Source organism: Echiichthys vipera (assembly GCF_963691815.1).
Source record: "Echiichthys vipera genome assembly, chromosome: 12".
Lineage (NCBI taxonomy): Eukaryota > Metazoa > Chordata > Actinopteri > Perciformes > Trachinidae > Echiichthys > Echiichthys vipera.
Window position 1 is genome coordinate 21967435 of NC_139837.1, and position 288358 is coordinate 22255792.

Below are 288358 nucleotides of genomic sequence, written 5' to 3' on the forward strand. Positions count from 1 at the left end.
CAGGAATTTCATTTTAAGAAAGAATCACAATTAATAAATAGCGGGTGCAACCCAATCCTGTTGAGCACCTTGTTTTTCCAGACCCTAGGTGTTTGGAACAGCAATTGTAAAAGGTTTAATAACGTGTATGTAAGATGATGAGTTGGGGAAATATAGTAATGAAAGTGATGCTCTTACACCATGGCTTTGCTGCATCCAATTTCAGTTGAATAGAAACTGGCTGAATTGGATTCTTGGTAGTACTGGTGCCCGTGATCGATGGTGGGCTACACTGCTGCTGTAGCTTCTTCTCTTGCTGATCTGATCTTAGCGGACCCATGGGGAGGGGGGTAATGGCCGTGCTGTGGAAGCAGTCTTGTAGCGACTCCAGCTCCCGAGGTGTTCAGTCTTGAAGGTCATTACTGTAATGGAAAAGGTTTGTTAAGCCCCACTTGCCTGTGTGCACTACATGACTGGTGGGTAGCCCTGGACACGACAGGGGAGGGGCTGGGCCAGGACAGATGGGAGCAGGAAGCCGGTTGAACTTTGAGACTCTAACTGCCTGAGGACAACATGTTCAATGTTCAATGTCCTCCCTGTCCCTCTAACTTTATCCCCTAACTTTTCCCTATTTCTCTGTCTTTTGTTTTTTTTATTTCTTTATGTATCTTTGATTTCTCTCCAGCTGATTAGCTGTGTTGCCTGCTTGCAGTTTACTCCACTGTAAAACACATTGGACTTTTAGTACAATGTGTGTGTGCTTTAGTGTGTTTCTGTAGGACAAATGCCGTAATCATTTCCTGAAATACCTTTTGAGGCACCAAATTTATTGGCGAAAAAGCACAGTAGCATAAAATGAGTCCCAGTGTGCTTTGCTAAGAGCTAAAATCATTCTGCCTCCTTAGCATGTATCTAATGGAAGAGCTACAGTAATGCATGACTATTTAGAAATACTTGTACGCCCGCAAAGCAATAACCCAAACAGTGTTTTGCAGGACTTAATTTGACAGTCAGGAGTCTTCAATCTTCACACAGTGTGCTCAGGCATCTGTACTCTGCAGCTCGCTGAATCCTAATGAGTACATTTCTACCAGTAACAGCAGAAACAATGCCTGTCTCTCGCTATTCATTTGTACCTATAACAGCAACTCTGCTTCACTCCTCCGATCGCTTACACAGAAGCATGAATATTTCTTATTGCAGATTAGTGTTTCTAATCAGTATTCCATCTGAGACATGTGCTGCCACTGTGATTCATCCACACACCCACCTTCAGGGAGGAAAAGAGGATTCAAATTTCTGAAATTGAAGGGAAAATACTTGAGGGTGTAAAGAAATCAGCTCCCTCAATAATGAGGGCATATTCACAGAAGCAACAAGAGTCACAATAGTTCCGTGTATGTTGCATGGGAGTTGGTGGTTTTGTGATGGTTGGGGGGGGGTTATCCTCATGAATATTGCTGAAAAGGAATCTATAGCACAGTGGTAAATATATAATTAATAAACACTCCAAAATTTGCATACACTGTTGTGAGCCTTAACATTATGAAAACGATGAAAGTGGAGCAGCAACACATCACATAGTTTCAAGAATGCCATCGTTAGTGTTGGATGAAAACAAACAAGCTTTTCACAAAAGGCAAAACTTGTTTATTCACTCATTAGGGTCAGTCACCCGACTTCAATTCGAGTGAAACTAATGAAACTCAGTGCAGGCCTTACTAAGTATCGCCAGGGAAGGCTTCATTTGTTTATCAACATGTCCAATATCTTTTTGTCCCCTAAAATGTACTGGATGCCATAGACACTGGGGTGAGGCTGGATGGATGGGGCTGTATTCCCACTAAGAGAGTAACCAGAAACTAGAGAAAATAAGAAAGTGGAGGCAGGCATCAGCAGAGAGTTAGAACAGCCGGGGGAGACCACTGTGACCTGCATCAGAGCTTCCTTTGGTTCTACTCACTCCTGGCAGTGTTGTTAGTGATGTTAGCTGGCTGGCAGCTACAGGAACAACCTGATGCCAAAAATACCCCCCCCCCTCCCCCCCCCAAAAAAAATATTCAACTACCAGCAAAAGGAGCTTCACTCAGAGCTGGTACGATCAGGATTGTCACTAAAGATGCACCATTCAGTACGCATTTCCTACGGTCCCTGTCCGTCTTACTTGTTGGTCGTGATGTTAGCTGTGTAGTTTCTAGAAACTAGGAAAAGCTGTAGGATTTAAGGCTGAATAACAACGTTAACTGTTATCTATTTATGCCTGCCTTTCCCTTTCTGCTCCTGTCTAAGTGCTGATTTTTATTATACATTTTTTAAGTTAAATAACTGTTACTGTTGGTGTGTAGTTCTTTTTAAAGCATCACAAGTGTTTGTAGTAGGTGTATTATTCTTGAAATTGACCAATGCCACACATCTGTGCCTCTTCTTGTTTGTTTATTTATTTATTTATTTACTACAATTTCCATAGCCCAACAATAAATAATTTACCTACCCCCAAACAGCTCCAGCAAGAAAAAAAAAAACTCTGGCGCCTCCTGTGAATGTAAACAGACTCAAATGAAACTTAAAAGTCAGCTCTTGAATCTCATAGTTACTGTGCCATTTCAAATCTGATGTGCTTGAACCAAACTAAAAAGTAAAAATGTAATATATCTGTCTCCACTAACGTTTGATGATGAGAGAGCGGTTTGGTTCTTAACCAAAGAGACAGCTCCGTTCAGCCTCTCAAATAAAACAACATCAAGGGATTTTCTCTAGATTGGGGAACTAAAATTGTTATTGGAGCGTTATGTATGTTTGTCTCTGTAGTCAGCACGCGTGAGTGGCCTTCGCTGGTGAGTGGCCTTCGCTGGTTCAACAGACAACAGACAGACGCACAGGCGAGAAAAGAAGACATGAGGACACACTGTATTGTGGATGTGCCGGTCTCTCACACATTCACGCAGACATGCACATGAAACCAGACCAACATAAAAACGTGCATCATACCAGCATGCACACGCACACACACACACACACACAAACACACACACACACACAAAGAGACAGACGGATACAAAAACACACACACATATCGACCCTCACACAGCAAGCACTTTACACACAGTGAAGCACAGCAGTAGGGGGAAAAAAAGCTGATATTACATTTAATAAATTATATTAAAAACACTCAGGATATTAGACTGAAATCAAAAAGTTAACTAGGTTCTAATTTTTCAAAATGATGCAGCAGATGAGAGCTCTGAAATGCCACATGTCATCTCCTCTTATTTTGGTAATATGTTAACACCGGTTCTTAATATTGACTCATATTGTTTCTGCGTCTCAATACATTTGCCAAACTGCAAAACACAGGTCTTAATAGGATGTTTTTAGCATTCACTACAAGGCTAAATGCCATGTTAAAAACAGTTTTTTGCAAAGTAGGGTGTTCTGCAAAACTAATGCATGAATATATGAAGAACTAATTCCAAAAATGAGATACTCTGAATTCATTAGCTAAATACAACTCTTGCTTCCCAAAGAAGCCACACAAAACCTCTGTTACATAGAAAACCAATTAAGATTCAGGTTGCTATTTTATGCTATTTAAAATTCAAAGATGTGTTTCAAATAGATTTTTCACATCTTCATGCTCCTTGTTTAAAATTCATCAACCCATAAGACCATAATATATTGCTGCCCTCACAAATGTCATCATTTGTGGAAGAAAAGTCTTGAAATACATTGGAACCTGCAATAATTCTCCCGGTGAGTTTCCTTTACACATAAGCAATCACTGTAGACGTGTCATTATTTCCAAACACTGCATTATCTAATTCTCAAGTTTTTTTTAACTGCAGCCAGACAATAATAATTAAACCGTCATAAAGTGCCCTGCAGAAAATTACCTATTAAAAAAATGAAAACACATATAATACATATATTAAAAAAACAAGCAAACACAGGACGCCTGAAAGGCAAAAATCTAAAAATATCTGTGTGGCAGTGGTAATTGCTAAAGAACTAAAATGTCACCAAAAAAAAACAAAGGTGGTGAAATATGCACTGCTGTGTGTACATTTCATTGACTAAACGCGTTAGAAAGCTTCATCTTTTGTTCAGAATCAGCTCCTTATCACAGGTAACCGGAGCAACTTCCTTCTCATTCATTTCCACAGCCCCACAGCGCTTTACACAGTCGGACGCTCAGCTTCTACTGTCTTCAATGGGGAAGCGTAGAGCGGGTTGTTCCACTGTAGAGAAACTAGACGGTCATTGGATAAATGCTGGGCTTTGTCCTGCCCATATGGGACAGTGGGCTGGCCCAGACGCTCTTTTTTTGATTGACAGCTAAATAAGAGAAATAGCGATCTTGAAGAATAAACATCCACCGGAGCATTTTCCAAGTTTTTCATTCTGTTGTTCTGAACTGATCCGGAGACTTTGTCTTTGTTAAAAACGACTAGCGTTGTGTTTGGTGACTCTGTTCTGTCACTCTGCGGTTTCTTTCCCCAACGAGCAGCGGCAGCTTCACAATAGCCTGGCGCAGCAGCTCCAGCTGGGCCAAGGCCGTTTAAATGGACTTGGTAAATGGACTTGTACTTATATAGCGCCTTTCTAGTCATCTGACTACTCAAGGCGCTTCACAGTGTCTGTCACATTCACCCGTTCACACAGACATTCACACAGATGGCAGTGGACATCTACATACCATCTAATCTGATCTAACCATTCACACCACATTTACACACCCATGCGCAGCACGGGGAGCAATTCGGGGTTCAGTGTCTTGCCCAAGGACACTTCGAATTGTGGACCGGGGGGAGATGGGGATCGAACCACCAATCTCTCAAACAGAGGACGACCCACTCTGTCACCAAGCCACAGCCGCCCACTGGCCCACAGTTTAAGCAGCGTAGCTCTGCTGACATTGAGAGGACACTGGTAAAGTGCCTGGAAGAGACGCCTAGTTGGTACGACAAGGTCACAGATCATTTTCTTAAAAAGGAACAAAGGGTAGAATTTACATATAAATAAACAAACACATTTATGATGTAGGGCGGGAAAATGAGCATCCCATCCTTGAAAGACCACTGCTGTGTGGAAAAATATGCTGTAGGAGCTGATTTCCAGACTCTGAATAACATCCCCCATGCATTTAGAAGATGGTTTGATTGATAAATTGTATGTAAATCTATGCAGTGTACATCATTCACGGGGTTAACGATGAAACAAAACAAACAATTAGAGCATCAAGATTATTTAAAAAGCCTGTCTCGAATAATAGCTCGGAAGAGGTGAATTCCAGAGTCAGCAAACAGCTCCACTTTCCAGTTACAACACGCTGTGATGGATATCACATGCAAATATATGCAAAGTAAAAGAGGTACTGCACGCTTAAACATTTTTTCTGTTTAAGTAAATGATATGACTGTACTGTGATGAAATGCCAAGTTAATATTGACATTTATCACCAAATTTCTCACTCAACATGCCATCTACTGTTTTAAATCAGCCCTCGGCTGGCCAGTCCAAGGCTGAGGTGGAGTCGATCAGTTGTGACTTATGTCATAAAATAAAAGTAAAATAAAAACAAAAGTTTTAATGCAGTATTCCTGTGTTAATTGTTCATTTAAAAAAAACATCAGATTAGTTTAACATTAGAATCCCAGCCTCTTCTCTTCTTGTAAAACTGTTTCAATCAAATGAGACTTTATGCGATAAAACTGGCCACAGCGGTCATATAACAGACCGTTAGTGGGTCGACTAGTGGTCATATAGCTAACAGTAATATGGAGAGAGATGAAGAGGTGGATACGATTGGGTTAAAACACTAAATGTTTCATTCATAGAATCTTGGGTTACAATACGTAACCAACATTTTCATTTCCAAAACAACGTGGCTGAGGTGTTTTTCAGATGCTGATTGCTCCGACACGGAGACAGTTAAAAGTCCCTGTAATGTGTGTGTGTGTGGGGAGCCAATAGTCCTCTACCCCGTTGCTCCATAATGTGTTAAACTGTAAGCCTGACCACATTTTAGCGGGCCAATCAAATGCGAAGGCTTTGATTTCAATCCCTCTTGTAACTGTGCACCGCTGAAATATACTGTTGTAGATGCTCCAACTTCCCTTTCACGGGGGCTTTAACATACTCTAATCAGAGGTAGGCAGCCCCCCTCACCAAGCTGCCTCCCTGCCCCCCTCTGAGCCTCTTTCCCACTTTGTTGCATGTTTCAAAATATGAAGTTGGGGGACGTAAGGCTCAGACCTGGGGGTGAAATTCCACTTTAATGACGACCAGCGATTGTTAAGGTTTCACTTCGCCGTCGAGGTAATGTCGAAGGTGAAAGGTAACGTCTCTGTGGGGACGAAGGTTATTAGATTAGTGTGAGAGAAGTGTTTCACCAATGGTCCCTGCAGGGCAAAGTGATTGAGCTCTGAAGACAGATTGTGTGCAATTACAGTCCATTTGTTCCAGGCTGGTCTCCCCTCCCGTTAGAGAGGACCAGGTAATAGAACTGGCTGGCTGGCTTTCGCCTGGCGCCTATTGTCTTTAACTCGCCTCTTTTCTTACCTCTCTCTGTCTTCTCTTTCCATCTGTATCTCTATGTCCTCTCTCGTCTCTCTTTTCTCCCACAATCAGAATCACTTTAAGATTAATAAATGCACTGAATCTCTTCTTCTTTAATTTCTTCTTCTTTATCTCTTTATCTCCCCTCCTCTGGTCCTCCCACCATTACCTCTCCCTCCTGTCTTTTTTCTGTCTCTTTCTCTTTCTTTCTGTCTGGCTGAGGCAATTACATGCTTCCCAGCCTCTAACTAGAGGCCTTTCCGTTTCGGAAGCAAGAACCCCCTTCCTGCTGTTATCCCACTTGGCCTCCTCCAAAGGACCCAGTGGAGTCCGTCACTTGCAGGATATATCGAGTGGAACTTAATTAGATGAAGCTTGTGACACCGACAAATGCAGCGGGGCTTCGATTGCAGTGCAAAGGAACACAGAAAAACATATCAATTACATATCTACAGATGCAAATTCAGCCGACAGTTTAATGTGCCAAATGACCACCTGACCTGTCTTTTCTCCACTTTCTCACATCCTTTCCTTTTCATCTTTCTATCTGGCCCAGGCAATTATATGCTTTGCAGCTCTTTGCTGAAGCTCTTTCCCTCCAGCAGTAACCCTCCTCTCCCTCCTTGTCTTTCTTTGCTCCCTCTGAAGCAGTGCCACTTTCTGCCTCACTCAGAACCTCCTGGTTCTCCCTGAAGGACCTTGAGGAGTCGGCCTCCTGTGTGCACCTTCACAAACAGTCGAGCACAATTAGATGGCAGTAGGATTGTAAACAAATGCTGTGTGAACTCACATGCGGAGCAAAGGAGAATGCAAGACCAGCGTTCAATATGACAGCAAGATGTCACTGTTCAGTTTTTGCTCATTTGCAGCATGATATTTATGTGAACAGGCAGTCTTGAGTATTTTCTGATTTCTCTTTATTTCTTCCAGTAATTAAACAGACTTTATTTTTCAATTTTATTCACTACTGTGCTTAACACCTCAGCTTTCATCTTCACATCTGTTGGTCCCCTCAAAAGGACCTGATCATCTTCTTGTTTTGAGGTCACACTTGCAGTATATCGAGTGGAACCTAACTAGATGATCCTGGTAGAAAAACAAGTGCAGTTTGATCTCATGAAATAAAACGGGAATGTGCTTTTGATATATATGTTACTGAAGAAGAAATGTCTCTAACATCCTACATTCATAGGCTGGCAAGCAAAATAGCCTAGTGTTTCTCAGTCTTTACAGGTCATTGTGGGTTTGGACTCGTTCTGAGGTGCAACACAGTCTGGGTGTGAGACTGTGTTGTGAGGTGTGTTCTGTGCTGCTGGGTTAGCTCTCTGAAAGAGTCTGTCACTGAGCTGTGGCGAGAGGATGTGTGCTAATGACTGACTTTCCACGGCTGAACGAGAGTATAAATTAGAGTGTGAAGCAGCGGCTCTCGGATGTTTACCTGGCTCTTATGCACAAATGAGCATGCGCTGTACACAAGCAGGATTTTGGATCCAATTTTAAATTGAGTTAACTCCTTCTTCTTTAATACTTGTTTTAAAAAGAATAATTCAATAAACATCATTACTCTGCTGCTCTTGTGGCTCTGGGTTGCAGTTTTAGCAGGCCAGGCAAGTTAGCCCACATGCACTCCGCCCCAGCCTCCTCCCTCAGTTCTTCCTGGGGGATCCTGAGACTTTTCCAGGCCAGATGGAATATGTTATCCCTTTCGTAGTGTTCCAGGTTTGCCCTCGGGTCTCCTCCCAATTGGACACGCCCTGATTTCCTTCAGGAAGCATCCTGATCGGAGACCAGACCCCCTCCAAAAGCTCCTTTCTGTGTGAAAGAGCGGCTGTTCTTCTCTGAGCTTTTTCTGGATTTTGAAGCTCCTTATGGCCAGCCATCCTGCAGAGGAAACTCATTCCATTATCTCACTGGTCGTTCCCCAGTCTATTTTTCCATCACTTTTTTTGGTCTTTTATTTTGTTGGCTTACACATAAGTGATGTTGAGTTTACTAAATTAGGATAATTAGATCCAAGTGGTGGATGGAAGTCAAATCAGAAGAGGAGCTCAGTATAGTTTGTGTGCTTTTCGCTCTGTTCATTTCATGTTACATCAGTCTGCCCCACTAATCTTGATTGGCCTTCCTGCTGTGCACCTCCACTTTGCTCTCCATACCTCTTGGCCCACTCCGAAGGACCTTACAGAGTCCATGTCAACGGTTCATGTTCACAAGATATCAAGAGGAACATAATAAGGTGAACTGAGTGACATAAACAAATGCAATGGACGTCCACATACGGAGCTGAGGGCAAGGGCAAGACTATACCCCTGAAAATGTCAAGTTCGATTAAGTCAATGTGTTTATGAAGTTTCTCATCTTTTTTTCTCGCTTTTTCTTCCATTACCTCCTATTCTAGCTCTTAGCTAAATCCCTTTTTCAGTGATACCACAATTCCCGATTTCCATCTTCTTTGGCACCTCCAAAGCAGCCCTATACTTCTCTCTTCATCCAGTACCTCTTGGCCCCCTCTGAAGGACCCGATGGAGTGCTTCCCTTGGGTGTACTACTCAGTGTGAGCACAATTACATGAACTTTCCACAGATTTAGCGGATGTCACAGATCACACTGCTTCTTCATGTTGTAGGAGGACAGGCACTGTCAGAGTGGTTCCATCAGAGGTAATTAGCTTCAGATTTCATGTTGTTCCTTTGACGGTGTGTTGGAACAGAAGCACAGGGATCATTCCATTGTCTGAACATGGTGATGAAACAGAGGACTGAGGGGAAAAATGTAACCTGTCAGAGATGAACCGTTCTGGATAAACAGCCACTCCTACACCACACACACACACTTCCCAAGCCATAAATTTTAGTTTTGGCAACCTCATCCATCACATCAGATGCAATTCTGAGAGCAGCCTGGTAGTTTTGGTATTAACCTTTCACTGTCCTATGTATAAGTCTCACACACACAACTATCCTTTCATTTTTATTAGTTTTATTGTATGATATTTGTGCAAGCTAGAGGGCGTCTCTGCTGTCTGCCTTCTGATTTAGTCCTACATCTCATGAGTAGGATAATCTTTCAATATATTATAGATTATTTAAAACATTTAGTTTAAAAAGCCAGAATATGGTAAAAAAAAATGTCACTGCAGACATCACTGACAACTGAAGTGTGTTTAGCTTAATGCCAACATTAGCATGCTAACATGCTCACAACGATGATACTAGCTTGCTGATGTTTACTTGCAGGTATAATGTCTTACATGTTAACAATCTTAGTTTAGTGTATATGTATATGGAGGTGTAACCCTAGTTAGTTTTATTGTACTGTAATTTAAGGTGCCCTTTGAATGCATCGTGGTTGTTTGTTGTCCGGTAGTGGAATTTCTGAGCTTACTTGAATGCATCACCTGCAGCTTGCGGTGTGTAAGAAGTTGAAGGACAGAGAGAAGGAAAGAAGGGAAAAAGCAGAAACCTTATGCAGCTGCGGAGCAAAGTGTCCTTTTTCAGTGCCCAAATGTGGTGATTATATTTTTTGAAGTTGTGATTGAACTGTCGTTAGAAAGTGAGTGTAAAGAGATACTTACCTTTGCAATGTTATATACGATATGTAGTTATTGTGTGTAACCGTGAAGAACTGTTAGCAGTTTTCTGAGCCGTTAGCACAACTGCGGCCTGGTAATGAGACCGAGCATTGCGCCATAGCTGTCGCTGTAGCTCAGGGTACTAAAATGACGTAGTATTTCATATGTGTTCCATAGTGTCTGTATGTGAGTTGTTTATCTCATCTCATCTCATCTTCATCCGCTTATCCGGGGTCGGGTCGCGGGGGCAGCAGCTTTAGCAGAGGACCCCAAACTTCCCTTTCCCGGGCCACATTAACCAGCTCTAACTGGGGGATCCAGAGGCGTTCCCAGGCCAGTGTGGAGATATAATCTCTCCACCTGGTCCTGGGTCTTCCCCGAGGCCTCCTCCCAGCTGGACGTGCCTGGAACACCTCCCTAGGGAGGCACCCAGGGGGCATCCTTACTAGATGCCCGAACCACCTCAACTGGCTCCTTTCAACGCTAAGGAGCAGCGGCTCTACTCCGAGTTCTTCAAGGATGGCTGAACTTATCACCCTTTCTCTAAGGGAGACTCCAGCCACCCTCCTGAGAAAACTCATTTCGCTTGTACCAGCAACCTCGTTCTTTCTGTCATGACCCAGCTTTCATGACCATAGGTGAGGGTGGGAACGAAGATTGACCGGTAGATTGAGAGCTTTGCCTTCCGGCTCAGCTCTCTTTTCGTCACAACGGTGCGGTAGAGCGACTGCAACTGAGTTGTTTATATCCATGTAATGAAGCTGCATTGTTTAATGTGCACCGGAAAAGTAGACACACAGTCATTTAAGCTGATAAATAAATACGCTGCTTATTAAGCAGGCTGTTTTTTTGAGGGATGAGTTCCTCAGTTCAACTGTGATCCATATCGGCTGCCATTGCCACGTGGAGGCTCTTGGTTCAACTGCAACCTTATCACCCGCCCTGCTGCATGGAGGCTCTGTTCATCTGGGACCAGTGTGGACACCAATCTGGACATCGGTGTCAGGACAAGGCTCAGTCCCGAGGAGTGACACATTTTAGTTGCACTTTTTTTCAGAATCTCAGCATAGCCTATATATATTTTTTTATCAAAAAAAAAAACTGATAAAGGAACTGAAAGAACTATTTTCTCCTTGGAGGACCCTGAGAGAATAAATTTACCCATTAAAGGAGCATTTTATTTCTATACCAGTACTTATTTGGTCAGTTTACTTTATTTTATACTGTAAATTCAATTTGTGGGAAAATAACTGAATTTCGTTTAATGAGTGTAAGGCTGAACATTTTTATGTTGAGAGGAAATTCGACCTTTAAATGAACATATATATATATATATATGTATATATATATATATATATATATATATATATATATATATATATATATATATATATGTATATATATATTTATACCACATACTGTGTTTGTGTGTTATGTGGGCTGGAGTTCAATTGCTCTCATGCCTCAGTGCTACCGCCAATCTCCTTACCCGAACCAAGTTGATTAGACAGAACCCGCGAAGACAGAGGAAAAGGTTACACAGGCATTGCTAATTAGGGTTAAATACAAAGTGCCAGTCTATCAGTTAGATGTTAAAGATGACCTATTTTGCTCATCAGATATGCCACATGCCAGGCAGGTCTTCATATTGATGTTGCCAAAGCTTTATATAATGATTCAAACACAAAAACTTCAGACTTCTGAACAAATCTATTTAAAACATTTTTAAGTTCCATCTATCAAAGAGTGAGTTGGTCTGCTGGCCCAGAAAGTCACTGACAGTTATGCTGCGTTCACTTGTAATTCAAAATCGGGAACCTCAACTTCTAAATCAGGCTTGTAGTAAGAGCAGAAATGTAAGAGGAACGCGTGTAGTGTGTGTGCATGGATTTAAGAGGGTAACATATAGAGGACAGGCTGCAAGTAGAGAGCTAAATATGTTTCAATAAAGTTTACAAAAGAGCAAAAAACTAAAAATAAAAAATAGTCAACACATGAATGTGCCAACATGGAGGGCTCCAAAAGAACAGGCTCTTTTATTTATTTATTTATTTTTTTTTTTTTAACATTAAAGCATGTACACATGTTCTAGTAGAAATCCAAAATACAAGTCCGGACCTGAAAAATTTGCATTATAGGTCCCCTTGAAGATATTTCTGTGGGTTAGTGAAACTTGGACCTGCAGGTGCTACAGGAAAGAGTCAGGGGCTGTCCAAAGCCATTCATATATATTATCTGGTGGACCATGAATGTCTGCACTGAATTTCACAGCAATCCATTCAATAATTCAAAAGAATTTCATTGTGAAACATAGTGGTGGACCAGCCGACCTACCAACACACCATTTCAATAGCTAGAGCCATGCTAGCCTGCTAGCATGGCAAAAAAAATCTAGTCCAAAATCCAATGTTGTGATTACTGTTTCATAAACCCGAGTTCATGCAGTGCAGAGCAAAGCTCATCTGAAGTTTGCCTAACTCACTTACAGTTCACTACTGTCCTTGTATTGTCTCCATCCAGCATTTCACCCAAAAAAGGACGTAATGCCCTGTGAAAACACAGCATCCACCTGTAGTTTAGTGTGTTGTTAGATTCTGAGTATTAGACAAAACAAATGTATGTTAATTTGTGGAAACACGTTGCTACATGTGTTAAGTCTCTGTAATCATTATTGTACTGTAATAACTGTATCAGTTATTTTCACAGCTTCATTTTTTGCTGGACTTCTCTATATTCTCCATATTCCTCCTCTTTGTTTCTTGTCTTGTCACTTGTCTTTCTATACTGTAGTGTATTCTCACTGCCCATCTCTTCCACCACACTTAACTCTAATACCTGTACTCTCTATTTGTTTTTCTACTTCTCTGTCCTCCATTTTTAGCCACGCAGGAGATGTGGCTCCTGTTTTTCTATATAGGTTGATTGGTTAGTTGGTCTACATGCACCACTTTAGTTCAGACTGAAGGATCTCAACATCTATCAAATGAATTAAGATGAAATCTTGTACTGACAATAATGGTGCCCTGATGATATGTCCTGGCCAGTCCTTTGGTACCATCATCAGCCCAAAACTTCAATTTGTCTAATGCTTTAGTTTATTACATCCCAGCCATCCTGGGCTGTACTGTAGAATGATAATGTGATAAACTCTGACGTGTCACAGAGCTGCTAGCATGGCTGCAATTAATTAGAAACAGATAACAGTCTTATAAGACATAACAGCATTATTCAATATTCAAAACATCTACAGCCAGGTGTAATTACTTTAAGCTCATCAAATGAGACCAGCTCCCAAAGATTCAGATGATTTTCATAACTGATTTCAGTTGTTAGTTCTGTAACTGACAAATGTTCCGATTCCTTGTAGCTCCAGAGCAGTTTATTAAAACAATTTCAGCATAAAATTGGAAATTTGCTTAGTAAACATTTCGATCCAGACTGTTATATTATAATGAAGAATAGAGGAACGCTCCCTGGGGCACACCCTTTGATACACTAAGGGAGCTACAAGTGAAACCTTCTTCCCGCATGGACAGATATCTGCCTGGTAGTTTCACACCAACAGACAGTCTTTTATGAATACATCTTTGTTTCAATAAGGTATGATCCACAGTGCCAAAAATTTATGAGTATCATAAATGTCACCATTTCATAGCAATACATCCAATAATTCTTGAGATATTGATATTGACTCAACCAACCAACATTGCTATCCCTAAAGTCATGCCGCAAACAAGTTAAAAATGGCAAAGACATTAACTTTTCAATACCTTTTATTCCTTCTTCCTAGTATGACATGGACTAAACACTAAATCATTATTATTATTTTTTTAAATACAGCCTAGCAAAGGGGTTTTTCCAACTTGAAACAATTTAACTCCAAACATGTAACGTACCTGGGCTCCAATGTCACAAATTCAGAAAATTCTCTTTCAAGAAAGCAGTTGATTTGCATTCTGGCTTTATTCTGGCTGAGAAGAAATATTTAGATCAAAAGGGAGAAACTGTGAACGGCACCCTCCTACTATTTATTTGCTGTGAGATACTCCCTCACATTTGTTGTTGAACTTAACCCTGCTGCATACGAGGTAAAGCTGAGGCTGTTATAGGCTGCTAATTCTCCTCATGATGGACCTATTTGTTTACTGTAATTATACTCACACCTCAAATTATTCTTGTAATGAATTATTGATGTTAAATTGCGACATGTATCCCCCCTCCAATTAAGCTCTAATTGTGTTCTTTCTCTACTTGGTTTCTCACACATACATACAACACATTCATACCTTTTTCTTTCATTAAAGTATGCTCATTGTTTTCTTTCATTGTTAACTCTCAAAAACACATACTCCATGCATGTTTGCTGTCAATATGCTCTGTGAATATTAACAATGAATTTATAAGCTTCTCAAAGAACATTTTTTTGATCTTATTCACTGAAGCCAACACAATGCTCTAATAGAACAACATAAATCATCCGGTTTGTTTTGCAAAAATCAGCAGCGCCCGTGTCATCCTGTCCAATCAGAGCAGTTTCCAGTTCATGTACTGCACAGACCCCCCCCCCCCCCCCCCCCCTTCGCACTCGCGCATGTTACAATATCACAGGCACAAAGCCTCAAGGTAGGCATACGCTAAATGACGTTAGCAGTTGCTATCTATGAGTGAGTTAGCCAGCCTACCTCCATGTAACGTGTACCCCATGCTGTTTATCGATGAGAGAAGAGACAGGCGCGTTCACAGGAATCTGGTGCATGTGCACTGACGAGTACATGATTGGAGAGCGCGGAGCGGCGTGGAGGAGCTCTGTGATAGAGGGGGAGGGGCATGAGAGTTGTAAACATTCAAAATTTGACTGAGTCAACTTAATCTTCCAGACTTGCCAACTGCAGCCTTAAACCTCTGTTGCTGTCCTCTTTCCTCCTCGGTTGTTCTGGTGTGTATTGGTCAGACTTTATTCGGGACGGGAATCTCCTCCACCACCGGTATAATCGGTCCGGAACAGCGTCCAGGTGCAACTCGGCGGGAGAGATCTCTCCTTCCCCCGAAAAGCCAGTGATTACAGGACAATTGAAGTAAACATTAACAGCCGACCTTCATCCGAAATACAGCCTTTATCAGGCAGCAGCCCACCTCTCTCTGGGCAACACTGGGCATTTATCTCCATCAAGACAGACAGACGACCCCTCCAGGCAGCATCCTGCATGGAAATGGCTTCACTGTAAACACATTCATCTTAAAAAGCTGTTTAATCTGGTATTAAGTAGTAGGCCTATTGTGTCATTTTGTTTAAATGTTTGGGAAATTGTAAACCCCGCTAATTGAGGAAAGAGCATTTCACTTGTTTCGATGAGTATTTTACAGGAATGCCCTCAGAATAATCACTTCATTGTAAAAGTGATATACCCCAAAATATCTGCTGTAGCTGATTTGCCCTCGTGAGCTACAGTATACAATACTATGCTACAATACCAAGTGATACAAAATATGATATTATACATAACTAATGTATTGTGGTGTTGGCCTCCTGTTTTGTTGCTAATGCCACTGAATCATAATGTGAATCATAATGCTGGAACCAAGGCTACACAAGCAATACTTAAATAGTATAAACAGTATATATATATATATATATATATATATATATATATATATTTTTATAAGCATTGTGCTTTGCGCTTTTTTTCAACACTTCTCAAACATGGAGCAAGGCACCTTTTAAGTGACAGCTCATGTGAACACATGTTTAGAATTAGTGTTACATTGAGATTCTCAGCGGGTTATTCTGATGTTGAGCAGCCGTCCCGCTGCTGGCCAATCACAAGCATCAATTTAGGTTAATGATGCCCATTCATTCATATACAGAGGCTAAAAGTCCTCGATGCAGCAGCCCGGGGTTCGACCTATTGCCCTCTGCTGCATGTTGCCCCCTACTGTATCACGCTCTCCTGTTTCTTGTCCCTCTTCAAGCTGTCCTATCAAATAAGGACAGGAAAAGGCCAAAAATAATCTTTAATGATGCCCATTCATGCTCTAAGGTAGTGTGTGTGTTTGTATGCATACTGTATGCCTGAATATATTGCATAGCCATGAGGAAAGACAAGTTAAAACACAATGGCACATCCATCTATTCTCTTTCTCTTCCTCTGTCGTCTGTCATGTCTGTCCCCTCTGCGCCGCATGCTGCCTTGAACTCTGGGAAACAAGTGTCCTGCAGCTGTGTATATACTGGTGATCCTGTGGCAGTGTCGCCTGCACACTGCTCAGTGATTGTCACACTGCTGCTTTCTGACAATATGCGATGTTGCACACTGTGTGGCCCGTGGGCTATTTTCATTGCAGAAAAATCAGAGCATGAAAGTATGTGATTTACTTCCATTTTCTTTGTACAAGAATAGATCCAGTGTCAACTTGTGCTGTGGTGCACCTTGTTATGTCAGTCTGTTTATAAAATGATTTTTTTTTTTTTTTTTTTAGCTTTTCTACACTTTGTCATTGAAATTAAGATACAGTGTGTAGCTGTATTGTATGAGTCTAAGAGCACATTCAGACCAACAGTAGCCCTGTGTTAAGAAATATGCGTACATTGCAGCTCTACAGCTTTCCAGCCCATGGACACCTTTATACACCATTATAGTTTTTGGATTAATCTGTCACCAACTTAAATTAAACTGAAGTAACCAGATGGAGCTCTACACTCATGACAGCCCAAACTAGTACTGGCAGGGCCTTGTTAGAGCGGCACGCTAGCTACTAATCCCTGAACAGTAACTGGCCTGCTACCTAACCTAATCCAGTTTCTCTCTGGAATGTCCTCTTCAGTTCCCTCCTGGTTAGGATTAAAGCCTTAAGACATTAAAATGTTAAAATGCCTGATTGCTACAAAGTCATACGGTTTTATATCAGAAGTCATTATGCAAACATGTATCTCATTTTGTCGCAATTAAAAACCAATCTGGATCTAATATCCAGACAGGGCTGTTTCCAGAAGAGGCTGTGAGCCCTGATATCAGCAGGGCATCAACCTGCTGGTATCAGGGTGGCAAGAAAACTCCTCATGTGCAGTGTGAAACCCATCTGGACCCACGCCCACCTGTTAGTGTGTGCTGTGCTCACCCCAAATTAGATCTACAGTTTAATATGCATGGATGCAACTTGGAGTCATCTTTTGAGCCTCAGTTTCTCCACTTAATTGCTTTACTGTATAAGTGGCACATGGGGCTGCAAGCTAAATCAAAAATGCTTCTGAATGCACTGCAGCACTGTGGCTGAGCAGATTGTGGAGGACTGACATGCTGTTGTTTACACTACAAGCCTGGTCTAGACAAGGAATAAGGATACATGGCAGAGGACAGAATCCTTAAGTGATACAAACCCCAGGACTGCTGGTGTCAGGATTCACAGTATAAAGAAAATAACAAGCATGAGTGTCGTGACACTTGTCATACGGCTGCAGCACATTGTGCACTTTTGTCCCCCCTTCCCTATGGCTTTATGCTCATTACTCCACCATGCCTTGGCCTCTTACCCTCTTGACCCTCCTTCCGCTCCAGTGTAAGAATGACCTCTGACCTCAGTGTGCTCTCTGGGTCTTACTCCCTGTGCGTCCTGTCCTCCTTACTTTCACTGGACATCCCTGCTTTACCTGCTCCTGATCTTGCTGCTGTCTTGCATAAAATCACTCTGGAGACCGGAGCACTGTATGTAGACCTCTGCATTCTCACCGTAAAGTCATTTTCTTCACTGCTTGTTTGCAATGATTTTACAACTGAATCTTGTTTTATCGTTAAGAGCCTCTGGACAACAGCATCCGTTAAATGCTCGGCATGTAAATTTAAAATGTACCAAAGCCCTCACTCTTCCCTTTGAATACCTCATTTTCTTTTGGGAAGCCACTCAGTCCATCACATTTGCATTTGGATTGCTATTTCCTTTTTATCACAGTCAACTGGCCCGGCAGGAAAACAAATAGGGTGTTTTGAAATTGACACAAACGTTACAGCGCAATCAAAGCCATGATCTAAAGCGTTGTATTTAATGTCAGCCATTCATGGGCTGATTTTAAATTGCTAACAGCACCACACTGTGCCAAGTGTCTATAATCACAGTGACAATATACAATATTCTGGCCCGTAGGCGACAGCTCCCTCTCCAATTATGTTTCTCTTGGACTGAGATTGAATCTATTACTGTGTAATTGCCTCTATATCTCCAACTATCACCCGGAGCTGTTGCACAGATTATTCACACATATGGTGTGTAAATGTTTGGGGGGGAAATCAATGCTATTTTTAGGATGTTGTTGATGTTGAAGGAGCTGTGTCCTTATGAAGGACTATCTTATCACAAGTTTAAGCGATGGTGACCCAGCAGTTTCTCCGTCTGAGAGTTTATTGGAGTGGATTAAAAAAACAATCTAGAAAAGTAAAGCTACGAGTTTGTAGCTAGGTTCACAATTATTTTGAACATTTACTGCAGTGTTTTGGTCTATGGTGGGTGCAGTTTGATGGATCATCAGATCGTCGTCAGTCAAGCTGTCTTACTTCTACTTAACTTTCTTGTCATAGTCCAGCAGGGTGAAGCCTCCAGCCTCCAGATCTCAGACTCTCAGCACACAGAAATAGATAGTCACAATAAAATATTCATAGTTCACCTTAATGCTCTCGGCTTCCTGGTCTGTTGGGTAGAGTCAGGTATATCACCATTAGGGTTGAATCAGTTTACCTTTGTTTTTGGCTGATCACTTTATTAATTAATGCTGCTGGTTGGCCCTGAAGATGGCGAGGTTGTCTGTCTGTCTTATCCAAAGCAAAATATCTTGAACTACACGCTAAATTAACAAGAAATGTGTCACTAATACTCTAGAGGATGATTCCTAATGAACAGTTGCTGCTTTCTCTTTCTATGTTTTTTAAAAATATATATTTAAAAAATGTTTTTATAACCTTGCTCGTCTAACCTTTTTATCCATAGCAGGTACCAGCATTGTTGTGGATTGACCACAGGGTTGATTTTGAGGGTTAAAGTCAAAAGTCTGAATAATATAACACATTTGACCTTTTCCCATTAACTTGCGATGTCTCTGTTTTTGTTTTTTACTGATGTTAATTAGCTATTTGGAACAGTAAATGAACATAACCCCGCACACAGTGTAGCTCAAAGCGTGCAACCCCAGCCTCCTATAAATTAAAGTTATGTACTACTCATTTGAAACAGCAAATATGTTTTCAGAGACCCACTTGAATTACATTGTTAATATAATCAAGAAGCATTTTTAACGTATCTTCCAAGTCACAAAATAACATGTGTCATTATTTTATACTTACAATATCAATTCTCATCTAAACTGTGTTTACAATGTTTTATAGTTATGTTTAGGTACTAAAAGCAGTTTGTTAAGTTTGTGGGAAAAAAGACTACGTCAACACTGTCCGGGACGGGACTTCAGTAACATTTACCAGAAAGGTTTGATTTAGTGATGACTGACTGATTACACTACCTGCTGATAACGTACTTTACATGACTGCACTTGCACCTAAAAACACCTATTATAGCTACTTACATTACATGATTATCATTCAGATTTTTGTTTTTGCTGAATCACATCGTTTCTCCTGACCTGGTGGCATAGTTCCTGTGGCCAAGTTCTGGTCCACTGGCCTAGATTTGGGAACCACTGATATATAACACCACTGTCAGCTCAAAAATTTCTTCTCAACACTTTTAAAGGTCAAATCCAAATTGGATTTTTATTGTAGCGGTCCCCAGAGGACGAACCATCATCTTTTTGGCCGACTCTTGCCCTTCCCGCTGTATGACTATGATAATGCCAAAATTCCCACTGCTACACTACAAATTCTTATCAAAATGACATCAACCTTTTGCACTCTAAAAAATAACCCCACTGTCTGATGATCTTTGATTCTAATTTAAAGATGTCACAGCTGTGATCATACACCCCCATCACATTTGGGAGCATCCTGAGTTTCAACACCTCATTTTTAGATTTGATCACACTGCAGTCGCTGTCTGAAACAGTGTTCACTCTATAGCTCATGTTTATAGATTGTTGCAAAGTAGCTGCTGAATGCAGTAGTGCTGTTGTGAGATCTTTTTTCTGTTGCAGGAGAGAGGAAATGTGCCATTTAGGACAGTGAAGTTATTACTTCAGAGTACTCTGAAACTCTGCATTCACACATTTACCATTTCACCTGTTCACTGAAAATACCGTGGGGTCCATTTTCGCTGGAGTTACACTTTAATGGCATATTATGCTAAATGCACTTTTTCATTGCTTAACATACATGTGTCCCCAATGTGTCTAGAGAACGCCAATGTGAGAAAGGACCATCCTCTCTTTTTCTGTTCCCTCTGTTTAAAAACATGTCTAGAGCAGCATTCATATACTCTCATCATCTGAGGATGTGAAAACCCAGTGGATTAACTTGTTTTTTTAGAGAAAATTACAAGTGTGAACCTGAAAATGAGCATAATATGTTCCTTTAAAGATGCATGATGTGTGCTATTCAAACAGAGCAGCTCTTTGTGAGGAGGAGAAAACATCATTATGTGGATTTAGAGCTTGAAAATAACCCAAATCAGCCAGCTACTCCAGGTCACAACAGTGCTACTAAATGATGTCTCTCTTCAAGAGTCTTGAGCAAAGCCAGATCAGAGTCTTCTCTTGCGATTACAATGCTGTAGGTGATCATCATCAGAGGAAGTAGAACAAGCACTAACATATGTGGCATCTGGTAATGATGGTGCAGTGTTTTCCTGCTAACAACTACACAGAGACAGACCAAATCTTATGAATACAGGGCATGGGCACAAATCCTAAAAAGTGCTTTCATGTTGTTTTCTCAACAAAATGTGTCAAAAACAAAATCCATGAAGATGCTGCATCTAAAACCACAACTCATGCCACTTACAGCAGAGAGGACGTGTCTCAAAGGGACAGTAAACAACATCAGTTAACTGAAGGTTTTGTAAGGACACCAGCTGCTGCTAAATATGAAGTAACAACAACATGGAAGACCAGATAAACAAAAACTGTTTGTGCTTTTACAGCCAGAATTACAAATAATTAAATCTGAAGTGTTTCCTTTTAACATTACATTCAGGACTGACGCTGTCAGCTGTCATCACGCTGTCAGATGCGCTCATGCTTTGAAATGTTTGCGCTGCATGAAGGATTACCAAAACGCTACGTTTCTTTTATGCTGTAACCTTTATGATGAACAAAATACCACCGAAGAAAAATACAAGCCAGCCGGACGGGGTGGAGGAGAAAAAAAGATCTCTTGACTTCTTGTCAGCTGACATGACGAAGTTCTCAGCACAACAGAAGAAAATCATGGATCTGATGGGGGAAATCCACACACTAAAGAACCAAAACATGGAAAAGGACAAAAAAAATCACATTACTGGAAAACCGAGTGGATGGGAATACTTCCGCATGAATGATCTCATCATCAGCGGACTGAGGACTAAACATCAGAGCTACGCCAGGGCTGCTGCGGCCCCCGAAGACACCGTCACCGGGAGGCAAGGGGCCTGCGCTTCCGAGGTTGCTGAAGCAACAGGTGCTTTGCTTTTTGGAAATTAAGAACATTTCAAGGAGAGCATGCATACTACATTGAAAATGACATCGACCCCCAAAAAAACTTCTATAAAAACACACACAGCAAAAAACAATTCAAAAGAAGTGTAATAATGGACGGGTTAATATCCAACCTACACTTCAATAGCAGGAGTCTTTATTCAAACTTGTCAAAAATCAAACACTGTTTAAGGCGACTGGACCAAAAATGCACTGTAATTGCAACAAATGAAACCTGGCTTAGTGAGGAGTAAAGTGACATGGTTGAAACTGAGAGATACGAAATGTTTGTCATGAATAGAACTCAATCGAAAGGTGGTGGTGTTGTTTTATGTATTGATACCAGCTACAAAAGTAAAGCTGCCAGTAAAATGACATTTGCATTGGATAACACCATGGAATGGATTTAAGTGAAAATTGAGATAAAGGAATCCAAAAATGTTCTGATAAGCTGTGTGTATAGAAAACCTGATTCTCGTGTTGACACATTCAAGGAAAAATTAGCTGAACTATATAACAACATAAATAACAAGAAAATGGAGTTTGTCTGTGGAAACTTCAATATTGATTTACTAAACCCGCAAGAACACAATTCAACAGCAGAATTCATGGATTCAATATAAAGCAACAGCCTATATCCTACAATGATACGTTCCACCAGAATAACACACAGTGCTACACTAATTGAAAAAACATATTCGCAAATCGCTGGTATAGGAAAAAAATTCACCGTGGTTTAGTATTAAATGACAAAAGCGATCACCTGCCAGTCTTTGCATCCATACAGAGTTGCACAAGGATATATAAAAAGCCACAACAACATTAGAAATAACCAGACACAAAACACACAATTCTATTAATTCCCTCAAAGAAGGCCTGAGACTGGAGCAAGGTATACTTTAAAGGTGCAAAAGAAGCCTATGGAATATTTATGGAAATCGTAGCTGAATTGTATGAAAAAAATTGTCCTCTAGTAATGAATATAGTGAAACCAAAATATGCTGAGAAACCAAGAATAACGAAAGGAATATTTAAGCATGTAAGAAGAAAAATTAATTATATAGGGAATTGATAAGAACAATGAAAGCTGAACAAAAATAAACAAACGTTATGAGATACAGCAAAATGTATCACTGTAGGAAACGTGGATATGTTAATAGAGGCATCACACTGGCATGGCTATCCAGCCACCTACTGAACAGGAAACAATATGTCAAAATTCAAAATCATAAATAACAATTGCTACAAGTTACATGTGGGGTGCCCCAGGGCTCAGTGTTGGGGCCATTATTATTCATACTGTACATCAATAATATATGTGAAGTCTCGAAATTTACAATACAATAAACAAATTTACTGTCTTGTGGAGACAACTTGAAACGGCTTCTTAATGCTATGGAAAAGGAACTAAACAGGATGAAGATCTGGTTTGAAGACAATAAGCTCACATTGAATTTAAGTCAAACAAAACTTATCATTTTTGGGAATAGACCATCCAACTCAGCAAAGAAACTCACGATAAAAGGCATAGAAATAGAAAGTTTCTGGGAGTATTAATAGACAATAAACTAAGTTGGAAACCTCACATAAACTATATCAAATCCAAATTTATCTAAATCAATAGCAATATTGAATAAAAACCAAAGGCCTACTGAATAAAACCTCCCTTTATACATTGTACTGCTCCTTCATACTTCCTTACATGACCTACTGTGTGGCGATATGGGGAACACATACAGTACCGTAATACCTGTATATTCAAAAAAACAACAATGAGAACCAATGCAAAACTACAATGTGTTACGACAAAGGCTGTTAGTCTGTGGAACAACTGTGATGATGACAGAATGTACCAATATATCAAAACTAAAACGATTCTTTAAAGACAAAACAGTCAATTCTTATGAGCTGGAGCACAAAATTTCCGTTTTGTTTTTTTGTTTGTTTATTGTTATTCTTGTTGTTGAGTTTCTTCTCTATCTCTTGTTCTTCTCTTTGTTATTAACAATTAATAATTATAACATTTTTTTTCAAAAAAGGGAGTACGAGGGGGGTAGGACCAGAAAAATGATTAACTATATCCTATCAATTTTGAAGATGAACTATATTATTTGAGTTATGGAGCACAAGTTGCTTGTTTTATTCTTTCCTTTTTACGGCTCATTCGCTTAATTTAGTTTGTATTATTATTATTATACATTGTTTTAATATGTTTAATAACAATTAAAACACATATATCCAAAAAGACTTACAATAACATGACGTACTGCCTCTCAAAATATCAGTCCCACCACTAAGACCAATGTTAAAAAACAGCAGCATAGGCCGACACTTTTCAGCTATGGACAGGAAAGCGTATTCTTAATCAGAAGATTATTTACTGTTGACTGTCTTTAGCCGCAGCCACACTGTAGGAAAGGGTATCATCAGAACTATAGCTCGTAACTCATGAACGTGACTACGTAGCAGGCTGATATTGAAACCAAAATATGACAGGAAATGCTAAACTTATTCTAAAATGTCTTAAAAGTCGAAGTAGCTGTGTAGGGACTATTATCATGCTACTGTAGAGGTTTGGTGTTATCAGGAGCAGCATTATTGATTAAAACAGCCCTTGTAATGCCTTCACGGTACTGCCCCGAGCTAATCAGTGCTAGCCACATTCGGCTGTTAGCGACTGTCCGGGATATCTCTGTTAATAGTTGTTACACACAAAAAAAAACGGTCTTGTTGGCTTATTTGATGAGTGTATTTGCCGAAAAAGACCCTGGGATGATTTCATGCTGGAATTACACTTTAAGTCTTTATGTGCTATTGAAGTAAATAACTTGTTTTCTGTCTTCCGTGTTGATTATATCTCATGGCCATAAGTTCTTTAAAAACTGCCTCTGCTCTGAACAAATCTCAGAAGCTCTGTGTGGAAATGGAGCTGACAGCGGCTGGACGCATACGTGGGCGTTACACTGATGTGTGTGTGACATCGGATTGATTTATTCATCTTCATAGGCTTTGCCTTGCCCAGCAACTACTAACACTGCTGTCTTGATGTGGCACCCTAACAGAGGTTTGGGCCCCAAAAAAGAGAACAGTGCTGCTGTTGAAAGGAAAAACCTCAGAACTTTCATGTTTACATAGAAAGTAAAGCTTTATTTACTGTAGCAGTTATTTTCTAAGATAAGAAAGTGTCATAGAATGTTTTATAATTGTATAAAAAGTTCTATCTATGAGACTCCTAATTCCTAAAAAGTAAACTTAAAGGAATAACAGAGCAGTGCACAGCTTGAAGGAGTGTCGCTGCTGTCAGGTTCCTTGACAAGCTGTCACACCACAACACAGGAAACCACAGAAACCTCACCTTTGTCAACACACAACAAAGAAGAAAGATTCAAAGCAGGCAGCATGGGTTACATTTTTCTACAGACCTGGGTAAAGGCAGGTTTCAATCCATTTCAGACCTTTTGGAGAGGCAAGGTGGGGGATTTGATAACATCAGGACCAGGTGCAGATTATACCTCTTACTCATCATGCTTTACCAGAAAAAAAATAATGTAGTGCAATGCTTGTGTGCAACATAACATGACCCGAACTCACTGTCATACACACACATTGTGACAACCTTCACTAAAAACAACAATGCTATAGAAAAAGGCATTCACAGTGCATCTGCACACTGGTAACAAACCAACAGCTACAACATCCGCAACTGTTTTATTGGCATTTTAGAGATTTGCTTTAGCAGATCTATTGATGTTTTTTCAGCCGTTACACCTTTCAATTTTGAGCTCCACTATCATATTTTCCGATTTCATTTTCCTGCTGTTATGCTGCCCAGTAGCAATGACGTATTGTTGAGACATTTTCTGTATGTTCACGGACCGTCACATTGGTTGTCTTTTATATATGAATAAATTCTTGGTTGACCAGTGGTCATTATATAGAGCCCCCCCCCCCCCCCCCCCCCAAGTACAGCCTCAGCAACTGAATAAAAGTAATTCAACATAATTAATAAGCATTATTTTACAAGTGCGCACAGCCGCACACTATATGTCTGCCGCCTGTTAATGACATTGGCAAATTATTTCAATTTTAAAATGTATTTATGCCGCCATGGGAAGGCAGCTAGGCTAACATGTTTAAGGTGGTAGGTCATTTTCATCCTGGACGAGTGATAGGCAAAGTTTTTCTTGCAAAGTTTGCATGTGACCTTCTTGGGGGTCGTCATTGTTCTTTTCAAAGTGATCCCATATTTCCTAAGTCTTTCCTGACATGATTGGCTATTAATAGTTAACTGTCTAACTGTGACGTTGAAGGGACCTGCCGTGCAAAACACAACCACTGACAGTGAATGAGTGTCACGACTTCCTGTATCTGGCGCTTCAAATTAAAAGCCCTCGAATTTTTTAGGCCAGCCGCCAGTCACATAGATTTTAATTTTGACAAGGCTAATGTTTTTTTTTTTCCCTGCGAGCAATAGACTTATGAAATTTTGGTCGGCTAATGATTTATTGGTCAATCCAGTACTTGGTCGACTATTTGGGGGAAGCCCTATAAATCTCTCATTACACTGATTCCTTCTTATCTGTGTACATACATGCCTGCACTATCAGCCATGCCTTATCAGGATAATTAAGACACTGAAGTAACTAGGAGGGTCAGAATAGACACACTTGCACAAAAAAAGTATGGGACGTGTTTTGTCAAAGCAACGTAATAATGAGGGTACAGTCCGAGCCACAGAAGTGGTACCCTTCATGCCTTTAAAAAACTGATCTGATCAAATTCAGTGGAATACCCCTTTAATCTCTTTCACAAGTCTGTTTTTACATTAGAAATATTAACATCATATATGTGAAGCTCCTCTCCACCAGACGTTTTGAACCTGTTAATGGAGCCGAGTAGTGCCCTGGTTTCCCCTGTGATGAAGAAGCAACACGTCTGATTTAATAACAGTATTTTTCTAGAACAATCGCTTTACTGAAAGGTCCTTGTTTACTGTTATAAATGTATGAATTTGCAATGGCAGCACTGGGAAGCTGAAGCGACCCACAGCTGTTTGTGCCTAATGAGGTATCTAATGTATCTGAGAACAGTCAGGCTTTAGTGTTTGCCAGAACAACGTTTTCATGAATCTTCGTCTCCGACGCACAGCAAGTACTGGAAGATGTTACAAGTAACCAGGTTGATCTTCTAAAGGTGTTGGATTACATGTACGCTCATTGTTAATTAAAATGGTCAGAAACTGAGCTCAAGACTTTTTCTGATACAAACACATGGTGATAACGGCTACCAGATAAGTCACAGTAAATGATGTATGTCTTTTGTGTGTTTAGTCTTATTGGGAATCAAACCCTGTCCTGTACTCTCTATAAAACCAGAAAGACATCCATTGGCTATATACTGTATATTGATATGTCAAAAAGTGAGAGAAAAGTGTTAAATGTGGACTTCCTGTTGTATAATATATGACCGTTTTCTTTTATTCTCTAAATAATACCCCCAAGAGTATATTTTCAAAGAAGCCAGCTATCACTTTTCTTTACAATTTATACAAGGAAGAACAAAGGAAGGAAATATATGGATGAACACTGTCTCAGCTCCAGTAAAAGCTCTTATTTCATTACAGGGCCTTGGCTGCACTCGGATGTGTTGCACTGCAGGAATCTGCAGGGCTGGTCACTTGTTATCTGCAATACAGCACAGCTTTACTGTCTGCCTTTATGAACATTTGTATTTCAAATTCAACCACACACCTGACATACAATACATCAATCTGTCAGACTACAGTAGGGCTATATGGTGACTCTGTATACCATTAAATGCATTTAGCAATAGAATAGAATAGGTTAGAACAGACAACAGTAGTAGTACTGGTATTATAAGAGAAAATGGTGAATGTTGTTAGTTGTAAACCCCCGGAACACACTTCCCTTTTATAAGAAAGACAGATGAAAAAGAAAATTGAATTGAGTTACAGAAGTTAGGGGAGGGGCTATCCCGGACATGACATCATAAGTTTGGCTCTCTATACCTCACTCTCTGACTACAGTGTAGCTGCTAAACATCAGCACATTAGCATCATCATTGTGATTATTAGACTATTAGTTTTGTTCTGTAAAGTTTATGCCAAGGCCGCTCAGGCTTTTGAAGGGAAACTTTTTGTCTTCTTCATGGTGGCTTTTTTCTCCAATCTTTGATTTCTGTCTGCACTCCACCTCTCTGGGTGTGTTTTCTTTTAGTTCTTCATTGTGACCTGTTTGAACCGAGCAGTAGTAGTAATCTTGATGGGTTATTGATTCACGTTTCCTGTCCTGTAACCATAAAATTCTTTATTATAAAGCTCACTTTCTGGTCAGAGGTTTCTGTTTTAACAAAATCTCCTTCCGGTCCTCTTTTAAACATTTAGCCGCAAAGTCTGCTACAAGAAAAGCACACAAACCCTGCCCCTCTCCTAAAATTCAGTTTCAGTTTCTGTGCAACACTACGTCTATGCAGCTGCCAACTGTGTGTGGGAGTGTGTCTTTCTCCACCAGGCCATAATGCAGTAAATTAGACTGTGTTCTTGGTCAACTTGCCGTGCTTAATAACAGTTAAATGTATTGTAAGTCAGCATTTTTCAGACTCTGCAGCAGGGATTTTTGCTGAGTGGTCGCTGCTCTGGTTAGCTGTTAGAGACGGGCTGTATTTTAGCTTAGCTTTGATGTAAACCACCATTAGGCTGACTGCAAATGGGGCCCTGAAGGTAGACATGCCTTTTTCCCTGGGCACTGAAATGCTGCTTTTTTAAATTTGTCTATAACTCTCAATAAATAAACAACTGATTATTTCTTGTGACTGAAATGGGGGTCTGTGCAGCTGAAAGTCTTAATGGAATCAGTGGTGCTTGTTGTGAAATTCTTGGTGAGTAACTAATTCACTGCTCAACAAGGTGTCATATTATACAACAATATATTGTCCTGAGAACCGTCAGTATTAATTTACACGGGCCTGGGACAGATATTATGCTTCTGTTGTCAATTTTCGCAGTAAAATTGGGCTCATTACAGTGTAACAGCCATCGAATCCACTGAATAGTTAATTTCCTTTTCATTGTGAAGTTGTACAAATCCCTTTCTGTTCCACAGGCATGTCGAATGTGGCTTTAACAGGAGTAATGGAGTAAAGCCCGCCTGGAAAATGCAATTATAGTGTGTGAATTATGAAAAGTTAAAACCCTGTAATGATTCTCAAGCCAGTGGGACAATTATTGCATTTAATGTGTAGATACCATCATTGCAGATATGTCTTGGTTTGACATTTCCAAAGGTTCATCAGGAGTTTTTTTTTTTTGTAGAAATAAGGATTCATGTAAACCAGGTGTCTCAAAGTGATCCAGTAAAGGGCTGCTGTGGCTGCACGTTTTCATTCCAACCAAGCAAGAACACACCTGACTCGACTTATTCAACCAAGTGAATCGCCTTCACACAGTTGATTTGTTGGATCAGGCGAGGTTTGTGCTTGGTTGGAATGAAAACCAGCAGCCACAGCGGCCCTATACAGGATCACTTTGAGACACCTAAAACAGTGTCAGCAAATCTGCTTTTAAAGATTATATCTGATATTCTTTATTGTTTTATCATCAACAAATGCCATAAAAAGATTAAATCCAACAATGAGTATTAAGTATATGTATCCAAATTACAATATAGATCATAGCTAAAATACTCTCTCACTTATTAAATGTGTGTTAATCTCCACCTGAAAATAGTCCCCAACAACTGCACTATTAAATCCTGCCTGGGTCTCTACAGTGCCCACATGTTTCATAGCAGCCAGCCTTATCTTCCATTCTTTTTATTTTTCAGGTTGACTAAGACCATTTCTGAAGCTTTTTATTTTGTGGCTTGGATGACTGTTTATCTGCAACCTCCGTTTTTTGGGGTTTGGCATTGGTTTAGCTTTTCATTGCAAAATAAAAAATCACACAGTATCGGAATTTATTTAATAGTCTATTTTCTTTGGGGAATTTACATACGGGAATTGCTACCTACCAAATACTGAGGCTACAATGTTCTTCCCCTCTATCGATGATTTAGGAAACCAGTTAACTACTTTGATCTGAACCCAATCAGAGACAGACCCTCTGAAAACCTACCTAAATCTAATTGGAGTATACATATTTTTTGAAAAAAGAATCTGTTAGGTTAGGGACTCCAGTGCAGTCACACACAACCCCAATAAAACAGGCGCCATCACCTCGTCTATACCACACAGAGTTTTTCTAGTAAGTGAGAACACATCTGACACGGACACTCTCTCTTGTTTTACAGTATGTGTGAAAGGACAGCTCCGAGTGAAAATGGCTACACTGACAAAGACCTTCAGCAATATAATGTGACCCTACCACACCCAATTCAGAGTATCTGGGTCCTTAAAAACTCGTATACAGCCTTACATTAGATCTGAAAAGTTTGAGGCTGTCAAATGTCCTTAAAGTCTAAATTTTGAATATGATGGGTCTTTAATTTTAAGATGCAGACCACTGAGAAATCATATGAATCACATTTATACTCACAGGGTTTGTGGGTATAAAATCTGATGTTTTTGGCCTTATTTTATTGTAGCCTCCTGTAAGTTTGGCCCAGTTCTCATCAGACAGCCAGCTGCTCCTGTGTTTTTCCCTGAAGGTAACACGATTCAGAAAGTAAACAAATAACTGACTGATCATGGTAAACTAACAAACACACCCAGAGGTCTTTTGGGAAGAAGCTGAATCTTTTGTCTTTGTTTGGCATTAGACATTAATGTCTATGCCAGTTTTGAATGGTTCTACAGTTACTCAAATGTTTTATTTTGATAGAAAGATAAATGTGAAGCGCTTAAAGCCTTTATACTCTGGTGCCTCAGTCTTGGCACGCTGATATAAAGTCCAGCCAATTAGACAAAATTAAATAAATGCTGTATGTTTAGGAGTTGTCGTAACGTCCAGTTGTATTATCACTTGATAGCAACATACAGCATAGCCACCTATATTAGAATGCAGAGCTACAGCATGTGAAGGAAATGGATCTCAATATTAGAAGAATATCCATGTTTCTTTTCGTGATTGATTTGAATCATATCGCCTGTATGCGTTCATGCTGTGGAAACATTTGTTGAGGTTCAAAGCGTGTGCAGATCCCCTGCGATTAGACTGAGTATGAATTGGACCAACCTTTGGTCCTGGGTCTGGTCTCAGATCCAGGGAAGTCTAAGGGCGCTTTTACACCAGCCTTATTTAGTTTGGTTGAATCGAAGTGAGTATGTTCCCTCATTTGCCATGGTTCATTTGTGCAGGTGGGAATGCAGTCATCATACACGGGTGCGCACCAGAAGTGGACCAAATAAGTCGAAATAAAATAAACCCCCACATTGTGACATCACTTGTGGTGGGTGCGTTGTCACTGTTTACATCAGCATAGCAATTCTGGTCAATCAGAGAGCAGTTCAGGATCTACGTTATTACACCAGCCCCAGACACATCTGACCAGTGAATGAAGTGCTTTTTGTTCCCCTTTTTGTCCCAAACCTTTATTGAGCAGCTACATTTTGGTTCACTTCAGCGCGTCATCAACTGATTCAGACCAGATCAAATGAATATGCAGATGTGAAAGCGAACCTAACTACGAACTCTCTAGCACACTAATATACCCTCAGGTTTTAATGTTTCTCTTAACATTTTGAATTACATAATTGCTCTTGCGATAAGGATTTAACTCTAGTCTAAGTTCCTTAAAGCCATTTTGTTGTATAAAGTGTAGGGATCTTTAAACGGTAGCTTGCATTTGTAAGGCAAGCTTAAGTGCTCATTGACTCTGTTTGGCTCTCAGAGCCCCCGATGAATGAATGCTGAGATTTAGAAGTGTACAATTGCAATCTGAAAATCCCCTACAGGCACTGCAAAGCTGATTGACCTTGTAGAGCAGAAAAGTCAGGCAGAGGCCTTGTGTTTGTTACTTTGCTCGGAGCACTTGGTCCAGCCTGGCACCCAGAGATTTATTTGACTCACCTCAGCATGTGCCATCAGCTTTCTTTGTACATTTTTTGACTTGTTGACCAAACTTCTTACCAAAAATAAACACGTACAACGGTCAAAGGCAAATACATGAAAATAATCATGAGAGTTCAAGTTTAGCTCTGGTCTCTTTCCTTCTTCTTTCATGATTCGCTTTAGAGACGCGTGAAGAAACTTCACTGTGGTATCTGGGGGATGAAAGCGGAAAGGAGGCCACAATGTTCCTTGGTCCCTCTTGACCTCGCACTATCTCAATTAAGCTTGGGCACTTTATTCGTCTGCAGATTTGCATAATTTATGAAGTGCCCTCAGGAAGTGCCGCCTCATTACAAGGCGTGTTATTATACTTTATTAGGTTCAGATTTGAGGCCTTTGTGTTTGCTGCCTGATAACATAGCATAACAGTGATGGGACACATGACTGCACTTTAATGTCTTCCGCTGAGTTTGAGCAGCTGTGACTCCTACAGGTCCTTGAAACTTTGATTGCCATGAAAACTCAGTCACCTCTGCTAAGGACAGAGGAGATCCTGTAAAGTCTTCAAAAAGTACAGTTTGAAAGAATTCAGAATTCGTTTTTTGGAAGAATCATTGCCTGCTCCAATTTGAATATTATTTGTATTTTCACAATATTACTGTTATATCACCATTTTGCTGTTAACTGCTCTGGCGAGAGGAGCCAGTGGTGCTTTTATTATTAGTATTTTCTGGCTGATTTTCGTGCAAACAAATACACCCTCCCTGTTGTGTTTGGACTGATTGTCCTATGTTTAAATGCCAAAACACATCTTCATTTGGCTCCTTGTGTCGAGGGGCACAGTGTTGCGGTTCCCCCACATCGTTGTTATTTACGCAAGCTAACAAGGTTAGGATAGGATTTATACTCCTGAATGTCACGGTGGTTTTAAAGAACCAGAATTTAATAAGCTCCCCTGTCAGGTTGGGTTGCAGCAGTGCATTAATATGTATGAATATGTATTAGCATCTCACATCTCACATTTAAAGGATTAACAGCTGAGTCTGTTACCTGTTTTAGAATTGCCGGAGGAGGAGTATTTTCAGCTCTACCAGGGGGAGAATTATTTATCATCATTATTATTATGTGCTGGGGGCACACCGTACTGAGCTAATGTCGATACTTAAAGCAAAACTGGCCTAAAATGCTGTACCTCTATGGCCTACTATAATTACTTGATTTAAATTTCGATATTATGATAATTTGCACGTGGCGCCTTGCTCATTTACGGCTTTGAATTAATGGGCTCTGACTGTCTGCATGGCTGAAGATGGAGGTGTGTGCTTTTGACCAACTTCCAGTAATCTGTGTCACTGACGGCCCATTCAGCTGAGTCAGGTTCCCCCCTCCGACACCCTGTCTCTCTCCTCACTATCCCCTTTATATGCCCTCATCATCCCCAGGCCAATATATTCCCATTTACAGTGGCTGACAATGGGAATGAACAGGGCTACAAATAGGACTGGGTCATTTAAAGAGGGCAGAAGTAATGTGAAGGTGAGAACAGTGGGTGTTTTGCTAGCTGCTGGTTCCATTCCCAGAGAAGGTGAAGTTGAAAGACTACACTTCCACATCTCTCAGCAACTTCTTAATATTTTTTTTTCTCCAGACCCAATTTCATTTTTAACATTAAAACATGACAACAAAAAAAGCAAATTATAAGTTATCAGTGCCCAAGGTGACATCTTCGAATAGCTTGTTTTTCTCGCAACAAAACCCCAAAACCTAAATATATTAGATTTTAAATTATATAAAGTTGTGAGTATCAGCAGATCCACACATTTCAGATGCTGAAATCAAAGATGTCAACCGCTATTCAAAAAGATGTGTGGATCACTATCCTGTCTCAACTTGTCTTATAGTTTCAGCACTTTATTCCACATGCACACCTTTGCATTTTCTATGACCTTAAAGACATTTTTTTAAATGGAGCTGTAGGAGGAACTTGTCCATCCATCGTCACTAGATGACTATCGGCACGCCCCAGTTTAGGGGACACTAGGACAGGCACGACATACAGAAGCTGCTGGACAACCACTGCCTCCATCGGTTAGTTTGTTTCTTTCCAGCTGTGACAGCCACTCGTGATGGCGTCCATAACTGTGCAAAACTACAGTCAGGAAACTTTATGGATTTGTAGTGTAGATCAAAATAAAGGTTGAGTTCGAAAATGGGTGTGATCTGAGCAAGAGGCTTTAAAAAGTTTTTAAGATCTTTGTTTTTGTCTTGCATATTGCATATTCTTGCTTGTGGTAGCATCCACATAATCCTCATCATCCGGGTAGCTTTCCCGCCGTGTTGTCTCACAAGGGGAGAAAGAGTTGCCGTGCTGCAACTGGACTTTATAGCTGTTCCACAGACCTTACAAATGTTTTCTTTCCTTCTTATAGAATCAACATGTCGTGTCAGCCATGTTGTCCTTCTCACAAGTAACCATAGCAACGATCAATGCTACTCTAACGTTATCCTCTCATGCAGCATTGACCTTTTACTGTAGTTGCATCTTCAACATTGAATTAAACATTACATTTTTCTTCTTTTTTAGATTTCTATATGGGTTCTTTTACGGTCCAAAATGGATTATGTTTGTATGTGTCAAGCTCCAAGTTTCTCTCCTTGTTTCTAATGATGTCACTGACTCTGACAACCACACACACCTTTTTAAAGGGAAGTCACACAACACAAGTAAAACACTGGGTCCTGATGAAGGTCAATAGACCGAAACGTTGACCAAAGACTAAATAAAAGAGCTTCAAGTGAGTGCAAGTGTTGATTTTTTTTATATGTTGAACTTGACTGGGGATCTTTTCCCAGCACCACCCCAAAGGAGAATGTGAATGCTGATTAAGCCTCGATAGGACATTTGGATTCAGCCTGATTTTGCACACAATTCCAAATACACTCTAAGTAAACCTGCTTTGAAACTGTAAACAAGCACAGAAACAACTGACTTCTTCTTGATAACCTTTTAATTTCCCATCATGTTCAACATAAATATGTGAATGCTCATATTTTTAAGAAACTGCAGTCTGCATTGCCTGAGTCGGTTGTTTGCGTCTTTATTGTGCTTTAAATTCCTTGAATTACAGCTTAAATAATGCACCACTCCTGCCCAACTGCTCCACCTGGTAAAAGCTGTATGTGTTCATTCATTTTATATCTCTAGGTGTGGAAAACAAAGAAATTCACTGAACTACACTGTTGAAATGCCCTTGAGCATGCAGGGTAGAAACCTTTAGCTCTCCCAGCCAATCTGCGGTTATAGTTACAGCATCTGATCTTGAAATAAGTGTTCATCTTGAAGGTTATTTGCAAACCTATTTCTATAAAACTTACCAAATGTCACCATGGACTGTTTTAGCATCTCAGGCATCAGTTATGTTTCAGGCTTTGGGTTAATATCACATTATAATAAAGTGGCGAGGGGTTAATGTCACATGGCACGCCTCGAGAGCAAGAACCGGCTGTCAGACTCTTATAGGGATGTTTAGAATTTTTTATGTTGATGGCTGTACCTGTTGAGCAAGCAGATTTTATTTCACTCTGGAGAATTCACATCAGACTCGAGTTGAAATTTGACTTAAACTGTCGTGTAGTATTAAAACTAAAGTTAATTAAGAGAACAAACTGCATGCAAAGCAAAAACCTCAGAGAGCCAGGGCTGTGACAGAGAGATATGACATATACGGGGGAAATAAAAGCCTTGTCTGACATCAAATGAGCAAGTCAGATTTTATGCCTACAGCTCACCTGCCGTATCCTCGCTCACAGAAACGTCAGTACCAGTTTGCACAGATCTTGCCACCTTGTGTCAGCCTGCAGAAGTTGGCCAAAGTTGCTGTTTTGCTGACGGTCAAGCCCCTTTGATCATGCATGAGACATGGTGCGAGGTCCTGCAGCTCTCTAGTGACTCAGCAGATATGACTCAATGAGGCAGAGAGTAACCCAAGTCAGCTAAAAACAAAAACAAAAAAACACTGTCATAACAATAAGAGCAGGATGGAAAAAGAAGCATTTCAGCTGACAAAACCAGAGGAGAGAGAGAGGGAGTGATGACAGCAGTGATCACGCATCCTGGATGAAACGCTCAGTGCTCTTCGGAGATTGAGTTTATTTCCCCCTGTGGCCTTATATTGTTACATTATCGGTTGTGTCAGATGTTAGCAAAATACATCAAACCTAGCAAGCTAATATGTGCAGCCTGAAAACACATCTACGTGGTTCATGCAGATACTGGATCCACACTCATCATTACCGAATAAGGATATAGCTTCAAACGTTCATTGTGCAGTGCCATAAACAGGCCTTTATGGAGGATACAAAAAGATCCACTGTCAGCCCAGAGGTGATTGAAGGGAATGGAGGGATGAACAGAGTGTGTGAGACGGAGAGCAGGAATGAGAAGAGAGTAAAATGAGAGGGGTGGCTAAAGCACCCGGAGGTCAACAACAAAAGCTTCACAAGCAAAAATAGAGACAGCTGTGCCTCAGGATAGCGGCTAATGAGCAGGGAATGTCTTTCTTTTCAAGAAACCGAGAGCACATGGTATGACGACCAGGCAGTCGGAGCGCACGCTTGATGGTCTGTGGCAAATGATCATTATCAGAAAAGAAAAAAAACAACATAAAAGGAAATCAAATAATTCTGTAAATGAGGGGTTTCATGCCGAAAGGCTGGAATGTATTTTGGGAATGTTTAGTTACCTAAAATTCATTAATCATCAGCCCAAATGGCTAATGAGAAGCAATTTCTAAAGTTTGAGTAATGCCTCGTGCTTCACTGCCATGCCAGTAATTATTTTTGTGACAGCACACTGCAAGTGACAGGTGGTTATCTCCGCACTTTTCTTTCAATGCATTGACATCAGCAAAAGTAACAAGCATTTAAGTTTGGGGTCCCTTGCTAGAGCTGCTGATAAGCGGTTGAAGATGAGATGTGATGAGATGAGATTCTTGGGGTCACAAATCAGCTGCGATTACATTAGCTCTTTTGACTGAAATTGCTTTGGGGATAATGATGACCTGGACAAAGGAGAATATTCACAGGATTATTAGCTCACAGGTATTCCATATGTTTAATTTTGCCAGCAAATCTCATGAAAAGACCGAAAACGAGAATGTGTCAATGCTAACATCTGAATACTGTCTAACTTCCGACACTGTCTTAGACTCAGCCCCGAGCCCATTTGCTCCTACTTGGTACAGAAAATCTTTAAAAACTGCTAACAGATAATATAGTTATAGTTTTTAGAAAATAATACTAAATTAGGAGTGAAGAGTGCTTTTGTTGGGGATTATTTTCAGTTGCGGATTAATCCACATTTGGTGCCTTGGAGTAATGTTTCAGAAGGACTGTGTGTGTGTGGGATGGACTGACAATTTGAACAAAATAAATGACAGTAATGACGGAAAATGTCACGCAGTTGGTGTGTTGTAATAGTTGCTGGATAACAATGGAGCTCTACGGCACAGAGGAAAAAGATATTAAGGCTTTGATAACTTGAAACTTGAAATGTTTCTTTTGGCCTGCTTTTCCCGAGGTCATTTAAAGTTATTACATTTATTTGTTCGGTATGCCTTTCTGTCTGAAATGTGCCATAAAAATAAACTGGCCTTGTCTTTGATACACAGACAATGCTTGTTTGTAGGATCAATTCAGTGGTGTCTTTTAATGGGATCAGAAGAATAAAGCATGTTCTAGAATCAATGAATAAAACTTTAGCAAGAGCAGTTACTTTACCAGTTATGTATGTTTTCTGTATTTGTGTGTCATAAACTGCAGTAAGGATCTAATTAATGTGCATCTAAAGTTGCATAATGCTACACTAGCTCTACCCCCCCCCCCCCCCCTTTATGAATTCAGAATAAGAATCTTACAGGCCCACAACAATGGAAAGTCTTTGTTTCTTTATAAATTTGACTGAGTCTTGGCATCTTTCAAAATGGACTTCACTCTTTATGCATTGGGCTGTGTGCTCTTATAGCATTAGCTAACAGCTGCAATCAGATGACATATGTTTATACTGCAAATAAAGTGAGATGAAGCTTGAATAAAGCTTGAAATTGTACAATGATTGAAATGTTTACTTGCGTTATAGATGTGTGGATGTGAAACACTTAAAGTTATATTGATAAGTTTGAATAGTGGTTATGCCCGCGTGATATGACTTGAGCTTCTGTTTGCTCCCAGTTAGGGATGTTAATGATTGACCATTTAACATTTAAGCTACCATGATGTAGCAGAAGAGGCGGGACTTAATTCAAACTGGAAAATGGTGGAACAACAGTGCAATGAAGTGGCAACAACTACATTCACTCTATAAATGTAGGGGATTACAAGGATGTTTTAATCCAGAAGAGTTGTTGGAAGAGCTTTTGGAAAAATAAACAGAAGAAGAAATACGAAATGCGATCATAAATGCGGGGCGACAGTGTGTGATTTGAGACAGCACTTACTGAGGGAATTGAGTGGACTGATCCTGCGCACGAATATCAGTACACTCACTGCAGTGCGCAATTTGGGACACAGTAAATGACACACCTTTAATCGGAGTAGCTTAATGGACCAGCTACTCCAATTTAAAAAAACGCAAAACTAGCTAATTGGGTTTTAGTGTCAGCTGTGTGTCTGCATGGCCTGCCCTGTCTTTCTCCGTAGCTCTCGGCAGGGAACGCCCTCCTGCAGTTGGTCCTACACACTGGCTGGAGGGCCAGGCAGATGCGTGGACGTGGGTGCAGTAGCGTTCCAAGGACGTCTGCGGACTTGTACCGAACATTCAGTTGTCCAAATTAGTATGCAGTTATTAAATAAGGCTTTAGATATACAGTGGGAACATTTCTCCCACAGAGTGTTCTTTGTAAATTGAAGAAGACTCTGCTGCTCCTTGAAAGATGTAAACTTTATGAATGACACTGTGGAGAAACTGAGAAAACTTCTGTGTACCACGGGGACACAGGTTGTCCCTTTGTTTTACACTTTTACACAAATGACTGTGCACCCCAACATTTGTTTTGTGTCTGAACGTGTCTGGGTAGAAATTAATAGCGTGAGCACAATGGATTGTCTTGTTGTGCAGCCCTTTGCACTCTGTTGTGTAACTAGGTAGGCTGCACACACAATGCCACCAGTTCTCATAAATTTTCCAGCCGAGGGTGAAAGTGAACGTTGACGAGGACCGAGCCTTTATCTGAGAATGATAAATCCCCCTCCACTGCCACACAGAGGATCACTGAGGAACCTTGAGCTGATTTATTGAGCTCAGAAAAACAGGGAGAGTGAGGAAGCTGTCCTCTGGCTGGATATCGCTGCCATTCTTCATTTGGGTGACGTTTCACTCAACCCTTGACGAGAGTCCCAGGGAATACTGCTCTTTCTTTTTTTAAGACAATTTTTATGGCATTTCTGCTTTATAAGATGGTGTTTATGTACATATCAGGAAAAGGATGAGACATTACGAATACATTGTATTGTATTTTTATTGCACTCTTGTGGCCGGCATTGATAACAGCGTGTCATGCCAAAATATTTCGGGCCAGCTCTTCAATTAATCTATATTAAATGTCAGAATTTGGTGTAAGTGCACTGCTCACTGCTCCACCAACTCAAAATGCCATGGCCCCTCAGCAACTGTGGGGCCATGGATATCCCATCGATATAGCACCCCAGACAAAAGGTGGTTATATATATCAATATCTTTCTCTAAATTTGCAGAATCTACTTTAAAATCGGCAAAATTCCCTGGGATGTTAGTGTTAGTTGTTAGCTCACCACCTGCAGCAGTTTACCAGCAAGCCCTGCAAGTAGTCATACTTATTTACTTACATTATTTATTTACAATATTTCATGAAAATGCATGGATGAATTTTGACCAGGCCTTACCAATTAAACATCAAGGGCTTCTTTCGAGAGCTGCCATTTTGATATTAAGCAATTATGCAAGAAGAAATCCACTTTTGAAGCAAGAGAGAGTGAGCAATCTTATTTCCCACTGTTGCTCCCGTAAACCATGATGAAATGCAACCACAATAAATGTGAGAATAGTTCTCACTTTAAAATTTTCCCTTCTTGCTATCGCTTTTTCCGCCTCCGCTTCCCAACCCACAGCAAAGCAGAACAAGTTCACACTCGCTCTCTGGAGGCTGTCGAACTAAAGCAAGAGAGGCAGGTTGAAGGACGCTGGGTACACCACAAGACTCGACTACATCACAAAATCAGTGCCTCCCAGAAGGGTCTGAACATCACAGATCCAACAATGTGAGAGAACTTGAGGTCAGATTTTCTTTTAAAGGCAGTGAAGTTTTGCAAAATCCTGCTCTGCACTTATTGAAACCTGGCAGTTCTCCAGCACAGCTGGTCTACTACCAACCCCGACTCTTGACTAAATAATTAATTTTCTGTTGTATCAGCCTCTGGGTTAATCCTTTTTGTTGGTGGCTGTAAGATGTCCATTACATTTTACCATGGCCATGGAAAATACTTTAAATTTAACATTTAAAATAACAGTTATATAACAGATAATCCACGCCAAATTTGTTGTGGATTATTCTTGAATCACTGTTCTAAATTGATATGCTTGCCTCAAAGCTGCTAAGCAACCTGTGTATCCTTAGCAACAACAGTAGTTGACTCAATAATTATGCAATGATGGCGGGTGTTATTGACCTGGGTCTGCTGTGATGAAACTACAATGTTTAGAAGCTTACTAAAAGCACATCATTCTTCACCCTGTGCGTTCTTACCACAGACTGTAAAAAATAATGGATGTAGCCACTGTGATGCTACTCATTGGTTTGTAGACTATCATTATGAAGCAAGTAGGTTGTCATTTTGGCTGTTGCCATCTTGGTTTTGCTGAGCCAGAAGTGACCTTATCTGGCCACGCCCTAAAGCACACCCTGCATTATCATCTATTTTACTCTAAATGGGACCACAAATTACAGAATTCAGTATTGAATAAGACTCGAAACTAGAGACTGAGTCTATAAAGTCATCTGAAGTAGGCTCATTTTCTCATTGACTTCTATACAATCGTCTGCTTTTTTGGGCCAGTGGAGTTGCCCCCTGCTGGACATTAGAGAATAAAGGGTTAAAAACACTTCTGCACTGGCTTCACCTGTCAGACCCAGAATCTGTGTACATTATTCTATTCTAGTTTATGCTTTCTTGAAGTGTTGTTCCATGCAGGCTCTATAAGCGTGGACAACCCAGTGGAAAATGTGACTTCATTACCAAGGTTGGAATTTAAATTAAAAAGCAATACAGGCTACCAGTCACAAAAGTTAAACGAAATGGTTGTCACATTGAGAATGATTGCTCACCCTCCTGTCCACTTATATTTATCCACATTAATCCCAATTAGTATGATTGAAGTCATTTTTTAAATTACTAAAGATGTATTTTCTACAGATCTACTTTTGTGCATATCGTCATTCTTAAGTTTCAAACATCCATCATACTAAAAAAATCTCATATCTGTTCTTCTTCAGAGACAGACTTCTGTGTTATGGTTAATATTCTGATTATGAACTGCCGAACGGTGCATCGCTTTAAATGTTGCTGCCTAAAGGAATTGTCAGACATCATTGTCTCCTTTCGCCAAGGATGGTCCATTGTATCCAATGTTAAAGGAGATAAGAAAGGAAGCAGTGAAGCACCTTTCCTTATCATTTAAAGAATTCGAACCAGCTCTTATCATGGCTGCCACTTGGATACTTCCGGGTCATTTCATTCAGTTAGGAACCTTCTTGAGCAAAAAAGACTGTTCGACTGCAACCAGACTATGAACCTGACAGCTCACCCGATTGGCCTCACCTGAGGAGGGGTTGACTTTATCTTTCTGGAATATTTTTCTTTCTTCTGTTCAAGGTTTAAAGATTGAAATGTTGTATTTCTCAGTAAAAATGTATTGCAAGTAAGAGGACAGGAGGGATTTTCTCTCCTCCTTCCTCCTCCTGTCTACAGGGAATTTAAAGGCATGAGCATGAGCCTTCACAGTGAAAATACATAGATCACCCATCGGCACTCAGCTACATTAGCCGCCAGTCATGTAGCAGTGTCGCTGGGTGTCCCGCCAATCACTATTGAACCTAGCAATCATCTGTCTATGAGTGGCCTTTGGACAGTAGCAGAGTTGTGTGGGTACAAGCAGCTTGAAGGCAGTGAACTGGTTGAATGGACAGATAGATGGATTTGGTGCCATGTCATCATCCAAACCTCAGCTAATGTATTCCACTTATCCTTGTAGTAAGCACACCTTTATCGATCATTCCATTCATGTATTCATGGAGACGAAGAACAAGTCTGCTATGTGGAATGCTCAGCCACTGGTATGTGTGAATTCCCCTTTCACTTGCGTCCCTGAAACATCTAGGTTATACCCCTGGGTAATTTGCACTCAGCCAAGGTAGCTCTGAAGTTAGGGAATGATATGTTGATTTGTTTGGCCTTGCATTGTTTTCACTGCTTTGTACACTGTCACCCTGTTTTATTTCTTCAGAACAAGGTGTTTGTGTGAGATGGTGAGCTTTTTTTGAGCCACATACAATTTCTTGACGTCATAATAGCAACCATGTAGCAGCCGTTTTCTACGCTGTAAATTTAGTATTGTGTGAGGTTTTTTTTGGCTCAGGGACCTTTTGTAAACTCTATTGGGTATTCTAAAATATAGCTCATACACCAGGTGCCAATAGAAAAATGAGCATCTCTTTGAAAAGCATTATTTTTGAAGTTGTGTGGTTTTTCCCCGACATCACAGATTTGGCCACAAATATTTCTGATGCAGTCAGTGGGCGGCTGAGCAAGACGAGGAATGGGAAGAGACAGGCAACACGAGGCAGCTCATGAACAGTTTAATTTTGTGGCATTTCAATCGAATCTACCTGCATCATTGGGTCAAGAAGGCGCGTCCAGGGATGCCCTTCAACGCTAAACATATCTGACACCTCAATGGTTGAGGCAGACAGGGATGTTTATTTAGTCTCTATAAGGAAGAGAATTGTTTTCAAATCATGCGTGCACCAGCCTGCTGCATGGTTTCAGTCATCTAATCGTTCTATCTGCCGTCCTCAAAGACACCTGCAGGTGTGACTGCTCTTCCCCAGCTGAGATATGATTGGCCTAATGCAGCATCATTAAGCCCCCTGTAATTAATGCTACATGTCAAGCTTTCCATTATTGCATGGCACATACTGTATGCAGTGGCAGATTTAACACACTCTTGCATGTCAGTAAAGCCAGGGATGACACGATGTAAGATTTTGATATCACAATTATCGTCAGAGGACATATCACTGTTACACGGTGACACGAGTTTGATGAGTTTTGACGATTATTAATGAGGGGATTAATTATTCAACTTGAGGATGAAAGGACAAGACACAAGCCTACTCTCAGTCCTTCACATAAAACGTGTCAGCCTACTTTATATTAAAAATAGAAGGTTCTGCACATACTCATAGAACTGGAGTTACATCCAGGTAACTTCTACATATCCCTGCAAGATTCAGAAAATAAACAATAAAACGTTAACTCTTTGACCAGTTTTAGTCCAATTTAGCAAAGACCGGGTCCATATTAACAAATTGTCTACTTGCTATACAGGTTAAATTTGTCCCATGCAGAAAAATCAGCATCCTGACCAGTTCACATAGAAGAGTTAGAATTAAGCATTGTACCTGTGTTGCTGATCATATTTTCAAACTCTCTCTCTCTCTCTCTCTCTCTCTCTCTCTCTCTCTCTCTCTCTCTCTCTCTCTCTCTCTCTCTCTCTCTCTCTCTCTCTGTACATTAATCAGTATGAGTGACCCCTTTTACATTACAACATAGTTTTCACATTGTAATGGGATACAGTTTGTCATAACTTAAAATGCTAACTTGGGTAAAAAGTTAAGCTCAAGTTGATATAGTGTCAATATGTCGCTAATGTTACTCTAAACTCTAATATAGTAGTAGTATAGTAGCATGCCGTGCCTATTTACGGTTGCTATTAAGCTAAGTTATCATTGTATAAGACAGTGCATTAGCATTAGCTGCAGGCTGTGACTTTGGTCTCCAATGCTGTATTGTAGTTACCTTCTGTTGTTGCCATGCAGGATCCCTCCTACACTGCTGCTCCTCACAATGAACTTATATAAAGATCAATATTTTCTGGAGACCTTTTCAGTCCCACTTTTTTTCTAACATTAGATAGACATCAGAGAAGTCCATTGTTTTTCTCATGGTCAGAATTCAACAAAGGTGATCCTTGACCTGCCAGTCCGCTCTATGTAGCTCTTACGTAAAGTGGAAAACATTCTGTTGCATAGGTGAATGGAAGGGATTCGAGGTGCAGTGAATATGTGGCAGTGTCACAGTGCTGGTCAGGATTTGACTCCATCTCTTCGATTACTGTTAAAGAATCCCATAAAACTGAAGGATACTGTACATGTTAAGAGCCTGAGCTTTTTTCACAACCTCATTGCTTGCTGAATCCACTTTTATTGAGTGATTTATTTGATCAGCTTTTATCTTTTATTTATTCTTTTCACTTTCAGTTGCTGCCTGTAGCACAATTTCTCATAGTGGGGGTTTGATACGGTTATTCATCAATACCATTTACTCAGTCAGGACGCCTTACCCCATCAGGGGCCAGATGTATAAATTGCACAAATTAGTGACTATAAAAACACAACTTTCCATGGCAGTGAATATTTATTTCATTTCACATTAGCTGCATGTTTAGTTCTACAAGATTATTATATTTTAATTCTAACATATTGGTTTAGATATTACTACTGTACCAAGTGCATTATGACATGATGATTCTGTTCATGTTCTGTATCAGTCCAAAAAACAGACATAATGAAGTGCAAAATGATATTTTGATTCACATCAGTAAGACATGTAATAGCTTTGTGTAAAAATACAGTGGCTGCTTCGGCACTGTTGATCTGTGTCCGAACAGAAAGTGTAATGGGCAATCCACATTATATGCAGTACTATATCTTGATCCTTCATTGGAGAATGATGTTGAAGAACATCATTAATGGAAAACTATTGCTAGTCAATGGCAAGGGCACTATTGTGCAAAGCTTTGTTCATTGTTCCTGAATACATCGTATGCAGCTGGTCCACAGCGTAACATGATGGAAGGATGTTGGAAATACGTTTGTCTCCTATTTTCATTGTGTTGCTATGGCGATATGACTAACCAGTCACATTCCACTCAGAATGCTGTTGTCTGAAAACAATTCAGCTTTTCATTAGCTTTTTGTTATTTATCTGCATTGATATGCAGATATCCTGTCATAGAGACACTGTCTCTCAAACCCATAAACCTTCTCACGTCTCAAGCTGTTCTCTTCTGAGTGATCACCACTCTTGGCCGCTGGCTACACCGAGAAAACCCGAAATATTAGCCGTTGTCCCCAAGAGGATAAATTGTTGTCACATATTCTGAGATTGGTGGTGATAAAATAGTCTTGCCTCACAGTCCATATGGTATGATCTTCAGGCATCTATACCACTACTGGTTTTCTCAATGATGAAGTGTGTGTGTGTGTGTGTGTGTGTGTGTGTGTGTGTGTGTGTGTGTGTGTGTGTGTGTGTGTGTGTGTGTGTGTGTGTGTGTGTGTGTGTGTGTGTGTGTGTGTGTGTGTGTGTGTGTGTGTGTGTGTGCGCGTGTGCATATTTTGTAGTTTCTTTAATTTGTTGACTTCTTTTTTTAACGGTGCTCATCATCGTCATACCCCAATATTCAGCTTTTATTTTTTATTTTTAAATCAATATCACTTAGATGTCCTTCTATGTCTCACTGTTATTAACTCTAATCTCTCTCTCTCTTTATCTCATAGTTGCAGTTTGTAAACAGCCCCATCTGGCAAGGAGCTGAGGAGTGTCCCTTAGTGAGCAGACGTCAAGTCGCAGTGAGTATACAGATATTTGCTCGCAGCACTGTGTTTAAAACCAGTTCAACAGCAGTTTAATTTTGTGCAGGCTCGATTTAATTTCCAGTAAATTGCTGCCTTTGGGAGGGAGCGGTGCTGTTGACTGGCTGTTATTGGATGTCCAATCCAGGTTGACCAGGAGTGGAAACAAACATTTGATGCTAATTGTGTGATTGGTTTATAATAAAAGCCTATGACAATATCAAATCTCCCAGTTTTACCATCTAATAATGGCCTCTGGGACGAGTCAGTAACCAGCAGCTGAAAGCGTTTCACGTACAATGAAAAAATCTAAACTTTTTAGTACAAAAATGAAGTAATAGTTTCTCAGTATTTCATCTCCTTAACGTCTTCACGACACATTATGGATCACATTCAATCTCGAGACGTGAACTCATAAGCCTGTTATGCACCGCTGCCCGCTGAGCTCTTCAATTCATTCTGGCATCTTTCGCAAAATCACATCACTTAAATTAAATGAGTGAACAGATATGCAGTTAAAGTAGTGCACACAGTGTTGAGCCGGACTCCATTTCCTTCATGTTAGCACCACGGTCCCCCCTTCTGAAATGAATCCAGCACAGGGAATTACCTACAGTGTCATTTTCTCTGCATGATCACATAGAATTTCCTATCTCAGGTTTCTGCAGAAAATGTATCGGTTTATCTTCGCCATGTAGTGGAACTTCTTCAGCAGTAACGCTGCTGTCAGCAGTGCAAACAAAAAGATGATTACAGGGCAGAATTATCTAGATTGCCTGTCTCTCTTAGCATCCAGAGATATCATAGCACAAAAGGGCAGGGAAAGGTACTTGCCTCGCACACACTTGTTTATAAGATAATATCTTTTTACGATAAGTCCCCATTCCCAAACCCCGCCCCAAACAATATAAATGTATATGAGGGGAAAACTAGGGCAAGCCTGAATCAGAATTTCAATAGACCGCATTTTGTTAGACTTGCAATTTTGGCAGTAAGCACCACCCCACCCAGAATATCAATCAAAAGCTGATGTTCTTATGTCTCTGAGAATTGTTTTGAGTGAAACACCACTCTGATCATTGGAAGTGCCACCGGTGAAAATATCTAATAATCACTACCAGAAGCAGATGTCACAAATTGTTATTTATTTCCATGGAATTTCCATATTCCATTTATGAATAATTCCACTAATATGACACACCGCGACTGTGCCACCTCTCTCTCTCCCCACACTACTATCAACACCTCGACATTTCCGAGTCCACTGCGACCCCTCCATACATTAAACAGCTACATTAACTGCTGCTGCGCTTTCTGATTCACTTGCACAGTTTTATTGGGATGATGCTCAGAGGTATTTGGCTGCAGAGGCCAAAAATAGAAAGAGGGTGATGATGGATCATAAAGTATTTAGTTTATTGGACTTAATGGAGCTCAGTTTATGGTTAGAATAGTGAACCATTGAAATGGGAGTGTCGGTGGCATATTATAGTCACCATAAAGCCCCCTGCTCCCCTCAGAGCATCAGAGAATCTTAGTCATATGTTAGAGAAGAATAATAAATGAGAATGCTGTGAAACAGTGGGTCGGCAGAGTAATGAGTTTAAATTGTGGTATTCAAAGCCAGAACTCAACTGCTCATTGTGTTGGAGCCTCACATTGTCTTTTAATTGCTGTGGTTTTTACTTTCAAAATCCGTTTTTCTTAAGATGTCAAGAAATTATATTCAAGGTGTGTGAGCCCCCTGCAGAGAAAGCTCCACTTTGAGTTCCCTCTCCTGGTACCAGCCACAACTTGACAGGCATACCCGCCACCTGTGGTTGTAAATAGAGAAGATGATAGGTGCACAGAGACGTGAGGATGTTGAATAGGCAGGCTGCACAAGTTTGAATCATTAGTGAATGCAGAGCGGAAAGGTTCATGCAGGTAGGGTGGGGAGGGAGTTTCATAGAGCATGAAGGCCAAACACACCGCTCCCCATGACAATAGCAAGGACACCGTTCTGCTGACCGCACAACCATGGCAGAGTCCTTGGCTCATCTAAAATGCCGTTTCACATAATGGGAGCAAGCTGAAAACAAATAAACCAGCCTGATAATGAGGCTTTCCCTCAATTTGGAGGCATTTTTCCAATAAGAGTCATCTGTGCTTTTAATAGACAAGAAACATCTATGCTGCTCGGAAACAGAGTCTAATTTGTTTGGTAATTGTTGGCTGTGCACAGAGCGAGCTAACTGTGGTTTTTTGTCAATATCTATTAAACTTTTTAGATATATAAAGAAATGGTTATTCATTATAGTATGCACTACTTTCATAATGCAGCTGCTGAGGTAAGAAGGAAGTTACAGTACTCTGTAGTGGAGGTTTTGGTCTCTAACAATTGTATGTGTGGACAAGGTTTCTGGAGGATAAGTCCTAAATACTTTGGTGATCCCCTTGAGTTCCCCTCTAGCGCTACCAGCTGGTTTTGGGTCAGAGTGAAATGGCTGAATGATTATTGGATTGCCAGGAAATGTGTGGCAGACATTCATGTTTTCCACAGGATGGACTGTAATAACCCTTATCTATACCTCTATTCAATTCAATTTTATTCAATTCAATTTTATTTACAATGCCATTTCATAACAAAAGTTATCTCAGGACACTTTACATATGGAGTAGGTAAAGACCACACTCTATGAATTATTTATGATTTACATAGACCCAACAATTCCCCCCGTTGAGCACACAGTGGCAATGAAAACCTTCCCTATAAAACAGCAGGAACGTGGGACAGAACCAGCTTTTTGGAGGACGGACATCTGTCTACACCGGTTGGGGAGGAAGAAAAGGAGAGAGAAAGAGAGAAAAGACAGACTGATGGACAGAGAGAGACAAAGACAGACACAAAGACAGACAGAGAGACACTTCCAGAGATGCAAGCAACCACAAAAGTAACTGTAAGTATAATATAATCTATAGTAATGTGAATTTGACTTATAAGTCATGGAAGTCAATATGGTAGAATAGTGGAAACAAGTACAGCTAAGGTGATAGAATATGACAATGATAATAATTATGGTGGTAAATATGATCAATGATGAGTAGTGGTAATAACAGCTGTGATACAGGGAGATATATTACTGATGATGTTTTTATTGCTACAAATTTTAGAATTTATAATAAACTCCATAATATTCCATGTAAACGCCATCAACATGTCAAAATATACATTTTTCCAATAATTTGGCTCCAAATACCTGCATTTCATTCAGCCACAGCTGTATTTGTGTTTAGTGAACGAGCCTGCTGAACGTGGTCATGTTAGCGTGGTCGCTCTGAGCACGTGAGCTTACTGACTTTAGCATTTAGCTCAAAGCACTGCTGTGCATAGGTAGACCCTTACAGAGGCATGGCTGTGGACTCTCACTACATTTTCAGAGAGTTTGAAGGATACATGATTCATACAAATTGGACTAAAAACAATGAAACGTTTTCTCTCACTGTATTTAACACCTCAGTAAGTGTGTTCGGTTTATTTGCAAGTCAATCGGAGCCAAACTGATTCAAGACTTTTCTGGATGTCTAAATAACCGTTACTTTAACAGCATTTCAATGACACATATATTTATGTGAAGCATGTTCTAACTACAGGTTCAAATCTTATCATTGATTCCCTGTCAGAGGAATGGTGTTATGTAACCTTGACATCCAAAAGCCCATATTAAACCTAGACTTCTTATAAACATGAATACTCACAGTGAAGGTTGTTTTCTCTCCATGGAAGGTTTATCTTTTAGGGATCTGTGGTTTTCCCCTGGGTGGTGATGAAGAAATCTTTTAGACAGAACCATTTTCACACACTTTTCTGCTCATGTTAAGAGCTGTTGGAAGTGTGTTCAGAGAAAGACACATAACCAAGATCTTAATTTGCACAAGAAAGTAAGGACACACATTTTAAGTGTGTGTGTGTGTGTGTGTGTGTGTGTATGTGTGTGTGTGTGTGTGTGTGTGTGTGTGTGTGTGCGCGCGCGCGTGTGTGTGTGTATGTGATGTCCATAAAAGACTGTTAACTGCAGCTGTAATGAATTCAAAGCACTTGCCTCAGTCCAGCAGTACAGAGGTATATTCAGTTAGCTGTAATTCTGACGCTTTGCTAATTAGTGAGGGAAAATAATTACTCTCAGATGATATCCTCCCGGGACACCTTTCCACTTGGTTTGATTGCAGAAGCACAAATTAAAAAAGATAGACCATGAACACAACTAAAAACGAAAAAATGATCTCCTGTGAGTGGGTGGCGAGAAACAGGTGGATATGAACAAACACCATCACATCCCCTTCTAATGAAGTTAGTCTGTAGGACAGTAGCGAATAGTTGGGAGCTTCAAGGCTTCATTCCAGAGGTGATTCAAATTCTAAATCATCGTTTGAATGCTGTTGCAGTTTAAAGATTAGGCTACACTAACATTATCTTTTGTGTAGAATTAGTGGTGGCTGCGGTGAAATGTTTCCGACTCCTGTGATCCAAACAAACAAACAACTTGTTGTTTCTGTCGCAGTAAGCTCGTTGATACTTCAATACACTTCAATACCACATGTTTCAGAATGATACGATATCCACATACGACAGTATTGAAAGTACCCAAGCTATAAAAAGAACCGGTCTACTGAATAGACTTTTCCTGATTTTTCCTTTTTTTAATACTAGCATTGTACTGAAGTTTATCATGACGACATTGTGTCATGGCATAATGTTGCTATAAACTGGGAACAATTATTTCATCATAACTTTATGTGTTTATTTATTTGTTGGATCAATACATTTTTCTGTGTTGGATCAGCCTGATGCCTCCATGTATTTATGTTGACCAAACTGCCCAGTTATATTCATTAAAGAAAGTTGAAATGTTAAGGGTGACAACCTCATAAAATATGACATTCAAAGCTTCACTGGAAAACCTCAATTGAAGCTTTGAATGATATTCAGTACAGCCTACTGTGCTGCGTCGCACCTTAAGAGCTTCCCTCCATGCAGAGATGTTAGCCGCTGTTCAGAAATTCTGACATTTTTTCACAAAATGACTGACACTAGCAAGTAAGGAAAAATTACAGCTTTTTAGTTTTTACAATATAGTAGTTGGTAACCTTGAATGACAAAACACTAAAAAAAAATCAGTCACTTGTCTTTTCAGGTGTTGAATGATGGACTTTGTGGCTCGATGTTTCATCTTTAATGGGAAAAAAGCGCTCCGACATAGAACTTCTTGTAGAAATACTCAGATTTATTATCGTCTGCACAAGAACAGAAAGGATGTGATTTAGACTGATGCTGGTTAATGCTGACATTTATAAAGATAACGCTGATTCATGCAGTTCTGACAGGAAGGTTGATAGTTAAATAAATGAAGTGTCGCTTTTTAAAAGGCGACTTTTTGAAAAAAGCGACATCAGTTCTTGCCGGGTTAAAGCTAAGATAAAATAAAAAAGAGAATCAGAAATGATTAACTGGTGTGCAGCATTTGCTTTTAGCTACACAAACAAAGTAGGTAATAATCTGTATTTTATAAATGGAAAAAATGGTGATCACTCTCATGACCCTTATGGTTTGACATCGCTTGCATTGCTCGATGGCTTCACCATCCACAACCTCTGTGGTTTTTGGGTTGTTAAATTGGGGCTTAATTGCGAGACTACATCCAACACAATAAAGGGCGAGAGCGGCTGACAGAGGTAGGAGGTAAGTGGTGGATAGATTGGACACTGCTGGGGCTGTGTTCACACCGCTGAGAACAAAATAGAGGTCCCTCTTGTTAATCAGGGCTGTGGGATAATTGTGCTGGTGAAGAGAGGGGGGAATGTTGGTGTGTTGTCACCTCTTCTGTTACTGCTGTTTGAATGTTGATTAGGAAAAGAACAATACTTTAACCAATAAAACAAACTACAACAGACAAAATAATATTATAACAGACGGATAAAAGCAATACTAAAACAGAAAACACAATAACAGACAAAAGTATACTACAACAAACGAAAAAATATTACAACACACAGATAAAACAATACAATAACAAACAAGAAAACAATACTATCTGACAAAACATTGCCTTTCAAAAAGACAGGCAAACAACCGACAAAACCAACAGGTACTCCAATTTAAATGACAAAATTAGTCCTTATTTTGTTTCAAATTGCTCTTTAAAATAAATCAGTTTTATGATTTTATGAAGTTGGGTTTAGGCACAACAGGTTTAGAGAAAGATGATAGTTTTGTGTGAAATAAGGACTTAATGTTAGGGAAATACCTTCGTTGTTAAGGATGGAATAATAAACACATAGGACAGGAATGCAGGCTTAAATAATAAAAAACAATGATTGATTTGGTCCAATGTCTTGCTCTATGATAGAGTTACCTCACAATTGCATCATAATTACCGCAACAGCCAGAATGCTTTGTCACTTAAACTGAGCATTTGTCATAAACTCAAAATACTTGCTTAAACAGTCTAAACCTGTTGACAAATAAAATACTAAAGCAGACAAAACAAATGAATGAAACAAAAATAATGGAAAACACAAAACAATACTGAAAAGGACAAAACAATACTGAAAAAAGACAAAACAATACTAAAAAGATAAAACAATACTGAAAAAAGACAAAATAATGCTGAATTAGACAAAACAATATTAAAAAAGACAAAACAATACTGAAAAATACAAAATAATACTGAAAAAAGACAAAATAATACTGAAAAAAGACAAAATAATACTGAAAAAAGACAAATCATTACTGAAAAATTCCAAATAACACTGAAAAACGCGAAAAACAATACAAAACAGACAAAACAATAATGAATTAGACAAAACAATATTAAAAAAGACACAACAATACTAAAAAGGACAAAATAATACTAAATCAAATATCTTACTATTATTATATATTTTTTTCACTTGCCTTCAATTAGTGTTTCCTGGTAACCTTTTACATTTTCTCTCTTTTGCAACCTTTTTTAACTGTCTTGTCATTCAAGTGTTTACTGCACTTTGCCCTTTCTTGTGAATAAACCTTGCCTCGACTTGATAATATGCTATAAAATAGCAGACATAATGAGCAAAGAGGGCCACGTGCATAAAAAGAACAAGACTTTATCAATGAAATTATCTAACGGCAGAAGCCGTTTGTCATGTAACTTGTTTTCGAAGTAACCGTTTCCTCTGCTGGAAAACAATTTTACAGTCAGAAGTGAAAATAAAAATGAACACACCGGTAGCCTGAGTTTGAGCATACACCACTTTCAGCCTAATTATGACTGAAATAAAAAGGCTGTTGAGATCCCAGTGGCCCTGCTTCTGCTCACATGAAGGTGCTGTGATTCAGCTCTCTTCAAATTTCTTTTCTACTAGCCTAAACCACGTGTCGTCTTTTTTTCCCTGCTGCTATCAAAATCACTTTTTCCTGCCAAGGTGCCTTTCCACCCCAGTGACCTGACTATGGCATTGTTTTGTTTTGAGGATTGTTTGGTTACACTGAAGCATGCGCAGTACAGTTAATAACGATCTCTATCCTGTTAAACCTCTGTGCATTCCACTGTCTGTGCTTAATGAACTAGATTGCGATGTAAATGTGACTCACTTGAAAGCAGCTGTTTTTGACGAGACTGTTTGTACTTTTGCTTTAGCGAGGACGTCGAATTAAGTGACCTTGTATCGAGGCGCCGTGTTGGAACCATGACGCTGGATGTTGTTGGACATCATTTCTCTTTCCAGCAGTCAACACCTTTTTCCAGAAAAAAGAAAATTGTGCAGCTGTGTGACATTTAGAAGCTTCATTGTCAAGACACAAAAAAGTAACCTTGTCAACAATGTCAATTAAAACAACAACAGAAGAAGCCTTTTGTTACAACCAGATCTACAGTCTTGAAGGTGGCTCTCTGTGAAAGTAAAAGAACAAAAGCGTGGGTTGTTTGTCTCACTAATGTCACTCATTTTACTCTTAAAGCAGGTGCGTTTTGGAAAATGTGCTCTTGAACTAAACCTGCCTTGCGTTAATGGAAGCTGTGCTGTTGGAGGTGGAGGGGTGCAACCCTCCAGGGATCCTTGATAAAAAGCCATTAGTCTCCTGTGGGCAATACCTGGTACTTTACACTATATAATGGACTTAACATGCTGGTCGTGTAGCTTTGTGTTCCGTATTTTATCCATCCTACTGGAATTAATCCCTAAAGGCTGGCAAATGCTAAATGAATATTTATGACCCCCAAACAGTCAGGGTGACTACTGTAGACACACACACAAATAACAACCTTCCATTTCAACATACAGGTAGGTCCAGGTCTCACTGTGTGTGGTTCAGCACCTTCAAACCATCTGACATAATCAAATAACCCATAACCCACTTTTAACCAAAGTACTTTGCTGTAACATGAGTTTATAGATTTTTCCAGTGTTAAACGACCCCTAATTCTGTCCGCCTGACACAACATTAATGAGTTGAGTCGCCTGTGCTGAGAAACTGTACAGCATGAGAGAAGGCAGTTTTTAACAGGCACATCATGTTTTTTTCCTTGCTTTTTTATAATGTCACATTGCTATTATTAGCATAGAGACAGCACCTAGCCAGCAACTGATAATTACAGTAGGTAACATCTTCAGTTTATAGTCAGCAGTTTTTGATTGTATACACGCACTACCGATTCACGAAAAGGTGTTTCTCATGTGTTTCTGTGTGGGGTATATGTTGTCAGAGTTAGATATGAGGACAGCGCCTGCTCACATTACAGTAATGTTCTCATTTGTCCAGGTCAATGTTATCCTCAAAGCAATTTCAGTCAAAAGCAACTGGACTTGGTTGTTTGTCTAGGAAGACGTTTCACCTCTCATCCAAGAGGCTTCATCAGTTCATGTACGCATCTGACCAGGCTGGGACTGGTCCAACTAACTGGTGTGAGATCCAGGTATTTAACCTCTCACAAGGCCGATGATGTCACTGGAACCCTTTGTGCTCCAAGTACCAACGACCATCGTTAGAGTGATGGTCGTTGGTGGGAAGTAGGTCTTGTGAAAGGTTACATACCTGGATCTCCACGCCAGTTAGTTGGACCAGTCCCAGTCTGGTCAGATGCGTACATGAACTGATGAAGCCTTTGAGGATAACTCTCACTTGTGTTTTGGGTGTTATTATTGGTGGTTTCGGTGGTCTGTGGATAACACCGCGACAGTAATCTTATTTTAGGCGCATAAGATGAAGCTGAATATATGAACATATTACACACTTTTTGTGATGTAAATTTGACATGTTGACTTTTGATGATACATTTCTTATTATGAACCGACAAAATCCTTGTATTGATTCTTTCCATCTGTAGTGCAGTGTTATAGGGGGTAGGGGATGTTGAGGGTAGGCCATTTGCTGATGGCACAGAAAATCTCCCTCTTTTTACACAACCTAATGTCAGTGGGTATGTATACAGTACCTGTAGGCTTGCCACTGGATTCATTGTACCAATTACATTCTTGGTTATGATTCCAAATAAAAATCAGACAAAAGCAACTTGCTGCTTCGCACAAAATCAGCTAAACTCTGAAAAAGAGTTGTTGGTTCCTTATATACTTTAAGTTTACCAAAGCTACTTTGTACAGTAGCTTCCGAGTTTTGAAATGGCCGCCGTGAGTAGTGAAAAGTGCTGGAGGCACCATCAGTCCTGCTGTAATTATTATTATGTAGAATATTATGAATTATGTATCATTTTTGTAATATTTTCCTGCATTTTCCACCGTAGTTTGATTGGCTGTTTTTCATATCAGGTGAAAAGTTCTACTGCAACAGACTTTGATGTGAGAACAAGCTTGTTGTGCATCTTGTCAGTGGCTAAATTTCTTCTTTCTTTCTGTCTTTCACCGACTTGTTGATTTGTATTACTTGAAGTGTCAACACAGTGTTTATATCAATCTCTTTTCTACCATGGAAAGTGTTGGTTTCATGCTCTGCCCATTGAGATATTTGTGACCATGGACCCGACCACAAGCAAAATTCACATCAAAGTCTTTCTGATGGCACTTAAAGAACGTGAAATGCTTTCATACAAATGCTGAAGCTCTTCCCGTTGTTTTTTATTTTTGTTTTAGGGCAGTTCTTAAAATGATTGTACTGCAATGCAGTTCAAACCATCGAGCTAACTGGCACTTTTATAAAATCAGCTGTTTACTGGGGGTTGCATGAAATTGCAAATCAGCGGCTGGTGACACTCTGTCATGTCTGCAGTGAGGAAAAGAGAAGAGGGAGGGAGAGAAGAGAGGAAGCAGGAACTGTATCTAACACCTGCAAATGGAAACTGTCACAGCTTGATAACCAACCTGGAGGAGAGTTGAGCAGAATAAACACTGAGCCCTCTAATGTTGCTGCTTAATGAGGTTTTCAATGATACAATTCAGTGAGATGGAAAGAAATGACTGGCACTTGTGAGTTTGATTCACAAGGCGAGCCAGTAGGTGTGACCCCTGCGAGGATCTCTAAGTCTTAGGGCCATACATTTCCCTCCTCTCAATGACTGAGATCCTATAGAATATCATAAAAGGAGTCACCGCCACGGCTGGGCGCTCAGCCCTGCGTTTGATTTAAAGCAGGGAGACGGCTAGAGACAGTGACGCAGCCTTGCATGACCAGAGGCAAATGAAACAGGAAAATGACCACCTCATCTTCTCAAGGGTGTCTGTCGAGGGTGGGAGGGGGTAAAGGTGGGGTTGGAAGGAGTGGGGAGGTCGGGGGAGTATATTTAACTAATGAGGACACACTTGCATTCACCTATTCCTGTACAAACGGAGATAAGGGAGAGAAATAAATCGTATTTTACCAGTGCACCTGAACACGCATGCAGCTGAACATTGCAGAGCTGGATGGCTAGATAGCTTGCTATCTGTATAGCTTCAATATATTGATTTATTGCCTATACACAGAAAGGCAAACCAGGAAGGTGTTCACCGTCATAAAAGAGAGGTTGACACAGAATCTCAGTTCTTACTATACTATGACATATATCGAGAGGTTTTCTTTGAAATAATCTATATTCTGAGTTACTCCATCTCCTCGATCTTTAGGAACTGCCATATCTGCGTGTAGAGAAAACCCAATGTGCAATATTGGTTGTAAAGTTTGTCTGTAAAAGTTTTATATGTAATATGATTACATATGTAAAGATATTACTGATGCCCAAGTTAATAAACGTTATTCAAGGCTTTTATTATATTGTATTTGATACGAATGTTGATATTTGCATATTATTGTACTGTGTATCTGTGCTGCTTTGGCAATATAGGTTTCTGATTTGTCGTGCCAATGAAGCTTATATGGATTATTGAATTTGATATAAAGATAAAGTAGAGAAATATGAAATACGGTAGATGGAAAACACTGTACACAGATGGCTGGCTATCTGTATCTCGTTACCTATGTAAAGATAGATACCTATAGATATATAGAGGTGTAGATAACCTAGAAACTAGATCTATGGATTATTATTATTATTAATTCTAGATAATTTAAAACATGTCAAATAATCTCATATGAAGCTATATTATGGTGAATAAATGACAGTCTTTCCCCCTATGTTACATCTAACGTCTTATATTAGAAAACAGCATCATATTTCCCTGTTGACCTTGATCCTGTCAGTCAGGCTCATGATCCACCTCTGGCTCGTTGATTTATGAAAGAACAAGAAGCAAGATGTGTGTGCATGTGGAGGAGAAAGAGAGGAGCATGACATCTCATTTGAACGGCAAATTAGATGACATAGGAAACCCGTTACACATACCGGATGTATAAAACAGCATCTTTTGCTTCAAAATGTGATGATAAATGGAGGCAACACTTCAGGAAGACATGCAGACACTTGCTGCTGAAATGTCCTGCATTTGAAGCGTCTCTCTGAGGCTCTCAACCACAATAGTTTTGAGTGATTTAACAGTTAGTAGTTTTCAGTGTCTCTCAAGGACACTTTGGGTAGCATGCATTGTCTCTGGGGATATAACCTGCGATCTTTTAATTACAGGGACTTTGTGAGCGCTAGGCTACCCCTGCCACCTTTAATCATTGAGCTGTTCACAGTTCAAAAGTCCATAATCCATTTAGGTGTGGGAGGCACGGGCTTCGTATCAAATGAAATAGTCTGTGCATTTTGGGAGGGGAGGGGAGTGTCCTATTAGCAAAGTGGACTTGATATTATTATACGCCGCCACTTCTCTGCCTTGAGATGTACTTTGACCATGTCATGGAAAGCCGCCTTCTTCATGGCTCTGTAAGTGGCCGTACTCCATCATAAGCAACAATGACACTTGAACCACAAAATGTCAAAAGTGTAAAAGGATGATTTTCCAACAGTCTGACTGTGACCAAATGCTGTTAAAGTGGCATTTGGTCGATGCTTTCATCCAACGCGGTGCTTTAGCATTGGTGGTAAAAATACCACAGTCCACATTCACTTCAGGCATGTTTGGACCATTTATTTAAAGTCTGGTATTTTTTTCCTCCTTCGCCTGGGATCAGTCAGACAGGTGGGAAGAATGCCTTTCAAACAGTGCAGGTCACTGCCTCTCACAGTGTAATACAACTAACAGAAGCAAACAATGCCAAAGTGCACTCAGTTTTATGGGTATTAGAGGGGTACATGTCGATGTTTTTTTTGTGGGTGAACTGAGGGCAGTCTGGAGGGATGCTCAAATTCAACTATTGCTTCATGTCTCTTTAACCTCTTAAACTCATGATTTCCTCTAGATTCCCCTCATGCTTCTTTAAAAACAGAAACATTTTTCTACAATGCACACTCATATATTTTGTATGTGCTCGTTACAGCATTTAATCGGAGCTACAGTATATAATGCTGACAGTGAGTGAAGCATTTGCACCCAGGATACGGTCTTTTTATGGCTACAGCATTACATCAAATTGAAATATTTTAGATGTCCTGTGCATAATTGTACGCACATTCTACTGAAATTCAGCCTGACATTTTTGTTCCCCTGTGAGAATTTAGTATAAAGTCTGGCAGATTTAGTGATGTAAACACAGGATGAATTATAGCAAAGAGCACTTACCGTAGCTAAAGTTGCAGGGACCGGATTTAGATTGATTTGTCTCCTACCTGGCTGGGTGTCATAGGTTCAAACACGTGCCAATCAGAGCACCTTAAACACACTCTTCTCTGTGAATCTTTGCATCTTTTCATTCAAGTTTACAGGCTGAGACACGTAAAAATAAGTGAAATCACGTAGAAGAGGAAAGGTGTGGCTTAACAAGGCGATTATGGGCCAGACTACTTCCTGGCTGGATGTTAATACCAACAAATAAAGACTCAAACTATTCTTAAAAGGCTATAGTTAAAAAGAAAAGAAGAAAAAAAAAGGCCATGCTTTCAAGCAGAGTGCAGCTCTCTGCCCCGAGCCATTAGGAGCATGCTCTCTCTCTCTGGAATGACCTGTGACTGGCAAAGGTCACCTCTCACAGGCTAGATTTTCTAAAGCCTGGAAACAGAGCAAAGAGGAGGTGAAAAGTCAAGTTTTCCCTGGAAACATTTTAACTTTGCAAAATGATGAAAGGTTATTACAGATTTTGTTTTGCTTACCCCTGTTTGGGGAAGACTGTGGTTATTGTACACATATGTTGATTTCGTCTGTGACGAAACACAAACTCTGGTCTCCCTTTTTCCTACGTACTGTATACTGTTAGGCCACACTACTGCCTGCATCAGTACTGAACGTTGTTATTGGACACAACAGTAATGCTGCGTTAGCTGCTGCTTGTTGTGAAAATCTGAGCCTTTGTGCTTTGATGCCATTGACCTACACAGCAGCACACCTAATAAAAATAAAACACATTTCAATGTTGCCATGTGATCCATGACCATGTATCACAAGTTTTCATTTTTGCTAACATGCCAGCAGATGTAATTTAGTATGATTATGACCAGAACCTCATCATAAAAACAAAAAGGTGAAATCAGTGTGGAACGCTGATTTCACTGGTTATTTTCCTTGTCTCTGTAATGAATGGAATAATCAGCTCATTGAAGCTGCTGTCGAACGAACATCAGCACTAAACCATTTCTCCACACTTCTTCTCCCCCGATGGGCTCGTTAGTGTTCTGATGCAAACCACTGCTATACAACATATTTATTATTTAGTGTCTTTTTCCCCTATTTTTCCTTCTTCGCCTACTTACTTTCTGTGCTCTGCATTCTCCTGCACACTTCACACTCATGATCAAACTCTGAACTTATATGGCTTACTCTACTTTATGTGGCTCCCACATGCTGACATTCTTTATTCTGTTGCAAAATGTGGATTTTTTTTTTCTAAAAGGGTATAACGGCATATGATGTGTTAATTGGCTGGGTGAGATCCAGAAATGCTGCTGTTTGATATTGTTAGAATATTTTCATATTTTTAGAGCAATATCTTCATCTCTAGTGTGAAGTTGATGACGTTTTAATAGGTTTGAGCTTGTTCCTGTGCCACATTTCTATCCACATCATCAGCATGGCTTAAGAACAGAACATATGCTTATTACTACTGCTGTCATTCAAATCAGTGGTGTAAAAGATGGCATAGGTAGTGCACACTTTCCTTATATTGACACACTGGCAAGCTGGAAGTTGCAAATCTGTGCAAGAAGAAAGAAAGAAGGTGGTCCTCAACTTTAATCTGAGCACTTTTACAACCTTTTAAATAGATAGTTTCCGAATTTGAATAGATATAAAGTCCTCCTATTTAGTATGTGGCTGCATTGTAGCCAGTAACTGTCTGACCTCAGCAGACACCTGGTATCTTTGTTGCTGATGCTCTGCAAGGCCCGTGCTGTAGTCTTCACTTCTTTTTTGTTTCAGGGGATTTTGATTTCTCTCATCAGAAAGTGAAGTTGGACTATGGCCAGTTAGCTGACTGTGCCGATGCCCAGACCTGTCGCTAAGGGCATCTTACTATTTTATAATTGTTCTTTCAAATTAGTGCTGGCGGAGGCAGAAATCTGGAAAATGCAAATCAAACCCAAGAATTTGAAAATGGACCTTCTGCAGCTCTCCCCTCCCTGTCCTACCCAGCTCCCTTCATACAGTATCCTGCAGGAGTACATTGTGATTCCTCTTTCTATGAGAATTATCATCCTGTTTTCTTGCAAACCTTTCAGTCTTTAAAGCCCTTTGAGATGACATACTGTTAGTCAAGGCTCTAGCTAGCTACACCTTTATAAAGGAGAGAAAATCTTCTTCAGCACGAACTCAGCGCTGTGGACATAGATCTGGTTATACAAGAGTAACCTTCTGCTAACTGTAGCTGTGAGCTTAGCCATAGCCAGTGTGAGGTCATGGCTACAGTTAGCAAAAGGCCTTTTTTTTACACCTTTGAAACATTTTTTCCAATATTGACATGGCAGTGCTGCTTACCATGAGCCAGCCATGAGCTGGTTAGCAGAAGGCTATAAAGCAACATTTTCCACCATTGAATAAGGCTTTCACCATCTGAAGGGATGCACCTCTGTAAAACAAAGACTGTATAAAACATGGACGTAGCATAACTGCTCGGGTCAAATCTCTCAACTTGATCCAATCGTCCTCGCCTACGCGAGTAGCCATCTGGTCAGACCTTGACTCCGCCACATTTCCTCTTAACAAAAAAGGGCATGAATGTGATAATTGAGGGAAGGAGATCCGTCCATCTGGCTGAAGTAAACCTCTGAGGAGAAGTGAGGGCCAGCGGCTAGCTATCACTCAAGAGGCCATGCCCCTAATTATTCATAAACTATAACCTCCAATAAAATAAAAACTAGCCTGGAACAAAAACAATTCACCCCCCTCAGTGTTGTCATGGAGATATGACATAAACATACAGTCTAGAATGTTTTTTGTACCAGGCCTTAAATAGGTTTAATGATGCTGTGAAAACGGCCTGTTTAACATGGGGGTCAATATTATGCAAATTACTCCTACTGGACACTCGGAGAACTGCAATTTTTGTCACTTCCGTATAGGATCAAACCAGGAAGGGGTAGGGGCTTGCTGTTGAACCATCAATAGGAACACTCACTCTTTCTTACCTGTGATTGGCCAAAGTCTCCTGTCACAGGTTATATGCCTGAAAACATAATCAAGAGGTTAGAAGTCTATTTATTCTCAGACCACTTGAATTACAATATGCTGAAAGGGTTTTACTCACTGTTTTGTGAGGCTTTCTCATATGGTCCTTCAGAATGCACTCAACTGCATTAAATCCCTAAAACCTGTTGAAACTTTTTCTGATACATAATTCTGTACTTAGACACTTTTTTTTAGAGTAGAGAGACACGGCTATGTTACTTTTCATATATACAAAATGTTGTATTTACACTGGAAGACATCACAACACACATACACTCTACAAAGCCACTAATTAATTGGGTGGATTATTAAAGCTTGTATTATTTAGCAGCTATGGATAATGAGATGCGTATTACAAGAATATGAAATCATAGGAGAAACAAAACATTGAGGAGTCGTCTCTGAAGAGTAGGATCGTGACCAGAGAGTTAGATAGTTGGAGCAGCAGGGAACTTTAGGAAGTTAATGACTAATTCAACAACAAGTGTCGCAATGCCCTCAACCCCACACTGCTCAAATGCAGCTGCTCAGTGTTCCCCAGTATGAAGCTGGGGTTGTGCTGGGCAGCTCCCGGCTGTGAATGTAATTGTGTGCGTGTGTAGCAGGGAGCTGCTGGTGCAGAGCATGCATGCCCAATCAACTTTCTCTGGATAAATAATATGGAAAGAGATTAGTGCTAGCAGAGATTGTATTTGTATTGCATGAATCTGAATTTGTTCTCCTCATATTAAGCTGTTGATTTAGAAAGAAAAATGCGTTAGTCGAATGAATGAATTCTGAAACTTAATTTGAAGTGAAGCGAAGCACACTGCTTTATGTTGCCTCCAAATCTCAACTATCCTGTCCTCTAACTTGTTCCTCACAGGGCTCTCCTGCTGCACTCTGGGTATTGCCAGGGGTCCGTGACTGACACGACACGTGACGACATCGACGGAAAAATGTAAATTATCGCAGCTGGCAAAGTTATGGAGCTCATTAAAAGTTACTTTGCCATTAATTGATTTATTGCTTCCTGTGACAGCCCGATGTGCAGGATAGCCGATTAAAGCCGTCAGTCCTCCCAGTTTAGTGGCTTGTGTCACGGAGATCTTGTTACTGCACTTGCATGTTGAGCTTTTTTTCCTGCTAAGATTGTGGCTCACGGCTTTGGAGCATCAGAGTATGCCAGGCAGACACACAGCTCATACGCAATTTGCTAGTGCTTCAGCTCTCCAATAATTATTAACATCTCTATCACCAGCATGTCCTTTTTCCCTCAGTCACCAACAGAGCGACTTCTAATTAGTGTGTTGGTAGAAGTAGAAAATGGCAAATGAAAAGACTAAAGAGTGAAAGTTGTAGTGTATTATACTGTAAGTTGAGGTATAAATTGCCCGTAGGTGTGGCTTGAATTTAATTTTAGTTGAACTCAACATGTCTGTATGATCTCATATTATTCTTTAACCAGTTCATAGGTTTAAGTGTATTCAAGACTTTAAAGGATTTTAAAGTTAGATTGTGTTACCTTTGCTCAACACTGGCCACAAATGACAATAACAGGATAATGGTAAATGCTGTAAATACATATTGATACATATAAAGAGAAGTCAAGGACACTTTTTTTGTTAAAGAGCAATATCTATGGTAACCAAAGTTTTCTAACATTAGCCACCAGACAGAAGCTACTGGTCATACCAGACCAAGGGAGACCAGCAGCAAAACCGTATCTTCAAAATTATATTGAACAGTGTAAGGAGTGGAAAGTACATTTGCTCAAATACGGTACTTGTACAATTTGGAGTTTTCCATGTTATGCTACTTTTAATTTATACAATTCAACACACTGTTACTGATTAAACCAGCAGTTTCCAATCATTACAAAAAAGCAGTGTTGGAACTCTCTTCCATGTTTCAGATGTTAGCAGTTACACCAGACTTGATTTCCCCCCTAATTTTCTCAGGCCTTTCTCAGGAAAACTTATCCAAGTCTTTTTCTTCTCTCCTACCTCATTAATCATCTTAAGGCCCTTTCGATTAAATCTGTGACCCTTTGGAGGGAGCCCAACCCCTGTATTGGGAACCATTGTAATAAACTACCTGTATGAAGTTAACACTAGGTCCACTTTGACCAGCAGTATTTGAAGGAAGGACTTTCTTGTTATGAAGTATTTAAGATTGTTTGAGAGACCTTTTTCACTCAGTTAATGATCTGAATACTAGCTCCTGTGAACCAGTGATTCCGTTTTTATTGAAGGAAAATGAAAATGCATGCACAATAAAGTTAATAACTACAGATATCTATTACATTCTTCACCTTACATGCTTTTGCTTCTCTAGTGAACAAAAATGTTACTAACTTTGACTTTCTGCCTCTGACTGAACTCACCTCTGATAAAACTTTTTGGCTGCAATGTCTTTGTAGGCAAAGCACAAACACCGTTTGCAATAATTCAAGTTGGAGGAAGCATCCTATTCATATTGTACCACATCCTCCTCTTTCAGCACTTTAGTCTACTCTGGGGGACATACAGTACTCTTTAGCATGTCTCGCTATATAAAATTGTAGGATTTTGTATCCAAACAAGTTGATACAGAGCCAACTGCACTTCTTGCTTTCCCAGTTTGAGTTAGTCACTTTTGATATCAGCAGCAGGAGAAGAAATCTTCAGATCCTCTGGCAGCATATTTACAGTTAACTTCTCCTTTACAGTTGACTTCTCCTGTAGCATTTTTAGAGGTGTTGATGCAGGAAAGTAAACATGTTCTGACAGGTTGGCTGCTTTGTGGTTTGAGGTAGAAACTTATGTGGTCCTGTTGTGGAAACCGTCTTTATCCACTCTGTTAGTCAAGCTTGTTATATTCAACATGTGTGTGTGTGTGTGTGTGTGTGTGTGTGTGTGTGCGTGCGTGCGTGCGTGCGTGCGTGTGTGTGTGTGTGTGTGTGTGTGTGTGTGTGTGTGTGTGTGTGTGTGTGTGTGTGTGTGTGTGTGTGTGTGTGTGTGTGTGTGCGTGCGGGCATGCGTGTGTGAGTGTGTGTGCGTGTGTGGGCGTGTGTGGGCGTGTGTGGGCGTGCGTGTGTGTGTGTGTGTGCACGCTTTTAGACTGATATGGGGAAATCAGCACAATAGGTATGGATCCAACAGAAGACCTGTCTGTCTCTTTCTCTCTCTTTTTCCTCGTCCTCAACCGGTGAAGACAGATGTCCGTCCTCCACAGAGCTGGGTCTGTCCGACGTTCCTGCTGTTAAAAGGAAGGTTTTCGTTGCCACTGTGTGCACAAGATTGCTGTTGCTGCTCATGGGGGAAATGTTGGGTCTCTGTAAATCATAAATAAGTCATAGAGTGTGGTCTTTACCTACTCTACATATAAAGTGTCTTGAGATAACTTTTGTTATGATTTGGCACTGTAAAAAAATTGAATTAAATTGAATTGAACAGGTTGACCTGTGACGGAGTGAAATACTCACATGAATGCAATAAAAGTATGTCTTAAGGTTAGGGGAATACTGTATCGTAGGCAAATGTTAATTAACCAATTTGTTCAAGAGACCCTGCAATAAGTGATGATGGATTTGTGACCTTCACTAGCAAGGGAAGCTAATTTGGACTTCTGACCATTAACTGATCATTAACCATTAACAGACCAGCAGACAAATGAGCCACTTTCCTTAAACCTCTTGTGGGTTGTATGTCCGAGCCTGCCACATCCATCTGCAAAGTTGTCAGCTGTGTGACTACTTGGCATACCCTGTGTGCGTTTAGGCCTGTCACCGTAACAAATTTTGCTGGGTGATAATTTTGCAATAATATTGCATCTTTGAGACCATTTTCAATATAATGATATAATGATAATGGCATAATAATGCAAGTACACCCTTTTGAAGGTCAATAAACATTTATTTCTAAAGAATATTCAACACTAGAACTCAATACATTTTAAATATCCCAAATAAATGTAATGTTTTAAAACAACAAATGCACCACAACCGCTCGCTCAAGTGAAGTGGTTCGCTGCCATTTAGTTTAAACCCGAAGTGCTCCCACATGGCTGCTGTGGCGTTCAAATTCCATCTTTGTTTTTATCCCTTCAAATCTCAACTATCCTAGAAAATGGCAAATGAAAAGACTAAAGAGTAAAAGTTGTAGTGTAATACACTGTAAGTTGAGGTATAAATTGCCCGTAGGTGTGGATGTGGGCATGAATGGTTGTCGCCAGCCCTGTGAGAATCTGGCGTCTTGTCCACCCCAACTGAAATAAGCGGTTAGAGATAATGGGTATATTCAGCTCTGTAACAAGAAACTCTCCACACTCAGTAGACACACTGACAGTAACCTATGAGACTATAAAAACACAGAATCAGCTACTTATCACAGGTAACCGGAGCATCTTCCTTCTCATTCATCCCCACAGCTGCGCTTTACACAGTCGGATGCTCAGCTTCTACTGACTTCATTGGGGAAGAGTAGAGCGGGTTGTTCCACTGCAGAGAAACTAGACGCTCATTGGATAAATGCTGGGCTTTGTCCTGCCCATATGGGACAGTGGGCTGGCCCTGACGCTCGGCTTCTGCATGATGACTGGATGAGCTGTCTGAGGCGGAATCATTTTTTGATTGACAGCTAAATGAGGGAATCAGTGATCTTGAAGAATAAACAACCACTGGAGCATTTTCCAAATGTTTCATTCCGTTGTTCTGAACTGATCCGGAGACTTTGTCTTTGTTAAAAAAACGACTGTCACTCTTCGGTTTCTTTCCTCAACGGGCAGCGGCAGCTGCGGCGCTTCCTTCCTTCCTTGGGGCGGCAGTAGCTCAGTCCATAGGTGACTTGGCTGGGAACTGTAGAGTCGCTGGTTCAAGTCCCTGTGTGGACCATGTATGGAGCGTGGACTGGTGGCTGGAGAGGTGCCAGTTCATCTCCTGGGCACTGCCGAGGTGCTGTTGAGCAAGGCACCAAACCCCCAACTGCTCAGGGTGCTGGTCACTGGCAGCCCCCTCGCTCTAACATCTCTCCTTAATTGCATGTATAGATCCTGGTTGTGCATGTGTGTATTTCGGGCCTGTGTGTGTAACATGTATAATAATAAGAGTGAAAAAATTGAATTTCCCCGTGTGGGATAAAAATAAAGTAATTCTTCTTCTTCCCCCGTCACGAACACTCACACTCACAGGCGGTCACAGTAGCCTGCCGCAGCAGCTCCAGCTGGGCCAAGGCTGTTTAAGCAGCGTAGCTCTGCTGGCCATTGAGAGGACACTGGTCAAGTGCCTGGAAAAGATGCCTAGTTGGTACGACAAGCTCACAGATCATTTTCTTTAAAAGGAAAAAAGGGTAGAATTTACATATAAATAAACAAACACACTTATGATGTAGGCCGGAAAAATGAGCTTCCCCTCCTTGAAAGACCAGAAGCCGCCACTGGGCTCAGTGTAGGTTATTCAATCATTGCATGTCTATTAAGCATTACAGTATGATATAGCTGTCCTCTGTTCATGTCATCTCGATGCGGTTCAGTTGTGTTAATAATAGACATACAGGTTGTTTTTTTTTAATGAATGTATTATATGATTTATATGAAATATTGGTGTGATAATGTATTCTGATCAGACTGCACTCTGTGTGTGTTTGAGAAAGAGAAATCATGGGAGTGAGAGGTGTCATTGTGAGTGTGTGCCTGTGTGTGACTCAGCTGGAGAGGGCAGACAATGACAATCATGATATTCAGTAATACTCATGGCAACTGGGGCCTTAATTTAGACATGCTGCAGTTACCGAGAACAAGGCTATTTAGTTTCACACGTTGGCAAGTCTATACTTAACTTTTGTACATCTGCCAGATTTGTCTTCTGCATCTCATTTACTGATAAAGTAAAAAGCTTCCTTTACCAATTTTTATTTCAATTTAAATAACCTTCAACCAAAAAAACATATTTCAAACCCTGATAAAAATACTAATCTGTCAAAACTCTAGCTGTTAATTGCTGTTAAGTTGTGAAAAAAGACACTTTCACAAATATTGCATGACCTATAACTTCATTAAAATAATTTGATGTGCGTCATGAAAATAACAAGGCTCTCTCTCTCTTTTGCATCCCGATAATGAATGGAATAATTAGGTCTGCGAGGCTACTGTCGAATGAATGTCAGCATTAAACCATTTCTCATCTTGACTTCCTCTCCCCAGATGGCCTCATTGATTTATCCATTTCCACGCATCCTTGCTGTGCATCTGAAATATGCCGCTGCAAACACATCATGAAAACAGCCCTGAATTGCCAAGGGCATATGGGTCTTTCAGTTTTTATGCCTTGCGCTTCTTTCTGGATACATCCGTCTCATCACCTGCCCACTGCGATGGCCAGATATGATTATAATTACACCACAGGCCTGTCTTGAAAAAGCCTGAACACAGCACAGCCTCGTTTGGCAGCCAGTCTTTTTTCAGCCAGTTTCTGGTTACAGCTTGGGCCTGTAAGAGCAGAAGCTGATGCTGCAGTACATTGGTGCCACTGCAGGGGAGGCTTCTCATATTCAGCTTCATCTTCAAAGGGGTTTTCATTGTTGTTGGAAAGGCTTGATGACATGCCTTGTGCTACAGGGGTCAAGCACAAATACAGTATGTTGCATATTGAGATCTCAAATCATTGTTTTAACCAGTGGTCTGGAGCTACACACCATCCAGACTTAAAGATAGACAGTTTTAGACAATGAACAGATAGACAGTGATAGACAAGCCACGCTGAATATAAAGAAAATGTACAATATTCCATCGTAGGTAAAAAAACAAAATAAGTATATAAAAGTATTCATTCTGGAGCATGGCCTCTTTCAGAGTACAAAGTCCGAGATTCATTTATTTGTATGGGGCATTTTAATGTTGTACTCTGGCTGTACAGGTGGTACTAAACTGAACCATGCTTTCACACCAGAGTGAGTGCAACATTGTGCAGCAAGGACATTATTTTCAATGGAGAGTGCAGCTGTGCCTTCCTGAGCATCTTTACCAGTCATAGCAGCAAAAACTGCCTTGATTTTATGTCTGGTTTTACAGTCAGAGTTAAAGCTGCAGTCGGCAAGTCTGGCAGATCGAGTTGACTCAGTCAAATTTTGAATGTTTACAAATCTCACGCCCCTCCCCCTCTACCACGAGCTCTTCTGCTCTCTCCATGGGTGCTCGTGAGCCGTTTCTTCTCACATCATTTAATGGCATGGAGTACATGCTACACATGGAGGTAGCTGGCTAACTTACTCATAGATAGCAACTGCTAACATAATTCAGCATATGCCTAGCTTGAGGTGTGTGCCTGTGATATTGCAACATGCGCGATCGGGGAGGGGAGTGGGGTCTGTAGCGTGTGCACGAACTGTGCCTGAGAGTGAGCACTCACACAACCCTGCGATGAGTGAACAGAGTGATACGGGCGTGGTGGATTTTTGCAAAGCACACAACAGGCTCTACTTGCATGTAGAGGCGTGTTTTTTTCTAAAACCGGATGATTTATGTTGTTCTATTGGAAAATAGTGTCTGCCTCAGCGAATATGATCAAACAAATGTTGCTGCACGTTTAAACTTAAAGAAACTGTGACCGGGCCATTACCAGGATTTTAGAAATACTTAAAGTGTTACTTCTACCCTTGGTCTGATCCTAAATTCGCCCACTGCATCATTTTGAAAAATGCAACAAAGTGTGCAGAGGGGGTCAGAGAGAGGACAAGGGGGGGGACTCCCAACCGGTTGTCTCTACCTCAGCACTGGACTTGCAAGAGTTTTATAAATTTGTTGAGAAATGTCAATACTAACAACATTGATGTGTTTTATCACAGCACAGTCGTATCATTTGGTTTACTGCTCAAAAAACATGTCTAAGTGTGCCGTACCTCTTTTAGCAATGAGAGTACTCCTCCCAATAGCCTCGACACACAATTCACGTGCTCATTTTTCTTCAATTCAATTTCAGTTCGATTTTTCATATTGTTTATATTTCGATTCAGTTTCAGTATAGTGATGCCACAGTTCTGGTGAAAAATACTATTGTCTAAAAGTAGTCACATTTCAGTATATTTATAAGGAAAATACTCTGATCAGCCTAAAAATACACTTTTTTTGGTAACGTATAACCCCCATTTCTCTCACAAACTATGCTAACTTGAATATGTGGTGTGACAGAGGGGTAACTAATTTATAACTTTTTGGTTGGATTAATCAAAAGAGATGCATTATACTTTATTAGCAGGACATATATATGTTTATGTGATACTGGCAGATTCATTAACATCTTTTAAATCACTTCTTAAAAAAACCCTTGTTGCTGGGGTCCCACCTACTCAGATACGAATACTTCCCAAAAGCCCATAACTTTACACAACGTAGTTTCTTACTTTGCAACCATAGACTGTATAAAAATGGACGTAGCATCTCCGTCAGGGTCCGTTCTCTTAACTTGATCCAATTGTACTCACCCACGGGAGTTTCCATCTTGTCAGACTTTGACTCCGCCTCATTTCCTCTTACCAAAAAAGGGCATGTGTGTGATGTTGGGGGGAGGGAGATATGTCCATCTGTCTGACGTTTACCTCAGAGGGAAAATGAGGGCCAGCTGTGAGCTGTCACTCAAGAGGCCACGCTCCTATTTATTCATAAACTTTAACCTCCAATAAAATAAAAACTAGCCTGGTATAAAAAAATTCACCACCCTCAGTGTTGTCATGGAGATATGACCTTAACATACAGACTATAATGTTTTTTTGTACCAGGCCTTAAACAGGTTTAATAATGCTGTGAAAACGACCTGTTTAACATGGGGGTCAATAAGAAACTGCTCTATTATGAAACCTGCACCTAGCGGACACTCAGAGAACTGCAGTTTATTGTACTTTCGTATTGGATCAGCCAGGAAGTCGCTGTGGTTCGGGCTTGGTTGCAACTCTGTATGTAACTTTTATTTGAAGATGCAAAAAAATCAAAAAATACAGTGAGGCATTAACAGTCAGGCAACACAGTCAGTACACAGATTTTATTGTTTATGCTTTGCATAGAATTCTATCAGATGAGACCGAAAAAGACTAAGCTTGGACATCAAATGAGACATGCTGAGTTCCATTCTACTCAGACTTCATATCACTGCTCACAAGCGAAGCTTCCCCAGCTTTAAAGACTGTAATACACAGGACATTTTTTGTAGCAGTATGGCTTGGTAATATTTCGCACAGCAGGGACAGAATTTGCAAATGGGACAAAATCAGTGTGACGGCCAAGAAAGTGCCATCAGTCCAGACCTTCAGTTGTTGCACCACAGGCTTTTATTTCTGCTATAATTCTGCCGAAGGGGAGGAATTGTAAAGTGTTATGAGCTGAACAGTTACCCAATGAGCTATTACAAAGCATACGCTAAAATATGGTTTGCTTGTTACCGCAGCTAGGTGAAGTTCAACACCACCAACGTGACATACAAATAGAGAGTTGATTTCGAGTAACATGCAACTCTAAAGTGGGTTCAAGACCAAGTCAAGACAAGAGAGTAAATTTAGTCCTAAAGCATGCATGAGTTCAGGATCTATGAAACTCTAAACTCAAATTACTGTAATGAGTGCATTTAGTATTTAGTAATAAGAATGATGATTATGTACAGTAGTGCTTTTCTGTATTTTATATCATTAAATATGTTTTGGTTTTGGACTGTTAAAACTTAAAAGAGCTCGCTTCGGATGTGTAGGAGTAGCGACTGCAGAAACTGTGACTGTTTCATCTACAAGTTCAGATGATCATGGATATTGTTGAGAGGGAAGATAACACTAAAGAAGTTGAAGAATATTTCAGTATTTTCTTACTTTCAACTACACGCATACCAAAGCCATCTCACTGAGCCCAATGATGTCTCTCAATCACTGTGAAGAACAGGACGTAAACATGATGATTACACGTCAGTAGTTTATTCTGTAATGAGACAAGGCGGACCATATGTTGTCAGCCGAATCAACAACAGTCTTTTTTTTCTTAATTTTGTATAATTATACACAGAGCAGCTCAAGAAAACAGCATGGCAGCCTGTAGAGTCTTACAAACCTATTCTTTACTCAAAATGACTAACTGTAATGGAGATAGAGAAGGCTGATGGAAAAGAAGGACACACCAGCATGACACAAGCCACGTTCTTCCCCTTTGTTGCTTCATAGTGCTTCAATGCTCTCTTGTCCGGTGCTGAATGCTAGCAAAGTCGTCCAAACTATTCATAAACCAGACATTGGTACTGCTTCCTCTACTGCCACAGTGTGACACTTGAGCATAAAGGTGGTCTATTGCACTAGCATTTTATAACTGACACAAACTTTGCATTTGCAAATCAACAGGATCTCATCAACAGCACTAAAATGTCAGTTACTCCCCATCTGGTGTCTGTTTCTATTCCTTAAATCTGCATTCGGCAAGAATGTTATGAATACAGTTTTGGGGAGTAAAAATATCCAAATAGTTCATCCTTACTGATTAAATGAAACTACATTCTTTGGTGTGGTCACGCTTCTATTCATAGGAAGTGATTGAAATTTAAGAATGATATTTAAGAATGATATCCAAACTGTCAGCTAAACTGTGGCAAAAGAACATGCTGTGCAGAGAAAATAAGTGTGACCAACTGTAGATTTTTTTACTCTTTTGGCCTTTGGTACACAGTAACAATTGTGAGCATGCTGTGTTCAGTTTACCGGCATTATGTTTCACTGTTACAGGATTTCTGGAAATGAAAGTTCTTCTTTTTTTTTTTATCTTGAACTTCCAAATGCTACTTTAAACCTAAACTCTATAAAAGCTGCATTTTTGTTCAGAAAGAAAGGAAAGAAAAGGTTGCCAGAGTAGCAAATTGATATCCATGCATGCCAAGATGTGCTGTATCTCCAGTGTCCAGCTCAGCCATAATTTAATTCAGTACAGGATGAAACCATCCCATTTACAAAAGATAACTTAAGGGCTTTAAATCTTCGAAGATTTAGATCTTAGAAGTCATACTGTACCATTAAGCCACTTTCATAACAAGACACCTTCATAAAGGAGGTTGAAATGAACGCACGTTTAAACTTTAGCAGACATGATGAAACATTGTTGCCAACAAGTTCTCTTACCTAAAATAGGTTGTTGGTCTCTGCCCTCCAAAATGACACGTTACTGTTTTCTAATCCGGCACTCTATATGCAGGACAACAGTGTTCTTCATTTGAGCATTTTCTGATCTGCAGTGTCTACAGGACAGCTTAACTTTAGCTACTTATTAAGGTCAACGGTAGGTTGTGGTCATGGCTATTATTGGTAAAGACAGAATGCGAAATATTGAGTGTCTCTCAAAATGAAATCACAAAATTTCTTCTAGAATGACACAGAAGCGTCTTCTCACTCGATGGTGGTATCAGCAGGTTGTAACATTTTGTGTTGACGATAATAAAACAAGAACTTTTTTACATTTGCAACAACAACAAAAAGAATTTAGGACAAAAAACAAGGATACATGATGTTACTATAAACAATTTGTATTCACTGTTTAGGACGTAGTTGGGGTCAGAGACTATGTTGTTAGCAAGCCCTAATATGTAATTAAGCTGATCCATTGAGTGTCTCATGACCAACAACCTTTGAGCAGATTTTCATTTGGTGGAGCAGTTTTCACTTTAAAGTGGTTGACAAACACAATACTGTAGAACAGAAGTAAAAAAACAAAATAATTATTTGTCTACTCGTCCCAAAAGACCTAAGGCTGTGGAGAAAATAAATTATTTGTTTTGTCCCTTTGTAGACAGATTGAATGTGGTCTTTCCAGGAGAGCAGATGGTCTATCATCACACTCAAGTTAGCTATTTGTATGAAAATACCTGCTTGAGTTTTTCATTATGGATAACAATGGGAACTTTATTAGAATCAGATGGTGATGCAAATACAATTTCTTCTGTTTGTTATGTGTTAATCTCAAGAGCATTGTTATCACTCCAAGAGCATGTCAGCATAGAGGAGTCATGAGAATTTCCGGGCCTCGCTCACGGACCTGTCCGATCCCCAGGCTACCCTGCAAAGCCATTTCAGGCCATACCGCTCAATATCGCTGCACGCTCATCTTAGATTTCACCATGCTACACTGAAATCGCTCACTGCTCACTCCAAAAAAGGAAAAAGCTGCTTATCAGATGAACAGCACCTACCATGAGACTATTCTCATTCCCTGGCTGTCAAATAAGGACGTTTTGTCGTATGGCGCAGTGTTTCCGCATTTGGTGCCAAACACACTGAGATTTCAACAGTAAACCCATCCGCGGTACTAGGACAGAGCAAGCGCTCGTGTCCCGTTCATGGCCCGTGCTTCATTGTAGTTATGTTACAAACACACATAATTGAACCGTACCCACGCCCTTTTCCTAACCCTAATCAAGTGGTTTTGTTGCATATGTAGCTCCATATTCTATGAGTATATCATCAGCCAGGCGAAGCCTGTCTGATATAGAATTCAGACATGCTTCAAACTAATGGTGTGCGTGGTAGCAGAGTGAAATTGGAGCGGGAGATTCCATCAACACTCCAACATTTAAACATCCCACTCTGCGCTCCATCCAAAATCCTCCCACTTGCACTCTGCTCATATGCCACTTTTTTTATGTCATGTTGGTGCAGCCCAGGTTTGCCCGAGTGACTTCATAGTATTTGAGCTGTATCATCAGAACACCTCAGGATGTATTGATTTAGGAGAAATCTACGACACGCTGTATGGTTAAGGTGTGGTTAGGTTTAGGGAAAGATCATGCTTTGGGTTATGAAGTGGTTATGGTTAGGGAAACAATTTTGGTTTGGATTAAAAGTATTACTTTTTTAGACACCTTCGTCATCATGGAGCAGTTGTGGTCACTCTTTTAAAAAAAAAACCCAACCTGGAAAAGGAAGAAAACGGAGCATCTCCAGTGTAACTGAACATTATTTTGTCAACCAACAACCATTGCTGTCCATCTTGGGAGGGTACAGGTTGACATTTTTAGTAGCAGACCACAATATGGAGCCTCCAACCACTAGGCTGCTTTTTTGTTTTTCACTCCACCAACAATACAGTATGCATAAACTCATGATTTGTATATTTCTTTAAATCTATCTTCAGAGAAAACACCAAATCCAAAGAATACCCACTATAAAAGCACTGTACAGTATGTTTTAAAAATGTAGAATGAAAAGCTTTAGGCAATATACGGCACTTAAGTAAATGTGTTCTATTCTGTATATAAATCTCTTTTACATAAAACAAGAAGCTCTAGTAATGGTACTGATGGTGTACATGTCTTAGGATCAGTAAGTGACTAAAATGGGCTTCAGGCTAGGGATAAGTCTCTGCAAATGTAATAAAAGTTTACAAAACACTTGCTGCCGTGGCTGCCCTCTCAACCTGCCTGCTGTCTCAGTATAAACACATCCCAATAGGAGCACACTGCCCACTCTCAAAATAAAAACAAAACACTGAACAGAAGTTTTAGAAATGGTTAAGGTTGTGTAGCGTATTCTTGAGAAACGGTATGATCCTTCCCACATTTCAGTGAGTGTCAGCCTTTTTTTTTACATAGTGCACAAACAAGGTTTCACATGAAAGTGTCCCTGAGATGCTGTATAAACTCCAGAAATAAGCTTGAGGAGGCAAAACAACTCCCAACAGAGAAACTGCTCAAACATTAATTTCTTATCCCGAGTGTGAGTTTAACGGCTTGAAATAATTCAGGCTTTGACTGAAATAAAGAGATGCACCATGCAGCTGTCAGTATGAAGATTTTAAATATTCTCCATGATTTATGGAGTGCTGCTTCTACAAGCCTAGTCCAATTATTCTGGGTGTATGGCAAACACATTTGGTATAGATAAAATTAGGCTACAGTATGTCTCAAAATAATAACAGTACAGCTCATCTTGAACGTCAATCCGCTGTCCCCAAAGCTCAGATCAAAATAGATGATTCTTTGTTCTGTTCTTGTGAAAGGAGAGCAGCATGAGCACATTAGACAGCAGGTAGCCTCAAACAGACCATGCTGGCTGCAAGATGGTCTCTTCATTTTCACCATTAAGAGGCACAGACACTGTGAGTCAGCCTGTTTTCACTGCCTGCTCCTCCTGTGCTGCTACTGCTGCCGCTGTAGGGCCCCTAAAATATTTTCTCAACTTCCTCCAAATCAATGATTTTTCATCTAGCAGACTGTGGTAGTTTCTCTTTTTTGGGGGGGAATAACCTACTTTCAGAGGAGTGTGGATACAGTCTACCCACCCATACAGACTATGCACCATTTTACGCAGGTTTATTGTTTCCATTTTATGGCAGTATGAAATAGGCTATCGATTCAACTTGTCCTATTTCAACTTTGGCCAAGATTGGATTTTTAAACGAGCTGGGCTGGGCATCTCCGGCCGGACCCGCCTGGGAGCAGAGGATTACAGGGTCCCTGTGACTCGCAGGTCGGAGTGCGCAAAGCAACGCGCCCCTGTGATTCATCCGCAGTTTCCAGACGGTGCGCAGGTAGAGGCGAAGAGGAGAGGAAGCAGCCGCTCAGGACGGACAGATGAAACGACCAGGGATGTTCAATACGCAGAAGATTTATTCAATCTAAGGAGCAAACTGCTTTTTTCTCCACCCATCGGTGTTGCATTGATTCGGAAGCACTGGCTTGATTTGGCACAGCTGTAACCCATTTTTCCTCCATAACAAAAGTTTGACTGTTAAAAAGGATGCTCTGCTCCGCTCCTCTTTTTTCATGCTATGCTGTGGATTCCGGCGTCAGCCTAAGTGGCCAGTCACCACTTGAGAAATAACTGCGATTCTTTCGGTCTTAATTTCGGTGCCAGTTTCAACAAACAGAGGGCTTTTATTCTCGCACATCATCACTCGCCAGGGATTGCATCCATTTGAATTAATGTCGCACTCCATAATGGACTTCCTCGGACTGTACCTCTTACAGCTGGCTCTTATTGGTAAGTTCAACAATACTTGGAATGTAATTCAGTATAGTCGAACTTGTGCAAAATGAATGCGCTATTCCGCGGGTGGTCACCGCAGCTCACATCAGACCCGCTGTCTGATCTCCAAGTGTTCTTTAACGAGTCGTTATTCGCTTGTTTGTGTGTTTTTTGCCAAAGTTGCACGGCGAGAGATGTACGTTCCTGTCATTTGAGTTGATGTGAACGGATGCACTACAGGGTGCTGGACAGAGCGGAGATAGGATACTAGATGGCTGACAGTAATGAAGCGGCGGCACTCGCCACATATTCTCCCCTCTAGAGATGCCTGCATGTGTGTTCTCAGCCTCAGACCCGTATATTCACAGTCTGTCCTAACAGAAGATAAACGAAGCAAAGAGAGCCTCGAAAAGATTTTGCCAACTAGGCTGCTGCTGGTCCCACTGTGACTGCGAAAACCCCAATGCAGACAAGTGTGTGTGTGTGTGTGTGTGTGTGTGTGTGTGTGTGTGTGTGTGTGTGTGTGTGTGGTTAGTTTTGCGCGTGCGTGTGATGTTCGTGCTTGTGCACCTGCCTTTGCAGGTGTATTTTGTTGTCTTCATGTGAATGCTGGGGGCGGAGCGCAGAGTCGGTCCGTGTGAGCGGCGCAATTGTGCATGTGTCTGTGAGTGAGAGCCATACAGCTGCCCGAAGTGTGCAGGATCAAATCGAACACTGAATTCCTGAGCAACAATGACCCTCGGCACTGCATGCACACCAACACACACCAACACACACACGCACGCACGCACGCACGCACGCACGCACACAGCTCTTTCTCTACACAAATCTATTAATCATGTTACCTGTACCTTCGCATTGTGCCAGCTGGTGCTAGTCATTTCTAATGTCAGTGCTGTTGTTTTCTGCTGGTCTCATTTAAAATGCATCTGTGGTACAAACTCTTGACTTTTTCTGATTCTGCTGCACCCTGTTCTGCAAAATTCCCACACCATGGAGAGGAGAAAAAACTTTCCGCAGAGCGATTGCGGGCTGGAAACAGGAGTACGGATTTGTATTTGTGAGATTTATAGCCTTGATGATGACAGCTTCACATCTCAGACTCCATTTCCTTTTGCTGCAGCTGTGATTGCAGCCACTCACGAGGCACACTGATAGCAGCCTTGCTTGCTGGAAGTACACTGGAAATTCTAGGGCTCTAGACAGTATGTTTCACCACCTTGAACACTGAACACACACTTGCTGCACATCTGTTCGCACACTCGCCCCAAAGGAAGTGGTGCTTTTATGTCTCCTTGTCTTCCCTCACATTTTACATTATATGTATAACGTGTGTCGCCGCGCTGTGCTGTCGCTCAAGACATGAGCTGGGTGGGTAAGTGAAAGCTGGATGTGAGGAGTATAGATGGGGCAGTCTGTCCTATAGTCTTTTTTTCTGCAGATATTCTCACCTTGTCAAAGAGATGTGTCAAAACGACAGTCTCTCACCCAGGGCTTCATGATCCTGTCCATCAGCCACACAGGGAGACAGACACAGAGAGATGGAAGGGGGGATCAAAGGAACGGAAGCAGCTTTAGCCTGAAGGTTAGAATTAGGAAGAGGGAGGTGGTTGGTTTGAATCCACGGGGGAATCAAACTGTGAGGGGCACATGGGTCTTAAAGTGCTGTCAGAAATGTCAAGAGTTGAGTGCACCAGAGTAATTCTTTGGGATAAATTGTTCAATACCAATGGGATGTATGGTTTTTGCTTCTAAGTCTGAGCTGTAGATGTGACAATAAGGCACAGGCCTGCATGCATGACAAGTAAATTCATGTAATAATGTTTCTTATTGTACATTCATGTTTGGCATTTAGTGTCAATATTTGCGAATGTGTGTTGCTTAATTTTTTTTTCATGTATTTTCTGTGATTTGTGTTTCTGTGAGCTTTTAGCAACTTCTACCACAGTGTCCTTGAGCATGCTTAGGAGCAGCACTGGCTTTCACGTGTTTGCGTGTGTAGAAGGGCTAAGCTACACATTTAAGGACCAACACTTGGCAGTCCACTGACCTTATGAGGACCTTTAGGTTAAAGAGTACATATACTGTAGGTTGAAATGTGTTTGTGTTGCATGTAACTCTCGACCCCAAGCTCCTGCTGCAAATAAAAACACGCTCCTCTACAACTTGTCAGGCAAAACAAGGCTTTAAAAATGCCTGTGGTGTCCGGGGCTGCAATAATATCTGTCCAGCCTAATGAATGTCTCTCTCGGATGAAGCGAGGTGTATGAAGTGGATGTATTCAAGATTAGCGTGCTGTGTTTTTGCATTTCGTTAACTTGCAAGGATAAACGAATGCAATGAAAAAAGAAAAGGGAAAAAAAACAAGCCTCTGTTTACTCCAGAATGAAATTAGCATATTTACTGCTCAGTCTTGTGATGCTTCAGTGATTATCTGCCCGCACCGCATGAACATTTTGCAATCATTACTGTAATTAGTTGACCAGGTTTATCTGCATATTATTCTTCTGTAAGTGGTAGGCAGCAAATGAACACAACCTACCTTGCCATTTGCAACATGGTGGAGGGTTTGTACTGTTTTAGGATTGTGAACAGTGTTATATGCGGTAATTGGTTGGCAAGAAGTAATGATCATAAACATAAGCGACTACTTGAGGGTCCTATGCATATTTTTGATTGGTTCGTCACAGGGGCAGCAGTCAAGGAGCTAAGGTGTGAACAATTTGAGGATGCATTAAACTGCAGGGCCCTCCCAAAGAGGAACTGGTACTGCTTAGATTAAATTCATCTGGTTTGAGAGCCAGTATCGCAACCTACACAGAGGCTCAGCACACTGAAAAGGCCATCTACTGTTGATTTTATATCAGCCTGCTTTGGCAAAAAGATGATGATGTGTAATTTGTTTCAAAATATTAGCAGGGGAGAAATAGAACAGGATCAAATTGCAGATTCTAAAATGAAGTTATTACTTGTTGAAAAGACATGTTAAGAGAGAGACATTCCATTTTAACTATAAAAATACTGGATTTGATGAGTTTTTCCACAATCAAGTCATGAATGAGAGCGAGTGAGAGCTCACCAAATGAAAAATCAAATGTAATACAAATATCTTGATTATTTCTTCAAAATAAAAAAACAACAGCATGAGTCATATTATACTGTATATTATATATATATATATATACTTATACTGTAGGTAGTCATGGTTTGGTTGTTGATTGTCAGGGAGGTGTTTCAAATCACTCAGTGGAACTGAAGAGCCATTTTGATTCATATTTTGAGGACTCCAGAGCATAGTTACCCCAAAGTAATTACAGTGTTGAGACTATCGCACTGAGAGTAAGCTGACTGCTGATTACCATTCTTCACTAGGTAATTATTTACTGATTAACTTTCCAGTCCAGTTGAATAGATTTTTAAAGTACTCCTTCCATATAAATCTTCAGAGTAGGGTTTTAACATTTGTTTTTTTGTGCTGAACCGTAACGGTACTGCAGTCATGGCTCGGTGCACAAAGCCAAACACAGATGGCTACAAGCAATGTATGTAGATTGATGCAGGTAATGTCAAACCAAAGTTCACAAGCATGAATTCCGCTTGGAAACTTGAAGACATTTGCCGTTAGCAACAGATCCTGAGAGCAAAGCTGCAGTCGGCAAGTCTGGCAGATTGAGTTGACTCAAATTTTAAATTTCAAACTCTCACGCCCCTTCCCCACTAACAACGAGCTCTGCTCCTTGCTCGCCAGTGTGCATGCACCAGATTCCTGCAAACGCGCCTGTGTTTTCTCTAATCAATAAACGGCATGGAGTAGGTAGGCTGGCTAACTTACTCATAAATAGCAAATGCTAACGTCATTTAGCGTATGCCTAGCTGGAGGTGTGTGCCTGTGATATTGTAACATGCGCAAGCGGGGGGATCTGTGGCTGACAGTCAGCACTCACACAGCTCTGCGCTTAATGGACATGATGACACAGCCGCTGTGGAGTTTTGTAAAACAAACAACAGGCGTAGAGGCACGTTTTTATTTTCTAAAACCTGATGATTTATGTTGTTCTATCGGAGCATAGTGTTGGCTTCATTGAATATGATCAAACAAATGTTGCAACTGGGACTTTAACACAACAAGCTGAGTGGTGTGTAAACCAGTCACACTATGACTAGCACCAGTGAAAAAGCAGAGCTGGAAGACCACCTGCAGGTTCCTGGTCAGCTACAACAGCAACGCAGAGAGAGTTGTGTGTAAGACACAGATAGTACGTAGGCGTTACTCCACAGTAGGGTTTGTGAATGGGAATACAACTCACATGCTAACGCACATTCGACACACATCACCTGATGTGCTGATCACCTGGACGAGGAAATCACTCCTGTACTCCTCCCAGTGCAAGTTTTATTTAACATTTTTATACAGTATTATCAATTTCATAGCTTATGAGATGCTTTTCGGTTATATAGCCTATTGAGACCTGCTGCCTTTTGGGAAAGTGCTCATACAGTGTAATACAGAAGTGTTTTACATGGTCCTTATTTTTTATAATGAAAATAGTTTTCCAAAGTTGCCAGAGGGGCAAAAGGCTACTTCAGTCCCCAGCAAGGGGATTTGTCTTCTCTTGCACTACTGTCCGTTCAAAATGAGTGAACATTTTTTTCCTCATGCATTTGTTTTTTCAAACCCTTATTGAACCATGAATCCTAAACCGGGGCATGAACCAAACCGGGACTTGCTTTACACCCCTACTTCAGATACCTTTAACTGTGCTATGACCGGATTCTGGGTTTTGTCTTTCATGTACAGTAGTGTTTTCTCTCTTGGGTCATCCTTATTTTCCTCACCTTTCTTTTTACCCAACAATTTTGAATAAACTTTTCGACATCTTATACTTTGTAGCATTGGGATGATTAATAGCAATTAAGGATTTTCATCTGAGGAAAATGTCCCTAGTCTAATATGTGGCTTAACTGCATTCTGGTGAATCCAGGCTTCTGTCAGTGTAAAGAAAATGGTTTGTCTGCCACCTCTGAGATGGATTTCTGTCTGTATGGTTATTGAATAACAGTGCCAGATAGTGGGTCTGGACTTAAGAAGTAAAGCTTTATTCTTCTGCTGGGGGACTAACACTGTTGATGGGAGGGATTCACCCTGATCATTGTGCCAATATTGACCTTTTAAGTGGTTAGGGTATTGCCTGTGACTGATTCATATTAAATACAGTTTCATAGTCAGTGTCATAATACAATTCAGCGTTGTCACTATCAGTAACACTCTTTACTGAGTGCTACTAACATTTGGGCCTCAAACTCGGTTTTTGGAGTCACAGCAATCCCTGCTTGCATGTGTCCGATGAGTTGGCACTGGTATTTTTACTTGCTATTAGCAGATACCCTATTGCTATTAGTGATGGGAATTTTGGCTCTTTGATGGGGGCTGGATCTCGTGGTGCCGGTCCTTTCCGAAAGCCGTTCAAAAGAGCAGCTTAGTGTTCTTTTTTGGATACCTTTTTAAAGAGGTGGGTGTTACTATTTATCTTCAAATATCCATCAGGCATTATGCACATGCACCTGTCATGCATGTTGGGTAAAAGAGTCAGTAATAGTGTGTTTGATGTGTTTTCAGTGTAATAGCTGTCTTTGCTGCAGACTTCTGCTGTTTTCACTGTCACCGCCACAAGAGCAAGCGGAAATGTTGCAAATCGCTCGTGCAAGCATGAACCCAGCACTGTGGCTTTAGACCAGATATGAAATTAACCATACAAAGAATGGCTCTCAAGTATGTCTCAGTTCCCTTCATCTATACCAAAGAGCCATTCAAAAGAACTGTTTTGTCGTGAATGTTACATCACTATTTGAATCAGTATCAGGAGAGAAAACGTTGGATCAACTTAGGTGCATGTCTTAATGGTGGTTTTGATAGTTCTCTGCTATTCTTTACTGTCATTTGAATGAGCATTAATTAAGTGCAGCAAATGTCCACAGTTTTGCGTAGGTGATATAATCATATTTATTTGAGTTTCACAGTGCAGCAGGACAGCGACAGACACTCTACAGATCATAAGAGGAATTTTTCTCTCCTCACAAATCGCTTCCTAATTAACAACCCCACACACACACTCACACAGAGTGAAAGGCCTCCCGTGCATCCAAACCAAACTCCTTCTGTTGCTCTCAGCAGTTATTTAGCCTCATCACTATGCTTTGTATGAGAATGAATAATTTCCTCCTTGCATGTTTGCCAACCTTGAATTGTGACAGTTAATATTATGGGTTTTTGAAAGCATGCACTTTATGCATTTATTCTGACAAGCCCACCTCCTCGCCACCACCCCCTGACACATGTATAATTTATACTCACCCTTCATTCACATCGGTTCCATACAGGTAGCTGCTGCAGCATTGCACTGTTTCTTTGTTTCTCTTACAGTACAGTAGATAGTTCTCTGTGCCTTTAAGTTCCTCTGACAGAGAGAAGGGAAAGGATAGTGTGTGAGAACTACAGGAGCAAACATAGCAGGAAAAGGAGGATGTGAATGTGAATAAGCCGTGTGTGACAGCGACAGAGGGGATTTATTTTTCCATGAGGCTGGAGCTGTCGTTGGGCATCTAACAGAGAGGAGATATGTATCCTCTATGGAGCGTCTCACCAGACTTGAGTTGCTCTTTAGATTCACGGTATGTCGGCTCAGTTTGGAACCTCCGACTTACTGTGCCGCTCCTCTAATTTTTGTAAATGTCTTTTTTGTTTGTTGTTTATGCGGAACATCTGATGCTCCACATCCCAAAAGTAGAGATGGTAGAGATGGCTCGCCCCAATCTCCACCCAAGATCTTCACATTTTAAAATTTCAGTTTCGACACTCAATCCATCTTATGTGATTGATTTACTGATGTAATTCGTCAACTGTCTCCTCACTGAGATAATGCTTTGGCTAAAGTGTTTTAGGAACAATGCTGCTCTACCTTTTTACATCTATCATTATGACTCAAGAAAAGAATTTAAACATAAAGTCAGAATGCTGTGGGTGTGTTTCATTGGTGACTAGTTGACATTTATTGCCGGTTGTTCTCTGCTGTCGTACTGGTTTTCTCACTGCGCTGTGATCTCTGCTAGGACGAGTAATACTGTATGTACAAAAAGCAGATGGAAGCAATTACAGACGGTGGAGAAAAGAGCTAAATGGAGGTCCTAAGATGGAGATAAACATACTCAAACTGCAGCAGTGATGCTAGTAGGGAGGATTTTGTAGGGTGAAACCAAAATGACAGCACTCCTTATTATGTTAAAACCCTGTCATTTCCACTGGCTTTTGTTGAGGGATGATTATGCCACAGAGACAATTACTCTGCCCTTGCCTTTCTAAAAGGATATGGCATTTACTGACACTGTATTCCATAGCCAGACTTTAAACTTTGTGATGAAAAGGCTGCAAAATGGTCCAGGCTGATTGTGAGAAAGCCTAAAAGGCTGCAATTAATCAGAAGAAAAAGTTTTGTGAGTGGGGCGAATAGGTAGCATAGAGTTGGCTTGGCAGAGAGAATGACAAGTGGTAATGAAACAAGCTAGCAAGCATTCAAGGCCCCTTCATCAAGTGCTCACAGTACTTAAAACCTCTAAGTGTGTCAGCATGTATTCAAGTATAAGGAACTTTCGGTGTCTCATTGCATTGGGTGGAAACCATTTTCTAGACCGATTCTGTAACATAAAAGCTCTTATTACGCCACCATTTTATTGAGAGAGGAGTTGACAATCATATTCTCATCTTGCATAGATGAAGCAGACATAAAAATATGATAAATATATAATGATAAGCACAAGGCGTTCATTCACAGGGTTCCATTCGTTAATCACACATACTCACGTTCCAGCCATTTAAATGTCACAGGCCTGCCTGAGCCTCAGTCTGAGCCTCCTGTAATGATAGTTTTTATGCCTCCACGCCAGTGACAGCTGTCGCCGGAGGCATTTTGCTTTGTCCATCTCTCCGTGCCTCAGTCTTGTTCAGGGTTTGGGAGTAACGGATTACTTGTAACAGCGTTACATATTTAAAATACAAAATACGAGTAACTGTATTCAGTTATAGTTACAGTTTTAATTGGTGTATTCAGAATACAGTTACTTTCTTAAAAAAGATTACGTTACTACGTTAAGATTACATTACTGCACCATACAGGTGGCACCGCGAAAGCGAGCCACCTGTATATGTGTGTGTGTGTGTGTGTGTGTGTGTGTGTGTATGTTTGTGTGTGTGTGTGTGTGTGTGTGTGCGTGCGTGCGTGCGTGCGTGCGTGTGTGTGTGAGGGGTCTCATGCCGACAGAGTAAGAAAACACACCGCCGTCTTAACTGCTACGAACAGGAGCAGATCTACTCCAATGAGTAGAACACCGAACCCGACATCAGCCTCTGACGCTGCAGCTGCCCCGGTGCTATCATTGGTGTGAACCGGTGTTACCCCTACTGTAGTTTCCCTGTTGTGTTTCTCTAACAGCAGCAGCTGTGCTCAGCCTCTCTTGTCACATTCACAAACATCTTACCGATGATTTTCAGGCCACATCTCACATCTACTGTGGAGGATATGATTGTATCAATGTGCAATACAATACTGCCACCTTTGAAAAATACATTTCGTAGTAGGGGAAGCCAGGTACAGTTGTAACAGGGGACGGTTTAAACACCTTAGATTGCTCCAATTAGAAACAAGCTACTGTGAATCATTCTGAAGATGTATCATGTAGAAATCTTGCTCTAAAAAAGGAGCCACATCAGGATCTCACACAGTAGGTTATCAACAAAAAGTGTGTTTCTGACATTAAAAATGAACTTTTTTATCAGTATCATTTTTGGATACTGTCCTGATATTAAATATCATAAACTTGAAACTTATTTTTAGAATCACTTTTGTGTAAGCTAGAAATAAAAATGTCTAACATCTGCTAAAGTAGCAGTTAAGCTAGGCCACATGAGGTCAAAACATAGCTGAAGGTCCAGGGACGGTTGTAACACTCTTGGATGGATAGATAGATGGATGGATGGATGGAGGGAGGGATAGATAGATAGATATAGATAAATAGAAAGAGTTGAAGATGTTAAATGTTATGAGTTTAAATGTAATGAGTAGTAGCTGCTGGTTAGTCACCTCTAATGTGTTTGTGATTGCAGGATGCCAAATATCAGAAAGAGCAAAACAGACAGATACGTAGCTGTGTTTTATCTCTGTTGGGAAGAAGAGTTTTCTCTTTTATGTTTATTGTTGAGGATGTCCCCCTCACACCCATGATGAACAGTAGCAGGACAAAATGTACCACATTTGGGTTTTGTGTATTTGCATAACTTTTTCTCTGAAGGGAACAACAGGAATAAGATTGTTCTGTAATGTGTAGTCAGCGCCCCAGATAAACACGTTCAACTAGACGATTTTGAAGTAAGCTTAAAGTAATCCAAAAGTATTCAGAATACATTACTATACTAATCCAAGGGATACATTACAGATTAAATTTTAGGTTATGTAATCAGCAATTTGTAGGGGAATACATTTTAAAAGAAACCCTCCCAACACTGGTCTTGTTGACGCAATAACTTAGGAACCACTGGAGGGAAATTCTTCAAATGTGGTACTAACGTCCACTTGGACTCAAGGATGAACTGGTTAGCTTTGTACGACAAAGGTTAAGGTTAGTGTAACCTCACAAAATACATTTTTGTCCATAGCTCAAAAACTCCTAAGCTATTTATCACAACATTTCACACAAATGTCTAATAGAATAAGGGTCCAAAAGAGACTGCTTTCTTAGAAGTGGCAAGAAAGCCAATTTTGTTTAGAGTCAGAACAACCTTCTAAAAAAGGTTTTAAACAATGTGTTTTACTGTATGCCAGACATATTATTATTGTAGCAGCAGGATTGTCTTTGAGGATTATGAATTGGTTCAATAAATGCTTATTTTTGTAAACAACTGCTGCTTTTCTCAGAGTTTCTGTTCTTTTTTTTATTGACTCAAAAGTATTGATGCAAAAGCCAAAGATATAAAAAGTTAATTACATAAGTGACTCAAACTGGGGCTATGGGTTATCCATCTCTGCCTGCCACAGCTCACATTTAGGTTAGGTCACATTAAAGGAGTAGTTCCTCCACTTGCTGGCTTACTTTTCCCTTAAAGCTTTCAGCAAATGAGAACAAATCCCTGTCCGGAGCAGGAGCCCAATCTAGATCACATCCTGCAGCCTCTTCTGCCAGGGTCCGGGATCTGGGGAGCTAACTGGTTTCTAATCAGAGCTGCAGCTTCTGCTATGGCGTTCCGCTCAGCCTTTTTGAGATAGGAACTGAGGAAGAGTGTGAAATCAGGACTCAGGATTCAGGTTTAGTGCCAGGCTGTCAACTGACTAAGCCAACGGGAGGTGGAGGATGATGGGGATGTGTAGAGCGGGCCAAATCACAGCAGGCGATCCACGTAGCCTGTCTCAGATATGTGCCAGATAACATTTATGAGGGCTAATGAAAGAGTTTGCGGCTCAACACTCTTACATGGTTTCCAGCCCACCGTGTGCCACTTAGCTGATTATATCTTTTGAGTCTTACATGTTCCACGTCAACACCCATTCAGATGGGAAAAACATGCAAACATTAAAATTGGAAAATGTTCAAGATTTCAGAAAGATCCAAGATTTTTTTTAAACTGTTTATTGGCAGTCATGATTGGGTAGTTTGTGTTTTGTCTCATTTCCCAGAATATTTATCACACAGTCTGATTTATCTACTAAGCTACAGTATGCAATGTTTTTGCATTAAAAATCTAATAAACAAGTACCATATGTTATACAATATCAGTTAGTATTTTTCTGGGACCTTGTGTTTACTCCACAAAATCACACCATTCTGATGAAATTAACCTTTCATTGATGTTTGGGACATTTAAAAACATATGGACTTATTTCAGGGGAACCATGGTTCCAGATATAAAAGTCCTGTTCCTCCCTAAATAAACATCATTAGATGACTCATAGTTGGAGTGGCTGAAACATCCACCGAATAATGAGAAACGTAATGACTAGATATACACATGAAGAGGTCAACTATGGCTCCAAGGATTCCCAAGTTATGGCAGAAAAATCCAATTAGCACTGTTAAAATTTTGTTGCTCACATTGCAAAAAGCAACCTTTAAATGTTAATTTGTTAATATTCCGTTTTCGATCATAGTAAAATTTTCTTTAAGTTATTTTTTGGCCTTTTTCATGGCTTTAATTTTAAAGATGTATGAATGGTGACAGGAAAGGGGGGGAGCTGGTATGACATGCAGAAAAGGGTTGCAGGTCGGAGTCAAACCTGGGGCCGCTGCGTTGAGGACTTTTAGCCTAGAAAGGTCATTCCCATTCAAATCAACGCAGCAGAGCTAACTAACTGACTTGCGGCAGATTGTGAAGGTGAGGTTTTGCAGTAATGGAAACAGTGGAGAAGGGCAGTTAGGAGAGCAAACAGCTAAATGAGTCGCATTTAACAACTTCATGCTTAACCACACACTCTTATGTCATGTTACGTTACGTATGTTATATCAGCACATATGAGAGCAAATTGATATCCCCAGATGAGTGGCAACTTTGTTCAGCTTGTTCCCTGTGTCTTGTGTGCGTAGTGTGGGGGCATAGTGGTCAGCCAGCTGTACACGAGTTGGCTGCTGACTTACATGCTGCATCGATTACAGAAAATGAGCAGAGGCGCTTTCTACGGCCACACTGACGTGTTGTCAACTAACAACAGTCGCCATTTTTTGTACCAGTCAAATTATCACGCTAAACAGCTCGATGTCCTTCCTATCCATTTAAATTTTTATGGGAACAACCTCATCGGAATTTCTCTGCCTGGTGTCTTCACCATGGACACAAGTTTTCACAACCAATACTGTTCTGTAAATCACTGCACACATCTGTGTATCCACTGAAGGGAGAAAAAGTTGCCTTGTCACGGCTATGTTGGCAGGGTTAAGATAGCGGTTGTTGTCTTCCTACAGTAAGCGACTACTTAGCAACATCCATGAAATATATGAGAGAAAAATAATCACGCGTACAGTAGCTTTATCAAAGCCTTTTCTCTGTGAAAGTAGACCCAAGAGCTGAGGGGTGATAATTTGTCAACCCGTTTCACGTTACACTTTGACTCATTGTAAATACACAAATATTGATTGAAAGCTTAAAGCTAAACTAAAGATGTATTGCTCTTTACTGATTTAATGCCTCTTTAGCATTCAGACCACAAAAATATGAGTTGAGTCATTAGGATGAGTGACAGGTGCAGTGACAGTAACTCCATCAGATGAGTGGCAGGAGGGCGGGACTACCGACAAACTTCCAGTCACAAGCCTAAAAGTAGAACATTTGAGCTTTAAATGGGGGAGTATGCTGCAGTTATAGAGAAACCTGACATAGACTTTAGCAGTGAGGGAGTTGGGTAAGAGTTAAATTAGTGTTAACATTACATTTATGTCCTACGGGCCTGGGGGTGGATTCCATGTGACGATCATACGCAGCTTTTTGCGGGTCTCCAGTTAAGCTCAGAATAAGACAGGGCAACCCCTTCCTATCTCCGCTCAGTGGATCATCTCCCTTTAGCTAAGCTGATAAATCCTGCCTTCAAGGTCTTTTTGTTCCAGCACATCTAAATACAGTTTAAAAAAGAAGATTTATTTCAAAGGAGATTCGAGAGGGTCTTGATTGACATGCTACACACAATATAATAAGAAATGAGTTGCATTGCTTTCTTCTTTCATCTGGTACATTTCGCCAGTGGGATCACATATTTGTATTGCAGCATCTCTCTCATGTCTCTTACAGGGATGGGCAAATCACAAGTCGTAGGATTTGAACTTGTGACTCTTGTATTGCTTTTTGTGTTAATTGTGAGGTCAACCAGCCTGCTGCTTTCTGTATAATGCATGCAGTTAGAACTCTCCTCCGAAACCAAGCAATTAAATAGATGAAACCCTGATCTCATTGCTCTGAACATATTGTATGCTCATTTAAAAAAAAAAAAAAGGACAGACCTGAAGATTAGTGGAGCCAATAAAACTAAGGTAAGGGAGCTTAGTAACACAGGAATGAATGTAAATAGGATTCAGCAGCAATGAAAGGTACAAAGTGGTCTAATTAAATCCCTCTCGATGTGAATTCAATTTCCCCAGGCCTCACGGCATCCTGTCAGTGACAAAGAGAGCTGCCTCTCTTTGTCTTCCTATGAGTAAATTCCAATTAGGTAATGGGTGTATGTTGTGTGCCAGTCAATCACAGTCAAAGACTGTGTTGTAAAGATGATCACAGTGGCAATATATTGAGGACAACCCTTTTGGTGCCTCTTATTTGGAACAATAGACAGTTAACAAAGATATTGATTTTCCTCTATATGCTCGTTGAGAGAGACAGTCAGTTCATTTAGAAACTGGCCCTGTGCAACCGCACAGCGTTAATCGCTCGAAGGGTTTCTCAGAAATATTGATAACACTCATCCATCCCTTTGTACTGTAGCAGCTTCTCCAGCCAATTAACACTTGCATCCACTGCTAAAGAGATTTACATGTCTTTGAAAATTGAAAATGTTTTCCCCTGGTGTTATCCATTTCAGATCATTTTGGTATTTGGCCAGTCCCTCACATATATATTTGTAGTAATACCTGTAAGCGACTTGGACATTGTAAAAGTGAAAAGCAACAAAAGCAAATTCTGGTGTGGAGGAGGACAGTAAACTCCCTCACCTGTCTTAATCCGATTGGGCCTTTGGAACAGAAGTACGAGAAAGATAGACTGCAGTTACACACCATCGCCTCCCTCAAACCACAAATGCACACATACACACTTAGATATTTTCTTCAAATCGAATTACTGATGCCTGCTGTGATGGCCAGTGTAGGCACAGCTCCCGTCATCGTCTGAGTTTGCTTTCAGAGAGCCTCATTTATTTTGAGGAGAGTTTTTTTTTTTTTTTCCCAGACACGCTCTCTCATGTGGAACAGTGAATATAAGATATAAAACCCGTCTGCTCGTGACTTTGGGCCAAGGCAAGATCAAACGACAGAGCAAGGGGGGGGGGGGGGGGGGGGGGGGGGGGGGGGACTGAGAGTTAGAAGAGAGGAGAGGAAGAAAACCAAAGAAAGAGTGAGGGAAAATATTGGAAGTCTATTCCAGATGACTGCTGGCTCGCCTTCGTCTCCTCGGTCACGGCACGTCTCATTTTTAGGTTTAATTTGCTGCTTTTAACTCTGTCCTTCGCCCTACCCTCTTCCGTTTGATCCTGGATGCTCAAACCCCCCCACCCCCCATGGCCTCAGGCCTCCTTGCTGAAGCATGACCCAAACCACTGCCATTGATCTAAGGTCACTCACCATCGCACCGGTGACCTTTCACAGATTCCAATTATTTGATAATCCACCACATCATCTATTCCCCATCCTTTGGGGCAAACACTATCAAAGCTCGGGCACTTTTTGGAGGCTTTTGCTGCTCCTTAATAGTACCACTGTCAAGGAGATGAAGGATTAGGTGTAGATTGCCTCTGAGGTAAGAGCCTCTTGACTTACTCAGTTACTACTCGATGGTATCTGAGTAAGGTAATGGACACGGTCGCCCAAAAAGAAAAGAGAAGAAGTAAAGTAGAACTTAAATGGCCTTGTCACATCCTACAGTGCGGCAGATAAAGTGAAAACCCCTCCTCCACTGTCAGCTGCCATGACCTCTTGTCTGATCAGCAACCTGAACAAACCCAGAGTTACATGTCCACACCGTGGAACAAGACGCCATCCGATCTTGATAACCACTATATTGGATTAAAGCCATGGAGCTACAGAAGAATACTCCTCAGTGTACCCCTGCCTTCATGGGGTTCATGAGGTTTCAGCAAACATCAATATCATTTAAGGGTTCTCACAGTGTACCAGTGCTCTGGGAGCGGTGTTGTAGTACACTCCTAAGTGGAGGGGGGTTAAAATGCATTATAAGATGAAGACGCTGGCGTTAGACAGTGAGCCAGGAATCTGCCAGGGCCAGAGCCATGATAGATGATGAGGCACAGCAAAGGTTTTATTGAGGGTGTAGCGCGGCTTGTCGGGACAACCAGAATGAATGAGATCCTTGGCATCTGTGGGCACCATCACCCCTCCGGTCCCATTTTTATTCTTACTTATTCACGTACAGCAATAATGGTGAATAAGTTTCTTCCGTTATGGATTTGTAAACCTAGCACTTAAACTGTGAATTATGCAAACACTTGCACAAAAAAAGGATGGGGGCTAATCAAAATGACTGTGCTGAGGATATTTATAACCTTCCCTGCCTCCCTGGAAGACTTTTACACTTGCGGATTGAAGGAAGCATATGAAAATATGAGAACATACCCTTTTGACTGTAGCACTTCTCCGCTGATCCTCTTGATGAGCTAAATGATAAACCAACCCTCCTGCTATTTGCAGTTTTGCATCTAGTGATAAGGGGCTATTTTTCAATCATTGTGATATGCACCATGCCGTGTGTGTTGTCTTATTCTAAATAGAGAGCGTGCAACATTTGCTCATTGTCTGGCAGAAGACTATGTAATTATGGTGTGGTCTGTTTGTCTATTACAGTTCCTCAATGGATTCCAGAGTTTCTGTTGATAATGTGCAGATGAATATGCAGATATACAGTATTTTGTTGATGCATCTTTTTTTCATTATAACAAATATTTTTACTACACTAAACAATTTATCGGTTAGGTCAATTTAATTGTTTGGATCAATTTGAATCATTTAGATTAATTGACTTATTTGAAAAATTATCAACAGATTAATCAATAGAAAACTAATCCTTGGTGGCAGCATTACTGTAACTGCCAAACACATATGAAAAGTCTTTGCTGTTTTGTGAAATACTGGATACCTAAAGTATTTCCTAAGGCTGTCCCCTAACTGGTCTTTTTGGCCTTGGTCGAGCTAGTCGATTATATATATATATATATATTTTTTTTTTTATGCTGAATGACTTACTTCAATTAACATTTGAGCAAATCTTTGGTAAGCACAAGATTTAAAGAGGGGGTTTTGCATGATCTCATGTTTAAATCAATTAATAGATTAGTCGAAAAAATTAAACAATAAGTTAGTTGACTAAGAATTTCTTAAATTGTCTATAATTTTTTGGGGCACCAAATTTTTATTGGACAGGACGGTAGAATGACACGCAACAAAAATCCCTGTACAAATTTGAACCTCCTCCATTTGAGCTTCTGTATGTGGCACCATGGATGGCTGCCTCTGCTCACGTTAACTACCCAGTTTATACGTGAAATGGTTTAGTGATGAACAGTCCACATGAACGGAAGTTATGTTATTTTTTTGGCCCAGCATCAAATGGGAGGAACTAATTTTGACAGACTGCAGGAAACAGCTGCTTGACGCTGGGTGTTTCAAACAGCAAATGAAAACGCTTTAATCGACTCTGAATCTTTTAAATGTCAGTGATAGCAGTGATGTCCTGTTTTGTCTGATGTAGTTCCACTTTATTTGGGCACTGTTATGGTGTCCATGTGTGTTTTTGCATGTACAGGTAGACATCCATGAAGGAATGATTTCCTGTCTGACAAGCAGTCGAGCCTGTGATCCGGCTCAGCGTTCCTCTGCGCTTCCCATTGCCCTGCCACCTGTCCCGAGGAGGAGGGCTGAAATTTCTCACTGCCTGCTAAATCCTCTGACTACAGTCATGTCACACTGATCCCCAACTCAGTCATTAGCCCACTGGGATGGGCTAGCATGTTCAGCCCCGCTTGACTGGATGATTCTCATTTATCCTTAACCTTCCCTCCATTGCTGCTCTCTTCGGAGACAGGAGCTGCCAGGTTCATCTGTTTGCCTGTCTCCTGACTTGTTAGAAGCCTCTGTCAGCCTTGTTACTGAGCCTGCTGATCCGTGGCCATAAACCTGTGCAAAGGTGGAGGGGTATTAGCGAAGCAGGGCTTTACACAGCTGTCCGACGAGTGGCTGAAATCCTAACATCTCCCTCACACCGTGGATACAGTCATTACTGACGCCGTTGTCAGAATAAAATTGATCAACAAATCAAAAACATTCACTCAGAGTCTAATTTGGAATTTTAAAAGCCGACTTCCACACGCAGAGGGATGCTCGGTCTCTTTAATTGACAATATTGAATTGTATCTGAATCATTTTGTGTAATGACCCCAAAGTAATGGCCTGTGTCCACGTTGCTCACTAAAAGCAATGACCTGGGACAGTTTCTCAGCCCCGTAATCTCCCACTGTCCTCTAGCACTACTTTATTGCATCCAGGTCTGTTGGCTTTAATATCCTGGTTTGTTAAATCAGTACATTTCACTGCCGGCTATGCTGATTTTTTTCCAGAGCTTGCTGTAATTACCCCTCATGGAATCAGTTTTGTTGGTGATGTTTACCAGACAAAACACTGAAAAAACAATTCACCCGAGGAGATGGAGATGTATCTGACCTGCTGGGAAATCTTTTCAATATCAACACCATTAGGTACTAATAGAGAGTTCCCATTTGATACAAGTGTAAGGCCAGTTCATGTTAATTATGCTTTGCACATGTGACTTGATATTTAATGAACCTTTGAAAATGAGGAAAAACATTTATTCCTCAAAGATATTTTTATCCATGAGCTTCTCTTTTGAACTTATTTGTTTTTCTCTTTGATACATCGATCTGGATGTTTCTTTACAACAAACCATGGGTGTAATTTAGTTTCCTCTGCCCACTGCACAAATAGATGTTACCTGTAGCTGGAACAGTTTGCTCTCTTTGCTCAGTGACTTTCATTAACAGCAAGTAATGTTTGGGAACACGACCGAAGCGTCCTGTGTTTAGTCCTTCGTCTCCCAAAGCTCTTGCAAAGGGGAAGCACGTCCTCTCCAACACCTGGTTTAAAAATAGCTGCTGTAAAAATTCTAGTCACTGTAAAGAATGCACAAAAGCTTATGAAAAAAAGGTTTAAGGATGTGTAAATGGCGCCGTGTTGTGTTTCTACTCTCGGGGCCCCTTGAAAAATGACCCTGCTGGCCCTCGTTCTTAATCCTCTTGTCTGTGTGAAATACGGAAAGTCAGAAGAGGGGACACACGCAGCGAGAGTTCAGCATGGGAGAAGAAGGGATAAAATGAGAGAGTTGACTGTGAGAGGGATTAAAAGGTGAAAAAGAGACAGAACAACTGGGAGATGAAGAAAGGGAGAGATGAGAGAAAGTAGACAAGATTAATTAACTTCCTCCAACAGCAGATCCTATTAAAGAAGCTGTCAGCACCACTTAACCACTCTCTGACTCGCAGTAACTGAATACTTTATGAGCTTTGTTTTTAGACTCTGCCGTATGTATAAATATATACACACAGAAGGCTGTGCATTGTATGTACGCCACTCACTGTTTGTTCTTATGGTTTTCTCTGCAGCAGCAGCAGCAGCAGCAGTCAGATATCTGTTGCTATGCTATTATAGAGAGCGGCAGATAGTGAAATGGCAGGTGGGTCTGTAAACACAGCATCTGAGTGATTCAGTATAGCAGGCATTTCTCCAGGTCTATAATGCCAAAGAGCGATGGAGTCGGAGTGGAGGAGGGTGAGCGTGGGGTGAGAGGCCGGCTGCCGGGAGACAGCGATGAAAGATTGATCAAGGAGGCCGTTGTCTTTTCAAGGTGAGATTTCAGTTCTGAGGGAGGGAGGGACCGCATCCTCACCTTCTCACCTCCTCACTTCATACTTTTTTTTTCCTGTGTGCGGTGATCTGGGAGGAAGAAGGTTCTTGGAGAACAGAATAGATCTGAGCTGAGGCAGCAGGAAGTCTCAGATTAGGGGAGTGATCCGTTGTCTGTTTTCTCTCCCTGGTGGACAGCACTAACACTCTAATGCTTTCCCACAGCACTTTTTCAAACATTTTGCTCCCTGCGGAATATTTTGGTGAGTAGTTATCACCCCCGACCCCATTTCTTTTTCCCTCGCCATTATTGTTTTGTTCATAGCGTATCTGTGGTCCCGCTGAGGCTTTTTAAACATTTGTAGAACTCTATTATGTCTGTCAGCATCATCAAACACAATGGAAATAGTGCCTCTGGGTGCTAATCTTCACCTTGCCTCATATTTATCGCAGCACCATTTGATCTTTTACGTCTTTCTTCATTCCCCACAGCACAGCTGCTCAGTTTAAACCTTGCTAGGCCTGATCCCGCTACGACAAAGCCTCTCTGACACTTTAAAAGGCATCTCCCCACTGCCTAGCTCTCACATGTATTCTTAGCAGTGAGCAGGATAGTTAGAAATAAGTGCAAATTTCACAGAATTGATTTCCCACTCAGTTCCATTTAACAGAATGTAAAGACCTTAATTGGAGCTCTTTGTCATTCTGCATAGTATTTTTCACTTCCCATTATATCCTCTATATATAGGCTTTCAAGGGGAAAGAAGAAACTGGGATCCATGCGTATAGTGCATCTGCTGACGGACTACAGAAGCAGGTTTACAGGTTTGACTCCATGGGCAGCCCTGCAAGTGGAGCTTGAGATAGCAACTCTCTACCTTCCCTAGGGGCTGTCAAGGTACCCTTAATCAAAGCACGGGGAGAAAAATTACCCCACACACTGGTATACTGTAAACCATTGCAGGAATTATTTTTCTTTAACTTGCATCCACCTTTTCTCAACCTGACTCATCCTTACTTGCTAACCCTCCTGCTTTTCATTGCTCTCTCACGGTCCTGTCCCGGGGTCACAATTCTCCCGTATTTTTTCCCAATTTATGACAATTTTTTACATGCACATACATCCTTGTTTCTGGCATTGTACAATGTGTATAACAGCTGAAATACATGGGCACAGATGCGACTGATGACAATGTGTTACATCCAACTGAAGCTGCTACACTGACCATAGACGCAACGAGGAACCCCATGGGCATCACGCTGCTCATCCCAGTTGCAGCTAGTCTATTTTTTTCTGTCCCTTTACACCTATGCAGCTCCCCAACAGGTAAAAACTACAAAGAACTGTGTAAAATTCCAGTTCAGTCTGTTTAAAATTAAAATGTATACTTTATTGCACCAGAGTAGGCCTCATTTATCAAACGATTGACGGCAGAAAAACGTGCGTACGACCATTTCCTGGCAAACGTCGGCATTTATCAATTTGGACGTGAGCGGGAGCTACGATCAAATCTCACGTCAGGCCTGAGATCGTGTACGCAAATTTCAGCCTGTGTATTTGCGGTGCATCACAGCAAAATCTGTAAAAAAAATATATAAATAAAATATATAAATATATAAAAATTGTGGTTGGAGCGATCGATTGTATCCGTGTATGTCTGAAGGCACCATCCATGAATGATTACGCATTCATCAATCGCAAAAACTACCACTCGATAAATGTACAGGTGATGTGTGATGCTAAGCTATCGCTTTTAAACGTGGTGGCCAGGTGACGGGGGGCACACGATTCTTTTATATTTCAAAACAGCTCGGCTCCAGCGACCCCGACAATGACAGTGTTGGCGCGTGGCTGCAGCAAGACGCACTGCAGAGCAAAAGTCATCTCCTCGGTTCGTGGCTACCCTCGATAAATTGCATTAAATCAAACAAGGTATCAGATGATTAACATCTTGGTGTGGTTCTTCTAGACGACAAAGGTTATCCTCTTACGGAATACCTAATGACCCACCGGTAGTAATATCACCTATAATGCTAGAGGGTGCATTTAACGGAATGGGTGCTGAATACGGCGCACCTGTCTAACAGTGCGCACAGGCGCACTCGGATCACAGTGGAGCGCTGCCTCAGTTTGACTGCCTCCGTTATTCTCTTCCATACAGCGTTTTGATGGGCCCCTTTTATTCCACTCTTAAGACTGCCAAAAAGCACATCTTTATTTTGCTCCGTCTCGGATGTCAGGATGCCGATCTGTGTGTCGGAAAAGTTTCTTTTCTTCCTCTCCATTTTTGACCTCAGTGGGCGAGGCCTCCGAACCAGGAATATTTAAGGGTGTAACATGTTAATGACGATCGAATTCAGCCGCCGCATTTATCAAGGCCCGCTCATTCATACGCTGAGATTGGTCAGATACGAATGTTTCATAAATCACACGTGGGTCCTTTCCTACGACCAATTCTGCGCTCAGATCTGCACCCGTTTCCACGCAAGTTTGATAAATGAGGCCCAGTATGCATAGTGGAGCTTGTACACAACAATAAAGTCTGTGAATGAGTGAATGAAACTGATGAACATGAGTTCATGCCAGGGATTCACACAAGTGGACGTCTGAGGGGAGAATCATTCTGTATTCTAGTCTGTTTAATGTTTAAAGTAAAATTAGTGTATTTAACATATAAATGCGGGGTAATTATTATTTTGTTATTTTCATCATCTAAAAGTCACCACAATGCAGGAAACAAAGTCTCTGAACTGTTCTCTTTTTTTAAAGTACCCCCAGACCTTTAACCTTGCACAGCAGCTGATTTCTCGTGACATCACAAGATCACTCGAGAATTGTGGGGGTTCCCATTTAACACAGAAATCCATCTTGTCAGGCTCAAAGTTGTGCGTCTGTGTTCAGATCATAAATGAGCCGGCCAATCAGTGTCCTCTGAGGAGCTACTGGCAGTTGAGCTATGGAGAATGTGTTTTCTCTCTTTTCTTGATCAGCAAGAGTTTGATAGACGGATGGTTCATCCAACCACCTGCCAGATTTTGAAAGCACCTACCCTTTCTCAATCAGCTTCCAATGACGCCTTCTCAGACAGTTCCTTGAAAAAAAACATCTGATGAATCAGGTTACCAGACCCGACTGCGGTTTCAAAATTGGACTCAAGGTTGGCAAGTATGGACTCAACTTCTCTCCAGTGAAGGATTTGCTGCTTTTCCCACAATGCCTTTCAACATTCTCCAGTGAAATAGTGTGGACTTGTTGCTTCCAGCTGTTGGTTGCATGTGTAGTTAAAGGGTGATAATGATGCCAATAATATTGATTAAAACAACAAAGCAGGGTTCTTCAGTTAAGAAGAAGTGAAAGTTATACCCTTACAATCCAAACTTTCTGATTGTGTTGCATTCAGGGTTATTGAGGCTAATGGCCATAAAGTAATCAAGACCTTGAATCTTTTGCATTTTTTCTTGAATGATGGTTTAGTAACATCTCCAAATTGTGATCTCACACCCCTCTGATTTCTATTTGACGTTGGTAAAAATGTTGTCCTTTCATTAACGGGTTCATTCACCATCTGTTTGGTTGCCAGCTGACTGGTATCATCCAATCAAATTCATTCAGGTATACAACTAATATAGCCTGACACATACAGTATGATAAAGTCTTATACATGCTGAGACAGTCACAATGTCAATGTGCTGTCAGAGCTCCCTCCACCCTCCCGACCTCCTCCTTATGTGCTTTGGGTGTAGAAACTATTAATTGGACTAAGATTTATTGTTCACGTTTACACTGATTAGAATCCTTGTTGCTGCTCTGATCCTTTGAGAGCTCTCTCAAACAGCAGAGCCTTTTTCAATAAATCTAACTGTATAACCATTTTCTAGAAATAGCCAGTTCCTTGTAAGCGCCATTGTCTGAACTCCTTTATTAGCTGCTGGAAAAATATCATTGACATGTCATGTTATCTACATTTAGACACATTGTTACGCTAATAAGACAATAAATGGAAAAGGTACATTACCTGTGGCACTTGTGGGAATTGTTTCTAAAATGTAGCACTCGAGGCAGTCTCACTTATTTCTTGAATTACATGTTCTCGCATGATTCTTGCAATTCTTGGGTGGTATCTTCATGGTTGACTGCCCTTATTGCAAGTCACTTTAGATGAAGCTTAATGAATTTAATATAGGACGTTTGCTCTAAGGTCTCGGTGAAATCGAAGTTAGAGCACGTATATAGTGACCTATTTCCCAGTGAAACAATATGGCGGTGTGCCGTTATTAGAGATTTAAATCCAATTTTTTGCATTTAATTGGACCGCTAAAAGATGTGCAGGTTAAGAGTTTAGCACAATACAGAGCTGCTGAGCAAAGGACTGTTGGCTCCACACACACCTCCCTCACCTGTTGTTAGATCAGGAGGATGACGAGGGAGAGATGAAAGGGGAAACTTGGCTGACTTTCAAAGCGGGCAGCACACATCAATGATAGGTGCCCGGCCTCCCCATCCCTCCATGCTGCCTGTCAAGCTAGCAACTTGGCTTTAGAAGTTTAGATAGATGTTTGGAATTGCTGCCTATGGTTAAAAGAAGTGCTAATCCATCATACGTACAATAATGCATTTTGCCTGCCAGAGCTAAAGTTTGCTTTAATAATATTTCAAACCAACAGTCTCTTTTACAAGCTAATTGATGAGTCATATCAAGTAGATAATATAACAAAATGAGAAATAGATCTTTTAAAATTTAATTTCTTCTCCCTTTTTGGCATGTTGCAGGCCTGGCTTCTCAAAGAAAAGGTAAATACGGCGAACTATTTGCCTTGTGAAAACACATCTTGTGTACATGTACTGAGGCTATGGCTGATACAGGAAATTGCTAAGCATCAACAAAAACCTGACCACTCATAAATGAAGTGCAAAAAAGATTTCTTCCCCCTATAGCTGTGACATTTGCAGAAATACATTTACAGCATGCCATGTGTACAGATTTAAGATTGGTTATTTTATTGCTTATTTCATGCTATATGCTTGGTCACACATGATCATATTTGATGGTGTAAAGTTCATTCCAGCAAGCAAACATGCATGTACCTGTGGACATACAGTACATACGGTACAGACTACCCCTAAAGGTACACAAACACACACGTCCATAGTAACACACAGTCTTAGACCTACAAATCTTAAGCATGGAAATACAGAAAGAATCACTCAGACATACTTTTAAATAGCTGCCAATATGAGTCATGGTGTGACACAAAATGGCTTTTCATTTACACTCTGCAGGAGTATCGCACATGCTGTATTCATTTCACAGACTAACAGAACATACACCATTATGCATAATGTTCACTGCTGGGTCAGAGCTTTGGGGTTTTTCTTTATGTCACCTGAATGCAAAGTTGGCATTGTGATTCATTTGTCAGGTGAGTGATATGAGTGTCTTTGTCCTAATATTCTCAAACAACAACTTTGCACAAATGCATGTTTTCTGTCTGATACACATAATGACAGAATATGTTCATTTCAGAAACAAGCATTTTGCTTGGACACAGATGATAAAGCTCGCCTGCTTTTACTGCCACGTGTACCTCCAGCACATAAATCTCAGAACTGCAGAGAAGTCTAACAGATGCAACCTTGGTGATTATCGTGCCTCCTTCTGCTGCGAGTGTACACGTTGCTGTATCCATGGTAGAAAAATAATTTCATGGTGGTGGTGTAATGCTTTAAATGAGGAAACAAGCATTCCCACTCCTCTGGAAAACCATTTTAATCAGAGCATGTTTTTGTGTGAGTAAAACCGTGGGTTGTTGCAGCTGCGAGCAGGGACAGTGGAGGGAAAACACACCTAAACTCACTTTCCTCATGTAATTTGAGGTACACGGTCACTGAAGAGCCTGCGGAAGCCCTGGGAGGCAATGTGAAAAGGAGAAGATAATATTTATTTTTGAGGCATGATTTATTCTGCACAGGGCACACAATGTTGTCACTTCCACATGGAATAAATCTAATGGCCTCATTTTGATTAATTTTCCTTCTGGTTTTGGTTGATTTGTACCTTTTCGTTCTTTGCTTTGCTAGTATGATTTAGTTATTTGTGCCAAAAAAGTAACATTGAATACGCCCATATATTTACAAAGCATGTTTTTGTCGTTGTCCCATGTTCTGAGGTGGAAACATCCGCAAGTGTCAAACTGATTTTACTCATCCCTCATCATTTGTTGTTGTTGAATTGATTTGGTTGTGTTTGTTAAAACAGCCTGACACCTAGTTGAATAAAGACAGGATAAAGACCAGCAGCAATGCCAAATGGAGCCAGGGGTATAAAGTGGTGGTGCAATTACCCATTCTTGACTTTCTGGCCCTCTTACTCTATATACAACCATTTTTTAACTCAGCCTGTAAGAAAATCTGACACAGACAACAAACACCTGGCAAAATACCCAAATATGGCAATGTGGTAGTTCTGGCTACAGTAGTGGCCTGCAGGTCCATGATGACACACACACCTGCCATGCAAGGCCTTTTTAGAAGCAAGACACAACATACACAGCTATAGAGAGCAAAAGGGCTCAGCTGTTAACAGTTTGCGCACGTGCTAGATTTAATATAGATGCAGTCTGAAAGCAACTCTCAGATATTGTTCACCTTTTATCCCCCTGTGCAACTCAAGTGCACATTGTATGTTATGAATGAAGTAGCAGTGCAGTAGCACACAACAAGCAAAACAAGACAGCCATTGTACTTTTAACCTGCCTTTACATTGATTTTGACAACTACTAATAGCTAATGTCATAGTAAGAAGTTATCATACAAATTAATGCTGGAATCAGATTGCACAATATCAGCGTGATAATGGCCGGGCCTGACAGTAGTGGGTGCAGACGGGCAGCATGTCATAGAGGGAGACGACCGATGCAGCCTTACAACATCCTGACGAAAAGAGTAGAATTGTTTGGCCTTCTCTTGCCTAGTTTGACAACTTCCAGCGTAGGCGGGGAAAAAAACCTGTCCTTGGCGCTTCTCTCCCAAACGCCAATTCACATGACGCAAGAAATTTTGCAAGACAGCATTGTGAAAGACATGTATTTCTCCTAAGTTACGGCAAGAATTTATGACTCAATGATCTCCCAATCCGACACAATGAAGCTCTTGAAAGATAGAAATATCATGAGGTCTGATCTAGGGATAATGAAAATACTTCTTTAACCCCATTTATCTGCATATTAATGCACAGTTTTAACATTTGTCTTGTAGTCAGCACTACTTGACTATATGAAGCACAGTGGGAAAGTGTCAAAAAAACAAACAAAAAGGAGTGAGACTTGACTTTCACAAGCTGGATTGTGACTCTGTCAGGCTTTATAAATGTGCTCATCAGATGGCGGTGAGTTGAGTCATCTAAAGAATGAGGAGGAAGATGGTGTAGTTCAGTGGAGACTCCAAAGCATTATAGAGAGATCATAGCCTACAGAGGGTTTCATGGTTGGGATTACCCTCCTATCTATAAAGATATGCATGACCAGAGCTTCTGTTCTGAAAATATTAGTGCTCTGTGTCTCCCTCTCCCTCTTCTGTGCAGTATTTCCCCTCATCTCATTCCCCGAACATCCATCTTGTACAAGTTATTTGACTTCTTCCCATCTGTATTTCTCAGTCCCCGCCATGCAGCATCACAATGGTTACGTATACCACATCTATTCTTCTCCGAGTTTAAAGTTGAAGCCGTAAATATGAAACTACGGCATATGGGGTGTACTTATGTTCTGTTCAAGCCTGTCGTAAGATTTTATTCACGCTCTGTATCTCGTCGGTCTTCTATCAGAGCTTTCAGCATGTCTGAGGTTATAGTGTACTCATTCGCCTATCTCCGTCCCTGAGGTTGTATAAGCTTGCGCCTTTTCTTTCTATGCTACATTACGTGCCCCTCTATATCTGTCTCCCTGAAGTTACAATATCTCACTCATCCCCTCTTTCTGTCTCATGCTCTGATACTCATTATCTTTTTCTCTCAACTTATGTGCAGCAAATCCCTCCTCTCTCCCAATACGGAGGTACAGGATATAGCAGTCTTTCTGTTCACCCCCCAACCCCCCTAGTTTGCACAGTGTTGATGTTTAATGCAGCTTGAAACTACCAAAGGTGTCAGGTGGACAAGACGCTAGTGGTTTTCCATATAGCACTGTAAATGCAGTTTTTCTCACCTTAAGGAGGAGTTGTAAATTTACCAAAAAAGCGATAAGCACCTGCAGCATGCAGCTCATCTCATCTAATGCTACCAGAATTTGTCTCATTCAACTAATCCATATCTATTTGTAAACTAATTTCTATCAAACAAGGAGTCAGCAGTCAATATTTGCTCACTGAACTCTGTGATAAATAAGACACTTCCAGTAACTGCTTTAGAATAAAAGCCTTGCAGTGGTTTGTCTGTGAAAAGTTGAATGTAAAGCAGCCACAGAAGAAACCAGGTGACCTGAAAAACGTTTACATGCTCTCTAGCAGCCCCTCATTTATAAAACTGTGCGTAGAATCCTTCACAAAACATTGCGTTCGCACAAAAACATGAATGTACTGCACAATAAAACATTGAGATTTATAAAACTGTGCGGCACTTTTGGACACAATCTTTCCTTTATAAATATTGATAAATTCCCACCTGCCGTGAACTGTGCGGGATTATCTCCACCCAGTGTCATCACACTTTTCCTCCCACTATCTTCCATAAATAGCATAATGCTAAATAGCTAATAAATATGAACGCTACATAATGAGGATGGAAGATTGACTTAATTAACTAAGGAAAATGACACAGAAGAAGGCGGAAAAGCACGGTTCTCTGAGAAGACATGGAGGTGCTTTACGGAGGTTGAATTGTTTGGAAGCCTCAGTAGAGGCATTTTTAATACATTTAAACAGAGCGAGTTGTCATGGACGGTGCGGGGAATAACTCAGAGAAGTAGGACCCAAATGCAGACAAGGACACCGAGTAAGATTTCAACAGATATTTAATAAACAAAAACAGGAACAAACAACAACCAGAGAACGGGAAAACAGGTACAGGGTCCAGGTGGAGACGAGGGGAAAACCAAACGCGGGGACCAGGAGACAAAACACGAACGGGTGGAGGAAAACAGGAACTTGGGTAACTATATCAAAAGAAACAAAGAAACCATTAACGACACAAAAAGCAACACGGATAGAAAACACGATCATCAGGAGTGGGTAGCCAACCAAGAGAGAGACACGAACCACGAAATAACGGTCTGGCATCAGACGTGGGTCACACCAGGCTCTTTATCCATTTGCCTTAACGAGGAGACGAGCCACAGCTGGGTGGAACCACACCTACCAGCTCCAACAGACAAACACACAGGGAATGACACATGCAGGGAGAAACAGACAGAGGGAGACAAACTCACACAAAAGGGAAGAGGGAAGAGACTGACAGGACCGGAATCCTGACACGAGTTGCAACATAACCGCAGCTCTGAATCAAGTTAACATAATAACTCGGCCAGTATTATTTGTAAGTAAGTTTAGCATATTCATTCATAGAATATCGAGGGAAAATTGGACTTGTCACGGCAGGTCTTAATGTGTTTATATGCATGACGTGAGAAAAGAAATAAAGATTGATATTCTAGAGCATTTTTTCTGCGACACGTGAGATCCACACATCAACTAATTTCTATCTCAGCAGGGTCAAATTTTACTGAAAAGAGATGAATGTAGTCATTTCCCTAAATTAAAAAGAGGATTTTATCTAACGAAACGTACCTTTTCAGTTCATAATTGTGGCCATAACTTTGCACAAAACTTTTTCACAACCTTGTCCAAATGGACACACCTGCCGACGTATGCAGTTATAAAATTCAATTAAACATGTTCTTAAAAACATGTAGACTTGATAATTAATTCACACTGCATCTTAACAATATTACTATAGCCTTTCCACAACTACAGCTAGGCTTTATACATTTGCTGCCAATTTCTTTTAAAGTAAATGTGTGTGTTTTTTCTGTTGACTGAGCTGTATTTAATGGTGTTTCCATTGTGAGTCGCTGATTCCTGAGTCGGAAAAACTTTGCGGGAGCTCTACTTATGGGTGATAGTTGGCGTAGGAATACGCACGCTTCTCCACAAATAATGTTTCTTTAAATACTGATGTTTGTCACCGCACATTTTACCATACATTTGTGCCTATCTACACAAGGTTTTTGTGTTTTAGAAATGAGGCCCCAGGTTACTGTCATTTTGTGTATACAGGCAGGAAGTCAATTATCAGATTTCTCCGCAACCCCAAATTTATTTTGGAAGCATTTTGTCATCTTAGTGAGAGAAGTTCACTGCTGTAAAAAGCTGATTACAAACCTGGTTACATGTGGTCAAGAAATGGAGTTTCCCCAGGAGAAATGTAGCTGTGGAAATGAAGTTTCCCCATCCCCTAAAATGCTTTCTGATTTACATGACACATTGTATATAAACAGATTTAAAGCTGCTATGGCTGCTATCTAGGGTTGGGTGCTGTTCACGTTTGAACCGGTATTTAGTATTCCTTTTTTCACAGGGTCGCCTTGCATAATCTGGAAAATATGGAAACAGTTGACCAATTTTCCAGTGATGGCAAAAACAGCCAAATGAAAAAATGTCCTGGAAAAAAAATCATTTTTTTAATCAACATTCAACTATTTTCCTTTTATCAGAGAATGGACTGCTAGGCTGTCTATCAGAGCTCCCCAAAACAGATAACATTTCCATCCGAACGAGGGAAAAAAAGTTATGTTCAAAGTAGTTAGTTTAGGTAATGGGTAGTTTAGTATTTTGAATAGGCTGCTATGTTGTGGAAACGCTGTGAAAAATGTAAAATGTTAGTCACTGCTGGCCTGTCTGGTAACTGTAGTAGTGTCTGTATGTAAGTTATAGCCATAAACTGCATGTTTTTGAATCAGACCTCCACAGAGAGGATTGCACTGGTGCATGGTTAAATCTGTCTGTCTGTAAAACCAGTTGGATCATCACTGTTCTGAAGGCTGCATGGCAGAGCAGGTGATTTAGCCAGATCCAGCCACTAGAGGCGCTATCGCACTCTATTGGGCAGAGTGCCGCTGCTTGTGAAAGAGAGAAGAAAAGATTGACGGCAGTGAGACGTGCGTATGGCTGGCAGTTGTGTTGGCTACTTTGTATTGGTCGACCTGCCGTTCGTAGTTCAGTGTACATCCAGAAAAACGTGAGTTATATTGTTAATTTACTGAATGCATTTTCATTGCTGTATATTTTATTTGTTTCATATGTCTGCTAATGAGGTTCTACTTTGTGCTAAAATGTATATTCTAGCAGTGTTAGCAATTGCTTCTGATGGTTTAAATGGTCATTTATGTTGCATTTATGGCACTGCCGTTCTCTTAGTTGTCGGTTAATATGTGATGTGTATTCATGTATATTCCTTCAATATGTGACGTTTATATATTTTCATGCTAATGATAATTATATTATTATTTCGGATTGTGTGCTATGATCAAGCATATTGTGAGCTGTTTTATTGATGGCTATTATTGTTTTTAGTTTATTCCAGAACCACACAAACACACCACAATTGTGTACACCGCTAGCATTGGAATAAAGCACCATAAAGGGATTGACTGTCTCCTGCTTCCTCATTCACTTAAGTCTTGGGGGAACTTTATAGAATGCGTTCTAACAGATGCACACTTCGCCTTTACAAATCAGAGGAAGCCAGTCTGCATTCTTTAAGACTTTATCACAATCACTGAAAATATCCTGGAAGATAATCCATAGGAACAAGTGGTAACCCTGTCACACTACTTTCTCTTTGTAATAACAAAAATGTGATTTCAGTTATAAGAAGAAGTCCTAACCTGTTTACTTAACAGGTTATTTATTTTGAACATTTTACACAACAAAAAACCCCTCCCAAACCCGTCCCTACAACCTCAGTCTGTCACCATGCAGTGCAGAGAGAATGCTGTTGTCTGAAGTTGAAACGCAAAGCAACCATAGTCAACTCATCATTATATTCTATTATATTAGAGCAAGAAATGCCTGTGTGAAAAGCAAAAAGTGTGCTTGTGAACTCTGCATGTGTGTGTGTCCGAGGTAAACCACACAAATCTGGCACCAATTGATTTAACGTGAGTTGGTACTCGGTAGTACCTAATCCGAAGTAATGATTTTAGTACTTGACCCTGCTGTTATCTAGATCAAAAACGGTAGTGATGGAACAAGTCTAAACTACAGAATCCCTTCTATTATAAGAACAACAAGTCCAGGAAGCTCGATACAATCAGTTGTCAGTAGTGTCTTCCCCACCCTGCAGCAGCCTGGGGTCAATTTCAACCAGGGCACTTAAAAGAAAAAAGAAAAAAGATGGAGTTTTCCCTCTAAAGTCACCTGCATCACCATTCATGTTGGGCCAAACAGTGTAGTGCAATGACACGGCTCAGTGAGAGATGGAGACTGTCATGGAGCCAGTGGGAAAGGGGCACGTGTACACAGTTAGAAAAAAAAATGAATTCTAATTAACATTTTATGTATCTGGCAAATACAATGCACAATAATGAATCAAAGACTTAGAGAAATGTTTTATTCACATTGATACCCTCTGAAATACTATATTTTCTCTCTGCTTTCTGAAAGATATAGTTGTTTTTCTCATTGCCTATTACTTTTTCTCTCTCCCCTGCCCATTCTGTCACCTGACCTCTCTGTCCATCTATCTTTCTTCCATCCTCTCTCCTCCTCTTTTCCCCTTTGTGTCTCTCTCGCTGTCCCATCTCAATGAGTATAGTATTTACAGTTTAAGTCCATATCTTTGACCCTCCTTGCAGTGATAAGGTTATGGACTTTCCTTGCAGCTGGTGGCTGCGTGCCCATCGCTCCTGCTACACACACACACACACACACACACACACACTTGGACACACACGACTGCTTGTCCATTGGCTGTGAATCATGGTCTGACCTGGAGAACAGGGGACAGACCTGTAATTAAGCTTTGGCGCTATCATTCCTTTTTTCACCTTAACTCTCCTCAACCTTAAACTTCCTCGTATCTTTTACTGACTTTCTCTCTTTTTCTTTGTCAATGACCTTTATCTCCATTTGCCCTTAATTTCTTTGGCCTGTCAAAACACTTTTCCCCTCCCCTTTCCTTTTTCTTAGTTCCCCTCCTAGATGTGTATTTATGTACAATACAAGATGTGTACATTTATCGGGCTAAATCACAGATTAAATGCTATCAAAGGGGTAGATTGCTACCTCTATGCAGTCTTTGATTTACATGTCTGCATTAGCGGGGAGATTCTGTATGTTGCATCAAACTAGGTTCTTCTAATTTCTTCATGTTGCAATTAATAAATGACAACACTGCATTGCACCACGTAACATTGTGCTAGTTCCAGAAACAGGTCACACTACGCTCTATGGGAATTTGTTAGGAATGGGCACAAGTAATGTTTTCACAGATGGAGTAATCGCATGAATCACTTAAGGGAATGGATTACTCTTTGTTTCCACAAGAGTGAAATATATTTCTTGAAGACATCTTCTGCGTCCTTTTACAAAGTGAGCATCCTACTATTGCGTCGCTTCAACGCTGTTTTATATACGAGTAAATAATTAATATGTTGAATATGTACAGAATGTGTTGAACAAGCTGTAAAATTTGCTCCTGGAAAAAAAAAAAACATTTCCAATGCACCAGCGGATTCCCAGTGTGTTGATCAAATAAGGAGCTAGTGCGTCACTTCACATACAGCCTCCCCAAAGCTTCGCACACACATACCCGCACACAGTGCCAGACGCACTGTTTACCTACGAGGCTCCTCTGGTCTTACCTCATCTGACACTCTTTAGTTCCAACAACACATTTATTTAGATTTGCGTAGTGAAATGAGGAGATATTGTCAATAACTCTGGCAAAAGTTCAGCTCAAAACGACCCATATCGCACTGGACAATTCTGCATTATAAAAAGAAAAGAAAAAGATACCTTGTTAATCCCTCAAATTCCCTCATAATGGTGAATAATCCTCAATTACACATCCCTAAAATGTGCTGGATTCATTCAAAGACAATGAAGACAGTCAAAAGCACAAATTCATCATATTTAGTTAACACCATGAATGCATAAAAATACCTGAAACAACACAACAATAACTAGTAGACGCTTTTGAAGCTCTTGAAGCACAGAAATTACTAGATGATATTAGCATATCATTGTAATAAACTCTTAACAGGCATGGAATTAGAGGGTGGTTGTTGTTGTTGTTGTCCCCAAGGCCGGCAATCAAGTAAACCACACAGATTTGAACAGGCTCACATAAAATGTGCATCACTGACACAAAAACATAGAAAACTATTATTCTAATTCTTTGTGAGAAAACAAGTGATTCTCATTTTATCCAGAATCCTGCAGCACTAATCGTAGTACAGCGTTTCATAGTGCATCTCAAAACAGTGTTTTTGAAGGCCCTATAAACCTGTTCTCTGAGATCCTTGCATGTTGCTTTGGAACAATTAATTTAGAAGCCTGTGAATGTTCTCATTTGTCCAGCTCATCATTATCCCAAAAGAAATTTAAGTCAAAAGCAACTGGACTTTTCACCTCTCATCCAAGAGGCTTCATCAGGCCAGGACTGGTGCAAGGTCTGGTGTGGAGATCTAGGTATTTAGGTCGCACTCACACTGTCCTTCAGTACCGGGCCAAAACAGGTTTTACCGGTAAAGCCTAGTTTTTTTGACCAGTGTGAGTGCAACCGCTCCACGCCTAGCTGTGGAGGTGGAGTGTTTACTGCATGTTGTGATTCTGGACAGTCTCTCGTTCTCCTTTTTAATCGTTGTTTTTGTCTCCCTCTGTCGGTGTTTTTCTGTATGTGCTTTCTTTCTGTTTTTCTGGTGTTGAGTTCATTTTCCTGGAGGGTGATCCTTGTTAGCATTGATCACCTGCCACTCTGTATATAATCCGGTACTGAACCTCACTCTGATGTCTCCCTGTGTACCTGTTCCTCTTGTGTCCATTCTCCGTGTGAGTTAGTATCTAGTTCTTCGTGTTTTTCCTTTGTGTTAGTGCACCTTTTTTGTAAATTAGTTTTATTAAATTTGTGTGTCAATCATGACACTGCAGATTTGGTCGGATGAAAATATTTGAAAACAGTCGGACAAGACGCAAAAAAACTCTTTAAAGATTTGTAAACAATCCTCTCACAAGGCCGATGATGTCACTGGAACCCTTTGTTCTCCAACTGTCGTTAGAGTGACAGTCGTTGGTGGGAAGTTGGTTTTGACTTTATTAGTGCTCTATTGTGTCTTAACGACGGTCGTTGGATTCACAGGAGGCCTTTGTGAACAGTTGTTATTTGAGGTTAGATTGATGAATCTCCTGGGAAGGGATGAAAGGGCGGCATTGTAAATTGGAGATAAGTGGTCTCTCAGACCTCCTCCTCTGTTTAGCGATGGTTTCTCCACTTTTACATAGATGGCTTCTTTTACTCCTCTTTCAAACCAGCAGTCCTCTCTGTCCAGGATACGGACATTGTTGTCATCAAAGGAGTGGGCTTTCTCCGTGAGATGTAAGTGGACAGCAGAGTCCAGGCCTGAGGAGTTAGCTCTCCTGTGTTGGGCCATGCGTTTATGCAGTGGTTGTTTTGTTTCTCCAATGTAGAGATCTTTGCATTCCTTGTTGCATTGGACAGCATAAACCAGATTGCTTTTGTGGGTGTGTGGTGTTCTGTCCTTGGGATGTAAAGTCTCCGTCTGAGTGTGTTACTGGGTTTGAAATACACAGGGATGCAGTGTTTGTTGCAGATCCTCCTGAGTTTCTCTGATACCCCAGCCACATACGGAATGACTATGTTGTTCCACTTGTTCTGTTTTTGCCGTGGCGTGGACGTGGTCCAGCTTTGCTTTGAGCGTTGAAATTGAGGCTTTTAGATCGAACGAGAGAGGGCTTTGAACATGCTAATCTCGCCACCTGCCTCGTCTACAGTGCTAACCTTCGCCCCCTGGTCTTTTACAGTCTGTCTGATCACATACGTTTACATATTTCGGTGGTGTATCCATCAAACAAGACGAATATTACTATGTGTAGTGACTTTCAGAGTCCTGAAACGTGAAATTATCAGAAGATTGTTTATTTACGATTGATCATTTATTTAGTCACAAATATCTTATGTAATAGAGAAGCAAACATTTAAAGTCAAGTTTTCTTTACTTTGCTGAATGTAGTCTTGACCGCTGACTGTAGTCTGGACTTTACACCTCTGTCTTTTTCTCCTTTAAGTTCTATCAGCTCTCTGTCTGTGTATCAGAGGACCATGGCGTGGTCCCTCTGACCTCACCTATCATCATCGCCCGCCTGCAAGCTTCACAACCTGCAATCAATACTCACACGCTGCCTGCACCGTTTGTCAGAATTTGTGTCTGTTTTGAGATCAGCAGTGAGTTTTACACACCTGTGTCCGTGTGTGCTAAAGCACCAGCGGGTTGTAGTCTGGTAACAAGGCTGACAGGAGCTGGAGCACAAAGACATTTTGAAGTGCTGAAAATGGTTGCAACACCATCAATTCAAATATGCTCCTAAATTCATGTAAGGAGCAGTTTAAAGTGGAGAATTTGATGGAGTTAAATGGTATTTGCTCTTTTACCTTATTCAGAGAATTTAATTAGAACATACAATAAACCAATAATGAATTTTTATTAAAATTCTGGAGTCAATATTTTCCCTTTTCACAGATCTTGTGTAGCTCCATCTACAAGCAAGTGCGTAATCTCCACTCTTTATTATTTAAAAAAGAAGTGACATAATTTACATATCAGAATGTCAACGGCATATTTGCATATTTTTCTTGAACACTGCACAATTAATGACTTCACTGGGAGGCTGTAATAGGAAAGACCACCTGCTTAATATTGATAAGTATTGGGCCATTATTCTACCCAGTACAACCAGGTGGCCATGCGTAATCAACAAGTCAATTCAAATGTTTACGTTTGCAGTTAAAAGATGATGCATGAGCGCGGACCTAATGCTCTTTCAGTATGGTTCACTGTGACTGATAGGGCTCTGGAGTGGATGATGACTGTGTGCTGATGGAAGTTATTCAACATGTATTGAAGTTGGCAGAGATCAACAGGAGAGGTTTTGCATAAATAAGCTGTTCCCCGCAGCCCCTGGTGAGTCTGTTTGTAGGTGGACGGCTTGTGAGGGAGCATGTGTGTGTTTGCGTGGGCAGGCGGGCTGCTCATTACCATATTCACTTCACGAATTTAGAACGAAAGATGACACCCGTGAACCTGCCTTCGGTCTTAATCGCACCTAGCGAGCGAATACACAGGCATGTGAGCCAACACAAAAAAAAACACTACATGCATACGCGCGCACACACACACACACACACACACACACACACACACACACACACACACACACACACACACACACACACAAACACACACACACTCACACACACACTCACACTCACACTCACACTCACACTCACACAAACACACACACACACACACTCACACTCACACACACAAACACACACACACACACAAAAAAAAAATCTTCACCACACTCAAACTCTCTCACTCACATTAGAGTCCTCAAGTGTGCTGTTTGATAAATCTGCCTCTTAAGTCTATTATCCATGGAATACTCTGGTGGTACAAAAAAGCTGCTTTGAAGTCTTCCACCCTCTTCCTGCTTATTCTTCAGTATGAAAACACAGACGACACTCTGCAACTCAGCTGCCTACTCGCCTCTGATGCACAATATTCTGCTTGAAGAGTTCATTTCCAAAAAGCCAGATTTGCAATTTTTTCCCCCTAAAACATGTTATCTACTGGTGTAAGGGGGAAAATAACTGAATTTGTTTTAGTTTGGGAATAGTCAGTTTGTAAGAGAGGATGTTATCTTCTCACTTTGTTATACTGGAACGCTTGCCATCTTATTTACAGCAGGAGCACGCAGGGCTATGTAAAAATTTGTTATTATGACCCAGGGAAGTCAATGACTTCATCGTCCTTCGGTGACCCCTCAGTCCAGTTCTTCAAGTTGATCCAACATTTTGTCAGTCAGTGTGTATTACATTATATCATTGCATCTTGACAGGGCGAGCATGCTGAACAGTGTTTCACACGTGTTTGAACTGTTACTTATGGTCTGTGGCCAAGTTAACTACAGTCCATTCACTTTTCAAGTGAATTGGATTCACAATTATAAAACGGTTATTGTCTCAACCATACCTGCGACGCATTGAGAACAATCCGCTCCGGTTGACTGTCGCACCTTAACCGAAGCCCCAACCCTCCCTGCAGGGAGGGAGGCCGCACAGCACCGAGGTCCAGACGTGAGTTGAGGGGTCAGGTCCGGAGCCATAGGCCACCTCGGAGCCGATCATAGCACACCGGCACAGAGGGAATATGCGCTGTAAAAATATTTTTGGTTCATTTGGAAACAGGCTTCATTTGATTTAACTGTTAATGTGGTTGAAACCCTCACTGAGACTTTTTTTTAGAATAATAAGAGCAATATATATATATGTATATGTATATGTATATGTATGTGTGTGTGTGTGACTGTCCCTTTGAAATATTAGCTCATTGAAGTATAGCATATTATGGATACGTTTTTATCATAAAGCCTTTTGTTCCAAAGCAAAGTGACCAATATTCTTTGATATTATTCCAAATACGATCATCTCAAGAGGGGCCTCTTTGTTGCTCGGCCATAAAAGGACTTTGTGTTGAGTTGACAGAGTGAGTAAAAAGTGGCGCTTTTCAGTTACTGTAAGAGAGCAGAGAACAACACACAGATAGAATCCATTTCCATCTCCTCTTTAGCTACCAGCCAGCATGATCCCTGGTTTCTGTGTTAAATGGAGGCTAACAGACACTTGGACAGAAACAGAGCTACTGATATGATGAAAGGTTTTATACCAACAGGCACAGCATGACTGTGAATTTAAAGTTTAATGACATCTCCCTTATGTTTTTTATGTAGGATGGTGGGCACCAAAGAGTACTTATTTGTCATTTTTGAATAATTAAAGACGTACTCTTGTTAGAAAACCCTTTTGTTGTCTTGTAACTGACTCAGAAGCAATCTAAGTCACCAGACCTCTCAGCGGTACTCAGTGCATTAAGCAATCGCTCTCCCACTACTGAAATTGAGCAATTCACTCATGCATACTGATGTCTTTATGCAGAACTGGATGTGTAGTCTCATGGAGTAGAATAAAAACACTTACCTGAGATCAAATGTGTTTAGAAAGCCGTAAGAAGACTGCAAGGCACAAATGAAATAAAAGCTTCCTATTATTGTTTGTTTGTCATCTCTGAAATGCAGATGATCCTGTCTGTAAAGTTGCTATCTGCTGGGTGTGAATTTGTATGACAACCATATGTTATTTTAGACATTTAATATGCATAAGCCTGTGAATGTTCTCATTTGTCCAGGTCATCTTTATCCTCAAAGCAATTTCAGTCAAAAGCAACTGGACCTGGTTATTTGTCTAGGAAGACGTTTCACCTCTCATCCAAGAGGCTTCATCAGTTCATGTACACATCTGACCAGGCCGGTCATTAACATCCTCATTAACATTCATACTTACAATTTGTTCAGTTGCAGTCAGGGAGTGAAATCATTCCTACTGTTGGCCGAGCAAATTCTCTCAACTAAGCGTTATGTGCTAAAGGCCAGGGTATGCTTGAACAAGCTAGTTTGTTTGAAGAGCCATCTGCACACGACTAAAGGAAAAGTGTTTCTACCTGTTTCCAATGGCCCAATTAAAGGTGGGGTGAAATCCTGCTGTTATAGAAAAAGGCAAGATGAAGCCAAAATATCCTGGATAAGTGGCGCCGTAGAAAAAAACAACACTTGAACAAACATCAGTGGGACAGAAACTATCTTTGGGAAACATTTATTTGAGGTGTACTTTGAGTTTTTAGTTTTATGTCCCATCTGCTAACATGGAGCGGGTAAATTACTGTATGGCCTATTCTGCAGCCAGCCACCAGGGAGCGTTTCTGTCCACCACCACCAAGAAACAAATCACAAGTATGATGATCAACACCAGTTATAAATTATCTATTTGAAGTCAATCAGTACTTGTAATATAACCATAGCATGTATATTTTTGTAAATAATGTATAATGTATATCATTTATATAATAAGAAGATGGTCTGATTATAGCACAGTCCTCCACCAGGTCTGGGTCATTTGTGTTGTACTTTATAACATGTTAAGTAGCTATAAAGTTCAGCTAGCCTTATACAAATATATTTTGTGTTTTGTATTTTTGTTTTACTTAACAAAAAGAAATAGATCATTTAAAGTTCCACGTTCAGTCATCTAATATTTTATTCCATTACTTTTGATGATGTTTCAGTTTTCTGTGGTGGTATTTCAGCATAGGTATCGAGATATTTTAGGCAGGTATTGTACCAAAGTCATAATTTTGGTATCGTGACAACACTACCACAGATATGTTGAATTTCAACTTTTCTGAACAGCTGGAATCCGCTCTCATTTCATTCCAGTTACACAGAGACACTTTGTCAGGACCCTTTTTAGTTAGTTGTTTTTTTAAATAACCAAGGCACTTCAACAAAAACCTTGTGAAAAAAACAGTGAGCAAAATTAGAGAACAGTAAACATTGTGTCAGAAGAGAAGATTTCAACAAAGTTTTCTTCTATAGGATTGAAAAATGAACAGGAAGTGTAGAGGCCACAGCTTTGAATGACTTCAGCACATCTGCACCCACAGGACATCACTAGTTTCTCACACTGCTCTGGTTTGATCTTGGTCCATTCTGAATCAGTCTCTAACACAGTTCACTAACTGGAGGGGGTTTCTTACACATGACTTTGATGCCAAGGATCTTCCAGAGATTCACCTTGAGGTTTAGATCTGATGGTTTAGATTTGCTCACTGTTTTATTTTTTGAAGTGCCTTAGTTATTTTAAAAAACATGCTAGTGCAGAAGTGGTATAGCCACAGAGGATATTCTGTCAAATTCTGAACATTAACAACACAGTATTTCAGAATCAATGAAGTAGTTATAATTTGTTCTCTAATTTTGATCTCTAGTGTATATGTGTTTTTATTTTAACAATCAATTAAACCATTTTTAAACTCATAACCTCAATATAAAACCCCTGCTGCTGCTGATCGTAGTTATGGAAAACAAGAAAACAAACAATTTCCTGCCCACAAAAAACTGACAGGTCATCTCTAGACCACCAGTGGGTTTCTTAGACATTACTTTGCTGCCAAGGATTTTCCAGAGATTCTCTAAGGTGTTTCTTTTTAAACCTTGTTTAAATCTTCTCTTCTGGTTACTGTCTTCTAATATATATTTTTTAACAAAATAAAGTTTTTTTGTTGAAGTGCCTTGGTTATTTAAAAAAACAAGCTAATACAGCAGTGGTTTAGTTACAGCACCAGTGGATATTCCATCAAATTCTGAACAATAAAAAACAACAGAATTTCAGAATAAATTAAGTATTTTATAATTTGTTCTAATTTTGATCTCCAGTGTACTATATAGATATTGTTGTCTATAAGGCAGTAAAAATATTACCTTTTGCTCCTTTGAAATGACTTGAAGTCACATTTCATCAATGGCAGAGATCTCCTTTTGCAATAAAACTTGTCAAGTGTAACCCAGTTAACCGCAGAGATTGTGGAAACACCTAATCTGTTCAGCCTGGGCTACTGGATCAACTTTGTCACCCCCACTGCACACTGAGTCAAATCCTCCCCCAAAAATGCCACTTTTGTGCTACATTTCCTCCTCGAGCCCCCAGTACATCAAGATCAGGAGTGTGGGGACAGGTAAGGGTCACAGCTCCATCTGAGGACTTAGTCTGAGCCCTGGAAATCATTAAACTTTGAATAGAAGTCGCTATCAAAGCTCAGGCTCTGTCACATTGAGATTGCAAACACCAGATGAATGTAAGGATTTACAGTCAGAGCACTGAAGGTCACGCGCCCAGAGGCATCAACTCTGAGGAATACTGTGTCCCTGGGCTACTGCTCAATGATAAGATGTGCACGAAGTGTGGCCTATTCTCTGGGGAAACCTGCTTTGTCTCTTAGTCCCCCTGGAGATGTCACCGCTGGCTGCCTGAGCCCTTTTTCTAAAAATATGTAAAACAGGCATGCATGGCGTGCAGGAGGGAAGGGAATAAGACAAATGAGAAGCACACTGGACGTTGTACAGTCGGACTAGGCATGCAAGCAGGTAAACCATCAGGGGAATAATGAGAGGTCATACAGAGGACACATCAGGCATTTTAGCTGACAGTTTTTATCCACAATGACTTTGTGAGTTTCTCTCAGCCGAATTGAAATAAATAAGCTTAAATTCCTCGATCAACAACATGACAAGCCATCAAAAGTAAGGACCTTAAGGGTCAGACCAACAGTGCAGAGAATATAGATGTGATAAATATTCCTGTGTCCCTCAAAAAGTGCCACATAATAAAATGGGAGTGAAGTGAGGACAAAGTTATGAGCCAGGGACTTTTCCACACAGGGAAGCAGATATTCCGACAACAGTAGAGTTATTCACATTTCCATATCAATGAGGCGGGACAAATATGTGGGACACATGCTCATAGTGTATTCAAACTGGCCTCTAGGAAGGCTGATACACCTTGGTCAGGAAGACAAAAACAAAGAGATAGGAAGGATTATGGACAAGCAAACAGGCAAAATGAGGAGATGGACATGCAGAAAGACAGACGGAGGGTACAGGCAGAAGGACAGACGGTCCCCAGGAGAGCAGACAGACGAGATAGATTGACATACTTAAAGACAGAGAGAGTGACAAGGCTCTGAGGAACCCCCCCCCCCCCCCCCCCCCCCCCCCCCCACACACACACACACACACACACACACACATACACACACACACACACACACAGACGGATAGCAGACAAGCTGGTCTTTTCATGGCTCATTCTGCAGGGGATCAGGGAGGGAAACGGCCTCTCAGCAGATGGAATATTTATCACGTCTGGCGCTGGATTCCCTGCCCAGTCACAGCTGAGAAGCAGTGAGACGGCTGGGACAGATCTGGGCTGCACAACACACACTTAGCGCACTGGGACGTGCTGCGACTCATGTGCTCACGATGGTGATGAAGGTCTTGTCACCAACCTGTCACTTGCCAGCCGCACAGCCCAGCCCAGCCCCCAGCCAAGAGACTACACAAAACGACCCACTAATGAATACAAGACAGCGCTTAGTGGTTTACTGCTTGCCGGGAACAAGTTTCAGGCGTAGCTCGTAGAGTTTTTATAACAGATATACTCGGCCCATCCAGGAACCTGCGTGCATTGCTACCAGTCGTTCTTGTTGCCTGTCAGCCAGCTTTGAGGATTTTCCTGTGTATTGTGCTGACAGCAAAAAAAAAAACGTGTCAACGTCGACATGTCTAATATCAAAACAACAAAAATGACCTACTAAAGTGAATAAACACAAACAAAACATTCCACTAATGGTATGTCAAGAGTGTGGAAGCTTCCAGTTTCTTTACAAGTGGATGTCATCAGTGCTACCAGCCGTGTCTTCAGCTTGTGCACCGTGAAATAACGGCTCTGTTTTTCAAAATGGGAAAACTTTTAAAGTCACAATTCTTTTCTAGTAAAGCACAGATGAACATATTAAAAACTTTCTCATTTGTGATTTGTTGACACTATCACATCGAGGAGCCTGAGGAAGATGGCAGTCAGATGGAAGTTTTTATAACCTCAAAGCCAACCCACGCTGACTTTGTTTTCTGAAGCGTTCTTAGTCGTCTGTCTTGAAGAACAGATAAGGCTCCATTTGAATAAATGTGTCTATCCACACTGACTCCAAGAGACATCTGTTATAACATTCCTCTATTTTATAACCCTTCAAGTCCATTTTTGTCTTTTGCACCCAGTTTCAACCCTGTAATCACACAAATCCCCTTCCTTCTGTACAGTGGGAACTACGATCGCTCAGGACGTTTCACCATGAGTGTATAAATCATTGATGGGGGGATTTAAAAACAAAAAGTAAGGGATTGTTTGCTGATGGTTTTTTCCCTGTAAACCTTTGGCCTGTGCCTGCTTATTAAAACCCTGTTTATGCCTGTGTAGAATTTTAGTACCTTTGAAGAAGTATTCTTATAGCTAACGTGTTTAGGATGTAGGAATCCCCTGAAAATGATTCAGTCACTGTTCCCAGCTTATTCATGTCAATGTCTCTGTGATTTGCCACAGTGTGTTAGCAGCAAGGCTCTCCAAAAAGCAAAATCAGCCTGTCGGTCGGCCCACTGCTTTGGTACAGGCTGAAATATCTCAAAGACTATTTGATAGATTGCCATGGAATTTTGTACTGACCTTCATGATCCCTAGAGGATGGGTATATGATTTTGTGAAATGTCTCAACAACCATTGGATGGATTTCAATGACACTGGGTGCACATATCCATGATTCCCAGAGAATATATCCCCATGACTTTGGTGATGGTACTACCTTCTACTTAGTACATTTCCTGTTGCACAGTTTGTTTCCTTAGTACAGAATAGCTTGGTTTCTGTCTTCTGTAAACACGGTACGACAATGACGCATGATCTGGCAAGACTGATCGCCATTGCAGTCATGTACCTGTGCTCCAAGCAATCCTCCCTCCACCAGTGGAGCAAAGTAGTAAACAACTCTGTGCTGTTTTTAACGAGGTTTGCATTGCATCAGAAGACATTTGCATAACATTAAGCCCTTTTCAGTTTTCCCCTCTAGTGTCCCTGGGCACCTTCCAAGTCTCTGGAGCTCAGTGGGCTCCTCTGGGCTGCATCTCCAGGACCCATTCAGAATGAATAGCAGCCTATGGCTGTCTTCGGTTTGTGGTTTTCTCTTTGTGTTTTGCCACTTTCACTGTAATCTCAATGTTTTATAACTGAGCACAAGACAAAGATTAGTGGTTTACTTACTGTTGCCAGTAAACCTTTGGACACATAAGGCTTATCCAGATACTTGTAGGCCTCTGAATAACAATCTAGTGTCTGGTAATGCCTTTCAGCTTTACAGTCATTAGTTCTTACAGTCTGTTGGCAGCAGAGACTGAAAAATACATAAACTCGACAAGGTCATTGCAAATAACTAAAAAAAAATACAAAATGAGCTCGACCAGAGGAAAAGTATCAAAATATAACTACTGTACTGCTTGTGACAAAATGTACAGAAAGCCACTGAAAAAAGGTTTACTGCAGCATCACTGTGGTGTTTGTTTAGTGACTCAAACAAGAATTGGCAGTTTTGTTTGACATCACAGACTGCTCACAGGCTCTCACAGTCATTGACATAGTGAAAAATTAACAAGTTAACACTGTCACGACAGTGTGATCTTCCACCTTTGCTAAACAGGGAAATTAAATGTTCAGAAAGGTGTGACGCAGAGTTAACCAGATTCTTCTCTTCTCAAGCATCACTGCCTCCCAACAGCTTTTCAAAGCCACAAAACAGCACTTTTGGAGATAAGTTCCACGCCATGTTAGGACTTAAGGATAAAGCAGCAGAGTTCTTGAGACACATTTCTCATGTAATGATTTCTTTCTCCAGAAGCCGATTTAAACAAAGGAGTTCAGTGATCCATTTCCTGGTGTTAAGATAAGAAGAGTAGTTTAACAGGGTGGCTAACAGCTCTTGTAGAGCTCATCTGCTGCCAGACAGCATCTCCTGCTACTACCCACCCTCAGTGATCTTCACCTCCTCCTGCTTTTTCTTCCGTGCATGCTTTCTTCTCATTCCTCCTGGGCTGCAGGCTGGCAGAGGCTGCACTGGTCAGCCAAATCAGTCCAATTAGAGGGGCTCACTTGGATCTGTTGGGTGGTGCGGGTGCTCTACTGGGGTGGGAAATCTCTGTTAAACCCAGAGCCTACTGTTCTCCTCTTCACTTTAATATCCCCCACTTCCAGCCCCCACTGTTATCAAGGTGATAAAATCTAGGGCTTCCCTTTTTGCTTGTGTTCCCTCTCCATTCTCCTTTTTTTTCTCTACAGAAATAGGGCATCTCCGTGCCGACAGTCTCCCTCTACCCAGAGGCGAGGAACACTGGTTAGGGAACTGAGTCTAGGCCAGCTTGTGCATGTGTGTTATCCATCATCCTGTCACTGCTTTTAATTCAACACAGTGCATACGCCTTTAAGGGGACTTGACCTGAATAAGCTGTTGTTTGTATTTTTGATGTAAAGGTCAGTACATTTACTAATGATGCATTGAGGGACTGTGATTGGTGCGAGCCTTGCTGTGCAGAGGTTCAAAGGGCAGGTTTGCTCTGGCAGGGTGCCCTGCTCTCACACAGCTGGGTTAAGCCAAACAGAAGCACAATAACTCAAACTTGTGTATCTATTTGGTGCAGAGAACACAGGGAGCTAATAATGTGACTCCCCACAGTTTTTCCAACACTTAAAAATCAATACTGTAATCGAAACTAAAGAGCATCCAGCAGTCGTCCTGAGCTAGATGAAAATAATGAGAGCAGAAAACAATATTTTTTAAGTGTGTCTGTAAGGGATGCAAAACCCAACCATAAAACACTGAACACAAACCAGAAGCAATAAGCTCTGCTTCCCGCAGCCTTTATTATTAATGTTCGAATTGAAAAGGTTATTTTTGCAATTATGGAAAAACACAAAGAATGCAGCTATACTGGAAGTATTTTTGTTTGCTTTAAATAGGCAGAGTAACACTTTTTGCTTTTGTTGATTGCAATTTATTATCAGATCTTTGCATGGAAGAAAATGCCATTCTTGTAAAGGACAAAATACAGAAGAAACATTAGAAATTGTTGTATTTTCCCTCTGTCTAATGTGCAAAATGAACCAAACTGAAAACGTGACTCGAAAAAAAGCGCAATAAAAACCAAACTGTGTTGAACCTTAGCACCCCTTGTGTCTGCACGTTGCTTCCGTGTGTGGATGCATATTATACATGAGTGTGTGCTTTTGTGCATATACAGCATGCATGCATATAAATCTGCAGCATATGGGATTCCTCTGTGCTGTGTGCATTAGCATATGAACACACGAAGAAATATTCATGTGTGTTTTCATGAATATTTTAGTTGCGTATGTGATCATATGTGCAACTAAGGATCCAAAGATTCCTATTTGCCCACTGTGCAATCACAGGAGAGATGAGCTGATCTGAAGAGGGGGGAATTACAATGGAGGAGCAGAGGCATTAGGTACAGCTAACAAGGCCAGTGCTGCCAGCAACACAGAATTTGCACCATCCTCCTCCGCAGGGAAACCGCCCTCAGTCACAAGAGAACAACTGGAGAAGGCAAACTGACAGTTTATTATATCCATGACAGACATCTATTTCCCATACCTGTACACTCCCTGGCTCTCATGTAGCTCAAGATTCTGTGTAATGCCAACAACAGGGAATAACAAGGTACTCTGATTGCACCACGGCTATAAAATACATGGATTTATGTTTTGTATGAGTAAATTCCATTATGTCTAGCGGTTTTAATCCAGGAACTGATATCTAACTGTAAAACTTGAGAATGTTTGAGCTGCCAATTGTAACTTTATAATTTCACTTTAAATACTCCCTTTCTTTAATTGTAGCTTTGGTTGATTTTGAACTATATTCAAATTCAGTACTGAGAGATTCAAGGATTCATTTCTACCTGTGCTAGCTCTAGGGATAGTGATTACACCACGCTGGTTCAGCCTTGCACTTCTGAAAGTCTAAAAAGACTTCACTCTGGAAAACAAAGAGGAAAAACAAAAGATAATTAAAATGTAGCCGTCAAATCAAAACGCAAACTCAAGCGTGGATTTATTTTTTGTTATACTGTATATGTAGAAACATTTACTGTATGTGACAGAAAATTATTTTCTGAGATCATTATCTTTTGCCCCTTTTGTGCCTTTTTTTTTAGATAGGGATAGACTGACAGGAAAGTGGGCAGGTGATGACACGCAGCAAAGGGCCGCAGGTCTGATTTAGACCGGGCCACTGCCAAGGACTGAGCTTATGTGGACTGCACGCTCTACTTGTTGAGCTCGAGGTCGCTCAAGCAAATGATTTTCTGTCTAATGATTCACCTTCATGCACTGATGTGTACCTACTCATTTATTTACACTTGAGCAATAGATACTACAACTCTGAATAATACAGTAAAGTATGGCCATGACTAATCTGACCAGAGGCAGAAATCTCTTTACTCTTATCTTAACACCTTCTGTAGAGACAGAAAATTACACTGTAAATATCAGGAGGTTATTCCTTGAATCATAAAGTATCCTGCCATTCTTGTTGTACAGAGAGTACAACATATTTACAGAAGAAGAACAAACAGTGTTATATCCTGTAGAAAACCAATCTCTGAACCCATCAGCTATCTGTCTGAAGGTGATTTAACCTCTGGGGGCAACAGCTAAACGTTCAGGCTTTCCGGTGTAGCCAGCGGATATCCTGGCCAAGACTTCCTCTTCCAAGAGGAAATAATTAATATAAAAATATACGGAATATCTATTTTTCTATTAACCTTTAATGTTAAGGGTCGCAGGCATACGCTGGGAGTGTTGTTCTATGTAATTCTCGATCCAAACACCCTGACAAGGCGCCCCCATGTCAGCCCTGTACTTCATGTGGTTAGTTTATGTCAATGACCTAACAACGTTCTAACTTTGATAGCTCTTATTTCACAAGTTGTGTAAAGTTTGCTCCTTTCTTGTCCGTTAGCATAATGTTGAGCCCTTTGCTCATTCCTACATTCTGAAGCTCACCCACTGGGGAGGTTTTACATTCTTCTCTTTCCTGGGCCATTTAAAATGAAGGAAAGTCAAGATTAATGTCTCTGCTGTGCTCTTTAATGCGTTCATGTATTTTGAACGGCCTTTGCAGAGGCTCACAGGTATAGAAAACAAAGTCACAATTTCAAAGTGCAGCTCTATCGACAGCTTTGATTGACATGCTGGGAGAAACACACACCTCACACTTAAGTTAATGTCCAAAATAGACTTGCAACTTCCTTTTAAAGAGAGCATATGCTCTTCAATTAGAGTGGACGGCCCCAGAAGTCATTCATACTGCAGTATATGTAATCAACATCTGGCACTGTATAGACACTACATGGAGTCCAATTCCAGGAGAAGCACAGATATGAAGCACAATTTTGTTGATGGTATGTTGGAACATTTATTTTTCTTTCAGAATGCAGCTCTCATGTTGTCAGGGAGCCACAGTTTGAGGTAATGATTGCAACTGCACCAACACCAAGAGCTAACCAACTATTCTTTGACTACTGCAATTTGGGTCTGAGAGCTGGAATAGCTTTAGGATAAGACCGGCTTATATTTTGTCATTTTAGCCATGCTAGATGGCAATGTCTGTCTTTCTATCAGGTCCAGACAAACTTATCTCAACAACAGTTTAATGCATTGCCATGATACTGTATTTTGTACAGACATTCATGATACCCAGACGATGAATCCCATTGACTTTTGCGGTCCTCTGAATTTTCCTCTTCATTAGTTTGGAATTTGGGGCATTTAGTGGAATGTCTTGACAACTACTGGATGAATTGCTGTAGAAATGAATACAGATGTCCTGGTTGTTAGATCAAGAATTATAATGAGATTGGAAGATTGGTGTACACACAGTCTGGATTTATCCTTTTAACTTTGGCGACCCTCTTTCCTGTAGTCCTACGTTGAGGTTGATGCAGTAAGTGAAATATCTCAACAATTATTAGATGAAATGCCATGGAATTTGGTACACACTTTCACGTTCCTTTCAGGATTAAATGTTATATACCCTTTTAAGCATGCTCATGCAGATGCTAGCATTTAGCTTAATGCACCACTGTGTCTAGGTGTGGGCTCACAGAGCTGCTAGCATGGCTGTAGTCTTGCACATGATAAAAAGAGCACATGCCTGGAAAATGTTTTTATATGGAAAGTTGGAAAAGCACGTATTACATATGTAAATTTCAGTGAGTTTGTCTAAATTTAGAGGGGACACCTGGAAATGGTTGTAATTTCCAAGAATTTATTTAATGGTTAAGTGAGAGGTAACATTGTAGTTTATGTTGTAGTGACAAACTCTACAGTCGTGAATTGACAAGTAGATGATAATTTATATCACATTTAAATCAAATTAAATAAAAAAATCATAATTTATTAAATACATTATCAGCTTTTGGCCTCTATAGGTTAGGGTTCTCTACTGAGGTCAAGGGTAAATCCATGTTTATAAGCTTCTATTTTTTCTTTGAAAATGTTGATGCACTCCAGCTTATTCGGGATTATCGTGATACTGTTGAAAAAGCAAGGACAATTAATACGGTCAGAAAAAAAGGATGAGTGATTCAATGCTGTTTTTTATCTCACGGCAGCACTTAGGCACACTGGAGGGGATTAGTGCACTGCGAGCCTTATTTTAAGGGTGTGATTACATTTTCAAGGGCGAAAATCACATTATGAGAAGTGACTCAGGGAAAAGCCTTGTCCCCGATGTACCAGGCAATGGTGCAATGGAACTCTCTGAATATTTCTGAGGCCTTTGGCCGTGTAGAGATTTGTAATGTTTTGTCAGGAAAGCGTTTATCGACGGCGAAACACCCGGACAATCACACATCTCCTTGCCCGCTGGAATTGTGTTTTTATCTCTTCCTGAGATCCTGCAGTGTGAAGCCTCTGTTATGTAAAGTGCGACCGCCCAGATATATCCATGCCCACACACCATCCATCTAGTGTCCGCATACCTACCCAGCCATACCCATTTATCTACCCAGCTACCCATTCATCCATTTTACTTTTTCTCACTCCCCTGATCTGCTGCCCGGTCATGATCAGCCAGCCCTCAAAGACAAGGCAGAGTCTTTTATCTCAATCAACCATCCTCCACTTCACCATCACCAGTCTCATCTCCGGACCTCCTGTGTTAGATGGATTAGATTAGATGGCATATATTTTCACCCTCTGCCGACACAACCACCCGGCGACCCACACTCGGGCCCTTCAGATCATTTGTTTTCAAACACAGTGCTTTGGTGAAGCGAGATACCCGTATTTGAAAACAACATGCAATTTCCTGCTTAGTTAAGGTGGAAGATGTTTGCAGCGACCTGCTGAGTGAGTATTTATGCATTTTGTCATTCACTGCATGGCTTGAAAGCCCAGTTCATGACACTTTCAAAAGTGAGAGGACACAGTTCATGTGTAAAATTAGTGCCTCCTTGATTTTCCTGCTGTGCATCTGACGTGCTAAGATTAAGTGGGTTTGAGGTCCCATCACTGTACGAGTTATCAGCATTTGTTCTTTTTACTTATTGTGAGAACAGGTAAATCTTCAGTGTGAGGGCATGTTTGCAGAGTGGGTCAGTTAACTGGTAATTAAATCTTTATTTGTTAATAAGGATTTGGATTTGTTTAAAAGTAGGATTATGTTTATGAGTAAATGCAAATAAAGGCTTTGGTTTGAGGTTAATAAATAAGATACCTATTTATACATACATTATTTGAAATAAACATAACATAGAAAACAGCAAATTAAAAACACAAAGTAAAAAAAAAACTGTGACTTTCTTCATGTGCTACCCCAAGGTGGTGTAGCATCTAGTGTCAGGCTGCTTATCTTACCTCACCATTGCTTGTATCCAGCTGTCTAGCAGACTAAAATGTCATGAAGTAAGTAACGTGAATGCAAATGCGATATTGTGGATACTGTCAGCTTGAAAAAGACCAAATCCTGATTAACATTTCTCAAAAACGGGTATCTCTGCCTGAAGTTGCTAAGATAACATGTTGGGAATATGGTGTCAGTTAAAGTAATATTGTCTGTGACATAATGATATTGATGCGAATAATACGCTTTTAAAGATGCATGCATTTAACCTTTTATGGATTAGTACGTTGCTCCAAGTTGCAATTAGCTTAGTTTAGCAGAAAACAAAGGGATATAGCTAACCTAGCAACTCCAAAGGACATATTTACATCTTATGTATTTAAATATAAACAAATAAAGAACACAATGTTATTGTTCAACAAGCTAAAGTCAGCAATTAGCATTTTAGAAGCAGTTTGCAGTTTGCAAAAACTGAGCCAAACTGCGTCGATTCTTGGATGTGTTGTGGCCAGTTCTAAGCACAGACTGTACAAAAAAATGGACGTAGCCTCTCCGTCTGGGCCCGTTCTCTCAACTTGATCCAATCATATTCGCCTCTGGGAGCTGCCATCTTAGACTTAGACTTAGACTTCTCTTTATTGATCCCTTTTGGATGACTCCCGGAAGGAAATTGAATTTCCAGCAGCTTACAAAAACACAAGGGAGGTATAAACAAAAAAAACAGTGTAGGATAACCAATAAACTCTTAGCTGAATAATTACAAAAAGTCTATATAAATATATATATATATATAAACAATAAACAGTAAACAGTAAACAATAAATTCACGGAAATCAGATAAGTAAAATGTAGAGAAAATATACAAGATAAAATCTGTATGACTGTATATGACAGAAATGAGCAGTCAGATTAAATATTGCACTTAAGTGGTGGATAAAGTTATTGCACAAAGAAAAAAGGATAAGTATCCAGGTATGTAAGAGTAGATTATTAATGTCACAGTGAGTGGCTCCCACTCCTTCCCTTCTGTCCTCTTTATTTCCTCCTCCCCCTGAGTGAGGAGTTGCAGAGGATGATGGCCTGAGGCACAAAGGAGTTCTTGAGCCTGTTGGTCCTACACTTGGGTAGCAGTTTGCTGCAGATGTTGAAGGGCCGCAGTCTCCTCAGGAAGTACAACCTGCTTAATACAGGTGGCTGGTGTGTGTTGTCCAGTCCAGTTTATTGTCCAGCCAAAGCCCGAGGTATTTGTATTTGTCCACAGCCTTCACCTCAGCTCCCTCTAGCAGGACTGGTTGCGGTCTTGGTCTGGACCTCCCAAAATCAATGACCAGTTCCTTCGTCTTGGAGGTGTTGAGCTGTAGGTGGTTAGTGTGGCACAAGAGAGCAAAGTCCCCCACCAGACTCCGATACTCCTCTCTGTCACCCCTGATACATCCCACGATGGCTGTGACATCATGCGTACTTCTGTATGTGACACAGCTCCGAGTTGTAGCAGAAGTCCGAGGTGTAAAGGGTGAAGAAAAGAGGGGCCAGCACTGTGCCCTGAGGGGCTCCAGTGCTGCTGACAACAATCATTTTTATTTTATTGAAGGTTAAAGTTTATAAATAATTAGGGGCACAGTCTCGAGTGACAGTGGCCTCTGGCCCTCACCTCACCTTCACCTCCGAGGCTAGTTGTCAGATAGACTAGAAGGTTTTTTTGTACCAGGCCCTAAATAGGTTTAATCACTGTGAAAACGGCCTGTTTAACACGGGGGTCAATGAGAAACTGCTCTATTGTGCAAGTGGACTCACGAAGAACTGCAGTTTTTGGCACTTCAGTACTGGATCAACCAGGAAGTTGCTGTGGTGGGGGCTTGGTTCTAAGTTAAGTGAAGATAAGTTTTAAGTTAAGTTTAAGTTTTTGTTGGGCGTCAGCTGTTGCCCCTTGCTTCCAGTGTTTGTACTAAGCTAGACCAAACACATAATGGACCAATCACTGTAATGAACACACAAACATGAGATCTTCCACTGTAACTCATGGTAAGACACCAAACAAGGATATTTCACAACATTTTAAAGTATTCCTTTACGTTTTGGGTTGGGGAATGAATGTAGTCAATTTTAGCATTAACGTATGTGTGATAGTGCTATACAGTATGTAGATGTCTCTGTGCCTGTCTGTGTCTGTGTCTAATCCGTGTCTGGGACAGCGACAGGGACACTGCACGTCGGAGAGTTTCAGGGAGATGATTGGGACCTTTTCCCAGGTGATTACCATTCAGAGGGAGTCAGGATCAAAGCAAGGGCGCCCTGGCAGCAGAGGAAAGAGGGCATGGCTGCCTTCAGTAATCTTTTCAGATAAAACACTCTCCCTGCCTGCCTCCCCCGCAGGGCTCTGGCCATCCCATTCCCTACCTGACTGTTCATTACTGTCACCGAGAGTCAAACCTCGTTTACACTTGCCAATTCGATTCAATTTTAGAAATATTAGATAAGGATCGGATGATTTGGGACTAAATTTAAGCTTCCATCAGAATCAATTCATAAGCCAACTGGTATGTGGGAATTTGTCTTAGGAACACAGCCGCAGAGACATGAATCTTTCACGGCCACAAAGACACATTAGCTCATCACTGAGTGCAGTGACACAAAAACATCACACTGTCACAAAGAATAAGGAATGTAACCAAAAGTATGACATAACCACAGATGGAAGAGGTGCAGAGATATACTAATGCTGGAGATCCACCAACTCTGTCAAACAAACAGAAAGACGTGTCAGAACCCAGCAGGCAATGCTTGGTTTTGGAATGACTGTTTTCAGCATCCGGGTCAAAACGTTCTCATTTTACAGGTAAACAGTACACTAATATACATTTCTGAGCACACAATAGTAACATAATCTTTCATATTTGATCAGCACTGCCTAGTTTGACGATCTGAGTTTTGCAAGTCTGGCTCATTGTGGTGGATAAAGTTTGGATTGACTCGTGTTTATGCAAATTTAGATACAATGAATGGTCAGTCAACTCCCCGGGATGTATTGAACATGCAATGCACGGATGGATCTCCTGCTCTACATAGAAATTAGGATCCTTCAACTTTGATGTGTTTATCCTTATAACTTTTATGACACACACACTGAATTGGTTGATCTCCACCTTTATTTACAGTGAGATCCACACTGTAAAGTATTTGAATCAAAATATACTTAGAGTACCTAAAGTATGCTAAGTGACTAAAGCTTTTCTCTGAGATGTAGTGGAGTAGAGGTATAAAGTAGCCGGAAATGGAAATACTCAAGTAAAGAAATATAAATACCTCAAAATTGTACTTAAATATTTTCCCTTATTGTGATTGAAGTGAATCGTATTATTAAGAAATAGTTTCAATAGTGTCCCTTGCTAATGGAAAACTAAAAACTAATGAAATAATGTCAACAATCATTTACATCAAGCAGATTTCTTGTCTGTTTTCTCACATCTTGAGATGTTTTGGAGACACAAGTTTTCCACTTGACAGAGACAACGTATGTTTTACCCCACTTAGTCATATGAAGTGACATCCAGTTGTGAACGTGTTGCTGATGGCTGAAATGTTGTCACTCTGGTTATGAACCTGTTAGAATCACATAACATGATAAGACTATTAGTAGCAGTGTAATTTAGAGAATAAGTGCTAAACCGCATTATTGTCTAACTCTTAGGTTTTTCAACCGTTTCTTTTAATTGACATTGAGCATTAATGTCTACGTGAGTAAAAGTAACACAAGCACATCAGGACAGGGAGTGCAAGGAGATTATATAGGACATAAAACAGTAGCTTGTTCTTATCACTCGACATACTGCAGTGTTTGAGCAAGGATTGGTAGTTTTTTACAGAAGGTTGCTGCTTCTTTAAAGAGAGACAATGAACATTACTGTGAAGACTGTATTTAAATTATACAAGCGTTGATATGAGACTATTTATGTAGGATATCTACACATATCATAATACAATAATTAATCACCTTATTAATTATTAATTAGGATAACTAATTATTCCTTGTTAAAAGGGGGCCACCACCACCATACAGACAGTCAATGTGGAATAAGCCCAATGGAGACCTAGTCACCTGCAAGGATTAACAGAAAACTTTTCTATCAGTTTCTCTTATCAATTAAATTGATAAATTAATTGTATTAATCAATTTTCTATCAATCTCAATCTGAAACGTTTGTTTTCGTAAAACAGTGACCTCAAAACTTTGAATGAAACAGAATGAAAGCTTGCAGACAAAAACTAGGGTTTTGGGGGTTTTACTACAAAAATATGAATATATTTATAAACATAATGTACATGATGGATTATAACATGAAATGACACACATGAGAATAACACAGAAAATGAATGGGCATGGTAAAAGCTATGATATGGAAATGCAATTTCTAATCATACCTTTATGTAAAGTAAAGTTTAATATCAAATGGCCAGTGGTCCCCAGACTCAACTTTGAAGAAGGGGGGTCCAAGAGGAAGGAGGTGTGTTTCACAGCTCCAGAGTAGTCTTCAGACATGCAGAACAAAGTCTTCTCCCGAGGTGCAGGGCTGGCAGTACCAGGTCGTCAGAGGATTCGTCAGGGGCCAAGGAGTGGATGGGCTGTCCAACAGGGTGGCACGCGACAGCCTCTCGATAGGGGATGCTTCACCGTGGTAACGGATGTTCAGCGTCAAGGGTCAATTTCATTGTGAACCCTAAATCTTCAGCTTTAATCCAAAAAGGGTCTTTCTGGATTCTTCAGTTTACGGCAGCTTTGAGTTAGGTGGATGAAAGTTGGTCTCTTCTTGTGAGCTCTTGGTGAATACTGGATTTTGATAGAAACTTAAAAATAGTAACTTTGCGCTGTGGACTAAAGCTTAATTTCTCTGGCCGGAAAAAAAAAACAAGGTTGTTCTCAAAAACAAGACCACTAACTTAAAAGGACGTTTGACTGATTAATAAAATGTTATTAATCAAATAAAACACAGAACTTCGTTGAAACAGAGTCAGGCAGAAAGTTACTTACAAATATAAATTAGATAGAATTTACAAAAAACACTGTACAATAGACAAGACTTAGTGGGAGAGAAGAAGGAAGAAGTGAGAAGTCTGAGGAAATCTCTGGAAATCTCAGAAGACAGACACTAATGAGGATTTTCATTCAATCCGAACACAGATATTGATGCGTATTACTCGTATATTACTCGTACTCGGCAAAAGTGCATTATCAGTACCAGATACTCGTTTCAGCCGATATTAATATCACCACAATTCTGTTACTTCGGCAATCTTGATCATAGAACGACCAGAGTCGTTCCAAACAACACAAATTTCTTTACAGATGAATAAAATACACATTATAACAGTTTATACGTCCTATAATAGTTTTCTATAAGAACATGTTAAAGTGTGAGTCTCTGGTCTTCTTATCAGATCAGATAATGAGCTCTGTGGGTTGCTCAGAGTCATACAAAGTGTCACAGGTTATCTGTGAGCTGAATGTTGGGGGGAGTTGAGTTGGAGAGTCGTTCTCTTGAGAAAGTCTTTTCTCCATTAGTTAACAGATTAATTTCATTTTTGACACTGTCTGTTCATCTTACATAAATTTGTCTTACGTGCCTCTTCATTTAATTACCTTGATGTCATTTGTTCACTCTTTAGTGCATTTCAGCTTCACCTAAAAGGTCAAAGGGTCCCAAGAGTGGAGAAGCAGTTTGTAGGCGGGCCAAGGAACAGAGATAAGGCAGGCCAGGGGGAGAGAGAGAGATGAGAGACAGTTCTGAAATGCATCAGGGATTTCTGATCAGACTGGCATTAGGGGAGTCATCACAAATTGTGTCCCCATTCTTTGATGACAACATATAAGGGCAATGTTTTCTACATATACAGTATATTTTTAGATAACCATGAAAAACTCTAACAGATGTTTTATCTATTCAACTTTTTTCTGCTATGAGCAACAGGTCTACAATAAAATTATTTGAACTGGGAAAAAAATGGCTAGCAAACATTATGTACTATATTCTATCTGTCGGATAAGGCCTCATTCTACGATTTTCCATTCAGGCACAAATTTATGACAAAGTTGTACTAAACTGACAGATTGAAGCAAGATATTCATAGCAAAGACCCAGAATTCAGTAATGAATTACAACAACAGAGACAAGGAAAAGCATCCCTTCCTTAGCCCATTAGCCCATTCTCACAGAAATGTGCTTCATTTTGTCTTTTTTAAATTGAAAGACAAGTCAAGAGTTTTTTTTTTTCGCCAGATGGTTACACATAAGATAACGCTATAGTAGAAACATATCAACACATGGAGGCCTCGGGGACATTTCCAGTCTCCATGTCTTTGTCATTAATATCCTCTTCTAGTGCGTCTGATCACGTACAGAAAGCATGCGTTTTGAATGTAAATATCTTTAGACCCTATCTCAAGGCTTGCCCCATTGACGGACCTCTGGCAGAGCAAGGGAACCGGGCTGCATTATTCACAGCAGCAAATGAAACTGTATCCCCAGGAGAGAAGCAAAGCCAGCAGAGAACACACACATTTGACCTGGCCTTCTGTTCATGCTGTTTCCACATCTTTCGGCCGCTTATAAATCCTTGCGTCGCTTTAGAGTTGCATACTGAACAACTAGCCACATCCCCATGGATGGCTTCAGGCAGCTCGGATAAGCATCTAGAACAGTTTGCTTAAAAAACATTGTGATGGATCCGTGAGAAAGGAGACGGAGCAGGAGCAGCTCCTGAAATGTGTAGAGTGTCCTTGACAGGTAGGAGTTTCCCCTTGTGGAGGAAGAAACCTGAGATCTTTAACGCAGATGTACGTGGGGCCGTATTCAACTCCTGTATAGATCCTGACAGTGACTTGATAGCTTGTATTTTCATTGCCACAGCACAAGATGACATTAAGACAAAAAAGTGATGTACAGTATATTGATATTCACATTGTAATACTGGCAGGAGCAGGGACATGTATTGATTTCCTGTGATAGTGTTTTAATACCAATAATAGCACAAGAAATCAGACCAACCCATGAATGCAAAACATTTATATGCTGTACAATATTCTCCTAGTATATACTGTATATTTAGAAAAGTTATTGAGAGAAAACAAAAGTTTGAAGACTGAATTTTGAATCGAAGTTTTGTGAGCATAACAGCAGTTTCAAGCCTTAATGTTTGCAGGCAGTAGGGCTCTGAATGCAAACTTCAAGTCAAATCAAAGTAAAATCCATCCAGAGTGTAGTGACCCTGACGATGCTGTTTGGACCACAGTATATTCTGTAGTAGGAAATACTGCCATACCAATGAAAAAATGCCAGGTCTGTGGATGTGTTTTGTTCTGGCAAAAATACATTGTTGTCAAGATTACCCATGTTTTTATGCCTTTGAAGTTCTAATTACTTTGGACAAATAAAACCAGAACTCAGCCAACCATTGCTGAACTGGCCTTTCTTTTACTTCATAACTTTGTACTATTCTTTGCCATGGATGTATTTAAAGAACTGGATATCCAATCACAAAATGGCGCTTCTTCAGTTCAATTGTTCAATTGCTCGCCTGGTGCATATGGCCCAACAAATGTTTGGGCTGACTTCCGCTGTATGCAGTAGTGTTTTTCCTGCTGGTCTCACCCACGAGTTCCCACCATAGACTTCATATTGCGATGATGTCACAAGTTATTAAATTGCTTTTCTAGGCTTGAGGAAAGTCTGACAAATATAAAAAGTGGATCAAAAATGTCTAATAATCAACCTTGTTTGTAGTTCTAGGTGTATTGTCAACAGTTTTACACACTTCTCTATTTCAATGTAGCCTTTTGGGGAAAATGCTTTTTGGGTCGGAGGGAGATTGGTTTGTTTATTTATTTACGGGACAATGCACATTGATAAACATGAGCACTTGAGTCTGACATGTAATATCCCAGACTTAGCCATACAGGCTAATTTTCATCTGCAGACCCTGAAATGTTGATGGCAACATACAGGAACACATAAGTAAATACAAAAGCACGTTTAAAAACAAAATATAGGCCCAGCTAAAAAACGATAAGCACAGCTACATTTTTCATTACAGTACACAGAGTGGCCACTGCAAAGAATTTGCTGTAAGACGGAGCAGCGTCTGCCTATCCAGTTCTTATAATAATGTATACCCATGCAAATGAGGTAGTTAGCAAGCCACAGAGTGAGTTGTAATGTGGGAACATTAGTGATCCGGCCGTCATTTTTTCACTGACCAAGCACCGCCGCTCAGTTGCTGTGAGTGGTTGTAGATCATGTTTCAGAGGTTTTGGTGAGGGAGAGAGTAAGCGACCGACCAAGGGAGTTAGTGAGCAAATCGGTGAGTAAGTGAATGAATGAGAAAGTGCCAAAAATCAGCAGTCAGCAGGTGACTGAATGAGTAAGAGACCGAACAAGCAGCAAAGATATGTAGAGCGGCTTAATGAATGTTCCCTCTTCGTATTGCTCCACTGAGCCTCCAGGTTCTCGCCCTGGGCCAGGATATCCTGCTGCAGCGCGGCCCTCTGGGAGAAGACGGCAGGCGCTATAGTCTCGTTGTGAATGCAGAGCCAGAGCTTTAGTCAATAAATCACCGGCTGTGACTGATATGCTTGAACATTGAACCTAAGTGTTTGAAAACGTGGCACATTTTCTATAGAGTCACATTTAGACAGTTCTGTCAGTGCTGAAGGACTCAGAGACACACAGAGGCATGGATAAGACAGAGTGCACACTCTGCTAACTCGGCCATACGCTCTCAGAATATCCTTACAGCCCTGCTCCCTTCTCACATACCTATATAGATATATACCTTGTAGATACACTGTAAAGTGCTAATATGTACTGTCACATTGGGTTGGATCTAATAATTGGACAGATAATTGGCACTCACAGATATTGGATAGTCGCCAGATATGTCATTCACCAAAAATATGATTACCATATAAAAAAAAATACTTTAAAAATGAAGTAAAATGTATTCCAGAGTTTGTTCAACCCTTACATTTCTGCCCTAAGGTGTTGCTTCTACTATGCTTTCTTAAATCATTTTGGGGTTTCAATGGAGATTTTGTCTGCTCTGCTGTTAACGAAGCACATCTACCTCTACAGCAATAAATATATTGGTAAAATATTTATTTGACATACTGTACATTTCTGCTCAAAATATAACCCTGTTTGTGCATGTTAGTAAAAAAATTAACTTACTGTTACTACGAATGCTAATGGAAATGGCTTCATGTGGACTGTGTGTTGTATGTTCCGTCTCTTAGTTATAGCAATCTGTGTATAATATATGAAGTTACCTTAATCGTTAATGTACTGTATGTATTCATCAGTGTCCAGATGGCTTGTGAGTGTCTGCAGAGCATTGTCCCCACTACAAAATATGATCACTTCAACCAAAGAATACTAAATGTTGAATATCATGTGTTGGGAATTTGAATTGCAAAGAGGAAGAAATAATAAATAAGAAGTGACACTGACACTGACTGGGAATGGCTTGAATGCTGAAACATTTGGATTTGTAATTATGTCCTCTTTGCAATTCAAATCATTTTCTCTAGCACAGTCTCTGACTTTCTGCAACCTTTTGAGCGTGGAGACCCATTAATGTCTGTTTCTGGGCTTTTACTTTGGGCTGTTTGCATCATTTTGAGTCCAGAGGAGTGAAGTCTAATATACTTCAGCACTTTCAAACCAGGCTTGCAAAGAAGTTATTGATTTAACAACTACTTGCAAAAAAATTAAACAGACCTAAGACTACCTGCTAACACTATGTCCTCTCTCCCTCTCACTTGAATCTACATTTTGACTGGAATATGGGCTGGTGGAAGTAATGTGATTCAACAGCAATGTGTTCTCAGATAGACCAAAAGATTCCAGTGCAAATTCTACAACTGCTGCTACAAGGGGAATAAAGTTTTGTGTCAAATCTGCCCCTGTACAGTCATTAAAAGTTATTAGATTTTTAAAGGACAATGACTAATCAATATGTTTTGTAATGACCGTGGATCAAATGTCATGGGTCCTCTGAATTATCATGTTACTGCAGCTCTACAGAGCCTGTTTTTTTGCCTGTTTTTTTATATAAATGGTCCACAAACACACACTACCTGACTTAACAACTAGCTGAGAAGAAAGTCCTGAGCCAAAGGGAGAGTGAATATTAGGCTTAATTTCATCTGGACTCCAAAAGATTCTAAATCAGGGGTCTTCAACGCTTTTTAAGCCAAGGACCCCTTAGCTGAAAGAGAGACTGTGCAGGCTGTTCTCATTCAATGTTTGTAATTATAACAACGAAAAGTAATGCATTGTAATTTGTATCGTAATTTGTTCAGTCAATGGCTTTATAGTAGAAATTACGTCCGGAACAAAGAAGGAAAATCAGGTGATGTATTTCAGTGACATCATCGGCCTTGTGAGAGGTTGAATACCTGGATCTCCACACCAGTTAGTTGGACCAGTCCCAGCCTGGTCAGATGCGTACATAAACTGATGAAGCCTCTTGGATGAGAGGTGAAACGTCTTCCTAGACAAATAACCAAGTCCAGTTGCTTTTGACTAAAATTGCTTTGAGGATAAAGATGACATGGACAAATGAGAACATTCAAAGGCTTCGTGAAGTATGAGATGTTCCAAAATCTGTGAAGGGAGGAGGGTTGGGTTGGTGGATGGGTCCCAAAAGGCAGGGCAATCACAGAGGACCGGAGTTCGTGTCATGGCTGTGTGCCTCTCCTTTTGTTGCCTAAACTTAAACTTAAACTAAACGGTTACAATCCGTATTTTACAAGATACAAATTTTGTGCAGCTTTTCATAAGATATCAAACAAACCCGTTGATGAGAATATGTTGAAAGTTGATTTTCATTTTAAACTGTGCCTACAATAACATGTCAAAGCTTACATATATATACGTATACCCTTTTAAGGTGCATATAATTCCAAGCTCTTAAAATAATGATCATGACATATTCATTACATCATGTATCAATGTAAAACATACATGTGGAGGGCCCAGCTTAACTGTGGATCATTATTTTCAATCCAGAATTATCTTTGCTAATAATTAGTTGGAATTATGTAAATGTTTATTTTCAGACATATTTAAACTTTTGAAAAAAGGAACTTTCAGTTCAGTTATCCAACAAAGTTTTGGTGAAAACTTGAGGCTTGAAAATGGTCATACACAGACCAATGGGTGACGTCACTACTTTGATACAATCTATGGTGGAGACCAAACCAGCTGGACTATATTTCACCAGGTGGCAAAAAACACAATTCCAATTGAATAGTAATGCTGCTCCCTGTTTCTGCTGGATGTGATAATGAGCAAATAACATGCTAACACATTGCTGCTTTAAAGAATGACCTTGAGAGGCAGAGAATGCCACACCTTTAGAGCATGTAATATTGGTTAGTTCTTACCTTTCAAATGAGATTTTTCAGCCCTTTTAATTCTATTTAAAACATCTGTTTGCACGTTCAACTTTAAAAACTTTTTGCATTTCAATATGTGGGGTGAAACTGTGGAACAGACTAGCGGAGGAGCTCAGACAATATCCAACCATGAGCAAATTCAAACAGCGGTACAAACGGATGTGTTTACAAGGTACAGGGAAGAAGAGCGGGATGACAAACACTAGGGTTCTCACATTTTGCCATACTTGTCATTTATTTATTTTTAATTTGTTTTTTTAAAAGCGGTTATTGTGTTGTTTGTTAGTTATTGTTTGTTTTGTTGAGCGTATCAGCTCCAGCACCCCCGCGACCCCGACCCCGGGATAAGCGGTTGAAGATGAATGAATGAATGAATGAATGTATTAAAAAAAAACAGGATACACAGGAAGTAAGAAAACCTATAGTACTATGTACTAAGTGGAGAAGGGGTAGGAATGAATAAGCTAATGCTTCTTCCTACTCCTTTTCAAACATACAAAGGGTTTAATATATTTTTCACATGTTTGAAATAAAGCATTCATTCATTCATCACTTCATTCAAGGCAAACTGAAATGCTACTTAATTATGAACTGGTTTGGAAGTCTTGATATGCTTAGTATATCTGCTTGTGGAAAATGATTGAAGAATTCCCATCAATGTTTATTGTTTATTGTTAAAAGGATTTCCATTAGCTGTCACTGAAGTTGGACGAGCTAGTCTTCCTGGGGTCCACAACAGAAAAAGAACATCACTTAATAATATTCTAAAAGCAGTACAACATTGTAAACATCATTATAAACATCATCAGAAAATATTCAGAATAACTTATTACAGTGTTACATTCATTATTATATTCATACAGTAAATACTCAAAAGACACTTTGCTATTCAGTTTACGCATATTCAGTAGGCAATTATTCCAAAGACTGATGGCATAATATACAGCATAACTGTTCTCTTTAAAGCATTTTATTTTGGGTGTGGTCACATGACTTGGCCATATCAGCTGACCTAGTCAAATGAGAATGAACCGGATCACACCTGAAAATTTAGTTGTATAAGAAAACGGGTTGAGAAGAAAAGACTGTGTTTCTGAAAAACTTAAAACATGGTTCTGTGCCCTTGAACAAAGAATTGAACTTTGATACTCAGCGGCACCCAAGGCTTCAGCGTGTGCAGCTGTGTGAATATGAAGCAGGGAGTTGTTGCAAATGAGCACTCTTAAGTAAACTTGCCCTAGAAGAAAATAAAAGACTGCAAATTTTAGAAGAATAAATGGTTTACCAACTTCTAGACAGAAACTGAGGGTAATGTATGAGGACACTTGTCATTTATCATTGTTTACAAGACATATCCTCCCCCCAAATCAAGATTTGATAAGTCAGTCCTGACCTGCAGGATACTCTATCACAGCCACCCGAGGTGGTTGATGTTTATGATGATACATGCCTGTGGGTATTTCTTATCCCTCATCATTACACTGGCCATACAAGCCATCATTTATGAGGTATTACCCTATTTAAGCTATAAGAATCTGCCTGTATTCTGAATTCCTCTACATGCAGTTTGAATCTAACCTGACTATCGGCAGGTGAATTTCGTTCCGCCTTGCTTCACTCATCCGTCTGGGATCGCTCCATAGGAAAGTGATTTCAGGAGGCTGGGCCTTATCAAAAATCCTTGCATATGATTGGATAAACCACTTGTCCATCATCTTTATAGACTTGCTACTTCAACCACTCACATCGAAACCAACCTGTGACGCTGATGAGAGCGACGCAGGGAAAACCAAAACAGAGCAGCCGACAGGGTTTCCACCAACAAAGGCCTTCAGAGCCTTTCTCTGGTGTTCTTTAAAAGAAGAAAGATTCACTAGATTGGACGACACAGATAAAAAAAAGCAGCATCCATGTTGACGCCTGCTTCTCACAAACCTCAGATTCAACCGCCGAACTAGGCAGCACTGATCAAATGTGACTCTAATAATATATTCTGTATCTGTATTGCCCATTTTTTGCATAATATATTTTCAGAAACACATTTTAGTGTACTGTTTAGTTGTTTTTTGAGAACATTAGTGATCCGGTCGGCGGATTGGTTGTAATCACATTCCAGGGCTCTGATTGGTTGTAGGTCTATGGAATTGTGTCTGCTGATAACGCTCCTTGGAAATTGAAAAATGTTCCAGACTAATAAGCATTTGAGCTTAGTCTGGTGATACCAGGCTAAATGAATAGACCAAACGATAGATCAATAATTGAAAAAAAAAAAAGTTAAAGTATTACGTAGTAAACTACATGTCCTTATAAGCAGTCAAATATCCAATATCCAAGATAAAAGTACTGGTTATATCAACAAAAGAACATAATTTGGGGGAATTTGATGCTTTCAAGTGTGTTGAGGAATGAAAATAAGCAAATAAATAAGGAAAGGAGAGACAGAAGATAACATAAGAACATAAAAAAATGAAATGTGAGAGAAGAAAGGAAGGAAAGGGGGAAATCATTAATGAACAAAACAATAGACACAGAATGAAGACAAGTATGAAGGGTAGAAGAATGGAAAAAGGAAAAAATAAAGCAAAATGGGTTAGAAAAAAAGGGAATAATAAAAGAGGGGAAGGGAGGGTGGTCTTTGTAATATTAAATTAATTCATCTTATGTTGAATATAAAATCTGAATCTGTAAAGTCACTAATATCGACATCCGTCACGTAAAGATATTGACGTGCACCTGAGCACTGTATTCCACCACTTGACTATACATCGTTACTTTCCATCTCTGACAAAAATGCTTACACCTACATATACAAAAATACCCAAAAGACACATTTCCTCCCACAGACATTCCACTTCCACACTCACTCATTAGCTTCGGTGCATACACTTGCATCACAAACACTCCATCACCACATAGCAGCAGCTGACAGACCCGCCGCCTGTGTCATTGTCATCATTGCAGTCCATGACAGGGCCACTTCGCTGTGTGATGAGTGTAAATCCTGCATCAGCACTGAGTCCTCTCACGGGCCTACTGCTGCTGGCTCACAGTGTCACTCCTCATCATCTCCTCGGGACCGACAGCTCGCCGCTTTTCCCCATCCCAAATGTTCATCACAGACCCCCTGGCTGCCTCCAGTGCGACCTGCCTCTGTCAGTGTCCTGGGGAAAGTGGCGAGTAACTAGCTTTAATTACTTCTCTGGAGTCACTTCCTTACCTGCTCTGGACAGATCCACAGTCTCTTTTTGTGTGACTTCTGAATTAGCCGCTCAATTTATGTCATATTGAATTAATGTTTAAAAAAACTGGATGGTCGTCGGATACAACCAAGCATCAAAATAGCATTGTTAATTTATAGAATTTTAACAAAATAACAATAAACACTTTGCCACTGCTTACGATAACATGATTCACACCCATCAGAGTCAACACTTGCCCTAGAGCTATGTCAGCTCTGAGTGGAAAACATCTCTCTGATCAACACCTGACAACTCCAAACAACAAAAAAACACTTGCTGATACTGATGTTCATCATCACTGACATGTTCTGCAACTCAAGCTACATGTGACGGCATCTGAAATACATGTATAATGTATGTATGATACATGTATAACGCTAGTTCTAATGTCTTGTCTATATGCTTTTTAATGAACTCATGATATGGGAGCGCAGTTTCAGCAAACTTTTCCTGAAGATGGCTCCTGTCATTTTAGGTATTTCTGTTTGCCTCATTTGTGTCACACCATGTCGCATGACTTTGTATGTATTTGTGGAACAAAATTCGCAAAAAAATCATATTGTCAGAACACACCATTACCTGCTAAACATCAGTCTGTTGAAATTGTCACTGCATCATATTAGCATGTTGACGTTAGCATTTAGCTCAAACAACCACTGTCTCTGAAAGACACTTAATCTGGTTTGTTATCATACCTTAATAGTGATACAGTAATGGAAATGTTATCATCATGCTTGTAATTGTGTTTTTTATTACCTTCACAGCCTCCACTGGTGCTTTCTCAGCTTTCTAAAAGAGTCTTTGTGCAAATTTTATTTATTGAGTGCGGATGGACTAGGATGGTCTAAATGCTCAGATATTAAATGGAAACCAGGTCACTTAATATTCTGTGGATCATACACACACACAGTCTGTTTGAGTCCACGTTATTGGGAATTCATGGAGCACCTATTTTTAGTGCAAGGACGGTCACTTTATTGGAACCAAATCTGTGTTAGCAGTGCTGAGTACCAGCTGCCATATCTGAATCTCAACAGAGGGATTCCTTTATCACCCTTTTCTTAACCAATGTTTTTCAAAACGTGTAATCTAAAGTCAAACAAGCAGGAGGTAAATCTAAAAATAGGACTACCCAGGTTTACATTTTGTACATTTTTATATGTTTTCAGTCAACATTTTCCTATTAGAATGCCACAGTGTAATCATGCATGACCAGACCACTTAAATACGTATCTGAGGGTGGTCTGAGTGACTGAATCTCAATGTGTCTTCAATGTGTCCTGAGTGCATTCGCATCTGTACTGAGAGCTGTCCACTTGTGATTTGATCACTCAGGACGGATTTAAGAAACAGGTCAATGGCCCTATCAGCCGCTTGCAGATATACTATAGAAATGTTGTAGTAAAAGTAAAATCCTCTGCAATTTATCCCCTAGGATCATATTCCCACTGAGGCACCCATGATAAAAATGCCTCAGGTGTTGGAAATGAAGTCGTGGCTATTAAACTAGGAAACAAATGGCATAGAAAATGTACTAAAATTGACAAATTGTGAACAATTAATTGATAATAAAAGAATTGATAAAAAATATGTAATCCTGAACATTACGCATAAACATTACCCACCAGCCCCCAATACAAAGGCAACATGTTTGGTCTGCATGGCCCTTTTATTACCCCATTGACCCAACTCTTCAAATGCTAAATCCCATTGATATGTACAAGGAAGCATTGATTACATTTCTTTTTTCCATCTAATCCCACCGAGTACATGAGCCGTTAATGCCTAAATCAAAATCAATACATAACTTAATCATTCAAACTCGTCTCTAATTTGTTTGTCACAATCGATTGCCGTGGCCTGAGCGTGCTTCTTTCTGCCTCTCTCTCCGTCAATTAAGGTGTGAAGTGAGCAGGCTGTAGCTGCCAGAGGAGGGGGCGGTGGATGTTTATGACCAGCCCTGCTGACATCATGATCTATCAAATGTTATGACCTTCATGATATTAAGTAGAACTAATATGGAGGCAATGGTCGAAATGAAACGACAGGAATGATTTCTCATTCCTCACACAGTTTTGCATGTGAAGGTGGATGTAATTAGAACATGGATTCTGCTCTTTTACACTGGTACATTTCTATTACCAAGATATAGTTCTAAGGTATTATTCCACAGGCACTACAGTAGCTGCTGTAAATTCAGAATCTCATATACAGTACATGCATTCTGTATGAAGTCATAGCTGAGGATAGATTTAATCTGCATGAATTTAAAATGAAGTGCCAATTTCTAAAGTGCTTAAAACCGCTGTAAGAGGGATATCAAATAAATGGTTCAATAGCTCATACAGAAGGTTGATTCAGAGTCTAAAAAAGGGTCCAAATGGTTTACATTAATATCATTCTGCAAGAGCATTGGAAAATTGGGTTGAGGAACTTGTTTTACCAATAGGCGTTTAACTCACCCTTTAATGGAAAGCAGCTTACAATGAGCGTTACTAAGAATAAGCCTCAATTCTTAGATTACCAGCATTATAAGCAGCCAACGATACAGATTGTACAACTCAAAGCCACAGCATCTCGACAGTAGATGAAAGAAAAATTATACAATAGCAGCACAACTCCCTATACAAAAATCCATTTTTGTATTGACAGCACAAATCCTTTCATCTTCGCTTTTCCCACATGAAAATCCTGTGTCAGCAGTGGCGAGGCGATGAGAACCTCAGGCATTAATTATGTTTCACATAACGCCATGGCATGAAACAACTATTTTCATTTTCTTTAAGCTGTATAAATTGGCACAATGATGCATTGAGGATGCAGCAGTAGGTTATCTCATGAAATGCAAAAGGTCCACGCTCAAGCCAGAACTTACAGTATATCATACTCATCTCCTATTAGTCCCTCTGAAACAAATTAAACGGAAACCTGCCTACATCGTTGAGAGTAACAGGTATCAAGGTAGTCTCTTTTAACAGCCTGGGTATAGAAAAGCCTAATGCCGTGTCAGTGTTTGGAAGGCTTTGAGGGATTTGAGTGCTTCTGAGTTACGGTGGCAGACACAGAGAGCAATCACCTGCCTGGTATGGGGCCACTTTGAAACTCTAATTTGGGTGATTTTTAAGTTTTGAGTGTTAAATCTTCCGCCATTTAAAAAAAGTCGAGCACTTTTATCAACATCCATTAGTTATCAACATCCATTCGAAAGCACACATCTGATAAGCTGCATAAATTACATTGCAGTTGACCTGAAAACAAAGCTCTTCTTTTGAAAAGCTGACAATACTGAGATTCAAGGTTATCACCCGACAGCGATGACATATACAACCCACTGATCTCTGACCCCATAGCCCCCAACCTCATTTACCCTTCTACCAAATTCAGAGGCATGCAAAGGTCTCTCCAACTACTGGGTGGAAGTAATTTGCTTGAAATGTGGTCATAAATCCAGCCAAGTGCTGAAGCTTTATGAGGAATGTTGGGTTTAACGGCAAAGTCAGGAGTGATCTCTGTCTTTTATCTAAACTTCAATCATACACACTTACACTGCACACTGTGATGAGGTGGGTTGTGTTAGAATAATGAAACAATAAAGGCGTCATCAGTGTGAAACCAGTGAAGACATAGGCTACTTGTCGAACAATGACGTAGCTGATGTGTTACCTACCAACCTTACTACCCACTGAGATCTCTGAGCCCATGGTGACAAATGTGAAGTTACAGGCCTCAAACTTTATTTAACCTGATTAAAAATTCATGTCTCTTAAGCTCCTGTGATATATCTGTCTCCACAGTATTATCGGGGGGAAAACGTTATATCTTCTTACAGTAGTGTGTCTTCTCGACTCTTTGGCAGTTAAAGTACATTTGAGTGCATAAATCCTCAGAATCATGTTCCGTGCCAAATAGTTCTATCTCAGCCCACATGGAGAATATTAATTTGTTTCCACCTTGCAATATAATATTGAGGGCAAAAGGTTTTTGGGGGGTTATTGAGTTTCCCAAAAACTTCCTTTTCTATGACACCCTGTTTGACACATCACTGCCATTGTAGAAAAGCACAGGAAAGTAAAATGTGTCTGGATCGTACTCTTTGAAATATTTAACGTTGTAAGATGGTGTATGATATTAAGACACTTTGAGTGTTCTATAGAAGTCTTTATCTACAGTATAACTACAGTATACTGGAGTTAACTTTTTGGCAATGTTGGAAGATGTTGTTCTTCCATCCATCCAACCATCTTCAACTGCTGGGGTTGCGTGCGTGGGGGGGGGGTACACACCCTGGAAAGGATACCAGGGTACATAGAGATAAACAGAGACAGACAACCTTTAACACTCACATTCACACCTATGGGCAATTTAGAGTCATCAATTAACCTAACACATACATGCATTATAATAATTACAAATCTTTGAGCCCAAATCGGCTTATAGCCAATTTCTAATTTCTGGAAATGTTGATGTTAGCACTAGGGCTTCGACTCTGAACTTTGATATTCAAATATATAAAGAAAAAAAAAATATGTTATAGACATTATTTTTTGTAAATGTGTTTGCTTGTAAACGTTGTTTTCATTTCATTGCGAGGCTTTTTCACGCCTGGTGAAGTTGTGAATCGCAAACTCATTAGCAAGGCTATTATTGGCCATCTGGGCTCCTGTAAATGACATAAGCGCCAGTCAGGAACAAGATACATAGTGCTATTTTCTGATTGGCTGTTGTGTAACCCCATTCTTTTTTTTGATTGGCTTGCTGCTGGTCAGTGGCAACTCTTGATTCCTACTGTTCCACAGTGAGAGCAAAGAGAGCGGCGCTGCTGCTGCCAGAGACTTTTTGGGAGCTGTAGCATATTAACATTGTTTTTCCGCATTAGAGAAAAAATGTGGGTGACCAAAGACCAAGAAGAGTGACTATCACGCTCAATGCCTGACAACTAAGAGGCCTGGCCTTTTAATTAAAAACAGTTGTGTCATAAGGTCTTACTGAAGATATTTAATGGTCAAAATATTAATAATAAATACTGGAATATATTTGAATATTAATAAACAAACAAAATATGATGCCCTAGTGAGCACTTAACAGGGTTGTGATTGGTATGCACAAATAAATATATTTCTACATGCTGTGTGATATACATGATGTGTAGTAAATGGACTGAAACGTGCAGCCAGTAGTAGTAATAGCCTTTTAATGTATGTATGGTGCACAGACTCTTCTTTATGATGTGGCACTCAAGTGGATGGACCTAACAAAAACGATTCAGTCACAAGGTGACATCTCTTACAGCATGTTCCTTAATTGAGGACAAATCTTCTTAGGGGCTATTACCCTGATGTGAATCGCTGGAAACTTCACAGATAAAACATTTCTACTCTCTGCTTCCACTTCTAACAACCACAAACCCATCTGCATTCAGAAGGTGATGGAGGGATACGGCAAATAAATTTAGGAGCGAGCTGGCAAGGGGGGTTTGGGCAGCGGCCTTAGTCTCTGAGTGGAATTGATTGCTTGTACAAGTCAAGGGAAATGAGAGAGATCTCACCACCCTTGGAGCAGCTATGCTACATGATGACGATGGTCAGTGTTTTTTATCTGTTTTATCTGTTTTAACACCAAATCCTTTCTTCTCATACCTTCTTTTTTGTTTTCTTTTTTTCCAGAAAATTACACAGCACTTTGCTGATCTGAGTCAATTTACAGGTGCACTCTTCCAGACTCATCACCACAACCTGTATTCTCTCGTCAACTGGCCATCACTTTATACCTGGCGGCAGATCCACTGGTATCAGTTAATTTACAAAATCGACAAAACCCCTCCATATCTGCGCTTAATACTAGGGGTGCAACGATATAAGGATCTGAATCGTTATATCGATTCAATGCTCAACAATCCAGTTTCATCAATGCAAAGTGAAAAAATCCATACATACCATTTTTAAGATGCAACCTTATTCGTGTCTGGAAGAGCTCAGTTATAGAATTGTGAAATCATATTTTATTTAGCTTTTTGAGTTTATATAAATGTAACTGTGTCAAATGGGCATATGATGTCGTCTCCTATCGACTGCAGGCCCCTAAAGTGAATCAAATTGAATTTTCGTGTTGTGGCAGACATTGCAATAGCAGCAAATATCACACGGATCATGAACAAACCCTAAGCAGTACTCCAACAATAACCGCACATTTACATTCTAGCAAATTAGTATGGTCAATACTAAAGTCTGCACATCCTTTAGCTGTCATTTGGTCCAGTTTATTTTCCACTCCTGGTCACTGGAATGAGTTCACAAAAGATGCAGCTCCACACCTTCATTCTGTAACCCTGCTTCAATAACTCATTGCAAGAGATTCTGATCACAGCATCAGCTTTTGAATTTGATTCTCTAGAACACACTACATATATCTCTGTTGTTGTACAGTATATACTGTATCTATTGTGACAGTTTAATTTTGTATTTTACTGTACTAGCTGCATCTATGTTTAATGTCTTGTATCGACATGCCTCCTTTCGCTGCCTTTTGAACAGGTCGCCATTGTAAATATGAATTGATTCTCAATTTACTTTTGTTGTTAAATAAATATTTCCCTCACCATTCAGATGCAAATCAATAAATGATTGTATCACCATTTATAATCCTATGACATTAAAGATGTGTTTACTTCAACCAAAGTGTTCGTTGAACCTCAATAACCTCTTGGGGTGGAGGTTGCCCGTTCATATGTTTCTGACTTTGGCACCAAAGGTGGTGGTTTGTATCCTTTCTCCTACCAGGAGTCAGTCTTAGTTTGTCTTAACCATGACCAGGATATCCTCTAACTTTAACCATGTTGTTTTGGCTGCCTTAACTTAACTTTCGACAGAGAGATGGCAGATCTAACAGTCAAGTGGATCATTTTGCATGGCTTAAGTTTCAGATTTTGGAACCAGAGACTCTTGATCATATCCTGTCTCCTATAACTAATAGTTTTAGTTCCTGTACTGACATTTTGGTAACGTAGATATATATATATATATATATATATATATATATATATATATATATGACTCATACTGAAGAGTAAGACGAGTGACAACTCCTTCGATTGTCTTCATTCTTGGATTCTAAATTTAGTTTACTGCCTCTTGAACTGTTCGGTCAGTAAATGACTAAAAACCTCACTAACCACCTCTCTGGGATGTTATCAGTTATCACATTGTGTGCGTTTATATAACTTTATGACTTCCTTTCCGTAAGCTTTAGCCAGGAAGTAACATACAGTCTGTCACTGGCACTTATTTCTGCTTAAGGACTTCTTGGTAAAGACTACTTTGTTCATTTACTCTACTATATTTTCTTTAAACTCTGCATGTTTTGCACAAACCTGATTATTTATTGTAAATTGATAACCATTGGGCAGAAAACAGCTCCATCGAAGAGATTTTAAAAGAGATCGAGCTGTTGGATGATTTTTACATGATCAGTGTTGGAAAGGGAGTAGTGATTGCCTGTTATGATAAACTGTAATCTACACTCTGGAGAGGGCAGAGCAATTTAATTACGCCTCTCTAGGTATCGAATTAGTACCTGTAATTGGGTGAGTTACTTTATGAAAGAACATTCTCAGCTTTTTCATTTTTAATAACGAGCGTAAAACTAAGAACAGCCCCAAGTGGTAGTTTGCAGTCATTTTATGTACCATTCAAACATGGCTAATGCTCGCAGAGCTCAATTTAAGGAACTATCAGAGCCGAAAGGACTTCCATCCCTGACCGGGTTAGTAGAGGGGCAGAGATTTAACAGGAGGAGACAGAGGATGGGGTTAGAGGGGGCTACCGTGGTGGCTTCGCTGGAAATGGAGGCCATAGATCTGTTTGTTTGGGGATTAGGCTGGGATTAGGCCTCTAATTCCCTTCCCTCGTGTGCATAATTGAAAAATGTGTCTGCCCATCGAAGGAAGATGAGAGGCCCTGAAGCCTGAGCCCCTCACAGCGCACACTTTTTAGGCTGACAAGCTCTGGGGCATAGAGAAGAGGAGGAACTTTTAACAATAAGTTTCAGTCAAACCAAAGTCCACAATTGAATTCCACTCGGCTGCGCAGCGTCAGTCTGTCCCACCGTCTTCGTCTGTGAGGGATGAGCTCTCTGACTGCAGCAACAAAGTGACAGACAGCTGCATCCAACCGGCGTTTTGTTCCTCAGCCATGAGGAAAGAGTCGCTGTCATTGTTGTTTGTAATAGGGTGCCTGTCTCCTTGGATTCTTTGTGTTTTCCCCTGCAATCCTCTGTACTTCATTCCCTGCTGGCCCCTTCCCGAATAAGCACTTCCAGTCTTCTGCTGGAAATATCCTGTGTTTTTTTTCGTTGCATGAGACCTCGCAACATGGTATTAACGTGTAATTTTATGGCTAATGCAGAGATCTACACAAATCCAAGGACCTGCATCTACTGGGGGTGTCAAAAAATGCATTGTAATTGAGTTTTATATCCCTCTGCTCTTTAGATACTTCTGACGCTGAATGACAGCACAGTAGGCTGGATGATGAAGCGACCAGGGATGTATTACTATAAATCAGATAAGATGTCCTAGAGCTGTGTGAGGCTTGAGCAGGAAGGGTATTTTTTATTCGTCAAACACCCATGTAAAGATCGCCCCACCTACTAGATGGGGGTAATATGATAAAATGCAGCCATAAATCCAACAAGACTGTCCAGACTCCTGTGAGAAATGCTGGGTTTATCCACAAATTCTCTCTTTTATGTCAGTCCAAGTCAAATGTATCCTGGAATCATTTCTGTCTTTTATCTTAAGTCTTGACAATACACACCAAGCACTTTGATGGGGCCGATGGTGTCGGGGCTAGCGGCAGATTGAGCCGTCACTTCTCTCAGGCTGTTGAAAGCTCAGTGTAGTCTGATAACAGATACGATTACACTCTGACATCCAGATGCTTCTCTTCTCAGGGCCAAATAGACTCTCACAAGTGTACTCTAAAAACTAAGGTTGAGTGATAAACCACAAATGGATCCTTTAAAAATCTCCAGTTTTTAGTGTTTTCTCACCGACTCACTGGGAAGTTGCTTTTAGTTTTAGAAAGAAAGAGTTTGATGGTCAGTCGTATTTTAAAAGATACAAAGATCTGTGTGGGTTGAATAATTAACATTTTCCTCTTCTTCAACAACTGTTTTCATGGGAGCGAGCACTGCTTGGTAGCCAAGAGAAAAAGCTTCTTTCAGCTCCCTGTAATGAATGTATGCCCAGTAACTGTATGAATATAAAGTAGGTATTTGGTGAAAAAGAGTATATCTGCAAAGCAAACTCTCCCTGGATCAATAAAGGTTAAAAAACAGAATTCAGCTTAAACAGAATTAAAATGATCTTTTGATACTTTTGGGAATCCCAGACAAGAAGCACCATCGATTGAATTGTCTCCCCCGCTGAGAGAAGATGAGATACAGAAGGTGTCTCTAAGTTATTTGATCTCTTCTCATTATGAGTTTGGTTATTAATTAGTGCATCTGTATTTGCATCGCTGTTATAAATGACATGCATTTTTTTCCACTGAACTGCATACATTTAATTGAAATGGAGATTTGAAAAAAGTTGTCTTAATTGCAGAAATGTTTTCACCTTTCAAAAGAGCCTGAAAGCCGTGTAATTAGATGAGAATGAGTGATGATCTTTTTTGAGTTTCACTGTATACCTTAATTCAATTTCTTCTTCCAAGGCCAAAAGACGTCCCTCGAATGGAAAGACGGATTAAATGTGAGCAATTCCAAATGAACACTCAATGCTGTTTTACCTGGATGCGACTGCAGGAAAGAAGTGTTAGTCAACAGAGTGTTTCAGTGGTTCTAATTTGATTTTATGACCTGAAATTGTTGAAATAAGCCTCCAAGAATACAACTGCAAAGCAGCCAGCCAAGGACTTTTCATTTTCATATTAAGTGCATAACTTGGTTTGGTTTTATTCTCTCATTACCCAGTTTAATTGGCATACTAGATAGAAATAAACACAAAAAAACACAGGTTCAAATTACACATGAGTACAATATGATAAAAGATGAATATATGCAAAGTCAAACGGGAAACACAAACAAAATTTTATATTTATACAGGCTTTAATTTATTTGGCCACTTGGAGTTTGCAGTAACGAGCTATAAAAAAATAAATAAATGAAATGGCTCTTGTGTTAAAAGTTGCTTGTATGTATTTATTATATTGTATTACATTTCAACACCTGTTATTATTCCAGAGCCTATTCATCAAACATTTATATAGTTGCCATGGTGCTAAATACACAAGTCCCATATTCAACCACTGTAATTATTTGAAATGTTCTCTAATTGACTGCAACATAATCATGACATATTTGTACAATCTGTGAGTGAGGTTAATGATGTCTACTTCCAGCATCATTAGAAGAATGAAAGACCAAGCAGTGCATGATTGAAGGATAACCTGTAGATGTTAAAGCAGTGCCCCTGCTCTTTGTCTGTGGTTAATCAGATTGGGCTGTGGTGTTGCTGATAATGGCTGGTTTTCTGATGAAATGTCTCTATGGGAACAGAGCACCTTAAACCATAAAAAAGGCCAATAAAGCCAAACTTTTTGCAGTCTACTCGAGCTTTGGGGCTTTGTCCGTCATTACCGCCATATCCTCTTGGCCTGCTACACCTCTTGATTGACGCCATGATAATGAGATGGGTGACAGATTTTCTACAGTATCCACTTTTCATTTTCTTAATGTTGTTTGAAAGTGAGTCTGTAGAAGGGTTTTGAATTCTACTGTTCAATAGTTCTCATACTTTTTATAAATCTTTTTTTTGTTTTTTCCTTTTATTGTAAAGACGAATCCGGCAAAGTACCGCAATTAAACAAGCTACCATTGCTGTGGTGGTGTCTCCCTTCAGTATGCCTGCGATTGAATGGGAGCTGTCATTAGAAGTGGACCTTTTCTACTTCTACCTGTACTTTTATGCAGCATTACTTTTGACAACGATGTCTTGGAAATCAGGAAGAACCTGTGCAATTCTCTGCTGCTCCAACAGCAGTGGGAACCGTAGACTTTGGAAAAAACTGAATGCGAACTTAGTTAAACAAACCTTTACCTCATGAAGAGTGCTTCTGATTATTTACCTCCATCCCTGATTAGCTCATCTACTTGACATTTACATTGTGGTCATTAGTTAGAGTAGTTTGAGAAATTTACGTTATATTTCACAGTAACACCACAGAGTTAATTTACTGTGTGAGACCATGGCAGCCTTGATGGAGGTGTCTAACATGAGCTAGCTAAGCAGTGTTAGCTTAGCGGACATCACATTTTCACTGTGTTTAGCTAGGCAGCCGCATGCTGTTCACTGTGAGTTTGACCAGTGTGAACCAAAACTCAGCGTGCTGGTGCTGTTGGGAACAAAGTCCCCTCTGTTTATATTCTTGATCCTCCTCTGGAGAACATCCGCCCAGGGAATCGATGCAGACCGTACGGGCTCAGACAGGGGCACTCTTCATGACATAAGGGTTTGTATAGCTCACATTCAGTTTTTTTTTCAAAGTTGAAGTTTCCCACTGCTGTTTGAGAAGCAGAGAATTGCACAGGTTCTTCCCGACTTCCATCGTTATCAAAAGTAAAGCTGCATAAGAAGTACAGATAACAGTAGAAAAAGTACACTTATAATGACAGCTCCCATTCAAGTGCGTGCATACTGGAGGAAGTGATGGCGGAGCCGCTAAATGGCGAAGCACACTAACGGCTCGCCGGATTCGTCTATAAAACTATAGAACTGACAGGAAATTAAAAAATCAGCAGACAGATTTGAATGTTACAATTAAATGGTCAGTATCGTAAAACCCCAGGTCACCAGGATGCCAACATTTCTAAAGTTTTGAGCATAGTAGCACCAAAACGACTTGGTTAAGATAAGAGAAAATGTGGTTTGGCTAAGTACTTAGTAAGGATCGGCCGATATGGATTTTTAAGGGCCAATGATTTTTTTTTTATCACCCTTAGCCGATGACCGATATGGACTGCCAATTTTCTTGCTGCAATATTTGGAGCCGATTCCCCTCAATTTACATCATAAAAATTGCACAGTGATGATAACAAATGTTACTATTATGTTATTTTAAGAAAGGAACTTTTATTGAACTTAAAAAGGCGTCTCCATCAACATAGAGCTGCCTGTGGATGCCCGTCTGTAAATAATGTGGGGGGAAAAATATCTGCAAACGCAGCAGCCCGCATCCATACGATACACCTAAGAAACTCAAATATAATATCATATTATATTACTATTATTGGCCGATATTATCGGCCGGCTGATGTATTGGTCTATCACTAGTACTAAACACAAACACCGGTCCCCCCCCCCCCCCACCCCCCCCCCCCCCCCCAGTGAAATGGACAGACGAAAATGCACATTTCAGAATACAAAAAGTTATTAGAAATTCCACAGAGCCATAGATTAAGTCCTTGCTAAGAGCTGACTGGAGATTTAGAAATATGTCCACATCTAAGTTACCAACAGAGCTGTAAATACATGGATTAATTACTCTCCATAGTAATATGTAAGAACAGCCTGTTTCTAATTCTCTACTCTTTTTTTAAGAACACAGAGTCCCAAATCTATTTACATTCATGGAGCCCTAACTAAATTAATGTAAATCTGCAGTTGACCTTATCCTCATCAACTGAAATTTATAATCTCATGTTTTTTAAACAACAAAAGTAATCCACTGAGTTAAAAAGAAATACCCTCAGGTTCATAAGTGCCAAATTTACTCCGAACTCTCTCGTTTTAAAGAAGCACTTCTTTAAATCTCTCCTTCCCCTGATACAGACACCATTTCAATTCCTATAAAAGAAGAGACCGAATGTTTAATTTCTGTGAAATGTGGAGAAGATAGTGACAATGCTTCTGTTTACATTAGATGAGGGTGCAGTAGCTGTGTGTGTGCGTGACTGCACTGTATGTTTCCCATACGTCTGTCCTCCCTGCAGTGTAGCTGCAGGTTCCCACTGTGCACATTTAGGTGTTCTCAAGCCGATGACAATAGACACACTGCATGATTGTGGCTGCAGGGCAGCTGTAATTGGAACGGACAGGGTCAAGTACGGCACTCCCAGTTTCGAAGAGAGAAGAGTGTGCTTCTCTCCTGCCTTAACTATGACACCTATACAATCTGACATCTGTTGATATAACACTGTGGCCATGCTGCCAGGCAAGTATCGGGTGATAGGGGGTCGGTCGTGTATAGATCTTCAATCTCAGAAAAGTGAACCGGACGTGTTAAGGAAGTGTGAAGTTTCTTAGGTGAGAAAACATGTTTACCAGTAGTGGCAAATCGGGAGAGCATATTTCATCAGAGATCATAACTTTGTAAACATGTTTACTCAACAGAACTGTTTGGACTGATAGGGGTTTGTCCTCTAACGTAATGTAAGGCATCAGGGACCCCTCAGAATGTTTTGGGTTTTTTTAACGCTAAGGGTGATGTGAAATTCGCATTAAACAGAGAGTTCGTGTTTACAGCGACTGGTGAGCTAGGGTTAAGATAAGAGTTCACACGGGGTACACAAGAATCTAATATTTCGCTGTCAGGATGATTAGTATTCTAAGAAAAGGTAGTGTGACACACAGGCTTAATGAATTTGCATTATTCATTAGGACTCACGAACTTGCTGCGGGAAGCCCCTGTTTGTTTGAAGCCCATGGGAAAGGCCTTCTGAGGAGGAAACGTTTCTTTTTTGCTTGCAACTTCTAAAATCAAAGTGCTGTCTCTTCAAAAATCACCTAACATGGATGCTCTTGTCTCACATGGTAAAGTTTAATGACTACAGTAGATCAGAGAGGCTGTCAAATTGCTGAAAGGTCAAATATTACCTCGAGCAAAACACCTTATCCTTTACCTGTAAGTCCTTATGGTTGACAGCCTCACCTAATATGAATAGTTTTTTTTTTCCTTTGACAAGATGTAACACTGTATTAATTACAGCAAAATAATAGCCTACATGTGTAGCACCAGAGGGCAAACACTTATTTTGAAACCAGCAGCATCAAAAATATTATTTTTATACATTGTGTTTTACTCCCACGCACATTTCTGCCAAGATGATGGATAGCCGCATGTCAAGTTTTAGGCAACGAAGCAGAAGTAACCCAACACACTAGATTGTTATTTTTCATTAGCAGAATACTGGACAAAAAACAATATAATTTTATATTTAGATTAAATAAGAAACAGCTATGTACAGTTATGTAATAGTCCTGTTTTGGACAGGGGACACTGGGCATAGCAGCATCCCTTTATTCTGTACAGAACTGTATGTTGGAAGCTGGCAGAGACACATTTTCTTCCTAGTCAAAAAGGAATTTGTCAGAAGGCACTGTGGTTTAAACTATTTTTCAAAAGGTGTTAAATATCTAGCAGCAAAATATCTCACCTCCACCATGTCTGTGTGAAGAAGTCAAAATGAAAGTGAATGAAAGTGTGGTAACGAAGAGGCATGTCTCATTGATGTTTTTAATAGTTTTCAGACAACAATGAAGGTATGTGACACAGTGCAATAAGATACATGTTAAGATACACAGGCAGTAACGCAAGGCATCTTTATTTATATAGCACATTTCATACCAAGGCAACTCAATGTGCTTTACATAAATGTGCTTTACATAAAGACATTTTTTAAAAAATGCATAAAAACAAAAAACACAGTTAAAAGCAGGAGCAAAGAAGAATGAAAAAGTAAAAAATAGATAAAGTTTAAAGTGATTAAAAAGAGCTCAGCTATAAGCACAAGAAAAGAGAAATGTTTTTAACCTGGATTTAAAAGTGCTCACAGTTGGGGCTGATTTCAGATCTGCTGGTAGTTGTTCCAGTTGTGTGCAGCATCACAGCTAAATGCTGCTTCACCATGTCTAGTTTGAACTCTGTGCTCCACTATCTGACCTGAGTCAGTAGATCTCAGAGCTCTACTGGGCTTATAGTCAAGTAATAGTACTCAGTGGGATCACTATTTTGTTGGTTTGGGTCTATCATAGCATTGTTGTCATCCAGAAAGACAAAGCATATCACCAGTCTTATCTTTTAACATTTGTAATAAAACATGACAGTTTTCCGCTTTAAAGCATTTTTCTAACGTTACCAACTGCAACCCTGGTGGTCCAAACCTCCAGCCTGAGGACATGGTGAAGCGATTTTTCCGATAAATAAACACACAGGGGGTTGGGTATAAGTGGGGAAGGAAACAGCATGCACTGTGACACAAGAGTTTCCTTTTTTATTAACTTGCCCACCAACCATATCACTTTGGCATTGTTGACTTTCATGTAATTGGCTCTCCCTGTCTACAGACTATGAAACGATACGAATCATAACTTCAGCAATACTGGGACCGAAACTATTTACCACTTACCTGTACATTTGTGGTGCACTGAATTTGTGATGTTCACTCATCTCAGGTCAATACTATTCCAGCCTCAATCACAAAAGTCCTCTGCTGTGTCCTGTGATGCATTAAATCTGTACATTTCTGGAGGGTAAGACTTCCCTTTTCTTGTCAGATTCTCCTGGATTGTGACTCAGTAGAGCATGATGCGTCGGATACCGTAGCGGAACACAATCTTCTTATTGTCATGTTATAAACAGATGGAAAAAAAGGGAATGAAACATGACAAGACATCAATAAGCACAAAACAGCCTTTTTCACTTGTGCATTTTTGTGTCTTGGCGTGGTTTCTGCTTTGCAGGACTTCAACGTGCTGCAGAAGGGTAGAAAACAAGCAGGACCACAGCTCTTTATAATGACTTTTCTCTCAGGAGATTATAAACGGAGCGGTGCTATGTTAAGGAAAGCTTTCTGCCGGGGAGGTGGATATGCCTGTGTTTTTGTTTTTTTTACCAAGAGGTATTAAAGGTAATTATACCAGCAAGATAAACATAATTAGCACAGCATGAAACTCCACGCCTTTTCCTCATGAATTTTCCACCACTAATTATCTTGGTATGGTTTAACTGTTTGTTGGCCCGTTCTCAATGAACATCCATGCCTTTGCTATTAATTCTATCTGTTTCACATAATGATTATTTACACTTGACTCCCCCATCAGTCATCAGTGAGCTAATGTGTCCTCAGAAAAATACTATAAGGCCATTTAACTTTTTAACGTTTATTCATAAGTAAGCATCAAAATTTTTTGCAAGTGATGAACTCTTAGCCCTGAATCTTTACTTGCATTTTCCTCTAGCTGCGGTGACCCTGCATGCTGCAGGGATTTCACTTGACATTGTTTTGCAGCTGCCTCTTAGGCTTCACATAGTTACAGAAAGTTTGTGGCTGGTTTCCAAACTTCCCTCTCTGGCTGCCTTCGGTGGTGACAGCCAACTATGCTCCTGCATGTCGGTGACTCCCTCTCAGAGTCGAGTCACATCTATTTATAAAGTGCTTTTAACAACCAGGTTTGTCACAAAGTGCATCACAGAGGGAGAAAAAAATGACAAGAAAAAGAACAAGTGCATCATAAAGATGATGATGGGATGGAGGGAGATGCTTGGATATTGAGGGTGATGACATGCGCCAACAACAGCCTTTATAATATATATATATATATATATATATATATATATATATATATATATATATATATATATATATATATATATATGCAGAGGGATTACATTTGTGTAAAATCTCCTAGCCTAGTCCAGTGGGACATCTGCAGCATCTGGCTCACTGTTTATTTCAATAGGAAGATGAAGGCAAGCAAACTATAAACTGTATGATTTATAAACTGTTTATATGTGGCCTGGTCAAGAATGAAGAGACCAAAACACAATAAAATAATTTTTGTGTGGGTTTTTATTCCCCGACTGAGCTTAATAAAGAACAGCATTAAAACTATATTTCTCTTTTGAGGATACAGGACAGGTATAGTTTTAACAAAACAGAATGGAATCTTTCCCTATTTCTTTGTCTGACCACAATTATCAGCTCTAACAGTTCTCTTTAGCACTTGATGAGCATTGGTAGCTGCAGTAACCAAGCTCAAACTCATGCTGATCAATTACCTTGAATTGAATTTCAGAGCTTAATTAGCTATCTCTAGACAACAGTAGTGGCACCTCTTTGAACAAAGAAAATAAAAACATTTATTAAGTGCATTTGTAAGGCCACACAACTCGTAGCCACTTCATGAGAAATATATAAAAGTACATTGTTAGTGAAATATTCTTACAAACATCTTTACAATTTTTGGAAAAATACAATTAACTCACTTTCACTCCAGTGTGCAGCCTGTGCTCCAAGACACACACACCGGGATTTCAACATGCATACATCTCCCCTCTAAATTAGGCAGAACACATACAAATGGACATAGCTTAGTTGAATAGTTAGCATGCGTTGAAATTAGATAATTCTGTTCATCCATGTGCTTTAGAATTACTCACGCTAACCCCCGTTGTTCCGTGTTGCCCTCAGCGTGGCAGAGATACGCACACAAACTCATTTACAGATCTGCAGAAATCGTCAGGAATACAAAACCATCAAGAGTCAACCTCAAGCCTTCTAACTTAATCCTTATCTCATCTGCTGACACTTCTAACCATTTTCATATTTCACTGAAATTCGTAGGGATATTTATTGGTTACATGAACAAAAATACACACCACGCAGTCAGTTACCTCCCGTCACAGCCACTTCCTTGATCCTGGTGTCTCGGCAAAACTATGTACTCACACGATTTGTCTAGTGCGCTACTTGCTGCGTAACACTGCCCCCTTGAGAGAAAAAAAGACTGCTACTAATCCCACAAGCAAACGAAATAACACTTTAGGTAGCCCAACACCCCAGTGTAAACCTTGTTCACCTGGTTACATATAGTTAGGATATTTTGGATAAAACACATTTGCCAAACCAAACCAGGCTTTAGAAAATCTGTGACGTGAGGCTTTGGCCAATTTACAGGTCATTTCAGATAGAGAGAGAGAGTTCCTATTGGCTGTTCAAATACTGCTGCTAAACTGCAAGAAAGGGCTCAGGGCTGCAGCTTATTCAAAGCTAAATGATTCGATATGAGACTTTTTAGGTAACAACAGTGGGGAGAACTGGCCTGCTCCTGCGGTTAGCCTATAGCCTAGCAGCCAGGTTCGTCGGCTGCGTTTTGTCTCAGACCACCTCCGGTGTCTCCTCGTTCAGATAGGCAGCATTAACCTGCTACGAGGACCAGAGGGTCCAAGCCACAGCATCACCTACTGCTGACATCCGAGCGAGGAGATACCTAAAGTAAACACTGTCTGATGGCCATTAGCATTCAGTTATCTTTATCAACATTACAATCAACATTTAGCATCGTGTAATCAGAACGGGAGTGCAACTCCATGAGCCAGCAGATAGCAGGCTAAAGTATCAGCAACATTTTCTCTCCATCGCTGAAAAACCTTTCCTATATTGACACATTTATTCGGACTCTTAGAGAGTCTAACAAACCCAGTAAAACCACAGACTGTATAAAATAGAATGAAACAATTGACAATATCAGTGAAGCATTTCAGAGTTGGATAGACGTTGCTAATATTTTAGCTTTCTGACTGTATCCAGGGGCTCACAGTTGAGGGTAATTCAATGTTACTGTCGAGTCTCGAATCACAGTCGGTCATTTGAAAGAGCTTCACAGGTTTGCAAAGACAACAAGACGGTAATAATACTATGCTTGTGTGATGGAAGGGGCTCAGGACAGAACAGCGTTACTAATTATGATTTGAAATGTGTGCAAAATGAAACACTTGATGGTTGGGCATTATCTGTGCTTTTTAGAGGGGGGGTAGATTTTGTAGCAGACTGAAAATCATGAAAAAAATAGTCTGACAGAAGAAAGAGGTCATACTGTACTTCATGTTCTGCCTCCTGCTGCTTTCAGTTAGTTGCAGTGATTTACAAACATTTGACAAAAAAACATTTACTGCCTTTTTCTATATTTATCAGTACGGGGAATCACACCAGCAACCTACCAGTCACAAGACTGTCTCTGTATAAACCCTGCTGCGTTAGTACATTCTAACACTCCAAATTCTTGATTCAGATTTATTTCTTTAGAAGTTTGGTAGGGGCTTTCATAGTTTTGGTGCATACATTTACACTACAAACGACACAGTCAGGTACTATAATGGCAGATTATGATAATATGACATTCAAATTCATTGTTCAAACAATCGCCTCATGAGACCTTCAGTTTGTAGACCTGGGTTCTTTTACACAGTTGGAGGAGAGAATGGAGCTCTGCAGCATGAAGACCAGGAATTTAAGATGATGCAGTCCACTTTCTAGACATCCCTGGACAGAAGAGGTGTGAAAATACTGTGAAAGAAGATACACAAGCTTGCACATATGCCTTTTCCTTGTCTTTTGCATCTTGTCAAAAGTTTTTGGGCAAAGCTGAAAACTTTGTATATCAGTTTTTTGTTATATGCCTATCAAGAAATTGTAATGGAAGAGAAGAGGGACTTTAGGGACAGAACAGATGTGAAATGAGAGAGTGAAGGGTGCACTGTATGCTGACATCATTCACTTACAGCCCCGTCATTTACTGTGGCTCACAGGCAGCCAGGGGGAATGAACACGGGGAAAGAAGAAGAAAAGGTGTTAGTGGCGTCTCAGTGCTGCGATGCTGCTGCCTCAGCCCTGTGTGTCACTCTGGGTGTCAGCTTGATTAATGAGCCCCAGGCTCCCACAAGTCCCTCTCACAGGGACAACACAGATCAATACACAATGAAAGTTCCCTCTGGAGAAGGCTGTTCACGGCCGTAGGTTTGGTTGGAGACGTCAGGTGATTGAAACGGTCAGACAATAGTTCTGTGTGTTATTACATCGCCTCAGACCTACTGTAAACATCTTGAAACAGTGCAAAGTTGAGACACAATTGAGATTCTGCATTTCTCAGGACAGAAGACATATGCTTTTTGATATGAAACACGCAGTACAGTGCCTCGGCGCACGCCTTTAAACTGAAGAGCCCTACGGCAGAAGCATGACGTGTTATCACGAAAAGATAGTGAGCCTTTAGGAACCACTTTAGTGTGTGATTTAGCCCTTCTACTCTCACTGTTTCGTTGCATCTTTGTAATGAACTTTGCCTTTTTCTGTTTCTGCTGTGTTTATTGATACATGTAAGCCTCCCCTGGAAAAACAAACCATGGAAGGTCCCGCCGGGGTTTTAATTGCTTTGGCAGGAGCACAAGTCTGTCTCCCGCACAGATTTTGGGACATGTCGGGGTCAATAGCTCACGGTCGATATTGTTTTGTGTCAAGGAGAGAATGGGGAGGGGGGGTGATATATATATGAGATATATTGTAAAAGGATTTTAAATGGCAGAATGATTGTAAATATCGAATCTCCATGCATTCTGAACGGGTCCATTTTACTCCTCGCTATTTCAGAGACAGAAAGTGCGGGTTGACTTCTGTTTGCCACAAAAGCCTGTTTGGCTGCCGGCTAGGGTCAATCGACACTCCCTGCATCTCATTTATGATGCTCCCTAAAAACCCACAGGGGGGAAACTGATCACATTTTCTACACAGTTCACTGAGTATCGTTAAACTGTGCTTGCTCATACAAATTCAGGGGACTTTCTGCAATATTTTCCCCCTGAAATTTGCAGAGTGACAGAAAAGATTTAAGTTCCTGCACTGCGAACACACAGGTATTTTAATTCATTGTGAAACTCAGGCATGCTGAAAATGTATCTGTTCAAGACATCCCTGCTCATGTTTGTTCTAGCCTTGAAAAAAACAAATCCATAACATTTGATTTCTCTCCCCAGCTCTTCTCTCAGTAGAGCCGTCTGTGCTTGCAGCTTTATTGTCAAGGCTGCTCACAGCTAGTTGATTGAAACTTTGATCGTGTAGGAGTTGAATATTATTCTACTTCCAAGGTTGCTTTAAGTTGCTGAAGATAAGTCACACTGATATTTTCTGTTTTCAGTAATAGTGTGTTTTTATTAAGCAGTTCATCTCTACTGTACATTCAAAGTACATAATGTGCAGCATTAATGAAAGGAAAGAATAGACAGTGAGTATGAAAAATGTATAAGGCCCTTAAAGTGACATGTAGATGTATGCTGCTTTAGTTCAAGGATACAAGCTTTATTTCATCTATATTTTTGATTAATGTAGTCGAGGCTCAAATGTGATTGTTCTATGTTGATGCCAGCGGAGAATTAATCTGGTCACTGTTAAATTCCCTGCCTCTTCTTATTGGTTTAATAAGGAGAAGGACCTGAAACTATTGGTGGTTTCCAGTTCAACATATGAGAAGGTTCATACCATTTTGTTCGCAAAGTCACAGGCCAGAAGGCAACGGACCTGAGGTGGTACCAAAACTCCTTTTACATGACCGGTTTTAGACTACAAAAGGTGACGGTTAGGGTTAAGCATGTAATCCACTTGGTAAGGTTGTGGTTTGGTTGTGGTTTGGTTAAGTACGTCCAGGACATGAATGGCAATGGCCCGGGAAACGCACCCTGCTCACACGGGTGAAAGTCCTGTGCTTTGGGACCCATCCAGCACCCCAACCTACCTCCTTAAACAGAGGTTCGTCGTCTTATGCTTTGTCTCCTGCTTTCAATAGTTTGAATACATACACAATAAATACATGGAATAAACAAGAATTACTGAACATTTCTTTTCGTTATATGTACAGTACGACATATGCATAAAAACAGCCTGCTGTAAAGAAATCTAATTCTCTGTCAATGTTGGTTTTTTCAATTTTTTTTGTTTGTATGTTTGATTCTATAAAGAATTTGAATTGTCATTTAAATCAAATCCTTTTTTAAACAAAATCTTAAGATAAAACTAGAAGGGCACTTGGAGAGCGCAGACCTCGGTCAAGGCTATGCCCCACTTCTCAATGTAAACTAAAATAAAAAATATTTGTGAACCTGCCCTGTGATTCAGATCCTCTCCAGAATTGAATAGGTTCTTCCTTAACCTGTGCTTTACACTTACACCAAGTTGAATGGAAATTGGCCAGTAGTTTTTCTCCATAATCCGGCTGATAACAACAGACAAACCAAAGACATGACGTAATGATCTCTATGCTCTTTTTTGTAGTATGTGACAGTTCCGCCTAGTTTTTTTTTTTTAGTTGCTTTAATGCTGCATTCTCAATGTTTAAAGTGACAGGTGTCACTCAAAGGGATGAACCCACTGAAATGATCACCAAACTCTGCACTTCCCAGCAGCTTTGTTGAGGTATTTAGCATCCTTCATCCCTTGTTGTTCTTGGTCAATCTCAATCAAAAGCTCTAATAAACCCACTGGATTGTATTTATAGTTGCTTTAATGCTGCATTCTCAATGTTTAAAGTGACAGGTGTCACTCAAAGGGATGAACCCACTGAAATGTTCACTGAACTCTGCACTTCCCAGCAGCTTTGTTGAGGTGTTTAGCATCCTTCATCCCTCGTTGTTCTGGGTCAATCTCAATCAAAAGCTCTAATAAACCCACTGTACACCCTCTTCCCACTACCAAATGGCAAATAGACTTATTTGTTGAGTATAGCAGAGCGTTTAGCAGCTAAACAGCAACATTTTTCCCTTAAGAGTCAGTGGAGACCAAAAAGGAGAGTGCATATTGGACATACATTCAAAAGGTCACCAGAAACACAGGCAGCTGTTTGCTTACACAGTAGCCATAACTTTTTAAGGTGATTGAATGGATTAATAGAAAAGTATAGTAGTAGTTATTTGTGTAACTTATAAAGGAACACTTTGGGTACAATGCAGTTCATACAAGAAAATCAAATTCACAAATAAAAGCCGAAAGTCTTACATATAGTAAAAGGAGAAGAGTAGAGGGTAAAAACATTGTATTCACTCTTTCTAACTGCCCGTCATTGAGCAATGATTGTTTTGATAGGATCATTTAAGGAATAAGGCATGAATCCAGAACATTTCACTCTTCTTTTACCCACATACAAAATCACACAGTTCATTTAAAGACAAAATGCTTCTCTCTATTACAAATAGTGCAGACAGGTACAGCCAAACAAAGTCGTGCTGACAGGCAGTCCCCTGTGGTAGGCGCAGACATGCCTCATCATCTGGATGGTAGCCTACATGACAAAGACACCAAGACATTTGCTGAAATTCCCCAACCCTATCAATATTTCAGCACCATATTTATAATTACCCATCCTACCTTTCCGAATGCCACTATAGTACTGCTCACCCTTATTACTGCTGCATTACATCATATATACATATATATTTATACAGTGGTGCAAACATGTCATCTTTCGGCAAAAGTCGCCGTTGTCATCTTGAATTTGGTCATTCATGTTAATCGTGTAGATCCGATATAAAAATATAATGGGGGGGTCGTACGTGTCACAAGTGTCATCATCCAATCGAATGTGCCAATCATCTGTGTCGCGTCAGCTGTTGTCATAGCATGTATGTATCGATGTTGTCATGGGAATCGACCCGCTCTACTCATCCAAACGATCTCATTCCTGATGCCTAACTTTAAGATGCTTCAGGGAACTTAACATATTTACAGGACTAAGTTACGTGTTGTGCCTGAATCCAAATCTAAAAAAAAAAACGTCCTCCTCTGTCACAGTGAACTGAATATCAAGACATTTGACAACGTCATTGCGAGCTTTGGGAGCACTGATCTTCATTTTTCACCTTTTTCTGACATTGTATAGAGTAAACAACACACACACACACACACACACACACACACACACACACACACACACACACACACACACACACTGACGCTTTTGACCACAGAGTTTTCTTCTGCATTGCTTACATCAAAGTTACATATTCCTGAATTATATAATCCCTTTTTCCCCAATGGACTCCTTTGAATAAGCTCATGGCAAGGCCTCATAGTAAAAATATTAACTTTCAGCTTTATCCAGGTCAACAGCAGACGACATGCTTTTGGGGGGGGCTGGGATTGGGAAATAAATATATAAATAAGCTTAGAACACATTAGGAGCTTATTTCTTTAGTCTACTGGGAGCAGGTTATCAGACTTCCCTACTAACTCTTATAAATTGAGTGCATTAAATCAGTTATTTTCCTCTGGAACTAAAAGTGCAAAGGTAATATCCTTATCCTTTTGTCTCTTTTTTCAGAAAGTTTTCCTCTATTACTACAGAAAATGATTTGCTGGCCTCAAAGATACCTCTTATGAAGAACTGCTGTTGTTCATATAGTTCTTGCGATAAATGGGGAACATTTGTCACTATGAACAGTCCAGTTTAGTGAAGTCTTATTTTCCTTTTCATGAAACAAAACTAAATCCTTATACAGCAGCCCACTGGGGCCTCAGTGAAGCAGGATATCAGCTCCAAGAAAACGTCTCAGTGTGTGTTTTATGTATCTATTAGGCATTATTAGGTATTATAGACAACCTCACCTGGAGCATCAACACAACCATTATAACAAAGACACGCCTTTCCCCTGGGACGCAGCGGCTCATGTCGTGTCCTATGCCAAAGTGATACTTGATTACGTAACAGACGTACTTATTGTAATGCAAACTACGATCTTTTCCTAAATCTAACCTTTTTATGCCTGAACCTAACATTAAAAGCTTTCGTTTGAACTCATATACAAACATTGAACATACGTGGTTTACAGAAACGTACAATGCTAATGGTTATTTCTGTGTTGCATTGCTGCACATGAAGCCCACTGGCCACCTTATTATCTGTGACCTCCATTCTTTCAATTTTATATTTCTTTGTATATAGTGTTTATATTTTCTACTGTCATATTTTTGCGTTTTGCGCTAATCACCTGTACTGGGACCTGAGATCTGCATTTTGTTCCCTTTCATGTATAACATGGATGTCATGGAATGACAAAGAAAAAAAACCCTTATTCTTATGTGGGTGGATATAGCTACATTATTGAAATATAAAAACAGATGATGGTGTTGAATTGGAAATGGATGTTAGTGGCTGGTCGCTAGTACAGAGAACCCCTGTGCAGATCTCAGATTTGGCTCTCTGCTGCTGCGCTCAAAGTTCAAATCAGTTGAACTTTGACCTCGTTGCCTCGGACCTTTCAAAAGCTCGACCAATGAGTTGGAAGCTTTGAGTGTGATGTTAACGTTTCCTAGGCAACCAGAGAGCGACATAAAGCCGGTTAGAAAGATGAAGGAAAAACTTATTGTGTGTCCGAGTTTCCCGAACTATTTAATGTTACATTAAAGTCGTATCACGATCTGGGAAGAAAATGTAATGCTTGGAGGGGAATAGGCGGTTTAGGTTTGTTTTAATACTAACGTAGATTTAGACGTTTACTCGGTCTCTGCGCCCCACCTCGCCCAAAAGCTTATCATGTGAAGGCCCCTTAAGGCCCATCTTGTGCCGTGCAGGAGTTGAAGCCTGGTAATAAATGCAGAGAAGATTGGAATACATGATCTCTCTCTAGCAAATCACAATGCAGACAGAGAGAGAGAGAGAGAGGGAGAGGGTAGCCCATCTCAGTCCCAGGGTGTTAAATACCATCGCTTTGCCATGGTCTTGGTGTTTGATTCAGATGCACAAGGCACTCATGAGTGTCTGTATGAAATGCTCCGGGCTTTAAACCGTAAACCCATCTGCGGTCAGAGCAACTGTTCCAAAGGTAAGGAGCAAGAAAGTCAGAGTGGCGGATAGGTCAAACATCACAGGACTTTCACCCAGGAGACTGCAGTTTGTGTCTTGTTGATGCTCCATGTCTCTGTAGTATCAAAATGACAGACCTGGTTGAATCAGATGAACTCGTCGTACAATAACAGGCTGGCTCTCTGATGATCACCTTCGACCTCCTCTCTCTGCTGACATGAGTCTGCCTAGGAAGGGGTGACCAGGTATCAATTTTCAGGCTTCACAACCGCTTCCCAACTGTTTGGTATCATAAGCCCCAGATGATGGTCAAAATGAGTTACCTGCAGGACTGTTGAGCCCTCTGCCTGTTGAGATCAGACTTGCCCCAACCTTAGCATCTTTTAAATCCATTCTTTCTTTTATAGGAAAACGTTCATGACTATTTATTATGTTACCATTATTTTTTGTACTTTATTTTATCCTCTGGATCCCACTGACTGTTGTTGTTAGATGTTGTTTTTAGTTGTACCTTCTGTTTTATTTTGGGAAAGCACTTTGAAACCTTGTTCAGACAAATGCTATAGAAATGAGGTTTGCTATACTTAATAATCTGGCTCTAAAACCAGAGTCTGAAATAGTAAATTGAATGCCATATTTGTTTATTTCTTGTTTAATATTGCCAATCTGGGTCTAATTTTCCTAGTTTTTGTCTTCACTGATTGAAATCAAGATTTGGAAAGCTGGAGTATATTTAATTTTTGGGGTTGAGTTGTGGCTGTCTGTGTCTGTTGGCAAAATATCCACTTATGATTAAAACATGTACATTCAAAACTATTTTTTCCCCGCTCTTGATAACGGTAAAAGTACTCTTCATGCAGATAGTGCCTCCATAACTCCAAGCTTGTGAATTGGTTCCACGAGGCATCTGCATACATAAACTAAAGCTGCATCCACAATGAAAAGATAATCAAAATTTTATCTCTTTGTGGCACACAGAAGGCTGTCTTTGCTGTTTAAACAGGAGGCAATCTGATTCTGTAAGGCTTGTCCCTGCTGAGAGCTTTGGGTCAGGTTTGGGTTTCAGATTTAAAAAGAAAAAAAAGTCGGATTGTGTGTGGTTGGTCTTCTGTACTCGTCCAGGAGAGGATCGAATCTGCTGCATTACAAAGAGTTCAGATCAGACATTGTGCCCCTTCATGAATCTGACCCAAACTGGTTGTTTCAGCACAGCCTTTCATCCAACAGATAACAGGTGTTTTCTCTTTGATCATTTGTTCAATGGCTCCCAGCCCGTGCTAGATGCAGAGCATTTTTGGGTGAGAGAGATGAAGGGTAATACCTCATATACCCAAAACATTTTCAAATATTGAAACCTGCTATGTATTAAATGTTTGGTCCAATTCCTTGTCCTTGCTTATTTATTCTTTTCATTTTGATTTTGACATTTGACTGACATGCAGTCATGCATCAGATGTGAGGCCCTCCTTCTATTTTGCAACAGCACCGTCCGCTTAGCTCTGCCCAAGATGGCTGTGATTGATTTAAAGTACAAACAAAAAAGAACATTTTCCCCAATCCCAGAATGATGAGACGGGATATGACGCTGGAGTATGGTCTGGCAATGTAAAATTAGTTTTTTTTAATCCCATTCTCACTCAGATTTTGGTCTAAAGGGATTTTTAAATCTATATTCCTCCTGTTTTTATTAAAAAAAATAAAAAAATAAGGATTTGTACCTGGGGTGATATGGCCAGAAATAATCAGGCATAATCAGGATTTTTATTTCTTTTCAGAGATTTTAGAGTTAAAATGAATAGTACTTGATGCTATCAGTAAACCTAACTAACACATTTATTACATATGAGCCAATGCAAAGGACCACAGGAAATATACAGAAACGAGTGTGTTTTTAAACTGGTTTATGGACTTTTGTTGTAAACATAAACATTCTAAATGTGTCCTAGTTTGTTTCCTGTTGCAGTGTATGTGAATGGCATCAACTGACAGGAAGTCAACATGGACCAAGGCTAGCAATGAAATTCTGTTGAAAAGGTCTATGTAGAACAAAGGAGACTTATTGTTTATCTAAAAAATATCAACTTCTACTGTTGTAAACTTTTGTAAGGCTTGTTTCCAGCATTTCATTAAAAGTACCTCAGCATAACTGTTGCTGTCTTTTTCTCTAAGAGTACATATTTATTTTAGAAACAAAAGCCCTCATACACTCTCACTGTGTGCTGCACCACCTACACTCACATCCACGCCAATTCCTCTCCTGTGTGTCGAGTGAGTGCTTTCTCTCCTGCTAGTGAACATTTAGTGTGCCACTCAGTCCAGGGGAGCTGTCACCTCGCCTGGCAGAACTTCATCATTATTGGATCCTGAAGATTTTGTAACAACAGCCTCGGCAAATGCTGCTTCATTGAATCTCGTTAGCACTGCTTTTTAGTTGAGAGTTTCACTGTCACGTAGTTCACAGCTGCTTTAAAGAATCATGTTTGTTATAGCCACACGTTTAAGGTGCCATCACACTGGCAATCTGAATTCTTTCAGCTTGTTGGTCTCAGGCATAACAGGGGTAATGACTGTTACATTTTATTTACATATTTTTCCTAAACCAGGCTCAGAGCTTAGCAAGTAAGAGCCATTTGAAGTCATAATTAGCTTGCTAATTGGACAGGGTCAACTTTTTGTCAACCCAGTTTGAGGTTTTGGAAGCAAAGGTGTCAAGATAAATCTGATTCCTTCATGAATTGTTACACCAGTTATAATGCACACAGTAACTGAAGCAGCAGTAGTTAACTCATACTGTACCCACCAAACCTTTCTTGGTGGAATAACTTTGTATATTTGGGTTGAGATTAATTTCTCTCTCCTGATGGCTCAGGACATCTTGATATAAGAACAGCCTGTGTCACACATTTAATGAAAGACATTCTTCAGTTACTCTTATCCATTCAAATGTCCATTTTAATCTGTAAACCACATACACTTACATGTATCCAATACTGTCATATATTGGATATGATCATAAAAAGGTCTGAGGCCAACAAAAGTACCTACAGACTGCTTTACTTATTATTGCAAAACTGCTCTTTTCCTTGTCCAATAATCTGTCGACAATTTTCTCAATTAATCGATTTGTAGTATGGTCCTTAATAATGTTGATCAGTTTTTCCCAAAGCCCAATATGACTTCCTCAAATGTGAAAATATTTGGTTTGCTGTCAAAGAGGAAAAACTAAACCAGACAATATTCACATTTAAAAAGCATTTAATTAATGAATTAATTAATTTATTGATTATCAAAATATATATATATATATATATATATTTATATATTGGCAATTAATTTAATACCTGACAACTAATCGATTAATCTTTGCAATCATGATAACTACATATATGTAATGTGCGTTATTTTATTAGCTTCACATATTTTCACAAGTTCATATTAGCTTCGCCTCCATGTCTAAAGGTCCACAATGCCATTTCAAGGTCTTTTCCATCCTGGCAACAAACCATTTGCGGGTGAAACTCTGGTGCCGACGGAGGCTCTCGGCATGTTCATGTGAGTGAACATGGAGAAGCTTCTTTTTGTGTTCCACACCTGGCAGTTTACAGTAGGCACTTCAAATTGCTTCTGACACAAAGAGATCCGAGCCAGTCATTTGTGTCTGACTTGATGTGTCTCTGCAGGGCTTTCGTATCGCTCGTGAATGTGGGCTTCTGTGTAAATACGGAACAGTGGGGCAGAGAACTAGCTTGGTCCTGGCTTGTATCAGGTCACACTGCCTCTGTCAAAGTGTCCCTCTACCTCATTAAAAAGAAGCCTCTGGCTTAAAACACATGACCATAGAGCAAAACTGAGAAAGCTCTCCTCCGAGTGACAAGGACAATATTAATACTGCGATGCCCTCCTTTCATCACAAGGCCATATTAGCAGGACAATTCTGACATAAACAGCACCAGCAGAGTCAAAGGAATAAAGGAATAGAGTCGAAAAAAATGGACAAAATTCAATTTCAAAGTCACTCTTGCACAGCGACAATGCACAAACGTATCCCATAGGATGTAGCCAAGAGATTAAATATGATAATTTGCTAATGATAATAATTCTGTAAGTGTGACGTAAGGTAGCAGAAGAGATGGAGAGATAGGAATAGACAGGAATGACTCTGTCAATACACTATCATTTCATCCTGATCTCATGTGGAGCTTTACACTCTCCTATCTCAGATAATGGGACACTGAAACCCACTGGTGCATCTTCTAATCTGCCACCTTACATAATCAAAGATCATCTCACCTCCTTGCTCATTACGGGTCATCTCCCAAGGAGTTCTGACCACAAAGCTTTGCCAAACGCTAACATCAAAGCCCTGTCTATTTTTATCTTTTGGAACGACACTGTTAATTAGCATGCATCAAAAATCAGTAATTAATGTGGAGTAGAATTCTTGGCCAGTGAGGGCATCTACAGCGGAGAACAAAAACGATAACATAACTCAGTAATGACGCTGCCATCACGAAGGCTTGAAACCATATCACTGAACAAAGAGTTCCATTTGCCAGTTTCAAGGTGAGTTTTTCTCTCTCAATGGAAAGTTTTTTTCTTTCGCCAATCCAATTGTCTGCTGACCTGTACCCTCCAGGTTAACACATACGTTTGGAGAGCTCTTTGTAAAAAAGTTATAATTGGAGGTCAGTGATGCATTCACAGCCCAGGCTTGCAATCAGAGTGTCCTCATCCCGTCACCTTATGTGAGCCGGAGACATATATACAAGCAGAGGCAGGCACACAATTCACAAAACACACAGAGAACTTAACACAGGCGGTTATATGGCCACATTCTCCAGCAGCCACACTCAATATAAGGTCAAATGCACAGAAAGATACATACATTGACTCTTCGTAATGCACATGGCAGATTGGAGAAAAAAAGCCTACTTCACAAAGGACAATCATATCTGTAACTTCAAATAAGTTTATTTCCTGGTGTTTAATTGGATATTTTGCACTAATGCAAAAAACATCTGACAATAAGTGCTCAAACAATAAAATCCCATTAGATTAAGCAAGAAGGAATCAAGCACCAGTGTTTATATGTTAGTCAGCAACACAATTGTTAATAATGCATACGGTGTTGCTGTTTATATAATGAGGAGTGTTAAGGATTACAATTTAAACTAATTAATTTATTGCTGCCGAGACTCATGAGGCTGTTGATAGTGTAGGAAGTTCCTATGACAAGCGTTGAAGGAGTGGAGAGGAAGTACCTCCGAAGATGCTTGGGAATCCCTCCAAGCTTCACTTCAGTAGGCCTCTACATAAGATCAGGGTAGCTCCAACTTCCTCTGTCATCTGTGGTGGAGGAGTTTAAGGTAGCAATGTGCAGAGTCATAATGACATACAGAGACTCCCAGGATGAACAAGTCAGACACATAGGCATCCTCACACGATCCGGATGCAAGTGGGCAGCTGACTCATCTGTCGCAGCCGAAAGTATGTTGAAGCTACGTAACATCATTGGAACGGCATGCACAGGAAGACAGGATCTTGGAACTTCCCCCTGCCCAGCAATGGAGGAAGGACAAAAGGGCCATGATCCAGGAGGAAGAAAGGAACCTGGAGGAGGAAGGACAGAGGGCAAAAGTAGGGGAGCTTCAAACTATTTGTATGGAGAGTTTCAGTCGACTCCAATTTCAGCACCATGGACAGAGCACAGAGTGAGGATAACCATTACTCAGCTCTTACAACATACAACTTACAACAAAAAGGATCAGGATGGCTGACATCAATGGCACCAGCTAGTCTTACTGAGGTCCAAAATCAAATCCAATGTTCATCACATGTGCACCTCTAATTGTGTTTCATTAAGGAAGGGATCTTTCCGGTTTTATCAACATTAATTCTGATTTACATGAAGTCCGTCTTTAATTCATTCGTATGAGTTAGCCTCAAGGGCCGTCACCAGGGAACAAGAACAATTACACAACAACACTGTATTATTGATCAGCTAACTGGTATTTGAATGAAGATTTGCTCTAGAGCTGACGTATATAAAGGGGGGTTGATTGATGGCACGATTACATTGATTTCAGTCTGACAGCATTGTTTTTTTTACTGCCAAGCACTTGTTAGTCAGACATACAGAGGAAGTGTTCAGCCCACGTCACTGGTGTTACAGTACGGTGTCCTGATAAGTGAGATAAAAATACCCATCTTAAGCACACAGCCAAATGCTGCTCAGGGTTTTTTGGGTCATGGTATTTACTACAGTGCCCCCTGAGGTGTGGGAGCAGCATTTTTAGCAGGGCTTCAAACTGTGCGTCTGACAGCTGAAAAATAGTGCCATGCTATAATTCCTCCTCACACCAGAAGGACATTCTTGTTACCACATCTGCTCTTACTGTTTTTTTAAAGACTCAAGCCTGATATTCAGACTAAAGGGCGATTTTGTTTCACTTAATTAATTCAGCCTCACATTGTATTTATGTTAAATGATTTTCATGTTAAATGAGTCCGTGTTGGGAGTTTTTTTTCTGGTATTTGAAGTCGTCTATTAAACAGCGATATTGGTCCCTAAGTGCAGTTAACTTATTGTTTTTCACACTGATCATAGAAATATGTCTATTTAAGAGTTGTTATTTCCATTGACAAAAAATGAAATCTATCCACGTGAAATTACTTAAGTTAGCTACTTTCATGTCAAGAAAATCATATTATCTTGGAGAAACAGTTAGCTTTGTCAGCTAACCTGGCGAACTAGAAAATAAATATTTAGGATGTGGTGATTGAAGTTCCCTATTTACTCAAGTTTTTCATTTGCAAGTGTTCAGAGAAGCTTTGTTTCTCTACCCACTTGGGATTAACTCAATGAATAAGATTATTTTCACCCTTGGACAAATATGTGTGTAAACAAATGTTTTTGTGCTGTAAATAGGCAAACACAAGGATGCTGCTGACAGCAAGACACACACGTTTTTCTGTTAAAGAATGTAATTCTCAGCCAACACTAGTAAACACAGAGAGGTAGAAGCTCACAGTCACAGGTGCACATACACACAGCTCTTTCTCTCTGCGCCACACACACACATACACGCACACGCACACACACACACACACACACACACACACACACACACACACACACACACACACACACACACACACACACACACACACACACACACACACACACACACACACACACACACACACACACACACACACACACACACACAAACACAGGCACAGGAAAACACACAGCATGAAAGATACCCTGGGGAGGTGAAGTGAAGAGGAAATGTTTGGGGCATGTGAGGCGTATTTGGTTATCTTGGTATTCTTATTCATATTTTAGTGCATGCAGCATACAAAAAGTAAAATGAAAACAACACTGTGTGGCTGAGAGTTACTGTATGTGTGTGCAGTGTTGGATTTTGATATGCAATACTCATATATGTGTGTGTATTATAAGTGTGGAAACTGTGGTGTCTGTGTGTACTGTATATCTTATTGTGTTCCTATAAGGGAAAAAAGGGGAGATAGAAGATGATGCAGAAGAGAGAAGATAGTGTAGTTATTGTTGCGTTTGTATTTGGACACAGGGAGAAATAAGGAGCTTAAATCCCAAATATTGAAAGAGTATCCAACTGTTCTCCAATCAGACTTACGGCTCTTTGTCTGAGGAGAGCAACAAAATAAAAATATCACGAGTAATAAGCCAAAACAGGCAAACAGAAATAGATACCAGCAAACTGTGCCAAATGTCAGAGGAAACAGTTGTTATAATAAGGAAACATGGCGAGGGGAAGCTAGGAAGAAAATTCAGACTGTTGGTGAACCACATCTACTGGGCAAAGTATCTATTTTGATTATTTGGACTTTAGTCCCTGACAGATTGTGGAGATGGTGTCAGACTGAACATCAGCCATTAATGCTATTGAGGCCAGAAGGAGCTTACCATGGTAGAAAACCCAAGAACACAGTGATGCAGTCTGTCAAGCTGCAGGTGGATGTTTTCCAGGTCTGGTTTGTACAAGCAACTCTGTGTACACAGCAGAGCAGGCCGCCTCTGTGTGGGAAGTGTATGTGTTTGTGTTCACTGCGTTGCAGAATAAAAAGTGTGCGTGTTGGCTGGAGTTCGGAGAAGCTATTGAGGCTGACTTTCAGGTGACAGCAGAGTCTTTTCTGTGACTCAAGAGGCAGGGAGCCAAGAAACATGTGACCTGAAAATGAGATTGAATTGTTGAAAGGTTGGCATTGCAAATATGAAAGAATTTAAGGGGTTAGCGATGCTCTCTTTATCATCACAAAGCTAAGTGACAGAGTAGTGGCCAGGTCTCCTCGTTGTCACATGGCTCGACTGGATGTTTTGTGCCAGGCTGTGAAGATTTACACACAATTTTTGTCCTTTTTTGGAAAATATTTGCCTTTTTAGTTGAAAAGGCTCTGGTAATGATATTGGAAATTTTATGGACTGATATACTTGTGTTCCAATTTCTTTGGAATTTGCTACTCCAGGGTTTAGTGTTTTGTAGATCTGATCAGCAGAGTATTCTGTGGGAGGTGGTGTACAAGTAAAAGATATTGAAGGGATGAACTGAACAGATGGATGTTTGCGTAGGCCAACCTCCCACTATTCTTTGACTCTTTTTGAATTATTTTTAGACTACAAAAAGCCTAACACTAAAAGTAATTATTATTCCTGAACAGTATTCACTCAAACAAGTGAAAGTAAATGTCAGCTTACGGTTTACTTCAATCCCAGTAGGTCTGTCTGTATTTTAAATGTTTAACTGCTTCTCTTATCCAAAGGCTTGCAGTGGGAATGAGGTTCAGTCATATCCCAGAAATGAAGAGCAATCAACAGTAAAGACTGCTTGTGTCAAATCCACTGCGCTCAAACAAGAGTAAGGGTTTTAAAGGTCAGAATGACAGCACCCAGACAATAGCTGAATAGCCATGTTTCTCTAACTGAGAAAATTGACAACAATTACATCTAGATTGACATTGGGCTCCTCTATCAAGGCCCTGGATTTACAGGGGGGAAAAAATCAAAGTCTACCAACATTGTTATCTGCAACAGTTATTATGCTGTCTTTTTGTCCCAGTCCATCCCAACAAATATGAGATTTTAACATCTGTTCGGCTTTGTGCGCCTGAGCAGTACGTTAAAACAACTAAAAACAGGGATGACATAATGAGAGCAGGGGATAATACGATGTCTTGTTGACAACCAGTTGTTTTATGGTCAGGATCATTGTCATCTTGTATGACAACCTCCTCTTGCTTCCTGGCACGATACAGCTTTGGTGCAGCTGGCAGGGTGGACAAGGTTCAGTGTGCTGTCAGCTATGCCCTCTAATGGGCGCATGCTTTAGGACAGAAGACATGTTCAGGGCCAGGTGGGTCTCGCTTATTTGAATGAGCCTTAATTCATTCCTCAGTACACAGTCATAGATAATGCTTTACAGTTTCTCTCCTGCTTTACGGATGTCCAAATAAGCCTGTTGCTCAGTCCTTTAGTCAGTACGCCACTGGAGTGTCATGACAACAGTTGGATGGAGCGCCATGAAAATATTTACAGGTAGCCAGGGTGACAAATTGTGAATGGAATTGACTTTGGTGAGCCCCTGATTTTTTCTCTAAATTTAAATGAGTCAGATACTGCTGTTTGTGACCAAATACCTGCAAAACTAAAACATTCCTGTAAACCTTTGGGTAGGGGTGGCCGATATTAGATGATCATTTAAAAGAAAGCAGAGAGATCGTAGTCTCGTCTATAGGGCACGTTTTGTCCACTGCTGTTCTGTGATCTGCACAGACGCACCAGGTTTTTTTTTCCTCAGCTGAACCACTCTATTAGCCTCATGCCCGCTCTGAAGACCCTTCCTGTTTGATTCAGAGAGTAGCGGGAAGTCATGGCTGAAAAGAAAAACAGAACAAAGGAGTTTCATCGTGTCCTAACAGCATGCGAGCGCCAGACTGTCGCATCACATCAATGCTGTCTGTCCACACTTATTCACAGAATGTGTGGAACAAGCTGTAAAATATGCCCCTGGAAAACTGTTAAATGTCTCGTGCACCAACGCACTACTAATGTGTTTAACAAGAATCAAGCGGCCAGCGCGACTTCACAGAGGCCAAACCTGCCACACACACACAAACACCGCAGTGAGTCATTTTCTCCAAGCTTCTTCTGAATGTACCTTATCTTACCTGTTTAGCTTCAACAACACATTTATTTAGGTTTTGTAGTAAAATGAGGAGGTCAAGATCAGATCTTCACTGCCCATAGCCGCACTTTCAACGCACACTACAGGAATAAAACAGAAATTGGGTAGTATGCTAAGAGAACTTTTGCTGTGTTTATTCATGTTTTACCAAGGGTAATACAAACACAGATCTGGGCATGGTATGAGATGTGTGAAAGATAACTTCTAGCCTCTCTGCCTCTCTCTCTCTCTCAAAATGACACACCTCTGTGTCCCTTTTGATTGATTTGATTGATACCTCTAACATATTGGTATGCACCCCAATATGTTAGAGGTGGCCATTTATGAATAATTTAGGACAAATGTTGATATAAAAGGAGGCACATAACACTTTCATAAGAGCTTTTTAGACAGTGGTTGTGACAGTCCTGATGACACATGTTCATTTGAATTGAGTGGAAGAAGAAGAGTAAATGCCAGGAAATAATGTTAAAATGATAAAGTGATGGCTTTGTGTCATTGAAGTTGTGTCTTTCCACTCAGTTTTTTTCCCCAAAATATGATGCTCTTCTCACATGGATGTCATAATAATGATTATCCAAATGTATTTTTCAATAGACATATTTTTGTCTGCGTGAAAAAAGGGTGGGTAATGGTGGTGGGGCTCATTGGGTGCTCAGCACCCTTAAAGCTCTGACCCTAGAATTGCCCCTGTGTACTCAACATATCGGTACAGCGATATATCCTGACGTACTCCTTCCTGATACATGTTTTGTAACAGCAAGAAATGCTTAAAAAAACATCACCTGTGGTGCAGTGGACAATACAGCCAACAGGTGGCAGCTAAGGTCATTCCACATCACACACAACACTCCATCACCGCAATGTTATCTTTGTTACTGAGCGCCCATCCTGATTCTGCTGTTCATACAACAGCTTTAGATGATGAACATGGTGATCATTGTTCCTGCTAAGCCTTGGCATGTTCACACTGTCACTGTGAGCTATCGACATTTGCATTTAACTCAAAGCACTACTGTGTCTCACACACACTCTTTGTTTAATTATTGCCATTTTTATGTAAACTAATTTTGTGACTATAGGGACTGAACAATATATATATCACATACTGTAAAAACAACACACAGAAACACTTTAAAACCCCTCAATCCTCATAGTATTCTTCCAGACTAAAATTGCAGCTTCTGTGACCTTGTCATCCTGTGGATGTGTGTTTGTACTGTAGTTACTTTGTGTTCACTTAGTGGCCCAAATGCTAATTAGAAGTTCCTGAGGAATTGGTAACAAAGGGAGTTCTCAAATTTGTCCTTCTAATTATTTTTTAAGCGACAAAACTTCTTCCTTAATGTTATAAGCTGGTCATCATGGTGGCCATTGGAAGGAAGGGATGTTATTCACCATATGTAGAGGTCTTTTGAAGAGGGCTTTACCTCTCCAGTGGTTGACCATCCTGTTTGAAGCAAACTTCCAACAGCCTGAGGACTGCCTTATTCAGCTCAACAGAAATAACTGCCCCACACCAGGCAGCCATACATCTTAACACTTTTGAATGACTGTGTAGAAAAAAGAAGAAGAAGTTCTTTGCTGGTCCCCAAGGACCTCAGCCTGCTTGAAGGTGGAGTCATTGTTGTACCTTGCCACACACTCTCAGTACTCCTCACCTCCACTTGGACTTTTCACCTCTATTTTATAGTCTCCCTCAGTTTAAAGTGCCCTTCCAAAAGGAAATGGTGGCAGGTAGAAGTGAAATAACTATTGACCATTTTCTTCTATTTCTTCAGTTGAATAGTGTGTCGTATTGCTACTCATCTGGTTTTTGTTTTTATTTTCACAAGCTGTTCGGAAGCCTCAAAGTCATGAGAGGATGGGGTCTGAAAATAACTTCATATAGAGCGAAGTTTTGTATTGTGGCATCATTACATTTCACATAAATACATATGGAGAAAGGAAAGTGGTAGAAATAATAAAATTAGCACTATGGGGATACTATGGGGAAGTATAGGTCCTGTATTCATATTATGCAGTGTAAGTAAACAAGTTGCCAGTATAATCTACTAATGTACAAGTACAATATTAGTTCTGTGAAAAAGAGATGGTCGCTTTCTATATTTAAACGTGTGAATTTGAATGTGACTTGGTTTGGTTTAGGCAGCAGAACTACATGGTTAGGTTCAGGAAAAAATTGTGGTTTCGGTTAAAATACTAAAGAACGTTATGTAAGAAGTTTTGCTTGAAAACCACTGACCAAACTCCAACCTTCGTCTTTGCACTTTCTTTCATGATGTTAAATCATCTTTCAGTGCTGCGATCGAAAAGTTGAGCAGGACGCTGATGGTTGATCCAACTTACCATTACAATAGATGATACGGTCTACTAAGGCAACTAGGACGTAGAGTATGGCCATACAGCCTCATATCTATGGTAGTGATAAGCAACTGATAACGCCCATTCAATCATCTGACGATGGTCGAATTGGCTGCCCTTGTGATTATTTTTATTATATTTTGGAGTGCCAGGATGCCCTTCCTGTACACTCTATGTCTGCTGAGATAAAGTAGGCAAAGGCTATTTACACCCATGTGTAAATATCAATATATGCTATTTGTACCCGGGTGTTGGTAGCAAAGAAAGCTATTTTCACTTTTTTTTTCCTGCCTAACCCTTACCAAGTACTTTTTATTGTCTAAGCCTAACCAAGTAGTTTTTATTGTCTAAGCCTAACCAAGTAGTTTTTTTTAATCTAAATAAGTCAACATACTTTTAAAATACTGTATGTCCCAGGCTGGATTCAAATCCTGCTCTGCCAGGTGTCTGATACTTAAACCACTCACCTACGTATATACACAATACCACACTTTGTCGCTCTTTAAGGGGTCGGGTTAAAATAGCCAAATTGGTGACAAAGGCTATTTTCACCCAAGTGTAAATAGACACTCCAGATAAAGTAACAGTATTTCAAATGAACTACTTATGTTCAATATTATTGTATTATCATGCAGTACTTCTTTTTTTCCCCAAATTTTATGTTAATTTTTATTAAATATGGCACACAAGAAAAAGCATTACATCCGTACAGTGTGTCTGCTTTAAAGTGAAAAAGAACAGAGACAAAAACAAACCAAACAACATAAAACATAAGTAGATAAGTAAAGTAAAAAAACTAAAGCTAATAGCAAAAATAAATAAAGTAATTCAAGTAGAAGGAAAACAACAACAAGCACTAGGAAGTGTCCTCAGCATCACCTGGAGTAACATTAGACTGTTACTAATAAGAGCCAGCAGTGGGTCCCAAGTTTGGTGGAATGCTGTCAAAGACCCCCTCTGTGAAAACCTTAACTTCCCTAATCTTAGACATTGTAAAATTCCACGGGTCCAACTGTTGTGAGTTGGTGGAGAAACATGTTTCCATTTAAGGAGAATATTACATCTGGTGAGCAGGTGGTAAAGGCCACGACAGGCTGTGTAGTAATGGGCAGACTTTTAGACGATGGGAGCCCAAAAAGAGCAGTCAGGGGATTGGGTTCCACATTTGTGTCAAGAGCCTGTTAGAGGGTTTGAAATATATCAGACCAAAATTCAGCGAGCTTCGGGCACATCAAGAACAAGTGTGCATAGTCTGCTGGGGACTGCTTACAGCGGTTACAGCATCACTGTGACTAGGGTATATCTTAGCCAATTTAGCGTTGGTGAAATGGGCTATATAGAGCATCTTCCACTGTAACAGGCCGTGCCTGGCAAAAATCGTGGATGAGTGGACAAGTTTCTGAATGTCCCTCCACTAATCATCAGTAATGTCTACCCTCAAATCCTTTTCCCATGCATTTTAAGGAGAGGCAGAGGGGACTGGGTAATAAGAGCAATCTTATTATAAATGACAGATATCAGTCGTTTGTGTTGTACGTTGAGAGACAGGAATTGGTCCATCTAAGCTTCAGAGGGGCGGTTATGAAAATGTGGGAATCGATTTTGGATAAAATGTCTCATTTGAAGGTACGTCAGGAGTGTCCGATCCATGTGAGAACATGATTTTGAGCAGCCTTCTAGTGTTGAAAAATGGATGTCTCCCTAATGTGAAGCCTGTCTGGTCTTGTGAAATTATTGATGAAATCACACTTTGGAGGTGGAGGGTGAGGACCTTAGCAAGAATCTTACAATCTACGTTTAAAAGTGAGACCACTCTGTAGCTGCCACATAAGGTAGGATCCCTGTCTTTCTTCAGGAGGAATGAAATAGATGCTTCATACAAGGTCTCTGGCAATCTGCCTTCAGTAAAGGAGTCATTGAACATTCTTAGAGGGTTGAGAGGAGGAGTAGGTTCCATCAAGTTTTACCAGTTCCTCTGCAATTTCCACCAGCCTAGCCAGTTCAGCCCTTCTCATTTGAGAAATATAGGATATCACTTGTCCTCGAACAGTAGCTTTAAGCGATTCCCACAGAATGCCGCTGCTGAATTCAGGGGTGTCATTGAACTATCTGTAAGAGATGAGATGAAAACATGGTAGGAGCCTGGTCAGAAGTGACTATTGGGTGATATTCACATGCATTCACACAGTTAAGGAGATTGTTATCGTCTAAAAAGACATCAATTCGAGAGAATGTGTGGTGTACACGGTGGAAAAAAGAGAAAGCTTTCCCATGGGGTTTCTAAACCTCCAGGGATCAGAAACTCCCAACTGTGATGCATATGTTTTTACTGTGTTTGCTGATTTGGATAGCGTAACCTGTGTAGGAGAAGATCTGTCAAGAGTCACATCCTGCACCAGGTTGAAGTCTCTGCCTATGTTATTGCGATGACTGTCAGCTATTGGGATTTTGGAGAATAGCTTTGAAAAAACTGTTCATCATCCCAGGTGGGTGCATAAACCGCAACTGAGACCACTGTTGTGTTCTGTAGCGCGCCCAAAACTATGACATAACAGCCGTCAGTAACTAGGAATACATTCGTTGGCTCAAACCACATGCAGTATTTCTAATTTCTATTTACATGAAGATTGTCTTCATCATCGTAATATCCAATTTAAATGTTTTTGCCATCTACTGATTGAAGTCTTGAGCCTTTGTCTTTTATTTCTTTTCAAATTCTGATTCAGTAATCTAACTGTTATAATCATTTCATTCACCCACTGAGGAGCTCATTCAAAAATCAATTTATTACCTTGCACAACAACATGTCTGCAAATAAGTATGATCTCTACTTCAAAAGAGTTAAATCATCTCCTCAGGCAAAATGCGTTTTTTTTTGAATTTGTAAAAATAGTTTTTCATCAAGCTTTCAGGTCCGCAGCTACACATGCCCTCACACTTTCCATTCTCAGAAGACAAAGTAAATGTTGCGTGGCAATTCTGGAACAGCTGCAGAATAATATTGACTTCATCGGGATGGATGAGTCACTGGGGAATTCAGGAAGGAAATTAGCATCCTGCATCACGGCCAGAGTGGTCTCTTGGTTCTCCTCTTAATTTCATCATGTTTAACTGAATCAATGATATAGATCAAAAGGACCCTTTGACGGCATATTCTAAGTACTAATTATTGTTTCAGGTCTTGCTGCAACCTACATGTGAAGTATCACTACTATAGTAGTACATTGTTCTTTCACATTGACGTGTTTGTACATTTATTTGAAGAATATTGCTTTGTTATGGCAATAGCGCTGGGGAGGAGAGAGGGCATTATTAGTAGCTGTAAAAACAGAGACAACATTTAAGACGAAACCCCGATGGACACAGTGAGTCATCTTGCTTAAAAAGTGTTCAGGGAGGCAGTTAGTTAATAAGGAACTACAGTATAGACGGTAGCAAAAGCATGGTCCCTTGGCAGGACTGTCAAAGATTTACCAAACAATCCCACAGCCTGTTATCTCTAATAGGATTCATCATACTGTTTATAGCGAGTCGCTCAGCCATACAGGGACTGATGGAAAGATGAACCCTCAACAACAACAAAAAATACATTTCATTTATTACATATGAGCTTAGATCTTTTGTTCAGTCAGCGTTGTAAACTTGGAGTTGGAACAAAAATTTTACGAGTCGCTGTATCGATTTAAAGACTTGTCTGATATCACTGTCACTACCTTGGGAATAGTCTCTTTATGAATTAAGTTGGACCATTGCCTGGGGGGGTATTACAAAACAAGTTTAACAAAATAGCATATGCAATGTCTCAGCTGAGTATGTAGGGCTGGAGTAAATTATTTCTTTCAATGTCAATCAATCAACCATACAATATTTTTTACTGTTCGTATATGCATGTGATGTACCACGGAGAGAACTCAGAAACAGACTATACAGAAGTCTCTTTATGGAGCAAAAAAGACAAGACAGAAGCGAAATCCATACCATCTAGAAAATAGAAAAGAGTAACAAAAAGTTAAGAACAGGCAGAGATGTGGACTCGACGCACGCACACACACACACACACACACACACGTACGTCTCCTAACTGGTCAGAGGTACAGCCTCGATCAAGTGGCTTTAGGGTTTAGCATGAACACGACAAGACAATCTGGCAAGTCAAGCTTACTGTATGCAAACGCATCACATATCCTATATCATATCACGTCAGTTTTATCATCACCATTCATTTTCTGAACTCTTCACAGTGATGGACATTGGTTATTATCAAGAATTAAATCTGTTTGAGCCTCCTTTATCTGGCGCAACAAGAGTGTGGTGCTTCCTGTGCAGCAGCTCTTAAAGATTTTAAAGTAAGCTTTCTCTCATTGGCTCATAGCTAGCAGTTGATGGCAGTGACTGATGCCTGGTGGCTGCAGACGAGCCTGGGGTTTAGGTAGGAGGCAGACAGACGTGAGTAGCCACCCGATCAGTTCTCCCACCATCCCTGCACCTGTTTCCTTTGAGTAGAGAAGTGTGCGCCAACAGACAGAGGATAAGAAAGGTCGTTTTTTGTGTTGATTCTAAGGTATTCTTGTTAATCGCACTTATTGTTGTCGACTAAGTTATTATTAGTATTCAGAGCTGTAAATCAACATGTTTATATGTTTACAGGATCAGGGATGCATTCATGTCACACAACTCAATTCAGTGCTCAATGCTAATTTAGACAGTCCCACACCTTGTCTGTCAGAAACATCGCAAATTTGTTTTTGTGTTTAGCTGCGAGATTGAAGTTCGTACACTGCCGGAAATCAGAGGAAGTAAATATGAATTTAGTTTGGTTTTTGGTTGACCCGTTTCCATGAAAATATATTGCTTTAATTTAAGAATCTGCTGCTTGAACAACACCAGGTGTGTTTGCATGCGAGTGAGGGATGAGCGAGAGAAAGAGAAAGAGAGGAGGGGGAGAACAGAGGGAGAAGTGGAGAGGATGACAGGGGCAGAGGGAAAATCAGAGAGAAATAGAAACAAAGAGGAGATTATTTTCCTCAGTGGGATAAACAGGAAGGCATATAAGATGGAACGAATTTGAATGACAAGGCAACTGATTTCTCCTAATTGGTTTTGACTGTCTCTCTTTGAACTACCGGGGCGCCGCAGCTCTGTTTCCAGGCAAGCGGTTATCTCTTGCGATCTGGAGTGCTGCTTAATTTCTCAGACAAATATCAAACCTCTCTCCACAATGGATTAGTCTCAATTTAATATGATTTGCACTGTGGCTGCTCACCGAGACCTCATCCTTTCGCCTTGAAGCAGAGGGAAGTAAAACCAGGCTCTAAAGTTTTTCTGTGCTCCACGTTTCATATCAGAACACCCAGCCATACACACACCCACACAAACCACCCACATATCTGCTCCCACCTGCTTGCATAAGACAAGCAGAAGACTCTAAATATGTTTAAACACTGTTTCTCTTAAACAGAGTGAAGGAAACTACCGCGGGGTGAGATAATATTCCATATTTCCAATGCAAATCTGCATTTTAAGAGTTGTCTCAGAGCGTTAAGTATCTTGACACAAGGGTGATTTCACCATCACTTGATACAAGAAAACTCACAAGTGGAGCTGATTTGCATCCAAAACGAAAGACATTATCTCACCCTGCAGTTTTTCCTTTCCCTCCCCCTTTGCTATACATAAAATAAATCAGATTTGAAGACTTTAGTGGAATAAATGACTTGTTCAAGGGGATATTTCTTTTTTGGCACACTAAGTGCTGCCTGTCAAGACCTCAGCAAAGATGAGCTCTTCACTTGAGTGGCAGATGATTTCTCTCAAAAGCATCCACTAACACCTCAAACCCATAGCAACGGGCTTCTTCCCTCACTCTCTGTCTAGACCTTTATTGACAGCTTGCCTCTAGATTAGCTGACTTCTTGGAAAGGTTGAGAAGTCTCCTGCTGGGCACATGACAGGTCAACTCCTTTTTCCACAAGCACAGCAGCTCAGAATGCAGGCTTGGTTCAGATATTTTGTACCCTTTTCTGCTTTATCTGATCATCTAACCCTGCATGAGTTCCTAATGAAGCCAAATGAAGATGTAATATTCTGACAGTTGTGTCAGTCTGCCGGTGGAAAATGAGCAGGCTCCTGCCTTTATTGGGAGACCGCTTTCGCTCCTTATCACTTGATTGAGCCGTGATGAAATCAAATTTGATTAAGATTTAATTACTGAACCGACTCGCTGCACAGAACATCTCACCGAGTAGTCACTGACACAGAAATGCTTTTGGACATGATTTCTGAGAATCTGTCAAGCGGTGGATAATCAATTCTGCTCCCTTGTTTAAAACGAATCACTTTTATTTTAGATCTTGTCAAATGCTGTCTGAAATACTAGGAGACCTGAACTATACGACATATACATTAACCCCTGAACATTCTTAATGGTTTCCCCAAAGAAGCTTTTAAAAAAAGGTGGAACCATCCTCTTATTGCATGGAGTCTAATAGTATTTCCTAATATCCTTCGCACGCACGCACACACACACACACACACACAACCTAAAGGTTGGAAAAGCGAGTGTGGAGGGTTGCTGGTTCGAAATAGCAAGAAAGCAAGGCCCATAACCCCCAAACTCAGTGGCCAGCAGAGCAGACTTCCAGGTGTGAATGTGTGACTGCGTGAATGTGATCAGAATAAATAAAGGTTGTTAAAAAAATGTTTTTAAAGGGCCTATGCCTTCACTTATTTAATTCGGCATTTGTTAGGGTTAGGGGTTACGGTTAGGTTCAGGGTTATGGGGTAACGTTAGGGTCTACCTAAGCCTATTTGTCATGGAATTCAGCACTGATTGTGGAAAAAATAACAGACCCAGGAACATAAGGATTTTCCTAGACTAGTGCTGTACAGCCTCTCAGGCATAGCTGTAGACTCTTAGTGCTTTGTTAGTTTGTTACTCTTAGTCTAGTTAATTTGAAGTTTGAAACGATGAAATATTGGACTCATTTCTCAGATGTTGCGCCTGCTGGTGTTGCACTCATAATATTGAAGTGTTATCCCAAGAAAGGCACATGAATGGATTAAACAACGCTACATAATTTTTAAGAGTGAGTCTAAGAGCTGTTAGACAGCTGGGAATAAACAAGTATTTACCGTCCTCAGGGGAATAAAGCCTGCATGTTATTAGTACCACATGAAACAAGACAACAGTAAACACGTTGTTCCCCCACAAATGATGCAGCCCTCTCTGAGCCAATGTGTAACAAATATGACACTTTATTTTGTCCGGAGCTGAGAGACCGAAGTGTAATTTTGAACATGTCAGGATGCATTGGAGAGAAGCCACCCCCACCAATATCATCAAAATCCAGCCAGTGTTGTCAGCTGTATTCTATGTGACACCTATACGAATTGATGAATAATGTAGCAACCCCCCCCCCCCCCCCCCCTCGGGTTTATGAATCTAATTTGAAAATGCTGTAATGTATGCAGTAGTGAGATGAATTGTTCACCAAGTTTAATCGTTTCTGACAAGGGATGTAAAATGTAACCCAATCATTAAATTCAACACAATTTATACTGTTTTAGCAATGATTCAGTGGATCATAAAAGATCACACTCATTTGTTTTGATTTGCTTAAATCCACAGATTTTACAAATCAAATCAAAGTGCAGTTGAATACTGTGAAAACAGTTGTAGGATGTCTCCTGTTGCTCTGGAGGGGCTTCATCAAGCTGGACTAAATAACCTTGATGAGGTCATAGTGATGTCGTCAGTGTTATCTCAGGCTCAGACATGGGCAAGCCGTTAGTCGTTTTTTTGGAGCTCGAGAATAAATACTTTTATTATGTCTCTGCTTCTAAACCATCGTTTCTTAAGTAGTTCCTCAACTCTTTGAAACAAAAGTAAAGGGTAATACTAAGTTGCTGTTGTACACCTTTTAAATTTTGATATTTTCACAGAAAGTTGAGAAATAGCTTTGTAAAAATTACAAAAACTGATTCAGTCAATGATAATCAAACACATGTAAACCTAAAACCATTGTTCTCCAGTAGGAGCTCAATATGTGGAACTGAAACATGTGTCATGTGTCTGAAAGTGTAAATACCCAGATCTTAATGATATGTTTAACATTTTCATCTATGTCCAAACTCAAAGCATTGCAAAAAATCCCACTTAAATGTTTATTGTCTCATGGTAATTAGGCCTATTAACAGTAACAAAAACTGTTTCATTGCCTTTATCATTCACTCTGATGAATTTACTTGCAGCTCTGTTCCAATGTTGCCATATTGAGTCTTGTACACTACAATCCTTATATTTTTAAATAAGAATATTTGCATTAGTTTCCTCTGTGTCATTGAGTTTAGGGTGTGCTTTAACTTGCAGCCTGAATTATTGTTTGTTTTAATTGTGTGTTGGATTAATACTCAACAAATGATCCAATATCCAAAACAGCCTCTGAAATGTTATGTTGAAGTGTCACTAAGCAAGTGCACAGAAAACCAATCCACAGACCAGTCTCCTGCCCTCTAGGAGGCAAAACACATGCTAAAGTGCCCTCTAGGAGCCAAAACCTGTGCTAAAGTGCCCTCTAGGAGCCAAAATAAATGCTTAAGTGCCCTCTTAGGAGACAAAACTTGTGCTAAAGTGCCCAAATAAGCGGTGAGGACGCGCTATATGTGCCCTTTTTTTTCCTTTTCGCCCCGTCAGTTCAAAAAGTCTGTGCACGCCACTGCTCCTGCTTAAATGTCATGGGGAACACAATATGTCACTAACCTGTCCTTTGTCTGTGTTGTCCTGCAGGAGTCCCACGTATGGCTCTCTCTGCAGGTGGGGGGGACTGCCTGCGTGCCGGAGACACCTGCTCCAGTGACGACTCCTGCAGCCCACGTCTGCGCACCCTCAGGCAGTGTGTGGCGGGGGACGGCAGCGTGAAGCTGGGGCCCGGTGCGCGAAACCAGTGTGAGAATGCCATGACGGCGCTGCTGTCCACTCCTCTCCACGGCTGCCAATGTAAACGAGGCATGAAGAAGGAGAAGAACTGCCTGAGTATCTACTGGAGCCTGCATCAGTCTGTACTGCATGGTAAGACTGGCATTAACACACACAATCTGATGGTTCTGTTACAGAGAGGTGGGAGGGGAGCAGGTACAGTGTGTTACCGGGATTATTAAGCATGTGCTGCCGCCCGTTAAACATGAATGAGGCTTACCCCTCCAGAGAGTTCAACCAGGCTGAAATAAATAGAGTCATTATTGTGTCAAAATAGTTTAAACTGCTTCCTTTTGTTCCACCCACACATTGTATTCTATCATTTTTGTGCTTATTCCAAATATTTTGCTCTAGCATCAAATTTAGCGTTTAGCATATATTATTACATTTGAAACAACCGAAATGAGTACAACCGAGAAGGTTGAGAAAAGACATTACCAATAGACTAATACAACAAACAATAAAGCTCTTACATCAGCCATCATGATTTCCAGGCTGGAGTGAGTGTGCAGCTACATGAACGCTTCATTAAAAATATCTGAACAGAATTGCAGCGTTTGTCAACCACCCACAACACTTAAATGTCTGTCCAATTTCCTTTGGTTAGCTGTAGCAGCGTTTCCTCCCCAGTAAACACTGATTTGGTGATTTGCAGCCTAAAAGACGTCTTCATGTCCACATTTTCTTCAATTTGGTTACAAAATAACCAAAGAAACATCTGAAATCTTTAAATCATGCTGTGTGCCTTTGCCGTTGTGTTTTCTGTGTTTAGTGGATATCAACATTATTCTCTTTGCTACATTAAAGGAGTCTCATTTGAAAACTTGTGCATGCTGCTGTTCGGGCAAAGATTATGTGGCCTCTTTACAGCTCCTTAAAGTGAACTCCTGCTGCTTTGACAACCTACATTTCAAAGTGCTGATTGACCTCTCTTGTAAATTAAAAGGCACCTAATTGGTTTCAGACTCATATGACCTGCTTTTGTTGCCGTGTTTGTAATTGTAGTTAATTTACTTAAGACTTTAACTTCTTTTCAGTGAAGTTAAAGATGGATTACCAAGTGGGAAAGTTGGCCCATACCTCCCAAAATGACCCCAAAGTCTCTGATACTATATGCCAGTCAGTTCTGTGAACTACTGCAGATTTAATTGCTAAAAATAATATAAAGTAAGTACGTTTCTTAAGTTCTAGGTCCTTTATTATTTTGGCTTACAGTTTGTTGTGCTCAGATGGTGTATTTCGGAGAAAAATATGATCAGGCACCTTAGTGTAATCAGTTGTTCTGGAGTTTATGCATACAAATGGTGTGCTGTACGTCTCCAAGGGCTTCACAAAAGGCCGTTTTATCACTGTGGCGCTGTAGCAGATTAGATGGTCCTTGGTCCTTGAGAAAGCTCTCTATATTATGTGATGTTCCTTGTATTCTTCAAGCTTTTGATGAAGCTTCTGAATGTGCATACACGCTGTACCAAGAACTTTTCTGATCAGGTATTTTTTATTTAATAATATATACAAGTGGCAACTGAGGCTATTTGAATTATTCTATATTCATCTTCAGGAAGAATCGTCATTAAGTAGGAGTTTTCCACATCGGTGTACATTTCTAAATAAAGTTGTTTATTAAAATTTCACCAAAAATATGGAGGCAGGTTATTATTCCAGCAATTAATTATGTTTTTTTATACTACTTATTATAGGCACTATGAAACTGCCAAGCAACAGAGGAATGTCATGTTTGAATGTAGTTATTGAAAGTAACTGGCGTGTTCTGTCCTCAGATTACCAGTCTTGTGATGAAATACGAATCAAGATTCTGTTACTGTATTGACTATATCTCGCATAATTCTTTTTTCAGAAACACATTTTAGTGTACCGCTTAGCTGTAATTTGAGATATTTTGTGACCTGGCTGCTTTTTTTTTTGTCCTGCTCAAAAATTGGCTGAGCACCACCTGAACTTGCATGTCATTTTGCTGCTGTCATTTTGGTGTGGATCATGTTTCTTTGCAGTGATGGGCTGAAGGTCTACCCGTCCAGAGACATTTTGGTGTGCACCTTGGAAAATGAAAATGAACTGGGAGGTTCAGGTGACCCCTGGCTCAGGTGCAATAGTAGGCAGAAAGGTTGCTATTTGATTTATTGTAACAGAGTTTTGGTAAATCTAATTTCCATAGTACTGGTTGGTAGGGGTGGGCAACATGAAACAACGATTCATGTAAAAATCGCGATTCCTTTCAAAAATGTAAAAAAAAAATTTTTTCATCTTACCGTACGCACTTCGCGGCTTCCGTAGACATTGTTGCAGGAAGCTACAGGATGTTCTGTCACTCGCCAAGGCAAGTGTTTGGGAGCACTCATTCAATATGCAAGGTTTGCAAAATGAAAGTCAAATGCTTCGGCAAGACTATGAACGCCCCCTGCGTTCAAGTGAGCCGTCATTCGCTTCTCCGTAGTCAAACCTATGAGTCAAACCTGCCGGCCCTATATTTGTAGTGCGCCCGTATTCTGACATTTATGGTAAATGGATTGAAACTGCACAGAGGAGTTGACGTGAAGGTAAACACTTTACCGTCATTCTGTCTCACTGCAGTATCAAAGTCTTACCTACAGAGAGGAGATGACGTTTTAACTTTACACGTGCACACCACGTGAAAGTCTTAAAATTGCGTCGAAAATAGTTTTGTTGTCCACATCCGGTTTTCAGTTTTCAGAATAAACTGTTACACAACCAGGCCCAAATACCAAATACATTTGAAAATAAGATTAATGGCATAATATTCACATAACCTTTTACTGTGGAATTTCAGGATAATATATATATTTTTTTTAATGTACACTAAAATATTATATTAAATAAAAAAAAAACTAGAAACAGGCAAAAGAGTTCTGCAGTATTACTTTTGTTCAATTTTATTTTAGAAATGTCCAGGATTGTGAGAAATAAGGCAGCTACTAGCCTACGTGTATCAGTAGTTCCATGTTAATAACCCTGTCACTGAGAATTGAGATGTACAAAAACAATGTGTAAGTTAAGCATGACTAAATTACCTTTGGTCATAGATTTGCCTTTGTGTGTTTACATTATTGCAATCAGTTGATACCTTTTAAAAATATATATATTTATACATAATATAATGCTTTCATGCTATAATATAAGCTTGTACTAAATCAATAATCGGAATCGAATCAGATTGTGAGACACCCAAAGTTTCCCACCCCTACTGGTTGGTCCCTGGTCATCTGCTGTTTGCCAGGGCACATAATAACAGAATGCACAGAGGGCAGTAGTCCCTTACCAGGTTAATACGGACTTGAAACATTATCTATGCCTTGTAGCTTGTAACTGTATGAAACTTGTAGGATATATACTGAGTGTTGGTGTCTGTGTTTCAGGGCACTGAAAAGACAAGGGTCAGCATTATTTAGGGGTTGTCATGACATCAGATCTAACCTCTCTCCCTGTTTTGGCAGGACTCAGCCTGGTGGAGGACTACCCGTATGAACCAGAGGAGAGGGGATCTGACTATGTTCGCCTGGCCTCCATCGCTGCGGGTAAGTCAGCAAGCTGTGAGTGTTTCTCTGCTTCCTCTTCCCTCCTACCTGCCTTCAGTTACTCCAACTGAGCAGGGAGAAAAAGTTATTAAGGCAATCAAAAGAATCTATTTCTCGCTAAATAACACAAGCCGGGTCCCAACCCCAGCAAATAGAGATGTTATCTTGCGTCATTTTGATGGAGTAGACAGAAGTAAAGGCAGGTGGGTCTGCGAAATGTTTGATGAGTAACAACCCACGCTTTGCTTCTGTCTCGCTTCTGAACCTGTGGGCAGGCCGCAGGGCTTGTATGTGCTGCTGTTTGCCCCAGAGGCACCGATTAATTACCCATTTACTTTAATGCATCTGGAAGCAGCGGAACTGGGGAGTGTGTGTGTGTGTGTGGGGGGGGGGGGGGGGGTGAAGAACAGAAAGATGACGGAAGAAAAAAGTCACAGTACGAGGTGAGAGCGAGAAAGAGAAAGAATAAGAAAATGGCAGACAGACAGAGCTGCTGGCTTGTTTACTCAAGCAACACCTTTATTTCCTGTCGGAGGCTTGGAAAAGAGAGAGGCTGCACACAAATGAGGAGTTCCTTTTTTTTTTCTCAAAGGAGAGGACATGAAGTCAAGTGTTTTGTTTTCTCCGACGGCAGTTATTCTTTGGATGAATGAAGCTGCGATGGAGAGTCGGCAAAACTTAAATAATGACTTAAATGAAGTGATTAGTATGGAAGGCATTCAAGCATATGCCGTGCAGTAAAATGATAAATGTCCTGTATACACACAAAATAAAGTAAAAACAAGTGGATAATGACAGCTCAAAGCAAGGGTACAGCTTTATTTAAACATTTCAATAGTTTATTCAACACAAAGGCAGAAAAAAACTGAATTGGCCTCAAAATAAACCTTACAATGGGAAACAAACATCTAATTGTATTGTTTTATAGATGACCTTCATTATATCAATGTTGTATAAGGACACCTCTGCAAAAACGAGGGCATGGTAAGGTTAGAAATAGTAATTATACTTTCATATGGAAAATATGAATATTTTACTAATGGAATCTCCTGGGTAATGAATTGCTTATGGGGTGCTTTTTATGTATAATACCGCGCTGCTCAGGAGAGACTGACTGGAAGCCCTCTGTTTATTTTTAAAAAACTCAATAAGCTGTGATGTTTATTATATTTACCAGGGGATCATGGGTATATTTGTGATATTAAAGTTGAGGTTGTTTTTTATGTTGGCAGCTCCTAATGGCAATGAGGGATCAGTGTCAAATACAACTTTTATGACTTCAAACCCGAAGTAATGCAAGCTGACATTACCAAACTGCACATGCTTTTCTCATCACCACAGGGCTAAGACGGGCAAATGATTTAACAGTGGTATGAGGCCAGTTCAGGGGACGTTTGCATAATAGCCCTAAAGGTAAATTCAGGTTATGTTCAGGTTGTGTAACCGTGATACTACTCAACTCAACAGTATTATTACAGAGATCAGGGAGCATAGAAATAAAGGCAGCTTTAAAATAAAGTCCATTTAACTTTAATGCACACATCTGGAATGCTTTATTTGCTCACAGCACTTTAAAACTGCATGTGCACACAGGCCACATAAAGATTGAGATCTGGGAATGCAGTGGTGTGTCTAAAATTAAGCTGTTTAACCTCAACTCCCCAAAGCAATTTCAGTCAAGGCAACTGGACTTGGTTATTTGTCTAGGAAGACTTTTCACCTCTCATCCAAGAGGCTTCATCAGTTCATGTACGCATCTGACCAGGCTGGGACTGGTCTGACCAGACCGGGACCAGTCCTAGCCTGGTCAGATGCATAACAATGACCTGGACAAATGAGAGTATCCACAGGCTTATTTAACCTCAAGATTAACCAGAGTTTTAGTTTCGATGACTGATCCTTGTGTGATCACTGTAGTTTTGTTGTTGTGTTCGCAGCAGCAACATAGTGAATACAGTGTCCTTGTAACAGACAGAAACAATGGCCCAAGCTACGTAGATGTAATAAACCAGAAATAGCCTGCAGGTTGCAAAGAATGAAGAAGTCCTGCAGGAGAGGTTTCCAATGGACAGTCTTGGTAATAATGCTCATCTGCATGGGAGGGGTTTTGATTGAAAAGCTTAATTAAAGGGATGATTCAGCTTTTTTGAAGTGTCATTGTATGATGTATATATCTTTAGTTAGTGTGTTACCTACAGTAGATGATGGTTAGCCAGTTTGGTGAAGCAGACAGGAGTACCAACACAGAAGTTGCTGTGTACGGGGGAAACAGCTGCAGCAAGACGTACTTTAGTCACTTAAAGTCCTAAAAAAAAGTGTATGCTATGTGTAGAATATTTTACTGCCTTTTTTTGCCGTCAAACATCTCTCTCTTTTGGCTCTCATCTCTTCTCATCTTCAACCGTTATTTTCTAAATGTATTCCTACGCATACTCCGCAGACCAGCTGTCTGGGTCAGACTTTCCACCATTTATGGAATAAACAAATACACGAAAATACAAATTAGTGATTATAACTGCGCTCAAGAAATAAGTGAGGATCCCTTTATGAGTCTAAGTATACAGAAGAAGTCTGACAGCTAGGTAAAGCAGAGAAAACTGACTGACTACATAGTCACCCAGCAGATGCTGTACACTTTTTCTGTACCTTTATTCTGTCCATTACTTCTGCAAAGTGTCAGCTACAGAAACCATTCAGATGTAAAAATGTCCTGCTCTTTAAGGACATTTCTCCTTGCATTCAACTTTTTTAGATTTCTTATACTGTGTGTTTTTTTTCAGTAATCTTTTATAATGGAAGTGAATGAGAGAGAGGGTTCTAAATTCTCTTCAAACACACTCCACTTTGAAGTTCTACTACCTCTGCAAACTTTCAGCTGTGGCTTCATTTGAACCTTTAAGGGGTCGCAAGAACTCAAACTATTCAATTTCCACTCTTTTTTTCTTTTTAACTGTGTTGTGACTTGTGTGGTATTGGACTGATCCTCTTTTTACGAGTTTAGTCCTTGTTAGTTTTACTTCTTCCATGTCAAGCATCTACGGTACTTCCATACATATTAACAGCTAGAAAGATGCAGTATATTTGGCAAATTGATGCATGTATTGAGCCTTTTTGATAGCTAGCTTTTGATGTGTGTTTGTGTTTGTGTGTGTGTGTGTGCGCGCGTGTGTGTGCGTGTGTGTGTGTGTGTGTGTGTGTGTGTGTGTGTGTGTGTGTGTGTGTGTGTGTGTGTGTGTGTGTGTGTGTGTGTGTGTGTGTGTGTGTGTGTGTGTGTGTGTGTGTGTGTGTGTGTGTGTGTGTGTGCGCGTGTGTGTGCGGTGTGTGTGCGTGTGCGTGTGTGTGTGTATTCTGTGGACGTCTCCTTTAACATGCTCGGTGGCACGTTTTTGTGACCTCATACATAATCCACTTGTTAAAATGACACTGCTTGTTTTAGGCTGTTTTGAATTACAGCAGCACCAGACCTGTTCTGTACTGTACAGCCTCCTCATAAATTCCACTCCAGCGAATTCACGGGAGGTCAAAGTTGACATCCATGCCATGCATCTTGACAAGTCGACTGCCAAAACAACAAAGACGTGATTAATGGATGTTTTTCCGGCCTTATAACATCTCTCCCTCAAACAGAGTAATGACCCTTTTCAAAGATGCAAGCCGGAGCCACAGCTCATCATATTTTGAGGACTTCATCCTTTATCAGTTCATAGGTTAACTAAAGTAAAGGCAGTGGTATTAAGAAAGTACCTCTGTCTGAACACATTAGATGTTCTGCACCCAGAAAGCAGCTTTTTATTGCATCATTGGCCTCTAAGAGCGGTAGATTGTTTATTATAGGATTTTCCACTTCATGCACCTTGGTTGTAAGACAAATACCAACAGTTTTGTTTTCTTTCTGTAATGCAGCAGGTTGGTCAGACGCTTTGTCAAGAAATAAGGGATACAATGATGACTTTGAAGGGGAAGTGCAGAGTTTTAATTGAAAGGTGTTTACATCCAGAGACTCTTAAAGGGAGGCTGTCTTTTAAGTCTCAAATAGTCACCCAGTGTAGCTTTGAAACGTCCAGTATCATGGGGAAAAATGTATATATATACTGTAGCATAAGCCACTTCTTTGCTTTAGACCAGCGTGTTCACTATAACTGTGTTTCCATCAAACACTTTAGATATAGTACCTTTAGAACTGACCCATATGGAGATGTAATTAAACGCTAGATCTGTTATGCGTTTCCATCACAGACGGTACTTCTTAAATGTAGGCGGGCCATGTGCTAAGAAACGAGCTGAAAACCTTTTCATTCCTCACTGCTCCATCTGGCTCTCGCTGTATTTTCTCTCCACCAACAACGCAGAGGAACATCTGCACCAATCTTGGTCTGCGATATTTCTAGCTCCACCTTTTAGTATAAGATTAATGTTTTAGGTGCCTTTCGTTTAGATGGTGATTGAAAACACAAAAAAGGTAAACCACCTTCCAGAGTGGAAATCTGTGTAAAGGGGTAAAAACAGAAAAGTGTGCACTGATCTACTCAAGCTAGCTCACGTCGAGTATGTGTTTACATAACATCCATGTGCAGAGTACAGGTAAGCAACAGCAAACATGTCAAGTTGCCTGGGTGGGAGCCGAGGCGGTGGGAGGCTGCAGACCGTGCTGCAGATCCCTGTCACACTGTACGGCGTCCTGCTTCTCCGCTATTTGGGAGAGAAGTAGTAGGAAGTTTCTACACATGCACAAGCTCTGGGTGGTGTTGTGAAGCACTGCCACACAACACCACCCAGAGCTTGTGCATGCTAGCCACCTGACGTGCATACTACATCAAATTTCACACACGTTTGCGTCACCGCATGCACGCAGATTTCCCCCCAAAGACGCGGAATAAAAAGTGAGAATGCAACGCCACTTATGCGTTTCCTTTCTAGTTCGTCTTCGTCTAAAAAGGGCCTCAATCAGGAAAGTGTAAACCGTTTGCCTCAGTATGTCCTCTCAGCAGGGAGGGGCTGGTCTCTTTTATGATGTAGAAAGAAAGGTAACATGGGTCTGCAGTAGGTGACATTTTTATAATATTTGAGGTTCGTATGGATGGGTGCCCATAGATTGTGGTGTAAACAGTAACTAAGATATTTTGTATTAATGGTATGTTCATTGTTCTGCATATTTTGATCACCCTGTACCTGAGCAGGTGGTAGGTTCCTGTTAGCTGAGGCTTAGAAGGTAACATGCAATTTAAAGGAGTAGGGAAGAAAATGGTACCTTGCAGTGAGGTTCCAGTTTTCCTTAGTTTGGTGTTCTTTTGCTTCAGTTTGATTTAGCTTTTTTGACATTCCCATGTTCAATTTTTGCCCTTTTTTGCAGTAAATTTTGTGTTATTAAATATCACCTTTTTTTTGCACTATTCCTGCTAATCAACCTGCTTCTTCAATATCCCTTTTTAAAGCTTTTCAGTTCCAAACCACCTTATCTGCCCTGTATATGGGTCGGCAACACTACAGCACAACTCCAAGTGAATGTATGAAGAAAGCGATAGCAAAGTTTGAGGTAGTGGAGTGTTTCAGACATGCTAAACCTATTGCGATTAGCCAGGATTTTCTTTTAGGGGACCTCAGCAAGTCAAAAGTTTCGAGTTCAACAAGGAGCTTTATTAGCTTCAGGCCAAAGCATCAGCAAAGAAACTGCAGGGCATCTTTGTGCTCACGTCTGAGAGTGGGTTACTCAACCTGCCCACCACAACACCCACAGTCCAACCATATTCTGTGGAACACTATGGGAAAAAATGTTTAGAACAAAAATAATAGACTTGTGAATGTTAGTTATAATTACAATTATAATTGAACGGAATTGTATGTGTAGAATATTGAAAGCTCAAAGTCAGTACTTCAACATCAGACACTGCATTTCAAATTCACTGTTATATTGGAGCCAACTAAACAATTTGTCACTGTCCAAATACTGACAGAATGCACTGTAGATTTCAAATTTAGATATGCGCTGATGAATATTACAGAAGCAAGCCTGCAACTGGAAAACAAACTGGAGCATGAGTGCATTCAGCCTCAGGCGGTTCAGAGGTGTAAAAGTGTGAAAGAATGTTAAGCAGGATGTTCCTGGATAGGAGCATTCATGCTCAGCAAGTCTCCATTCTATAAATAATGAATTACTAATTACTAATAACAAGGGATTTATATGCAAGCTTATGCGCATTTTCTGTTTCCTACACATGTGGCCACTTCATGCAATTTGTCATCCTGACCTGCAGTTCCATCAGGTCCTCCCAACCTCCCCCCGCCTGCTTAGTAGTTAAGTTGGGAATAACCTATTCTTTGTGATGGGTTGTTAGCTCGCTCCCCAAGGCCATTCATATTTTATATGACAGCTTGGTGAGAGCCAAACTCACCAGGAGACACAACTACAGGCAGTTTACAAACTAATGAGCGGTGCTATCTGCCAGAAGAGCTGAGCGTCGTCATGGCCGTATTGACTTGGAGGTCCCTTGGGGGAAAAAAAACACACACACACATACACACACACACACACACACACACACACACACACACACACACACTTGATGATGGATTGGGAAATGTGGCCAAAAAAAGATAGTTATAAAAGGGGGATTCCACTGCCTCCACAGAGGTGGCTCATTACTGCGGAAGTCAGAGGGAGCATTGGCACTGAGGGAAGCAGAGTGACAAAGTTGAGGAAGAACGGATGCAGTAGGAGAAGGGAGAGCGAGCTGAATGGAGGAAGGGAAGAGACAGATGGAGCGGGGGTAACGGCAGTGTTGAGAGTGACAGCCACATAGCGGGGGAAGGAGAGAGTCAGGTGAGTGAGGGATGGACCCAGGTGTAGGAAGGGAGTGTTGGAAAGATGGATGGATGAAGGAGAAGAAGCAGTAATTACAGGCCTTGTTGTGTGGTTGGAGAGATGGAGGAGTGGCTTTTTCAGCACTGCCACTCTGCATTAACCCAGCAGAATAAAATATTCAGCCATTAGGCCTTGGCTGAAACACATCCAGTGCCCAGGCTCATGCAACATTTAAACACCATTCATGTTCTATTCATTGCAAGGCGGCCTATTACATATAATCATCATTTTTGGTTTAGTTTGTACAAGACACACATTTCTTTTTTCATCTGTAAACGCAACACTGCATCTAAGTCTAGAGGTGAGGCAAGTCAATACTGACTCCAATTAGGGCTTGAAGTCATTGGTAAACATTGCCTGGGATTTGATTTTCTCAAACCACACAGAAGGATAAAATGCTTTCTGCTTTCCACTTGTGTCTTCTTCTCTTTCTAGAGTCTGAAGTAACAACGGTGAACCGCTGCCTGGATGCTGCCAAGGCATGTAACATAGATGAGACATGTCAGAAACTTCGTACAGAATACGTCTCGTCCTGCATCCAGCCGTCGGCGCGTTCGGGGCCATGCAACCGACCAAAGTGCAACAAGGCTTTGAGGAAGTTCTTTGACCGTGTTCCCCCCGACTACACCCATGAGCTGCTGTTCTGTCCCTGCACAGACACGGCCTGTGCAGAGCGCCGCCGGCAAACCATTGTGCCATCCTGCTCCTACGAAGACAAGGAAAAGCCCAACTGCCTGGCCCAGCTGCGGATCTGCAAAGCAGACTACGTGTGCAGGTAGAAATTATAAATGTTGTCTAACATGCTGCCTGCTGCCAGGAACATGTTCCACTGAGTGTTTTTCGAGTTGGCATCATAAGACTCACTGAACTGATCATTTGCAGCAACTGTGGTTTCTGTTAAAGGTTTGCCTGTGAATGTTCTCATTCGTTAAAGGTTCACATTTGTTAAAGGTTCACATTTGTTAAAGGTTCACAAAGATGTTTCTACTGCCAGTCATGTACACATTGATGCTGAACCTTTTTCAAAGCATAACATTTTTATTAGTTATTGGTTAAACATTGTATAGTGTCCAGTAGTAGTATTAGTAGTGACTTGACACTTCAAAAATAGGTCTGTTAGGAAATAAGTAACAAGTGACAGCATCCAAGACTGATTGATTTGGAAAGTCGTCCAAGATTTAAAGCTGAAATAGATTTTTTTTAAGGTTAGAAGGAGAAAGTAGACATAATTGGAGAAACAAGCTTTAAATAGGAATTGCTGTATTTTCTAATGTGTTTCTATGAAAGTGACTAATGCCAATAATTTGTTTTGAAATTAGCCTAGTATTTAGCCAGAGTGCCACAGCCTGGCCCCTATGAACCGGGCTGCAATTTAATCAAATGGGGCACGAAGGACCAGGTCAATGCTCATCTAATAAAAGTGTTTATTTTTGCCACAGACAGGCTCAGATTGTTATTTTAAGTGTCTCACTACATAATGGAAAGATGTAGGAGTCTTGCTCTGAAATCTCGTTCTGAAATCTTGCAAAATGTTTCTTGCCGAGAGGCAGCAGAGTGGACTTGTGTGGAACTGGAGTAAGAGAGAGAGAATCGCCATCAGGGAGTTTTTTGTGAAGTCAATGAAGCTTTGTTTAAAAGATTTTTAATAAGAGCAATGGTTCATCTCCGAATGGTGCCAATAAAATGTGGAGCTACACTTTGTGCAGCTTTCATAAACTCAACATTCCCTTTGGATTGGACAGGCTGTTGTGGCTAGTTGTGCTACAAATGGAACCTAACACTGGATACACTTCACCTTCACCTTCAGACCATCGGGGCTGCAGTTTGACCAGGACACTACACAGGTGAAGAAAGCCTACCAAAGCACATTTTCCTGAAGAAAAATGCCGTTCGAAAGGTGGAGAGCTGCAGAGAGAGTGAAGGACGACAAATGCTATTAGCTAAAGTTACTGTGTTGACCTGCAGCATGGCAGGATAACTACAACTTCTCCATCTTTCCATCATGTAGTCAGACACTTAGAATAACATTCTGAGCCTGTGAGTTGCAAAAACAAACACTTTTAGTCGTCATACAGTGACCAAATTAAAAAAAAGAAAAAGTTGTTGCCATTAGTCATTTGCACAGAAATGCATGGGGAAATAGTTACAGGTCTAAAAATACCAACATTCCTCTTTAATACACTATCTTATTTTTTTTTTTGAATGTTTAACTTGTTAGCAAACACCTGCCTGAGGTCACTGACACATCCAAGATCTTGTTTGATCTGCTAACTCCTGAGAAAACTGTCTGAGTCTCTGTTAGATGTTCGATCAGCTTCACCGGCCACTCGTTTATTTGGCTCTGTGCTGTTTCACTTAAGTTCCGCTTAAAGAGTTATTTGTGAGAGCTGGAGCAACTCAACTATTGAGAAAACTAACAAAATGAACACAGACATTTTAAATTACAGGACATGAAAACAGAACTGAAAATAATGTTGTAGGTTAAGTCAAAAAGGACAAAATGTATCTGGTGTTTTCTTACATTTAAGCTGCATTAATTGATTAGAGAGGGTCCAAAACAGAGGAAGCTATTGTAGTCTAGCTTCCTCACAGAATCCACTTTTATTCAACCCCCTTAATCAGAGTAATGATTACTGCTCTTCATCTGCTCCACGAGAGATTAATTGTTTGTAGACTGTTTTGAGACCGCAAAGCTTATTGTTCCATTAATAACTAAGCAACTAAGCTAAGATGGTGGCAAGCTTGGAGACCTATTGACATGTTCGATGATAAACCTAGATTTGCAAAAACTGACCTACAGTATGGGCTACAAACCTTAACCGTTCAAGATCAGTGGCTAACCTTCCTTATTTGCAAATCTTGGGTTATCATCTAGACACAGCCCTTTTGCAGTTCACTAGCGCAAGCAAGTGCTGGCTAACTAGCGTAACAGTGGTTACTCACCAATGACAGTTATTTACCAACTTGCTCTGGTCACAATCTGACCAAGCTTTCACCAAGACATGCAGATGAATGCATCTTATGTTGCAACTTTACAGCCTAACATGAGTGCAGCTGCTTTAAATACTGCAAAACAGCACAGACATTCAACTTAACTTACTATTTTTTAACAATATGCTGTTGAGAGAGAATAGATTACCTATGAAAACAAGTTGCTTCAAGTTAATTTTCATGGCTAATGTGCTGGTGTCTTCACTGCACTATGAAGTGCTTTGTTGATGTGGTGGCCTTGAACAATGACTTTCCCTCAGGAAAATAAAGGGCATTGTGTGTCTTGGAAGATAGGTCTGGCTGGTATGATATGTTCATTTAGATTTAATTAGTCAGTTGTGTTTAATTAATTCAATTGTTACACTCATCAACTGTGTTTAATTAGTTCGATTAAGTTCTGCATTCATTTTCTGAATGCAGAACTTAATGGCAGCCAGGCAAGAAGCAGCCGTGTGAAATAGTCATTATAAGAGCGACTATCATCACTGGGGATTCAGACATGACTTTCCTGCCAAAGCGCTCAGAAAATATTTATCATTGTACAGCCGAGACATCCTCAGGATCAGTAAATTGCAGTAAATTGACCCTCTGCATGAGAAAAGTGCATTTATTCTTTGTTAAAGTCTTGTGTATGTGAGACACTGATGAAAACAAAGATTCCATTCAGATTGATTGTCAAAATCCAATTAGAAAACGAACAATGTCTTAGGAGGTCATTAAAATTCAGAGGGCGTATTCCCCTCAATCACTGGAGACTGAAAACATGGAGTTCTCATACCCATCCAGCAGCCTCTTCTCTCTGACAGCAAATGGTGGCCAGCGTTTAATCTAGTTCCTCTTCAAATGTCAGGAAGACAAAGGGCTTCATCTGTCACGGCTATCGATCAGGCATTATTTTCCACTGCCGCCCCAATAGATGGAGCATCTCAAGGCCCCTGCACCGCCTGCCAATCCCCCACCAGTCAGCTGGCATTAACCGGCAGCCTGCAGAGGATGCCTTTGCTTAGTGCACAGCCTATGAGTTTTACGCACATCATTACAATGACATGACAAACTAGGGGAGAGCGGGGAGTTGTGGTGCCCTGAGGGGATCATGTTGCAAATGCCAGTCGACGGGGGCCGATGATGCGTTATGATGGCCGTGATAGCCTTGTACAATGATGATGATGAGGCTAGATGTCTGGGGTGCTGGCAGGAAAGGTGAAGGAGGGAAGGCAGAGCGGCTGTGGGTGGAAGCGTTTATATGGAAGATCCATATTTGTCTAATCTCCGCAGCCAGGCCTGCCAGACAGCGCCCACGGTATTTAGAGAGCAGAGCCAAGGCCTATCTTTGCCCCTCATTGACTCTTTACGGCCTGGCAGCCTTCCAGAAGACAACTCGCTGGGAAAAATGGGGACGAAGAAAAAGAGACATGAATGTCGCCAGGGGTGACTGTAGTGGTTGTAGTGCTGCAGAGCGAGAGATCTTGAAGGGTGGAGGGAGTTGATGTAGGAGTATAGGTAGGTAGATGAGCGCTCTGGGTTTCAGCTCCACATCCTGTCGTTAAGAGAAAGCACCAGTGCCGGCCACCCCTCAGTGACACGACTTGTGCAGGAGCCAAGCATGAGTAAATGATGGATGGCATGTTATTGCTCCCACAGGTCTCGCTGGGCACAGTTCCAGTATGATTGCCAACCTTCTGAGCTGAGCGCCAGTGGCTGCAAGCAGGAGAACTACGGAGCATGTCTACTTGCGTACACCGGCCTGATAGGTAAGAACTAAATCTTTCTGTGGCAGCTCCGGCTCACCCACCTGCTATGATGAATCAGAAACAAAAAGGTTTTGGAGGGAGGAAGGCGGACAGCAGACAAGTGCACTGAACAGGGCTGAAAAGAATGAATCAACGATTGTGATGAGAAGCGTGGTTCAACAATCGATGAAGCGCTGATTAATGTGGCTGCAGCTTGCCCTGCCAAGTCGTTGGCATTATAAGTAGTGCAATTACAACTATTGACTGCTGTTTTTAGAGAATTATCCCTGACGTGACGATGAGTGGGAGCAGGCAGAGGCGTGGAACACAGCTTATTGTACTTTAGATAAAAACTTAACAAAAGATCACATAATGCACAAATGGTTGTTAAAAACCACTCAGTCTAAACATGTCATTACAGGACAACAATACCGCTCTTAGCTGCTGGAAAAATGGGGGAAAAAAGGTTGTTTAGTGTGTTTAGTCAGAGGGACTGAGGGAGACAGATAAAGGAAGACAGAGACAGAAAGGTGTGCAGCAGTGATTGGCCATTCTAGACAACTGAAGTAGAAGGGAGACTCTGAGGTGTTGTTTGAAAGTCTGGGACACAGAAAATCAATGGAGGTAAATCAAAACTTTTTCACCACACTGCCTCAAAGTGCAGCAATTCTATTTCCCACCTCCTTTTAAAAAATACAAGCTACAAGGCTATATTACCCATCCTGGAGAATGACTTCCCAATCACTTCCTGCTGAAAAGCTCCAAAGGCAGAAAAGAATAAAAAGAATACATCAGAGAGACCTCTGTGATAGCAGCAGGACTTTGTACTGCGGGTCACTGCACTCATCAAAGTCCACTCAGCTGCCTGTCCTGGTGGATCTGCATGCTAGAAAAACTAGCAGACAAGCTAAACAACTGCTAATTTACTTGTTGTTTGGACTAAGCCTCATGTATGCACATATGATAAATATGTCACACTGCGCCTGTCACGAGAGACATTTCTAGCAAAAGTTTGTTTCCATTTCTTTAAAATTGGTAATATAGAAGACACAGTACATGTTTGTTGGCTCAGCGAGTGGAAGTGAACATTTGATCACAAGGCAGCCTTCTTAAAGGGACATTGTGTAGAGAATTTATGACCTCAAATCAACGTCTTCATTCATTAATAAGTCCTCATTGGTGTACAATTACCTCTGCCACCAATCTGACTGAGCAAATCATTTCTTATCTGTATTTTCATAGGACATGTAAGCTCTGTGGAGGCTTCCATGTCCTTCCAGTCTTCAAAAAACTATGAATGGCCAAGAGGGACATAAAGCACTACGTGTGTGAATGTTCTCATTTGTCCAGGTCATCATTATACCCAAAGAAATCTCAGTCAAAAGCAACTGGACTTGGTTATTTGTCTAGGAAGATGTTTCACCTCTCATCCAAGAGGCTTCATCAGTTCATGTACGCATCTGACCAGGCTGGGACTGGTCCAACTAACTGGTGTGGAGATCCAGGTATTAAACCTCTCACAAGGCCGATGATGTCACTAGAACCCTTTGTTCTCCAAGTGCCAACGACTGTCGTGGAAGGTTAAATACCTGGATCTCCACACCAGTTAGTTACATGAACTGATGAAGCCTCTTGGATGAAAGGTGAAACATCTTCCAAGACAAATAACCAAGTCCAGTTGCTTTTGACTGAAATGTCTTTGGGGAAAAGCACTACGTGGTACTGGTGAGCCAGCTTGACTGTAAAAGACTGGAGAAGGAGCTCAGCGAAACGTCACAATTGGGAGAAAAATCCTTAGAGTGCCCTTTTAACTTACTTAACAGTCTCTGTCTCTATTCCTTTTTTAAATTCCTCTCGCTTTCACAACGAAAATATTGATATGCACTCTAACATCCAAACTTAACCTGATTATAGCTACACTGAAGATGATAGAAATTGCCTTGTAAATGCCTTTGATTATCATAGTCAGGGTAAGGTCATAATCAGACTAAGCATAACAAGATAAAATCAGCCGGATTTCTGCTCAAATGTTTCATTTGTTGGGACATTAAACTCTTCAATCAGACATTTTTCACCTTGCTGTTAAAACTGCTCTTTTATGAGGTCTTTATTAAGAAATAGCTCAAACTTTTACAGAACCGCAGGTAGATTTGCTTGTTTATCTAAAGATAGTAACAAAGATGAATATTCAGTTCAGTTCAAGTGAATAAAATGATATATAATGGTCTGATTCAATCATTGCATAATTTAGTGATGTGAGGAGTTGAATTGTGTCAATATGCCTGTAAACATACAGAACCGTGTTGTTTCCTCCTCTCTACAGGAAGCACAATAACTCCCAACTACCTTGACAACTCCACATCCAATGTGGGACCCTGGTGCTCCTGCACAGCGAGCGGCAACCACAGGGAACAATGCAACGACCTCCTCATTTCCTTCCACGACAATGTCTGCCTGAGTGAGTAACAGCTGACCTCTGGCAACACAGCAACAATAACAGAGACGAAGTGTAAGAATGAAGCAAGTCTGGAGTTGTAAAACCAAAAAAATCCATGAAACTTTTATACTTCAAAAGTCCTATGATGTGTAACACTAAAGCGAGTCAGCCTAAACCTAGTTTTTGCATTTCTTTTTAAAGTTTTACATTTTAAACTGTCTCCTAGCTCTTATTATATTATATCAGTAGTCAGATTTCTATATATCGGTTTTAGACCTAATATTCTTACATTCTACTGTTTTAGACAAAAAATAGTGTAGAGGCGGCTTAAAACAGCATTCAGCAATCACATTAGTTAATACAAATTTACAGAAAGATTATGAGTGTTCAACATTTTACTCTTCCATATACCACCCTCACAACTGTGCCATAAATATGGAGATTAGTTTAGCTATCTTAAATTATTCTGCATCAAACAATTGCCATAAAATTCCATATAGTTGTTATTTTCCACTTTCACTGAATTACATTTTTTTTACACAGACTGGGAAATGTCAATGATTAGCAACACTACTCAGACTGCAGTGCTCCATTATACAGCAGAAATGAGTGGAAACCAAGATAATGGCATGTATTATAACCATAGGACAAAATGGGTCAATCTGGTTGAAAATAGTAAAAACTACAATTTTGAAGTCAGGGCTCTATTTGAAACCCAGAGAAGCACAGCAACAACATGTGTGTCCAGTTATTGACGTTCTTCTCATCTCATTCTGGTCAAGAAGGTAAATAGAGTAAATACAATATATATACACTGGAGATCAAACTTGGACAACAAATTATAAATACTTGGTTTATTCTGAAATATTGTTATTTTTTATTGTTCATAATTTGATAGAATATCCGCTCTGGCTATACCACTGCTGTACTAGCATGTTCTTTTAAATAACCAAGGCACTTTAAGAAAAACCTTGATTTTGTGGGGAAAGTGAGTTTTAAATTTCTTTTGAGTACAATAACCATTGTAAAGTTTTCTTCTATAGGAACAGGAAGTGTAGAGGCCACAGCTTTGAATGACTTCAGCACATCTGCTCCCACAGGACATCTCTAGTTTCTCACACTGCTCTGGTTTGATCTTGGTCCATTCTGACTCAGTCTCTAACACAGTTCACTAACTGGAGGGGGTTTCTTACACTTGACTTTGATGCCAAGGATCTTCCCAGAGATTCACCTTGAGGTTTAGATCTGATGGTTTAGATTTGCTCACTGTTTTATTTTTTTTCACAAAATAAAGGTGTTTAAGGGCCTTAGTTATTTTAAAAAACATGCTAGTGCAGAAGTGGTATAGCCACAGAGGATATTCTGTCAAATTCTGAACATTAACAACACAGTATTTCAGAATCAATGAAGTAGTTATAATTTGTTCTCTAATTTTGATCTCTAGTGTATATGTGTTTTTATTTTAACAATCAATTAAACCATTTTTGGACTCATAACCTCAATATAAAACCCCTGCTGCTGCTGTTCGTAGTTATGGAAAACAAGAAAACAAACAAATTCCTGCCCACAAAAAACTGACAGGTCATCTCTAGAACACCAGTCATCAGTACCAGTACATCTTTCAGTATCCTCAGAGAGTGACGTCACTAGTGACACATCAGCCCCTCTCTCTCTCTCTCTCTCTCTCCATGTGTTTACTTTAGTCTATATCAATTTATTTCTTTGCACAAATAAGACTCGCAAACAAACAACCCCATGAGTGATGGCAGCAGTGACAGACAACAGTGACTATAATAGCTGTTGGCACACAGTAACCCCTTACATATAATATCTGTGTGTTTAGATCATGCTGGGAAAATGTATCACTGCAGAAAATATTTACTATAATAGAAACATGTGTTATTGAGTAGCAGAACAGATGATGAATTAAAGACTGATAAACAGCAGCTCATATAAGGATTAACCATCGATCGTCTGTAGTATTTTACGCTTTGTAGCATTTATTCATCAACGAACAACGAACGAACAACAACAACAGCAACAGCAACAAAACAGCTTTGACGACAGGAGATCATCCCTCTGAATGAGTGATAGCACCAGTGACAGAGGAATGACACCAGTGACAAAGTAACACAAGCTGTAGTGGCTGGTGTCACAGCAGACACTGGAGTTTATTCTGGGTTATTATAAGACAGGTTCTTATAAAGCTGTCGGCATGGATAACAACATCAGTGAAAGACCAGTGGCACCGGTGACAGTACAAAGCAAACTACAGCTGCTGTCATGTGGTGACAAAACATAATGTCAGTGTTTCTTAAGCTTATACAAGGCCAAGTCTTTATTCACTTAAAACAAAAAACAACAAAGTATAAATCAGTCATCACGCGCAGGAAGCTACCGCCTTACACGCTGCGTTGAGTTCTGGCTCCATTGAGTTCTGGCTCCATTGCAGCAGCCAGAAGTTGCCTGCTCGCCCACTGCCCCATATCTTCAAACGCCCGATCTATTTTAGCTGGACCATCTTGTATTTAGAGTGTGTAATCCATGATAACGCTTGAAATTACAGCCCACAAATTACATTAGTAATTTAAGAGTGAACAGCTTGCCACACTATTCTTTTTTACTGAATGTTGTCCAATAAACCACAATATGCTGTGGTTTCTAATTGAAAGTAATCATATTCAGTACCTTAATAATTTATTATAGGACATAAAAGCTGCTGGTTCTTCTTCAATATCAGTTTTAATAGTCAGATGGATACATCACTGTCCCACAGTATTCTCTCATTATCTTACAACCATACACACTAATTCTAGCTATAAATGCACACCATATTAAATGATAATGTGTCTGAAAAATGTTACAAGTTTATTTCCCCAAGTTATTATTATATCATGATTAACTCATAATTTTAAAATAAATGATACCATAATTCATTTCATTGTAATTTCAGCAGTGTTTTAACCATTTTTACCATAGACTGTATAAAAAATTGATGTAGCCTCTCGGTCGAGGTCGGTTCTCTCAACTTGATCCAGTCGTCCTCGCTGCCGGGAGCCGCCATCTTGTCAGACTGTGACTCCTCCTCATTTCCTCTGACTAAAAAAGGGCATTGGTGTGACGTTGGGGGGAGGGAGATACGTCCATCTGGCTGACGTTTACATTAGCTCCACCACCCGGTAGCTAGGCTAACAGAACATGTTACTAGATAAACGGGACTGGGAATGTTGAGATTTTTTTTCAGGACCGGGAGGGAACAAGAGTCTTTTTTTTTCTTCTTTTTTTTGTAACGGGAACAGGATTTTTTAGAGGGTAGAGACTGACGCAGGAGGTCAGTCTCTAGCAGAGTCAAGTGCAGGCACTCCCGTGACTGTAGTGGAGATTACACCGGCTCTGGGAGTCAAGTGCAGGCAGCATTTAAGATCTATGATTCAAACTGATATTCAACACAGTACCACGCTCATAGACTGTAAAACACCAACCCTCACGGCCAAAATCCTCCCGGTGCTCCAGATTAGCATCTAGTGTATGTGTCATAGATGTACGCTGTATTCAAGTGCGGCGATTAAATTAGCATGACAAAGCTAACACGGTGTGTCCCTAAACCATCTTGTCACTTATAGTATCACACACCACACAAATGACCACAGTCCAGGTAGAGATGACAGAGTTAGGGTGCTAATCCTGACAACTAGCCTCCAAGGAGAAGTGAGGGCCAGAGGCTAGCTGCCACTCAAGCGGCCACGCCCTTAATTATTCATAAACTTTAACCTCCAATAAAATACTTTTTTTTTTTTTATACCAGGCCTTAAATGGGTTTAATTATGCTGTAAAAACGGCCTGTTTAACATGGGGGTCAATGGGAAACCGCTCTATTATGAAACCTGTGGACACTTGGAGAACTGCAGTTTTTGGCACTTCCTTATTGGATCAACCAGGAAGTCGCTGTGGTGGGGGCTTGATTTTTACAAAGTGACAAAATGACTATACTATAATCATAAAGCAGGCACTAGGTAAATAAATACATTATTTTTTTAAACACAACTTATTCCCTAACCCAGACGTTATAATTTTTTTTCTTACAAGATAGAGAATATATCAAGCACCCCCTTAATTTGACATAGCCTACAGTATTTTTCTCACTGGCCACTTTATTAGCACACCTGGTGCTTAATGGTGGTGTTGTGTGTTCACAGATGCTCAGTGGTTATTTGAGTTACTGTTGCCTTTCTATCAGCTCCAACCAGTCTGGCCATTCTCCTCTGACCTCTGGCTAAAACAAGGCATTTGCGCCCACAGAACTGCTGCTCACTGGATCTTTTCTCTTTCTGGGACCATTCTCTGTAAACCCTAGAGATGGTTTTGCGTGAAAATCCCAGTGGATCAGCAGTTTGTTAAATCCTCAGAGCAGCCCGTCTGGCACCAACAACCACGTCACGTTCAAAGTCCCTTCAATCACCTTTCTTCTCTCTTCTCAACTGCAGCACATCCTCTTCACCATGTCTACTTGCCTAAATGCATGGAGTTGCTGCCATGTGATTGGCTGATTAGAAATTTGTATTAATGAGCAGTTGGACAGGTGCACCTAATAAAATGGCATCTGAGTGTATGTGAAAGAGCTAAGAGATGTATTTGCAATATTTTATGTATTTTATGAATTTTATGTATTAAACATATATGCAGATTAGAGTTATAGAATTGTTAGATTAACACTTAAAATATGTACTATTATAGATTTAAACTTTGAAATAATATTTGTCAAACAATAAAGCAACTATAGATATCATGATAATTAAAATGAATTAGATATTTTTCATGGACTCCCAGGAGAGTCTCAGACTCCACTGTGAGAAACATTGCCCTAACTTATTCTTGTCTTCTCTTGTGTTTCCCACCATAGGTATTCACTAAGTATTGTTTCGACATCCCATATTCAAGTGCTAAATAATTCCTATGCAATTTAAAGGCAGTAATGTGATGCAGAACCAAATCCAACCGTTGCTAATATCTAGCTGTCGGTTGACATACATTTGATAATTAACAAGCAGCAGCTGTGAAGCAGGAGACTGGATGCTGTGGTTTACCTTCAACGTATATGCTCTATTCCGGAAAATACAGATACAAAATGTAGACTTCAGGTTATTAAAAAAAGTAAATTACAAAATGTTAGCACATGGTTCATAATTGACATTGAGATGAGACTGTGTGTGCTTGTAAAACACTTGTAAACAGATTGGTTAAAGATGCTGCTACAGCACAACCGGTGGACGGTTACATAGCAGAGGGCATTATATAAAAAAGACAGTTTTTCCATTAACTCAGTATAAAGGTACAATATTTTCAGGTATTTTTATATATGGAGGTAGAAAAATATACAGCTAATAGCTAACAATCATCAAGCAAAGGCACCTCCAATAAAACAAAAGATTTACAGGAGAAGATTTATGCAGAACAAACAGACTAAACAGGAAAGTAAGGACAGGAAAAGCACTTGTATTAATTGTACTTAACAAAGGGATCGTCACTTGACTTGGTGTAGTTGGTTTTAATTAGTTAGTCACTGATTTAAACTTGTAGCTGAAGATTCCCAAAAGACTTCTTCCTAAAAAAATTTAAAGCCCACCTGCATCTTTCGCCGGTGGACAGGTTGTGTTTTTGCAACGCAGAAATTAATGAAACCTCAGGCTGAAAGGTGTGTCATGCTTCTTGCGATCAGCACGGTCAGTGCGGTGTGGACGGTGATACTGCGTATTTGCAGCCTGGGCAACTGTGCGCGGAGATTTTGATCATCGAGCCACACACCTCCAAGATTTTGTAGAAGCGCGGAATGAGTCGCACTGACTGCGTTGCAATGATTGGCTGGCTACAGGACCCAGAATTTCTATTGGCTGAGAGAATATACTCTGCTCTGACCGTGTTCAGGGACGGTGCCCGTCATCCGCACCGTGCCAACCACAAGGAGCATGAATCAGACATAAGTTGTAATGAAACCAGAATTTTAAAATTTGATTTGAACCTAGTATAAAAAAAAATCAATACCACAGCAATAAGGAAAACGTCCTAGGCACACAAAAAAAGTATTAACAACCTGCACACACAGTGTTGGTACAGAAAAAGACAATTCTAGATGGCAGAAGGGTCCTTTACATCAGTTTAAGTTTCCCCAAGGTGCACCTGAATGCACCATGAAATCCTGTTGGAGCCCAAAGGCTTTACTGTTCGTTGTTTGTTTCCATAACTCACGGGGAAGGAAAATGTTGCCACATGGGTGACTTCAGGGAAGCAGGAGGATTTAACAGTTCTGTTGTTTCGCAGTCATCTTTGAATCCGGGAGTGGCCATGGTGTCTCGAAAAGTGCAGCTGCAGACTGAGTTAATGTTAGCTTTATACTACTGCCGCTGTGTTGTGGTTTTTTTTTTATAGCTTTGGTATTTCAATACTGTGTAATGTATGATTAACAGAGATTGTATCATTAACACTTGATTTAAACAAAAGTATCAGAGTTTCGACACCTTTGACAACCGTACCTCTGATCCCAGTATATGCTTGAAATTGGGGAATAAATATGAATGTTTAGACTATTTTAGACCAGTTATATAACGTGCTCTATCCATTTTTTTTTAAATAGTTGCCGACTGACAGGCATCGCACAATGAGATCAATTGTCCTGATGTGTCCGTACGCTGAGTAACCAACAAATACATGTTCATCATCCTGCAGTGAGTTAAACCTCCCAGCAGAGTGGCATAAATTTTGCAGCTGGTTGATGGATGTCTTATTTTTCAATGAAGCTGCTCATGTGCATCGTGCAGCCAGGACTCAGACTTGCCAAGGCTTCTCCTCTGTGCTGTTTACTGCAAGCTCCTTAGAGACAGAGAAAAACAAAACACGGACTGACTGGCCTCATTTCCCTGTGTTGAGCAAAGCAACGCTCCTCTCCTGTCTGAGTAAATGGCTGAAGCCAAACTGCACATATGTGTTAGTAAGGATGAACAAGTCCCTAATGGGAATGGCGATCCATGGACCAGTGGCGCATGTTGCGCTCTCATCTCAATTGGAGTTCAGTCTTGTTTTCAGGCAAAGGCAAGCCACAGTTCTATTTTGAGGGGAAAGTGCATAATGATTTGGCAAGGAGAGTTTGGATCTGAGCCAATAATTGGGAAAATGAATCCGCCCTGAGAGAGATTCTGAATGCCCCCCCACCTCCTTGTGTAATCACAGTATACAAAGAATGGAGTGTTATTATTTTGGATAAAGCCGAAAGAGTCTCCGCTGCTTCGGTGATGGTTCTGTTTCACAAATGGACAACACGATTGTCAATTAAATAAATCCTCCTGGTGCTTACCTATGTTTGCGACTGAATTCAGCTTTATGTTATGTTCAGAGCCCCCCTGTGCTGTCGTGCTGGGGCCTGCTTGCTGAGACAGGACTTCAGATGGCCTTTGATGACTTTGCAATTGAATGTAATTTGGTTTCCTGCCTCTGAACTAATGAGGTGGACAGAGAGAATAGTGGCAAGGAAGAATACAGTCGTTTGCAGACAGGGGAGGGGGGAAAATTCTCTGGAGTGAGCGCGCTAAGGTTTAAAAAACAGCTGTCACCCTACCTTACCTCCTCATCACAGCGATAATAACCACATCACTATGCAGAACAGCAGTTATGGACTTCTTCGTTCTCTGAAAGCTGTTTATGTCAGGGAAAAGGACAGATGGAGGTGAAGCTCATTTATTTTTGCAATTATTCATATTTTTTCCCCCAGTAGTTAAATTGGTAGTGTAACAGGAAAAAGTGAGAGTAACCAGCAACATGTCTGCAAGGTTGGGGACAGGAGGAGGTTGTGCTCTTCAGTGGGACTTCGGGGAACTTATGAAGTCGGTAGAATAAAAAAAAAGAAAGCCCTCAGGGAGAAACTTAAAAGTCAAAGAGATGCGAGATGGTGGTGCTTTAACAGCCGTGTCCAAGCATTTACAAAGGAACTGTCACAACAACTTACCACTGAAGATATCAATCGGCTCTTCATCTCTGCGTGACGATGGGTGGGGAGGCACAGTGGCGGCAGCTGGAGTTGCAACCCTCGCTTCTCTCATATGTCAGCTTGCCAGGGGATCGCTGCACGCTGGAGCACTAACTGCATACTTTCCCACCTGTCCTACCAACACTAATGGTCCTCAGCACCATTAACACACTGGTCCGCAGCCTTTTCTGCAAGGTGCTGATGTAAACACACTGTCAGCTGGGCTCAATCTGTTACCATTGGGTTGCAGAGTTCCTAAAAGGCTGCAGAGCTGGCAACGAGTGCACGCAGGTCACCCGTGCACCACCTCCATCTCTGTCTAGAAGTTGATGCTCAGTGTTGCACCGGTGGAGGGAGTCGAGTCAAGGCTCTGCATTGATTGCTGCAGGATTTTGTTTGCAAAGGCAATGGATGGATCAATTTGTTATGATCCTGTGAGAAATCAATGTTTATGTGTCACACCCCGGTACTCCACTGAAGGCTTTGAAATCCCATCACTAATAACCAGTGAGTCGCTTCTGAAATGTGAGGGTTTTTCCTGGGGACAGATGGAATGATGGTGTGATTTTCATTTCTAAGCACCTACATCCATCTTACAGTAGAAGCTGTGGATATTAATTGACGAATCTCTCATTCATGTCTTCATTTGAGCATATTTTAATTGAAGTGACTTTCATGCAAACGTAATTGCTGCAGAGCAGCCCATTAGCAGAATGAAAATGAGTGCTTATAGAATATTAATTCATCATTTGATTATAATTCATTCTGGTTGTGGTGTATCCAAGAACTAGATGTGATGGCTGTCCTTAGGGGTGTAAAAAAAAACATATAAATGCACCGGGCTGTAAATTATACATAGTACAGAATGTACACACTATAATATTCCAGTCACAGCCTACTTACTGTAAGTGGCCCATTTAAATATTCACTATGATCATTATGGCTCACCATTACAGATAACTGAAAGATGAGAAATTAAAAGGCTGGCTGACGTTTTGAATCCACTTTTAGGAAACTAAGTCAAAGTCAAATTTCTCTTATTTTGGGGTAGGGGTGGTGAGGTATTTGGAGTTTCAATTATATTCAAATTTAAATTAAGAGAATCAAGGTGTGTTGACTGGTATCTCACACTCCCTGAAACATCCTTCTTGCACACTTGTTTTGAGTGCTGAAAGCAAAGGCATTCCCCCAGCAATGGAAACACTAAACAGTTATCCCCATCCCCAAGAAGAGCGCCGTCAAATGTCTGAATGACCTCCGGCCGGTGGCCCTCACCTCTCTTGTAATGAAGGCCATGGAGAGGATCATAAAACAACACATCATCAGGGAAACCCACTCCCAGATGGACCCACTCCAATTCGCTTATCGAGCTGGCAGGGGCGTCGATGATGCAAAAACATTCATAATAGACACTGTTCACAACGGCTGGAGCGCCCCAACACCGCAGCCAGACTCCTGTTTGCAGACTTCTCCTCTGCATTTAACACCATGCAGCCCCACATCCTGGCTGACAAACTCTCAGCCCTCTTTCACCTGGACCAACAGCTAATCCTGTGGATACTGGACTTCCTGACCAACCGTTCACAGAGAGTCCTGGTCAACAGCACCGACCTCCAACACACCTCAACCGGCTCCCCTCAGGGCTGTGTGCTCTCACCTCTGCTCTTCATCCTCTACACCGATGACTGCAGAACCACACAGCCTAACTGTCATCTCGTGAAGTACGCTGACGACACCGTCCTCCTGTCTCTGCTGTCAGGCCCATCTCTGCACCACGGACAAGCTCTTCAGGAGTTTGTGGAGTGGTGTGACAGCTCCTGCCTGGAGCTGAATGTCAACAAAACCAAAGACATGGTGGTGACCTTCTCCAACAAGCAGAGGGAACTGGCTGCAACAGCAAACACCGTGATCCACGGGAAGCCTGTTAAAGCAGTTGAGCAGTACAGGTACCTGGGCACCATCTTCGACAGCCTGCTGAAATTCTCCTCCAACACAGAGGAGATTCTCAGGAAATGTCAGCAGTGAAAATACCTCCTTAGGAAGCTCAATTCCTTTGGAGTCAGCAAGAACATCCTCCTGACCTTTTACTACTCCTTCATCGAGAGCATCATCACGTTCTCCATCACATGCTGGTTCTACTCCACCAGCCTCCAGAACAGAAACCGCCTGCAGAGCGTAGCCACGGTCTGCTCTAAGATCATTGGACTTCCTGGTAGAACTCTGTCGACCATCCACGAGCAGCAGACCCTCAGGTTAGCTGGTCGGATCATGCAGGACCCCCCTCATGATCTCTTCTCAGCATTTGAGTGGCTCCCCTCAGGACGCCGTCTTCGCTGTCCCTGCTGCAGGACACAGAGGAGAAGAGCAACCTTCATCCCCAGGGCTGTCCAGCTCCTCAACTCCTGACCCCTCTGACCATCCCCCTCCCCACTCTTGACACCCTCCCCTGGACACTTCAACCCCCCCCCCCCCCCCCCCCCCTGGACACCATCACCCCCCCGCCGTCCCACTCCAGACACCCTCCCTGAGCACCTCAGCCCCCTCTCCACCCCAGACCCGAAACATCGAAAACATCTGTTAATTTAATAGAATTACATCCAAACTTGAACATCTGTTCCTTTAACACCAGTGACACAGGGAAATACATTCCTCCAGTCATCATTACTAATATACGTACAACCGTTTAAACACTTCACAGCAATGAATGACACTTAACAGTTTATACACATGCTAACGTCCTAGAGCAATACCGTTATTAGGTAACAAGACATTGAACCCTTGCCCTGTTATTTTTATTTTTCTGCAAGCTGACTGTCGGCATATATTAGTCGTGTTAGAATGTGGTTCTAGTAACGTCACAATGTGAAATCAGGCCGGGTGCATGTTCTCTTCCCTTCTTCCTAACCCCCATACTTCCGCCACCCTTGCTCAGACCACATCCATCTTCACTTGGATCTGTACCACACACCTGTGTCTCCAGGACCTTGTTTTGCTCTGAAGACACACACACAGGCTCACGACATTGACATACAGTATCTGGCTCTTTAGCTCGTCACTAACTTTTTTCTGTCCGTCTTCTATTTGGTGCTGGGCAGGTAGTGTATAGTACAATCACCATCACGCTGCTGCTAGAAACAGCAGATTGCTTGATTTCAGTTTCCTGCTTTTAGAACTTAAATTAAATTAAATCAGCTCTAGGATGTGTTTTGAACTGAGAGCAGAAAGAGAGGTGGTGGTTTCGCAGCAGGTTGCAGGTAGTGACGGCAGGCGTTGACGCAACTTTTGTTGAACATAATGGTCCACTGCTGTTTGCTGTGCAGCAAATCAAATTTTGTTCAACGTTGCCATTGTTTGATGGTCTGATGTTATGACTCACTTCACATTTCCTGTAGGGTGGACTGGACCAGGGTCAGCCATAGTAAGTGGACATTGAGTTGACTTCATTCTCAAGTGCCACTGCTGCATGCTTTTGTTTTATCATGCTGATAATAATACAGAAGCTGTGCACCGCCTTTTTCTTATCAAGTTTTAACAGAGGCCGACGGCAGAAACACCAAGAACCAATCAGGGCTCTCTTGTTCTATCACAATAGTACCTTTCCACTCTTTTTATAAATTTATTGTACAAGTCACTACAAATGGACTTGTACCTATATAGCGCCTTTCTAGTCTTCTGACTACTCAAGGGGCTTTCACACTATTTGTCACATTCACCCAGTCACACAGATGGTAGTGGACATCTACATACCATCTAATCTAACCATTCACACCACATTTACACACACACTAGCAGCACGGGGAGAGATTCAGGGTTCAGTGTCTTGCCCAAGGACACTTCGACATGTGGACCGGGAGGGGAGCTGGGGATCGAACTGCCGATCTCAAACTGACGACCGACTCTCTCACTGAGCCACAGCCGCCCCTGACACGAATGTGTTTTGTAAATTTCTATCCTCAAGTGTACTTGCTCATTTTTAACAACTATTTTGATACATTTCCTGATATGATTCATTTACTGCCGTGAGACATGAAAAGTGTAGAGGCCTCTGGGCAGGTACTGGTGCTGTTTGTGTGCCTGCCCATGACCCTATGCAGTGCTCATATTTTACTGAAAAGAGTTAATCCTGGCAGGTTCAGAGCGTCTGAGAGAGTGTCCTTGGTTTTCACTCAGTAAATGAAACTTCTCGAAAATACAAATCCTGCATTATTCAAAAACATTGGGACCTAACTTCAAAATCAATCATTGTGCATAAAATCCAAGGTTGTGTGTATAACTTGCATATAGATTACTAAGAAAAATGGCATAAGGCCTGAATTCAAAGAAAGTATGAATCATGAAGTCCTGTTAGCTGAGGCAGTTGGGTTAGTTTAAGGACGGTGGGTTGGTATTGTAGGATGCAGGTTTCACTCAAAGCAGTAATAGTAAAACAAAGAGCCACATGAAAACAAAACCATAGTGATGGAAAGTAACTAAGTATATTTAATGTAGGATACTTAAGTCAAATTTTAAGGTACTTTACTTGAGTATTTCCGTTTTCCGCTACTTTACATTCCCTCTCCAGTACATTTATTTGACAACTTTAGTTACTTTTCAGATTAATAATACAAAATATCAGCAACAAACAAATGACTGAAGGATGTGTTTTTAAAGGTTATAAGACAACAGGGTTTAAAGGAGAGGTAAACGTTTCATAAAAAATGTCATAGTATATGGTAAAACATTTTTTTTATAGAAATAATATAGTATGTCATTGACAATGTCATAAAACTCATAGAATAGTACGTCATAAAAAAGTGATTTTATAATGCTATAAAAATGTCATACTATAAAATGTTAAGAAAAATGAGAGGTGAGGTAAGGTCATGCTGCACTCTCTAACAAAGTAAATGAATAGTGAATGGTAAAATACCACGTGAAACCCACCTTTATTTTCAGTATGCCATATACATATAGTATGCCATAAATGCTGTACGTCATACTATATGTCAAAAAAAGTGATGGATAGAATTCATAGTAACGTATGCCATAAAAAAAATCCCATAAAGTATGTTGTTTAATCAAAGTGATAGTAATAGCATGTCATAGAAAATATTTAAATGTCATATCATATAGTACATAAGTTGTCCAATGTCCAATATTGTGCGGCGCCTGAATATGACATGAAATGCATGCATAATATTTTAATACATTTCATTACATTCACTTTCCATAGCTTACATTTATTACTCTACACTACTGGTTGCATGGCAACTACTGTAGTTGAACCTGATAATACAGAACTTTTGCAGTTGTGTTTCGTTTGATGATTTAATGCACTTGCACGATTCTTGCCTTTTTTGGGTTGTATCTTCATCGTTTAAAACTTACTTTAAGTTGCTTTGAATAAAAGCATCAGCTGAATGAATGTAATGTAATGTTATGAGTGTCGCGGTGAGATGAAAAAGACACTCGGGTTTATGTGTGAACTTTTCCTGCCTGTGCAGCGCTCAATCCCGGCTTGCTTCAGTAAACTCTCCTTCTGTCATTCTATTCCTCACACACCACTCTTCTTACATATTATTACTTTCTCTCACAGACACCATTATTACATACCTCTCTTCTGGCTCTCACAAACAATAGAAGTGGTAATGATCATGGCGTGAGTATAATGTGCAGCCTAAACCACTTTAATACGTTGCGTCTTTTTTGACAATACACCATTATATTAAAATATAATTTGCTGTGCACATGAGTAAAAGGATAAAGTGGATTTGGATTGCAGCCTTATCGTTGAAAAGCAGCAGAAAGATCTGAAGTGAGTCGAATTGTTCACCTCTATCTTTTCATGCATATAGGTAAGCCAGTCAGCAAGCATTCGGACCGCATATGGATTAAAAAAAACTTAACTTGCTGCAAATGCTCATTATATTTGTTCATTACTTTATAATGTAACCAGAGACTCTCTTTTCTCTTAATTGAACTTGCAATTCATTTGACTCGCAGCAGCTCTTCCCTCTGTTCGATTTCTGTAATTAAAACAAAACCTTCAATCTGCCTCTGACTGAGACACTTTTCTTCTATTTACATTTATACATAGGGAAAAGTGAATTCCTCGTCATTCAACACTCCTTTACATAGTAATAACAGTCCGCCAGTACATAATTATAAAGTGACCAATCACATTAGAAAGAGCCAGAAACTGTGGGTGATGGCTGATGTGAAGTTTTTCCATTTAAGCTCTCAGAACAATACCCATCTATTATGCTGCCAGTCATGTCCCTTTAAACACAGCGTCTCTGCTGCTCTTGTGTCCTAGAAAATGCCATCCTGGCCTTCGGGAACGGGTCGGATGTGAAAACGGGCACCAGCCAGCCCGGGATGCCCAGTCCAGCGATGGAGAACCAGAGCCCAAACTTGGCAACCACCGCCCCGGGCATCTCCATGGAAACAGAGCAGAACATTCTGAGAGCACAGATACCTACTGAGGTGAGACGAGATGGAAAATGTATGTACCTTCTCCAAACAGAGGCACTAACGGAGACGGCCCCACTCAGAACTGGGTCGCACTTCTGCAAATAACTCGGGGTGTTTGTTTTATCCTGCAGGGAATGAATGGCAGACGGGTGGGATTTACATTGTCTTCATAATTCAAAATATATATATATTTTATAAAGTCAGGCACACGACAACTGTGATGAAGAGACCTGAGGCTGTGTCTGTTTACCACACGTGCAAAAATGTAATTGACACAAAATTCCAAAGATTTTTAGATCATTTCAATAGTGTCACTTTAAAAAAAAAAAATGTATCTAAGCCACCGTAAATCACAGAGACGCCATTAAGAACAAGTGCCAAAATGCTCAATTTTAATGAGTCACTTTTTGCAGGAGGGGGGAGGGGATTCGCAAGATGCAATGTTTCGCTTTTGCTGCTAATATTACAGGCATGTTAATCACAATTATGTGACTCTACACGCACAAAATATAATGAGCCACAAGTTTCCCAAATGTCAATTTCTCCTCATTAGAGTTGGACCAATTTAGATTTTTGAGGCATAAATTGATATTAGCCAGTTAAACAAAAGAATGACGATACCTTTATTTTGTCATATAGAAACACTCTAACAGAAATTAGTCAGAATGTTTGCACTTCCCGTTCCAACATTTTGAAGTCAATGGGGTTTTTCAATGGGTGAAATAAGGTCTCAAGAGATTTTTACGTTTTTTTTTACGACATAAAGTATATCAGTAAATACCCCACTGAATTTTGAAGCTAGTACGTGTCTTTAAAAATGGTTAAATGAGACTACAAACATCTCCTCGCTGCAAAGTCAGTCGGAAGCTAGTGGGCGCTGTAGTTAATTTATAGCCTAACGTTAGTTTTTACTTCTGGTGAGTGCATTTACGCTTTAAAATATCACAAAAGCGGTGTACATTTTGAAAGATTACCTTGCTGAACAAAACGTGTAAAGTGTAAGGGGCTATGCCAACTTCAGGGGCGGCCTACAAATATGTGTCATCCCTGCAGAACAAGACAGTAAAATACAAAACAAGGGCAAAACACTAACAACACACACTGCTGTTTATGGTTCTATTTGTATATGTACTGACTTACAGTACACTCTGCGACACGCGAGTATTGGGCTGATGAAGTCGAAACATTGGTCGGGCTCTACTGCTCCCCATAGACTAACCTATTGAGTGTTTTTCATGTAGAGGATTTAGTATGAGGGAAGCTTTAAGATTTGACCTAACTTTATTGATCCCAGCAGTAAAAGGATCCAGCACACAAAGAGCATGAAACAACATAATGAGAAAAAGAGAGTAAAGACAATTAAAACAAGCAGCGAAGCTGGATGCAAACAAATGTGTTACATAAGCTTTGGTAGTTTCAAGACGTTGGCTAGACTTTACTGGAGAGGAAAAGACAGAATGAACACTTATAAGTGCTGCATCAACTGTATAACCAGGTTCTGTAAACATAATTAATGTAGCCAATACAATGAAGTAATACAGTAAACAATGATTCAACTCTCTTGAACATGAATTTTAATTTCAGACAGCCTGTTTTTTGCATTAAGCATACACACAGTGTTTCAGATTGTAATAAGAGGAACGAGGAGACATTTGTAAATAATATGATTTACTACAGGCTAAGGAAATTTGCACCATTCATTTGGCTCTTAATGGGAACCGCTCCCAAACAAATGCTGTAGATAACAAATTGACAATCTACCAACAGATATAAATAAACTTCATAAGCTAAATGTATAACTAGGCCACTTACTCATTTCCAGAGGGAAAGCTGAAGATAAGCCCAAATGACATATTCTGGACTCTGAGCTTTTCGTCCCACTTCGATTGCTTTAGACTTAATATTATGGTGCAGAGATAAACAGGAGTTTCGCTTTGTTGTCCATGGATATTTCGTCACCTGATAGTCGACTGTCAGCTCCCAATCAAATCCCTGAGCCAACACCGCTCAGAGTTAATTAAACCAGTAAATTAGCTCTGGTCAGCTGTCTCTGAGTCTTATCAGACATATGACTCTTTAACCAATATCCTGTCTCATTTAAATAACTGTGTGATAAATGAACAAAAACTGAATAAACACAGTTGCTGTGCATTTTAATCAAATCCGGCTTGTCCACAGTAGGAAGTATATGTTAAAGAAAGATGTGCTAATAAACTGTAAGCAAAGATGCAATAAATAATATTTAATGATTGATGTATATGACATAGGTGGACATTCAGGTATGTACAGCGGCTTAGGTTTGCAGGTGTAAATGTGTACATTTTTTTTTTTTTATTAAACAATAACATCTATAATATATATTTTAAACTGTTGATGGGAGAAACCTTCCCTGTCTCTGGTTGTTTTGGCATACACTGTAGCTCCTGTAGTATCAGAGGGGAGAAGTTTGAACAAGTTGTATCCTGAATGTGAACCATCAGCAGTGATGCTTCCTGACCCTTATTCTTGACTCTGGAGGAGTAAAAGTCCTGGCTGTAGAGTTGGCTGTTGGTTCTCTGCACATCCATCACTGTGGGGTTTGGATGAGCCACCAGTCTGAATAATAGCAGTGTAGAACTGTATCAGCAGCTCCTGAAGCTGATCATCTGTAAATGTCAAGAGTTTCATAAACAGGCTGTGTCACTGTATAGTACTATAGCAAGTGAAAAACAAATGTCATAAAAAGTCATAGAATATGTTGTGACTTTTTGGTGACTTTTATGACATACTATCAGTTTGTGACTTTTTATTAAAAATAAAAAAATAGCCTAGTATGAACATTAGGCTATTTTTTAAATGAAATCACAGTTAGTACGGTATGGACAAACACAAAGTTTAAATCATGCAAACTTTAGCACTTTTTAACAGCATAATTGTCAACACAGTGACACTGTATAGAGTTCCACACCAGCAGCACCCCCTCTAATTGGTGTTTTGCTTTCCTAGGACATGTTTAAAAGCACCAGTGGATGTGGAATATATGGCCATTGTACTCACAAAGTTGCTCATAAAATGTCCCCTCCCAGATTAGATTATTTCCCACTGCTTCTGTTGAGAAGATGTTTCCTGGCGTGAAATCTGGAGGCGGATAAAATAATTTGAATTACTAAATTTATCAAAATAAATGGATTTCTAACCACGACACATGTCTGTTTTCTTTTAGGTAAATGAGAACGATCGATTGTGGGGCGACGAGGGAGACTCCACTCTTCCCTCTCCGGGCCTGTCAGACCGTGGAACCGAGCCCGTCCGCCTGTCCCTGCTGCTGGGCTTTGGTTGGCTGCTCCTCCTGCTGCTGCTGCTCTCCGACCAATAAGAGGCCTTGCTCACCTGGCCTCCACAGACAAAACGCAAGACCTGGGGGGGAGGGTTGGTGTGAGAGAGAGAGAGACATTTCCTGTGTCAAATGACGGTGGGGGAAAGGGTCGACTCTGTCCTGCCCCTCTCCCTTTCTGTCACAACGATCACACTTAATCTCTTTTTGTGAATCATGACTCAGAGCAGATGTGTTGTGCAGCCCACGCCCTTGAGAAGAACACCGGAGAGGGTGCCATTGCTGCACCATGTGGGGGGTGGGGTGGGTGTGGGGTGGGGCGACAACCAGGGACCAGGAAATACACATCTCATTTCTTGCTTCAGGTCTGCCTGAATGACACACATGCAGACTTTTCTCATATGACCATAACATTCAAGCTACAGTGGAAAGAGCGTGGGTTCAGAAGGTGTACAGTGAAGAGACACTGAAGATGCAGTGCGAGAAAATTCTTCAAAAACAAAAAAATACTAAAAACACAACAAAAAAAAGGTTTTTTTTCTTTGTCCCTGAACATTCCTTGATGTAAAAGAAAAATAATAAATGTTAAGACCTTTGTCTCAGATGAACTGTGATGAAGTGTTACATGAGATGTAAGGTGGATGTGTGTTTGTCCACATGCAGCACTGCTTATTCAGATTTGCTCTTTATTTCAATGCTACATTTTTATTTTTATTAGACATAATTTTGTTACCCAGAATGTTAGATGGAAGCACATAAAATATATAGTAGTTATAACCGAGTCAAACCACAATGATATTGTTTGTTATGTTTGAAGTTGAAGAGTTCATTTCCAAAGAAATAATATATATAAAAAACATTTAGTTAACTGAAACTTAACAGTCAATTAAGATTTCCCAAAGTCCATCAACGCGTTTCATTTTTTCAAACAAGGGCCTATATTACTTATTAGCTTTTAACGTATTGTACTTAGTTTTAATTTTAAAGCTGTAAATCATTTTGTGTGAGTAGATGTCACACAAATGGTGGATACCTCACTTTGGTAGGGGACTCTTCATGAATTCATTCATTAAACTTTAAGTGTGAGGACCTGACAAAGATTTGGGTTAGTTCCTTTTCGGAAATGTAAATCAAATCATGTGGTTTTGGTGACGCAACAAGAGATGGAAACAATATCTGTCTATATTTTTTAACTGTATGTGGACTTTGCCGCAGAGAAAACGGATATCTACCTTGGGTTTGTGACCAATCGTGTTTTGCTGCTGCGGGGGGACTGGTGGGAAAACCGACGCTGTGGGTTTTGGTGCATGAACAGTATTTTGAGAGACTTGTGAGATGAAAGTGGTGACCCACGTTGGCCTGCTACTTGCTGGGACTCTTTGCTCAACGTGGGAAGTCAGAGGATTTGCAATATGTACTGTGAAAAGCACAGCTCTGCGAAGCAAACATGCCTGTGGAAAGTGTTGATCGAGAGACTGCAAACGCCATTAACGAGGAATGTGTCATCTTCAATACTGCCACTGAATTCATCTGAAGAAACAACCTCTTGTTTCACTGCATTATTAAAACGACACAAGACATGCTGATTTTAGCTCCGAGACGGAAAACGTGTTGCCCTGAGCTGCGAGCAGACCTGATGAAAATGACACATTCTAGTTTAAGTTGGACCTAAAAATCTCACAATATAAGCTCATAATATTGTCATAACAGCACAATACTTGTTGGATTCTGCCTGCCAAGTTCTACAGGAAGGGAAAAAAACAATCATTTCTTCCTCACTGATGTCTATATAGTTTTGAAATGAGATCCCAAATGGGTTTTAACAGGGTTGTAAGGACCTAAAAAACAATCCAACACATAAACGGCTCTCTTAAAAAGGAGCAGTTCACTCAAATCACAAGTATTTTGTCATTTGGCCTCAGTGGTACTGAGACATGCAGATATGTTTGGTTTGATTTGCCCAGGTTTTTGTCATTTTGCTGCTGCCATTCAAATACAATAAAGATTACTGATTTTTTTTTGGAAAGACGTGCTAGTGATTTTACTGTTGAGACCTTTGAGGCGACTGGAAAGTCTCTAAAGCTCCGTATTTAGTTTAGTATCACTTCATTTCTCAGCAATATCATGGCTGTTTTGTTTTACCTCCACACGTTATCCCTAAATATTCCTATTTTCCTGCAATTTCATTTCATTTTTAGGTGTAGTCTCAAACATACACGTAAACAGCTGCATTATTAGCTCATTTCTAACTTGTTTGGCCACTTAGAGACATAGGTTGGTATGGAGAATGTGTCAGTGAACAAGGCATGTATGAAAATATCAATACACTTGAGTATCGCAATATTCTGTATCCATTTTCCAAAACACTTGATTTTTAATGAACCCTTTGAGACCCACTGCAGCGCGGACAAACTCGGCCAAAGGGGGCTAAACAATGTCCCAAAGTTAAGGTAAATGCGGGTTGGGGAAAAAAAACGTGAAGTTTATTTGCACACAGAAAATGTGTTATCTTTTCGCCTATTCTAAAACGGTGTATTTGAATCATTTTGCAAACCGTGGTCCATAAACTTGAATCGCATGAATCGGGTCTGACTGGAAAGCTGAGCTGCCATTTCACTGTAGTGAGAGCATTTGTTTTGGCCCCACTGTAAACTATGACAGTTTCCTTAAAGTTAGATTTAAATAAAATCATAATATATCGCCTTGCTTACAATAGTGCAACATACTGAATCATAACTCCTGTATCATGATACGTATCGTATTGCCAGATTCTCACTAGTACACAAATTCAAATTCAACCTGGGCACATAAAATCAAATGCTCTGCATGGCTATAAAGATTATCACTAGATCTGAGTGAAAAATATTTTTTTTGCTTTGGGTGAAAAGATCTTTTACATAAAAAATGAATAAATAAATCAGGAAACTGCAGTTATGTAGTTTTCTGATGATAAGCGTGTGTGAGTGATACCTCTGGTTCTCACAAAGCCAGCTGAGCCCAGTTTTGATCAGTCCTGTGATTCATCAGTCAGCAGGCGTTGTGTCGTGTCCTCTGGCGCTGTGAGGTGACTGACCAAGCTGCTCCCTGTTCGTCTGCACCGAACCCCAGATGTGACATGTGTCACTTCCTGCAAACAAGGACGACAATGAAAAGAGGCACTTTTTTCAGCCATCCCTACATTTTTGGTCTCCTGACAAGATGGGACTCTTGACCTCCTGTCCAGATTCATCTGCCTGTGTCCACATGGCAGTTTTCTCTGGCAGGGCGCTGTGGAGCGCTTCATCCCAGAGCAACAAAGTGCTGCCCACAGGTTTGGTTTCTATGACGACAATTAGTTGTAATAATAGCTAGCTTAATGTTATGTTAACAGAAGGTTTTAACAACAAGAGTGACAGTGAGGACACCAGTGATTTTCTGAAAAGTTCAGAGATGCCAAACAACAAGCGCTAGGAGCAGCCGCACGAAGAAAGTGCAAAACTTTGAAAAAAAGACGCTGGGTCCAGCACCTTTCTCTAGGCAGCCACATTAGCTCTTCTCCCATTGGGTACAATTGAAAAAAGATGCTGGCACTTAGAAAAAGAAAACCCAATGTGGACACAGGCCCTATCACATTTCTGTATTTCAGAGACAATACTTGCCCTTTTCCTCCCTCTGGCAGAGTCCTCAGTATTAAGTCAACAACCTATTTTTCATCACACACGGCGTGATTTGTAAAGTTATAATAAAGTGTATATACTACACAGTGTATATGTATATGGTGTCTATAAGATTCATGCAGAGGGTAATAATAATAAAAAGGATTTTATCCAAAGTTTTGCTTTTGATATGTCAGAGAGAAACGTTCTGACACCTTTACAAAGCACAACTTTGAGCACAAACTTGTGCATCAGAAACTTTAATAAATGAGACCCCTGGTGTAAACAAACCTAAATCAAATTTGTGTTTCTTCTAACCTACTGTATACCCTGAGGCCATGGTGCGCATTTGTGAAGTATCTCTAAAATGTGTAAAGCACATTGCAGCTGGCAATGGCTGGAAAGGCTGGCAGTAAAGGACTGTATGTGAGCCACAGAATTATTTTTTAAAACTAGCAAAAATATCAAAAAAGTATGTGAAAGTAAGCTGGGATAATTTGAAAAATCACTGCATCATCATCATCCTCTCACCCACATTGCTTGTTTTGACAAAAAAAGACTCAGGCAGTCATCCTTTTACAAAGTGAGACTCCAGCTGCCTGTGTGCCACCTGTGCTTTGCATATGGCAGCTGTAATTGATGCCAGTCTCCATGTTTTGGGTCAACAGCTAAGTGGAACAGACCTCCTGCGGTCTCACATACCTTAGCTGTTGGGTCCATAGCTGCTGCTGCTGCGGGCTGATAAGAAGCTAAAATGCTGACCACCAGACAGGAAGCTGAGTACAGTGTTTCTTAATCTTTCCTCGACATTTTTAGATCCCCGAATTCTTCTTTCCGTTCATTTAGTTTAAACAATGCAGAGCGAGCACCATTTATTTATATTCCTACTAAAGATAAATGTTTTTAAACTCTTTTTTAAGTCTTTTTAAATCGAAAACAAGGCAAAATGAATTCTAAGTTCTTCTCCAGACATCAACCCTCCTGTGTCTTTTAACAACTACATTTCCATGTTAAGAATGAATAACTTGAGTTATTTTCTTTGCTGTTAAAGGTTTGTATACATCAGTAAACACAGGAGTAAAACAGGTCTGTATTTGAAGTTATAGTTGATAGGGACTATATTAATTAATTTATTATTTTAATTTTATCTAGTACGTAGAGTATAAGTGAATATACGTGACAGAAAAACAAAATCTAACTAGATGACATCAAGAGAAGCGAATGTTTGAATGAAACGAGAGTAGACATGAGATATACTCACTGAGCACCACATATCAGCAGTAAACTTAATTGTGGTTCTGCAATGTCCATTAGGGCCTCCTCAACCTTTTACCACATTAAGTTCAAGGTAAAACTATTATGATACAAACAAACGAGACCATGACTGATGTGAGCAGCTTGTTACTGCTGTTGCATTCTTACGGCGTAGTTTTTGTGTCGTGCTAGCTTACCTTAATATACATTTCTGTTGTTCTTTGGCCTCCTTCTTCTTATTCTTCAAAAAGACATTCAGAGAAAAGCCAGCATGGAAGAAGAAGAGCTGGCTCTAAAAATGACCACAAGAAAATTACAAGGACTCTTTCTGTCAGGTTTGATTTCTTGGCAGGAAGTTAAAACACTCACTAAGATAGTGGCAAATATGCAAATATTATCACTGTATGTCACATAATCCAAACAGGTGACACTCAGTCCCACAAGTATGAGCAGCCGCCACTATCATTACATTAGCATCATTAAAGGAGGACATTTTGCTAATGATGCTAGAGGTGAACCAGCACTGGAAACTTCCAACACCATAAAAATGTTACTTAGGAACTGTGCTGAAGTGTGAGAAACTTACATGGATGTATTATTAGAAATGGAAAAGGGTGCCGCCACTCAGCCTTTCAGCCACTTCAGGTACCGCAAAAAAACTTTTTTGGCATATACGCCAGGCAAGCAAATCTCATTGGATTGAATAGGTGCCATTTTCAATAAAGCATCCACTTCTAATAATACATCCATGAAAACGTCCTCTAGATAGCAACACAACAAAGCTGCAAAGCGTGAAATGTATTAACTAATCAACACCTCAAGCATTATAACCTCCTGCCAAACTGGCATTTAATCTAAGAGATTACCGTCCAAGTAAATTAGTGAATTATTTTCAAAATGGGAGGAAAATGCTTACAAATAGAGCTCACATGTTCATAACAGTATGAATGATTTATTACCATCTTAGTTGAGAGTGAGGAGGAGGGGAAAAAAATAGTAATACAGAATCTGACAGATTTTGATAAAGTGTTCCTTTAAAGCAGGTTTCACTGTATGTTTCACAGTCAGCCACTCTGACGCTCACTTAGTTGATAATTTGGGATCCACAATGGGCTAATTTCTCTAAGCAGCAATCTGGGAAAAAATACTAATAGCATTTTTTCACAAGCTGCAGTCTGTAGGGAACTTTTATTTAGATTTTTAATTAAACGGCCAATATCAAACCAAAAGCAAGGCCAGAACTACTATTTTCACCTGAGCATCAACTTATTAGGTAGGTCTATGTAAGTCATAAATAAGTCATAAACAAGTCACAGTGTGCTCTATACCTACTCTGTAAAGTGTCCTGAGATAACTTTTGTTATGAATTGGCACTATAAATAAAATTGAATTGACTTATTAGGATGAGGATTTTAGGGAAACCTTAAAAAACAACAAGTCCTTAGCAGTTGTAGTAAATGGGAGACTGGTTCTTACTCTCCTTGGTTGGCAACTCACAATGTTAGTGTAAGGGGGTATTTAAGAACCATTATATTTACGGTTTAATGCTCACAATGTGGTGATATTAATTTCTCTGTCTACTTCCCAACGTGTTGTATTGTGGCCTGGCGTATCATTTTCACAGTGAAAAGCCCATTTGTGTCTTTTGAACTGGTTAGCTTTTAACTCGTCTCTGCCAAAAATCCACACTTGCTTTCTATTTCACATCAGTAGGCTTTTCGTTACGATATGTGTGTTATGTTTTAATAACGCCTGTGTCATGCATGAGGGGGAAGTAATTGCATGAAAGATGCACAGACACTAACATTCCTCAGATCATGTAGTGACTGGATCACCATGGTAACCATATTATAAATACAAATGCAAGTTCAATGCTCACAAATGTGTACAATTATCTGTGCTTAGTATATACAGTACATGACTGAAATACAACAGCCTGTAGTGAAATATCACAACAGAAAATGTACAAAACAGCAATCTAAGATGTCTGTCATGTCCAGCATTATCACTTACATTAGGTTTCCAACTTTAAATACGAGTAATAGTGAGCTACAACAAATATATCAAGTCACAAAAATATATTGTAACTTGGCTTACTTCTAATACACTGATAACATATTGCAACACATCACTTACCATAAATTATACAACACTAACAGTAGGATAGCCTTCACACTACAACACCAGCTACATGTTGTTTCCATGGCTACCAGGAGCAGAGCAAGAGGACAATCATCATTTTATATTTTCAAAGATTCAGATTTTAAATTTTTTTTCGCCACTATGGAAAACTTAAAACACAAAAAATAATAATAGGCAGAAACTATACTACTAGATAATTTACCCATTTCAAATGTACTCCTTAGTTTAGCAGAACCCCATACAATATTGTTTTTGTTATTCTTCATTATTTTTTCTGTCTTTGTACATTTTAAATGATGTTATCATTACTTCGACATTTAGAAATACAGTTTTGGTATTGTGTATAACCCTTGAACATGTAAAGTTATGTTTAGAATAAATCTTTTCATTGAAAAATAGAACGTTGTGTTATCATTGCAAGAGGCTAATGTGGCTAGCGTCATCGCCCTGGGGTAATTAACTTCATTACTTCACAATACATGAACATATAGTACAAATGTTTTCCTGACCACATACTATACACACATTCACCTTTCAAACTGGTAAACGTTAAACATTGAAGGAAGGCATACCTGAAAAAAGGAGTATTCGCGTGAAAGACGCACAGAAACAAACTTTTCTCATGCATCTGCGGTCAAGCCAGCCGCCAATTAGTATATGTTGCGTGTCTATTACTGCACTTACGGTACGGGTGCCCGACTTGGCCAAAATTGGATGGGAAAGCAGTTTTTTATACCCTGTGCAGATTTCCTGATCCTGAATTTTTTTTTTCAAACCTCCTATGGAATCATTTTAATGCATTCTTGAATATCAGGAAATTTGCACAAACTGCTTTCCCATCCACTTTGGCCAGGTCGGGCACCCGTACTGTAAGTGCACTAATAGACACGCAACAGATACTAAGTGGCGGCTGGATTGACCGCAGTGACTGTGTGGTTGCAGGTGCTGAGCCCTATGCTAACTATTCCTAGTGTTAGGATTACACTATGAACAGAAAACACGAGAAAACACAAACATATTGTAGTACCACTGCTGCAACTGTCAAAGCACGAGGATAAGGAATACAACTTTTATATATATTTTAAAAAATAGCAGCGACACAACAGAGCTTTTAATGTGAAAATCCAATTTCAAATACAGCAACCTGAACATTCAGACAAACGAAGAGTTGTGACGATACGAACTTACCGGCGGTAGGTTACCTTCTTAGCAGCTTTTTAGGAACAGAAACGCACAATTTATTCCTTAAAGAGAGTTATTTTCCAATACATTCAACTCCTGCCAACTCGAGTGGCAGGCCGCAGCCGTTAGTACTTGGCCAACTCTGTCAAATCAAAGATGGCGCTGTATTTCTTCATCGCTCTCCGATGGTAGTTTCTTTCAGCAGCAGTGCACTCAGTGCTGCCCCCTGGAGGTCTCTCATTTCGGTTTGTTTTAGTCGACGTTGACAACAGACAGACGTTCAACAAATAATGGACATTCTTACACAAAGTAAAAAAGATATGTAAACATAATAAATGAACAATGGCAACAATAAGTAACATCTTTATCAAGGGGGGAAATCATTATTTAAAATATAGTAATAAGCGTTCACTTTTTTTTTTTTTTTTTTTTACAAATTGAGTTGAATCTGAAAGATGACATTTTGGAAAGACTTGGAGAATCCTGCCAAATAATGAAAAATACATACTTATATAATTCCTTAAAGAGTGGCAGACCTGTGATTTGATAGTGTATTTTTTTAATATCCTTACTAAAATAAAAAAATGTTCAGGCTCTGTAATATGGCTATCCATGGCCGTGATACTGGACAGTCATGGAAACCAAGTCCCAATTATTTGACCAACAGCTTCATTTCTGCCAGTTTCTCAATTGTCCTACTTTTGTTCCACTGATAGAACTGTTTCATCTTATAAACATTAATTTATTCCATTTCTAATAGGCTACATGTTCTTCTTTATGGATGGAGTTTTCCAGTTGATGGAGTTATAAGCAACTAAATGGCCCTTTTGGTGAGATTGTTGCATCAACTGCTATTTTCAAAGACAACAATTACTGTATATTTTAGTCTCAATTCTTAAACCAATACAGACGGGAAATCCTTAAAAATTAAACATCTACAATTCCCTGATAACTGGACAGACTTCATCTGCTATGAAAGATCAAGCTATGTGATCGAAAGCTCCTCAATGGCTCCTAAATGGGCCATTTGGTGAGATTAATTTAACTTTCAAAAAGATTGGGTTTTCAAAGTCAGGCATCCTAGCTGCTAAAAAAAAATGTTATTTGTAGAAACATAAAACAAGTCATGCAGATATATTATAGCCATTCTGTGGTGTTAGAAACATCTGCTATGATAAAAGTCATTTTAGGAGACACCTGTTTATTTGTTTTGGAGTACCTGCATATTAGCAAACAGGTTTTCATTCCCGGTATGGATTTACTGCAGATTAATTGAGTGAAACCCTTCAACTTAACAACTACTGAGGGGGAAAAACATCATCATAAGTCAGAAGCTGACAGCTCAGTATATAGGATGAAACGAGGGCGGATAGACTGGAACAACTCCTCTGAGAAATGTTGACTAATTGTTATAATGCGTCTAATGCTGTCAGCAAGACGAGAGAGAGGGAAAAAAATAACGTCTGCAACAAGAAAAGACAAATGCAGCATTTCTCAGAATACAGTGTAACCTCAGTTCAGCATATTTCAAATACAACGGGGGAAATTTTTACAGACGTTATTGCCCCCGACAGCTCTGCTGAAAAAACGTCTGAATCAACGCTGAGGAGAGATAATTATATTAGACTGTTTGGTGAAAGCAATAAAGACTAGATGACCTGGAAATGGGTAGAGGAATGTAAAGTCTGCAAACAATCTTAGCCTACGAAGAATTAGACTCGAGGGGGTGGGGGTGGTTTCATAAACAGCATCACCATAATGTGAAGGAGGGGGGAAAAAATAAGAGACTCATTATCGTCCAACTGCAAGAGAGCAGCAGTGCACGGGCTGTCAAAATGATCAGGATGGATTTAGCCAAAGACTTGAAATCAAAGTGCAGCAACTAATCATCTGTTTACACCGTAGAAGAGTTCCTGAGGTGGGGGAGGGAGAGAAAACAAGGTCGGACCAGGCAGTGGAGAAAGAAGGAGAAGGTGATAGGAAAAGAGTGAGATAAAGGCAGGAGGACAGAATATGATGGAGAAGAATGGAAGAAAAGAAGTGGAGGGAGGAAACAAAAGGAAAGAAGAGAGAAGCCAGAGACAAACAGTTAGTGAGACAATAAGGAAAAAGATGGAGGGAACAGAAAGGAGGGATGGAGTGTTAGAAGACAGGGCAAGAAGAGAAATATACAAAGTACTGGAGAAGCGTCTTAGTAATAGAAAAAGAAAGAAAGAGAGAGAAGGAGGAGACAAGGAGAATATTCAGAGAGGGAAGAAAGGAATAAAGGAAGGAGGGAAAAGGGATGGAGAGGGAGAGAAGACATTTTAAGGAAGACAAGAGTGAAAAAACAAATGGAGAGGCAGGAGTGATAAGGGAGGAAGTAAAGAGTGGGTGAAAAAAAAGAAAAAGTAACAGTTGAAAGGGAGGGAGGAAAAGGAGAAGAAAAAGGTGTAGCGGGGAGGAGGAAGTAGAAAAAGAAAGAGGGGGCGATGAAAAGATATAGGACAGAGGAAGAGGAAAGAAGGGAGAGGTGACAGAGATGGAGGTGATGGAAAAATTAAAAATAAATATTGAAGGATGAGATGAGTGGGAGATGGGGAGAGGAGAAATTGGGACGGAAGATAGAGAAAAGGGTGTCAGACAAAGCGTGACAGAGTATGAGAAGAGGACCGAGAGAGAGAGAGAGAGAGAGAGAGAGAGAGAGGAAATGAGAGCCGAGAGGCGAAAGAAAAAGATCATGAGTGAAAAGAGGAGAAGAGAGTGGGAGAGAGAAACAAAAAAGAGACACGAGGCAAGGGAGAAAAAGGAAGGGAGGTAGGGGAAGGTGGAAGACATGGAGATTAAAGGGAGAGAAAGAATGAAAGAGAGATGCAGGATGACTGGTGATGAATAATTGTTGGTGAGAACACAGCGGCTCACCAAAACTCAGCCTCTGCTGCCGCCGCTTAGCTGGAGGGCTGGGAAACATCAACAGCAGCATTAAAAATAGCAGCCATTATTTGCAAAGAGGCCCGGGGAAAAAGTGTATTTACAAATAATAATTCTCCACATTTGTTTCTAGCTGTTTCAGCCAACAATACGACAGTCCAACAAGAGGGAAGAACCTTTGGTCTCTCACTTTTGATCCACAGTGAGACATCATGACACCTGCTGAGCAGATTGACTTGAAACTTTAGAGGCGGAGATGTTTATTATCCCCTGGTGATGAGTACTAAAAATGTTCCCGATCCCCCAAAACTTTCCTCTAGTGTTACCTTCAGCTCGCTCAACCCAAGTTCATCATCTCTCAAACTCGTGATCCTCACTCCCGGTCTCTGGTGACCTCCTGACCTTAGACTTTAGTTATAAAAGTTTCCTCTTCTACACATATAATATAAGTGGGAGAAAACCATGGTCATTTCTGGGCACATGAATCCTCCTCAGAGTAGGAACACTCTTCACTTAGGACACTTCACAATCTGGCACTGACAATTTTGTAAATTGAATTACGTTAATTCAAAGTTAAATTTTGAAACCTGAATTTGCAGTAGATATTAATGACCCCCGATCCCAGCTGACATCGGGCGTGAGGCGCGGTACACCCTGGACAGGACGCCAGTCTATCACAGGGCACATAGAGACGAACAGAGACAAACAACCATTCACACCTACGGGCAATTTAGAGTCATCAATGAACCGAACACCTGCATGTCTTTGGACTGTGGGAGGAAACCGGAGAACCCAGAGAAATCCCACGCAGACACGGGGAGAACATGCAAACTCCACACAGAAGGGCCCCAGCCCGGATTCGAACCAGAAACCATCTTGCTGTGAGGCGACACTGCTAACCACCACTTCACCGTGCCACATTTAAGATCAATCCTTTTATCAGCATGCTTATGCGCTTACAATAACAATGTCAACATTCAGATGTTTAAAAAAATAGATTTAGAATGCTCACCTTAGTTTAGAATGCTAACATTTACTAATGAATAGATGTTTGTTTTACAGGTATACAGTCAAAACCAGAGTTAAAATACATCCTGTTTTAAAATGTCAAGGTGCTGGATCTACAGTGGGTGGGTCATTAAAGGCGTAGCAGACACACCCTCTGTGGACCATGATCGTCTGTACAGAAATGTAAGGTAAGTCAAGATATTTCGGTCTGTACCATAGTGGTGAACTGACCGACTGATGTTTGCCATTCCTTAAGCTCTGCTAATAGTGTGATTAAAAATCAAACTTCTGAGCAGAGCTAGCCAGAGGATGAGCCCTTTTGATTTATTCATCTGAATAAAGTTGCCCTCTCGGTCATCATCACCAGCAGGTCCAATGGTCAACTTCATAAGTAAAAAAAGGAACCCTAAATTGGCTGTACTGTAGATATTCAGTCCCCGCATGATGAATTCGTTTTTTACGACGCAACTTAACTATTTATTCCATCACCATCGAACCTAAATTTCTACTTTTACACAACAGATCTGAAAATGCAATAACCAGATTGCATTTCTTTTCCCTAAAGCATGAACTCTTACCATTTTGGACAGCCCATAAAAAGACTCATCTGCTGCCAAACTCAAGCCAAAAAAAAAACTTTTTAACGAAGCAGATTGCCATGAAATTTTATGAGGACCATTTATGCTCGTCAGTGGATTTGTGCATTTGATTTTAAAGACCCCCTGAACTCCATCCAATGTTACGCTTTGTGATGTGAACATTGCATCCTCAAGGTGCCGCTAACGGGACTTGTGTTTGTAGTTGAGCCATCAAAGAGCACAAATTCTAGTGTACTTACTTGAAAGACATCTCACCAGAAAGTGTGCACATTACGAGGCCCCATCCCTCTGGCAATCCGCGCAGACTCAAAGAAGCTCAACAGGAGGTTGGAAATTGGGTAAAACAAAGTTATCAAGACAAACAGCAATTGGTGGATTTTCACATTTAATAATAGACAAAAATGTTCTGTCATTCTTTTATGTACATCAGTAATTACAACTTCAGTATGCTATTATCCTCGAGTTTTACATGTAGTTTCATCAGCTTCTAGTAATGCTTGTTCGTCTTTACACTGCTGTATTACATACAAAATATGCCATGTACTGCAGTCACATTTATAAAAGCCTGGAGAAGTTTGCCATAAATGATTTTTTTTTAAAACCATTCAACAAATGTCATTCACAATACGTTCTCATTATTTACAAAAAAACAGCAAATGCTAAATTATACATATTAACAAACTACTTCCTCAGTATATATAATGCCGCTATACAAAGACAGAAAGAAAGAGAGGGTAATATTTTTACAATGACCTTATTCCACTGCTTTAATCTGTGCATAAAAGCATTGTAATTACATATTAATGTTGTTGTTTTGAGCAAAAAAAACAACTACTTTTATTAGGAATATTAGTAAGATTTCCAGTAATGATACTTTTATAAATATGTAGTTGCTGTACATTTCAGTTAATGCAGAGATTAATAAGCTGAAATAAGGCCACTGTAAAGTTAAAGTGTTACCCGATAAAGTTCGAGGCTTGGAAAGCAGGGCGAGATAGAGGGAGTCGCTCATCTCTTTAAATCAAACCAAATTAGACGCGTACGGTGGCTGGATGGCAGACAGACCGCGTTCAGGGTTCCTACACATTTCCCTTCGCAAACTTTCACACTCCCTCTCAGATATTTTAAGCGGCTCTGGCCCACTTCACTCTCTGGCAGCTCCAAATGGCAGAGAGGTAATCATCTAGAAAATCTGAACTTTAGGACCCAGGTTCATGTTTAGCAACAGGGCTGGGCTTCAGTGCATTAGACCGAAGGAAGAAAGTCAAAAGATTGAACCTTTCTCTGGACAGGGAGAAGGTTTGTATTGTGCTCTTTAAGTTTTGATTTGTCACATCGTTGGGGTCTCAGTTAGGAAATCTGGGACACTCCTCTCTACTGCAGCTTGTGATTCAGGAAAAAAAGGGGCATTTTTAAATTAAAAAAAATTTTAAATCACCAGCCACACCCACACAAGACTTTTCAGTCGTTTTCTGCTGAGCATAACTGAGCTGAACAGCCAATTCTGACCCTTTAAAGCCGTACTGGCACCGTGTTTTTTCTTGTTGTGTCAAGCAAATTTTGTTGGAGAACAGGACCGCTAACCAAACTCAGTGACCAATCATGTGTGTTAAATAGGGCTGCTTCACAAGCAGGAACTTAAACCTGTAGAGTTTTTGACCAGTGTTTTGATGAGTGGGTTAACGCAATACATTATTCCTGCCCGTGATTTCACAGTATTCCACATCTACAGGTGGGGGTAATAATGAAATATTGGTAGTAATTAATGTGCCAAGAAACAGCAAAGGCAGGGAAAGAGACTGCAAGTGAACATGGATGTAAAGAATGGAATGTTAAAAACAACATATTTTTTGAGGAAGAAAATAGATTCAACATGTTTGTTAGACCTCAAGGATGCATTTCAGTGAGCAACACTGATCTCCACAGGGCACTGTGAACGCGATCAGTAAACATTAAAATAAGGCTGAAATCTGTAAGTACGAACAGGAACGTGAAACTAAAAATAAACTCCAAACAACAGAGATTTAGTAAGAAACAAAAAAATATTAAGAGCTGAACACACCATGCTTTCTATCCAGTTACCAGCACGACAACACAAGTCTTGAATTCAAGTGTGAGGGAACAGTCACATTCCTATCAAGCAGGACGTCGTATTTAGCATAATGAAGGTTAATGGGACAATATATTGTTATTGTATTTGGATTTTGTGGTAGTATTGTCCAGCCCTACCATAAAGATCTTATTTAGTCTCAACCTAAAGGGAGTAACAACACTAAAGGGACAGTGAGGGAGAAGTCAATCAAGCGCCGTCTGTAAACGCCCACACACCTGAAAAGACGTTGAATCAGCCAAAAATAAATGAAAACGCCTGTGTGGGCGGACCAGGGGTGAAAAGTCTTGAAAAACTGTTGAAACGGCAACTCTCCTAATCACTTTAGATGCTTAAAGAGTTAGCAGACCTGTGTAGGAACTCTGTGTAGGAACAGAACTGGGTCAAATAGTATTTACAGATAATGGAGTTGGTTTTCCGACCTGAAATGGGCTAGTTGAGTTTGTCAAAGATATAATAATCAAACATTATGATTAAAAACAAACATTTCAATGAATTTGTAGACACTATCAGACCCAGGATCTGTACGTCTGAACCATCAAGTAGAAAAAGTTCTCACGTCTTTCTGAACACATCTTTAAGAAGGCGAACCAGCTCTTACGTGGTCTGATCCGTGACCTCTCTGTTACTGTGCTGTGTTAATCACTGAACTGTCCTGTCCTGTCTCCCAGGGCCAGAGGGACGGATGACAGCACGCTGCTGCTGCTGGGACTTACAAAGCGCTCTCAGTGAGCTCCAGTTTACAGATTTACCTTGGCTGCACAGACAGTATTTTATTTTACATTCATTTACAAAAGAAGAAAAACCCACTCTCTTCATTCTTGGTGAAATAATTACTACAGTACATTTGTATCAGCCGTGGAACGAGTGAGAAATGAGATCGCCGCTTCTTGTGAAACAAAATACAACAGAAGATGACAGCAGTTAGTGTCACTGAATATTGTTATCTGTGTTTTGTTTTTTTTAAATGAAAAGTGCATCACTGAATTTCTCTTACAGAGAATCAAATATAAACGAGAAATTGTCTGATCCCAGAGCTGCTGCTGTTAAAGTGAGAGTGCTGCTGATGCTGCAGAGGACAGAGACGTCACACACATCGCCCATTTGATGATGGGTTATGTGACCGTGGGGTTATGTTCGCCCGCCTCGCTTGTCACCATCCGCTCAAAGTCACAGTTTTACTTTGTTGCTTTTGTTTTATAGCTGCTTGGAGCACCGTGTGAGCGTTTACTAAATCTGGGTGTCCCATGAATTAAGCCGTGCCAATTTGCCAAGCAGGTTAACAAAAGGAAGTTGTAAAAAACGGTTTGATCCAAAATCAAAAGCTTACTGAAGTCAGTGACAGTGGTACCATTTCTGCCCAGGCTGAAGAATATTGTCTCCAGCCACAGAGCTTTGTATATTCCAAAATGTTCCCTCTCAACAAGATTTTTGAAATTGAATAGCACCGCCAAATGATGGTTGGTTGCCTGCAGGACAGACTGTGTAGTGTAGACAAAGTAAAAAAAAAAAAGGTGGACAGCCATTCCTGAATGAAACTGTGTTTAATAAAAGCTTTTCTGCAACTCAAAGGATTTTTTGTTGAAGGGTTTTCTTGTAATTTTCAATCGTGCGGACAAACTGACCAACTGCGGAGCAGATTTTTTCACTGTCGGTGGATAACGGGTGGTTATTTTCCACCATCAAGTCTCTGCAGAAGCAAAAGCTTAAACTTCAAAACCTAAACTGGGTATGATGGCTTAAAGAGGCTGCTGTAGTGGAGAAAAGAGCAAAAAAAAAAAAGAAGTAATTTAGAGTAAAAGTGAGTGCTTTGAATCCTGTATGACCAGAGAAGACTTCTTAACGCTAGCTGGACTCACTGAGTGGAGTTGTGAGCACATCCAGCTCTCTATAATTACAGAATGTCAACTTTGTTCATGCTTTCTGCTCTGACCTTTTCCCAGTGCTAAAAGTGTGCCCTTTAACCAGACGTTGAGCAGTTCTCGTACATTGAAAACAGCCTGGGACTAAATATGACTTGCATTCTTTAGGGCTGAAAGTGAGTTATTAAATTGTTCTATTACTGTACTTCTCTGAAGATGGGAAGTTAATACCTTTGTCAGGCAAGAGGTATATATAGTTTCTATAGCGGAGCATGCCTCTGCCTTCAGTCCGAGACCTGCAAGAGGTATATTTTGAAACTTATATTTGCAAAGATGACTATTATGGAGTAACTCAAGCCTGCTCTGATATTCAGTGCTGAAAGCCGAAAAGGCAAGAAGGATAGATCTGACCCTGATGCCCCTACAGAACAGAAAAATTGTGACATTTCAAAATTTCCTCTGTAGTTTTACTTCCATTTTCTGTTTGCTTCGTGTTTTTCCATTCTGTGTTTTCCCTCATTTTCCCCAGTTGAATAAGAGAAGTAAGGTTTATTTAAAAATGGACCAGTGATTTCAGATAAGGACTGTGGAAAGAGCAGGTAGAGCTGATATAAAAGGAAGGAAAAATAGAAAAAGGACAGGCTTAGAGCAACCTCAAGTACTAAGACCAGGCAAAAAGATAATTTCAAGCGGCAATTTTAAGTAAAAGCAATGAATGTCCTTCTCTTTTTCTTTTTTTTCCTTTTTTTTTTGAATCAATACCCGAGGTCCTCCATGAGATGTGGTCCATTTATCATTTTAGTCCCATTTTTGCATTGTGGCTGCTCACTCTGCTAATGTATGTGTGTGCTTAATATTCAGAGTACAGTTTATATGTTGACATTAGAAGCGCCACTGTAGCTGCATCGATATGAACACAAATGTCACTGCTGCAGGGGCTAATTGGGCAGCTCAGGGACACTGAACATTCTTCATCGAACAGCGAGGGGAGAGCAACAGGATTTCTGGCATTGTGGGCAGAGCGTTGCATACGGGGACACGAGAGCAGCAATTAGAGACCATAGATTTCTTAGGCAACGATCAGAGAGGATGCTGAACCATTGCCCGGGCTCCGCTCACGCCGATCAGCCTAATCACTTCAGTCAATCAGAGTCAGACGATCTATAAGAAGCCTGTTTCACATGAGCCTGAGGCGCAGCGCTGCCAAAAGGACACTCGTTAAACAGCGGGAGGTTTTCTCACCACCAACTGTTTCGCTCTGTGTGCGAGAGCCCTGCCTGTGCACCTGTGTGTGCAGAACCATTGGCTTTCATAGCAACTGAAGGAGTAATTAGCTGGAAAGGTTTCAATCGGCGCTGGCGTACTATCCAGCCAGCCAGCCAGCCAGCCAGCATGGATGAGATGCTGCTGTGGTCTTGTTTTGTACTTGGCCACGCTGCCAGAGAGGCAGGAAAGGTAGTTGGCTCCGCAACCAGAGACTGAGAGGGACGGGCAGAGACAAAGCTCCAGCCAGGCCACAGAGAGGACAACGGCAGAAGACAAGAGAGGCTGATTAGAAATGTCACAGACTCTTTAGATGGGCTCGGGCTTCAGGGCCAGTCTACTACAGTGGATCCTCATTAAAGGAAGACTGAACATGCTGTTAGCTTGCTCGGAGGCCAAACTGTACAGGACTTCAGTGACAGTAGCCCTCAGTGCTGAGCTGTGAACATGACAGCAGGCGACAATGGGCTACAAATGGATACAAGGGCCTGGAAAGTTGTTTTTTAGAAGTGTGTGCGTGTGTGTGTGTGTGTGTGTGTGTGTGTGTGTGTGTGTGTGTGCGGGTGCGTGTGTGTGTGCGTGTGTGTTTTGTGTGTGCATGCACAGCGGGACATTTCCAGTTTGTTCCTGTCCTTAAAATAAAATGATACAAAACAAAAAAACAACAATAACTTAATGAAAATGAAAACAAAAAGGTTTGCAAAGTCTCTGGATTTTTTAAAAACTACGAGACGAGGATCTCTTCTAGCAGCAAGCCGCGGCCGCCTCGACTCTAACGAGGCGGTGTCGACAAATGTAAAATGTTTTTTCTTTTTTGAGGGGAAGGGGTGAAGTCAGCACCCGCTCTGTCCCTCCCTCCCTCCACTGCTCCCCCTCTTTGTGTCCAGTTTCTGTCATCCAGTTCGTGGGGACTCCCATAGGAGAGGGAGGGGAAGCCCGCTGAGGCTCCGGTCCGCCGGACAACTCGGCCCCTCACCAAAATGTTCCAGTCCTGCGTCCCAGCATGCACCTCTCCTTGCCATAGTGGAAGCTGGTGGGAGTCTTTGAAGGAGGGGGCCGAAGCGGGGAGGCTGATGGGAGAGCACTGGGTGGAGGCATGGTAGAGGAGGACAAGGGGTGTGGTCAGATACAGGTGGATGGCTGTGCGGTGGGTTGCTGTTTGCGGTTCCTCAGCCCTCCAGACTTCTCCTTAAAGCCCACACACATCTGCTGAGAGACATCCACCAGTGCACTGGCCACTGCCAGACCTGCACAGGCACACAGACATATCACAGTTAGGTGAAGAAAATGCGTATGTACACCTGTGAAAAGCCGTGGAAAGTAAAGATTTGTTTTACGGGGTCTCAATACAAAAGAAAATGACATGTGTGTCCATTTTATATACCACATACTAACAGTATACAGTATTTAGTAAGATACAAATTGTTACAGTAATTTTGTGCAATCAGAAGACAAGAAATGTATGTACCATACGTTTTATCGTAAGGGAAAACAGGATAAAATGCAATTCGGGCACAAAGAGATGTCAATCAAACTGGGAAGTTCAAGTTGATATTCCAAATACAGAGAAAAATCTTTATACTCAATTAACACACACAATTCTGTCTTACAGAGGCTTTTTTTCACACACTCCTAACACTGCCTCTCAATGTGCTCACACACGGACACACCCCTTCACACTCTGGAGAGTCGAGCTTAACGCCCCAAGTGGCAGTGCTGCAGGAGTGTGACACACACACACACACACACACACACACACACACACACACACACACACACACACACACACACACACACACACACACACACACACACACACACACACACACACACACACACACACACACACACACACACACACACACACACACACACACACACACACACACACACACACACACACACACACACACACACACACACACACACACACACACACACACACACACACACACACACACACGTTGAGAGATCATAGACTGGCAGTGCAGGCAATCATTTCCATACCACACCTCATTAACATTTATTCATAGTCTCTGAGCCATGAAATTCCAATAAACTCCATTAATCTCCAATGATGGATGCATTTGCCCCAATCAAGTACACACGGCCAACGGCGAAATATAAACTCCCAGGGGAGGAGCCGTGGCAGGGATCACATCCTCTGAAATCAGGCAGTCTGATAGTCTCCAGTGAAACAGGCTGCAATGATTAACTTGTTTCTTCATCTGAAAGTGGGCACAGGATGTTTCAAAGTGCTTAAATGAGGCTCAGATACAAATCACAGATAATGGACAGTGCTGACCTCCTCTCGGCTGTTTGGAGAGTTAGGAGGGCGCCTGTTTTTGGAACATAACTGTAAACAGATGTGCTGTGAGGTCGTGAAGCTGACGACAAACAGCAGCCAGAGGATTCATAACGCGGCCAGATGGGAAACAAGTTAAAAGCATTATAACAGGGGACCCTCTCGCGCAAGAGGAGATGGTAGGGACGCAGCTAACATGGTCTCAACAAAAGCTGCTCGAGGGAAAACTCAATTGAGAGCCGAGGCGGTTTTGTTATGACAAAAGGCCCATGTGGTAATTACTAAATGCCTGGGGCAAACTGATCGTCTGGGGAATGCAACTGTGGGAGGCAAAGAGGCTCTAAAACACAGAAGGGGAAAAAAGACAGGAATCAAGTTCTTGTTTGAGTTGTTGAAGAAGATAGAAAATAAGACAAAAATAGGTTGTAAGAAAAGCCGAGTGAAGTGCATAGTCCTGGGTCTTATCAGACTGTCTTGGAAAGAAAGATAAGGGAAACAGATGAAGGACGGATGGGAATGTAAAGAGAGCAAGTGACGCAACAGAGGATGAAAGGAAGAAATGGGCTCAATTCACAGTGCTATCAGAAAGAAGGAGGAAGAGAACGAAGGCGGAGAGCACAGGGAAAAGCAAGCAACAACACCAGACTGCACTTTAGACCCAGGCCTCACTGACAAGAGGAGAGGGGGAAAAATCAAGGAGAAAAAGAAAACTCAAGAGTGGGGAAAGAGAGAAGCGCAGAATGCTTTCTCAAAGCATAGAGAAAGAAGACAACATGATGGGAGGAAACACAGACGAGAGTGAAAGCAACACACAGGCTGCAGCCGTCATTTCACCACAGAACAGGACAGAAAGGACAGAAGGAGGAAGTCAGAGAGCGGGGAGAGAAATGAGGGAAAGCAAGGAGACCGCTGCAGCGTCTTTAAAAGTCAATACGCCCATGTCACATTTACCATTCCATAATTACTGTAAACAAATGAGAACATGGTCAAGATGATTGGTAGCCTGTTATAGGAGTTTGTCAGTGTCTCTCGACACCACATATGCTTCTCTTCTGTCACTGGGGATGGTCTGTCCAGGGTGTTATTTTTTTTCCCCCTTCGATTTATGTGTGAGGATTTCACTGTCTGGAAAAGAAAAATTACTTTTTGTTCTGCTTGCAAAAGTCCTTTCTTTTTTATGAAGAATCTTTGTGTCAAACAGCAACGCAGAGTGGCATTTCTTTTTGTGTAAAAATGTAATACACAGTGTAGAGATCGTCAGAAACGGCAAATACTTATTCATTATTATTAATCACTGTACATTTGCAACATACATGACTGAATTGATCCCAATCGTGCCCCTCTGATCTCCCAGACTCCCATCTGTATGCCCTACCTAGCCTCCAGGTTCTCATTAAGTGCAGTGCAAACAGATTTCCTGTAAGTTTAAGGTCATTTCATTAAAATGAATATGCATAATGTCAGCTAAATACAGTAAACATAATAAATATCTTAAGACAAGGTTTTGACAGAGATCACACAGGGTCATGGATGGATTACGTGATTACTGAAGTCCAGGGTTCCTGACTCATAAAATGTTACTGAAAAAAAAAGAAATGATCACAAAGAGGTGCTTAATGACCACAAGTACACACAAAACTACCAACTATGACCACAAAGAGACAAAAATGACTATAGGGATGCAAAACAACCATAAAGAGATGCTAAATGACCACAACGAGAAATAAAACGACGACATAGAAATGTAAAATGTCTAAAAATAGACAAAAAGATGCAAAATTACTTAAAAATAGATGCAAAACAATCACAGAGACGTACAAAACAACTAAAATGGACGTAAAATGACTAAAAAACAACTGCCACAATATTAAATAATAATCCAGGGTCCTATTTAATTGATGTTGTATCATAGTTTCATAATGCAATAACTTAAATTAGGTCGGTGTGAGTCCATCCATGACTGAACTTAACCTGACTCTCTCCAGGTGAATTTCGTTCCGCCTTGCTTCACTCATCCGTCTTGGATCGCTCCATCGGAAAGTGATTTCAGGAGGCTGGGCTTTATCAAAAATCCTTGCATATGATTGGATAAACCACTTGTCCATCATCTTAACAGACGTGCTACTTCAACCACTCACATCGAAACCAACCTGTGACGCTGATGAGAGCGAAGCAGGAAAAAATAAAACAGAACAGCCGACAGGCTTTCCAACAAAAGCCTTCAGAGCCGTTCTCTGGTGTTCTTTTAAAGAAGAAAGATTCACTGGATTGGAAACACGAATGAAACAGCAGCATCGAATTTGACGCCGGCTTCCTCGATGCGAGCCGCCATTGTTGTCTGAATCACAACAGTCGCTTCTCCGCTACGTCACATCTATAAAACTCTGCCCGGCGGTCCTGATTGGCTCGACCACCTGAAATCAGTTTCCTATGGAGCGATCCCAGATGGTTGAGTGGAGCTAGGCGGAGTCAAGGCGAAGTCAAGGCAGAACGATCTGCCGAGAGTCAGGTAGGACTGAGCTGGCTACATCTGAAAACACACGTTTGATCCTGTCTTGGCCTTTAAATTTATCTGTCCCCAAAACACTTTTCTTCTTGAAAGCTCCCCAGAATCGATTACGCCAAAATGCTGCTCTCACATTCTAAGGGAAAAACAAAAATTCTAAGAGAAAAATAAAACTTCTGCAAAACAATGACAACCCTCCTGCAGAGACAAGTACAGGCACGAAGCCAACTTTCTGTCATCTTCACCCCTTCTCTGAGATATCTCATTATTGTTACTGACAAAATATGTCATGACACAATACAGGTGTTGATATGCAGTCATTTTTTCTGCTGTCTGTTATTAGATAATTTCACAAGAATAAAATGGTAAATTTGATTGATGGACTGCTGCAGCGACACAGAAATTACTGTTTACATGGTTAAGAGGTGGCACTAATAAGCCACAATCAAATCACTTTTATTTATATTTATAGTTGTTTGTCAGAAAGCACAAACAAATCAATTTATGATAATAAGAAATAAGTACAAATAAATTGTTGAAACCACCTTTACCAGTGTGGAGACAATTTATCTGAAGATGTAAACAAAATGTGTGTCAGTTTTATCCCCTTTCAGTGGACATAAAATTCTGGAGGAAAGAAAAGAAGAAAGAAGAAAAAGCTGGACAAAAGAAAAAAGGAAAATGAAATACATTAGAGAAGCAAAGCGTGGGGTTTGAAGTCGCCTTTGTCCTACTGTAACTAAAGCTTCATAAGACGGAGGAAGGAAGGATCAAGGTGGATCAAGGGAAGGCGGTGTAAAGTGTGAGCGACACACAAAGATCGAAGACGTCAGGAAAGACAACAAGCAAAAGGATTCAACGGCTGCGTCTTACCAGACTGTCCTGGAGGAGGGATGCCTCCAGTGCCCCTTGGTAACCGCACAAAGATGGAGAGCACGGCAGCTTTGTTGCCAAAGCACGGCTCGAGGGCGATGGGTTTTGGGACGGACTGCGGAAAGAGAAGAGAAAAAAAACATAACATATCACAAGCCTCCCAAATCCTAGTGAACACACACCATTTTCAAAGACATGAATAACAGAGGCTTTGGTCTTGTTTACTGTTCTTGTTTGTGTCAGCAACATGCACTGCAACTGGAAAAAATTTACTTGAGATAAAATTTCATCCCCCCTTCCAAAATCCCCCACTGTGCACAATTTCATGACAATGCTGCCTGTGTGCAGCGCAGGGGCGCGATTAGATATCAAGTGGGACTGGAGATTTGTGTGTCTGCGGTGCTGGCGGTGCATTCCTGCCGCTCCAGGCTGCCTGACACACCTGACTCTCTAATACCAATATCTCCTGTTTATCAGCAACTCATCCATATGTGGCGATGAGTTTCCCGCCTGTAAACATGGGCCCGGATCTGCTGCAGCTCGCCTCGTACAATATTCATGGGTTTACCTCGACCGAGGATATGGATATGGAGAACGTCACCATATCAACCGCATACAGATAGCTTCCTATCTCTTTCTCTACATCTACCTCGCTCAGTATTTTGAATTCCTGAGCTGGACAAGAAACTGGGCCATGGCATCATTTCACACACTCCTAACACTGCCTCTCAATGTGCTCACACACGGACACACCCCTTCAATCCCTTCCCACGCTGGTCTTTATACTCTGGAGAGTCGAGCTTAACGCCCCAAGTGGCAGTGCTGCAGGAGTGTGACACACACATCACTCACACTGAGTTTTCTCAGACATGCAACTGTATGGACGCACACTTTTTGCCTTTTTACACACATTCGCGGCACACACACACACACACACACACACACACACACACACACACACACACACACACACACACACACACACACACACACACACACACACACACACACACACACACACACACACACACACACACACACACACACACACACACACACACACACACACACACACACACACACACACACACACACACACACACACACACACCCCCCCCCCCCACACACACACACACACACACACACACACACACACACACACACACACACACACACACACACACACACACACACACACACACACACACACACACACACACACACACACACACACACACACACACACACACACACACACACACAGTAATGATATTCAGGCTCTGACCCATTTTACACAATTATTCTCTGCTCCGTCTCTGAGGCTTACCTTTCATACCAGCAAGATACACAGGCTGTCACACCGTTAGCTGGGGAAGTGGCACAAAGACCTGGATGCCTCTGTGTGTGTGGGTGTGTGTGGGTGTGTGTGTGTGTATTCAGTGCAAATGCTGTAACAGAGGGGGATTTAGTATTTGTTTATGCCCCTGCCTACATAACGTGTCTGCCCGTTAGCACATGTGTTTCGACATGTGTATGTGTGCAGCTGGCTGTGTTCATGTGCGATCTGACAGGGAAGGGCATTTTATCCTCCGTTTTTTGCACCATTTGTGTGTTAGTGGATAACAAACCCTTTCAGACATGCTCTTTTCTCAGTAAATGTGCTAGTTATGTCCGTTTCATGTATGAATAATAATATCAGTTTTTCCATAAAAAACATTAACTGCAATATAACTGGCTTGGACACAATTGAACAACACTTCCAGGATTTTCAGGTGTGCCTTTTAAAGCTAGACTTATGGTTCTCAGAAGATACACGTAAGCTTCTTTGAGGGTCTACACAGAGACCAGACTGATGCCGCAGGTTTCAGAGGAGCCAATGCACACACCTCCCAACAACTCAACAACATGTTGTGCCAACCTGAGCATCAAGCAACCCTATGGTCAATACAGTTAGGTTATTGAGTTTGCATCAAAGAAGAAAAAATATACTCAAAGTTACGTATAAAGTATTAAAGACACATCAAGTAAAAAGCCATGAGAAGACTTTTGGAAGTGCATGTATGTCTATGTGCAGTCACCAGAAGCATAAGGCCGAGTGATACAGAGAAAATCAAATAAAACAATATTTTTGATCAAATATATTCATATCAATAACGTAATGATATTTTTGGGTTGAGTATTGCTATAAGATTGCAAAAATTCAGTAATGTGGATATAATGATTAAGTGGGTAAGGCAAATAATAGAACAGACATCACTTTACTGTAATACAGCCTTTAAAACCAGGAAAAGATAACTCTTATGGTATTAAGATATCTAAAATTTAAGACGGTATCTAGTCTCATAACACAATATCGATATTTTATTATTGATACGTTGCCCATCCCTAAAGAAGCATGTCCAAGCCTTTAAGAACATCAAATTATCATCTCTGGATGGTCTCTGTATTATCTGGACCCTATTTCCCCATGTGTTCGAAACTATTGGTGTGAAATCTCACAGGAACAACAAGTTTGTTGTGAACAGTTGCTTTGTGTTATCTAAAAGATTTTCTGTGGTACTTTTTGCCCATTTACAAATTGTGCCAACAAAATGTGGAGCTACTCTTTCCATAGTTTGACCCGGATGACTACTGCCAGGCAAAGAGGAGAAGATAACCTACCGAAGCACATTTTTAACTTATAAAACGCTGTTACAAGAGTGGAGAGCTGCAGACAGAGCGGAGGTAGGATCATACTATCAGCTAAAGTTACTGTCGGATCAGTGTTGGAAGTATTTTTTTTATCCCTTTCCTTTCCTCCCGCACACATGACGAAAGGAAACCAATGAAAAGACACAAAAGAAAACCACAATAGCCATCAAACTATCCCTTTGCAAACATTTTCCAATTTCATTCATGCCAACTGCTTACAGGACGAATACCCAGCACAGAGCACCACATACAGCATGAGAGGAATTAAGACTTAACTGAGAGCCATGATCTAGTGTGTGATCGTTCGGAAGTCTGCTGGGCGCTGTCAGACTATACAACAGGGAGCAGGATTTCATATTCTGTGTGATAAGTGACTAAATTGATGAAAACATTTATTAGGGATGATTGGACTTTTAAAGCGGTGGCTGGCAGCTCTATCTCTAATGGTAATGTCATTTTTTAAAAGAGGGACATTTATGTAAAAAAAAAACATATGCGTGATAGCCAAAAAGCCAATTACTTTGAACAGATGATAAAGCCAGCAAAAGTACAAATGTCATGTCTGAAAGGGGCTTATGGTATCTCTCTATGTGTAATTGCAATATGACTGCCTGTCTGAATGTATATTGTTCCATGCAGCTGAGAACTTACTGCGTTCATGCGTCTTTGGACAGAGAAGGTTATTAGGAGGTTATGTTTGTGTGTGTGTGTGCGCTTCACATGCATGCCTCTGAGCTCGCAGCCGTTTTCAGCCGTGTTGCTCCTGCACTCACTCGCATGCAGCGTTACAGCCCTCCCAAGAACTGACAGGGGGGAATAGTTCAGATGCAGACAAATGGGCTCATAAAGGGGCAGGCTGGCCTGCTGGGAACACTGCAGTCAAACCGGCAGCAGCATCAACTACTCACAGAAAATAACAAACACTCAGACACATTATGTACAGCACCTCAACTCTGACGCACTTGATTTTGATAATCAATCATTAAATGTGTGCTTTGCCTTTGAGAAATGAGCGTGATTATTGTAAACAAACAAGGAAAAGGATCACTGCTTTGTTTTATGTCCTCCCCATCTTTAACTCCCTGATTATCTTTCTTTCTCTTGTCAGTTCAAGTTTGTTTAAAGAGGCCAAAATTAAGACAAGTTTGTCCCAAAGGGCTTTACAATCTGTACAGCACATGACACCAACAAGGACCGACTTGGAAGAGCCTTCCATTAACAAAAAACATTTCACTTCACTCCCTTCTTCTTTTCTTTTTCTTTTTCATTTGCTTTTGGTGAATAAGCGGTGCTTGCCCCTCCCCTCACTACCAGCATCACCACTGAGGATCCCTTGAGCAAGGCTCTTAACCCCAAACGCTCCAGAGCTGCTCAGTGGCCAGCAGGTCAGACTGTGGCTGTACCGGGCAGCCTCAGGTGTGTATGTAATCAGGGCGTTCTTGAAAAACAGATCATGACCCTCAGTTTACTGCCCCTGAATACATAAAGGTTAAAAAACAAACATTTTGATGGTAATGAATCATAATTATATTGATAAAAATAATGATAATAATAATTGGCACAAACAAACAAGACCATTGCTGAAATGATTGGCAGCCTCGAGCTATCAGCCATTACACACTGATGTATGTATGCTCCTTAGCAAAATAAAAACAAAAAAACAAAATGATAAAAAGGAAGAGCCAGCGAGGACGAGTAGCTCCAGAACAGTGAAGGACAGTTCTATGAAAAAATGTGGTCTTAAGTATACAGTGGAACAAACAACACTGATGTGAGAGAAAATATACAAATCATCTTAACATTATCATTGTCATATTCTATCACCTTAGCTGTGCTTGTTTCTACTATTCTGCTGTGTTAACTGCCATAACATATAAGTCATATTCACATTACTATTGATATTATTATAGTTACTGGAAGTGTCTGTCTCTGTCTTTGTGTCTGTCTTTTTCTCTCTCTGTCAATCTGTTCTTCTTTTATCTCTTTCTCTCTCCTTTTCTTCCTCCCCAACCGGTGCAGACAGATGTGCGTCCTCCACAGAGCTGGGTCTGTCTGCGTTCCTGCTGTTATAGGGAAGGTTTTCGTTGCCACCGTACTCTACGGGGGAATTATTGGGTCTATGTAAATCATAAATAAGTCATAGAGTGTGGTCTATACCTACTCTGTAAAGTGTCCTGAGATAATTTTTGTAATGATTTGGCACTATAAATAAACTTGAATTGAATCTTAAAGGTGGTCCAGTTTGTTTTTAGGAAATAAATATACATTGGGTCTTTTTGCGGTTAAACCAATCCAGAATCCCTCAACTCAATCATCACTTATGACCAACTACAGGTGTGTGGTGATGTCTGTATCAGCAGATACTACAGTTTACATTATGCGAAACTTTTAGTCCTGGTTGATTTAGTGACACCTGTGATTAATATAAGGTAAACGCAAAATGTAAATGGAGTGCATTTATATAGCACTTTTACCCAAACTGATGCACAAATTTTAGCCTCTAATTCCCCCAGTGTGACACGCGTTACAGGAAGCTACCATGCAATCCACCTTGATTGATTCGGAGTTCAGTGGCTTTCCCAAGGACACTTCGACATGTTGACAGGAGGAACCAGGGCTCAAACCACCAATCTTGTGGTTGAAGGACGACCCACTCCACCTCAGAGCCACAGCCCCCCCAAGTGAAAGAAAGGTTCGACAGTGCTGTTTGGACAGCACGTGTATTAACCACTGGGGCTGAGAAAAAAAACTTGATCAACTACTCTGACAGGAGTACAACAGGAGAGCAACTTGAGAGTTTACTGCATCATGTTTTACAGACACATGACATCAAGGTGCATCTGCTTGTGTCTTATGTATCACACGCATAGATGTCCTTTGAATCCCAAACAAAGGCCTACTCCGCCACTAATGTAAACTACTATACAGAGAGGCTATTACAGAATGAAATAAATGCACTGAATGGCTTGAGTGTAATGTTAGCTTAGCATTAGCCTGAAGCTGCGCTTCTCCACACCATGGCCACTGCTGCAGTCAGAGATGACGGAGAAACAACAGAACTTTGAAATCCTCCTGCTTCTCTAAAGTCACCGGTGTGGAAACTTGAGTTCTAGTTCACAAACAACAAACAGTAGTGCCCTGACAGGACTTCATGGTGCATTTAGGTGCACCATTTGACCTGGGACAAGCGGATTCCACAACAACAATAAACAGAAACAGGTAGATGAGAAAAAGAGCCACCTGTCCAGTGACAGAGATGCTTCTGTTTGTAAAAAGAAATCTGACATTAATGATTAAGTGACTGCATTTAGCTTCTGACAACAACAACCTCCTAAAGGTGCCCTCTAGTCCTTCAGTTCTGCTTTTAGCTGTTGCACATTTTTTGGGAAAATAAATGTAGTACAGATCATATATTTTTTAAGGTCCCATTACCTGCTGCATTTTTTTTATTTGACCTTATTTATTTTATTATTTGAAAGTTGCCTTCAGTTCTGCGTTGTTAATCTGTTATTTATTTAGACTTCCTCACCTGTTACATTTAAAATAGTAAGTTCTACTAAAATTTATACTACTTTGTTTTATAGTTTCGGTTCAATAAAAGAAAGAAACGTTCCAATAATGATTCTGTATGCTGTGAACTATAGTTGGGAAATTGCAATCAGCGAACCCCTATATTTATCTTATTCACACAATAGCCTATCATTTCTGTTTACGTGGTCATGGTTTACACACTTTCTGATGCATGTACACCAGCGGACAGAGAACCTGGGGGAAAAACTATGATATCTATCATCAGCTGTTGTCAGAGTCTGTACAGGGGAGAGGTCAGAGCCCCTGCCCCTCAAAAGGTCTCCGTACGGCCCTGCACCACACATTGCCACCTGGTCTGTGGGAAACAATGTGGTTATTAAACAAAGTTAAAAAATAATGGCTGGGTTATATGGATTCAAAGTTTCCGATGAGCAACAGAACACTGTTTTCTGTAGAGAATGCCGCACACAGGTTGCAACTAAAAGTTTGAGCACGAGACAGTGCCAGATAAAAGCTTGCCTAGGGTGCCAAATTGGTCAGGGCCAGTGCTGAAATGGCTGGCTGAAGTAAAAAAAGGCTGTCTATAAATGTCTATTGAATGTTTATCAAACATTCGGTTTTATATAATGAAGCCAACTAAATAACCAGCTATTTATCTGGCCACAAACTCCTTTTGTTTTATATATTCTAATCGTTAAATAAGACTTGCACAACTAAAATCAGAATCAAGCTTCTATGAATTATGGTCATAAAGGCTTGTATCCCACTCGCGAAGCACTTTAGAGACACTTCTCTAAAAACTCACCAGAGAGGTGAGAGTGAACCACATGAAAGTATCCTAATTAAATACTGAAGAGAAGCATATTGCAGTTTTGTTCTCCATTTGATTGCAGTAAAAGCCAATACTGTCCCTCAAGGCAATAACACTTTAATACCACTTACAGCTTTGTGTGATAAATGAGTGATGACTCAATAACTAGGAAAGACAACCAAGCTCTCAGTCTAAGGATCATTTCCTTCCATTTTCAAAATCATGGTGCTAGAACATCATTAAATGCAGCTTACGTGGACTGCTGAGGAATGGGAATGAAAATACTGACAACTATTCCAATTTAACATTAGATAGCAATATCACACTTGGCTAATCTTGCTCCTCGATCCCTCACTACAAGGGAAGATGAAAATTATTTTGGCCTTGCCAGAAGCGATCCAACCAGGATTGGTTCGCTCCAGTCCACAGGTCCATTTTAGCCTCGGGCAAAATGTATTTCTCATCCAACGTGTTTACAATTGGAGGGCTGCCAGTGATAACCTGAGCACATCTGTACTCTGTGTGTAAGAAATACATAAAGGAAAAAATAGAAGAAGACTGGCAGCTTTTAATTTCACATTTTAGCTGTCCTATGACTCGTCTGCCAAGTCCAATTTCCACTGCAGCAGCTGCAGAGTGCTCTTAGGTTCCTGCTTGTTTACGTGCTTGTCTCTCATTTTCCAAAACCAGCATCTCATATTCAAACCGGAGAGGGAATAGGCACTGCAAATACATTTGGAATTGGAAGAGACTTGCTGTCAGACTGATGTGGGATGTGACAGTTGGATCATTTTGATTTCACCTCCCTCGTTTCACAATCGATTCCATTGAGTGTTCATCAGTGTCATTATTGTATAAGATGTACAACCTCAATTTCAACCTGACAGGAGAGGTGCTTCGCTTTCCATTTTTTGACAAAAACAAAACAGTGTGCCCTTAAAAAAAACACAATTTATCTCCTTCAACACACACATCAACTTTATTTTGTCCTGAGTGGAAATAAAGGGGGGACACTAAACAAAACAGCTTCAAAAATTCAATTATCCATTCTATTCCATTTAAACGCTTGGTGCATGTGGTTTTTGGGTTGTTGGGGGTTTTTTTTGCCCAAGATGTTCCCCCATAGCTAGTGTCTTTTCCTGTGGTCTTCTTCAGAGGCTGCATGTTAATAACATTCCCCAGCAGTTGCCTTTGTTTTATAGCGTTGAAGCTTTCCCCTCAACACCCCGCCACCCAACATCCCCCACCAGCACCACTCTGGAGAGTTATCTAGACTGGCCAGGCAGAGCGGCGAAAGGTTTTGTTAAATTACCTCCAGTAATTAGCCCAGCACGTAGGATAGCTGCTGATCCCACACACACACACGCACACACACACACAGACACACACACACAGGTTGATGTGGGCATACACTGCGGCTGCATGCTGCTCCGCTTTCATCCGCTGCGTTCATCTCTACTTTAGCAGCAGCTGGGGATGACTTTCCCCCCGCCAGCAACGAAAGCGAGTCAAACTCCCTGTTGCTATGACTCACCAGGTACAGCCACTTCCACTGAGCCCACTTTGATGAGGTTTTTTATTCACTTGGCTTGTGTTTGCAAAGGAAATGTTTTGTTAGCCTGTGATAATAACGCCATATTGCACATATTTAAATTAAACACTGCGGAAAAATTAAGATAATGAAAATTATTTTAAATGAACATTTCTCAATGAATTATGGGTTTCTTAATCTGAAACGCAACAAGCAAATCGGATGTGAAATGGATCTTTCTCAATCTGTCAATAAAGTACCTACAGTGGTGCCTGCTACATGCTCTACAGACCAGACTTTATATACTGGTTGGATGATATTGGCCAACCACAGACATATCATATCGGCATATATGTTTTCTGATATGTAAACTTATTTTACAGAACATATAATACAGGAAAATATTTGTCTTTAGTATTTATTTCAATGGTCAGCAACTGATCATGATACAGAAGATGTTTATTTAGCTGTTTATTTTATTTATTATGTACAGTATTCTTTATTTTCTCAGTGTTTGTTTCTAGAACTCGTTACCAATTGCATACATAATGTATATCAATGTTAAATACTCTTTAATAAAGGCTATTTGTTTGAGAAGCCTTCTGAGCACCTATAAGAGTTGTATCGATGCAAAATAGGTGCACAATCCACATAGAAATGTGTAACCAAATACAGCAAGTGAGAAGTTTACAGACTCTGATTACAGCAAACCAATAAAAACACCTTTGGTCTTTAGCACTGACTCATTTTAGGTAACACACTCCAAAACATTTCTGCTTTCCTCTTTCCAGGTAACCAGGAGACATTGCTACATTACAAAGGATGTTTTGAATTGCATCATGCCTCTTCTCATCTCTACAGCATATTGCTGTATGCCTTCACTTACACGCGTGCATCTCAGCAAACCCCATTTAAGTCTATTCGATTCTGACTTTATGAAACTCACTTTATTATCTAATGCAATATATAATGAGTGGAGGTAGATAGGTTGATAAAAGATAAATGGGCACCACAATCATGTTGGATAAACCACAAATGTTTCTTCAGTACCCCATTTTTTTGTTGCATCAAATGTCCTGATTTTCTCGCGTCCCACGGTATCTATAAATAAAAGCAGAGCAGAAGGCGTCAGAAAGGTAATCATCTGCCCATGATGCCATGGCCGCAAGCTCCATTTGGCAGAAGCAGAGTGAATATATCTCATCGGTGGAGCAAGTTTGGACTTCCCACCGAGGCTATAAACAACTTTAATGATCTTCAGCTCACTCTGCGGCGCCCCGGCCCCCCGTACATACTCCAATCGCGAGTCTTAATACACTACTGTAGCATCCTGATAAAACAGCATGGAAACAAGGGGAAGAACCTACTCCGAGTCGCTCAATCTGAGCCAGGAGTAGATAGGATAGTGCGTGCTCACCGTTCGAGCCGGTAAAGGTAGAGAAAGGCTGAGGAGGAAGATCTAAATTGGATCTTTGCTTCTGGGATGCAACTGCCCTGATGGAGAAGAGGAGATCAGGCCGAGAAGAATTGAAGAAAAGAGCAGCAGAGGAGGGAGAAGAAAAGGGAAAGCAGAGACGGAGTAGGGTGCCTGATTTCCACAGCAAGTCTTTTCTTTCTACACAGCAGCATGCACATGTCAACACCCACACAAACATGCAGAGGTACAGAAAAACACACACACACAAACAGAAGCAGCTAGATAAGGCCAACAGAATAGCCCAGACAGCTGATAGGATCAGTGAAGGGCTAGTAAATTAGAAGAGAACACTGTGGTGAAGTAAGGAAGAAAGTCAGGCAGGAGACGAGAGAGGAGAAGAAAAGAGGAGAAACGATACGAAGAAATGAAAAAAACGATACGAAGAGAAGGGGAAATGAACGGCATAATAAAGAACAAAAAGAGAAGAGGGAGAAACAGTGACTAAGACAAGGGGAAGAAGGAAAGACGAAAAAAATGTAATTAATGGAACAAAATAGTGAACAGAAGGAAAAAATGATGTGCAAAGAACATAAGAGAAAATAGAAAAAAGCTAAGGAGAGAGATGGAAAAAAGAAGAGAAAAGAGGTGAACAGGAGGTGAGAGATGGAGCAAAGAGAGAAGAGAGGAAAAAAAGATTGAAAAAAGGATGATAGGACACAGAAAAAACAGAAGAGATGGGAAAACAAGAAAAAAGAGATGGAGAAAAGGGGCCGATATAGTGAACAGATGAGTGAAAAACTGGAGAGAAGAGAGGAGAAGATAAAAGTTTAAAAGAAAAGGACACAAAAGAGATGAAAGTATGATGAATCACAAAGAACACAGGAGGAAAAGAACAGAGCTGAGCTAAAAAAAACAAAGAAGAGAAAAGACACAAGGAAAGAAGAATTGAATAGAAGCGAAAAGCACAAAAGAGAAGAAAAGACGACTGAAGAGGAGGCGAGTTACCAAAAGGGACAAACTAAAGAACAGGGGAAGAAGAAAAGAGAATCGTGGAAGTGGGATGGTTTCTGTTGGAGCAGGGATGTGATTAGCTTCTGATGCTCCCGAGGGGGCCCCATACGTACAACCACAGCTGGGAGTAACCTTGTGCTCTGGAGCCGAGCCCCTTGAGATGCATGGCCCCTGTCAGAGGCGAGGGGCCCCGAGCCACCCTCCTGAAACCGCCCTATAATTCTGCACTACATCTGCATTCAGTGGTCATTCATCACAAAGTGCACAGTCACAGGTACGCCGGCCTGTGGCTCCACGCTCGCTGAATACTCAACTGCAATTTCTATAACTTTGCACAATTCCTACTTATAAATGTGCTCTGCTGCTGCCTCAGCACTCAATATCTGCATTTAAGTGCGTCAAACTCTTCTTTATAATAAAGTCTTCTCAACCACTTTCTCCACTTCAGCTTGATCTTTACGTTTAAATTTACCCTTCAACTACTTCAGCAGACTCTAGGTCTACTTTTAGTCTGGTATACTGATTCTTCTGTGCTTGGACTCAATTAAAACACTTACACAACGTTGCATCTAAGTCTATTCAGAGTGTCGGCCCTTAGCTTGGTAAAAGAGCGGGATCAGCATATCCTGACAGCCCCATAATTTGTCGTGTTGTGAACTCCACCGGTTTCACACATCAAAGTCTGTTTACAGGTCTTGGGGAGTGCTACTGCATCAGTAAAAAAAAAGTTGCATTAAAGTATTCTGTAGCTCCAGAGGGAGCTCCATGAAAGTATGAAAAATTGCTTTAAGTGAAGAAACTTGAGTCAGTGTCAGTTGGGGTTGAAGATGTTTGAAAAAAAAAATGTTGAAATGTTTAAAATGAAACGAATCTGGAGGTGTGGACGCCTGTGGCTCCATGCTCATCTCTGGTTTGTGTTTGTAAACTTTCATGAGGCTGTGATTATCCTAGAGGTCAACAGCTCATAATATACAGCGAGGTCAAGATTCTAAAAATGTTCACACTATAAAGAAAAGGCTACATTAGGACTAACATCATCACACAATGGAGCTCATTGAATCCAAAGAGCCTCAACTTTCCAGTCAGACCCAATTCATGCAATTACAAGAGTGTTATAAATTAAAAAAAAACCATAATCTCATCAACAGGTTCCTATGAATTCTCACAAAATATTTCTTTATATTTCTTCTTAGTAATTTCTAACTAATGAAAGAGCGACCGGATGTGGGCTGTGAAGGATACGTTTAGGTTAAAGGTTTAGCACTTTGATATATCGTGTCGTCTCACTTCTTCTATGTACAAACAGCGAATCAGATCAGCCTGAGATAACACATTTGTACTGCATGAGAAAAATGTGTTTTTGCTCCAAACTATCTGGATCATCATTAAGTGGATGCTTGTAAAGATGAGACTCGTGGTTACCCGTACAACCCATTTTCATTCGGATGTCTTGAGGTCAGAGTTCAAGGGACCCCTTTGAAAATGACCATGCCAGTTTTTCTCTCGCCAAAATGTAACCTAACTTTGGGGCGTTATTCCCCCCCTTATGACGGTTGATACTGATAATCTAGTTTCGTATGATACCAATATACATTCCCTGTAGCTTTAAAGCTGAGCCACCACAGCCTCTGAGAGAAATAATCAGCCGGAATCTTGAGAGGTTAAAGAGTCTTTGTTTGTCACACATAAAAAACACTCACTTACCCTTTTACGTAATTATGCAGTTAATTGCCCAGGTTTTGAGTTGTTATTCTCATCTTTCTTCCTCCAAACTCTGTTACACTGTGATACAATGGAATGAAGGAAATTTGTTTTGTAGTGCTCACAGCACTGAGAATATATATTTATTTTAAAAACAGCAGAGCTGATGACAGTTTCATTGGAACTACTTTCTACCTGTGGTGGAAAATTACTGTGACAATATTGTTGTCATTGCTTAATCTCCTGAAGTGTCGGGACAAAGCAGTCTGTTTTTATCCTGATCATCACTGTTGATTAGAAGACCTTGCAGAAGCTTCTTATCTCCCTCCATTCCTCTAACTGTTACTCCATTAATGCCATTGTTAGGAGACAGCAGGTATTTCCTCTTAACACAGAAGTGCCTTGTTTACTCCACAGTATAAATTTGATGAGTCTTGTTTCCTCATATAAGCTTCAAATAGTTAAGCTCCTGACTCGTCTCCCAGTCCCTGTAAAGACTGTCCACAGTGAGGCCGTTTTTTTAATGATTTGAGCAGCACAAACACAAATTCTGTTAATCTCCACATACTTGGGTAGGTGCAGGAGTTTCATAAAAAGATATATCCAACCTCTGCTTGGTTTCATACTATCACTGATGAGAAAATGTTGTTTTTTTTTTTGTGTATATGGAAGTATAAAAAGGGACTTTTTTTCTTCCTAACAAAACAACAATTATAGCAATCGAAAGTAATGAATGCAAAATATTACTCAAATGCTAAAATTTGAAGCCAAAGAATTTGAAAGACATGCCATCTCTTGCTTTTTAGTTTGTGGTTCTGACTCTGACATTTGCTTAATTTAAAGGTCCTGTATTTTAAAAAGTGCGATTTTTACATCTTTCTTGATTATAAAGAAGGTTACGGTACTATCAATACTCTGAAAGTATCAAGCCATTCCATCTAAAGAGAAAAACACACAGCCCATATTCAGGAACTGCTCCTTTAAACGAGCCGTCAGGACTTCCTGTATAGTTGTGATGTCACAACTATACTATATATAGGTAGAAAGGGACGCTAGAGTGCTGTAGACTTAATGGTCTCAAGACCACCTTTTGTGGTCTTAGTCTTGTCACGGCCTTGACAGTCTTTGGTCTCGGTCTTGTCACGGTGTAGCAATGTCTCTGATGGGCCGAGCGTTGTCGAAGGGATTTGTAACCTATAATATCCATTTTTGGTACAGATCACATGCATTCTGTGACACAGACGGCGTTGGCGCTCGCCCTTCCTTGGTCTTGATACTCTCCGGTCTTGGTCTCGATTTAGGCGGTCTTGACTACAAATCTACAGTGCTGTTAAAGTCATTCTCCAACTGCAATGACGGTGCAGAGACATGGAGAGCACAGATGCTTAAGACCTGGAAACTCTGACCAATTAGAGCAGAGAGCAGAGTGGGCTTCTTCGGGGGGGGGGGGGGGGGGGGCTAGGGTTAGGGTTAGGGTTAGGGTTAGGGTTAAAGAGACAGGTGCTAAAATGGAGAGGTTGAATACAGGTTTATTTCTTTAAACTCAGCACCACTTGTGTCAATTAATAGTGACTCAATTCTTAACTTCAGGACCTAAAATGAGAACTTGAACCCGATCCTGTGACTTGGTCTAATAAAATGCAGTCCAAACAACCTGATTTGTTCCAAACACAGTAGGCATAGTTTAATACTGATTCTCTCTCCCTCGTTTTTCCAACATGCTGCAATTCCAAATTAACAGAACTTCAGTTCCTCAGTCAGTGTTAAAAAAACAAAAACAGATGGTTTGATGCACCAAAACAAGGCTGTTTTGCAAGATGAATCATGACTTTAAAAATGTCCCCTAATGTTCTTAATTTTCATGCCAGTAAACATTTCCTGCGAGTAGGCGTTAAATAATGATTTCTCTTCCAAATGAAGAACATCTCAATGTTGGGACCAAACCCTTATCTCATTTCTGAGTAAAGTCTTAATCTACACTACTTTACTCTCATCTGCATGTATTTAACTTCAGGGTTAACTGAATTCATTCTCATTAGGATTCACAGTCTACCCACAATAACTGGCTGTAACTGGTATAATGTGCCGTGTTACTCATCAGCAGCCCTCTTTCATCATCATCCTCCGGCCTTCACATTGTCCCAGTATACGTACACTGCATTGACCCTCATTAGGTGTGTTAGACCTCCTCTACACTTCAAACTCTTCCCCCTAAGTGAGCTCAATTTAGCCTCCTTGGCTTGTTGAAAACTAATGGAATCACTTGAAAGTGCTCAGACTCAAAAATGACGTAAAACAGATGGTGAGAGGAATATCTATCAGCAGACTGTAATCACAAACTGCAGTCGACAGGCACAAGAGTGAGATCCCACTCGAGGGAGGATGAGCGACGCCACCAGTGATGGATGGAGCTTCTCCCCCGTTTGTGTTCCTGCCAGCGAGACAAAAAAGTAGATCTCTGTGGGTTTGGCGGTGATCGCTCTAAGAAAAGGTTGTGCTCACCTTGACGTTTCCTCCTATCAGGTCAGGTGGCTCCTCGTCCGTCTCCAAGGCGACGTTAATGGTGGCGAAAGGCCGGCTGGCCATCTGTTGCATCTCTCTCAGCAGTTGCTAGGGAGGTGGAAGAAGAGGAGTGCGAAGGTCAGTGACCGGAAAACACAGACCGTATATATGCCAGCACGCGTTTCATCTTCAGTTACGGAATAGAATTTATTGACACACAGTTGTTTTTAAAGGACCAGTTCACACACAACTTGAAATCAAGGAGCCAAGGATGTAGGAAGTATTCACATCTGTCTGTCCATCTATCTGTCTATCACAGTGAAAGTATACTGTGTTGTAAGTACAAGTTACCACTTTCACATTAGGGCTGGGTGATAATTCAATATGATAATTTATCGTCTTTCAATGGATTGTGATGAAATCATATATTCAAATATTGTGATACAGTTACGTTATCTAAACTGAAAAGTATCACATTTTTCTTACATTTTTTATTTTGAGTTTATATTTTGCTCTAAAGTTCTTAATAAATAGAGAAAAAAACTATTTTTCATGTATTAAATGTACACAGGGGATACAATTGTTAATAGTCATCTGGTGTAATTTTAAGCTTCATTCATTATTATTATTATATTCATTATTCAGAATGGTGCTCTATAAATCAACAATGATTGAAATGAACCTCCCAAAGGCATTCTTGATAATAGCTTATGACTAAGTTAATGATACAATAATTGATCAATTCAAATGTCGCAATGTATAAAATTGCTGGTCAAAGTGCAGCTAATTTTAGCTTCTATTTCCTGTTGGCCACCTGTTCTGCATGTAAAATCTTAGCTGTCAGATGAATAAAGTGAAAAAGTATTTCTCAATTTCACACTTAAATGTAGTGGTGCGAAAGTATGAACAACCATATCATGACAGTGAAGTAAAGTACCCTTTAGAATGTCCTTGAGTAAATGTACTTTAAATGTAACTTTGCACCACTGCAAGGTGGAGGAGGCACGGACTCATTTAGGTCTGATTTATGTCATGGACTTCGGCCAGAGGAAGAGGAGGGAGGTGATTATGAGCACAGGAGGGGGAAAGGGGAGAGGGAACAGAAGCTACGGAAAGAGTAGAACAGAAATAAGGCGAATTACAAGAAGAAGAAGAAACGGGGAAAGAGGGAGATGAGGATTGATGATGTGAAAGATGCAGAGGGTGAGGAGACGATGAGGGGAGAAAAAGAAAAGTCAAGCCACAGCCCACAGTAAACAAGGCGATGCACCTTCGTTGTCGACTGTCAAAGCAGTCAAAGTGCTATGAATAGAGAGGCAAACGGAAAACCTGAATACAGGCAGCAAGCCCCTTGAAACACAACAAAGACACCTGCATCCGCTGCAAAGAGGAAGTCAAACATGTTGGGGGAAAAAAAAAACATCTAATTGATCTTCTGTTTGAAATACAAACTCCTCACGCTTCAGCTCATAGAGGAAGTCAAATAGTGGCGATGGAGTGTGATGCAGTTTGTGTGCGAGGGGTTGTTCATGTAGACACGCATTAAAAGAAGCGTGACACAATCTATTGGCCTCTGTCTCATTACAGTGAGAACAGGTGCAAGTGAAGGGCGGCGCTGCGATTCAACATGAAAGCACACGCGGTAGAAATGGCATTTGTGTGTCCATGCGTGTGCACGTGGGGGTCAAAGCTGATGTACGCGCGAGGGCAATGACCTCCAAGCCGGCTCCTCAACAGTTTGTAATTAATCCGCTGAGTGTTTTTTTTTAATCCCCCTGTGAGGCTGTCAATTGTGTCTGCATGTTAGCCCTTTTTAAATGCAATGCCTTATAAATCAGGGGTTACAGAAATAGCTCGGAGGAAAAGTCTCTCTTTTTCTCTCTACAGTAAAACCTCTCTTTCTTCCTACAGTAAAGCCTGACAAGTAGGAGAAAAAAAAAAATCTAAATTTAATGTCCCCGATTCTCTTTGTGGAGCAAGCCAGCTCATTAAACTCCTGCATGTGTCCGTGGGTCTGTGTCTACATCCAAATCTCCATAACACTACTCTCTGTTGTGTCAATGGGCTAGGAGTAGGACTTTAGGGAATATGCTTATTAGTATTGTCACTGAGTAATACATGTGAAGTATAATAGCACTCTGACAGTAACAGCCAGATAGCTTAGCTTAGCAATAAAGACTTGAAATCTAACTATAAAAGCCAATAATCTCTGTCCGCGTGTGTGTAACTCATATCTCGAGAACTGTATATATATATATATATATATATATATATATATATATAAACAGCAGTTATACAAGGTATATTTATATTCTGTTTTCCTAATATATACTGTCTGTATAATATTTGTTGTTTGTATATCTGGAGTTTTGTAACGAAAATAATTTCCCCCAGGATTATTAAGGTATGTCTGATGAACTTTTGAAATGTAAGTCTCAAAAAATATTTCTATTTCTGTTCCAGATTGTTTTTTAACCATTTCGATTTGTGTCTGTAGACCAAACTGGAAAATGTTACTCTTTCAGATCAGATTCATGGTATTACATACAGTTTTGCTACAGCTGGCCCTTAAAGTTTGCTCAATTGCCGTGGGAAGGGCTTTTATTACAAGACATGTCATGATCTCCTCAGAGCTGGGGTGTAGATATGATGTTCAACAGGTGGCGCTGTAGCAACATCATCTAACTATAAAGGGATAAATCTCTGTCTTTGTATGTAAGCATTAGGGGTGGAACGGTTCACAAAATCCACTGTTCGGTTCATATCACGGTTTTGGGGTCATGGTTTTTCGGTTCGGTTCGGTTGTTTTTTCCTATTTCTTTTAGATTCTAAAAACACCATGTATCAGATCTATAGCCTAATAATTATATTCTTTTTTAATCAGATATTCTTAAGGACATGTCATGCAATCATGCAAAAACTGAAATAATGAGGCAGCTTGTTTTGGCCTTACTGGAACAATCTTAAATGAAAGTGAAGAGAGCTTTTGTAGGAGAACAGTAGGAGAGACATTGCTGCGTTTACGCATTTATATATTTAGTTGGCAAAAAGGTAAACAATTGTTTGCCTTCTAGGTAAGAATATAAACACTTATACATTATCAAATCTTAGAAAAAATGAAGGTTTTCTTTCACTAAAATATGCACAAACAGCAATCACTGAACTGACTGAAATAGGCTACATCAGGGTTATTCAATTCATTTGGAATTGGGGCCGGTTGATGGAAATAATCCAAAATGAGGGGCTGTAAAAATATGAGCATCATATTAATGGATATTGTAAAGCAATACAGTGACATAGGAGCACATACAGTATATTGTCTTTATTTCATCAATATAAATAGTACTCATGACCTCAAAGTGCAACAAGCTTGTCAAAAAACAATCCTTATTAAATGAACAAACCTGTTAACCAGAGGTATACACTCAATTATTGGACTAAAGTAGAGTTTGAGATTCTTCTCCTTTACTTGAGTATTTTATTTACATGCTACTTTATTCTTCTGCTCCACTACAAATCAGTGGAAATATTCTACTTTTTACTCCACTACATTTATCTGATTACTTCAGTTACTAGTTACTTTACTTTACTTTACTTTAGGCTTACAAGCACATGTGAAACATTAGTTTATTCACCAGAAACTGGACTGACACAAATGAACGTCACATAAATGCAGAGTAGCATGATTTTTTATCAACTTCTCCTCTTTACACGCAGATATGACTGCAGAGAAAACACAGACTTCACAGTGACAGAAACAAAAACTTTTCTGTCCGTTCTCTGGTGAACTGACAGTTTTCTGTGTCAACCTTTCTTTTTTTCAGCGTAGAAAGAGACATTGATGTGGTGATTTAACCAGACAGAAACGATTGAGAACAACAACAACAGAGCGGAGCTTAGCGAGCTGTTGCCAAGAGGATTCAAAAAACCCTGGAAGAAGAACGTAGCGGGAGCGTACGTAGCGTTGTGGCCCCCATAAAATTACGCGTGAATTGTGGCACATTCGGCCTGCCATACGTACCTACAGGGAGCGCGTGGAGCAAGTCTCCCAGCGCGCCGGGATTTGGCGCGCTAAGACGTAGCGCTGAGATGGATATGAGAGAGGACAGCGGTCATGAAGGCTTACGCTACGTTGCACCTCATAAACCGAACCGTAAACATGTGTACCGAACCGTGACAAGTGTACCGAATGGGACGGATTTTTTTAATTAACCGTTCCACCCCTAGTAAGCCTGTATGTATGTATGTATGACGGTCCTTCACATATCTCAAGAGTCAAAGGGGATTAGCCATGGACACGCCCCTGAAGGGTACGCATTCTGAACAGTCACATGCTTTTTTTGACAGTTCAAAAGAGAAAATGTATTAGCCATGAACCAACTCATTGGCAAACTATAACCAGATACTTTAAATACAGACAAATGATACATGACTGTAGTACAATAACACCCATGAAATATAGTATAATCCAAACACAATGGCAAATATTTGCCTCATTAATGTCGTGCACACAAACAAAGAGGCTGAAGCATCCGGCATGCTCAGTCCCAAGTCTTGTTGTACACTCTTTGCTGCCGTCACAGCAGTCAACAGTAACAAATGAAAGCGCAAATGAGCAAGTCATTGTGCTGCGTCCCAGTTTGTCATGATTAGACACCCCACTGCGTGAAGTGTCAGAGGACCAAAATATGTTGCCTTTGTGAGTGTGATGTCTGCCGGATGTGTTTCAACACATCGGTACCCTTATTAACAGCAATTCTTATTAAGTGCTTATACAGTCTGTAACTTTCTGACCAAAAAAAAAACAGAGCAAGAGCTCAACACTTCTGCTAAGAATCAGGTTTCCCTCTGAGGTAAGATAATTGTGAAATTCTGGGCCGATGCCGATGTTTAAAATAACAATTTGGCTCCTAGCCAATGCTGATGTTTCTTTTTGTTCTTTTGTTTTTGTTGTTATTTATTCCCCCTTTTGTGTCAGGGAAAAAGCATTCAATCCTTCATAACACTGTGTGTGAATGAGCACAAATTCAATCATCGAAACAACTTTTAACATTCTTTCACAGGAAAAAGCATTTTTTAACCTTTCAACACAACATTTAGCCAGCGCAAAATTGATGCAACATAGCAGATAAACATTGGCCACTGCAATCTGTGAATGTCATCTTATCCTGTGTCTAGACCACAGGCATCTCAGAAGTGTTTTCACTCACTTGTCAAATGCAACAGATGAACTCATTTTAATCCATTCATGTATCTGCACCAGCTCCAAACAGGCTCGCATCTTACAGCAGCAAACATGACCTCAAGGCTTTATTTACGCTTCAAGTCTATCTTTTCCACAATTGGTGAGTAAATGCTAGGTTGATGCCTAATAAAAAGGTTGAATACATATAAGTGTTTACATTTTGTAACCTGGGCGGAGCAGCAGAGCAGCACACTCTGCTCTGGTTTAATCCTAACCCCTCTTTAATCACTTTTGCCCAGCAGCCGGGAGGCAAGACACAGTAACACCAAGGAGCTGCAGAGTCTATTCATGGGCAAACTGTAACCTACACTCTAACTTTACTGACACATTTGACACTGGCTGTCATTGTCTGCCCTGCTTCTGGACACTTTGAAAGTTGCAGACAAGTCAGAATCGGTATAGAAACTCGCTAGTCAGAACGCAGGCGTGATGCTGAGGTGGCACTGACGACACACGGGCTGAGTGCAGTCACCAAGACATATAGCCGATACCAATGTTTGCCTGATAAAGCGGTGCATCTCTGAAGATAATGAACTTAAAATAAAAGAGGTTGTGCGTTGTGGCTGAATTGACCTCATTCATAATGACGCAAAAGGGCGAGCCGGGAAGCAGCACCACAGTCTGGAACTCTGTAGCAAACAGCAGAGGAAGTGTGAATCTGCATTCAGACACATCCTTTTTCATAATAGGAACTCCTTGAACAACACAAAGCAACAGAATTGATTTAGTGGATAAAAAGCAGATGGAGGAGCACCTGAATGTTGCAGTAAACAAACTTTATAGATTCAGCCCACCTCCCTCAACCTCTCTACAGACTGCCTGGTCTCTTGTCTAACAAACAGGTCACCTTTGTCTAAACAGTAACACCGTGATAAGAGCTCATAGTGTTTTTTTTATTTTGTCATATTCACAAGAACATATTTCTACTGTACAGCCTGGAACTGTCCATAATCAAAAGCTTGTGTTACTGAACAATAAGCTGCTCTGCGGGAGTTTTTTGCTCAGGGGTTCTGCAACTTTCATCAATTGGATGTACAACATTTTTATTTGCAATTTTAATAAAACATAAAACCAACTAAACTTCACTGCTTGAAGCTAAAATGCTAAATATATGGCTGTTCAAGACCTTTGAAGGCATATCTGTGTAAACTTTTATATGATTATGTTGCTGAATGCATTTGGGTTTTTACAAATGTGCTGTTTTCGCCAATTTCACAACTTGAAACAGCAGAACAAAATGTAATTCTTATTACCATATAGTGTTAGCAAACATATTAGCCACCCATTGTCCACATCTTGCAGACACAAAGCAAGAAAGTCAACCAAGTCCAATATTCACTCTCTTTTGAATTTGGTTTTCCCCCCTCCTGTTGATGAGTCTGAACCACAGAATACATTCGAGGGCTGTAACTTGACATCAGGACCTGAACATGCTGTTTTCCCCTTTGACTGTTCCTGTATAGTTGTCAAAGAAAATGTATTCCTTTTGCAACACCTGGGTCTTTTTTTGTCCTGGCCCTCATTCATATTAGCTACGATAATTTTACCAGCGATATCAGCTTGTGACGTCTGGGAACATGTCCACAATATTACAATAGAGTCCCCCAGGGCACAACACAGTCAGACAATCAAACGCAGTAAACATAAATGTTGCTACATAACCAGAATTCAGAACGGAGGTTAGTAGTTCAAATGGCATTGTGACTAACATAATTGCTGGCCAGAAACTGAAAAAATAAGTCCAAGATTGGAAAAAGATAATAATATTGAATTGGCTGCATCAAATTGAACCACATACTTGTTTTCTATTAACAGTCTACGGGACATTCCCATGACTACACTGCACAGTTGGTCCAAGGTTTCAAACCGGAGGTAAGAAAGGGGGGCCGAAGATTGAAAGAAACTGGACTGCCAGCATCAAGTTAAGTTAGGCATGAGAATTCTGAGCATAGCCATCTTGGACCGAGTCCTACAGATGATACAATTGCACAAATCTCATTATGCTGTGCTGCGAGTAGGCAGCTGCTGTACAGTGAACACTCAGTGCTCCGCAGATAACCAGAAGCCAGAGGAGTTACAATGCAAGTCGCCTACTTCTTAAATTGGCTCTTAATTTTCTGCAGGGTAGTTCGTGTGTGAGCAAATATCTGACAGCGGCAGAGCGAACTGTGCATATAAAAACCCAATTATGAGACACACATGCGTTCACTCACATGCATAGAGGCAGGTAGTTACCTGCACATGAGCAATCATGTATGTGTGTGTTTATTTTCAAAAATGCAAATGAATTTTCTCAACATACACAGAGCGGAAAGACTGATGAGCAAGTGTAAAAAATGGGCCTGCAGGTGAAGTTTAAATGAAATGCAGATACATAAACAATGACAAGCATTAGTATGAGAGTAACACACAAGGGCTGAAACAATTATTTCCAATATTATCACTGGACAACTAAATCAGCAGCAATTTAACTGATTAACTCCAGACACAACTACCCTGCTATGATAAACATTTTGTTTAACATATCTCCTTTTTTCCCTCAGTGCCAAATTCAGGATTTGGCCTTGCTCTGCCCACTGCTGCTCGTACTATAGTGCAAGGACTCAAATCGGTGAGTAGCAGACGTATCAGAATGGTAAGTGTAGTTAGCATCTTTTATTAGTTTCTATTGCTTGTTAGCTTGTAAGTGATGGCAGTGTGTTTTCTCTCTGGACTGACAGTCAGCTCTGAGCTGGAGGTTTCATGTTTTTCTGGTTCATGGTTTATGTATTAGTGACGTACCAACTAAATATTCCCAGGAAACCTTAGAATCTTAAATTGCAGGGAAGTGCACAGACAAGTCCTCCTTTAGGAGAGCAATGTGAAAACACCTTTCTAATGACAAACTTTTCTCAGTTACAAGTCGGTATGGTCAATGTCAGACATTTTAGAGGCCAGAAACAGGAGAAAAACACAGTTTTGAATGCAGGGGCAAACATGTAATGCATTCCTTGGTTTTAGCTTAGTACATGTGATGTGTCGCTTTTCTCCAAATTATACCATTTAAAATGGATTTTGGTCTGTTGTTGAGATTTTATAAGCGATGTGAAGATGTCATCTTGAACTTGAGATGGGCATTTAACTGCAAATTTTAACATTTTGCAGATTAAAAACTTTTTAATCGAGCACTTGTATGTACATTCATGGATTGTCTTTCAATTCACAAAAAAGTGGCTTATTTAAACATCCATGTAATGAATGTCAATGTGAGTCCATTATTCACTCTCTTTTTAGCCTTGATTTGGTAAAAAAATATCTGGCTATATAGTTGCTACTTGTTTCACCATGTTCAATAGCACTTAGTGTTCAGTGGGTTTATCAGAGTTTTCTGCTGCTGCAGCTGAAAATGATGCGGCTGAGAGCTGTGAGACTGAAGTAAAGTTAAGGGGCCAAAAAAAATAAAACAATGAGCTGAAAGGTGCTAAATGTACAAATATTGATAAGAGCAGTTTAAAAAAAAATCATTAACAATAATAAGGAAAATCATAAGTCGCAGCCTTAGAAGAGAAGTGTGGATTTATAAATTCTTGCATTCACTCTCTCACAAACTTCCTTACAGAAGGTGAATGAGGGAATTTGTATTTGAGCATTCTCAAAGAGAGCAGCCGTGTGCCAAAGAGATTGAGTGCGTCAGCAAGGAGCGTAGAGAGGAGGGAGGAAGAGGGGGAAAAAAGCAAGATGCAAAAGAGAAGTAGAAGGGAAGGGAAATGAGACTAAAGAGAAGTAAGGGAGGATGTTAGAGACGGACAGCGAACACAGCGACGGAGAAAAAAAAGCCTGGGAGAGCGGAGAGAAAGAAATGGGAGCAGAAAGAAAGACAAAGGCGTTCAAAGAGGTCGCCCCTGGGAAGAGGGGATAGAGTGCTGGAACGCCTGGGCGCGCAGAACATAGTCATACTCAGATAAACACACACATCCTGCATGGATGGACACACACACACACAAAGTACATAGGCACTACATCAAGCCGTTTATTTATTGATGAGACTGTTTAAAAATGCTGTCGGTGGAAGAGCTCTCAATCATCCTTCAGCAGGAAAACTGAGAGAGAGAGAGAGAGAGAGAGAGAGAGAGTGAGTGAGTCTTGGAGGGGAGAGAGAGATAGAGAGAGGGGGAGAGAGAGAGAGAGAGAGAGAGAGAGAAAGAGAGAGAGAGAGTGAGTCTTGGAGAGAGAGGGGAAATCTTTGTCTGTGAAGCAACGTTAGCTGCTTGCTGCTTCTCTCTCGCTTCATCTTTCCATCTCTCCAGCGGTGAGGTGGGGTGTAGAGGACGCACACTGTGAATACTGACAAGGGAGAAGGCTTTGATCCCTCCCTCTCACCTCATCTTTTTGTCTCTTTCTCTCTTTTCTACCTCTATAGCTCCCCAACTCTCCCTTTTCTTTCCTCACTGCTGGCCTCCTGCTGTCCCTTGCATGCATCTCTCCGTCCAGTTCACCCATCTGTTCATGCCTGTCCTGTACATACTGTATACATTCAGGGACTAGAGCACTTTGTCCACAACGCTAATCAATAGTCCATCAAAGAGCAGAGCAGACCATCAAATAGCAAAAGAATAGGAGAAAACAAGACGGTGGTAGAGTTTGTGTTATTACGACAAAACTGAATTTGACATCCGACAGCAAACGGTTACTGGGCCAAAGCCACACATTACCAGAGAAAGCAAAACTAACATGTCAAAAGATGTTGTTGTTTTTTTTTTTAAAACAAGAGATTTAAGTCAGTCACCTTATAAAGGATGTTTTCTTATGTGTCCATGTTATTGAAATGTTTGGCTGGTTGTCAGTTTCCTCTGATTCTTCTACCAATAAAGTCTGAATAAAACAGAGACCAGCTCCAATTTGTCTCTGTTCCGTCTGCTGGTCAGATCTAATATGTAAACAACAAAATCAATGCAGCCCCTGCACGGTTTGCATAATAATGACTTTTTTGTTTGGTTTTTGCTTTTACAGATTACAAACCCATAACTTTGTTCACCATGCTTTATTTTATACTGTTACTACTGTATGTACTATATACAGAGTTCAGTGCCAGTGTTTCAACTTATTACAGACTGATGCTTTTGACTTTTTGCCCACAATGTTACTGTGTACTGTTTGTATCTAATTGGGCTTTTTATTATTTGCAAACTGTGCTACATTATGTTAATACTGTAGTGTCTTTGGAGCTTTAAACTGCATCTGTGTACAGCAGTTAGCAGCTGAAGTGAAACAGATCATGGGTGTCTGTCATTCTGGAACAGTTGATAAAAACAAGACAAATAGAAATGAAAACACAATATTACATGCAAAAGTATGTATATACACATACACATATGATATCATGTTTGAAGTTATTTTAAAACGGAGATCATACACAATACTTGCTGAAGATCGCATGGTAGCTTGCCTGCTTGTCAGCGAGGTAAAAGACAGTGATTTGGGTGACCAATGAAGAACTGAGACTGTGTGATACCGTCCAAAGTTCTAGAACATGTAAAGATATTTATGTCCTTTAATAAACAAGCGCTTTTGATTTACTTCATTAGGTCACTTTTACAGCTTTAAAGCTGACAATAAAGATGCAAGGGTTAGCACAGAGCACTCTTTGCTTCCATCTGAGAATAACTTCTCAACAGCAGCCACCAAAAAAAAAAACAAATAGTAGCATATACTGTACAATACCGACATAGTAATGTGCCTGGGGGTTCACACTCTCATTATAAGCCAATTCTTCAGCACAGTAACAACTAGAACTGCACTCTGTTAACATATAAATCATTTTTCTAACTAAGAAAAAAAAGAAAAAACAGGAATTCCAACGTGTACCAATATAATACACGCAATATTATACGTTTTATATGAGTATGAACAAACCTGGATTAGTGAATGGAAGTTAGGGGTGACAGAAGAAGTGCTCTGAGGAAGCCTGAAAATTGAAAATTAAAAATTGAACAGACAGGTTTCAATCTTAATTACTGCATTGGCGAATTATTCTTGTGATGCCAGGCTAGCACTGAGGAGGGTTGGAGGTTAAAACAAAGAGCGAACAATGATGGAGGAGGTGGACCAGATGTGGGAAGAAGAAATGAAGCCTGGGTTTATGATAAGCCCTGTACAGGGGCCATGGGGGTTTGGAGGGTTGGATGTTACTATGCCGAATGGGGGTCACCCGCGTTGCAGTTGGGTGGGGGCTGTAAGCCAGCCTGTATCCTGTATATATATTCGAGCAATAAGACACTGGCGCTGATCCAAACTCTAATTATACGCACCATCTCTGTGGAATTAAGATTAGCAGGGTTTAGGAGCATCTTGGGAACTCTGACAGACAAAAAAGCCACGTGTTCACTCATACTGTTAGATCTCACACACACAGAAAATATGCAATGACACCAGCGCTGTGAAACACTGCACTAAAACTAAATGTGGAAAGCATAGAATACAATCCAAATAACCCACACACACACACACTCACAGACTATCATTCATTCATGCACAGAAATGATGTAAACATTTGTTGGCAGGATTCGCTCGAAGGCCCTTAAAATGAGCTGCACAAACACATACAGTATACACATCATGTATTAGTATTCTCTCACTAGTGCAAACATTTAGCCGTCTATTATTTGCATGCTGGTAGTTTCCTTATATAACCAAAGTTAATATTTGCTGCGTTTCTGTTATCCATTGTATTTCTCGCTCGACCCCTCTCACGATTGGACAAATGGAGTCACAGGCGACGACATCAGTCGGTTTGAGTCCAGACGAGACAGGTCAGTTCACACCGCTGCAATTTTCACCTACAACGTTCTAAAACAGTTTTGTCGCAAATCTTTGGTCTGAACTGGGCTTTAGACACTCGTCTTCCAGCACTGTCGCAGAGGTAGCTGTCTGCCAGTGGTGCAGTTCTTTTTTCATCACATTTTGATGAATCCTCATCCTGTCAGATCCAAAGACACTCTTCGATAGATTGACTATGCGCAGGATTCTGATAACAAGACTCTTCTCTTTATGGAGGTTGCATATGTTCTCAGAAGATTCTCAACTTCCTGTGTAAGTGACCTTCACTGCTGCCCGCTGCTCTCTCCGTCTTTCTCTCTCTCTCTCGTCATCTTAACTCCCCTTTCCTTACCTTTCACTTCAGGATTGATCACCTCAGAAGTAAGCCTTTTGTTCTGTGCGGTGGTGCAGCGAACGTTGACCTCAGGAGAGAGGAGGAGATGGAAGGCAGCTCTCATAGAATCTTAAAGCATCGCTCTGGTTGGTCTACAGGGGCCTTACAGCGCTATAAAGAACACAGTTGATGTTGCTGCTTCCATCCAAAGGAAACATATTTCTCCTTCATGTCTGCATCTTTTTTTTTTCCATTTGCATTGTAATCTGTAGCGTCAATAACTTCCGTGTTGGCGTAGGCATCATGTGAAACCCTGAAGACTCACAGATAAAACTCAACTGCTATTACACTATTTTATTGATTAAAGCCCTTAACAGGTACAATTCCAATCACAATGTTTGCGTTGCATCATTTAAAAGCTGCTTGCGACTAATATGATTGGAATTCCATTAGCATTGGTTTCAAAGGGGCATTTGACTGTTCAATCATCTCAATGCTTCATCACGGACTTTTATTAGTTTGGCTTTAAAAGGATAATTACACATTGCTAAATACTGCTTCAGAGAACTACAGATAATAAGTGCAGGGTTGCTATTAATGTGCATTTTAGTGTGCTTAAGAGTTACGAGCAAATGAAATGGTAGAGTTCATAAAATGTTTCTCTAAGTGAGTTCAAATGAAATAAAATCTAATTCTGTGGTTACACTATTCCTGATACAGTAATACATCATTACATTATAAGGAATATGAGTTTTTAAGTGATCCTAATATGACCGCAGAGGTTATTCTATTACCTGATAATTGACTATATTATCATGTTATATTACTACATCTTGACACATTTAAGAGGAGCATAGTGTGAGATTTCTGTGTCATCGACCCTCCAAGAGACACTGGGCCACACGGCAGTTAGCTGCAGGGAGAATATGGTGGGGAGTCTTTCAACCGAGACGTTGCTGAAAGCGGCTCTGAAGTTCACCGCCTGAAGGACTAGCTGCGTGTGAGCCAACAGAACAGAATGGATAAGTGTGAGGAACGATGGCATGAAGGCGGGCAGGCCCAGCAGACAGTGCCAACTGGGGTCACCTTGTCCAATGCATCTCCCACCTCCAGCAGGGAAGAAGACCGAAGGAGCAGGGGAGAGAGACGGAGAGAGAATCGGTTTCCTCCCACTTAATAGAGGGTGAGATGAGATGAGGTAAGGGTTCTCCCTCTCCGATCTCCTCTGGCGAGGATGCCTCCACAGCTCGATTGGTGGGAGAGGGGTTGTTGTGACATCCAAGAAAGCTGAAAAGGATCTGTCAAACGGCGCAGCTCAAATGAGTGAATTCACACTGTTACAATAAATAAATAAATAAATAAAGAAGCAATGACCCCTGGCTTTTTTGCCCCAACTAGGCAGAGACAGGTGTTTGCCAATTAAGGAAGCTAAAAAAGCCTTTGATTCCTTTCTTTTTTGTAGACTGTGAGAAGACAAAAGAACACTGCTTACAGCGGAATAAGCTATTAAATTAAAGTTAATTCATCACCAGCATATTTCTTAATGTTTTGGAGCACCACATTCTCCCTGGAGAGCCATGTGGTGTTCTGTTGTATAAAAAAAGGGTTTAATTCACATGTGTTTATGTTTCAGAAAGGTAGCTGGGAGATGATTTCTGCAGAGCAAGCAAACAGACATTTTTAACCCACAAGTTTCTCACGCTGGGGTTAGTCTCCAACAGAGAAAAGCTTCCTAAGTTCTTTATATGACATAAAGCAATGTTGCACTTTTGGAGCACAATCCCAGTACCGTAACACTGTACCACTGAGCCATAACAACGACCATGGCCTCAACAGTCTGTCTCCAAGGACACAATTATTCTTACTGAGCTCAGGCATGGTTGAATCCATTTTCAAGGGTGCACAATGGCAAAACTGATCCACCTTCATTTCTTTCTAGATTTAGAGACCACCATGTTTCCTGGATCTACAAGGTTCTGACGCATTTGCATTTTAGTCACGTTACTGATGTTTTATCAAGTGACTTCAAATGAGCAGAATGGTTTTACAAGCCTTCCTTTGCTGTTTAACACTTGTCCACATGAGCAGAATCAGTTCATGTGTGTAAACCCTACATCGCTGACAAGCACTGTTAAAGCTGTATCTGCAAAGTGCTGCTACTGCCCAAGCCTCTGCATGTGGGGAATGTATTTGAACAGCACACCAATTTGACCATTTTTATAGCACTATTCAACAACAAGGTTTTTCAAAGTGCTTTACATGAAACATTAAAAGCATCGGGGAAAAAACACATAAAAGGTAATTTAAAACATACAAAAGATGGTTACAGTTACACAAGTTACAGAGCAGTTTACTGAAACGAGCAGCGGCAAACTGAAAAGTCTTTAGTCTTGATTTAAAATAACTAAGAGTTGCAGCAGACCTGCAGTTTTCTGAACATTTGGTTCCACATATGTGGTGCATAAAAACTGAATGCTGCCAGTTCATCCACCTGACATCTGCCTGCAGCATCATACACACCACCATCTCCAGACTCCAGACTCAACACCCCAGTGCCCTCATCATCATGTCGGGAGACTTTAACCACGTCACCTTGGATAGAGTTCTGCAGACCTTCCAACAGTCAGATCATAACCTGGTTCACCTCAAAACCTGCTATGTGCCTCTGGTGAAGAGGAAGCCTATGACCACCAGGACTGTGGGGAGGTGGCCTGAGGAGGCTTATGAGACACTGCAGGGCTGCTTAGAAGTGACTGACTGGCCTAATATATATATATATAAATAGTATATATTTATATTCTGTTTTCTTATATATGCCATATATCTGTAGTTCTGTAACGAAAATAATTTCCTCCTGGGATTATTAAAGTATTTCTGATTCTGATTCATGTGTAGTTTGAAGTTTCTAGGGACACAGAACAGACCTGTCCCAGACGATCTGAGAGGTCTGGATGGTATGTAGCTCTAGAACAAGCGACTGTCTATAGATTTTGCTTGAATTCTTTCTCTTGTCTTGAACAATGAATCTCAGAAAATTTGGATCCAAACATTTATCTTTAAGTCCAGTAGGACATCCATTTCTCAAGACAAGATTAATCTAAATGAACAAGCAAAAAAACACAACAACCCACAACTGGATTAATGTAACCAATGGTCCTTTAATCGAACCAGTACACCCTAGGCAACCAGCACTGAAATTTTCCGCTTTTAAATAACAGATCTGACGGATTCAGTCACCAATTAAACACAGACGCCTTAAACCATATTATCGACCAGGCCGGTGAGATTATAGGGGTTGAAGTAGATCAAGTTTGTCTTAGGGATGTAATGGAAAAGGCTCGATGTAAAACTGAAACCACTACACTGTGAATTCCTCCAGCTCCACTCTGGTATCTGTTCCTGTCTGCTTGAGAAAAAAAAAATCCCTGCAGCAATGTCATCAGAATACTTAAACAGATTTTTCTGTAAACGTGTACAAGTTTGCTGGATCTTAAAGCGATGGTCCTTTTTTTTTTTGCACACAGTTCTATGTTTTACTTTAATGTGTCTGGGCTGGTGATAAAAACTGCACTCATTATTAAAAATTAGTTGATGTCCCCGGGCTGTTAGTCCACAGCAAATGAGGCTAAATATAAGCTTTAGCTGGATCAAACGGCTCTGCTTAGTGTTATGGTCTAATGATGCCTCCAGATTGTGAACAACAGGAAAAACTTTCACACAGTATTGCAAAATGGATGCCTGCACTGCTAAAATCATATATATATATATATATATATATATATATAAAGTCCTGTGTCCTGAGTTTGTACTGAGGAAACCATCAACCTTGTTTTTGTTCTCTATCACATACTCCAACACCTGGCGAAACCTACATCCTGTTCATTGATTTCAGCTCAGCCTTTAATACCGTAAACCCATCTAGATCTTCACTACACTCATGGACATGAACACTGAAACCAAAATTTCCTAAAGCTTGGTCCGTGCTCACTAATGTGCCCGGCCTAAGGCAGCATGTGCGAAAGTTGAAGGATGAGTGGCTGAGCAGGTTCGCCGTACAAACATCTGTATGATTTCTCATGTAGAGACCACATGCGGTATGAGAAAGCAACACTCTGAGATAAGAAGAGGCCTTTTGCCGCAGAGTGTGGAAAAACAAAAGATCGCCTTTTCAAAATCATTGTTGATGAGGATGGCTGTTTCTTAAAACATCGAGACGCAGACAGTAATTTTGACTTGGCGATACGCAACAGTTGCAATAATTACAGCAAACAAATGCAATGTTTGGTGGTAGGTATGTGTATCCTACTATGCCCCGGCAGCCCACTATCCTTTACTGACGCCCTCTACCTCTACGACATATTGCTTTTTCACAGATCATTTTGTATGTGCGCCCCCTGAAGTTCGGAGAATACTGAAACAAACACCCTGTTGAGCATTGAGCTCCGTTCATTCTTATATCTGGTGAAAGCAGATTTTTTTTTTGGCATTTGAGAAAATACTAATCTTTTATTATAATGTAATTAAAGTGTTCTGACAGAAAAATAGAGTTTTTGCAACTCCTCTTGGCTCTGTTCGGGTTCATGCTGTCAAATCACAGTTCACAGCACAGTTCAGTCACTATTCCTACGTGCACTGATGACAACAATCACACGGACCAGTCACAACAACCTCCTGCTCGACACATCCACAACGCAGGAACTCTTTCTTCAGACTTCAGGCCAGTGCCCCAACTAAAACTCCCATACACCAAACAACTCTGGCATAATACTGCCCCAGTGTGTGATTTTAGAAAGCATGCCGGCATTCTGGAAGCCAAAGAAGCGAAACGTGTAACACAACAGTGTTACCGTGTAGTGTTTGTATGTGTGTAGTTCCACTATGCCTGCTGTCCATTTTACAGACATCCATTCGACTCTGTTACTACCTCTGCTGCCGGCTTAATGGCGGAATAGCTCCCCATTCCACGTTCCTACCTTTTATTCAGCGAGGCAGCATTACGGCGCCATTCCCATCGTCAACAGGCTGTGCAAAAGGGGTTTCTATCTCACAAGACTAATTTAAACTTCTCAGCACACATAAGAGGAACACACTGGACTCGGACGACATCACTACAGAAGCCCCCGCCAACTGCATTCAAAGCGAAGTTGAAAGTGAAACAGACAGCCATCATTGAAGGTATCCTCACTTAATGACGGTACTGCCAACGATTCAATTACTGTACAAAAAATGCTTAATTTAAAGGGCAGGTTAATCTGACCTCCTGGGGTCATGGTACATGCAGATATTTTGTGATTTTTATTTATTGTGTGATATGCTGTATATATCTGCATATATCTTCCTAAATCAAGTTCTTAATGTTGCCTTCTGTTTTTAAGGCTGTAAACTGTTGGATACCCTCCGCTTCAGTCTTAGAGCAGCAATCTCCCTCTGTATTGTTAATGAAAGACATTTTTTCGATCTGTTTTTTAATGTGAGGTGATCTAACCCTGTTAAATTTTGGTCTTTGAAATTTCTATCAAATTTTCCTGTTTGTTTTTAACGTTTTATCATAATGTTGTACTTTTTTTTTTTAAGTAGTAGTTTTAAATCCTGTTTTGTAAAGCACTTTAGGCTGCGTCTTTGCACCAGAGGTGCTATACAAATAAAGCTGTTGTTGCTGCTGACACCATGCATTAGGCATTTGTACCATGTTATACCAAAAACAAATTCCACTGACTCTGGTCGTTTGGCCGTTACAGTGAAGAAAAGTGATGAAGTAGGGTTTTAAGTATGTAGCTGCAATGATTGCATCAGTGTTGATATTGGATTTTATTTAGACTGAACTACAGGCCATGGCAGCTTTGCAGTTATTTTGGCAGCAGTTTGTTGACTGTTCTTTTCAGCAAATGGGAGATATTGTAGCTGGCAGAAAATCTCTATTACTTCTACTTGTAATTAGGCTGTTATGAATGTTTTTTTCCCCAATCTGCTGAGTTCAGTTCAGTTATCTTGGTCATCTTTTTGTCCATTTGGAACACAGAATGTAAACATTTGGCATATCAAGTTTAGGCCCTGTTTATTAAAATGCCATCAGGGGATGCATCCAGACATTCACTCTGGATCGTGTTGTAGAACACTACTGGCAAGGCGAAGTGGGGGAGGCACAGAGCCACGGTGTATTCCCACGATTCTAAAATTATAATGTATTACAGAGCATCATCGAGAAGTGCTTGGTAAGGGGGTAACAGCTGCAAAGTAAAGGTAGAGAGATTGTTTCTTCCTTTCCTCCCTGCTCATGTGTGAACTGCATTCACATCCAGCCATCTGCTTCTGGGACTGGAGCGTACGGGGCAGGAGCAGCCATGCTGGTGAGTGGATCCTCCTTATCGTCACGGCTGATTCTGGAAACTAATTTGATGTGGAGCTCTACGTGCTCAGTGATATCTCCATTGTATTCCAGGAATACGCTCATACAGAGGATGCCGGTGCCAATCTCTCCCACTCTACTAAGCTTTTACACTGAACCATCTGCTTTATACCTTGTTGCATGTGAGGCAGTGTGTATGGGGCAAGGGGAGAGTATGAGTGAAGTTGGCAAATGTTTTATGTGTGATCGAGTTCGAGTGGGGGGTTGTGTGACTGTGTGTTTTGGGAATGTTCTGAGCAGGACTCATTATGAAGATGTCATTTACAAACATGCCTCTCCTCGATGCCTCTGAGGTTCATTACTGACTCCACTGCCCATTCCCTTCATTGGGTTCTGTATGATAGGCCCGTTTGGGTTCAGAAATCTGCCTTCAGTTGTTGTGCTAAAGGTTTGACTGTGTTTGCGTGTGTGTATGTGAAGTAGATGTAGAGGTAGTGTGCACGTGTTTATATACATGTGCTACCAAGCAGCAGAAGCAGCCAGCATTGCTGAAAGCTGCGGACTGGGTCGGCAATGACATGGGTCAGGGGTCATGCAGTTCTCTCCATCAGCGGAGGTGGAAGAGGATGAGGGGCAGACAGGAGAGGAGGGTACGAGGCAAGGAGGCTCAGTGACACAGCCTCTTGCCAAAAAAAAAAAACGAGGGACAGCAGTTTGCGGTGGCTGAGGTCATGAACATAAGGACGAAGCTGTGGAGCCTTCTACAAAGTTTATTGCCACTTCTGATTCATCCTCTCCCTCTGCATTAGATCAAAGAGTAGCTATGTTTAAATTTGGCCATGAGTGTCATAGTTCCCCTAAGTATCAACCTACAAAAAGAGTGTAGGTATTCAATAAAAAAATACTTCAGAATTTGTGTGGCTTACATAAGGTTAACACAACAAAATTGACTTGATGTTGAAATAAATACAAAGGTCCATACAACTACATCTAACTGCTTCAGGTAGTGAAGTCTGTATTCATCCTGTTAGATAGGGAAGGGAACATAATGTGTAAAAAGATCCAGTGTAGCTAACTGAGTCTTTATCTATAGAAATGTTTTGTCAGCAGTTTATTGACATCATAACATGCAAACATGCATACATATGTAAGGGCATAATTACTTAGAGCCCAAGGGGCAAATCTAACTGTACAGAGATGCAAAAACTGTCATGTGCTACAAAACACCTCAGACAAACAAATGCTTTGTTGTTCATCATGAACTGTTCACAATCAAGATGACAACACTACATTTGGTGCTTTTTGCACAAGGGAACTAACAGGTTAATACACTTGAATAAAGCCAGTGAGAAGTCTTACTCTAGAGAGCGGAGAGGTTTCAGAGCAACCTGTCTTGTTAAAGCCTCAGATCTTTCCTCTGATCTGCTCCCATTCTTTAGAAAACTTATGTGTGGACTGTATACATTCCCTCGCAGATTCATCAAAGGGCTCCCGGCGGGGGAATAGCATGTGTGTGTTCAGAGAGAGAGGACTTTTAAGGGAGCTGCACCTCTGCACATCACTTCATTAACATCCCACAATCTGAGCTGTAAAACATTTGATTAGAAAAGAAAGAAAATAAAGTTCAATTTACACATCACAGGCCATTGAGCAGCCTTCCACTCATTTTATGACATAATAGCAGGTATTTCTGACAGGGGTCTGAGCCGTGGTACCTTGGTTGACATTCATATTTATAACAGAGGAAAGGTGTTGGTGAAAGGGAGGGGGGCAGCTTAATGGGGTGATAAATATGAGGGTATCTGGAGACGTTTATGCCACCGCCTCCTCCCGGCGGACTGCCTCGGGCGTAGTAAAAAAAATCAACAACACAGTTAATCATGCAGGACGCCACAGCAACGATCAGGGAGATCATCACATTCTGCATTTCTGTCAATACCTCAGGGTGCAATACACGTCTAATATACGTCAAGTTATGCCTGATGTATATCCCTGTTAGGGCAACGATGGATGTTGGGTAAATACACATGCTGTCATCATGAGGATATTTTTGTGGAGGTACAGTAGAAAAGGAGGGACATCATGGGGGTTAACACCATGAGACACCCGTGAAGAAAGAGGGGAAAAGGAACGCTGTGGAAACTGACAATGAACATCAAAGACTTACAGTATTGTGCATCACCTAGTCAGGCAATAACACTGCCCTGTTATGAATCAATACATATCACTCATGCCAGGTACTGAAAATTCAGGCTCTCACATTCTGGCCAGAAATCTTGTTTGGTGCTTCAACCAAGTGAAACAAGACTTTCTTTCCTAAGGCAAAGAAAGTGAATGTTAGAGCAGCACCATTATTACAGTATTTTGCATCATGATAATATACCCCGCAACAGGATGCTCCTGCTAGATCTCTGCTTTAATTAGCCGGCTTGCTCATCTCTATTCACACTTTTTATCATTTGTGCAGACTGGCGAGGCTGTGCCAGAAACCTGGAGGTGCTGCTGGAATTGTTGGCTACTGATAAGAGAAAGCTATGACTTTCATGACTTAGTCTCTCTCTAAAGATCAACTATATATAGGTAAATACAGAAGTCATAATAAAGGAACATTTAAAGTCATACTTTAAACTCAGAACAGCTGCAACCTAAGACCTCCTGTACTCAAATGTTTCCGCAGGAATAATCAAACCGCAATGACAGAAGGTCGCTCAAGTTGCAGTGGAGCTTTTTCAGACTAAAGGCCGGTGCCTTCTATGGCACAAAAAGGCTGCTGTGGTTGGGTCTTTCTATTGCCATCTGGCAGCGCCAGCTCCTTCAAAGGGCCACGTTTCAAAGGAAGGCTTTGATTAAGAATCAGACAGTACAGCGCACACATACATCCCAAGCCCATCTATGCAAACAGATGCACAACACACACACGTGAGGAAAACATTCACCTTTGTACGTACACACGCACACACACACGAGGAAAACATTCACCTTTGCAAACAAGCACACAGACCCCAACAGGTGGGCTCTGCGTTGTTCCAAGAACCTCCACCAGTCTCAGCAGGTGTTAGTTTGCTACCCAAGTGAAAGGAACCTCATACACATTCCTACACATATTTCTCGTCAGTGCATGAAATTCACACCTTAAAGCCTGCCAATGTGAGACAAAAAAAGCGATTGTGGTGGATATCTTTATTCAGAATCATAACTACTAAGGTGCAAACACAACGACTAACTCGTGTGCACAAGGGCTTTTACAGTATTCCCAGGGTGCCAGATTCCTACCGTTTTGTCTTGTGCTCAGGGTTTCAGTTGTAAACCTGTCCAGTCTCAGAGCAAATGTTCCAGGGCCGCTAAACTCCACATAAAGAGGCAGGCTGGGGGGTGGATGGGTCAAACAAACACCAGGCTTTCACCCAGGAGACCGCACTTCTCGTCCCTTTCCCTTCACGTATATCACTGTGGTTACAAATACAAATACACTCATTTCAACCCCAATCCCAATCTTGTCCTAAGCAAGCAGCTTTTTTACTCAACTTAACCAAGTAGTAACACATCGCAGCTGCATGTGAGGAGTCAGGATGAGGACGGGTTGGTGCAGTACACAAAAGTAAAATACTAATGGGACAACTGGGGATAAATTGACACCTTGTGATGCCGAAATTGCCTCCACACGGCTCTCATAGACCATTCGCTGTTTTTTTCACAGCAGACAATTTGACTTGTCGAAGCAGGAAAAGCACAGGTGGAATTAATAACGATAATGATGGCTGTGTTCCATTTAGGAAGCCAGTACCAGAGCTCTGGTATTGATCCTGCTCACTCACTGACATGGCTTTACTGGGACACTTAATGGGCTGGAACTATTGTGATTATTTTCACATGTGCTTTTCCTGCTTTGACAGGCCAAAATGGCTGCTCTGAGAAGGATCTACCGTACACGGCGAATATGGCTACATATGTGTACATAACTGTACATACATGGATCATTTTTTCAACAGGTATTCTATTAAAATATAACCACTATGACTGAAAAGATGAGTCAAACTGCTGATACATATACAACATGTTCATAGTTATTTGTTATGAATGTAAATGCATACTGGAAATGGCTTATCAAAAGGGAGGGGCATAAGAAATAAGTATGTAAAAGAAGGTGATGTGACCATTGAATTTGATGCCTACATATTTGTTTAGGCTTGTGCCGTTTAATCTTCTAAGACAATAATCCACAAGTAATTCCTATCTGAAAGAAGTTACTCTATAGCAACAACACTGTTGTTAATGGGTTTAATTAACATTAATAATGTTATAGAGTTATGTATGTTGGAATAAATACAATGAAAAACAATATTAAAAAAGTTTTCAAGCCGTGTTTCAACTGTGTTTCATACAAAGAGCACACAGTGACATTTACATTTTAGGTCCTGATGCTAACATTGTTATTCAGAGCCACTCACAATGACTGTGACAGCACAATTAGCTTAAAGTCCTTACAGTCGGATGACAAGATGACAGGAGTAAGAAGTACAAGGATCAGGGCCCTGCCTGAAATTCCTAACACCCTGCAATGACCACATAAAATGCAACGGCCACCATTTCAGACTGCACCGGGACCGAGTGAGGTGGAGGTGGGCATAATTAGTTGCAAATGTGTGTCACTGTACGTCTGATGCAAGCACCCGGTAACAGGGAGGAATCTGGGATGATTGTGGGAACAAAGCCCGGAGGGACAGCGCTGAAAAGAACAGAACCGCAGTGTCAGAGAAGTAGACGTCTGTAGCCAGAGTCGGCCTCATGGAAAAACATGATTAGCTTTCTGTTTGCCGAAAATTACGTGTCATGATGTTTTTGCACAGTACATATGTCCGCATGAAGGCAGGTCTGCTATGTGTAACTGTATGTCTTCCTGCATGAGCAGCAGCAAAGCAATTATAGTTAAAGCTGAAACTAGAAATGAGGTTCTCGCACAATTTCAGTCGCACCATTCAAGCTTTCTTTCCTTCCTTAATTTGTAATATTGTTTGGATGGTGTTGCATCACCTCTAATTATAATACTCACAATATATCACATCACTCTCAGTTGCAAAAAGGTGTGGGAGCAGATGAGTCTAAAATTGTGTATTTGGTATGTATTTTGGGGCAGTAAAATAAAAAATTTCATAAGGTATGAGGAAATCTTGCAGTAAATTATGAAAAATGTTTTGTCCAAATATTAATTCTTCAAGCGTACAGTAGACTTACTTTTTTCCCCATTGTACAGTGTGTGTTTGTGCCTGTGTGTGTGTGTGTGTGTGTGTGTGTGTGTGTGTGTGTGTGTGTGTGTGTGTGTGTGTGTGTGTGTGTGTGTGTGTGTGTGTGTGTGTGTGTGTGTGCGGTGGCGGTGGTGGTGGTGGTGGGGAGGGGTTGAACCAGCGTCACTGTTCTTTTTTTTCTTGTTTATTTGTTTTTAACAAGCTCCATCATTACTTTTGCATTTGAAATAAATGTTATTGGCATTATTATTGATTTTTGTCCTGCTTGTGGACTTCCTCAGGCAACTAAACTAAAACAGAGATTTATATTGACTTTCAGAATGAGGAAAATTAAGAACTAATCACAAACGAGCTTATAGAGGTACCATTCAGTACAAAGATGTCCTACAGAGTTCCAGATTAACATAACGATGCCAGCACGTCTACGCAGTTTGAACTGACCATATCCTCTGTGTTCCATATCTTGTGGCATCAAAATATAAAACTACAGGATTCAAAAATGGACTATAAAGCCAGACAGTGATGTCCCTGAAGCATCTGCTATTCTGGCAGAAATGATTATATATATTAACTGGCTTGTCATACGCTTAGGATCCTTTACAGAAAGTCAGCCAGCGTGTTGAAAAGTCAAAGCACCATCGCGTCCGTCTTACGGCATTTTAGAGATGTGATACAACAACTCAAGCTTTAGTTCTTTTGTCTAGTTGTGATGTTAGGGAAAACAATACACTTACATCATCTCACTCATAACTGCTGTGTATATATGAAGGTTTGACACCACCCATACACTACTCCATGGTTGATGGATTACACCAATCACTACAGCCCCTTAATATTAAGGAACATAGTGTAAACCCCAAAAGCACTACATAGGAATATCAGTCACACTTAGTATGTGATTATTAACACTTTCTAATTAACGACGACATAAACTTCTGAGACTGTACAACATTGGAAGACACTGGTGTCATCACGGAAGAAGTGCATCATGGGATGTAAACTATAACTATAAAACTATAAACTATAAAACTATAAACATAATAACTTTTGGCTGATGCTTCAGTGCCATCGCTGGCTGGCTTTATAGTCCATTTGTGAAAATGTCTTTTGAATCTTTCAGTATTTCCTTTTAATGCTACGAGATCTGCAAAGGTAAAGAAATGTTTGACACAAAGTAGATGTGCTGGCATCGTTATGTTAGTCACCGTTGTGTTACCTGACATGATAAAACACTACAAATGTCTGTGAATATACCACTGAAGTGTGATGCTGACTTCAAAAAGGTAAAAGTGTGAATGAAATCTCAATCTCCATATTTCTCACTTGGGAATGCCTAAAACAA

General features: G+C 40.5%; 2 protein-coding genes across 2 annotated transcripts in view; one reads left to right on the plus strand and one right to left on the minus strand.

The window, feature by feature from the left end:
- Positions 1-76619: 76619 nt before the first annotated feature.
- On the plus strand, positions 76620-224251 carry gfra4a (GDNF family receptor alpha 4a; the record flags this gene model as incomplete). The annotated part of the gene is made up of 8 exons (XM_083923935.1): positions 76620-76699; positions 188673-188954; positions 192332-192412; positions 199707-200046; positions 203904-204013; positions 206316-206450; positions 220739-220908; positions 224099-224251. The coding sequence occupies exons 1-8, from the start codon at positions 76642-76644 to the stop codon at positions 224249-224251; spliced, it is 1329 nt and encodes a 442-aa protein (XP_083780061.1). The 5' UTR covers positions 76620-76641.
- Positions 224252-243061: 18810 nt separating this feature from the next.
- Positions 243062-288358, minus strand: part of atrn (attractin) — a 149942-nt gene continuing 104645 nt past the window's right edge. Inside the window, exons 27-29 of the mRNA XM_083924040.1 lie at positions 263054-263161; positions 247859-247973; positions 243062-243421 (exon numbers count right to left, since the gene is read on the minus strand). Coding sequence (XP_083780166.1) covers positions 243297-243421; positions 247859-247973; positions 263054-263161 — 348 coding nt within the window. The 3' untranslated portion in view covers positions 243062-243296. The remainder of the gene's footprint in view (positions 243422-247858; positions 247974-263053; positions 263162-288358) is intronic.